Raw genomic sequence first — 288358 nt, forward strand, 5'->3', positions numbered from 1 at the left:
ATAGTGATATCGCAGCATGTAAAGTACCTGTGACGTCCTGAACTAGCCAGGTAGTCACAGGTAGGCCCTTGCACAAACAACCTACCCCTAAAAAGGTATCAGCAGCCAACCTAAAAACCCTGAGTCACCCCTCTCAGGTCTTGACGTTCATAGCCGGGGGGAGGAGCCAGGCGGTTGGCCATGCCCACCAAGGAGTTTGGATAGACTGAGGCGGGAAAAATAGAAGAGATCTGTTAGGGAAGTGGAGTAGAGAGGAGTAGCATCTGTCAGGGATCTGGCTAGGAGCCAGGATACCCTGTGGCCAGGAGGCAGATGGTGGTGGCCGCCTGCAGGAGCTGGGAAGACAACCGGTGGAACCGTCAGTGACCGGGAAAGGGTAGTGGCCCGCTGGTACTGAACCGGGGAACCGAACGGAAACCGGAGCACCAGGAAGGGTACCAGTACGAAGCCCAGAAGCCACTGGACTGAGTCGAATTCATTGATTGGGCTCTGGACCTTTCTTTCCCGCCCAAGTCCCGGCTGAAGGCAACAGCCCAACGAGGGGGATAGAAAGCCACCACCCAGGCATAGAGATCCCACAGGCCAGTGTCTGTGGGCAAACAGGCTCCCCCACATCCATTAGCCGGGGAGCGGACTCCGGTCACTGAAGCGAAGGAAGTCAGCATTCTGCTACAGAGGTGCAGGAGAAAGGCGGGAACCACCAACCTGAGTAACGGGCAAAGCGCAGCCGGCTGCGGGAAGCAGCCGGCTGCGGGCACCGACCATCATCCTTTTGGTTTACCAGAGATTCTGGTGTATTTATAATAGTGAGTACAACAGTGCCATCGGGCAACGCATCGCACCGAACCATCCTGCCCGCACCTCACAACTAGAGATGAGCGAACCGGTCGTGGTTCGGCTCGAGTTCGGTTCGCCGAACGGCGGTCTCGTTCGAGTTCGGTTCGGCGAACCGCTCGAACTGCATAGGAAACAATGGGAGGCAATCACAAACACATAAAAACACCTAGAAAACACCTTCAAAGATGTCCAAAAGGTGACAAATAACTCACAACACAACACAAAAACACATGGTAAAGTGACAAGAACAAATTCTCATGTGAAAACAAAACAGCGTTACAAGGAAAAGAGGATGAGACACAGATACAGGCATGGCATGCCCTTCCAAGCGGAGCCTCCCTTTTTTCCAAAAATTGGGCCACACACACCCACCCCTTCAGTGGCAGCACTTGTGCCCCAGTTGTACACTTCACAGGTAGATTTGCATCAAGCACATTCTAAAATACGCCATCCTTAACCGTCCCCAGGATGACACCGGGGTAGGTAGCAAAGTCTTTGCTGATCCCAGATCTGTTCATCTTGGCTCCCTTTAAAAAACACAGCAAGGGTTACTCCAAGCGGAGTCTCCCTTTTTTCCAAAAATTGGGCTACACAGACACCCACCCCTTCAGTGGCAGCACTTGTGCCCCAGTTGTACACTTCACAGGTAGATTTGCATCAAGCACATTCAAAAATACGCAATACTTAACCGTTTCCAGGATGACACCGGGTTAGGTAGCAAAGTCTTTGCTGAACCATGAATTGTTCATCTTGTCTCCTTTTAAAAAACACAGCAAGCAAGGGTTACTCCAAGCGGAGTCTCCCTTTTATCCAACAATTGGGCCACACAGACACCCCATCAGTGGCAGCACTTGTGCCCTAGTTGCAAACAGAATTTTTTGATTTGCATCAAGCACATTCCAAATCCACAAGCATTTACTCTCTCCAGGATAACACAGGGGTAGTAAATTCCTTGTGGATCCATGACTTGTTCATTGTGATGAATGTTAGTCTCTCCACATTGTCACTGGACAGACGCGTGCGCTTATCTGTAAGCACACACCCAGCAGCACTGAAGACACGTTCAGAGACAACGCTGGCAGCTGGACACGACAAAAATCTCCAAGGCGTAAGTGGAGAGCACTGGACATTTTTCAAGACTTGAAGCCCAAAATGAGCAAGGCTCCATTTGCAAAGTCATGGCATCGATGTTCATTTGGAGATACTCCTGTATCATCCTCTCCAGCCGTTGACTATGTGTCAGACTTGTTGTCTCTGGTGGCCTTGCAAAAAATGGTCTAAAAAAATTATGAAAAGATTCAATAAAATTTCTGTTACCAGCATCAGATACGGTGTTGCTGGTACGGGAAGACTGTTGAAGATAACAAGACCGTCCGATGTTTGTCAAGTTACAACTGGGAGATTCACTCCCTGCATCACGGTTGTTTGGTGGAAAAGCCGAGTTAAGATCGAGTAACAGCTTCTGCTGATACTCCTGCATACGTGCATCCCTTTCTATGGCTGGAATTATGTCACAAAATTTGGACTTGTACCGGGGATCTAATAGTGTGGCAAGCCAGTACTCATCATCACTTCTAATTTTGACAATACGAGGGTCATGTTGGAGGTAGTGCAGCAAGAAGGCGCTCATGTGTCTTGCGCAGCCATGCGGACCAAGTCCACACTGTGTTTGTGGCAAAGAGGTGCTAACCGTTCTTTCTTCCTCTGACATCTTCCCCCAACCTCTTTCAACTGAAATTTGACCAAGATCTCCCTTATCCGCAGAGTCTTCCATGTCCATGGACAGTTTGTCCTCCATTTCTTCATGTTCTCCTGCACCTTCCTCCACATTTCGCCTGCTACAATGCGCCCTTGTTGATCCTGGTCCCCCATGGTCCCATGCCTGCCGCGTTGGTGATGATGAACGTCTGGACCTTGGTGATGTTGTTGTCTCTTGCGCATATGAATCCTCCTGTAGTTCCTCCCCTTCCTGTTGTCCCACTCCTGACTACAAATAGTGTTTAGCTTGTGCTCCAGCATGTAAATGACTGGAATTGTCATGCTGATAATGGCATTGTCAGCGCTAAACATATTCGTCGCCATGTCGAAACTGTGCAGATGGGTGCATAGATCCTTGATCTGAGACTACTCCATCAGGGTGATCTGCCCCACCTCTGCATCTTGTTGGCCCAGGCTATACGTCATGACGTATTGCACCATCGCTCGACAGTGCTGCCACAGTCGCTGTAACATGTAAAGAGTCGAATTCCAGCGTGTAGGCACATCGCATTTCAGGCGATGAACCGGCAGGCCGAAAGACTTCTGAAGCGATGCAAGTCGCTCAGCTGTAGTGGTTGAACAGTGGAAGTGAGCAGACAGTTTTCGTGCCCTGTTCAGAAGGCCATCTAGGCCGGGATAGTGTGTTAAAAATTGCTGGACAACAAGGTTCAACACGTGAGCCATACAAGGCACATGTGTCACCTTGCCCAGGCGAAGGGCCGCACCCAGGTTTGCAGCATTGTCGCACACGGCCTTACCAGGCTGCAGGTTGAGTGGAGACAACCATTTACAAAACTCAGTCTCCAAAGCTGCCCACAACTCAGCCGCTGTGTGACTCTTATTTCCAAGACATTTCAAGCTAAAGACCGCCTGATGCCATTGCGCTCTGCTGCCAGCATAGTAATGAGGGGTGCGTGATTCCTTCTGCGCAGTTACAACGCTGGTGGCCTGACCAGGCAGGCTTGGGGCGGAGGTGGAGGACCCAGACGAGGTGGAGGAGGCAGAAGCAGTGGCGGAACTTGGACAGACAGAGGAATGATACACAAGTCGTGGGGACGGCAAGACTTGTGCAGCAGACCCTTCACCATCTATCACCATAGTTACCTAGTGTCCTGTCAGCGACATGTAACGCCCCTGTCCATGCTTACTGGTCCAAGTATCGGTGGTGAAATGCACCCGTTCACACACAGAGTTTCTCAAGGAAGCGGTGATGTTGTGTGTGACATGCTGGTGTAGCGGAGGCACACCTTTCTTATAGAAGTAGTGGAGACTGGGCATCTTGTACTGGGGCACAGCGACAGACATAAGGTCTCTAAAATCCTGTGTGTCCACCAGGCGGAAAGGCAGCATTTCGGTAGCCAAGAGCTTACAGAGGGATAAAGTCAACCTCTTAGCTTTGTCATGGGTCGCAGAAAATGGCCTTTTATTTGTCCACATCTAAAGGAACAGAGATCTGGCTGCTGTGTGTAGATGGTGGTGAGAAGGGTGTCCCTGAAAAAAATGCAGGTTTGTGAGAAAAGTGCAGGCGTAGACATGATGTTGCCTTCATCCAACGTTGATGCTATCGATGTCTGAGAGAGCTGTACACACGCACTAGTTTCCCCTTCCAAACCAACTGACGACCTACCAAGCAAACTTCCTGTTGCGGTTACACTGGTGGAAGTTGTGCATGGAAAACCAGGTGTGACTGCTGTCCCCACAGTCCTAGAAGAGGAAGAGCGCGCGGATGCACTGGAAAGGGCAGGCGGTGGATGGTCCGCTCCGCTAGGCCGCATTGCAGCACGGTGAGCTTCCCACTGGGACATATGATATTTATTCATGTGACGATTCATGGAAGAAGTTGTCAAACTGATGAGGTTTTGCCCTCTACTAACAGAATCACGACAAATTTTACATATCACATGATTTTTGCGATCTTTTGCTATGTGAAAAAGGACCAGGCTAGGCAAGGCATAGAGGGCATGCGACCTGCTGAGCCACCCCGACTAGTGGTGGTGGCTGAGGATGCAGTTGTAGACGTGCTACCAGTACTCCTCCTCTGTCCAGGAAGGTGCAAGGTAACTTCGTCGTCAGTAGCATCCTCCTCCACTGCCTCTGTTGACCTCCTCGAGTGCCTGACTGTGGGTTGACAGTAGGTGGGATCTAGAAGTTCCTCATCAAGCGTTGTGTTTGCACTCCCCTCCCCCTCAGACCGAGCCTCTTCCTGCCCTGAACGTATATTTAAGTTTTCATCCCAATCTGGTATCTGCGTCTCATCATTATCAGTATGTTCCTCATTGTCTATTACAACAGGTGTTTCAGTTTGTGAATAAGGGTCAACATTATGCTCATGAACTTGGTCCTCACGGCCTGAATCTGAGTCACAAAGGTTCTGGGCATCACTGCAGACCATTTCCTGGTCTGTACTCACTGTAGCTTGGGAGCAGACCTCTGATTCCCAGGCTATAGTGTGACTGAACAGCTCTGCAGACTCAGCCATCTCTGTTCCACCATACTGTGCAGGGCGGATGGAGACTTGAGAGCTGGAAAAAAGCAAGTGTGATTGGGATGACAACTCAGAGGACTGGTCTTTTTTGGATGCAGTAGTTGAGTTGGCGGAGAGGGCACTTGTTGGACCACATGAGATCCATTCAAGCATTTTCTTTTTTTGGCCATCATCTACCTTCGTTCCAGTTGTTCATGTCCGTAAAAAAGGGAGCACATCGGATTGTCCACGGTAAGTAGTAGACATCTTACTTTTGTTGGAAGATGGTCTATCTTCAGCAGATGTTAATGGAGCTTTTCCACCTTCCCCACGGACAAACCCTTTTTTTCCTTTGCCAACACGCCTCTTCCCCTTTCCACCAGCATCTGTCATTTTGCCACTCATTTTGATTGCGACAAGATTGTGCACTTAAAATGTGGTAGTAAAAATTGAGAGGTGATGTAGATTGCAGCGGTGGTCTAGCTTTATTGACAGCAGAATAAACAACAATAACTATCCCAGACAATGCAACTACGGCCCTTAAATTGGCAGCACAGTTTGCTATTAGAATGGCTTAGTAACAATGAGCTTGAGTGTGCAATGCAGAGGTGCTGCAAATATCTTTGCACCAGTGGGACAATAATGAAGTCCAACAGCCACTTTTAGGATGCCACTAAGTTTCCGCAGTGTTTGCTAGTATAATGGCTTAGTAAAAATGAGTTTGAGTGTGCAATGCAAAGGTGCTGCAAATAGGTTTGCACCAGTGGGACAATAATGAAGTCCAACAGACACTTTTAGGATGCCACTAAGTTTCCTCAGTGTTTGCTAGTATAATGGCTTAGTAAAAGTTAGTTTGAGTGTGCAATGCAAAGGTGCTGCAAATAGATTTGCACTAGTGGGACACTAATGGAAGTCCAACAGCCAGTTTTAGGATGCCACTAAGTTTCCTCAGTGTTTGCTAGTATAATGGCTTAGTAAAAGTTAGTTTGAGTGTGCAATGTAGAGGTGCTGCAAATAGATTTGCACTAGTGGGACACTAATGGAAGTCCAACAGCCACTTTTAGGATGTCACTATGTTTCCTCAGTTTTTCCTAGTATAATGGCTTAGTAACAATGAGCTTGAGTATGCAATGCAGAGGTGCGGCAAATAGATTTGCACTAGTGGGACACTATTGGAAGTCAAAAAGCCACTTTTAGGATGCCACTAAGTTTCCTCAGTGTTTCCTAGTATAATGTTTTAGTAACAATGAGCTTGAGTGTGCAATGCAGAGGTGCGGCAAATAGATTTGCACTAGTGGGACACTAATGGAAGTCCAACAGCCACTTTTAGGATGCCACTAAGTGTCCTCATTGTTTGCTAGTATAATGGCTTAGTAACAATGAGCTTGAGTGTGCAATGCAGAGGTGCGGCAAATAGATTTGCACTAGTGGGACACTAATGGAAGTCCAACAGCCACTTTTAGGATGCCACTAAGTGTCCTCATTGTTTGCTAGTATAATGGCTTAGTAACAATGAGTTTGAGTGTGCAAAGGGCAGGAGTGTACCGTGGCCGGGTTGTGGGTCAGTGTAGAGGAAAGGAAGCCTCACTATCTATCCCTCCTAATGGTGAAATGCAGCAAGGAACTTCCTGACCTTAGCTACACAGATGCTCTTATCTGTAGCTGTTAAAACCTCTTTCCACGGACCTGACTGTCATCTATGGTTCTGAGCCTGCTGTTATTAGCCCTTACAAGGGCTGAAAGAAACTTCTATCCCTATTCTGTATAGCGCTGTGTGTAGAGCGTACACAGCAGTATCGGAGACAGGAGCTGCACCTGCGGTGAGTGACACCCAGACGGAGAAGGCAGATAATGGCGTCCAGACGGACAGATGCCCGTATTTATAATGCAGGGACATGTGACATGGACATCCTATCACACATGCCATTGCTTCTCTGGCTAAAAGTCCACTCAGCTGTGTGTGTGTGGCGTCCTGGCCTAGCCAGGTCATCACAGATAACATACAAACACCCCCAAACACACCTATTAGACAGGGACACCAGCCAAACACAAAATCCTTGTTGCCTCCCTCCAGTGTCTGATGTCCACACCAGGTGGGGCGGAGCTAAGCGGTTGGCTCCACCAACGTGACAGAACAGCTCAGGAGTTTCGAGTGAGAGGAACAAGCACTTGGGTGTCTGGGTTTGTGGCCCAGGCACTGACAGCAAGGTTGGCAGACGGTGGTGGCCGTTTGCAGGAGTGGTGGAGCAACGCGGAACCATAGGACCGGGGACGGGCAACGGCCCGCCGGTACCGACCGAGGAGCGAAGTGAAGCCAGCACACACAGGCAGGGCCATCGGACCCCGACCAGGCTTGGAGCCGCTGACAATAGTCAGATCCGAATGTGACTGGAACCCCAGGGGTTTCACAACAGCAAAAGTCCCGATTGAAGTCAACAGCCCACACACCGTGAGGGTATACAGCTACCGCCTAAGTCTAGAGACCCAAGGGCCAGCATCTGCAGGCAAACGGGTTCCTCCGGTACCCATACATCGGGGAGCGGACTACCGTTGGGAATCCATAGTAGTCAGAAAGAGAACATTGAGGTGCAGGGAAAGACAGCTGCCATCACCTGTCCAGGGGGGAAGCACTGCTGCCAGCTGCGGGACCTGTCCATCCAGCCGTTTGGTTTACCGAGGACTTTGTACCTTTCTTGCTCAGTGAGTACACCCATGCCATCCGGCACCGCGCCGCGCTGTCCTTGCAACCCTGCACCTCGCCAACCCTGCCTCCCCATCACATCATCGGGCCCCGGGACCACCGACCCCTACCCACGGAGGGGGGAAACAACATCCCAGCTGCTCCCTACCATCGCTCCCGGGATCCCCGTCACCAGCAGCGGTGGTGCCCATCTTCACCACGACCCGTGGGTGGCGTCATGGACTAAATCCCCCAAACCAACCACCCCTTTCACTCACGGGCGAGGAGCGCCGCTCGAGTCCCCGGATCCGGCCTACCCCTCGAGCCACCGAGCAGCGGCAGGAGCCGCAGCAGCGCCGGACCCGAGCGTTAGCGAGAGCGCAGCAGCGACGGCGTCCTCACCGCCCGCGACATGTGTGTCTGGGATTGGCTGACATGCTGGCCCGCCCCACTACACGCGCGCACTTAGGGAAGGAAGACAAGGAAAAAAAAAAAAATGGCGATCGCCATTATCCCAGCAGCAGTGATCTGAATGCGCTGTTCCCGCACACTATACGCTGAAGTTTCATAATAGTGTGAGTCACAGAGTGACTTACACTATTACAGCGAAAAGCCAGCTAGTAATTAGCTTGGCTTTTTGCTGCTAGAACCGTTCTCGAATGTAACTAGAACTATCGAGCTTTTAGCAAAAAGCTCGAGTTCTAGTTCGATATAGAACAGCCCCCAAAATCACTCAAACCGAGAACTGGAGAACCACGAACCACGAACCGCGCTCAACTCTACTCACAACCACCAGTCCCCGGGACCATCACACCCTGCCCACGGAGGGGTTAACACCAGGCTGCAGAACACCGCCCAAAGGAGCCTAGTTAACGGCAGCGGTGGTGTCCACATTCACCACAACCCGTGGGTGGCGTCACGAACTTAACCCCCAAACAACCGCAGCCCCGGCCGTGAACCTCCCCACCAAACACCACCCCTCACTTAGCGCTAGCATCTCTTCAGAGCGACGTTACCCCCGGGTCCGGGAGGAGCTCGAGCCACCCACCGACGAGCCTGGATCCGAGCGGCTGGGCAGCCGGCCGAGCCCCGGGGCGGTACATACCCTTTAGGATTAGAAATAGTGCTGACTACTGGGATACCACACAGTTAATTCCACGGTACAAGAGTTAATTTTGCCAGATGCTTTCCCCCAGAACGTGACACATGCATACTGGAGTATTGAAAAAAGCTTGTATACAATCTTAAGAGGGCTTTTCCTCAAGAAAACAGTGAGCACACAGTGTACATCGCAGTTCCAGACTTCCAACCCCAGTAATGCTGAGTGATCATCGCAGAAGCATTAGCAGCAGAAGCAGTTTAAGTGGCAGAAGTAATTTCTGTGAGTTATGGCACACATTTTTTTATATCATCCCGTACACCAGCAGTACAAGTCTGACACATGACATTTCCAGGAGGGATTTTCCGGTCGTTGATTCCTATATTATTCCCAATTACCCTTACCCGGTATCAATAATACATGGACACTGCTTGCGACTTGGTAAAAAATGGCCACAGCAGCCCTTTATTGCCTATTGTTTACACACTAACACAAGGGGGCGCCGTCCAACGGGCGTCCCCAACATTTAACAATAGGTAATACCATAATAATAATAATACAGTACGTAATACAATACGTAACCCTGGGTAGGCCCGGTCCAGAAACCACCTTCCACCACCAAAACATGATCCCTGGCCGCAACACACACCGGGCCGGAGATGAGGTATGAATCACCTACGGATCAATACCCCCCACCTTGCAGGACCCATGCCTGCAAGATCCTTGTAACCGGAGCCACTATATCCTACAAGTGACTCTCCAATCAAATAACATTATCCGTTAAACCGCCTCTGGACCAGACCTACCCCCGCCATAAGTCCGGTCCAGAAGCCATACTCCACCACCAGAACACAATCCCTGGCCGCAACACACCGACCCAGAGATACGAGGCATTAATCACCTACGGATCAATACCCCAACCTTGCAGGACCCCATGCCTGCAAGATCCCTGTAACCAAAGCCACTATATCCTACAAGTGACCCTTCAAATCACACAACCGTCAGAAACACGATCCCTGGCCGCAACACACCGACCCAGAGATGGGGGCATTAATCACCAACGGATTAAAACCCCCCCAAGTAGCATCAAGTATCAACCGTGTCTCAAAACCTTACATTCCTCTTTACCTCCAACTCAATATTATCCCCGGCTGCAACCTCCAGCCCAGAGATATGAGGCATCAATCACCTACGGATCAATCCCCCATGTGCATAACAGTAACTGTGACCTCAAAAACCTTAAAGCCCGTTAGCGACTTTAATCCAACAACATCCCCGGCTGCAACTAGCCCAGAGATAAGAGGTATTAATCACCTACGGATCAAAACCCCTATGCCTTGCAGAACCACGTGCTTGCACTGCACTTGGATCCAGAACCATGACCCCAACCAGTGACTCCTCCTGCGATTACCATTTCACCAAAATGGATCACTGACCATAACAATGGTCCCATATTTAAATGAGGTAAAAGTCACCAAAGGAGTAATACCCTTACCCAAACCAAAAACTCCCGTACTTTCAATTACCTATCACCTGGGGCACTATAGCCACCTGTGACTCCCTGGGAACCATCAACTCCTTAATATATAATCCTTGGCAACAACCCTGACCCATATATAAGGCATTGATCACCAACGGAGCAATACCTCCTCCCTGCAGACAACCTTGTACCTGCAGGTCACCAGTAACCGGAGCCACTGTACCTTCTCCAGTGGCTCTCCATCCAAACACCAGTAACAATTAGAGCTCCTCTGGACCAGACCTACCCCCGCTGCTGTGACAAAGGACATAATCCCCATTATTTATGCTGATCATACACATATACATCATACACATCATATACATATACATATATTCCCACATTACCCCCATCTTATTCACCCACTTACAAGAATCCCAAATGACAATATACATCACAATCCACATAGAAATCTCTTTTGTTTCGTTTTTTTTTATTTTTATTATTATTATTTTATACACGACACTTCCTCCAATCCTTTCTTTTCTCATTATTTTTTTTTTTGTTGTAATGGCTCTAAAAATTGAATAACTATACATGCATATAAACACACCAATAATAACAATACACAATAGAAGGGAGGGTGGGTGGGAAGCTGTCATCCAGGAAATGCAAGAGGAGATAATTGACTCCCACCTCCTATTATATACACCATAAAGCTCCCTCCTTTCCTTCAACCACACTCCACCCCCTAACCAATCACCTTCTTTTCCTCATTGTTAAACGAACCAACACTGTTTAACCCCATCAACTCCCTACCCTCCGGGCTGTCATGTCGCCCCTACACCCTATGGGTTCCATGGCTTTCTTGACATTTCCAGGAGGGATTTTCCGGTCGTTGATTCCTATATTATTCCCAATTACCCTTACCCGGTATCAATAATACACGGACACTGCTTGCGACTTGGTAAAAAATGGCCACAGCAGCCCTTTATTGCCTATTGTTTACACACTAACACAAGGGGGCGCCGTCCAACGGGCGTCCCCAACATTTAACAATAGGTAATACCATAATAATAATAATACAGTACGTAATACAATACGTAACCCTGGGTAGGCCCGGTCCAGAAACCACCTTCCACCACCAAAACATGATCCCTGGCCGCAACATACACCGGGCCGGAGATGAGGTATGAATCACCTACGGATCAATACCCCCCACCTTGCAGGACCCATGCCTGCAAGATCCTTGTAACCGGAGCCACTATATCCTACAAGTGACTCTCCAATCAAATAACATTATCCGTTAAACCGCCTCTGGACCAGACCTACCCCCGCCACAGAACAGGCCACGTGATGTCGCGGGCGGGGAGGAGGGTGTCAGCACACCGCGCTCACCCCTTCTGCTCGGGTCCGGCAGTTGCTCCTGGTGGCTCGAGCTGTGGGCCGGATCCCGGGGTGTCTCGAGCGACACTCCTCGCCCGTGAGTGAAAAGGGGGTGTTTGTTGGGGTTATAGTTCGTGACGCCACCCACGGTTGTGGTGATTGCACCACCGCTGCTTTGGATGGGGATCCCGGGGATGGTGATGGGAGCAGCCAGGTGTTGTGTTGCCCCTCCGTGAGTAGGGGTTGGTGATCCCGGGGCCCAGTGGGGTGCAGGGGCGCAGGGGCAGCGCTGTGCCTTGCGGCACTGAGGTACTCACTCAGCCAGTAAACACGACACAGTTCTCGGTAAACAAACGGCTGGTTGGACGGGTCCCTCGGACGGTTCACGGTGCTGCGGTTCCCTGCAGTTAGCGGTGACGGTCTCTTCCCTGCACCTTTGAAATGTCTTGTGGTATCGGTGGATTCCCTCCGGTTACCCGCTCCCCGGCTGCAATCTGGGCCGGAGGAGCTCTACACTTTGCCCGCAGGCGCCAGCCCTGGGAAACTGGTGCCTTGGCGGTGGCGGTGTTTCCCCGTTGTGGTTGGACCTTTGCCGTCAATCAGGACTTGCTTGTTGGGAGATCTACGTCCCCTTCACTAACGGATTTAGCAATTTACAGCGACTCCAAGCCTTGCTGGGATCCGAAAGCCCCTGCTCTGGTACTGACTGCCCTTTGTATACTGCTCCAGGCCCTGGATACACACAGCCTCCGCGGCCCTTCCAGCAACCTCCAGACAGTCCCACTGCAGATCTTCACCGCTGTCTGCTGACCTTGCTGTTCTGGCCCTACACAAAGCTGGGCTCTCAGGCTTTCTTTCCTTCTGTCACTTTACTGGCTTCTCTCCTTTACACTTCTCTACTTTCACCACTTTCACTTCTCTGTTTACTCTAGCCCTCAGCTAGACTTCACTCTTCCCCTGCCCGGGGCTATCTCTGTTGTTACTCCTTCCACTTCCTCCTCCTGGACTCAACTCTGTCTTCACTCTTGCCCTCCCTGGGCTAATCTGCCTGGTTTACTTCCTGCCTCCAGAGTTGTGAGCTCCTAGGTGGGCGGAGCCAACCGCCTGGCCCACCCCCTGGTGTGCATCATCAACCTCTGGAGGAAGGCAACAAGGATTTATGGGTTAGCTGGTGTACCTGCAGGGAATGTGGGGTGCGTGTGTGTTGTTATCTGTGTCCCCTGGCTTGCCCAGGGCGACACATTCCCCCTTAGCAAAACGCAGACCGTCCTCGGGCTGCCCGTCCAACACCGGTTTTATTTTCCTTTTTGTTTTTCTGAAAAGGTAAAACGGTATAACATTATCAACGGTAAATAATATACATTTTTACTCAAAAACTCTTCCCAAGACGGGAGGCACATTTACTTAAATGTTTCAACGGTATACGGTCACGGTTTCCGCTCTCTCCCACCCAAGCAACCTGGCCCTGATGCTGCCCCTAAAACCCAGGCAGCACCCCTTGACCCACAGTCCAGCACAAGTTACCCGAGCGGGATCTGTCCTTGCCCTCCAGAGGTTGGCCACCGGTTCCTTTGGTGGCTGGGCCCTGGCCTGCTCTGCTCAGGGCCCTCCCTCCAACCTGCCTCTCCGGAGGCGGCATGGCGGAAACGGTAACGGTACCCAACATATTTACATGCCACTAACGTTTGTGGTTGCCCTGCAGAGTTCACGGGCTTGTCCATGGATAGTTCCCATGCATTTTAAACGGTCCCCACGGGGACAACGGTGCCGGCTCCGGCCGGTTCAATCAAGCAAACAATCAGGTGACAAACTTCGGTAAATCATTTTTCATTTTTCAAAACTTTCAAACTTTTTCAAACAAACACACACCAACCTTTTACATTTGCGGACCCCTTTCACTCATAGAACGGTCTCCCTGTACCTAAGTGGGGGTCTACCTAGGTTGGAACGGGTGGACCTTCGGGGCCCGGTGTCAGTGGTGCTAGACAGTGGGGTAGAGGGAACAATCGGTTCCTCCTCCCTGCTACAGTGTGGGGCAGGCGGAGGTGCAGGGGGGCTGGGTGCAGGTTCATCCCTGGGCACTGGCACTGGTTCTGGCTCACGGTTAACCTCTTCCACTACTTCTTCATCCACGGGTTGTGGGAACAGTATCACTGGAAGTATCACCGCGCCGTTCTGTGTAGGCCAGTTTGCTGGGAAGTCACCCATTACAGTGTGGATTACCTCTGCTGCCTTTTCCACTGGTGGAGGAACCGGTACTTCAGCCTCTGCTTTCAACGCTGGGGGGCATTTTTTTAGATGGTCCCGAGAAACTGTGGCCAGGGTGTCCCCTTGGTCACGACTGATCTGGTAGGTCTTCCCATTGTCCCACTCGGTGGGTTGTACGACGTAAGGGACTTGCTCCCACTGGTCATCCAATTTGTGGGCTTTTCTCTTCCGTTTCAGCACCACATCTCCTGGCTGGAAAGGACCTGCAGGCGCCTTCTGGTTGAACCGGTGCTCTTGCTGTTCTCGACTTCGACTGAGGTTTTTCTCCACATACTCCTGGATTTGCCGGTACTGGGCCCTCCTCCGACTTTCCCACTCTGCCGTTGAAGGGAGTGCTTCCGGGGCTTCCAACCCCATCTCCAGATCCACCGGCAGGCGGCCAGGCCGAGCCCTCATCAGATACGCTGGGGTGCACTTCGTCGAGCTGGACGGGATATTAATATACATGTCGACCAGGTCAGGTAGCTTTTCCGGCCACATGTTCCGTTCTTCCAGCGGTAGCGTCTTGAGGAGCCCCAGGACCAAGTGATTCATTTTCTCGCACATGCCGTTGGTTTGGGCGTGGTACGGAGTGGTCCGGATCTTCTTGCAGCCGTACAATTGGCAGAACTCGTGAAACACCTCTGCTTCAAAAGCCGGGCCTTGGTCAGTCAGCACCTTCTCGGGGTACCCATGGGGTCAGCAGAAATAAGCCTGGAACGCTCGAGCAGCGGTTTGACCAGTTAGGTCCTTAACGGGGACTACCACCATAAATCTTGAGTAGTGGTCTACCATGGTCAATGCGTAGGTGTACCCACTTCGGCTAGGGGTGAGCTTGACATGGTCCAGGGCGACCAGCTCCAGCGGCTGGTGGGTGACTATGGGATGTAACGGTGCCCTCTGGCTAGTCTCGTCCTTTCTCCTCAGTGTACAAGGACCACACTCTCGACACCAGGCTTCCACCGATTCACGCATCCCACTCCAATAGAACCGCTCCCTCAACAGCATCTCCAGCTTCTTCCACCCGAAGTGGCCAGCACCATCATGGTATGCCCGCAGTACAGTGGCGACATCAGCCTGAGGAACGATTAACTGGCATATTTTCTCATGGGTCTTCGGGTTGATCAGCTCACGGTACAGCCTCCCTTGGTGTAGGTAAAGCCGCTTCCGTTCTTTCCACAAGCGTTGGGCTTCGGCTGGAGCTCTGGGGTCCATTCCCATGGCGCCTTGTTCCACCAGAGTCTTGACAAGGCGGACAGCCGGTGCTTGGTCCTGGGCGTCCTGCCACTCTTGACTGGGCCGCGGGTCCAGATCCACCCTTTGCTGACAGACTTGTACTCTCTCAGTAGGCAGCTGGTGAAACGCAGGCAACTCGATCTCCTCGAGGTCGTCATCCTCGCACCCCTCTTCTGACAAATGGGGCATCCGGGAGAGTGCATCAGCATTTATGTTGACACGACCAGCGCGGTACTTTATGGTGAAATCATAGTTGGCTAGCCGGGCTACCCACCGCTGCTCCAGCGCGCCCAACTTGGCCGTGTTCAGGTGAGTCAGCGGGTTGTTGTCCGTAAACGCTGTAAATTTGGCTGCCGCCAAGTAGTGGCGGAACCGCTCCGTGATAGCCCACACCAACGCCAATAGCTCAAGCTTGAAGGAGCTATAGTTCTCAGGGTTCCTTTCGGTCGGCCGGAGTTTTCGGCTAGCGTAGGCAATCACCTTCTCCTTTCCATCCTGGACCTGGGATAGGACAGCTCCTAGCCCCACATTACTGGCGTCTGTGTGGAGGATGAACGGGCTCCCATAGTCAGGGTACGCCAGGACCTCTTCTCCGGTCAAGGCCGCCTTCAACTGGCAAAAGGACTCCTCATGCTTGTCCTCCCACGACAGTGGGGCCCCAATGGGTCTACCACCTTTGGTCTGTCCCACGAGGAGATCTTGCATGGGGGCAGCCATCTTCGTGTATCCCTTTCTAAAGCGCCGATAGTACCCCACCAGACCCAGGAACTGCCTTACTTCCCTCACTGTAGATGGTCTCGGCCAGCTCTGGATGGCAGTGATCTTCTCAGGGTCGGGGGCGACACCATCCGCACTCACCACATGTCCTAGATACTGCACCCTGGGTTTCAGCAGATGGCACTTCGAGGGCTTCAACTTCATCCCGAACTTGGCAAGGGACGCGAACACCTCGGCCAGGTGCTCCAGATGGGCCTCATACGTCTGGGAATAAACAATCACATCATCCAAATACAGCAGGACGGTCTCGAAGTTTAAATGTCCCAGACAGCACTCCATCAACCGTTGGAAGGTCCCGGGGGCATTGCACAGCCCAAACGGCATGCTATTGAATTCGCAGAGCCCCATCGGGGTGGTGAAGGCGGTCTTCTCCCGGTCCTCGGGGGCCACGGCCACTTGCCAGTATCCGCTGGTGAGGTCAAGGGTCGAGAAGTAGTTTGCAGTTCTCAGTGCAGCCAAAGATTCTTCAATACGAGGCAATGGATATGCATCTTTATGGGTTATCTGGTTGATCTTCCGGTAGTCCACACACATCCGCATGGTACCATCCTTCTTCTTGACCAGTACCAACGGAGCGGCCCAGGGACTACAACTGTCCCGAATAACCCCTGCCTCCTTCATATTCTTCAACATATCTTTGGCACACTGGTAATGTGCAGGGGGAATAGGTCTATACCTCTCTTTGATAGGGGGATGCTCACCGGTGGGAATGTGGTGTTGGACCCCCTTGATCTGCCCAAAGTCTAGGGGGTGCTTACTGAAAACCTGTTCGTATTCCTGCACTACCCTGTGTACCCCTGCCCTGTGATGTGTAGGGGTATCATCAGTGCCCACATGTAGCTGTTGGTGCCACTCCTTGGTGTCATCCTGGGATGGGGAAGTGCTGGTGGTAGGTGGGAGTGTGGATGGACGGGCTTCCTGGATAGTGTGAGGGTCCAGGGTGAGCAGTTTGGCAATGGTGGCATACCGGGGGAGCCTGACTTCCTCCTCTCCACAGTTTAACACTCTCACAGGCACTCTCCCTTTCTTCACATCTACCACCCCTCGGGCGGCCACTACAGTGGGCCAGTGCTCGGAAGGCATGGGCTCCATCATCGCAGGGTAGTCACGCCCCTGAGGCCCTACCGCTGCCCTACACCAGATCATCATCTCACTCCTAGGGGGCACAGTCAATGGAGCAACATCCATCACTCGCACTCCACCAATCTCCCCTCCGGTTGAGCTTACATGCTGGCGGTACATTAGGGCGCGGATCTCACGCTGCACAGCCCTCTGCCGGCTCCCCGCCGCCGTGGCGGCTAGCTGCTGCAAAAGGTTCAACACATCAGCCATGCAGTGTTCCATCACATTGGCTCCCAACACTATTTTCGGGTTATGATCACTAGGCTCATTCATGATCACAATCATACCCTGGTGTTGCAGTTCAGCTTGCCCCACTGTCATAGCCACCTCTTTATACCCCACCTGGGTCAATGGAAGTCCATTAGCGGCAATCAAATTTATACTATTGTCCGGAGGCGCCAGCTCGTCTGTGGCCCAATATTGCTGGTACAATGTGTACGGTATGGTAGTTACCTGTGATCCAGTGTCCAAGAGAGCCATCACGGGTATGCCGTCCACAGCCACAGGGATGATAGGGCGGGCCCCGACATATCGGTCTCGCCAGTCCGGGGGGCCACGGTGTTCTACTCCTGAGGATTGGCCCGGGGCCCCAGGGGTTGCTCGTTTAACGGGCACTGTCGGTAAACATGGCCCGGCTTACGGCACTTGTAGCAGATTGGAGGTCTGCTCCGCGGGTTGTTAGCGCTTCTCCGCTGCATCCAGGGAACATCTTCGGGACTGTCAGCAAGCTGTATCTGCGCTGGGGGCTGAGATCTGGTCAGAGGTTGTAGCGCAGCAAGGATTTTGGCAAGGTCTCCGTCCAGGCGACGGACCTGGGCTGCCAGTTCTTCCACTGTGCTGCTTGAGGCTGCAGGTAGTAAGGAGGTTGGTTTGGCTGGAGCCGCCACAACGGGAGCTGTCTCGACGGGCCACGGGACGGGTTCCAGAATTTCAGCAGCTGGGGGCTGTAGTGCTTTGATAGCCCGCTCCTTTAACACAGCAAAGTCCACATCAGGGTGTTCCAGGGCCCACAGCCGGAGTTGTTTACGATCCTCAGGGGACCTCATCCCCTGCGCAAATTGCTCCACCAACATCTTGTTGCTATCCGCCTCATTAATAGAGTTCACCCGCTTCAGCGTGCGGAGGGCGGTCTGCAGACGTAGAGCATAGTCCCGAATGCTATCCCCAGCTCGTTGCCGGCACTGGTAAAACTGCATCCTCAGCTCAGCTTTAGTCCGGGTCTCGAAGGCAGTCTGTAGCTTCTCGAAGATGGTGGCTACAGAGAGCCGGTCCCCCTCGGCCCAGGTCTCCGCTTCCTGCTCCGCCGCACCGGTTAACTGGCCTAGCACTATCGCTGCACGTTGCTTATCAGTCAGGGGGTACAGCTCTAGCAACGGGTTAAGCTTTTTCCGGAAGGCCTGCAAGGCGTCCGGTTTCCCGTCATACTGCGGTAGCCAGGCAGCTCCGGGCGCATAGGGCAAGGAAAACGGCATGACCTGAGCAAGCGCGGGGGCCGCGGAACCTCCCGCCAGTACGGCCGGGACCTGGGCAGGCCCATTCCCATCCGCGGGTGCCGCTGCGGCTGCGACCACCGCTCCTCCAGCGGCTCCGTCGGGCGCAGACATCTTGTTTCCGTCCCCCTTAGCTCTTTCCGGCCCCTCCTCTCTCGGGGCGGGGTTTTGGCCTTCGCGCCTCTACTGCTCGAGAAGACGCTCGAGCGGGAACTTTTCGCGCCAAAGATGGCGGCTTCTGAAATTTTTCTGCCGGATGCCTCCGGCGGTAACAAGGCGCACCTCTACCTGACGGCAGAGCGGTAAGATCCTGTTCGTGACGCCAAGTTGTCGCGGGCGGGGAGGAGGGTGTCAGCACACTGCGCTCACCCCTTCTGCTCGGGTCCGGCAGTTGCTCCTGGTGGCTCGAGCTGTGGGCCGGATCCCGGGGTGTCTCGAGCGACACTCCTCGCCCGTGAGTGAAAAGGGGGTGTTTGTTGGGGTTATAGTTCGTGACGCCACCCACGGTTGTGGTGATTGCACCACCGCTGCTTTGGATGGGGATCCTGGGGATGGTGATGGGAGCAGCCAGGTGTTGTGTTGCCCCTCCGTGAGTAGGGGTTGGTGATCCCGGGGCCCAGTGGGGTGCAGGGGCGCAGGGGCAGCGCTGTGCCTTGCGGCACTGAGGTACTCACTCAGCCAGTAAACACGACACAGTTCTCGGTAAACAAACGGCTGGTTGGACGGGTCCCTCGGACGGTTCACGGTGCTGCGGTTCCCTGCAGTTAGCGGTGACGGTCTCTTCCCTGCACCTTTGAAATGTCTTGTGGTATCGGTGGATTCCCTCCGGTTACCCGCTCCCCGGCTGCAATCTGGGCCGGAGGAGCTCTACACTTTGCCCGCAGGCGCCGGCCCTGGGAAACTGGTGCCTTGGCGGTGGCGGTGTTTCCCCGTTGTGGTTGGACCTTTGCCGTCAATCAGGACTTGCTTGTTGGGAGATCTACGTCCCCTTCACTAACGGATTTAGCAATTTACAGCGACTCCAAGCCTTGCTGGGATCCGAAAGCCCCTGCTCTGGTACTGACTGCCCTTTGTATACTGCTCCAGGCCCTGGATACACACAGCCTCCGCGGCCCTTCCAGCAACCTCCAGACAGTCCCACTGCAGATCTTCACCGCTGTCTGCTGACCTTGCTGTTCTGGCCCTACACAAAGCTGGGCTCTCAGGCTTTCTTTCCTTCTGTCACTTTACTGGCTTCTCTCCTTTACACTTCTCTACTTTCACCACTTTCACTTCTCTGTTTACTCTAGCCCTCAGCTAGACTTCACTCTTCCCCTGCCCGGGGCTATCTCTGTTGTTACTCCTTCCACTTCCTCCTCCTGGACTCAACTCTGTCTTCACTCTTGCCCTCCCTGGGCTAATCTGCCTGGTTAACTTCCTGCCTCCAGAGTTGTGAGCTCCTAGGTGGGCGGAGCCAACCGCCTGGCCCACCCCCTGATGTGCATCATCAACCTCTGGAGGAAGGCAACAAGGATTTATGGGTTAGCTGGTGTACCTGCAGGGAATGTGGGGTGCGTGTGTGTTGTTATCTGTGTCCCCTGGCTTGCCCAGGGCGACACAGTGACACCTTGCGTGGCCTGGACCCCCACACACCCAACGCTTGCTCCCCCAACTTGCAAGCGAAACCAACCATTAAAACCTTTCCATCTATCACTTAAACTCTGAGCATCCCATATATGCACCATCCAGCGTACCCAGTCCACCTTACTGCACCGCACTCCCCTGATCCTTGGTGGCAGGAGCCACCGGGTCCCTCTGACGGCCACTCAGGCCCACCATGCCACAAGCTCCCAAACTATACCGGAATCCACACCATGCCCCGCTGGCCTTATTATAACCAATTAAATGCAGTACCGACTGTACCATCGTCCTCCCCAGTACCGACCAAAGAACCACTGTACAGTCACCCTGTACAGTCAGTCGTCCTCCTGTCTCCAGCTGAATTAAACCACCACTGGGGTTGAGATACAACAACAGGATGACACTCACACTGCTTATGCTACTGGGTCACTTCGCACCCCAAACCTAGTTCTCCCAGGAAACCGCTAAAGTGAAACCCCGCTGTAAAACGACTGCAATCCATAGCCTTGAAATTTCCCCTACAGCTGACCTTGCAGCTTCCCCAGAGCCAAATATCACTACTGGTCTCCCCTGACCGATTTATTCCGCCATCACACCCTCTGACAACAACAGAGGCTCGAGCTGTCTTCCCCAGAAAATCCCAAAATCTTCCCACATACTCAACTACCACACTAACGGACCTTCTTCATCCGAAATCAGGCCCACTTAATTTCAACGAGGCCCACACGGCCTAACGGAACCATGCTCCACCCCAAAATTAACACGGCCTCAAAAAACAAAACAACCGCAACCATCACCCTGTACCCCTTACTGAGTTGCAGATATTGAAGCATTACCTTCGATCCCAAGGTCCCCAACAACACCTCCAACCATAATGCATAGTCCGCTTGCCTCCGCAAACCGGACCACGACAAGCTCCCTGTACTACAATGCCCACCGGAAAATTGAAGCCACACCACTGGCCCGATTGACTCCATATGCAACTATGGGCATCAGGAGACACAACTTTACCAAACACCATGTCCGGGCCTTTCGATCTCAAGGAAAACCTTGTGACACGCAACCCCCCCTTGAGCTCTCATATTACACCCCAAGATAAATTAAAACCTTGGCCACACATAGTATCCGCTCAAAGCCGACCACCGTGGGGCGTACCACCATTTTCCCGTAACGCACAACTGCACCTTCAAACCAAATACCTTCGTGCCGTGAGACCGGAGCACCACGACTCCCTAAGCAAACCCTTACCCAGATGCCCATACCTACCACCGGGCCAAGCATTCCTTTTTTTTTTTTTTTTTAAATTGTATATGAATATTAAATAGACTCCACCAGCCCACAGATGCCAGGAGTCCACCCATGCAAAACACCCAATAATACCAGATGGCCCTAAGCTATCCGACTTACACTCTATGCACCACAAGTACCCAATCCTCTAGTCCAAACCATAACTCGCATAGTCCCCACCCGTAATCACGGCTGTCCGAAGAACTCCATTATTCCGTCCGCAGCCCACCATTGCTGATTAACCGAGTTCACCCACAGCAGCCCAAAGCTGCCCAGCACCTACATTAACACCAATTCAGTCACGCTGGACTCAACATTCCTCCCAGCACCAACCTCCACAATGGGATAACATGCTGACTAGCCACAAATTAACCCATGGTTACCATTGATGCGGTTGCAAACCTACAAACCCATTACAGCAACCAACACTTCACCTTCTCCTACATTTCCGCTCTCCTTTAATCACTTATCCACAGCAACCCTCGCGCCATACCGGGGCCCCGCACCTACGCATCACTAGCAAAAACCCCCTGAAAACTCCTCGAACACACCGTACCGCGGGACCCCTCGCCCCTTTACCTTACTCACCATAATTCATCCAATAAGAACCACCATGCATCAGAAGATTAATAATGAAACACCCCAGCAAACCTTCAATAACTGCGCCGTCTCACCCGCTCACATGTGCCGCAATCATCAGCCCCCTTAACCAAGTCTCACAAGACCTAAACTGCGGTAAACGCCGAACCTCGCCATCCCCAACCTGCAACTGTAACCACCGGAGCTGACGCCACCTGCACCCTCACGGCCCCGCTGCCATGAGACCACCCCGTCCGTAACTCTGCCCCTGACCTCCAGAACAACCAACCGACCTATGAACTAACCACATGCTCCAAACCCCCCCAGCTGCTACCCATATCTCCAGACACTACTCCACTACAGCGACTGTCCCCCCACCACTACAAAAAGGCTGAAACTTAAATTGATTACCGCGCCAGGCTGCCTCCAGAGGACGCCCTCAGATCAGCCGTCACCGTCCTTATCGCCAGTCGTCCGTCGCTGATCCCGGGACAGTCCCTCAAGCTGCAGGCACCGAATGCCCGCCGGGTTCGCCCCCTGACGCCAGGAGCACCGTGTCCACATGCCCTGTTTGGGCCGATTGTCACCTCCACAATGCTGGGCGCTCCCCTCCTGGGGGAAGCCGCTACTGATGAGAGCTGCACCCTTGTCCCAATGCCTGCTCCAGGATAGACAGCAGGCCTCCTGTCTCCTCCTCGCCGCCGCCTTCTGCGCCCAGTCCTCCGGTCCCAATAATCCAAGCCACACAGGTGAGGTGACCCTGTAGGCAGCCGTCCTCCGCCACCCCGCAGAGGGTGGGGGGGGGTGTTGTCCATCCACCGCCGCTGGGCGCGCTCCCTGCCGGGAGCGGCCGCATCCCTCAAAAAAATCCAGCCTGAGGCCTCACACCGGAAGTAGGCCCCCGGGCTGGACACGCCCCCTTTTCGGCCGTCGCGGCCCTGCAGGAGATTCCTCCCGACAGCCAGAGCGGGCGCTGCAAGCTACCGCTGCCCACCCAGCTGCGGAGGGTCCCCACGGGAGTGGGGGCTCTCACGTTGTCCTCCTCACCCCCACCTTCCCCAAAAGACCCAGGCGAGTCCTGAAACTGCCAGCACTACAGCAAAGAGGGGGGGGGGAGGGGAAGGTGCCGAGGAGACACCCAGGCAGCCTGGGTGTAGGACTGCACTACCTGGGCACCCTGCACCGCCATGCTGACCAGATCCGAGGATTCCTCAGGACATCATGATGGAGGTTCCCCAGCCCGTCCAAGCTGCAGATCTGCGATGTCCGGATCCATCATGCTGGATGTCATGATGGAGGTTCCCCAGCCCGTCCAAGCTGTCATCCAGGAAATGCAAGAGGAGATAATTGACTCCCACCTCCTATTATATACACCATAAAGCTCCCTCCTTTCCTTCCACCACACTCCACCCCCTAACCAATCACCTTCTTTTCCTCATTGTTAAACGAACCAACACTGTTTAACCCCATCAACTCCCTACCCTCCGGGCTGTCATGTCACCCCTACACCCTATGGGTTCCATGGCTTTCTTAAACGACTGGTGAGGATTGTGCAGGAGTATTTAGAGCTCAATATCGATACCTTTGGGGGGTTGGACTTTTGCATTTCAGCTTTTAAAAAATGGAGGAGTGGCCTGAACTCACCAGTGACACCTTAGACATACCTCCCAACCGTCCCGGATTCTGCGGGACTTCCACGATTTATCAGGGCTGTCCTGCACTCCCGCAGCTCACAGCTGATGTCCCGGCTCCTCCCCTCAGTGGAGTGAATAAATTAAATTATCATCGCTCTGGATTTTCGGGGCGGCCGGGACTCGAACTCGTGGAGCTGTGAGTTCATTGTTTCAAAGGCAGCAGCTTTACCACTGAGCTACTGCCTATAATGAAACCAATAGGAAGATTTTGTTATCTTGACCTCTACACTGCAGACACCAGAAGCAGATTATTCAGCTGCAAAGATGGATGGAGGGATGGATGAATGGAGGGATAGAGGGAGGGATAGAGGGAGGGATGGATGGATGATAGAGGGATGAATGGAGGGATAGAGGTAGGGATGAATGGATGATAGAGGGATGAATGGAGGGATAGAAGGAGGGATGAATGGAGGGATAGAGGCAGGGATGGATGGATGATAGAGGGATGAATGGAGGGATGAATGGAGGGATAGAGGGAGGGATAGAGGGATGAATGGAGGGATGAATGGAGGGATAGAGGGAGGGATGGATGCATGGATAATAGAGGGATGAATGGAGGGATAGAGGGATGGATGGATGATAGAGGGATGAATGGAGGGATAGAGGGAGGGATGGATGGATGATAGAGGGATGAATGGAGGGATAGAGGGAGGGATGAATGGAGGGATAGAGGCAGGGATGGATGGATGGATGATAGAGGGATGAATGGAGGGATGAATGAAGGGATAGAGGGATGAAAGGAGGGATAGAGGGAGGGAGGGATGGATGGATGGATGATAGAGGGATGAATGGAGGGATGAATGGAGGGATGAATGGAGGGATAGAGGGATGGATGGATGATAGAGGGATGAATGGAGGGATGAATGGAGGGATAGAGGGAGGGATGGATGCATGGATGATAGAGGGATGAATGGAGGGATAGAGGGATGGATGATAGAGGGATGAATGGAGGGATGAATGGAGGGATAGAGGGAGGGATGGATGCATGGATGATAGAGGGATGAATGGAGGGATAGAGGGATGGATGGATGGATGATAGAGGGATGAATGGAGGGATAGAGGGAAGGATGGATGGATGATAGAGGGATGAATGGAGGGATAGAGGGAGGGATGAATGGAGGGATAGAGGCAGGGATGGATGGATGATAGAGGGATGGATGGATGGATGATAGAGGGAGGGATGGATGGATGATAGAGGGATGAATGGAGGGATGAATGGAGGGATGAATGGAGGGATGAATGGAGGGATGAATGGAGGGATAGAGGGATGAAAGGAGGGATGGATGGATGATAGAGGGATGAATGGAGGGATGAATGGAGGGATAGAGGGAGGGATGGATGCATGGATGATAGAGGGATGAATGGAGGGATAGAGGGATGGATGATAGAGGGATGAATGGAGGGATGAATGGAGGGATAGAGGGAGGGATGGATGCATGGATGATAGAGGGATGAATGGAGGGAAAGAGGGATGGATGGATGGATGAATAGAGGGATGAATGGAGGGATAGAGGGATGAAAAGAGGGATGGATGGATGATAGAGGGATGAATGGAGGGATGAATGGAGGGATAGAGGGAGGGATGGATGGATGATAGAGGGATGAATGGAGGGATGGAGGGATGGATGGATGATAGAGGGATGAATGGAGGGATGAATGGAGGGATAGAGGGAGGGATGGATGCATGGATGATAGAGGGATGAATGGAGGGATAGAGGGATGGATGGATGGATGATAGAGGGATGAATGGAGGGATAGAGGGAAGGATGGATGGATGATAGAGGGATGAATGGAGGGATAGAGGGAGGGATGAATGGAGGGATAGAGGCAGGGATGGATGATAGAGGGATGAATGGAGGGATAGAGGGATGGATGATAGAGGGATGAATGGAGGGATGAATGGAGGGATAGAGGGAGGGATGGATGCATGGATGATAGAGGGATGAATGGAGGGATAGAGGGATGGATGATAGAGGGATGGATGGAGGGATGGATGGATGATGGAGGGATGAATGGAGGGATAGAGGGAGGGATGGATGCATGGATGATAGAGGGATGAATGGAGGGATAGAGGGATGGATGGATGGATGATAGAGGGATGAATGGAGGGATAGAGGGAAGGATGGATGGATGATAGAGGGATGAATTTAGGGATAGCGGGAGGGATGAATGGAGGGATAGAGGCAGGGATGGATGGATGATAGAGGGATGAATGGAGGGATGAATGAAGGGATAGAGGGATGAAAGGAGGGATAGAGGGAGGGATGGATGGATGATAGAGGGATGGATGGATGATAGAGGGAGGGATGGATGGATGATAGAGGGATGAATGGAGGGATGAATGGAGGGATGAATGGAGGGATAGAGGGATGAAAGGAGGGATGGATAGATGATAGAGGGATGAATGGAGGGATAGAGGGAGGGATGGATGCATGGATGATAGAGGGATGAATGGAGGGATAGAGGGATGGATGATAGAGGGATGAATGGAGGGATAGAGGGAGGGATGGATGCATGGATGATAGAGGGATGAATGGAGGGATAGAGGGATGGATGGATGGATGATAGAGGGATGAATGGAGGGATAGAGGGAGGGATGGATGGATGATAGAGGGATGAATGGAGGGATAGAGGGAGGGATGAATGGAGGGATAGAGGGAAGGATGGATGGATGATAGAGGGATGAATGGAGGGATGAATGGAGGGATAGAGGGAGAGATGGATGAATGGAGGGATGAATGGAGGGATAGAGGGAGGGATAGAGGGAGGGATGGATGATAGTGGGATGGATGGATGATAGAGGGATATATAGATACACGACAGATAATAGATAGAGATAGAATCATAGATAGATAGAATCATAGATAGATAGATAGATAGAGAGATAGAATCATAGATAGATAGATAGAGGGATAGATAGATAGAGGGATAGATAGATAGAGGGATAGATAGATAGAGGGATAGATAGATAGAGAGATAGAATCATAGATAGATAGATAGATAGATAGATAGAGAGATAGAATCATAGATAGATAGAGGGATAGAGATAGATAGATAGATAGATAGATAGATAAATACTGTATCTCAATGTTGGTGAAAGAGTCAGATTCATTTGTTCCCATAAAACTACTATAAAGAAATGAGGAAAAAAATACAAATACAATTTTTTTATTTTTTTTTTTATCTTCACCACCTTGGATTCAAACCAGCAACGTTCAAAACTTGTGTCCAGCAACCTCCTGGCTTTCCTAGCTGCTCTAGCTGCTCTAGCTGTTGAGCCACTAGGATTGATGATGTCAGAGGGAGGATTTCACATAAATGAACCTACAATGCAGCCTCTTACACAGCAGATTACATAGGACACAGCTACATTGTACAGAGCAGCATCTCTATCTCCTGTATTCTGGAGGGAGAGGAAAAGAGGATTTTTTTTCTTCTAATAAAGTTACTAAAAATAATAAAAAAAAATAGAATAATGTAATTTTATTGCACTTTTTTATAAAATAATAAACATCACAAATCAGCAAATAACATGGACATATTTGGTGTCCCTGTAATCGTAATCACCTGAACAACGCAGCTATCAGGTTATTTATGGGGATCGGTAAATGGCGGGAAAAAAAAGGCGCAATTTATTATTTTTCTTTATTAAAACCCATAAAAAATGTAAGAAAAATGGATCACTGAGGCCGTGTTCACACATAGCGTAAATGCAGCATTTTTTCTGCAGGTGTCCGCGCCACGAGTGCAATAACAATGTTCTCTGATTATTGCGTCTTTGCGGTATTTTTTATACATTGTCCCCCTTATTTGATACATGTTTGTTGCTGATGTGAATCCTGAAGCTTATAAAGAAAGAAACACCAAATGCGCACAGTTCAGCGGCGTCTTTCCACGCACCAGGGGCGGAGATTTCAGGACGTGTCATCCACTTTGCTTGGACAATTAGTCCATATTCACATGTAGTGTAAATGCTGCATTTTTTTCTGCTGTTTCTTTGCACATTTATTCTGCTGTGTGTAATTGTCCAAGTAAAGTGGATGTGATTCCATGAAAAGACGCTCCTGAATTCTGCGGTTTTCGGGGGGGGGGGAGGTTTCTTTGGAGGTTTCTATGTGGAGCTTAAAAAATGCAGGAAAAAGCTTCTCTGTACGATAAAAACACTTAAAAACGCAGATTCACATCTGAACCAAAAAAACAGAGAAGACTGTTATTGTGTAGTTTGGTGCAGACAGAAACAAAAAGAAACAGAATTTATGCAACGTGTGAACACGGATTGATAGGCACAAATAAGCAACATGTCATATAGTGACACATAGAAATATAAAAAAATTCTGACTGCTATAAATATGAATGAACAGTCCGGGGCATCTGGTGAATGACACTTACTGCTAAATGGGTGTGGCTAGGGGTGTGGCTAGGGGCGTGGCCAAAATTTGCCACGGCGCGCTGCGCGCGCCGCATACTTTATCCCTCTTTCCTTTCTTGAAAAGTTGGGAGGTATGCCTTAGAGGTTTTGTCATACTCAGCAGCCAGCGTTCTCTCAGAACATGTCTGCTGAAGGTGACCTGACAGATAAACGCATCTGGCTGTCCCCTGAAAGTGTAGACCACCTAATTTTCATCAAGATAGACAAGTCATGGATCTCCAATGACGTTTCGACCCCAGTCATAGCCTGTGCAGACTAATCGATGGTGTAGTTTTCAGTGTCCTGCATTGGTCTTGCATTATTGCAGTCTGTGACTCATTTGTCGTGGCTTCTGTGGCTGCTGTTGCTGCTGCTGCTGATGTTACTAACAAGTTCTTTGTTGTCATAACAATCAAAAGGTGTGTCCACTGCTGTTATATTTACAGTTTGACTTTTTTGTATGTATGAACCACCTAATATTCGTCCTGCTTTTGCTTCCTCCTGTGTCACAACAAGCCAAATTTTTTGTAAATGGAGATTCTTATTCGGGTCTCCTTTTGTGTTTCCTGTAGTGGCAGGGGTCTCAGGGTACCAGGCCTGCACCCATAAGCGGAGTATAATGAGGGCAATCTGGGCTACCACCTGGGGCCCGAGGCTCCAGGGGGCCCATTCAGGACAGTTAGTAATGAGGGCAATTTGGCCAGTTGTTCAGAGCCTGAGGCTCCGTGAGTATAAGCAGCGGAGCCGCAGGAATCCCCCCGTGGCTAGAATGTATTTGCTCCTGTGAGGTGATTATTAGAGTTGAGCGCGGTTCGTGGTTCGTGGTTCTCCAGTTCGCGGCTCGAGTGATTTTGGGGGATGTTCTAGGTCGAACTAGAACTCGAGCTTTTTGCTAAAGCTCGATAGTTCTAGATACGTTCGAGAACGGTTCTAGAAGCAAAAAAAACAGCTAATTCCTAGCTGGCTTTCCGCTGTAATAGTGTAAGTCACTCTGTGACTCACACTATTATGACATTTCAGTGTATAGTGTGCGGGAACAGCGCATTAGGATCACTGCTGTATGTATAATGGCGATCGCCATTTTTTTTTTTCCTTGTCTTCCTTCCCTAAGCGCGCGCGTGTAGTGGGGTGGGCCAGCATGTCAGCCAATCCCAGACACACACACAGCTAAGTGGACTTTTAGCCAGAGAAGCAACGGCATGTGTGATAGGATGTCCATGTCACATGTCCCTGCATTATAAAACCGGACATTTTCCTCCAGCACGCCATTATCTGCCTTCTGCGTCCTTGGTGTCAGACATCACTGGCGCAGCTCCTATCGCCGATACTGCTGTGTACGCTCCATACACAGCGCTGTACAGCATAGGGATAGCACTTTCTATCAGTCCTTTTAAGGGCTCATACCGGCAGGTGACAGGTCCGTGAAAACAGAGTCTAACAGCTACACAAGATGACAGCGTCTCTGTAGCTAAGGTCAGGGATTTCCTCGCTGCATTTCCCCATTAGGAGGGATAGAAAGGCAGGCTTCCTTTCCTCTACCCAGAGACCCACAACCCAAAGACATCGATAGCACCAACGTTGGATGAAGGCAACATCATGTCTCAGACTGCACTTTCCTCACAAACCTGCATTTTTCCAGGGACACCCTACTCAACACCGTCTACACACAGCTGCCAAATCTCTGTCCCTCAGATGTGGACAAATAAAAGGCCATTTCCTGCGACCCATGACAAAGCTAAGAGGTTGACTTTATCCCTCTGTAAGCTCTTGGCTACCGAAATACCGTCGCTGTGCCCCAGTACCAGATGCCCAGTCGCCACTACTTCTCTAAGAAAGGTGTGCCCGCGCTACACCAGCATGTCGCACACAACATCACCGCTTCCTTTAGAAACTCTGTGTGTGAACGGGTGCATTTTACCACCGATACTTGGACCAGTAAGCATGGACAGGGATGTTACATGTCGCTGACTGGGCACTGGGTAACTATGGTGATAGATGGTGAAGGGTCTGCTGCACAAGTCTTGCCGTCCCCACGACTTGTGTGTCAATCCTCTGTCTGTCCAAGTTCCGCCACTGCTTCTGCCTCCTCCACCTCATCTGTGTCCTCCACCTCCGCCCCAAGCCTGCCTGGTCAGGCCACCAGCGTTCTCACTGCGCAGAAGGAATCACGCACCCCTCATTACTATGCTGGCAGCAGAGCGCAACGTCATCAGGTGGTCTTTAGCTTGACATGTCTTGGGAATAAGAGTCACACAGCTGAGAAGTTGTGGTCAGCTCTGCGGTCCGAGTTTAATAAATGGTTGTCTCCACTCAACCTGCAGCCTGGTAAGGCCGTGTGCGACAATGCTGCAAACCTGGGTGCGGCCCTTCACCTGGGCAAGGTGACACACGTACCTTGTATGGCTCACGTGTTGAACCTTGTTGTCTAGCAATTTTTAACACACTATCCTGGCCTAGATGGCCTTCTGACCAGGGCACGAAAACTGTCTGCTCACTTCCGCCGTTAAAGCGCCGCAGCTGAGCGACTTGCATTGCTTGAGAAGTCTTTCAGCCTGCCGGTTCATCGCCTGAAATGCGATGTGGCGACACGTTGGAATTCGACTCTCCACATGTTACAGCGACTGTGGCAGCACCGCCGAGCCCTGGTGCAATACGTCATGACGTATAGCCTGGGCCAACGAGATGCAGAGGTGGGGCAGATCACCCTGATGGAGTGGTCTCAGATCAAGGACCTATGCACCCTTCTGCACAGTTTCGACATGGCGACGAATATGTTTAGCGCTGACAATGCCATTGTCAGCATGACAATTCCAGTCATTTACATGCTGGAGCACACGCTAAACACTATTCGGAGTCAGGGGGTGGGACAACAGGAAGGGGATGAACTACAGGAGGATTCATATGCGCAAGGGACAACAACATCACCAAGGTCCAGACATTCATCATCACCAAGGCGCCAGGCATGGGAGCATGGGGGACAGGGATCAACAAGGGCGCATGGTAGCAGGCGAGATGTTGAGGAAGGTGCAGGAGGACATGAAGAAATGGAGGACGAACTGTCCATGGACATGGAAGACTCAGCAGATGAGTTAGACCTTGGTCAAATTTCAGTTGAAAGAGGTTGGGGGGAGATGTCAGAGGAAGAAAGAACGGTTAGCACCTCTATGCCACAAACACAGCGTGGACTTGGTCTGCATGGCTGCGCAAGACACATGAGTGCCTTCTTGTTGCACTACCTCCAACATGACCCTCGTATTGTCAAAATTAGAAGTGATGATGACTACTGGCTTGCCACACTATTAGATCCCCGGTACAAGTCCAAATTTTGTGACATAATTCCAGCCATAGAAAGGGACGCACGTATGCAGGAGTATCAGCAGAAGCTGTTACTCGATCTTAGATCCGCTTTTCCACCAAACAACCGTGCAGGTGCAGTGAGTGAATCTCCCAGTTGTAACTTGACAAACATGGGACGGTCTCGTCATCTTCAACAGTCTACACGTACCAGTAGGACCGTATCTGGTGCTGGTAACAGCAATTTTATGGAATCTTTTCATAATTTTTTTAGACCCTCCTTTGCAAGGCCACCAGAGACAACAAGTCTGACACATAGTCAACGGCTGGAGAGGATGATACAGGAGTATCTCCAAATGAACATCGATGCCATGACTGTGCAACTGGAGCCTTGCTCCTTTTGGGCTTCAAACCTAGAAAAATGGCCAGAGCTATCAACTTACGCCTTGGAGATTTTGTCGTGTCCAGCTGCCAGCGTTGTCTCTGAACGTGTCTTCAGTGCTGCTGGGTGTGTGCTGACAGCTAAGCGCACGCGTCTGTCCAGTGACAATGTGGACAGACTAACGTTCATCAAAAAGAACAAGTCATGGATCCACAAGGAATTTACTACCCCTGTGTCATCTTGGGGAGAGTAAATGCTTGTGGATTTGGAATGTGCTTGATGCAAATCAAAACATCCTGTTTGCAACTAGGGTACAAGTGCTGCCACTGATGGGGTGTCTGTGTGGCCCAATTTTTTGAAAAAAGGGAGACTCCGCTTGGAGTAACCCTTGCTTGCTGTGTTTTTTAAAAGGAGCCAAGATGAACAAGTCATGGTTCAGCAAAGACTTTGCTACCTACCCTGGTGTCATCCTGGGGACAGTTAAGAATGGCGTATTTTTGAATATGCTTGATGCAAATCTAGCTGTAAAGTGTACAACTAGGGCACAAGTGCTGCCACTGAATGGGTGGGTGTGTGTGGGGCCCAATTTTTTGAAAAAAGGGAGACTCCGCTTGGAGTCACCATGCGGTGTTTTACATGATTTTAGGCGTGCCATGCCTATATCTGTGTCTCGTCCTCTTTTTCCTCGTTACGCTCTTTTGTTTTCGCATGAGAATTTGTTCTTGTCACTTTCCCATGTGTTTGTGTTGTGTTGTGAGTTGTTTGTCACCTTTTGGACACCTTTGAGGGTGTTTTCTAGGTGTTTTTATGTGTTTGTGAATGCCTGCCATTGTTTCCTATGTGGTTCGAGTTCGGTTCGTCGAACGTTCGATGAACCGAACTCGAACGGGACCTCCGTTCGGCGAACCGAACTCGAGCCGTACCACGATCGGTTCGCTCATCTCTAGTGATTATGTCACCGGAAGGGGTGGGGCTTCCTCCTCCAGCACGGGAGTTATGAACACTGTTCAGCGTGTACTGTGGATGCTGGAGAGGCTGAGGGGTTGCACAATGGAGCAAGGGGCTTTATACACTGGAGTAAGGGTGAGTAATGTGAGGAGGTGTTTGTTTTTTTGGGGGGTCGCAGTATAACTGGATTCTCCAACATGGGCCTGCATATTAAAGGGATCCTCTCAGGTCAAAAAAACGTTCTGACCTACAAGCAGGAGCCTGTGTGAGATATTATCCCCTTCCTACCCATCCCTGTGTTGTAATATTGTGTAATATGAAAGTCATAAAATAATGTTTTATTACTTTCATATTCCCTCTGTAAATGAGCAGGGTCTCTAGCCCCATGGGTATCACATCGTCCTGTGGGTATTTGCATGTTTTCCATGATATCACGGCCCTGTGGACATGATACCATGGATTTACATAAGCGATGTCATGTCAGCTCCTTCAGAATCTCGCTTGCGCGCTTACCATTCTCGCCATCTAATCCTGGTGTTTCCGTGTCAGCTTCTGACGCGCGCTGCACATGCTCAGAAGATGCCTGTAGTACCTGTCATGCGCAGTGCGCGTCTGAAACCGACCAGCAAACACCAGGATGAGGTGGCGGCGAGAATGGTAAGCGCGCACGCGAGATTCTGAAGGAGCAGACGTGACGTCGCTCATGTAAATCCATGGTATCACGCCCAAAGGAGCGTGATATCATGGAAAGCATGTAGATGCCCACAGGCAATGCAACGCCCATGGGGCTATAGACCTATGCTATTTACATAGGGAGTATGTAAGTAATAAAACATATTTTATACTTTCATATTATACAATATTACAAGAAAGGGAAGGGTAGGAGGGGGTTAATAGCTCACACAGGCTCCGGCTTGTAGGTTATAACGCTTTTTTGACCTGACTGGTTCCCTTTAAGGATTGTACAGTATGGGCCTGCATTACGGGGGATTGTACAGTATGGGCCTGCATATTAAGAATTGTACAGTATGGCCCTGCATAATAGGGGATTGTACAGTATGAGCCTGCATAATGGGGGATTGTACAGTATGGGCCTGCATATTGGGGATTGTACAATATGAGCCTGCATATTAAGGATTGTACAGTATGAGCCTGCATATTAAGGATTGTACAGTATGAGCCTGCATAATGGGGGATTGTACAGTATGAGCCTGCATAATGGGGGATTGTACTGTATGGGCCGGCATATTAAGGATTGTACAGTATAGGCTTCATATTGAGGGATTATACAGTGGAATATTTGGAAAATAGACCCCTCAAGGAATTTATATAGATGTTTCGTGAGTACCATGAACCCCCAGGTGCTTCACGGAAGTTTATAATGTTGAGCTGTAAAAATAAAAAATACATTTTTCACACAAAATTGTTACTTCAACCAGATAGTTGTTTTTTTTTGCAAGAGTAAAAGGAAAAAATTCAGCATAAAATTTATTGTGCAATTTCTCCTGACTATGCTGATACCTTATGTGTGATGGAAATCAACTGTTTGGGTGCATCGCAGGGCTCGGAAGGGAAGGAGCACAATTTGACTGTACAATTGGCTGGAATCATTAGCGGACGCTATGTCGCATTTGGAAATCCCCTAAGGTGCCTAAACAGTGGAGGTCCCCCACAAGTGACCCCATTTTGGAAACAAGACACCTCAAGGCTTTCATCTTGGTGTGTAGTGAGCATTTTGAATCCACGAGTACTTCATAGAATTTGATAAGCTTAGGTCGCCATATTGAAAATTTTCATATTTTTTCACAAAAATGTTGCTTTAGCATCACTTTTCTCACTTTTTCAAGAGGCAGCAACAAAAAGTGGATGCCACAGATTGTTATCCAATTTCTTATTCTATGTGCCCACGTGTGCGTATTGCATGCAGTTACGCTGCGTTCTACACCGCAGCGTAACTGCATGCGTCCTGCATCCCCAGCACAATCTATGAAGATTGTGCATGAGACGTGCACACGTGGTGTATTAGAACGCAGCGATTCGGCTGCTGCCCAAAGCGTGCATTCCAAGAAGTGACATGTCACTTATTTCGTGCGCTTTGCTTACTGTCTATAGTGAGAGGCAGCATGCAGAGCGCACGAATTCTGCAGGCACCAGGCGCTTCAGAACGGAGCTTTTCAGCTGCACTCTGAAGCGGACCTTTTGTGTGCGGTGCAGAGCGCACACGTGCGCACATAGCCTTATAAGCGCAGGGATACCCCATATGTGGCCAAAAACCTCTGTTTGGATAAATGGGAGGGCTTGGAATGGAAGGAGCACCATTTGAATTTTGGAAAAGTTGAAATAAATTGCGGGCACCATGTCACATTTGCAGGGCCCCTTGGGTTCCTATACAGAAGTAACCCCCCACAAGTGACCACATTTTGGAAACTGGACCTCTCAAGGATTTTATTCAGGAGTATAGATAGCATTTTCAATCCACAAGTACTTCACAAAAATGTTGCTGTAGCAACAAATTTCTCACTTTTAGGCTATAAGGCCATGATCCAGCGACACGGCATCTAGTGCACAGTGTCAGCCTTCCTGAAGAGATGTAAGTGTTGTCCACGGGAGAACGCAGCTGCCCATGCCCACGATTTGGGTTCAGGCTGCTGTGGACTTTAGCTCTATTCTACCTGCAGAGAACACTCTCATCTCCGCAACATAAATTGACATGCTGAGGCTCGGGAAGCTGCACCACAGGTCAATTTATGCTGCGGAGAAAAGAAGCACAGTGGGTATGGGATTTCTAAAAATCCTTCCACTGTACTTCTACTGCACAATGCAGTGTTTTGGATGCAGGGAAAACACTCTGCACCCAAAACGCTGCAAACCCCGATTGTGGGCACATAGCCTAAAATGCTACAATGGATGAATGGATAGATGTCAAACATATCTATAACGTCCCACCCCCCTGCATTTTCTAAGATGGTGCCCTTTAGTGACTTTCATGTGGCACTAAAGGGTTCCTAGCCTTGTATTTAGCCCCCCAAAAATTATTAAAATAAAAGATGTTGCGTCCCCCCTATTTTTGATAGCCAGCTAGGGTAAAGCAGACAGCTGTAGCCTGCAAACCACAACTGACAGCTTCACCTTAGCTGGTGATCAATTTGGAGGGCTCCTCTGTCTGTTTTTTTTTAATTATTTATAAATAAATAATTAAAAAAAAAAAAAACTTCGGGTCCCCCCCAAATTGAACAAACTGACAGCTGAGGTCTAGTATTCTCAGGGTGGGAAGAGCCATGGTTATTTGACTCATCCCAGCCTAAAAATAGCAGGCCACAGCCACCCCAGAAGTGGCGCATCTATTAGATGCACCAATCCTGGTGCTTTGCCCCAACTCATCCCGCTGCCCTGGAGCGGTGGCAAACGGGGTAATAAATGGGGTTGATAACAGCTGTGATGTCACCTGGTATCAAGCTAAGCAGTTATTGATGTCACGGCATCTATTTGATACCCGACATAACTAATTGACAATAATAAAATAAAATGACAACAAAAAAAAAATATTTGAAAAAACACTCCCCACAACATTCCCTCTTTCCCAATTTATTGAAAAGAAGGAAAAAAAAATCGAGTCCGCTGTAATCCATTTTGGAGGTCCCACGATGAAGCTGGACCCTCTAGAATATGGGGGGCACGTTCGGGGAACATATGCTCCATTTTTTAGGAGTGCAGACCCTCGATGTGAGGAGTGTCGGTGCAATGACACTGCACCCACACTCCCCATGTCCACAGCAGCAGTGTGCGAGCAGCCAGCCAGCGTTTCTGAAAGCAGGAAGCTGGCTGTCAGCTGCTTTGCACATGTGACCAGCGCTACAGAGGAAGAGGAGGGATCACAGGGATCGCCGAGGCTAAGGTACCGGGAAACACTGGGGGGGGTATAGGAGGTGACCTGGTAGGGCCTGAGGAGGAGTTTTCCGTCACATGTGTCATGTGTCAGAGGAAGTGGATGAATGCGGCTGGTGCATTAGTGTGCGTCCTGTCACATGACCCGTGTGTAGGGATGTGGTGCCCATAGATCCAGAACAGCCCGGGGCCCTGGTTACCCGTAATCCGCCCCTACCTACACCTGTCACCCATCCACCTCTTACTGATCATTGTTTAAGCTAGAAATGCTTTCTCATGCATCCATGCTGTGCCATTATACTACTTGTAATCTGGGTCAATTGATGCCACCACTTTAGTGGTGTCTGCCCCAAATTTTTTTGAAATGTGGAGACTCCAAATTGGGTTTCCATGTTGTGTGTTGCCTGTAGTACCAGGGGTCTCAGGAGCAGAGCAGGCCTACACCAATCACTCACATACCTCTTAACCCTAGAATGCATACCTAGGGCCTCATAGGCCTGCTAGGTCACTTGTTTTCTATGGTAGATTTTATGATTGCGCATTCTAGGGTTAATTGTAAATTAATTTGAAAGCTGTAGATACTGGCACAGACCCTCTCTCATTCATAGCCCATGATTGACTGCTGCACAATTACACTATTTGTAATCTAGAGCAAGTGATGCCACTTTCCTGGTGTCTGCCCCTAATTTTGGGAACTGGAGATGAGATCTCATAGTTGGGTCTCCTTGTTGTGTGTTGCCTGTAGCAGTAGGGCTGCTAGACTGGAAGTCCTGCATCTACCTTTGACTCATCTAGCTCTCTTACTGACACGCCCGCACCGGGACCTGGGGATACTCGTTACCGGGCTGGCTCTGTTCTGCTTGGAGGATGTCACAGTGACAGGGCCCAGTTCCGTAACCCCAGGGGTGTTGTTTTAAAAAATGGTGGTGGAGATTATTTATAGGGGATATGTCGTGACGCCACTTGTGGTATGCGACAAGATAGGTGCCGCTGCTGCTATTCAGTTCCCTGGGGGTCGGTGGTGATGCAGCTGAGTTGGTACAGCTCTCCATAGGTAGAGCTGGGCCCCAGGGCTGTTGGTGGTAGTAGTTTTTTTTACAAATGATGGAGGGGCTTAATGTTGGGGCGCAAAGATGAGGTGCAGGGCCGGAGGTGCAGGCAACTAACTGGGCAACAAAGGGATGCAGTCTCAAGGTTTTTTCTCACTGTTGAGAGTTCCAAGTTACCACGAATAGTCACATGCTGCCCTCGGAGTGCTGAGTCCTACTGTGATGGGTCCCAGCCGTTACCCGGAGAGTTCGGAGGCACAACATGGTACACCCTTCTGAGTTCCTTTTCTGGTCATCTTCCTGCACTAGCCTTTCCTGCCTGCCCCACGCCTACACACACAGTGCCCTGAGCTTGTGACCGCGAACCTTGTTGGGTGGCCTGAAGCTCTGTTCCCTTGGCCCTATATGGTCACTTCCCAATGGATTCATGTGCAGATGTGGCTTCAGTACTTGAAGTATCCATAGCCTCCGGTTTGCTAGCTGAGCTTTGTAGTTCTCCACTAGTTCAGGGGCCGATCCCCTGTGCAGCCAAGTCCCTCCACTCCGGTATTCCGGCTGAGGATCGAGGACACGGCTGTATGGCCCACTTAACGTGGGCTCTAGGACCCCTTCTCTCTTGATCCTGAGCTGAGCTGCTCCAGTTCCAGACCACACTCCTCTGCTCCTACTTCCATACTAACTTTCTACAGTGTGCTCCCACTAACTAAACCCCACCTCCCAGCTGGTCGCCAATACCCTGGCCTGATGGAGTGCCACTAAATTAAGAGTGTGTCTGTGTTTTTGTCCATCCCGACTTGTGACCTCCTCCTTACCTGGGAATGGGATACCACACCTCTGTCTTCGGTTCAGTACCTCTGTGGCGACTGAAGCCTCAGGGGTGCCACATTACTACACTTAAATGTATCTAAAAATAAGAGCCTATGAAGCTAATATTGGTGCTACTTGAGTGTAATTTAGCAGAAAAGCAATTTGAGCTATTGCATGAGGTATGAGGTTCCCCAGCACAACAGGTGTAAACTGATCAGTCACCCACCCACCTCTTAATTTTAACTTAATTTGAAAGCTGTCAATTCAGGTCCAGACCCTGTCTCATACATGGCACAGGCCGGTCTGCTGCACCATTATACTATTTGTAGTGTGGGGCAATTAATGCCATATTCCTGGTATCTGCCCCTAATTTTGCTAAATGGAGATGAGATCTCATAGTTGGGGCTCCTTGTTGTGTGTTGCCTGTAGCAGTACGGCTTCAAGACTGGCACACATGAACTTGCCTTTCACTCATATACCTCTTTAACTACTTTTACTATCTATAAATGTGTCTAGCAATAATAGTCTATGAAACCAACATTGGTGCCACCTGAGTTTGGCTGAGCAGAAAAGCAGTTTGAGGTGTTACATGAGGTATGAGTCTCCCAGCCCACTAGGCCTACACCTGTCATTCATCCACCTCAATATCTCTTATATTCATAGTCTAGGAAGCTAATAACTATGCTTTGAACTGGTTTCAGCTTCTGTTCCCCCCCCCCCCAGAGGTGTTGTCTTTCCGTTTAGTTTTGCCTCCCATTGAATTTAATGGGGTTCAGATATGTTCGTCAAACTGTTCTGCGAACACCAGGAAAGTTGGCTAACCGAACCAAGCCTTGAAAGGTTCACTCATCTCTACTCTGAAGCACCTATAAAAATTGTACTGTACAACAGAGTAGCGTTAGCTCTGGGGTAGTCTCAGTTTTAATCTACAGGGAGTCAGAGAGTGATGACATGTGCTTGCTTAAACTCTTAGATTCTGCAACTGGGTCTCTGATAGGAGTCAGCTTAGTGTGGACTAGTTAAGAGCTTTAGCAGAAACCTTGTTACCTGGAGGCCTGAGGTGTTTCCTTACTACTTCTGTTGGTTGAAGATTGCCACCACCTTGTTTCTTCCGTGGCCATCATCTACTCAGTGTCATGTGGTTTCTAATATGTACATTTATTGCTTCATTAACCTGCTGGTTAACCTATCATTTGCTGCAAGCATCACAAACTCTTCAGAATATTAGCTTTAACACTAGAACTACTGGACTCGTGACACCTATATAGAAATACATAGTGCAAAGTAGTCAAAATGACTACCTCAGTAGTTCTAGTGTTAAGAAAGTGCCTGGCCCCAGTAATGAAAGTGTGGCACCTGGGAGAAAATTAACTTTATTTCTCCTGGGAGCTGCTGCCTTTCAGTCATATAGGTGTGCCTGGAGATATTACAGTCACTGCACATAGCACTAGGAGCGGCAGCTGTAAACATGCTCTGGCCCTAGTTCACAACTGGTTGGCAGTCAGTGCCAAAGCATACTTACAACTGCCACTCTCAATGCTATGATTAATGATTAATTGCTTTATGACTGAAAGCCAGCAGCTCACAGGAGATATAAAGTTACTTTTCTCCTGGGTGCTGCACTTCCACTACAGTGGACAGGCACTTCCATAAAGCTATTACCTGTAGATTAACACTGGTACAGGTTGATAAGATTATCAGACTTGATAGTTTCCCTTTTAACTTTCCGTGCCAAGGTGTGAAATGAAGAGAAAATGTAAGGGTACCTTCACACTTAGCGATGCAGCAGCGATCCGACCAGCGATCTGACCTGGTCAGGATCGCTGCTGCATCGCTACATGGTCGCCGGTGAGCTGTCAAACAGGCAGATCTCACCAGCGACCAGTGAACAGCCCCCAGCCAGCAGCGACGTTCAAGCGACGCTGCGCTTGCACGGAGCCGCCGTCTGGAAGCTGCGGAGACTGGTAACTAAGGTAAACATCGGGTATGGTTACCCGATGTTTACATTAGTTACAAGCGCACACCGCTGTGTGTGCAGGGAGCAGGGAGCCGCGCACACTGAGCGCTGGCTCCTTGCTCTCCTAGCTACAGTACACATCGGGTTAATTAACCCAATGTGTAATGCAGCTACATGTGCAGAGAGCAGGGAGCCGCGCACACTGCTTAGCGCTGGCTCCTTGCTCTCCTAGCTGCTGTACACATCGGGTTAATTAACCCGATGTGTACAGCAGCTACATGTGCAGCGAGCCGGAGCCGGCAGCACAGGCAGCGTGAGAGCTGCAGAGGCTGGTAACTAAGGTAAATTATCGGGTAACCACCTTGGTTACCCGATGTTTATCTTGGTTACAAGCTTACCTCAGCTGTCAGACGCCGGCTCCTGCTCCCTGCTCGCTTCATTTGTCGCTCTCTCGCTGTCACACACAGCGATCTGTGTGTCACAGTGGGAGAGCGCCTTTGAAGAAAACGAACCAGGGCTGTGTGTAACGAGCAGCGATCTCGCAGCAGGGGCCAGATCGCTGCTCATTGTCACACACAGCGAGATCGCTAATGAGGTCACTACTGCATCACAAAAAGCGTGACTCAGCAGCGATCTCGGCAGTGAGCTCGCTGTGTGTGAAGCACCCCTAAAGTTAAACTCTTTGAACTTAAGTAACACCATTCTACAACTTTACTTACTCTATATTGGAATATTTTTAAAACTCTTTTTAGTTTAAAAAACTAGTTTATTTTAAAAAACAAGTCTATGTTGTTTTCTTCTCTGCTCTGTTTCTCGTTATTATAGTTATTATAGATGGGTGAATAGTGAAATGTACGAGTTTGGATTATGATATCCGAATACTGAGTACTATTCCAGTATTCAACAAGAATAACAAATCTATTGCAAGTCAATGGGGAACCCAAGCATTTTTTTTTGAAGATTCCCAATTAGTCTCATTGTTCATGATGAATACTGGAATAGTACTTGGTATTCGGATAGCATAATCCGAACCTGAATATTTCACTTTTTGCCCATATCTAGCTATTACCCTACTACCTATGTAGATTATTGGCACATGATCTTGGGTAATACTGCAGCATAAAAAACGTGTTTTAGGGAAAATTTTTAAAGTTCTGAGATAGACTGTCTAGGAATAATAAAGACAAATGATGCTGATCCTGCTCGATCTTTCACAACTCCCTAACTTGTGCTCTTTGGGTCCCCACTGCTCTTTTATTCAAGTTTCCATCTTGGACACTTTTGAAAATACCCGTAAATGACTGCTAAGCCAATCACTGGCTGCAACAATAACACAACTCAGTCAGTGATTGGCTGAGTGGGCAGACATTTTCGTGTCAAGGACAGGTCCAAACAGGACAGAACAGCAGAGACTAGTTGAGCACGAGTACACAAACCGTAAAGAGTTAATAAGGTTGAGTATCATGTATTATTATTTTCAAGCAGTTTTTAATATGAAAGCATATATTTCTATGGAACACCCCTTTAAATTTCTGAGAATTCAATTTTACATGTTTAAATATCTTTAGTATTGTGTTTCATATTGCAACATGTTGCCTTTTCTCAAAAACCTAACTTTACTTAGTTCAGAATATTTCAGGTACAAACCTGGCAAACAATAATGTTTTTGTTATAACTAGAAATTATCAAAGATCCTGAGTAATCATCATGTAAGTGATTTTTGGCCTCTAAGACATTTTTCTTGATATAGATGACGTACAATGTTCACTGTTCAGCTGAACCTTGTCCAATGTTGTTATGAAAATCTTAAGAATCAAATATATCATTTGAAATCTGAAATGCATCTTAAATATACAAAAACAGATTTTTTTCACTATGTATTTGGAGAGGACTTAATCATCCTCCCACTCTACTCTGGCCTACAGTTTGGAGTTTAGATTTGATATGATCAGGAAAGTTAAGTTTCGAATAACATGTCTTTGCTATGTTACTACTATTGACTCAGTGCAAATTTAGTGATTGTTCTCTACAGCAAGTTGATAAGTTTAGAGTCTAAACATTAGGCCGGGGCCACACGGAGACTAATGCAATCCTTGCATGACACTCGGCTCACGCTGGCAGCACAGCAGGAGCCGAGTGTCATGCGAGTGTCACTGCAACTGAGGTCCGATCATGCGATCGGACCTCAGCTGCGGGGGGGCGGTCTGGCTCTGAGGGGGCGGGCCAGCTTTGCAGAGGGGTGGGAGGGATTTATCTCCCTTTCTTCTCCGTTGCCGGCTATTGCCATTCTTGCCCTGCACTCACGGTACACCAGTGTTCTACGAGTGCAGTGTGATTTTTCTCTCGCCCCATAGACTTGAATGGGTGCGAGAGAAACAAAACTTGAATTACAATCACACCATGCTGAGATTGTTTTCTCAGTCCAATTTGGCCTGAGAAAATAATCGCTCATGGGTGCTGGGACATAGGCTAATATTGGGCCAAGTGGAATGCGATAAAACATTGCATTCCACTCGCTCCGATTTTCATGTCGTGTAGTTTAGGCCTTAATGGGAACCTGACAGCTGATATATGCTGTGCGATCAATGAACAGACTGTGTCAGATATTGCCTTTATGATATCAGATATGCATGGTTGACTCTGAAACTCTTTCACAGCAGAATTTGGCTCTTGACCCTCTTTCATAGCTGAATGTGACTTTCAAGGTCAGAAAGGTTGGGGATCTCTGCTATTGAAGGACTGCAAGTCAATAAACCCTGCCTATGTGCCTCTAATCCAAAACTATCCCACCTCCAGTAGCTCTCTGTACACTTATTGCAGCTAAGAGTATTATTATTAGAGCATTAAATCGATTTGAACTACCCCTTAAAAGTACTTTTGTGTTAACGTAGCAGCAGCAAGGACTGTAAGGCAAAGATGTCTGCCTAGATGCCTCTAATACACTATCCCTTCTCCAGCAGCTAGCCCTACACTAACCAGCTAAGAACAGTATTATTAGAGAATAGAATATATTTTAATTAGCCCTTAAAAGGACTTTTAAGTTAACGTAGCAGCAGCAAGGAATATATAATCACTGCCTAAATGTATCTAATACACTATCTCTTATCCAAAAACTAGCTCTACACTAAATGCAGCTGAGTGGGATCATTAGAGAATATAATATATTTTTTTTTTCGTTGCATGCAGCAGCAAGGCCTTCAAGGCTAGAATTACATTAATACACTATTCCTTCTCCCGCAGCTCTCTCTACACTATTTTTGGGGTACAGAGCATTGAGCATGATGTCACTGGTCCTATCTAGACCCTATGACACTATGAGGCTTGCCACTCGCAGTAATGCCAGTAGCCAACATGGCTACACCACTATCTTGTTTGGTAGGAAATCCTCACGTTTCGTGGCTGAAAAAAAGCATGGCGCCCATGCACAAGGATACTCCATGACGTGCTGAGCGTGCCAATCAGCCCAATGCTCGATCAAGTACCGAGCACGCCTGCTCATGACTAATTGTAACGAAACTGTGAAACTGTAAATGCCTTTTACAGTATCCTGTACAGTGGAACCTTGGTTAACGAGAACAATCCGTTCTGGGAGTGTGCTTGTTAACCAAGTTACTCGTTCAGCAAAGCAAGATTTCCCATAGGAAATAATTGCAATGCAGACAATTCGTTCCACAACTTGTTAAATGTCCCATTGAGGTCCCCTATTGTGTCATTCCACACACGTACAAACACGCACAAACATGCACAAACATGCACACACAAACACACAAGCACGCATGCACACGCACATATTATGCTCACCATACCTTCCGTTCCATCGCCAGTCTCCTGGGACTTGCTCTTCACCAGTACGGGCTGTATATCGGGTTACCATAATGACGAGGGAGGAACTTCCGCTGCCAGAGCGCTAACGTCAATAAACCTCTACATTTTCAGAGATTTAAAATATTTGGTTAGCTTAATACTACTATGGCTTAAAGTATTTTGTTAAATTAAGGGTAAATTCAGCAACTATTTTTCAGAACTAATCTGTGGCTCATTAGGTGACCAGGAGGTCAAACACAGACTGAACTAACTGTGGCCTGAGCTACCCTTAGGGCTCATGCGCACATTGCATGCTGACATGCATTTACGCTGCGTATTGCACTGCAGCGTAAATGCATGCGTCCTGCGACCCCGGCACAATCTATCTAGATTGTGCATGATATGTGTGCACGTTGCTTTTTTGAACGCAGCGATTTGGGTGCTAAAATTTTGACCCAAATCCATGCATACATAAAAGCAGCATGCCAATTATTTCTGCGTTCTGGATGCAGCTCCCGCTCTGTCTATGGTGGGGGCAGCATCCCGAGCGCATGAAAACGGCTTTTTTTAACAAAAATACTGCTTTAATTCTGCAGTGTTTCTGCAGCGATTTGAAGCTCACATGTGCTGTCAAATTGCTGCAGAATATTCTGCAGTTACGCGCGCATGAGCCCTTAATCCGATCATGTTTGGACTGGGGATAGACTTAGTTGATCTAGCACTGGTGGTCCTATCTCTGAATGGCTCAATATAACCAAAATGAAGGTTTTGGAATTGAATCCTATTGAGATTATGTGACAAGACCTTAAATGGACAGTTCATTCCTGAAGCTCCTCCAATCTAGCTAAAAGAAAACAATTCCGCAAAAAATGAATAGTCCAGTATTCTTTCACAACCATGTACAAGACTCCAAAGTTATCCCAAATTTTTGATTGCACTTACAGGGGAAATACTTTTAATATATAGTGTTTTGGAATAAATCTCTACCGTCAATAAATAGTACAACCATATAAAGCTGTATTTTTCCATGTTTTCTGTATCTAATAATACAATCTGGTATATTTAAATATGACACATTCTTCTACAAAAACTAGGAGAAATCTGGTTGAGGCGCTAATACTTTTTCACAGCACTGTTTATGCTTTTACCTGTGTATTTTTTGTAGTTGCTTCCTGCAAAAGTAATGGTGAGAGGGATGGGGCAAACAAACAAAAAAATAAATCACAGATTGCCTTTAATTAAAGGGAAAACAACCAGCCCACAAATGCTGACTGGGCTAACATTACCTTTTGAGGATTGGTAGGATTGCACATCATTTAAAACCACTGCAACTTTATAACCTGTTACTTTGTTTTAATTCTTTCACTGCCGCTTTATAGTTATGATATTTCTGCATCCTTTCCTCCTACATATTGCTAAGAATGGCTAACCGAGTCTAAAGCAGAAGCAAACCATGCAATTTGTGGATATAATCACTGATATAAATCATGCAAATTTTCTCAATCATCAAAGCATCAAACAACTGTATAAAACACAGTTATATTATCCCAATGACACAACTCATCTAGAACACTGTGTCATGTTCATAAGATTCCTCTAAAAATAAAGCGTGATTGTGGCCTAAACCTTCGGGGACAGTTTGACTGTGGCTCAGAGGTCAGGGACTAAAATAGAGAAACACAGCACTCCTTCTATGTGCCATACTGTAAAATGATTTCTATTGACTAAGTGAAATAAAACGTTAATAAATAAACCACAGGGTGTATTATTTCTCAGCATAGGGCCTGAATATGATGTTCTTCATGTGTGGAAATTTTGTTTGTTTATATGGGATATGGAAAGGGAAAAGTCAAAACAGTGAATGGAAACATTGTAGATCCATCAGCTGAGCTGGAGACCACTTGGCAGAAGACATTAAATGCTTGTTATTCCTGGCTCTCCCCATACACTGGCAAGTTCGCCTACCTTCACCCGTGTAATATTAGATGTCCGCATCACTAAATTGTAAATGAAGACAAAAATGATTCTGCCAACATTTACAACCTTGTGTCTACAAAAAATCATACCTTTAAAACCTCTGGTTTTACAATTTGGAATTCAGATCATTTGGTTATTTAACTGATAATTACTAATGAGGTTCAATAATACTAAACATATGTTACAATCTCCCACCACCACCCCCAAGTAAAACCCATTGGGATATTGTGACGGATCCCTGCCAAATACCTCCAGAATTTTACGCACTGTATATATTCTATCACTGATAAATATTTTCACTAAAACATGTAAACTAACCTTGATAAACTTTTTTTATAATTGCATTTTTTTAACTCAAACCAAGTTTTCTCATTTGGAGTCGGGAAAATTAGATTTCTAAGTGACCTTTAAATGTATGATATAATTTTCTTTGTCATAGGAAAAAGAAAATTGCCCATAAAGGCTTTGCAGAGATTTGAGATAAAAACCTATTGGTGAATCACTAGGGTGTTATAGGGCTTATATTTTATAGAAATAACACTACTCTTGGGCTGTGTCTAGTATTAAACCTCACCCTCTTTCAGTTGAATGAAACAGCCAACAACCATGATAAAGATAGTGCAGTACTTTCACTGTCAGACACAGACAATAGAGGGCCCCTGTGCAAGAACAGTATATGGGAACTTTTCAGTCCAATAACTCATCAAAATTCACAATTCCACTTGCTTTGGAAGCAGACATGGGCCCCAACCTCTTGGGCTTCTGTGCGGTTGCACAGGTTGCACCACTGATATGTCCGCCCCTGAGTAGAGATGAGCGAACCGGTCGCGGTTCGGCTCGAGTTCGGTTCGCCGAACGGAGGTCTCGTTCGAACCACATAGGAAACAATGGGAGGCAATCACAAACACATAAAAACACCTACAAAACACCCTCAAAGGTGTCCAAAAGGTGACGAACAACTCACAACACAACACAAACACATGGGAAAGTGACAAGAACAAATTCTCATGCGAAAACAAAACAGCTTTACAAGGAAAAGAGGATGAGAAACCGATATAGGCATGGCGTGCCCTTCTAAAATCATGTAAAACACCGCAAGGTGACTCCAAGCGGAGTCTCCCTTTTTTCCAAAAATTGGGCCACACACACACCCACCCCTTCAGTGGCAGCACTTGTGCCCCAGTTGCACACTTCACAGGTAGATTTGCATCAAGCACATTCAAAAATACGCCATCCTTAACCGTCCCCAGGATGACACCGGGGTAGGTAGCAAAGTCTTTTCTGATCCCAGCTCTGTTCATCTTGGATCATTTTTAAAAACCAAGCAAGGGTTACTCCAAGCGGAGTCTCCCTTTTTTCCAAAAATTGGGCCCCACACACACCCATCCCTTCAGTGGCAGCACTTGTGCCCCAGTTGTACACTTCACAGGTAGATTTGCATCAAGCACATTCAAAATCCACAAGCATTTACTCTCCCCAGGATGACACAGGGGTAGTAAATTCCTTGTGGATCCATGACTTGTTCATTTTGATGAACGTTAGTCTGTCCACATTGTCACTGGACAGACGCGTGCGCTTATCTGTCAGCACACACCCTAATTCTAATTTTGACAATACGAGGGTCATGTTGGAGGTAGTGCAGCAAGAAGGCGCTCATGTGTCTTGCGCAGCCATGCGGACCAAGTCCCCGTTGTGTTTGTGGCATAGAGGTGCTAACCGTTCTTTCTTCCTCTGACATCTCCCCACAACCTCTTTCAACAGAAATTTGACCAAGGTCTCCCTCATCCGCTGAGTCTTCCATGTCCATGGACAGTTCGTGCTCCATTTCTTCATGTTCTCCTGCACCTTCCTCAACATTTCGCCTGCTACTATGTGCCCATGTTGATCCCTGTCCCCCATGGTCCCATACCTGCCGTGTTAGTGATGATGAACACCTGGACCTTGGTGATGTTGTTGTGTCTTGCGCATATGAATCCTCCTGTAGTTCCTCCCCTTCCTGTTGTCCCACCCCCTGACTCCGAATAGTGTTTAGCGTGTGCTCCAGCATGTAAATGACTGGAATTGTCATGTTGATAATGGCATTGTCAGCGCTAAACATATTCGTCGCCATGTCGAAACTGTGCAGAAGGGTGCATAGGTCCTTGATCTGAGACCACTCCATCATGGTGATCTGTCCTACGTCTGCATCTCGTTGGCCCAGGCTATACGTCTTGACGTATTGCACCAGGGCTCGACGGTGCTGTCACAGTCGCTGTAACATGTGGAGATTCGAATTCCAGCGTGTCGGCACATCGCATTTCAGGTGATGAACCGGCAGGCCGAAAGACTTCTGGAGCGATGCAAGTCGCTCAGCAGCGGTGGTTGAACGGCGGAAGTGAACAGACAGTTTTCGTGCCCTGTTCAGAAGGCCATCTAGGCCGGGATAGTGTGTTAAAAATTGCTGGACAACAAGGTTCAACACGTGAGCCATACAAGGCACGTGTGTCACCTTGCCCAGGCGAAGGGCCGCACCCAGGTTTGCAGCATTGTCGCACACGGCCTTACCAGGCTGCAGGTTGAGTGGAGACAACCATTTATTAAACTCAGTCTCCAGAGCTGCCCACAACTCAGCCGCTGTGTGACTCTTATTTCCAAGACATTTCAAGCTAAACACCGCCTGATGCCGTTGCACTCTGCTGCCAGCATAGTAATGAGGAGTGCGTGATTTCTTCTGCGCAGTTAGAACGCTGGTGGCCTGACCAGGCAGGCTTGGGGCGGAGGTGGAGGACCCAGACGAGGTGGAGGAGGCAGAAGCAGTGGCGGAACTTGGACAGACAGAGGATTGACACACAAGTCGTGGGGACGGCAAGACTTGTGCAGCAGAACCTTCACCATCTATCACCATAGTTACCCAGTGCCCAGTCAGCAACATGTAACGTCCCTGTCCATGCTTACTGGTCCAAGTATCGGTGGTGAAATGCACCCGTTCACACACAGAGTTTCTCAAGGAAGTGGTGATGTTGTGTGCGACATGCTGGTGTAGCGCAGGCACACCTTTCTTAGAGAAGTAGTGGCGACTGGACATCTGGTACTGGGGCACAGCGACAGACATAAGGTCTCTAAAATCCTGTTTGTCCACCAGGCGGAAAGGCAGCATTTCGGTAGCCAAGAGCTTACAGATGGATAAAGTCAACCTCTTAGCTTTGTCATGGGTCGCAGGAAATGGCCTTTTATTTGTCCACATCTGAGGGACAGAGATCTGGCTGCTGTGTGTAGACGGTGTTGAGTAGGGTGTTCCTGGAAAAATGCAGGTTTGTGAGGAAAGTGCAGGCGTAGACATGATGTTGTCTTCATCCAACGTTGGTGCTAACGATGTCTGAGAGAGCTGCACTTGTTTTCCCTTCCAAACCAACTGACGACCTACCAAGCAAACTGCCTGTTGCGGTTACAGTGGTGGAAGTTGTGCGTGGAAATTCAGGTGTGACAGCTGTCCCCACAGTCCTAGAAGAAGAAGAGCGCGCGGATGCACTAGAAGGGGCAGGCGGTGGATGGTTCACTCCGCTAGGCCGCATTGCAGCACGGTGAGCTTCCCACTGGGACATATGATATTTATTCATGTGACGATTCATGGAAGAAGTTGTCAAACTGCTGAGGTTTTGCCCTCTACTAACAGAATCACGACAAATTTTACAGATCACATAATTTGGACGATCTTTTGCTATGTCAAAAAAGGACCAGGATAGGCATGGCTTAGAGGGCATGCAACCTGCTGATCCACCCCGACTAGTGCTCAGAGGCACAGTGGTGGCTGAGGATGCAGTTGTAGACGTGCTACTAGTACTCCTCCTCTGTCCAGGAAGGCGCAAGGTAACTTCATCGTCAGTAGCATCCTCCTCCACCGCCTCTGTTGACCTCCTCGAGTGCCTGACTGTAGGTTGACAGTAGGTGGGATCTAGAACTTCCTCATCAAGGGTTGTGTTTGCACTCTCCTCACCCTCAGACTGAGCCTCTTCTTGCCCTGACCGAATATTTAAGTTGTCATCCCAATCTGGTATCTGGGTCTCATCGTCATCAGTATGTTCCTCATTGTCTATTACAACAGGTGTTTCAGTTTGTGAACAAGGGTCAACATTATGCTCAGAAACTTGTTCATCACGGCCTGAATCTGAGTCACAAAGGATCTGGGTATCACTGCAGACCATTTCCTGGTCTGTACTCACTGTAGCTTGGGAGCAGACCTCTGATTCCCAGGCTATAGTGTGACTGAACAGCTCTGCAGACTCAGCCATCTCAGTTCCACCATACTGTGCAGAGTTGGATGGAGACTTCAGAGCTGGGAGAAAGCAAGTGTGATTGGGATGACAACTCATAGGACTGGTGTTTTTTGGATGCGGTAGTTGAGGTGGCGGAGAGGGCGGAGAGGGCACTTGTTGGACCACTTGAGATCCATTCAAGCATTTTCTTTTTTTGGCCATCATCTACCTTTGTTCCAGTTGTTCGTGTCCGTAAAAAAGGGAGCACATAGGATTGTCCACGGTAAGTAGTAGACATCTTACTTTTGCTGGAAGATGGTCTATCTTTAGCAGATGTTAATGGAGCTTTGCCACCTTCCCCATGGACAAACCCTTTTTTTTCCTTTTCCAACACGCCTCTTCCCCTTTCCACCAGCATCTGTCATTTTGCCACTCATTTTGATTGCGACAAGATTGTACACTTAAAATGTGGTAGCAAAAATTGAGAGGTGGTGTAGATTGCAGTGGTGGTCTAACTTTATTATCAGCAGAATTTACAACAATAACTATCCCTGACAATGCAACTACGGCCCTTAAACTCGCAGCATAGTTTGATAGTATAATGGCTTAGTAACAATGAGCTTGAGTGTGTAATGCAGTGGTGCTGGAAATAGCTTTGCACTAGTGGGACACTAATGGAAGTCCAACAGCCACTTTTAGGATGCCACTAAGTTTACTCAGTGTTTGCTAGTATAATGGTTTAGTAACAATGAGTTTGAGTGTGCAATGCAGTGGTGCTGCTAATAGCTTTGCACCAGTGGGACACTAATGGAAGTCCAACAGCCACTTTTAGGATGCCACTTTTACTCAGTGTTTGTTAGTATAATGGCTTAGTAACAATGAGCTTGTGTGTGCAAATGGCAGGAGGGTACAGTGGCAGGTTTGTGGATCAGTGTACAGGAAAGGAAGCCTCACTTTCTATCGCTCCTAATGGAGAATTGCAGCGAGGAAATCCTTGAGCTTAGCTACACAGACGCTGTTATCTTCTGTAGCTGTTAAAATCTGTTTCCACGGACCTGACTGTCACCTATGGCTCTGAGCCTGCTGTTATTAGCCCTTACAAGGGCTAATAGAAACTTCTATCCCTATTCTATATAGCGCTGTGTGTAGAGCGTACACAGCAGTATCGGAGACAGGAGCTACGCCAGCGGTGACTGACACCCAGACACAGAAGAGATAATGGCGTCCGGACGGGCAGATACCCGTTTTTATAATGCAGGGACATGTGACATGGACATCCTATCACACATGCCGTTGCTTCTCTGGCTATAAGTCCACTTAGCTGTGTGTGTGTGTCTGGGATTGGCTGACATGCTGGCCCGCCCCACTACACGCGCGCGCTTAGGGAAGGAAGACAAGGAAAAAAAAAAATGGCGATCGCCATTATCCCAGCAGCAGTGATCTGAATGCGCTGTTCCCGCACACTATACGCTGAAATTTCATAATAGTGTGAGTCACAGAGTGACTTACACTATTACAGCGGAAAGCCAGCTAGTAATTAGCTTGGCTTTTTGCTGCTGGAACCGTTCTCGAACGTAACTAGAACTATTGAGCTTTAGCAAAAAGCTCGAGTTCTAGTTCGATCTAGAACAGCCCCCAAAATCACTCGAACCGCGAACTGGAGAACCACGAACCGCGATCCACGCTTAGCTCTACCCCTGAGTACTTTTGAAACCACTAACTGGAAGATGAGCATTGTGTAACTTGTCAACTGATAGAAGGGTTATCCCACTAAAGCCATTTATAGTCTATCTACAATATAGGCAAAAAATGTCTTATTGTTGGAAATCCCCACTGCTTGGACACTGCTGATCACTGGGACGGGGATCCTGATGTAGTTATAATTGAATGACATGTCATGGCCAAACTTGACCATTCCCATTCAGTGTCTATGACTCCAAAGAGGTAGCAGACTACAGCACTCACTAATTGCCATCAGTCCTATAGACAGGTGTAGAGCGATAATGGTAATGTATGAGCATGGTGCACCATCTAGTTACGATTGTAATGATTGAGGTGGTCAGAACAGTCAAGAGTCTTTAAATTTTTGAGGGATTTTCATCCATTCTTCCTTGGAAAAGTCTTCCAGTTCTGTGAGATCATTGGCTCGTCTTGCATGTACTGCTCTTCAGAGCTCTAGCCTCAGATTTTTAATGATGTTCAGATTAGGCGACTGTGAGAGCCATTGTAAAACCTTCAGCTTGTGTCTTTTGAGCCAGTCTATTGTTACTTTTGATGTGTGTTAATGATCATTATCCATTTGTAGAAGTCACCCTCTTGTGGTGAAGAAGAGTCAACCACAATATCATCATAAGAAGAGTTTGTGGAAAAAGTATGATAAGTGGACAGTAAAAGACTGGAAACTGGTGATTTGGAGCAACAAACTAAAGTCAATAGACTAGGTTTTTGTGTGTGCAAATGGGTTTGGAATAAATAAGGGACAGAGGGGCTAACAGACTGCAAAATTGAAGGAATTGTCAAATTTGGTGGCGGAAGTGTGATGACATGGGTTTGTTTCACAGCCAAAAGCATTTGATACTTGACCATGATCGATGGTGTTTTCAATGCTGAGCTATATGTGAGTATCCTACAAGAAAAGTTACTTCATACACGAGTACTATGGGTAGGAAAAGGACAACTTAATGTTCCAGCAGGACAACGACCGGAAGCATATGTCAAGATTGGTAAAGAAATGGTTCAATGACAAAGAAGTAAAGTTGCTCGGTTGACTCCCACAGTCCACAGACTTCAACCCAGAAAAAGCTGTATACATACCTAATTGAGTCGACCAGTATGCAATAACGTAGGAAATGTGTAGAAGATACTTGGAATCAGATTTTGATCGAGACATGCTTGAATTTGACTAAACGCTTGCCCAGAAGGATTCAAGCAGTGTTGAAAACCAAAGGTGAATTTACAAAATACAAACAAAATAATAAAAATTAAAATTTAGATTTTTATGAGCAAAACAGTAACAATGCAGTGACATGACAAGAATTTGCATAACTACTCATATGCGAAATAGTTGCAAGCTAAATTTGTATATGTGATAGCCAAGATAATTGTCTATAATATGAAGGTAGTCTTATGTTCATAGCTGTAGTAGATGATGAGATATAATGCCTGAAAGTCAAAAGTTCAAAACATTGTTACCCTTTTGCTCATCAGTGTATGTATGGTGGAAAAAAAATAATAGTCATCTCTCTTCACCTATCACTATTTTTGAGTATTCATTATGGGCCATAATGACCAAGTGGAAAGCTACACAGAGACATTTTTAGCCCTTTCCCAGACCTTTTAAATCCAATCAGCCGGCCACTATTTTGCTAAATTTCTGCAAATCCAATTGTAAAAATGGTGGATTCTGGCAAATATTTAGGTTACTGTCAGTTAACCCTGTATGATGTTATTACTGTGTATAACTGACCTTCACAAAAAATTGCACATATTTCATGGAAATAGAATATTTTCTTCTGTTTTAAGGTGTTAGCTGATAGAAGGGAAAATAACAATAAAATCAATGGGTTTAAATTTCAGAAATTAAAAAAAAAAATTTTACTCTTTATTATATCATATTCTTATGAAATAGAGAATATTGGATTTACTAATTTCACAAGGCATTTCTATTACAAAATTAAAGGGAATTTGTCATCAGGTTTTTGCTATGTAATCTGAGACTAACATAATGTAGGTGTTGAAACCCTAATGCCAGCGATGTGTCTCTTTCTGGGCTGCTTGCTATTATTTTTTATTTGATCCTTTTTTTCTCTGTTGTGGATCTAGCAGTGCTCAGAATGCTGAGCCCTGTATAACCCCGCTTACACCACTGATTGTTAACTTTCTGTGTACACTGTATATTGACAAAAAGCTGTTAATCAGTGGTGGTGGCGGGAATTTACAGAACAGTGTACTAGGCAGGAAGAGACACCTAGACCTGTAGTGATAATCTCCTGCTAGTAAAACATTGATTGTATTGACAAAACACGTCACAGCATAGAAAGTGGCACATCACTGGAAACAGGATCTGAGCCGCTTTTGGATTACACAGTAAAACTCTGCTGACAGATTCCCTTTAACATCATTACCTCAGGGTTAATTACTGTTAATATCAATTTTGGTAAAATAAAGCTTAAACTACCTTGTGTGTTTTAATGCTATCTGATTTAGCACAGCTCCCATTTATTTTTCCTGGCGTGATAATGGCAATGTCATTACCTTGTACAGATCTGGTCTGGCTTCCGCAGAATCATAACAAAGTACGTTGATGGGTGAAAGTGAATGCTGGTCAGTCTGGTTTGGCTGTAATATATTTCTATAATAATTTATGATTGGCATATTTTAACAAAACCAGATGTGTAATGTGTTGAAACATGGTAAAAAGGCACTCAGTCCTAAAAAAATCAGAGCAGAATTGTCTTCCAGATCACTGGAGGTTCCTTACTGCTTCTTCAGAGAAGCCTGATAAACCTGGCTTTGAGGATGAGTTTTTGACAATTCTTTTGCCCATCCAAAACTGCTGAATCTAAATAAGGCCTCACGTACACATCGTTATATCTGATCAGTGTTTCAAAAGTATTTGCCAAAACCAGGATTGTCTCCAAAACACAGAACTCAATCTTTAAATTACAGTTTTTCTCTGTAAGTTGCATCCTTGGCTTTGGTACACTCCTGGCCTGGGGTGAGGGAGAGAGGGGTTATTAGACCATAGCTGTCAGGAGCAGGGTAAGGAAGGCGGCCTAGACATCATCACCATTAGGTATATCTCTAGGATCAGGGACAGCTAGGACCTCCCTAGCCCGAGGGCCAGTTTAGGAGCCCCAGTTCCCGGTTCTCCCATTAAACACCATGATAGGAATCTAGCAACTCTTATAAAAGGGTTTGCACACCTTTTTTGAGGTATGTTTTTTCTTTCTTACTTCAATGAATGTACTTTTAGTTATAAATCATTTTTGTAATTGGAAATCATTAAACACTTTGCACTGTTTCCCTCCTGTAGCCTTTGTGTTGCATTGTCTATTGCTGGCTGAGAATCCATTAGCGAGCTAATTCTCATGGACTATTGAGAGAGTTTTTAACTCTTTTTCTTTTATGAGCTCCTCTCAGCTAATTTATGAGCACCGACAAAATCAAAGTTGAATGTGCAAGGAAACAAAGGGCCTATAAAACCAAACAATCTAAAAATTTTAAGTAAACCAAATTGCAAAAATTTTAGCACCAAATATATGCATTTAAGTAAAAAAAAAATAAAAAGATGTCTCCGTCTCACTCAAATTGGATTATTGCTTGATTCTTTACCCTAAGGTGAAAGTGTCACACTGGGTGTGGGGAGAGACACTAAGCAAGTGCACTCCTGGGCATAAGGGAGGCTGAAACACAAAGAGGGGGGGTAACCAGGGGCTCTTGTGCTGACACTGGGTGGTCCTGCGCTTGCCTTCAAACCACAGGAATCTATAAGAGTTAGGAGGTGTGGCCCGCCAACGTGCCCCTATTTCCTAGCGAGACCCTAGGACTAAATCCCACCACCCAACAATCCACGGAGGGAAAAACAAACAGAAAATAAGCAGCAAAAAGGGGAAAAAGAAAAAACAATAACTTATCTTGAGAGGGAATTTTCAGAATGTACAGCAACAGTAGTCTGAAGCGAAAACAAGGAAAAACATCAACTTATCTAGAGAGGGAATCTTCAGAATATACAGCAACAGTAGTCTGAAGCAACATGCACTCCTGAGTGAGAAACTTCCCCAAGTGAAGAGTATAACCGACACTTGAGGAGTGAGAGGCCCCACGTTATACAGGCACTTACCGTATTTTTCGCTTTATAAGACGCACCCCCAAATTTGGTGAAGGAAAATAATTTTTTTTTTTTTAATGTTAAATGGGGTCCATCTTATAATGCCAGTGTCCCTCTAACAAATCATATAGGGTATATGTCCCTCATAGCCCCCCCATCCTAAAATTAGCCCTCCTTAATCTGGATATGGCCCCCTTATATTGAATATAGCCACCTTGTGATGGCACACGTTCCCCTGTGCTGCCCAGGGCCCCTATAGATCGCACAAGTCCCCCTGTGTTAGATATCGCCCCCATAGTGCTGCCCATGGCCCCTATAGATCACACAAATACCCCTGTGTTAGATATTGCCCCCATAGTGCTGCCCATGGCCCTTATATAGATTGCACAAGTCTCCCTGTGTTAGATATCGCCCCCATGGTGCTGCTCATGGCCCCTATAGATCGCACAAATCCCCCTCTGTTAGATATCGCACCCAGGCTGCTGCCCATAGTAAAATAAAATACTCTTTCCTTACCTCCTGCAGTGCTGATCTCCCTCCTGTCTCCCTCCGTGCTTCTGTTCCTCCACTTCCTGGTTCTTCGTGCCAGTCATGTGATCGGCACAGCAGACTAACATCCCTGCGTGCCTGATCACAGTGGAAGCAGGGACACCGGGGAGAAACGCTGGAGGGGGTAAGTAAAGCTTTTTTATTTTAGAATGAGTAGCAGCATGGGGGCCATATCTAACACAGGGAGGGGCATGTGCCATCACAGGAGGGCACAGGGACAAATAATATGCACCGCTCCCCCAGCCCGTCACTGCGGTGCGATTTCAGCACCACCGGAGATGGACAGCGGCTGTGCATATTATATGAGCGGGAGCAGGATATCAAAGGCTGCAGCCCCCAGCGCCCCCACCTCCCCTGGACCCTGCAGTGTATATTTGTATATATACCCCCCGTATATTCGGCTTATAAGAAGCACCCCCTACTTTCCCCCAAAATTTGGGGGAGCAAAAGTGCGTCTTATAAAGCGAAAAATACGGTAATTACCAGCTGGAGGAAAGGCTCCTCCAACCTGGCAAGGAAAAAAAAACCTAAATCAAGTCCTTAAAGGGACAGCGTCCATTAACGTCTGGACGATCGCCGGGCCATTCTGCACCTGGTCCCAGCAGCAGAACCTGAAAGTCCAGGCACATCCGTGACAGAAAGTGGTGGAAGTTTAGCTTCTATTAATGTAGATAATATTTATCTTCATTTTGAATTTAAAGAAATTCTGTAATTGAAATTTTGATATGCCGAACATTTCTTATCTATATTGTACAGAATGGCTGTTGGAAGTAGTTTTTTCACAGTAACAGGAGACAAAAAACCACTTCAAGGTCATCTTCTGTCATGAAGCCTTTGTACTCGCTACACTATTTTGCAGATACAAGGGTATGCTTTGGTGTTCACAATTTTGTCCCTTTATTAGGAATGGATCTGGTCATTGTTGTAAAGACCTCTTGGTTGCTCCCATGGAGTGGCTACTGCCCAGTGGAGCAAGTTGGCAATTGGATGGTAAATAAGTCAGGTACAGCCTGAGAGACAGAGCCAATGACAAGATAAAGACAGGGTTGAAATTAAGAAGACAGCTGAGGTGAAAACCAGAGTATAAACAAACTAGTACCGTAGTAATATAAACATAATATCTACCAAAGCAAAGATATCACTGGGAAATTTAAACAGGGAGCTATACACCATTTTCAGCTGCATACCCTATAGGGGTGGGTAGCAAGATATAGTCAACAACAAATTGGTACCTCTTCATCTAGGCATATATGGCCCAAAATCATGCATGACAGAGCACACTATGACTCTGCATCATTGTAAGATGGTGAAAACAAAGAAAACTGCATCTCCAAATATAGCAAGTGTGAATAGGTGCTAGCTGCTAAAACTAAACAAACAAAAGAATATTGCAGCACTCTGTAGGTGCAAAGATATATACAAACATAGAATATATAAAATTTAAACTGCATTAATGCTATAAAATATGCTTACATAAATGAAGACTTTTAGTCCAGGAGAGGCATAACACTAGAATAGGGTCACATCAAAGAAAGGTCACCTTGCCACGGTGGTGGGCATACACAAATTGGCCAATTTTTGGGCTAAATCATTATTTTAATTATATTTTATAGCATTATTGCAGTTTAAATTTCATATATTCTGTTTGCATATGTCTTGGCACTTACAGAGTGCTGCTATATACATTTGTTTAGTTTTATTAAATCTTGAGGAAAGAGTCTTTAGATTTACCGAGTATGAAATACACCCAAGAGGCAGACATAGTAAAAATATAAACATTTTTATTTTTCAATAATTGCATAGGGTGTGACATAAATACAAAATAGTCATAAGAAACCAGAGTAAGAAAAGTGTAGGAGGGGAAGAAACCCCACGTGACCTAGGGAAAGAAATCAAATATCACCAGTGATCTGCATAGAAGCCTGGACATACAAAGAAGTGCCTAAATGCAAGTGCAAAAAGTGGCCAGCTAAGAGATGGCAAACATCTCAAGGCATAGCCTAAATAGGACAGCTTACCAGGGCAGCAGATCACTGGACTTGGACCTAGGTGTACACGTGGGGACCGGCGTCCCAACACGTGTTTCGCGTGGTGTGCTTCGTCGGGGGACAGATCTGGTGATATTTGATTTCTTTCCCTAGTTCACGTGGGGTTTCTTCCCCTCCTACACTTTTCTTACTCTGGTTTCTTATGACTATTTTGTATTTATGTCACACCCTATGCAATTATTGAAAAATAAAAATGTTTATATTTTTACTATGTCTGCCTCTTGGGTGTATTTCATACTCGGTAAATCTAAAGACTCTTTCCTCAAGATTTAATAATATTGTTTGAGTTGTTACCTAATATTTATCCACGGTCCTTTATGTTTTATATTTGTTTAGTTTTATGTAGTTTTAGCAGCTGGTACCTGTGCACACTTACTATATTTTGAAATGCTTTTTTGTGCAGTATATATTTAAGGTGTAGACAGATTCTAACTGTGCTGTCAACTCATCAGCCACTGGGTGGTTTTAATTAGTGCCAGATCCTACTTGCCCATATATTTGTAGACTTTTAGTCCAGGAGAGGCATGACACTAAGATTGGGTTCTATCAAAGTAAGGTCACCTTACCGCAGTTCATGGGCTCATATGAATTGGCCAATTTATGCACAAAGTACCTTCATTTTTCTAACTATATTTTATAGCATTAAGGCAGCTTAAATTTCATATATTCTATGTTAAAAAGAAAAAAAGGGGAAACAAATGCACATAGGGTAATATTGTATTTTAAAACTGAAATTGGGGATGAAGGGTTTGCTCACCTGATTGGGATGTATATGTCACAACTCCAATAAATACTGCTGCAATCACGTCTGCAGATAAAAGAAGATCTTCCTCTATATGTAGATTAGGAGAAGTAGGAGATAGACGTTCTGGATAGCCGCACTGCTGTGAAAGAGGAGTAATTCTACATGTGGCAATGCTTCAAGTAGCTTTCATTTATGCATTTCCGGTTCATACCAAACCCTTTCTCAAAACTGAACTATTTAGCCATTTCTATGTTTGTGTGTGTCTTGGCACTTACCGAGTACTGCTTTATCCTTGTATTTGTGGTGTATTGTAAAATGATGGTTGAGCTCCTACCCCTGAGACCCTAAATGTGTTCTTAAGTATACAGTATACTGTATGTGTGATAATATATAAAGTAATGTTATGTAGGGAAGTAATGTAAAGTATAGGAATGCATAACATATAGTGTAATGTATAGCTGTAGCAGTGTTGGTTAAACAATGTAGAATAATGATGTACATTGTCTGCACGTAAACATCGCCATCTGGTGGCCGGACGTTATAATAATATAGGTAAAAGGTTATGTAGGATGTTTTGGTAAGATAGGTTACCCGGTCACTGACTGCAGGGCATGAAATAGTCAAATGTGGGACCAGCCCACTTGGGGAGGAACAAGTATTTAGGTAAAGGAAAATGATTTATGTTTAGAACTTCAGATGGGAATCGGCTAGTGACTAGGATGAATGTATAGTCTGTCTAGTCATATTTTGGTCATATTTTGTGTGTGAATTGTGAATGTTGCGACGTTGAGACCTAGCAGTAGTGGCATGGAGACCTAGCAGTAGTAGCAGTGAGACCTAGCAATAGTGGCATGGAGACCTAGTAGCAGTAGCAGGGAGACCTAGCAGTAGTAGCAGTGAGATCTAGCAGCAGTAGCAGGGAGACCTAGCAGTAGTAGTGGTGAGACCTAGCAGTAGTAGGGGTGAGACCAAGCAGTAGTAGCATGGAGACCTAGCAGTAGTAGCGGTGAGACCTAGTAGTAGCAGTGAGACCTAGCAGTAGTAGCAGTGAGACGTAGCAGCAGTAGCAGGGAGACCTAGCAGTAGTAGCATGGAGACCTAGCAGCACTAGTGGTGAGACCTAGTAGTAGTAGCGTGGAGACCTAGCAGTAGCAGAGGGGAGACCTAGCAGTAGTAGAGTGAAGTGCGGATGGACACATGAGAGCTAGTGGAGGCCCAGAATGGAATCAGAGTAATAATTTTAGGAACAGTCGAAGGCTAAATCATCCCTTGTGGGTAGGGTCTGGTGTTGGATGTGAAATGAGTATGCAGTTTCAGCCTTTGTCTCAGTTGTCTCCATGATTCGGTCCTGGCCTGAACCAAACAGTGGCATCAAGAGGCCTCCTTATATGTATGAACAGCACCGCACCTATCCACACACTCAGCCATGACCACAAAACTTTTCTTGTTAAGTGGGCTAGGAGGGTGCCTATCGGAGGGAATCCCTCGCCCATAACTACCCCTTGCCCCCGCTTTACATCATTATAGTCAATTGCTAGGTCAAATCGCATCCCGCCAAATCCCATTTTGAGGCGTCTCAGACGTATGCCCTGTTGGAGCCATTGACTATTGAAAAAAAATGCTATGTGAATCCAGCCTTACTCTTTTTTGTTAATTTTTTGAGGACAAGAATAAAACTTCTAAAGTTCTATTTGATTTTCTATTAAATTACCTTGTAAAGAAATTTTTAATTAATAAATATTTATATTGCATTTTATTTCTCACTTTAAGGCTGTAAAGTTTATAAATAGAGCTTCTTCCAACCTGAAATAGTCTGTTAAAGTAATCTGGTCTTGAACTAACAGTAATTCTAATATTTGCTTCTGTCTGTTTCTAATTGTTTTATCATTTATTTGACTGTAGGCTTTTTTATGAATCCTTTCCATTGGCAAAAATTCTAACATCAACTTTCTGGAGTTAAAATTAGTTTTATTACTTTCTGTGATGATGTTTTATGGCACACAAAGATTTGTACTGGCCACTCCACAATGCTAAGAGCTTTGCCCATCCGTATAGGAAAATATTGCCCCGCTCTTTTAAAGGAAAAAGTATTATAGTATTGTTTGCATTAAGTATTACTGAACCTGCATCATTTTACCTTTTTTCTAATAAAAAAAAAAAAACAGGTGGGCTTTGGAATTTTGCAAAATCATGAAAGATTACTAAAAAATGTATAAAATTATTGACAAATTTCATCAACACAATTAGGCCGGTTTCACACATCTGGCTTTTTGCCGTTTTGCCGGATGCGGCGCTCTCCCGTACAGTTAATACAGTACAATGACAGCGCTGTAACTTCCGGGTCACATGCGCCGGTCACATGACAGCATGTGACCGGCGCTTGTTGCGCTGTCACTGTACTGTATTAACTGTACGGGAGAGCGCCGCATCCGGCAAAACGGCAAAAAGCCGGATGTGTGAAACCGGCCTTATCCCACCTCTCCACTCTACTGAAAAAATTATCACTGATGGCGTTTTCCTGAAGCATTTTCTGCTTCAAATATGATGGTGGTGTCTAAAAGATGTAATGTGCACAAACCCTTGTAAGGCTCACCTCACGTCAGCGGTATCTTGCCGCAAATCCGGATCCATTACAAATGCGTTTCAGTTCCATTAATTTCCAATGGAATCGCGGCAAGATGCGGTAACATGGGGTTGTGTATGACGCACGCAACCGCATGTGACCGCATCTTGCTGCGATTCCATTGGAAATTAATGGAACTAAAACGCATTTGTAACGGATCCGGCTTTGCGGCAAAATACCACTGATGTGAGGTGAGCCTAATAGTGTAAGTTGACATGTATAAGTGTAACATCAATATTGCAGCTTGTTTCCATAATTCTTGGTTGCTCCTTCTTTTTGGGGAGAGAGGAATTGTATTAGAATTGTGAATAGTGTAAAGGGGGCTTTACACGCTGCGACATCGCTAATGCGGAGTCGTTGGGGTCACGGAATTTGTGACGCACATCCGGCCGCATTAGCGATGTTGCTGTGTGTGACACCGATGAGCGATTTTGCATCGTTGTAAAAACGTGCAAAATCGCTCATCGGTGACATGGGGGTCCATTCTCAATTATCGTTACTGCAGCAGTAACGATGTAGTTCGTCGCTCCTGCGGCAGCACACATCGCTATGTGTGACGCCGCAGGAACGAGGAACCTCTCCTTACCTGCCTCCCGGCCGCTATGAGGAAGGAAGGAGGTGGGCGGGATGTTCCGGCCACTCATCTCCGCCCCTCCGCTTCTATTGGGCGGCCGCTCAGTGACGTCGCTGTGATGCCGCACGGACCACCCCCTTAGAAAGGAGGCGGTTCGCCGGTCACAGCGACGTTGCCGGGCAGGTAAGTATGTGTGACGGGTCTGCGCGATGTTGTGCGGCACGGGCAGCGATTTGCCCGTGTCACACAACAGATGGGGGCGGGTACCCACGCTAGCGATATCGGGGCCGATATCGCAGCGTGTAAAGTAGCCTTTAGAATTGTTTTTGAAAATTCAAAAAAAAAAGTAAAAAATACATACACTGAGCTCCATGAATATCTGATTATCAAAGTGTGCATATCTGAAACAATGGTTTGGGTTTTTTTAGACTCCTGTTATAAAACAGTCAGGCAAAGGTCCTTCTCTCTACCCCGTTTGATTGTGAGGCCCGCTAGCATATAGCAAGGTTATAATTTCTACCTTTAGGGACCATCCTGATTAGCTGAACCTTGTTGCTGTGGGGTGACTTTTTCACTCTTTTGATTGAAAAAATGGCAACAAAGTACACTGTGTTTTTGACATGTATTACTACTACCTATTTATTTACTTCAGGGTAGCTATTTATTGGTTTTATTATACCATATTTTCTGGCATATAAGACAACTTTTTAACCCCTGAAAATCTTCTGAAAAGTCGGGGTTCGTCTTATATGCCGGGTGTCGTCTTATAGGGCATATAATTAGATACCGTATTTTTCGGATTATGAGATGCACTTTTCCTCCCAAACGTTTGGAAGAGAAAGAAAAAGAAGGTTATGGAACAGCTGACAAACCTAGAAGTGGATGAGTACGGAAAATTTCCTCCAAAGTTGGTCACATTATTAAGAAAAAGTCTGTATCTGATATCCATGGAAGTGCTGTACAGATTTTGCATGAAATGAACAAAGAATATGAGGCCAAAGTGAGTCATCAAACTGTGGTGTGAAGGCTCAGAGCAGTAGGCTTGAATGCAAGAGTTCCTGTCAAGAAGACTTTCTTCTCTGGAAAGAACCGGAAGGTCCAACTTGAATTTTCCAAAGAACACAATGGGAACAGACAGATTCGTTTAAGGTGTTGTGGTCGGATGAATACAAGGTCAATCTGTTTGGTATTGATGGCAGCACTAGATATACCGCCCAGTTGGAAAACGTAATGATGTAAGGTGCCAAACTTCTACAGTGAAACATGATGGGTGCATTGTCATGGTTTGAGGTGGCTTTCTGCATCTGCCATTGGCCCTCTGCATAGAATTGATGGAAATATAAATGCTACTATATACAAGGATATAATGGAGAATGTAATGCTGCCACATGGTAAAACCAAAGTAGGCAGGGGCTGGAAATTCCAGTACAACAATGATCCCAAGCACACCTACAATTTAATAAAAAACGGGTTAGCGAAGAAAAATGTTCATCTGTTGATATAGTCAAGCCAATCATCTGATTTACACCCTATAGAGAACCTTTGGGATGAGTTATGACAACGAGTTGGGGCCCGTACCCACAGCAATAAAGATGAATTGTTTGCAAATTTTCAAATGGAATGGAACAAAATCCCCCAAGATGTCTTGAATACCCTAGTGGCTTCAGTGTCCCGTCAGTGTGGTGCAGTAAGAGGTTATGCTACAAAATACTAAATTATAGCATTGTAAACCATGAATTACTCTCTATGTTGTGATCAATAAATAGTAGAAGCAAAACGTTTAGCAGACAGTTTTCTTTAATTAAATGATCATAATGTATATTCAAAACATTTTGGTTAAAATTAAGGTCTTTCCTGATAACTTCATGTACTTTAAATTCCTCAGTGGGAAAATGGCATCACAACAATCAGACAGAAGTAGTCCCACTTTAAAAAAAAAATGCAAAACTTTCGGTCGCTACTGTACATCCGCAGGTGTGCTGGCCCATGTTTCCGTGTTGCATCTTCTTTATTAGTATCATTTGATGTACATACATGTCACATATACACATATACTCTAAAAAATACCTTTTATTAATTCATTTAAAAGACTTCAACAAGCCATTTTATCACACAAGTACAGTATAAGATCAATAAGTAACCATTACTACAGAAGGCAGAGTACCTAGGTATTGCCCTGATCTCACCCTATTAGGCCCTACCTGGCAATGGAGATTTTATGCACCCTAGGGTTCAAGTGGTGCAACAATCCTACAGCGGTTTACCTTATCTACCCTCCTTTTTCCCTATCAAACTACCAAAGGTTCAATTTTAGCCCTTTATGCCCAGGTGAAAGTCTATACCCCACCTAGGCAATACCACAATGGGTATATACCTAGATATAAATTAAGATTCCACAAAATATCAAGCTATTTAAACACTGCCTCCTAGATAACTCTAAACATGTTGGTAGGTATTAATGATTGATAACTCACAATAGAGTTTTCCAAACTAGAGTCCAATGTCAGCACTCAATTTGAACATTGGACTCCATCAATTACAACTCTACAGCCAAGATACAACTGCAGAAATAGATATGGACATTCAATTTTTTCAACAGTTTTTACTCATCTCACGCAACGTGTTTCCCCCTCCTTCGGGTTCACGGGTTCATCAGAAGTGACAGATTTATCAAAAGTCCCATCAGAATAGATTACTTCAAACCGGACAGTGAAACATTGGTCCCCTCTTAATTAGGACAATTGTCAAATATTAGTATAGTTCTTTAGAGCGCAAGAAACAATTCAGTCCCTGAAAGAAGTTCTGTCGCTTAGCCATATAAGCTTTTATGTAGATAAAAGCTTAAAACCTGACTTTAAATTCATCCATTGGTTTTATAAATTACTCTTCTGAAAGCTGAAACCCTCCCAAATTTGGTTTAGGTTATGAAAATAAAGTTGCTGCAGAGCTGAAATATTGATCATTTAATTAACACAGAAAGGTCAGATTTTGGCAAGACAAAAGTTTTGTCACCCACAGAAAGTAATGTGAAATTCAAACAAATAATTAACTTCTAATACAAAGATGTTGCATAACATTGGTGAATGAAGTTGTGGTGAAATTAGAGCCATATTTAATAGTTTGTGTGACTTCCATGAGTTTGAAGGACTGCTTCCATGCGGTTGAACAATGATTCATACAATTTATTGATGAAGTTATCAGGAATACCAAATAATGCAGTCTTACATGCCTCCCGAAGTTCATCTACATTCTTTGGTTTTGTCTTCCAAACTTCCTCTTTTATCCTACCCCAAACATGCTCAATGAGGTTCATGTCTGGTGACTGGGCTGGCCAGTCCTTGAGCATCTTGATCTTCTTTGCCAGGAGTAACTTTGCTATAGAGATGGATGTATGAGATGGAGCACCATCCTGCTGAAGAATTTGACCCCTTTTATGATTGGGAATGTAAGAGGTAGCTAATACTTCTTGATATTTTTGGCTATTGATATTGCATTCCACCTTGCAAATGTTTTCCACACCTCAATACTGAATGTAACCCCAGACCCTGATCTTTCCACCACCAAACTTAACTGTTTTCTGGATCCATATGGGCTTCAGTAGGTCTCCTGCAGTATTTGCAGTGGCTGTGGTGTAATTCAACTGAAGATTCATCAGAGAAATCCACCTTCTGCCACTTTTCCAGCATCCATCTGTTTAGCAGGCTGTAGGACTTGGCAAAAGCCTCAAGGTTTTTAATTGCCTTTTGTTTAGTGCTGGCTTGTGGGCACTGATTCGACCATGGAGGCCATTTCGAGACAGAATCCTACAAACTGTTCTAGTTGACATAGGGACTTGAAGTGACCAGGCCTTTTGGAGCTCTGCTGCAGTGGAAGAGGGGCTGGCTTTGGATTTTCTAACCAACAAACGTTCCACCTGAGCAATTGTCTTGTGGGGTCTGTCGAACTTGAGCTTGTCAAAAACATCTCCAGTCTCTTCAAATCTTTTTTTAATTCTATGTACTTGACGCTGAGACACATTAAAGGTGCCAGCCACCTCTGCAGTGGATCTGGTCTTCAGCCTCTTGATAATCAAGGCTTTGGTCACAGGGTGGATTTTTGGCATGTTGTCAGAGGTCAAGTTGCAGTTCAAGTGAAGGTTGGGTTGCTGGGTTTCTTTTTATACACACCCACTAATTAACCGATCATTTAGTGAGTGCAGGTGAGGATGTATTGGGTGCATTATACGACAAGGTGACAAAACTTTGTCTTGCCAAAATCTGACATTTCTTTGTTCATTAAATAATCAAAATTTCAGCTTTTCAGCAACTTTATTTTCATAACCTAAACCAAATTTGGGAGGGTTTATGCTTTCAAAAGAGTTATTTATAAAACCAATGGATGAATTTAAAGTCACGTTATAAGCTTTTATTTACATAACATGGATAAGCGACAGAACTTCTGTCAGGGACTGTATTAACTAGCATCATAAATCCATTTACCACTTCACTAAGACTATTAATTGATGATAAAGATGCCAAATCTCAGTACAAAGATAACAATAGCATGGGACTTCTCTTTCTGACATGCCACCCAATTTCCATGTCCTTCATAGCCAGATCAATACCACAGACATAAGTCAGTGTCCTCTAGAATAGGATAGTAAGAGTCAATAAATTAATCATAAAAAGATAGACTATCCACCCTCAGTCTAGATAGTCTATTCTTTTATGCACGCAAAGGTCGAGATAGTTGCACAGGTGAAATTGTACTAGCTGCATGAGCACAAGAAAAATGCTCATACCCCAGACCTACCTTATTGTACCACTTAGCAGAGGGGCACAAGACAACACTCCTGAACACAAACAGTGCCAAACAGGTTATTGGTTGGATGGCAGATAATGTTTCTAAAATGATCGCAAAATTTAATCAGAGTCTCTCCTCTGTGTCTTTTGCAGCGTGTACAATCTCTCTTTGGAATTTTGGATAGTCCCTGCAATGAGTGCATAGGCTGTACTAGGGTAGGAGTTTGAATCTCATTAGAATTGACACAAAATGTAGTCACAGTCCCTCCTTTCCATCTCTTGCTGCTTGTCTTACAATCCGTCATTGGAATTCTAGTTAGGCTTTGCACTGGTGCATAGCCTTTTCCAGTTTTAGAATCAGATTCTTTGTAATATTGTACTATAATTCAATCTGAGTCTCTCCTCCACATCTCTTGATGGCTATATTCCAGTCCCTGTACTACATTTTGGCAGCACTTGCACTCAGTGTATAGCCTATACCCATATAGGAGGCCCACAGCTTAAAAATTATCAAAAAATGTTGTTTGAGGCCCTTCTCTGTTTGTCTTACAGGGGATATTGCAGTTCATCCTTCTCATTTTTGTCAGCCCTTGCACTTAGTGCATAGCCATTAGGAGTATAGCAGTCCTAATAAACAATCATTTTAACAGAATGTGTATGAGGCCCTCCTTTATGTCTAATATAGGATCTGTTGGAATTCCTCTTCCTTCTAATTTTTGGCAGTTCTTGGTTTGTCCCCATAGGCTTGCGAGTTTCATAAATTAAACACAATGTATTTGACAATGTCACACTGACATTGACACTGACTGGCATGCCCAGATAAGATAGTAAAATGCTAAAATTACATATACCGGTGATTACCGGCAGGTGTAGTTTTATTTACCACTATACTATTTAATTTATTATTGTCATAGGTGGAGGGTAAATATAGTGAGAGATGACTCGGTCGTTAAAGCTATGTTCAGACCTTGCATTTTTTCTGTGCTTTTTGGTAGCATTTTTAAGGAGTTTGATGCAAATTAAAAGCTGATTTTACAAGCCCAGCAAAAGCGATGACATTTCCTAAAGCTAATTACACACAATTATTTATTTTTCCTAGCTGAAATGGAAAACTATGGTGTTTTTGAAAGAAAGCTAAGTGTGAATATAATCAAAAAGGTGGAGGAGGCCATTTTTCTCTCTTGTTAAATTTGCTTTAGAAACAGGTCATTACCCTTTAAAATCAATTTCCTCACCTGTTTTATATGTTTTATTGTCAGTCTGTAAAAGTGACAGAATTCTCTGACAACATTGTTCCCAACAGCGACCTGGGTGTAATAGATGTGTCCAGACATCTACCTCATGCTGTTCCCATTCCATTTCAGTGGTGTTTTCATTAATTTCAGTGATTTTTAGGACCCCCTCCGAGCTCCCGGGGGTCTTCCAGAACAATGCTTGAGTTTCCCATTGACTTCCCTTATGCTCGTTACTCGAGACAAACATCCGAGCATTTTAGTGCTTGCACATCACTAGTGATAACTTGTTTTCACCACAGAACCTATTTATTGCAGACCACTGTTATAGTACATCCCAGTTATTTTATGTAGAGATGAGTGAACCTTAGGCTCATGGTTTGGACGCGAAAAATGACATCAATATCACCCTGGTGAGTTTCGCGCTGTGCTGATGTCTGAGTGATGCGCAGCATTGTGCGCACTGTGGGATATGTGTGATTTGCTTAAATTTTACTTCAATTCTGCATTCTTTGATGTTTTGTTCACGGAAAATTGAAAAAAAGAAGCACCACCCACCCACCTCCATTATTGTTTTGCTTATGGCCCGTAGCAAAACACTTCCAGAGGTGGGTGGGCGGGGCTTTGGGTTTTTTTTTCAATTCTCCGTGAACAATACATCTAAGTCAAATTTGAGCCGATCACAGAAATCTCGCAGTGCGCACAATGCTGCACATTACTCAGACACTAGCACAGCGTGATACTCACCACAGGGATGTTCACGTCATTTTCCGAGACTGAACCTCGAGCCTTTAGCCTAAAGGCCCTGTCACACACAGAGATAAATCTGTGGCAAATCTGTGGTGGCAGTGAAATTGTGGACAATCAGTGCCAGGTTTGTAGCTGTGTACAAACGGAACAATATGTCCATGATTTCACTGCAACCACAGATCTGCCAATTATATATTTCTGTGTGTAATGGGGCCTTAAGGTTCAATTATCACTAATTGTATGCACACAGTCGATGTGCAGGAGTCTCCTGTGTTATAACGACAACCATATACTTGCATATGGTTGTAGGGTGGGCCCCTAGAGTCATTTCCCATTGTGGGCCCCAGTCACCCCAGTCCGACCCTGATAGTACTACTTTATATATATTTACATAGAGATAGTTTGCTGCTCCACTTACCCCCTGTTACAGTATGGTTTCTACACTGTAGCAGCCAGTGGCTTTTATTGCCATGTTTTGCAAGACGAGGCAGCAGTAGTTTGTATCTATTTCCTATACAGGTGTTAGTTTTCAAGTCATATTATAATTCATCTTCCCTAAGATGTTCAAGAATATAAAAGGCAATAACTAAAGCAAAAAAAGGGTTTATAAACATATTTTAGTAATGTAAAACTACTTAGCCCATAGTACAGTATTATACATAAGACATGGGCTTGACATTTGGAAAGTGTCCACTCCTTGTTCCCAGCAGCCAATCAGACACCTGATTTCATTAATTTGTGTTAGAAGAATTAAATGTGAAGTGTGAATGGTTACTACAGGCAACACAAACACTTTTTTGATACACCATTTTGATACATGAGGCCCCATAGAAACACATTACAAATGCAATGAGGGAGAACTGTAAAATTATACCATAGTTCTGATTGCTGAATTCTTCCGAAACTTTAGCTGGTTCCGTCTTTGTTGATGTTGGCACATGGAGCTTCCTGTCATAATTTCAAACAGATGGTCTGATGTACTTACACTGTAGACCACACAATTAACATTAGAAAAGAATTTCCAGAATGTATAACTCTCCGGTGTATCGCTGGTCAGCATATCTATAAACCATTTAATGCTTATATTGCATTTCTTACACAGCAGAGATTTGTAATAATGTGCATTTATCTTGCTCGAATAAACTAACCAGGTTACAGAATTCCCATGTTCAATATCATGAATGCTATTATCCAGTTGTTTGAATAAAAAAACAGAATAAATGAATGTGGGATTAACGTGCAGCACAGTGAAATGACCTTCACATGTAACATAATGCAATTGTAGGTACCAAGGGTCAGGAAAGATAACCGTGCAGCGAATATAACAATGACTCCACTTGTGTGGTTTAATGTACTGTACATGTCTTATAGGGAACATTTCATGAATTAAGTGTTATGGAGATAGCAATTAGATAATATTTGCTTTGTTTATTTATTTCTTTTCCCCGAAAATAAGCCCTACCCCGAAAATAAGCCCTAGTCAAGGTTCAATAATAATGAAGTGTCCATGCAGCAAAAAAAGTTAAAGAATATTGCAGGACACTTTATTATAGAGAGCAGACACCCCCCAAAAGAGAGAATGTATCCATGCATCCCACCGCAGGTCCTCTATGCGTTCCACTGCAGGTCCTTTATGCGTTCCACCGCATGTCCTCAATACATTCCACCGCAGGTCCTCTATGTGTTCCACCGCTAAGAACGATAGTTATTCGATAACGTTCCTGGTGCTGGTGCCAATGGACATACAAAAACCACTTCTTTATCTGGGCCAGAGGACCGGGTTAAGGCATTGAACTGAAATTTAAAGGAAAGCCTACATATTGTGTTAGTAGAATAACTTTTCAAAACTACAAAGAAAAATCTGTGCTTAACTCACTCAACTACTAATGATAATCATTCCGTCATACCTTTACAATAAATCTGACATGAAAGGTAAAATGGTCATATACATGTGTTATCTACCAATATGTGCTGGACAAAGTCATTCTCTCCTGACTCTTCCATGTATATGAACGTTTGGCCTGGCTGATATCTGGGGTATACTATGTGAATGGGGGCCTTTATAGAAAACAGGTCAGTGTAAAAACATTTCTAGATTTTTTTTGTCTGTTTCTGTAGATTCAGTACTGAAATGTTTAAAAAATATAGATTTGGGGTTTTTTTTAATTAAAATTTGATTACCTGAGAATAAATTCCCTATACAGGAAAATAAAACCTGAAGTAGAAGATGATGCATTCTGAATGGTTTTTATGTAAAGACAGCAGAAAGGATCTTTATAGTTTTCATAACAGTCTTCATTCAGTACACAGTTTGTGTATGGTAATCACTGCCTGGCACTTTGATTACCAGCTTTCTCTGCAGCATGTGTCCACTGTCAGTCAGGTGTGCACTGTGTAGTGAGTGACTATTGCAGCCTCCTGCTCTGCCCTATAAAATAAAGATTTTTGTGACAATAAAATAGTATTGGTTAGGGTTCAAGAATGTTAGTTTTGTAAAAATTGCTCATAGTATCTATATTTCACTACTCTCCCCTCTATATTAACATACCTCGATACTTCCATCTCTACAGCAGCTCTGACAGCGTCCAACTAATTGTACAAAGAAGTTTAAACACTGAGAGCTGGAGTTTTGTTATTTTATTGTTCCTTATATATTTCCAACATACCATACAGAAAAGTAAATTAGAAGGAAATTCATACAAATATGTAAACTACAAAAAATAATACAGAAATTCCCTTTGATCTGATTCAAACCTAAGACTCGAGTGGTGCATAACACTTGTGGTTTGTACTTAGGGTCTACTACGTATCATGTATCCCATCACAGTTATACCTTGAATTTTTGTTCTTCCTCTTAACACTGTTCCCCTACACTGGGCTCCATTTGAATACAGACCCTCATTGTGCCTCCTTTTAAATATCACCCTCATATTTACCTCCTTATAATACTGACCCCTTATTGTTTACAACCTAGTTGTCAAAGGCTAAAATAAATAAGTTAATGTTCTCTTCACCAAGATGCAATAGTCTGCAGACTTTCGACCGGTGAAGGCGGCTTGATATTGTAAAGTCATTGCCCTCCTAATATCCACTATGTGGCTTCAGGCCTTGCAGGCCACAGGGTGGAAACTTCCTGAGGACTGCCTGTGTAGGTCGGAGAGAAGGGAGTCGATGGATCTGTGCTTCTCTACAACTTTTAGTAATATTCATAGGGATACTGTTATAGGGGTTGCGAGTTGATGAAGCCCACTGTTGGATCAGCTCATCTGGCATTTGCCAGATTAGCTAGATGGCTAGCCCACCCTCGTCATACATCTTGTATTGCTAACCAATTGAATAAAATGCACAACATTTTTATTGTATCCCTCCATGTAGGTAAGCAGAGTTCAAAATTCTGTGCATTGAAAGAAAGTATGCCAATGCTTAATAACCCAGCGTATGACAAAAGGACACTCTTCTAGCATATGTCAGGTACAGTCATGGAGCAAGTGACACACATATACACAGCTGGGTACACACAGTACAAACCTGTTATTGAGCCTAAAGGTAAAAGGGGACGTGCCCCATGGCCAAGCCTCTCGTTCCACAGAGTGCAAGAATGCACCAGCAGATTATTACTTGTGATGCTCGGGTACTCAGTACTGTGAAGAGCAATTGGATGTTCGGATAAGTGCGACTTGAGCACTCAAGTGCCAAAGCAATTGAAAGTGTAATGCTGAGTGGGGGACCCAGTGTCGGCCTACCACCATTGTCGGTACCAGTGGCGTAACTACCACGGTCAAAGCGGTCGCCATTGCGACCGTGCCCGGGCGTTTTGGGGCCCGCGGCCGCCCGGCAGATCAGCAGTCAGCTCCTTTCTGTGAGAGAGGAGCTGCACTGTTCTGCCGCATACAACGCGGCGCAGGGCCTGCTATATGACCCGGTCACCGACGCTGATACCAGGCCCCCTGCCTGGTGTCAGCGGTGGCGTCGCCGCGCTCCCGTTGCCGCGCGCTGCTTTGATATTGCATAGAGCGACGCCGGCGTCGCTCTATGCACATCAGTCTTCCCCCGTGCCTGCGTGGTGATGTCACTCCTGTGCGACTGCTGTGTGTGGTGAGAGCACAGAGCAAAGGAGGACGCCGACCGGAGCCACAGGGGAACGAGGACAGAAGTGACGATGAGCAGCAATGAATCAAGTAGAGGACAGAGGTGGGGTGGAAGGAGAAGATATGTGAGTACTTGTTTTTTTTTGTTTTTTTTTTTTTAATAAATTAGTGAGTGCACGGGGAGGCTGGCTGCAGGACACATGGAGTCCTTGGGCGGTTAACTGCATGACACATGGAGGCCCTGGGGGGCTTGCTGCATGACACATGGAGGCCCTGGGGGGCTGGCTGCATGCACTTGGAGGCCCTGGGGGGGCTGGCTATATGACACATGGGGGCCCTGGGAGAGCTGGCTGCATGACACATGGAGGTCCTGGGGGGGGGCTGGCTACATGACGTCCTTGGGGGGGGGCCGTGGATGCATGAGACATGGAGGCCCTGGGGGGCTGGCTGCATGACACATGGAGGTCTGGAGGGCCTGGCTGCATGACACATGGAGTCCTTGGGGGGGCCCTGGCTGCATGACACATGGAGGCTGTGGGAGAGCTGGCTGCATGACACATGGAGGCCTGGAGGGGCTGACTGCATGACACATGGAGGTCTGGAGGGGCTGACTGCATGACCCATGGAGGTCTGGAGGGGCTGACTGCATGACACATGGAGGCCTGGAGGGGCTGACTGCATGACACATGGAGGCCATGGAAGAGCTGACTGCATAACACATGGATGCCCAGGGGGGGGCTGGCTGCAAGACACATGGAGGCCTTGGGGGAAGGGGGGGCTGGCTGCATGACACATGGAGGCCTGGAGGGGCTGACTGCATGACACATGGAGGCCCTGGGGGGCTGGTTGCATGACACATGGAGGGTCTGGGGGGCTGGCTGCATGACACATGGAGGCCCTGGGGGGGAAGCTGGCTTCATGACACATGGATGCCCGGGGGGGGGGCTTGCTGCATGACATATGGAGTCCTTGGGGGGTGCCTGGCTGCATGACACATGGGGGCCCTGGGGGGCTTGCTGCATGACACATGGAGGCCCTGGGGGGGGCTATCTGCATGACACATGGAGGCCCGGGGGGGGCTAGCTACATGATACATGGAGGAAAAACCAAAAAGCCAGCACTAAATGTGCACTTCAGCACTAAAAATTCCAAACTGTACTTATTATAAAAATTTTGAGATTTTTGGCAAAAAATTGCAATTTCTTGAGCTACCCCGCCACGTCACGGCAAATCTCATTTGGGGCAGTCCTACACTAAAATATTTTTATAAAATGTGCCTCACATATGAATAGTAGAACTGCTCTTACCAGCACTCACCTGGTCTATTTCAATCCCGTACCCATGACTGAGTCATGGCTGTGGGCGGGACAGGTCCAAGCAAATGCTGCATGAAGTAAATAGCCTGTGGATAGGGCATGATGACTGAATTTATAGTCACCAATCGCCAAAATCTAGACAGGTGGAATACATCCCAAATTGGGGAGCATAGCAAGGTGGGGGTCAGCCACCGACCAATTCAATGAAGAAAAAACAAAAATGTTAGCACTGAATGTGCACAACAGCACTAAAAATTCCATTTCATGCAGCATTTGCTTGGACATTTCATATGTGAGGCCGTTTGGCATATTTTATAAAAATATTTTAGTGTTAGGACTGCCCCTACTGAGATTGCCGTGGAGTGGCGGGGTGGCTCAAGAAATTGCAATTTTTTGCCAAAAATCTCATATTTATAATAAGTACAGTTGGAATTTTTAGTGCTGTTGTGCACATTCAGTGCTAGCATTTTTGTTTTTTCTTCAATGATACATGGAGGCCCTGGGGGGGCTGTCTGCATGACACATGGAGGTCTATGGGGCTGCATTATACATGGAAGTCTATGGGGCTGCATAATAAACATGGACACCTTATACATGGACTATATGGGTGCATTATACATGGAGGAGTATGGGGCTGCATAATATAATATGAAGGTTTATGGGGTTGCATTGTAATACACATAGGACTATGGGGCCTGCATTATAATATATGGAGGACTATGGAGGCTACTTTATACATGGAGGACTATGGGGGTGCGTTATAAAACATGGAGGACTTTGGTGCAGTATAATATATGGAGAACTATGGGGTGAATTATAATACATGGAGGACTATGGGAAATGCATTATAATACATGAAGGACTATGAAGGTGCATTCTAATATATGAAGGATTATGTGGGACCCTTTATACTATATGGAAGGCTATGTGGGGGCCATTATAGTATTTGGAGAACTATATACGAGGGGGGACTAAGATACAAGCAGGGGATGGAAATGTTTTGTGCTGAGGGAAAAAGGTTCTTTCGCTCAGCACTCAGCTTTCTTATGCTCTGCTGTACATCTCTCAGCACCCAGCTTTCCCATGGTCTGATATGGGAAAACTGGGTGCTGAGGGAATGATGTATAGCAGAACATGGGAAAGCTTGGTTCCAAGGTCAAGATAGATATCAGAACATCGGAAAGCTGTATGTTGAGGTTAAGAGCCAAGTTTCAGCATCATTATCTTGTACCCCGAGTGTCAGTGTCATTATCCCGTACCCTAAGTGGCGGTGTGTGGAGACACGGGGCTCAGTGGGTGCTCTTGTCCACTGGCCCAGCCGCCTTTAGAAAGACAGCGTGGCTCAGGGTTCATCCCAACTGAACGCACGACCTCCTTAACCGTGGGCGGAATACTACTTAGACAACACAGGGTGAGGGAATCACAATATTAAGACTTTATTGTATCCCAAAAATATTAACGGCACATAACCAGCAAAACACACAAATGTAACAGGCAACAGAGTCTCACCCTTCCGCTGGCTCACCAGGGATTTAGAATGTCCATGCCTCAGAGTTTCCAGGGCTATTTACTCCAATCCACCAGCACCCCGCTTTAGGCGGGCACCCACCGAGAAAGGAATAACGCCAGATTTAAGAAGCTGGCTGAGGTCTGCAAAGTCTGTACCAGGTGACTGGATTGTCCCAACCTGGGTTTCCTCCTTAAGTAGTCTCTGGTTTGATGATATAATCCTGGCAGCCGGAGTCAAAATCCCTAGACTGTGGATATGGTCTCCAATGGCCTTCCCTTTGGGTACTGTTGTGAATGTCAGTTATGCTTTGGCTGCTGGGAGGCTCCTTCTTGTGGCCAGGAATGGTTTGGACATAGACCAGATGTGTTGAGCAATGGGCGTTTCCATTGCTAACTCTCTGCTTATTTAAATCCTGGTCTGATAGCAGGCTATGCCGGATGTCAGTTGTTCTTTGTTCACCAGCCTGCTTCATTCTGCTCCTCACCACATCTACCCCAGATAAGGGCTTTGCTCTTTATTTGTTATTTGGTTCTTTTACTCTTATCTGAGTTTGTCATTTGCTGTGGTTGTTTTCAGTTATTTGCATGCAAGGATTTTCCCTCTCAGTTGCTTAGCTAGGAAACTCCCTGCAGTTTTACCTCCTATAAGTCCATGTGTTTGTGGCTTTTTGAATTTGTAATGATTCTTGTTTTCTGTTCATTGGTATGACAAGAGCGCCTGGTATAGGACGGAGTGCAGATCGTGCGATCTGAGGGCCTTTTTGTACTATCAGGAATTTCGAATTTTGCAGGGTTTTTCTCTGGCCACCATCAGCCCTTTTCCTGTCCTTTCCCATTTTAGTCAGGGGGGGGCCTCACCTTTTGCTAATCCTATCATCAATCTGTGTATTGTGTTTTCCTATATCACCGCAATCTTTGAATGTGGGGGTTTGCTATTCTTTGTCTATTTTCTGAGGCAGAGAGTTATTCATCTTTCCTTCCTTTAGGATAGCTAGTTCTCTGGCAGGGTTCGCGGTGCACAGGATGTTAGTTCACCCCTCGGCTACTTCTAGTGTTGATGGTTAGTAAGGGGATGGCGGCCAGATTAGTTGCCAATGCTCTTGTCACCTTTTACCAATGAGTTATGATGGTCTTCCATGGTTCCGGATCATAACAGGGTACACTGCGCCCTCATCGGATTGGTTGGACAAGATTGCTTCTCCCATTGGTGGAATTTCAAGCTGCATGGATAATGTTCTTTTAAATGATGTGGGTAGGAAGACTGAGGTTATCTACATGGAGTCTGCAAGTCACAGACTAGACAATTGCTACTAAGGTAATTACATTAGCAATATACAACTACATTACAATGATTACTGGAAGGATCAGGAGAAACAATAGCTAAGCAAACATGAGTTAATACACAAAAGAACAATACGTCTGGCTGAATGTTAAGATACTTTAACCCATGAGAGTCCATGTCATCACAGTGTACGTGGAGGGGGGGGCCCGGTCCAAATTTTGCACCAGGGCCCATCAAACTCTAGTTACGCCACTGGTCAGTACACCACTGGGCTGAAATTGACTGCAAAACCAACCTTACGTCAGTGTAGATTTTGTGGAAGTAGAAATTAAAAAGACCACGAAATGTCCAGCTATGAGGAACTCTGCCAGAATGATTTCTCAGTTCAGTGCAGAATAAAGCTAGGTAAAGTGCAGAGACAAGTCCACACTGTGATGCAGGACACAGACAGCGACCATGCAGATAACAACACATGGCTGCAGCCTGCAACAGAGAATTTCAATGTAGTAAAACTGTGAGTAGCTAATGATGATTAACAGCTTTTTACAGTCTTTTTGATATATGAGTATAATATTAGATTTCAGCTGGATTGTACAGCAAGTTGTAATGACATTCTGAAAATAAATCACTATCAAATCCCCACAATGGACATTCTACTAGATTTTTCAAAAGCCAACATATTTTTTGTATGTGATTTTGGCTTGTAGCAATTGACAACATTTTCTTTTCCACTTGAATGCTATAAATGTCTCGGAATGCAAATAGGGTTAAGTCATGCTCCAGTGGTGTGCATGGGAGAAACGGATGCACTGTGGAAGGACTCTCTAGGGTAAAAATTATAGCTGATATTCTAATCATACTAGAGGGGGAATATTTAGAATCTGCAATAAAGGATTATTAGCAGAAAATAATACAATCCTAGCACATATTCAACAATGGAGAAATTCTAAGTTAAAATGACCAATGGTGCATTTAGTGGACATCTAACCTCAATGAGAGTAAATATTAATCATGAAAAATACAAGACATGCTACCGCTTGAGATGCACATGGAGTAAAAAGATCTATTTGCACGTTAAACTATCCTTCCAGACATCTGTCAGACATGTGCCAGCCACTTTGACAGTTAACTCATAAAGATGTACCCTGGGAATATACATATACCCAAGAAACTCCTTTTGATGGAATGAAAAAGTCTATTGCAAACCTTGAGATATTTTGATCCAGATGGTGCAATGGTAGTACAATGAGATGCCACAGACACAGGTCTTGGAGTGATACTTATGAGCAATAAACAGTCAATTAAGCTTGCAGGCAGTGCACTAACACTGACAGAATAGAGATGTACCCAAATTGAGAAGGATCTACTATCTATAGCAGGGGTCGGAAACCTTTTTGGATGAACGCCACATATTTTAAAATGCAATTCCATGAGAGCCATACTCACCAGTCGGGAACGGCGGTGGTGGAGCGGCTCAGAAGGTTCCAGGAGGCAGGGTAAGCGATGATGCAGGCACGGAGGAGGGGGTGTTGCGGCTCAAGAAGGTCAGTGTGTGGAGGGTCAATGATACAACTGCGAGCTTGTGTGTGTAAGGGTTTTTTTTATTAAAGATTTGTCCACGAGCCAGATGCAGCCATCAAAAGAGCCACATCTGGCTCACAAGCCAAAAGTTCCCGAACCCTGGTATTTGAAATGCAAAAGTCCCATCAGTTCCTATAGTCAAGAAATAATTGTGTATCCTGATCATGAAGTATTAAAGAAAATTACAAAACAATTACTACTAAATAACCTACAGAGACTGAAGTGTATGTTTTTACATCTTCAGAAATATGATTTTGACATCTGCTTCTTTCCAGGGTAATACTGATTCCAGATGCTCAAAGCAGACCATCAAATATGATGAAGAAAAAGACATTGAGGGCATCATTGTGTATGCGGTAAAGGCCATGTTAAAAGACAAGCTGAAATAAACACAGACCTCCACAATGAAGGGTACACTGTCCAATTTATAAAGAATTTGTCCAGCACCACAATCCATTTTTTTTTTAAATACTGGAGATAATTAAATCATTCAGAATTAAAATTTATCAGGTTCAAAAAAATTTTCCAAAATATTCAATTTGCAGCGAATTTATTCACAAGTATTCCAGTTGCACTGAATAGACGGGTCTAACAGAGATGATCAAATACTCAATGTGTGCACGTGGCCTAATGCCTTGCAGCTATGACATATCATGTCTCACCTTAATACCGTAGTTTATTTTTTCACACAGCTCTAGCAAGCAGGGTTGGTATTAAACCAATAATTGGAGATTTTGCAACTAAATCCAAATTCTGAATTGAAGGCTTGTTTATGTTTGTAAATTGAAGTGTAATCCTGTGTTTTGAGACTGAAAGTTTTTACAGAAATCTCCCTAATTCTGAAATTGAAGCACAAGTGTCTATGTACCAAAGTGTAGGCATTGGTTAAAATAATTTTTGAACCAGATTCTTAGTCCAATATTCTAATTTTCGACAATTACACATGCCACCTTAGAACAGTAGTTAGTTGCACGTTTTTTTCTTTTTGGACATGGATTCTACCTAGCTTTTTTGGTGCCATCTTATTTTGTAATGGCATATAGCCTTACTTGTTTTTCACCTTTAACATAAAATGTCTCTTTTTATTTTTGGAATAGCTGTATTGCCTTCTCTAGATACCGTATACCCAAAAAAAATACTGCCAATGTTTCCACATCTTTGTTACCCTTTGTGAACCTATGTTTAGCAACTTCACAACCTAGCGTTTAGGTTTCAAAGAACATAAGGCTATGTGCGCACTAGATAAGTGATTTTTCACAAGAAAATTTCTTGAGAAACTTCTGGGAGTTGAAGATTACCGCATCTGTGGTAAAAAAAACTGCACCAAAACCGCAGGAAAAACGCATGTGGTTTTGCCGCATTTTTGGTGTATTTTTGGTGCGTTTTTGCCGCTTTTTTTCCGCAGGTTGGTCCCTGCATTTTTTTATGCTGTAACTGCAATAAATAATATAGATAATAGATAGATAATCGATAGACAGATAGACAGACAGATAATGGATAGAGGGAAAGATGGATAGATTAATAGATAGATAGATAGATAATAGATGAGAAAGACCTATATAATGTCACACCTCCCTGCATATTCTAAGCTGGCACCCTTTAGGGACTTTCATGTGGCACTAAAGGGTGCTTAGCCTTGTATTTAGCCAAAAAATAAATAAATAATTTAAAAAAAAAACGACGTGAGGTCCCCCCTATCTTTTGTAGCCAGCTAGGGTAAAGCAGACGGCTGCAGCCTTCAGACCACAGCTGGCAGCTTCACCTTGGCTAGTAATCCAAAACAGAGGGCACCCCACGCTGTTATTTTACATTAAATAAATAATTTAGAACAAAAAACATGGGGTCCCCCCCAAATTGGATCACCAGCCAAGGTAAGTGGACAGCTGTGGTCTGGTATTCTCAGACTAGGGTGGTCCACCATTATTGGACACTCCCCAGCCTAAAAATAGCAGGCCACAGCCACCCCAGAAGTGGCGCATCTATTAGATTTGCCAATTCTGGCGCTTTGCCCCATCTCATCTCGTTGCCCTGGTGCGGTGGCAAGCGTGGTAATATATGGGGTTGATGCCAGATGTGTAATGTCACCTGGCATCAGGCCCTGGAGTTAGTGATGTCACGCGTCTATCAGATACCTGTCATCACCAACCCAGTCAGTAATAAAACAAAAATAGACAACAAAAAAAGTTTTATTTGAAAAAACACTCCCCAAAACATTCCCTCTTTCACCAATATATTGAAAAGAACAATCAAATCCGGGTCCGGCGTAATCCAATAAGGGGTTCCCTCAATGATCCATACCATAGTCACTGTCCCAGTCAATGAAGAACAGAATGTTCCCCATTGGCTGGGAGAGTAGTGCAGTGACCTGAGCTAACATCAATAGGTCAGGTCACTGCAGGGGGTGATGAGCGCTGCCATCAGGAGGTTAGATGAGATCATTACCTGCTGTGATGATCTCCTGCACTCCTGACGTCAGCGCTGTCACTGACTTCTATGCCCGCCGCATTATCAGCAAAGAATCGCGGGAGCTCGTGACATCACCGCTAGTGACAGTCTCGGGCCGCCCGCGAGACGTGATGTGAGAAGTCGGCAGGCAATTGAAGGCAGCAACAGCGCTGATGTCAGGAGAACAGGAGATCGTCACAGCAGGTAATGATCTCATCTAACCTCCTGACAGCAGCACTCGTCATCCCTGCGGCTGCCTGCACTGCAGTGTGAGAAGCTGCTGATACTGCAGTGCGAGCAGCCGCGGGGCAGGCAGGGAGCAGGACACAGACTGCATGGGCACCCGACGGAGGTCACATGGAAGTGCTTCCGTGCGACGTCCAGGGAGTGTGACGTGTGTGTGTTTATGCTCTGCTCCGCTTCCTCTTCCTGTCATAATGACATCCCTTCCCTGCAAAACGCAGGCAGTGATGAACATTACCACAGGTAAACCGTGGCTATACCGAGGGTGTACCACACATCATTTGCTACCTGGCCGGGCTGGGCCGGGGGGGGCAATTTCCCCCCGGGCTGCTCTCCCAGGTATTGTAGAGGGCCGGCCGCCTGCTGCATAATGTCATTATAACACACATGGCCGCGCACATTGAATTGCGCGCGGCCGTGTCTCCTGTACTGTGGCCGGGCACACTGACACTTCTACAGACACATGACCAGTCGTATAGTTCAGGAGACCCGGCCGCTCGCAGTGCACAGTGCGCGGCCACGTGTGCTATAATGGCGTCATGCAACACGCGCTGCCTCCATCCAGCCGAGGAGCATCATACAAGGTTTGCAGCTACATCCCAGTTTCTAGGAGCTGCCTGGGTAGTGGGCGTGACCGGCTTTGTTAGTGGTCGTGGCCATGTTTCCTCCCGTCCACTATAATCATGCAGGCTGCGCCCCCCCATAAGATGCCTGTATGTAAGGCTGTGTGCCCACCATCAGGGTTCACAGCATTTTGGATTCAGAGTGTTTTCACTGCATTGTACAGTACAAGCACAGTGGATGGGATTTGTACAAATCCTGTGCCCACTGTGCGTGTACAGCCCACAGCAAAATCTGACTTGTGGTGCTGCTTCCCGAGCCCTGGCATGTCAATTTGTTGCTGTGTAGCCACAAGTGTCTCCACAGAGAGAACAGAAGAGAGAGACCACAGCGGCCCGAACCCTGACTGTAGGCACAGGCTGCTGTGGTCCCTGCGGAGAGCAGTCGTGGCCCTGCAGGAGAGGACATGCTGCATCCAGGACACATCATGTCTAGACCGTGGGCACGCAGCCTTATTGTGTATGTGTAAAACATTTGTATCTGTAGGACACAACACTAAATCTATACGGGTGAGTGCCCACTATCAGGCGTCCTCACAGTCTGGAGACGCAGCATGCTTTCTCTGCTGGAGATGCTAGGCTCCTAGGCGGGAGAACGCGCTGTCCGTGCACAACATCAGAGTAACTGTCAGCGGATATTCGCTATATTCTCCCGCTCAGAGCACTAGCATCGCTGTTAGAATAAATTGACTTGCTGAGGATAGGAAAGCAGCGCCACAGGTCAGTTTATGGAGCGTCTAAAAGAGCCCAGGGGGCCAGAGATTTCTATAAATCCATCCACTGTGCCTGTGCTGTACAATGCAGCATTTTGGACTCAGCAAAAAACAGTCTGCGTCCAAGACGCTGCTGACACTGATCGTGGGCACGCAGCACTAAGGGCTTATTCCCATATGTGTTAGGGAATGTCATTTGTCTTTCCATGTTTATGAAAAGAAGTGAAATTAACCCCTGCACTGTGAGGTAGCTATGTCACCACCTTATTGCCTCCTTCACATGTCTGTGTATGTGGTATGTGTTGTGTCCATTTTTTTCACGGTTACGAGTACCCATTATAATCTATGGTGCTGCTCACATGTCCGTGTGTTTACACATACCGTGTGTGATCCCTACGGAGACATCTGTTTTTTTTTCCGGCAGCGCAGATGACAAAGGCCAATAGAAGTCTATGGGGCCGTGAAAAACACACACAGCACACAGATGGCATAAGTGTATAGTCCGTGTGCCAGCCGTGTTCTGTACGAGTTTAACATTGAAAATATAGGATAAGCTTTGTAATAGCTGTATATGTAGTTAGCTGGGTTATGGTACTGTATCTATGTAGTTTTGCTCCTATATCAATACAGTAAGCTCAGTTATGGTACCATATTTAAGCAGTAAGCTTAGTTATGGTAATATGTCTATGCAGTAAACTTGTTGTCCTTGCTTGGTGTCCTGTTGCTGTTTCTATGTAGGAGACTAAGTAAGTACAATTTTGTTCCTGTATGGGTACAGTAAGCTCAGTTCTGCTCCCATATCTCTGTAGTAAGCTTGGTTCTGCTCTCATCTCTGTAGTAAGCTTGGTTTTGATTCCCTTATCTCTGTAGTAAGCTCGGGTCTGCTCCCTTATCTCTGTAGTAAGCTTGATTCTGCTCCCTTATCTCTGCCGTAAGCACAGTTCTGCTTCCTTATCTCTGTAGTATAGTAAGCTCAGTTTTGCTCCCGTATCTCTGTAGTAAGCTCGGTTCTGCTTTCATATCTCTGTAGTAAGCTCAGTTCTGCTCTCATATCTCTATAGTAAGCTCAGTTCTGCACCCATATCTCTGTAGTAAGCTCAATTCTGTTCCCATACCTCTGTAGCAAGCTCAGTTCTGCACCCATATCTCTTGAGTAAGGTCGGTTCTGTTCCCATATCTCTGTAGTAAGCTCGGTTCTGCTCCCATATCTCTGTAGTAAGCTCGGTTCTGTTCCCATATCTCTGTAGTAAGCTCAGTTCTGCTCCCATATCTCTGCAGTAAGCTCGGTTCTACTCTCATATCTCTGTAGTAAGCTCGGTTCTGCTCCTGTATCTCTGTAGTAAGCTCGGTTCTGCTCCCATATCTCTGTAGTAAGCTCGGTTCTGCACCCATATATTTGTAGTAAGCTTGGTTCTGCTCCCATATCTCTGCAGTAAGTTCGGTTCTGCACCCATAACTCTGTAGTAAGCTCGGTTCTGCACCCATATCTCTGTAGTAAGCTCAGTTCTGCTCCCATATCTCTGTAGTAAGCTTGGTTCTGCACCCATATCTCTGTAGTAAGCTCAGTTCTGCTCCCATATCTCTGTAGTAAGCTTGGTTCTGCTCCCATATCTCTATAGTAAGCTCAGTTCTGCTCCTGTATCTCTGTAGTAAGCCCGGTTTTGTTCCCATATCTCTGTAGTAAGCTCGGTTCTCTTCCCATATCGCTGTAATAAGCTCCTTGCAGTTCCCATATCTCTGTAGTCATCTTGGTTCTGTTGCAGTATCTATGTAAGCAATAAGCGTGGTTCTGTTCCCATATATACGGTATGTACCAACCTGTTCATAAAGTTTGTTACTGCTGCTTTAATGCAGTGACCAGAGATAAACAGACCAAAGGTGGGCCGCCGCAACTTGAGGGCTACTCCCCCCAGGCTAAAATGTGCCAGCCAGCCCCTGACCTGCGGTATACCCGCGGTATTTCGCGATTACATTACAGTGAATGGAGTGAAATACCGCAGGTACCTGGGGAAAAGAAGTGACATGCACATTTTCTCAAGAAATTTTCTCAAGAAATTCTGCAGAAAGAATGTTCTTGAGAAAAAAACACAGTGTGCGCACAGCTATTTTTTTCCCGTAGGTTTTGCTGGGATATGTCTGCAGAAAGGTTACAAACATTTCTCAAGAAATTTCTGCAGCAAAACCGCGGGTAAAACCGCAGGTAAAAACGCAATGTGCACACAGGGCCTAAAGAAGCTAAGGGTTTGCAATGGTTTGACTAGTCACATTTAACAATCGTAGGCACAACAACTTTACTGCTGGCTGTTGCTGCACATTAATTTCTTTATGCCTACCTTTGTGGTGACCTCTTTATTTAGGATTAAGCATTTTTTATCAAAGGTGGGAGAATTTTGAGCCAAAAATGTTATGAGTTGGTAATCAAAGTTTGTAAACAAATTAAATGTTATGCTTTTGTCCACAATGGATTGTTGTTTGTCATGACTAGCATCATTGTCATTATTTTCACTCTGTCAAACTTATACCCTACCTGTGTTCACTCAATAGTCCCTTCACATCCACATGATCCTATTAAACTTCCTCCCTTAACTACTCTTCATGCACAACCTGCTGCATGTAGCATGCACTTTGAAGGTCCCCAACAGACACAGGGTGACAATAAGCATATACAAATTGCTGTTCTTCCTCCATCCCTGTTGCATTGCATTAAGTGTTTTTTTCCAGAATAAATATGAGGGGAATGACATTGATGTGACAGTTGGAATCTACTGACATGTTTTATAGCCTCTTTGACGAGCTTATGCAGGTGACACTTGTCCTTCATCATCTTCCAATAGCTGATCTCATAGTGACTCATGCTCCACTTTTCTTGCTGAATAATATAGTCTATCACATTTCATGCTGCTCAGCATTTGCAACATTGTATTCCAGGGATTTGCAAAGTCGCAAACTAAATAGTGCTGTTACAGATAATTCTCTTTTTGCAAGGCCAGAGGAGCAGGCTTTGTTCATATATTCTGGGCATTGTTGCTCCCAATTCCCAGCTCTAGTGCAGTTCACTTGATGGACATCAGCAACTCGGCCACTTTTCAACTTTCAAGGTGTAAAGCCACTTAATAGCACTTTACTTCAAATTAAAAGAATGAAGGCAGTGTGTGGAATCAATTATGTGCCTTGTGGCTGGTTCATGTCTGTTGAGAAGCATACGGAGGTGATATAGGAAAAGACAGACAATTGTCCCCTAGCAGCGGAAAAAAACATAGCAACCGAGTTGCTCAAGATTTTCACCCAGTGGAATGAGAAATTCATATATTGTCCCTGCTCTTGGTTGCTGCTTCAAGTTTCTACAGTGCAGTGCACTTTGGATTTTAACTGCATGGCCAGAGAATTTCCTGCATTCCCTTGCACATAACAGCACAGAGATGTCACCATCACCACTTTCTGCAAGAAATAACAGTGGCTGGGCATCTTACAGTGACGTTAAGCGAATGGTGTGGAAATAGCTGGTAGGCTCCATAAAGGTGTGAAAATGATGTAAGCAAAGTAGATAGAATTTATCACTGACCACTTTCTTCCATGGTACAAAAAAACCCCCTGCGAGCCAAAGCAAAATCATCTTCATGTTATGCACCATCTCATGCTGCCAAGAATACCTATGAGTCATTGGCTGTTAGAGCATAAAAGGAAAAAACTTGTGGTATTGTCACGAGCCTCCCCTGACCTCAACCATATTGAGGACCAATGAACTATCCTTAAGCAAAATATTTATAAGGGTGAGACGCACTTCACATTAAAACAACAACTCCAGAAGGCTATTCTGACATCCTTCAAAGAAATTCAAGCAGAAACTATTTAAAAATTGACAAGTGCAATGCATGCAAGAATTGTGAGGGTGATATTCTTATGTTAAAGAAGCACTTCCATTAAAGTTTTCATCCTAAATACATTAAAAGCAGAATCATATTGAAGCAACACATGTACCTGTAACATTTCAGAACCGCTTCCATGTTGCAAAGAGAGGCAGCTGCGAATAAAGGCAGCTCAGGTCCCAGCATGTGCAGCAGATGCCACACATACCAGGACAATGTCAGAGCTGGCCCTCACAGTGCCTGACCAGCAGTCATGAATGAAGGCAGAGCAGGCGGAGCAGGCGCAAGTAAATGGTGCTTAATTAACAATGCTTGTGGAAAAGGGTGAGGTGGCTGAGTGTGAACAGCCACCAAAATTAATTTTGATAGAAACAGAAGGAATTTGCAAACTAAAACAGGTGTGCACGGCAAGGTGGGGGTCAGCCACTCGACCAATAAACAAAAAAAGAGAGGGAAGCCAGTACTGCCTGAGAATGGAATGCAACAATTAAAACTGTAAATTCCCATATTCATTCCAACTGTACTATAATACAAAATGAGATTTTTAGCAAATAATTGATTAATATTTTACAAAATCACTGGCAGGGGGAAGAGCAGAGCAGCTGGATCAGGAGACATTCTCAGGATGGAGACAAGTCTGAATATATTGATGGAGGATGGAACCGATAGCTCCTTCTGCCACAAATCACCGTGTCTGACTGAGACTGCAGACTCCATGATGTCACTTCATCACATCTTCTCTGCATAGAGTCAATGAACTGGAGACCAGAGCAGAGCCCCGTGGGGGTTGGGAGCAAGGTGAGTATGTGTTTTTTTTTTACTCTATGTATGTGAGTAATGTGACTGTGTGTTGGGGATTCTGATAGGGCTCATAAATTATGTAAAGGGATATGTGGGGGCTCATACTGTATATAGAGGCTATGTGGGGTTCAAATTTTATATAAGCAGCTATTTTGGGGCTCAAAATGTATAGGGAGAAATCTAGAGGCTGATACTACTGTATATATAGGGGGATATGTGGAAGCTCATACTGTAAATAAGGGGCTAATTGTATGCTAATTCTGTACATAGGAGGCTATGTGAGGTCTAATACTGGATATTGGGGCTATGTGAGCCCATACTGTATATGTGTGGCAATAAAAGAGGGAGAGCCAGCCCTGCTTGAGAATGGCATGCAGCAAATAAAAAGTGTAAAGTCACAAATTATTCCAACTGTACTATAATGTAAAATGAGATTTTCTAGCAAACAATTGATCAATTTTTCGAGCCACCCCTGCCATGTCACAGCACATTTCAATAGGGGGGTCCTACTCTACACTGTATGCAGAATTATTAGGCAAATGAGTATTTTGATCACATGATAATTTTTATACATGTTGTCCTACTCCAAGCTGTATAGGGTTGAGAGCCAACTACCAATTAAGTAAATCAGGTGATGTGCATCTCTGTAATGAGCAGGGGTCTGGTGTAATGTCATCAACACCCTATATAAGGTGTGCTTAATTATTAGGCAACTTCCTTTCCTTTGGCAAAATGGGTCAGAAGAGAGATTTGACGGGTTCTGAAAAGTCAAAAATTTTGAGATGTCTTGCAGAGGGATGCAGCAGTCTTGAAATTGCCAAACTTTTGAAGCGTGATCACTGAACAATCAAGTGTTTCATGGCAAATAGCCAAAAGGGTTGCAAGAGGCTTGTTGAGCAAAAAAGGCGCAAAATAACTGCCCATGAATTGAGGAAAATCAAGCGTGAAGCTTCCAAGATGCCATTTGCCACCAGTTTGGCCATATTTCAGAGCTGCAACTTTACTGGAGTATCAAAAAGCACAAGGTGTGCCATACTCAGGGACATGGCCAAGGTAAGGAAGGCTGAAAAACGAACACCTTTGAACAAGAAACATAAGATAAAACGTCAAGACTGGGCCAAGACATATCTTAAGACTGATTTTCCAAAGGTTTTATGGACTGATGAAATGAGAGTGACTCTTGATGGGCCAGAGGCTGATCAGTAAAGGGCAGAGGCCAGAGTTGCCTAATAATTCTGCACAGTATGCACAGTAATAGCTGCCTGCACAAACAGATATCCTCCTAAGATAGCCAAATTTAAAAAAAAAAACACTACAACTTCCAAAAATATTACGTTTTGATATGTATGAGTCTTTTGGGTTGATTGAGAACATAGTTGTTGATCAATAATAAAAAAAATCATTTAAAATACAACTTGCCTAATAATTCTGCACACAGTGTATACTGTCACATCACTGCTTGTGTTATGTAACTAGGTTGCATGGATAAAATCACGTATAGTTTGACGTTTAGGAAGCCATTAGTAAAAAAATAAATCTTAGACTGGAAAGATTTTTACACCTTATGTAAAAATTATATATCCAGCTGAAAATTTCACACGTTTGCCACACTGCATCCTTTTCGCAACGGATGCACAGTACTGTTTCTATTCACAGTTTTTATTAGCTAGTTCAGCTATGGAAATATATTTTTTTCTGCAAAACTGAAAAAAAAAGACAACTTATCAATAATGCACAAAAACTTCACAACACACTTCTTTGTGCTGTAGACTTAATCAATGTTACAAGATAGGCTGTTTGTTAAAAATCCGCTCTGTTGAAGGGCTCTTCGCTGCATGCAACTCAAAATCAGTTTTAGATGCTGCGCCATAACTTACAAAATGCTTGCTTCAAAAGTAATGATCTGCTAACTACAAATAAATAGCAGATGCTCGAAAACGTCCTTTCTGCTTTGGTTTATTTTTTATTTATTCTTACTATGATTGACATCAAATTTGAGCAGCTGTATTTATACCATACTTAAATGGCTATAATAAAACGTTGAACTACGTACATACTCCCATAAATGAGAGAGGGGAGCCAGCACGATCTGAAATTGGCATGCATCATATAAAAAGTGAAAATTCCCAGATTAATTCCAACTGTACTATAATGAAAAAAATGAGATTTTTAGCGGCTATATACAGGTTACAGGTATGTGTGCTCCATTATGGTTCTGTTTTTAACTTTATCTAGGAGGCCGCATGGCACATGAAATACAGAATATAGAGTAGGACCCCCCTATTGAGATTTGCCATGACGTTGGCAGGGGTGGCTCAAAAAATTGATCAATTATTTGCTAAAAATCTCATTTTTTTTTATTATAGTACAGTTGGAATAAATCTGTGAATTTTCACTTTTTATATGATGCATGCCAATTTCAGATCATGCTGGCTCCTTTTTTTCTCTGTTTTGACCGTAGTTATGCTACAATTCTGGTGACTGACCAACACTATACCATGCACGCCTGATTTTGGTTTGCAATGTATTCCTCCTGTTGGTAGCTGTTCAGACTCAGTTACCTCACCCCTTTCCACAGGCAATGCTAATTAAGCACCATTCTTGGATCTGGTCCGCCTTTATCAATGGTTGCTGTTTGGCACTGGGAGGATCAGTTCTGATATAGTCCTGGTATGTGTAGAGCTTGCTCCACATGCTGGGACCTGGGCTGGTCTCTATCCACAAATGCCTTTTTTGCAACATGGAAGCGGCTATATACAGGTTACAGGTATGTGTGCTCCATTATGGTTCTGCTTTTAACTTTATCTAGGAGGCCGCATGGCACATGAAATACAGAATGTAGAGTAGGACCCCCCTATTGAGATTTGCCGTGACGTTGGCAGGGGTGGCTCAAAAAATTGATCAATTATTTGCTAAAAATCTCATTTTTTTTTATTATAGTACAGTTGGAATAAATCTGTGAATTTTCACTTTTTATATGATGCATGCCAATTTCAGATCGTGCTGGCTCCTTTTTTTCCCCCTTTTTTTTTCTTTTTTTTTTCTTTTTTTTATACTCCCATAAATGGAAACTATTTCCTTTAGCAAAACTTACATCCCATTTTGAAAATTATAAAAAGGACCCAGATAGATATGAATACTAAGAAATATACAGATGTAAAGACTTTGGTAAAGATTCATAACTTGGATTTTGAAGAGACTTTTCTGGGGTTTTGACACTTATTGACCCAAATTTTTCAAAGTGGTGCATGTGGGTTGGTTCATATTTGGTTCAAGTTAAAGATGCTCATATTTTTCTTTTACTTTACTTATACCTCTATAGAGCAAAAAGTCACATGATCCTTTAAAATGTCACACGCTAGTCTTTAACCCCTTTACCACCTAGCCTTTTTTGACCTTAATGACCAGGCCAATTTTTTCAATTCTGACCATTATCACTTTATGAGGTTATAACAGATCCCAGTGATTCTGAGATTGTTTTTTTTGTTACATATTGCATTGCATTTATTTGTGAAAATATCATAAATTCGGAGAAAAGTTCGCAGTAATAATAATAATAGTTTTCAAACTTTTAATTTTTATGATCTTAAACCAGAGAGTTAGTTCACACAAAATAGTTAATAAATACTAGTTCCCAAATGCCTACTTTACATCAGCTCAATTTTTTAAACATTTTTTTTGTTATAAAGTTAAAAGGGTTCACATTTTATCAGCAATTTCTAATTTTTCCATCAAAATTTGCAAAACCATTTTTTTTTTAGGGACCACATCACCTTTGAAGTAAATTTGAGAGGCCTATGTGACATAAAATATCCAAAATACCCATTCTAAAAACTGCTTCATCTCAAACTGTACAAAACCACATTCAAGAAGTTGAATAAAGGGGTTATCCACTACTTGGACAATCCCTACTCATTCCACTTGTTCGCCCCAGTAAAAAGAAATAAACCTATACTCACCTCCGATGCAGCTGCAATTCCAGCAATTTTTTAAGCCGCATACACGTGAGCCCTGAGACCAATCAGTGCTGGCTTCCTTCTCCGAGCCTTTGGACAATTAAGCAGGAAGTCAGTGCAGTGCTCATATGCTCAAATTTCCAAACACGGGGAGTCAGCCGGGTGCTGACTGGTCACTGGCCTCACGTGCCATAACAATGTCACATGGGCCCCAGGACGCGACTTCAGACATTGCTGGAACTGCATCGGCACAAGAGGTGAGTATAGGCTTATTTATTTTTAAGGAGAGCAAACAAGAAGAATGAGTAGGGGTTGTCCAAGTAGTGGAAATCCCCTTTAACCCTTTAAGTGCTTCACATGAACTAAAGCAATGTAGAAGGACAAATTAAAAGGTTCAATTTTCCCACAAACATGTTACTTTAACCCAAAATTTGGCATTTTCACAGTGCATCTTACAATTTGTTGTTCAATTTCTCCTGAGTACACCAATAAGCCATTTGTGTTGGAAATCTACTGTTTTACACACGGCAGGGCTCAGAATGGAAGGTGTGCCATTTAAATTTTAAAGCGAAAAATTGGCTGGAATAGATGCGATGTTGTGTTTGGAGAGCCCCTGATGTATCTAAACAGTGGATCTTCCCCACAAATAACCCCATTTTAGAAACTCGACCCTTCAAGGAATTTATCTAGCACTGTAAACCCCTAGGGGCTTCACAGAATTTTATAACATTGAGCCGTAAAAATGAAAAAAATACATTTTTAAAGACAAAAATGTTGCTTTAACCCCTAATCTTTCATTTTCACAAGGAAAGAGGCAGAAATGCACCACACAATTTTTTGTGCAATTTCTCCTGAGTATGCTGATACCTCATATATGGCTGTTATTCACTGTCTGGGCGCAAGACAGGGCTCAGAAGAGAAGGAGCACTATTTGACTTTTTGAACATGAAATTGTCTGGAATCATTAGTGGATGTTATGTTGCATTTGGAGAGCCCCTGATATACATAGACAGTGGACTTTTCCCACAAGTGACTTCATATTGGGAACTGGACCCATCAAGGAATTTATCTAGACCCCCAGGTGCTTTACAGAATTTTATAATGTTGAGCGGTAAAATGAAAAAATACATTTTAACCACAAAAATGTTTTTTTATCCCAAATTATTCAATTTCACTAGGATAACAGTAAACATGGACCATACAATTTGTAGTGCAATTTCTCCTTAGTATGACAATACCACATATGTGGACAGAAACTACTTTTCAGGCACAGTACATAGTGAAGAAGGGAAAAGTACCATATTTCAGTTTAGATTTAGTTGGAATGGTTTGCGGGTGCCACATCACATAGGCAGAGCCCCTAAGGTGCCATAACAAAATCACCTCAAGTGACCCCATTTTGCAAACTGCACCCGTCAATTAATTCCTCCAGGAGTGCAGTGTGCATAATGACAGTACAGGGGTGTCACAAAATGTAATACTATCGTGCAATGAAGAAAAAATAATTACAATTTTACCACTTTTTTGTTTTCTTAACCCCAGGTTTACAATTCTTTTAAGGACAATAGATAAAAAAGAACCCACAATGCGTTAAACAATTTCTCCTGAATGTGGCAATACCCCACATGTGACTGTACAGTTCTGATTGGCCGCACAGGAGGGCTCAAGAGGGAAGGAGTGCCATATGATTTTTGGAACACAGATTTTCATAGAATAGCTTGCGTACTCAATTTGCAAAGCCCCTAAGTGCCAGGACACAAAAAAATCCCCTCAAGTGACCAAATTTTGGAAATTAAACCCCTCTGGGATTTCATCTATGGGTGTAGTGTTGATTTTGTCTCTGGAAAACACCCATGGTGTCAAATGCAGTGAATTTTGTATAATTGAAAATAGCAAATAAGTCCTTGTTGTACCCAGTACACTGTAATGCCTGTACATATTGCCCAGTTCGTGCTTTTGGAAACCTGCACTCAATAAATTAAGTGGACTCAGAAGGAAGGGATGAAAATGGATTTTGGAGTGCAGATATTGCTGGATTTATTTTTTGAGAGCAGTTGCATAACTTTTTCCAGAGCCTTTGCGCTACCAGTAACATGGAAGCCCTCTATGTTTCCGTTAACAGATTACAAATCTGAGTGGGGTCCTGTGTTTTTGTGGGTTGAATTGAATGCTAAAATCAATTAATTTTGGTGGCGATTTTGGTACAGAAAATTTTGGATCAGTACCCATTTATTCTTAGCTTTACACTGAGCACTTATATATCGGGGTTTCCATCTACATCTCTGAAATATGTCATTCAGGTGAAACCCCCGCTGGATCCATTCACTATAATGAGGCAGCAGAGTTGACCTTTTTCCAGCAGTGTCCTTCTTTTAGAGTCTTAAACAGTCAGGGGCGGCATGCAGAGCAACCCTGGTTCTGAGAACTGGGGTTTGGTTGGTGGGAAAGCCGAGTCCCTAGTGGCGATCATGGGGGCACAGCTTCTGTGCCCCAACAGTTGCCAGGGTGTACCAATATGTCCAAGATCAGGAAGTCCCCGACAAGAAGGTCATACTGGTACCTCCAAGGTCAAAAAATGGTTACTGGTGCAACTACTGAAGTAAAATTGCAAAAAGAAAATTTGCAATGTTTTATAAAGTTGCAACAAGGCTGTATAAAAATAATGAGTAAAAATATAAAATCACTTTTGGAACTAATTTTTCTCTGGAAAAGAAGGCAAAAAAACGAGAATGATAAATCAAAACTAATATATATATATTTACAGTTTTACAGTGTATACATATATATACACACTCACAAACATTTTTTCATATCCCATTCTAATGACCAGCAACTGAATTGGGACAGAAGGCCGTGGAGGACAACTTCTGAGGCTTGCACTTTAGATGGGAACAAATCCATAGGAAAATGTTACCTTAATATTTATTCCAAGAATGATTAAGGGGCTACAAACAAATCCTTGTATATCATCCAAAACAAAAACAGTTGGCAATTTAAAGGTTATACATATATATATATACATGTATATATATTTATATACCGTATTTTACGCTTTATAATACGCACTTTTCCTCCCAAAAATTTGGGAGGAAAATGGGGGGTGCATCTTATAAAGCGGTACCTGGGGGGGTCCTGTCTGAGTCGATTGGGCGGCCGAGTGCCTGTGGCTGCATGCAAGCAGCCGGGTACCTGTGCTTGCATGCGGTGGCAGCCGGGTACCCGTGGCTGTGTGCGGGCGGCAGCCGGGTGCTGTGTGGGGTCGGCTTGCGTGCAGTGGCAGCCGGGTACCCATGGCTGTGTGCGGGCGGCAGCCGGGTGCTGTGTGGGGTCGGCAGCCGGGTGCCCGTGCGGGCGGCACCCGGCTTCCACCCTCACACAGGCACCCGGCTGCCGCCCTCACACAGCACCTGGCTGCCGCCCGCACACAGCCACGGGTACCCGGCTGCCACTGCACGCAAGCACAGGTACCCGGCGGCTTGCACGCAGGGTGGGCGGGAAGCCTGCTGGCTGCCACTCTGTGCGTGCGGGGCGGGCGGCTGTGCAGCAAGTTACCAGGTGTCCGCAGTCCCACTTTCAAATGATGGCGCCGATGGAGCTCTTGGATGAGAGATCCATCTGCTCACGCGCTGCTCCAGGAGTTAGCGCGTGCGCAGATGGAGCCCTTGGATGAGAGCTCCATCTGCGCATCCGTCTGCTCCACCACTGAGCAGTCCCCGTCGCTGCCACCACTGAGCAGTCGCCGCCGCTCCCACCACTGAGCAGTCCCGGCCGCTGCCACCACTGAGCAGTCGCTGCCGCCGCTCCCACCACTGAACCGGGACCGCGGACACTCACTGCACCGGCCTGCTGCACGGCTCACCCACCGCCGCCACCACGGACCCCATGGCTCCTGCCACCATGGACGCCACCGCGCCTGCAACCACGGACACCACGGCACCTGCAACCACGGACCCCACTGACACTGACCCGCCGCGCCTGCCAGCACAACCTGTGCCTCCTGTGACCCCGCTTCACCACCACTGCTGCCCCCCTCCGGTAAGAGAACACCGGAGTATAAGACGGACCCCATTTTTATTTTTTTTTTCCTTTCTTTATGTCTAAATTTGGGGTGCGTCTTATAATCCGGTGCGTCTTATAAAGCGGAAAAATACGGTGTATATATATATATATATATATATATATATATATACACACATATGTATATATATATATATATATATATATATATATATATATGTATATATACATATATATTATATATATATATATATTGTGTATATATACTGTATATATACTATATATATATATACATATATATATATATATATATATACATATATATATATATATATATATATATGTATATACTAGCTGTACTACCCGGCTTCGCCCGAGATAATAACTGTTGTTAACAAAATAGAATGTATTAACAAAAGTGTATTCTGCACACAAAAACCACAAAACAAATAGATATAAATGTAATTGTAATGTCTGTCTCCCCCTCTGTATATATCTCTTTGTCTCTCTCTTTATCTCTTTGTCTGTCTCTTTCCTTGTCTGTCTCTGACTGTCTCTGTCTCTTTCCCTGTCTGTCTATCTCTCACCCAAAAACCACAAAACAAATAGATAGAAATGTAATTATTAAATTTGTGCCTATATTAACCAATCAGAGCTCAGATTAATTAACTGTAGCAAAATAGAAGCTAAGCTGTGATTGGTTGCTATTGGCAGCCTGATAAATCTCCAGACAACAGAAAGCCCTCCCCCCTGACAGTATATATTAGCTCACACATACACATATAGACAGGTCATGTGACTGACAGCTGCCGTATTTCCAATATGGTACATTTGTTGTTTTTGTAGTTTGGCTGCTTATTAATCAGATTTTTATTTTTGAAGGATAATACCAGACTTGTGTGTGTGTTTTAGGGCGATTATGTGGCGAGGTTGGTGTATGTGTGGTGAGATGTGTGCTGAGGGTGGTATATGTGTTCAAGCACGTGGTAGTGTGTGGCGCATTTTGTGTGTGTGTTCATATCCCCGAGTGTGGTGAGTATCCCATGTCGGGGCCCCACCTTAGCAACTATATGGTATATACTCTTTGGCACCATCACTCTCATTCTTTAAGTCCCCTTTGTTCACTTCTGGCAGCTGTCAATTTGCCCCCAACACTTTTCGTTTCACTTTTTCCCCATTATGTAGATAGGGGCAAAATTGATTGGTAAATTGGAACGCACGGGGTTAAAATTTCGCCTCACAACATAGCACCCGGCACTGCCTGGGATAGTAACTGTCTCTCTGTTTCTCTCACATTCTCTGTCTGTCTCCCTCTCGGTATATATCTCTCTCTTTGTCTGTCTGTCTCTTTCCCTGTCTCTGTCTCTATCTGTCTCAGTCTCTTTTCCAGTCTGTCTATCTATCTCTTTCCCAGTCTATCTATCGCTGTCACTTTCCCTGTCTATCCCTGTCTGTCACTTTCCCTGTCTGTCACTTTCCCTGTCTGTCACTTTCCCTGTCTGTCACTTTCCCTGTCTTTCCCTGTCAGTCTCTTTCCCTGTCAGTCTGTATCTTTGTCTGTGTCTATCTCTTTGTGTCTGTCTCTTACCTTGTCTATGTCTGTTTCTTACCCTGTCTGTGTCTGCCTCTTTCCCTGTCTGTCTCTTTCCCTGGCTGCATTGTGACACGCCAACATTCCATATAAGGGCGTGGCTGCGCATTCTTCTGAAGTTCTGGCTGCACTGTGGCTCCGAGCTCCATTCGCTTTAATGGAGGCAGGTTTTTGGGTGAATAACTAAAGAGCGGGGTTAAAATTTCCCCTCAAAACATAGCCTATGACGCTCTCGAGGTCCAGAAGTGTGAGTGTGCAAAATTTTGTGGCTGTAGCTGCGACGGTGCGGATGCCAATCCCGGACACACACACACACACACACACACACACATTCAGCTTTATATATTAGATACAGTATATATATATATATATATATATATAGATATATACATACGTGTGTATATATATATACATTTGCTATAGTATATTATATTATACATTATATTATATTATATATAGTATATATAGTATATTATATTATACATATACTTTTTATACAATTATACCATAAGAATAACAAAAACACATTAATTCATACAATATATATATTTATTATATTATCTTTAATAGAAAATACAACACAGAAGCAGGTTTCATTACGAGAATGTGACTAACAGAGTTGGCAAAAACAGTGTTGTGAAGATAACAATTATAGTATGTAACTGAACTACAAAAACAATTCCAGCTGCAACATGTTCAACCTTTAGAAGGCACAATTTTCTTTTATAAACACGTTTTCATAAGTGACATCTTTATACCAACATGTGGTAATAACAATGAGAATTACCATTTTCCAATGAAAAATGGACAGAGTGTAATAATAAAAGTGAATGCACATTAATTGCATTATAAACTACTTTGCTGTACACTTCCTGGCCTGCAGGAATATTTGCCAGGCTATAAAAAAAATAAACAGAAAAAAGTTCCAAACTTTTTATAGAGTAAATTCATTCACCATAAAAATATATAAACAAAGTAACAATCCTACTTCAATATAAACAATATTTACACAATATAAATCCTAAATATCTAATAAGAAATAGCAGCAATAAATGATCCACTGCAAATAAAACATATTTTATATGAATTGTCTCATCCCCACTACCCCTTCCTTGTTTACGAAAGTGAGAATTGCCTCTTTGGAAGCCGTTCTCTGTTCTGGCAGATGGATGTGGAGTCCTAGGTGGAGGTGAAGTTGCTCCAACCCACTAGCTATGGGCCAACTACATTTATTCCTCAAGTACATCCTACTAGGACTAGGAAGTTAGAGCCTTGGCTGCAGATACCAACCCTGGCCCACTTAAGACTTTTAGACCTTCTTGTGCAGGCATACAAACATACAGCCAACACTGTTACAAAACTGAGTACAAAGACGTGACAAAAAAAAAGGTCAAAAAGGTCCATACAAGGTCCAATATCTGCAGAAGCAAAAAGAAATCCCAAGTCACAGTAGGATACATTTATTAAGTTAGTCCTCTATAAATAGTTATCAAATAACATATGAAAAATGGATCATTATGTTCGGGATAAAACTGGTATTGAGATATTTTGTATTATGTAGGTTTTATTTGGTATCATTGGTAATGTTTGGTACTGTGGGTGAAGACTCAAGATGACATCGACTGGTAGGAGGATACTATTAGAAACACAGCAAACTAGGCTTGAGGATCAAGACATTTACCCAAAATTTATAGGGATTTTTCACCATTTTCATTTTTAGACTTTTCAGGACTTGACTCTCTCACCTTTCTTTAAAAAAAAGAGATGATACATAAAAAACAAACAAGAGTGTCACTGCTGGCATACCCCAAAATCAGCAGTGATCTGTTAAAGATTTTCTATTGAAATTATTGTGAATTATAAATATATTAGGTCCTTTATGAAGAAAAAAATCTTTGTAGCCACTTTACATTCTGACTAACAGATATTTTGAGTTTTACAATGGAGGACTACTCATAACTTATTCACCAAAGAGGGTGAAACGTACGTCGGGGTGGAGGGACGTGGTTAAGCAGCGGAGTTCAGAACATATAAAGGTACTATGACTTGTTCATGTTGTTTGGTTCCCTTGGTCTTTCCCTTTCAATAGGATACCATTTGTTTACTTGAGCACTTGCATATTATCCTTAACTGATGGTATATCAGTAATCAGTTTCATTTGGTGTATTTCTATGAATTTATTTATTGATGCACATGTGCACTTTATATATTAGGATAATGCAAATTATTTGCAATCTATTGCTCCTGTTAGTCTGAGATACTTCCTATGGGAGCCACAGTGTGAGCATTAAAGGGAACCTGTCACCACTTTTGTGGCGTATCAGCTGCGGCCACCACCACCGGGCTCTTACATACAGCTCTTACATACAGCATTCTAACATGCTGTATATACAACATGTAAGAATGCTGTATATAAGAGCCCAGTGGTGGTGGTCACAGCTTATAGGCCAAAAAAGTAGTGACAGGTTCCCTTTAAATATTTATATATGAAATCTCCTTTATGTACTTTGTATGTTCTGTGACTGTTTTTCTCGTGCTGTATTTATCTCCATGTCCCTTATTAATTTGTAGTGGAGCTTCTGCTTATTATTTTACTCTTATGTATTTACATAAAAATGAGACATTTTTCCTACATATGCATTTTTTAGGAGCTTCTTTTGTTCTGGGGGCACTCCTCTAGACAGTGTGGTTAGTTATATGGTTGAAGCTTTTACCTATTCCAAATTTTTCTTGGGGTACCCTTTTGTGTATGTCATAACTTATCCTGACAGAATATTTAAAAGTGGTTAATTCAAATTAACAACCCCTAATTAGATCCATTTTACTACTTCTAAATGTTGTTGATACTGTGGTATACTATATATACACGTCTTTTCTCTGTACTTAACAAAAATAAGTCTGAAAGATAGCAATTAAAACTTGAATGCTCTACTCATATAGGACATCAGTAGTGGTGTGGCAAAAAGTCATAACCCTACAACATTAATAAAATAAAAAATAATGGAAATACCATAACAACTTAGTCCAGTGCAGGCTTCCAACACTAGGCAAGGAAAGCATAGATTCTAATAGAAAAAATACATGTACTATATAACTAGCGCACAGCTCTGTTGCCTGGATAAGTGAGTCTGTCAGCACAAAATGCCTTTTCAGTCAAAGCACAAGCGCTCGGTGCACCATTGGCGTAGCCAAATAGTTTTTTCCACTTTTTTGCCCCTTTCTGACCTTCTCTGGCTCCTATGAAACTACAGTGGTCAATCAAGATTGGGGTGGAAATAGATTGAAAATAATCAGTTGGGAAGGTGACCTGAACTGTTTAGCCAGACCAATGCTGCACCAAGGTGTGATCTGGCAGAAGATATTCTCTTTAAGAAGGGCCATGAAGGAAGAAGCCTGAAAGGAAAACTGGTGTTTTTCTGTTCTCTGATACTAACTTTTAGTGGGTGTCATTGAGTTCAGTTGGTATTAGGTGCTCTTGCATAAAGTAGTCATTCTCATTGCCATGCTCTTCTTGAGTAAGGGCTCGCCCACACCACCGTAAAAGTCAGACAAGTGTTATCTGATTTTGTATCACAACGCACTCAGACTGTCTTCAGTGTAGGAGGAGAAAAAGGGGTTAAACCCGTGCAATCCGCCAAATAAGATGTAGAGATGTTGATAGTTTAATCACTCTTTTATTCCATAGGTCTACGCGTTTCAAGGTGCAGGGACCTCTTCCTCAGGACCAGAAAATTTTCTGGTCCTGAGGAAGAGGTCCCTGCACCTTGAAACGCGTAGACCTATGGAATAAAAGAGTGATTAAACTATCAACATCTCTACATCTTATTTGGCGGATTGCGCGGGTTTAACCCCTTTTTCTCCTCCTACACTGAAGACTTCTGCCCGTGGGGCCGCGGCAGCCGCCATTATCCTATGCTATCTACGGTGGTTGTGACCCTTCACAACCATTTTTGGTAAGTGTATTTATCTATATACTAACCTGTACTTATCTGGTAAAACCCTATCAGCGCTTCTGTTTTTTAGCACTATTAACGCACTCAGACTAGTAGAGCAGTGCTGCAATTTCACTCTACAATCGGATGAGATTCACCCATTAATTCGAAATCATTGGGCTGCATTAGGATGACATCTAAGCACAGTTTTATTTACGCACACTAACACAATGTAGAAGATGGAGAAATTTTGTTCTCCACTTTCCCCTCATAATGTGCTGTGCTCTGATTATCTCATCCAAGAGAATCAGATTTTATTATCTTGACACTTGGATCAAAGTTTGATCAGAGTGTCATTGGCATAATCAACCAGATTCTTCCGGATGAGAGAATCTTCGGTTGTGTGACCCCAGACTAACACTTTTTTTCAACATGTGAAATTCCCACAAACTGGTTACATCTTATGGAAGCTCAATGTTTGTAAGGCGTGTAGGTATATACTGAATTTCCAGATGGAGTACATGCACCTGGAGCTTTACATAAGTCCATTATCCTTCTTATACAGGTGAATATTTGAGAGTAATAGAGGAGGTTTGAATCTGAACATACACTGTAATTGCATAAATGATCAACACCATGGTGCTCCTCAGAAATTGGAACCGTGTATGTAGACACAAATGGGTTGCATGTAATTGCTTAGACTAGATCATCAGTTTTTGAATTTCAAAGTCCCGACCTCCAGCATCTCGCCAATCAACACAATGAAGGGGCCTGCAAAGTGCTGCATCCGGTTTACATCAGAACAGTGGCTTGTCCCCAAGAGTGGCTGTGCCTGATACTACGGCTCTTTCCATTTACTAGAATAGGAGAAGATGCAGTACAAGACATATTGGTATATGTACGAGCCACTGTGTTTGCACAAACAATGAAGGAGCTCCACATCCACCTCAATTTTCTTGAGCAGTCGAGATTCCATAGGAAATATTTACTCCAGGATAACTCTTTAACCATTGGTCATTCATGTTTCCAGCTCCAGGTGGTATAGCTCACAAATAGGTTTACTGAGGAGTTTAAAAGCTGACATTTTCATTCGATAGTACAATGCTAGAAAGTGAAAAGCTAGAATAACTTGTCTATTCCCTTAAAATTTTGCAATGTTCATTCGTCAGCTCAGAATTACTATTTCAGGGATTTTTTTTCTTCAGTTTAAACTACTCCAATCCAAGGAATGGGACATTTTATAATATAAAGACCTAATTCTGACTATACTAGTGGATCTATATACTATAGCTTGAATGCCATGAAGGGGTCAGATACAGCAGGAATCAATAAAAATTCTAAATCGTTAAATATTCTATAAGACTACAGTCTCATCTTACTATGATCCACAAATGTTCTTCTAATAGATATTATAGACTGTACAATAATACTTCTTTATACAAATTTTAAGATGTTCTTTTGGACTTTTCGACTTGTCTATTTTCCATCTCAGATGACAGCAAATATTCTAAATGCCTTGCTTCCCAATGGATTATGTAAACTGCAAAAGAAAAAAAAGGTAGTATGAAAGTGTAACTAAACCTTTAAAAGTTTTTATATACACATACACACATATACAGTATTGTGGTTCCTTGAACTCCATGTAAATCAATGGAGATCCAGCTCCTGAGACCCAAACAGACAGTGAAAATCATGTGCAGAAGCACTCAGCCCTGACCGACTGTCTGAGCAAAGAATTGAACAATTTGTGCGCTAAATACTGCAATTTGTTAAGCATTGTCTATATGGTAGTAATGCAGAAGAAAATTCATGTATTCAATGTGTGCATATACAGTATGTTTGCACTCACAGTGGCCGCTGCACCCTTTGGTATGTGTTTAAACTGTCATAGTAGCTGGCATCTGTTCACATTTGATTTATTATGTTAGGAGGTGCTGGTCAGATTTAGGGGTACTTTGCACGTTGCGACATCGCTACTGCGATATCGTTGGGGTCAAATAGAAAGTGACGCACATCCGGCGCCGGTAACGACGTCGCAACATGTAAAGCCTAGGAGAGAAGATAAACGAGCGTGAAACAGTCAAAAATCGCTGATCTGCGTCACGTCGTTCATTTCCATAATATCGGTGCGTCTGCAGGTACTAAGTTGTTTGTCGTTCCTGCAGCACCACACATCGCTGTGTGTGAAGCTGCAGGACCGACAAACATCTCCTTACCTGCGCCCGCAGTCCACCGGCAATGCAGAAGGGAGAAGGTGGGCGGGATGCTTACATCCCGCTCATCTCCGCCCTTCCGCTTCTATTGGCCGGCCGCTTAGTGACATCATGGTAACGTCGCTGTGACGCCGAACGCATCGCCTCCTTGAAGGAGGGATTCTTTGGCAGTCACAGCGACGTTGCCGACCAGCTATGTGCATGTGAAGCTGCCGTAGCGATAATGTTCGCTACAGCAGCTTGCACTACATATTGCATGTGTGACGGAGGCGATCGTGCTCGGCATCACAAGCATCGGCAAAGTACCCCTTAATCTTTTATAGCATACATTTGGGGATAGTAACTGCCTCCATAGTTGGCTGAGTGCACTTCCCACCAGTCTAAGCTTGTTTTGAATTAGTGCTGGATCCTGCCTGCCCTTTAAAGGGGATGTCCAGTACACTGTTATACTGATGGCCCATTCCTAGAATAGGTCATCATTAACAGATCAATGTGGGGGAGGAGGGTAATACCTTGCACCCCCGCTAATCAACTGTTTTCGGTGACGGCCGTGGCTGGATGTGATCAGTTGCAAATCTGCACACTGGATAATGTCTGTGGCTTGGAACTGAACATCTGCCCTTATTTGATTGTATATTAGAGGATCACTATACAGTTAATAGAGCTGCGCTATTCCTCTTTGAATCTAATCATATCCGGCTGTTGGCGGCACTGGGAATAGCTTGTCGGCTGAGGGGGTGCAGGGTTTTGCACATCCACCAAGCTCATATTTTGAATTATCCCAATGATAGCCCATCAATAAACAAGTAGTGGACAACCCCTTTAGAAGGGTCCCATAAAAAAGGTATGCCTTGTTATAGCTAGTGGGCACACATAAACTAGCCAAAACGTGTGCCAAGTACCTTCGTTTTATAAGTACCTTCTATATGGCAGTAATGTAGTTTAAACATTTATATATTCAATGTTTACCTGGCACACACAATCTGCTGCTGCACTTTTTTTTCTATCTATATGTTGCAATCGCCCCAGTTTGGCAATAACAATATCACATGATCGCCAGGCGATACTTTGCCAACATCTCACGACAGTAGTGGACAACCTCTTTAAACCATTGAGTGATTAAGGCCTCCAAATCTGCACTATATACAAGATGGTGGTGATTTTCTTCACTAACCCTGCAAAGAGACTTGAGTCCATATAATAGAAATAATAGTAGAAATAATTTTAAAACACAGCAAAGTCTAAATTGGTCACTGTGGGTTATAAGTTGGTGCACATCTTAGGATCCGAGATTTTACCTTCAATAGGAGCGCCCATCAATTTGCATAGGGAAGTAATTTCTAAACATGTCATTCTATGCCATTTTCTCCTTAAATGCTGAGAAGAAAATTGTCAATGTGCAGTTTATAAATATCAGGAATTAAGGCTTATCCGATCCGCTTATAGTCATTTTAGGAATCTTGCTGTAAATGGAGACTGTGAGTTTCAGCATATAATGAGTTTTTTCACCCATTGCGTGCCTACGTTGAAGCAGTTTTAAATTCTTAGAAAGTATTTTATCAAATATTACATTATACACAGCGGAGGAATAAATCACAGAGCTGGTTTGACCTGTAAGCAGCTTGTTACTATGATTTATGGGATTACACGAGACAAGAAGTTATGGTACCACAGCTTCTCCTGAGTTCTCTAAATACCATCAGTTACACAATTTAGGAAATAAAACAATGGTCAGTTTATTCTTCTCGGTGTATGAATTTATATAATGTTCTATACAGTCACTGGATATATACATGCATGCACTTTGTTCTGCTCTATAAAAGAAATATTAGAGGGGGCATGACTGTGTGAAGACGCTTTCTCTCTAAGCTCCTCACTGCAATCCCCCATAAAACTGGTTTTTATTGCTACAATGGGCAAATCATCTAACAAAAAGGCTAAGCCCAGTACCCTGAAGTGGCCACCTTCATCCCAGAGCAATATAGGAACCTATCTTACCCGCTCCCGGGAGCCTGGGACAATACCACAGCCAGGACGGGAGTTGAGGCCTGCAGACCCTGATCCAGTACCAGGCCCGCTGCCTGAAAGCACAGCAGCCTCCGAGACCCAGAGGTCGGGAGTGGCGGCGGCGAGGTACCGTGCCACTGAAAAACCCACAGCTGGACCCATGGCAGCATCGGAAAACAAGGGAAGCCCGACGCTGAGAGAGGCAGTAAAGCCCGCGGCGCCATTTCAAGATGGCCATCGCACACGGAGGGAACAAACCGGCGGTTCAGTGGTGGAGGCTGGGACAACCGCAGCCAGTACCTTACCTGCTACGCGCTCCGCTGTAAAGCCACAGGATCCGGTGAGTTCACACAACTCACATGCGGTCGGAGCGCGTGGGAAGCTGGCAGTCGCAGCCGAGGAGAACGGGTCACACGTGCGTCCAGGCATAAGCGGTGACTCACCACTGCAGGCCCGTGCATCGGAGAGGATGTCACCGCCACGTTGTGCAGTGGAGGAGAAAACACCAATCCTACACACAGGTGCTGTGGAGGGGGGGACGAAAAGGGCTGCAATTCACCCTGCTAAGCTACATTCCTACAGTTCACAGACGCTGGGGCTGCGTGGGGACTTAGTAAGGGGGGCCAAAGCCAAAGACTGCGGTACCATCACTAGCCCCTCTCCCCTGTCAGAGATCCCAGGGCCCATAGGGAGCTTTGGGGATGGAGAGGGACCTTACAATCCCATGATGGCTGCAAATGAATCCTGGGGAATCCCCCAGGGGGAGACATCCCCCACACACTCAGAAAGCTGGTCCATGGGTTCTTCCTGGGCAGAGAGCCTGGCAAGCCAAAGTGGAGAATTGGAGAGGGGCACTCTGATGCCCGTGAATAGTGGGCTTTGGGTGTTGGGATCTCCCCCACTCTGACATGCGTCAATGCCACAGGCGTGGGAAGACATGAATAATCCCCAAGGTACTCAGAAAGTGATATATGGTCCGGCGCTACAGGACTCTTTCCAGGCATACTCCAACATGTCCCATACTGCTGCCCCGATGGGTGAGGACCGTCCGGCATGCTTAGCAGATTTGCGTTCACTGTTACAAGCAATACCCACCAAGAATGATATTGCAGCACTGGCCAACCAAGTGGTGGCAGAATGTAAACAGGAATTCACCCAACTGCGGTCTGAACTTTCCTCACTCTCCCATAGGGTGGACACACTGGATGAGCAGCAATCAAGTTCCCAGGTCTCTATTCAATCTATCCAAGAGAGAGTAAAGAACCAGTCCAAGCAATTATTTGCCCTCCAACAGCATGTAGATGACCTTGAGAACAGAAAGAGACGGAACAATCTACGTGTTAGGGGTCTTCCTGAGTCCATTGCCGCCCCTGATATTCCTGCAGTTCTCTGTTCAATCTTTAATAGCTTACTAAAGAGACCACCGGGAGCTTCTCTTGAACTTGACAGAGCACATAGGGCCCTACGTCCCCCAGACCCCGAGGACTCTCATCCAAGAGATGTTGTGTGTAGGGTTCACTTTTTTGCCGCCAAGGAAGCCATCTTGCTTGCCGCCCGGAGGAAACAGAACTTATCTTACAACGGCTCAGGAATCCGCATAATGCCAGACCTCTCACGGCACACTCTGGCCCAGCATGCTACCCTTAAGTCTCTTCTGGATGTCTTAAAAGAGAAGGGTCTACCGTTCCGATGGGGATTCCCCTTCTCCCTATCGGTACAGAAGGACTCACGGTGGTGGATCTTACGTTCCCCAGAGGACTTCCCGGCATTTGTCGCGAACCTGGGTCTACCTACTATTTCCATCTCAGAGTGGCCCACAATGCTGCTACATCCTTGGGTTCCTAGGGGTAAAGCTAGCACTACCAAGCCGATCCCACATATGGATTCCAGTGGAGGGCTGCCCCCTAGAGGAGACAGGGGCCGCAGAACAGGCCGTCCTCGGCAGTCGACTTAGATAAGCTCGGAGGCTGTGCATGCTTCCAGGCCCTGCATTACTTTCAGTTACCTAAGATAAATGTCTTTTTCATGCGGATCTCAGGTCTAGTTATCGCTCGTATTGCACAAAAATGTGATACTTTCGCCAGTGTTTATGGTTAACTTTAATGTTTCAAGTATATCTAGAGCTCTGCTCGGTTATGTCTGACAGCTTTTTCCCCCAAATAGGCTGGGATCCCCTTTCCTGCCGAGTCGTGGCAGATATGTTCCCTAGGAACGTTTGTTCGGTCTTAGTTTATTGTGCAAGGTTTTTATGCCTGCTGTTATTCTTTTTTCTCTCTCTTCTACACTCTTCTCATCTTAAGCCTTTTCTTCTTTCTGTCTTTGGCGGCCGGGCTGATCGTGTCCGATCCTTTTTTTCACATATTTCTAATGTCTCATTCTCCTGTAGATGGCGGAACTAACCATTGCCTCTCTCAACGCCAAGGGCCTCAATGTCCCGGAGAAAAGGTCGCAGGTACTTTACCACCTTCATAAATGGAAGGTGAGAATAGTATGTTTCCAGGAGACCCATTTCAAACAGGGACACTCCCCAACTATCAAAAATAAATACTACCAGACATCTGTAAACTCAGATAATCCTGACTCCCGTTCTAAAGGTGTGGCGATAGCCATTCATAAATCTCTCCCTCATCAAATCTTAAAGTGCACGACGGATAGCCTTGGAAGATATATTATCCTTTTGCTGAAGGTGGGGGACCAAACATTTACAATAATCAACGCATACGCCCCAAATTTAAGGCAGGACAGCTTCGTTGCTCGGCTGGTAGACGTTGCGATCCCTTTGATACAAGGTACAGTAATTCTATGCGGTGACCTTAATGTCACCCTCGACCCCACGTTGGATAATTCCAGGGGGAAATCCAGCATTGCTTACTCTACCATTAAATGTATCAAAAAAGCTTTATTCCGTATCCAACTGTTCGATACATGGAGACTAAATCACCCGTTGGACAGAGATTATAGTTTCTATTCCCACACACAAGACTCATATAGCCGTATCGACTATATATTCCTACAACACAATGCCCTCCCTTGGATACGACATACGGGGATAGGTAACATACTATGGTCAGACCATGCGCCGGTCTATTGTACGATCGAAATTCCCTCTCTCTCGACCCCTAGAGGGTCGTGGCGGCTGAACGAGTCGTTGCTGCTGGATGAGCTCTGTGTTTCTGATGTTCAGACCTCTATCACCAGGTTCGTAGAGGACCACTCAGTGGACGACACTGCCCCCACCTATAAGTGGGAAGCATTGAAGTGCGTGCTACAAGGCATTTTTATTAAGCATGGGTCCCGCATTAAAAAAGAAAGGGCCCAAGACATAGTAAAAGCTCTTCATAGGGTTTCTGAACTGGAGCTCATCCATAAGCGAGCCTTATCGGCCCCTAATCTACAAGCCCTTTTACATGCTAGGATTGAGGTTAAAAACCTACTAGATTCCTCATATAAACGCTTACTACAGATGGGAAAGGGAAGGTTGTATGAGTTTGGGGACAAGCCAGGCAGACTGTTGGCCAATGCGCTGAGAGAAAGGAGAGCTCATACTCTCATCCCATGCATCAAGAACTCACGCGATGAACTACTTTATGCCACCCTCGATATCTCAAATACCTTCCACGACTTTTATTCTAGGCTGTACAATTTACCTGTTGGGCCCCCTGAGTTGGGTGATGGGTGCCCTTCCATGCCCTCACCATTTAGGCGTCTCGACAGCTCTACAATTGAAGGCCTGGAGAGCCCTTTTTCACTGGAGGATATATTGGCGGTGATTCGCAACACACCTGGCAACAAGAGCCCCGGCCCCGACGGGTTCCCCGCCAAGTTTTATAAATCCTTTTCAGAACAGCTAGCTCTTTTAATGCTTCTCTCCTTTAACTCAATCTCGGATTTGGTCCCTTTCCCACCTCATTCCACCACGGCCCATATTTCTCTACTCCTTAAGGCTGGAAAAGACCCCACGGCGTGTACTCAATCTCAATCTCAATCCTAGCATGTAGTAGCTTTAGACCAATATCTCTCCTCAATGTAGATTTAAAAATCTATGCCAAGCTCTTGGCAAACAGACTTAGCCCTCTGCTGCCTGACCTGATCCATTTGGATCATGTCGATTTTGTCCCAGGTAGGGAGACGAGGGATAACACCATAAAGACCCTGGACCTAATTCATCACACACACACACTAAAAAACTCCCTTTGATGTTGTTATCTCTGGATGCTGAGAAGGCTTTTGACAGAGTCTCCTGGCAGTCACTTTCTCAGACACTGGATCATATAGGCCTGGGGCCGGTGTTCTCGTCCAGGATTATGGCCCTATACCATTCTCCGACGGTATACCTTAAGATTAATGGCACTCTGTCAAGACCCTTCTCCATCCATAATGGGACCCGACAAGGGTGTCCCCTGTCACCTTTATTGTACATTCTGGTCATGGAACACTTGCTATCAGCCATTAGGAACAACCCGGATATACGGGGAGTCAATATCGCCAATCGGGAGCATAAATGTGCCGCTTTTGCCGACGATCTCCTCGCTTATCTGTGTAATCCCCTTACATCTCTCCTGTCACTAATGTTGGAACTAAACCGCTTTAGCAAGTGGTCCAACTTTAAAATCAATTTGGATAAATCGGAGGTCCTAAATATTTCCTTGCTTCAAACAACTGTAGATGCTATAAAACCAAATTTTCCCTTTAGATGGCCACCCCACGGCAGTATTGGTTACTTGGGCATCCATATCCCATCCGATCTGACCAGGCTCTTCTCACTGAATTATCAAAATTTTCTGTCGAAACTTGAAGGAGACTTAGCTTCTTGGCAAAGGGGAACTCTTTCTTGGTTCGGCAGGATTAGCGCTCTCCGGATGATGGCCCTGCCAAGACTGTTATATTTGACACAAATGGTCCCGATTTATGTTCCGGCGGCCTATTGGGCCAGGATACAGCGCTTATTCAATCAATTTGTTTGGTCGAAGAAGAGCGCCTGTCTAAGGAGTAGCGTCCTGACTAGGACCAAGATCGCGGGTGGGGCAGGGTTGCCCGACTGTAGGCAGTATTATCTGGCAACTGCTCACGCCAGAGTTTTAGACCTTTTACATAACTCTAATTCCAAGCTATGGGTCTGTCTGGCACAGGATCTATGCCCTTTATCAGTACCGACCCTGCCGTGGACCTGGTCACTCCTTACCAAACATAAGATTGACATGTCTTATAGCACCAAACAAACATTGAAATTTATACACTCGACACCACTTCGCAATCGCCTGATCCAGCCCAGAGGCCCCCTCATGCCCCTAACGGATAACCCAGAGTTTATACCAGGGGCATCATCCAACAACTTTCTGGGTAGCTCGAAACAAAACCCTTTGAGACTGAACCAGGTAGCCCAGGAGGGTTCCCGCCTACCACTCTTGAAAATTGTAGAGAATCGTGATTCCAGATTGAGGTTCCATTTTGAATACGCCCAACTTAAACATTTTATAACCTCACAAGACATTGTCATGGCCTATCCCTCGCTTCCAACATCTTTTGAAAACCTCTGTGCGGTTTCCTCCGATACACGTCAAAGACCTACAAAAAATCCCTCCTGGGTCACCTCCTTCAGGCAGCCAAGACGGTGATCCCACGGTGTTGGAAGGACCCTGCTCCCCCCACGTTAGATGAGTGGGTACTGGAAGTGAATGTGATTCACCGCATGGAAATGGTGATCGCCCAGTCACGTGGACAGATGGTAGGGATGGCCACTAAATGGTTTCAGTGGGAATCATTCCTGTCTGGCGAAAAATTTCTTGATCTACTTTAACTTCCAGAGACTGGATACTCTGGCCCTTTTTCCCCCCTGATAACATACTCCGCCCATCCGACAAATTTTGGTCCAACGGACAATGTATCAGACTCTTCCGACACACTCTTTCTTCCTCTATCTCTTCTTCTTTTGTCTGTCTTATCCCTCTTTCTCTGCATAACGTGACTGCTGCTCTTCTTTACTTCATTTGTTAGAGCATGGTTGTATATTTTCTTTTTATATTCCTATTATAAACTCAATAAAACTTTAAATTGGAAAAAGAAATATTAGCTTGAAAAATTGCAGAAAACATGATAGTGAGATGATTTACTAAATATTTATTACACTGGGGAACAAATCCAAAAATTCTTGGTGTCCCATATATATTAGGCTTGATTTTTAAAGGGAACCAAACATCAGGATTTTCGTGTATGAGATGCAGCCAGTGCATTACTGACACTATCAGGCACAGGCTGTACATACCATTAGTAGGCAGCTCGGTTTATAAATCCAAGTTTATAAAGTTTGAAAATTCATCATCTTTTTGATTGACGTGTGTACCTCTGCTGCTAATGTCCGGGTGGGTTATGCATGTGGATTCCCGCCCACCCCCGACGCCTGTTTCTCCCTACCTCTGGCTGTATGTAAATTTCTACTCTTCTGTTACACGGTGTTGGAGTTAGTGCCTGCGCATAGCGCTCATCTCCGGCGCCGTGTTTATGAAGCTCACAGTATTATTGTGCATGAGAGGGCGGCGCATGCACCCTCGCTTCTTCAGATCTGTTGTGACAGTGGGAGCGCGTGTGGTATCACAACAGGACTGGAGAACATCTGATCTTACCCCGATTAGCTGCAGTAGTACTGCACTGGCTGCACCTTATACACGAAAATCCTGATATTTGGTTCCCTTTAAGTATATTCGGTCCTCTGAATCAGAATATGTTATGAATTTTTTTGTAGCAGCTCTACTTTTTGAGATAATGTAGAGTTGCCCAAGCATGAATTTTTACCTTGACAGGGATATTAATTATAGGATCAAAGAAGGTCTGTAAAGTAAGTGACAATTCACATTTAAAGAACTATTAAAGTATTAGTCATATACATCTGTGCTTCTATACCGACTGTCGGTGGTGTGTTCTACAGAAATGTGTGGCAATGCAGTAGAGCATTTGGCAACCTCAGTGACATCTTTTTACTTCAAGCTGAGTCAGCGTGCTCCTGGCTTTGAGATTGAAAGGTTGGTTTTAACTAGACACTATGTTCCTTCCTAGAATACTTAAAAATCTCCCAAAGAAATCAACAGAATTGTTGGCGTCTAGACAAGCAAAGAGGAAGTTATTACAACCTGAAACCAGAGTCACATACTATCGCAATAGAGAAAAGGATCTACTGACATTCTTCTAGCGGGAAAATGATTTTATTTTTGTTGCAACAATGTCCAAGGATTACTGATGTAATCGGGCATATCACAATACTGACCAAGCGAATTTCGTCTGTTCATAGACAGTTCTAATCAGAGCCTAAAATGTGTGCTTTTACACATTGGAAACAAATATGGATAAATACTAATAGGTCACTTAACTAAGATCACTGTGTAAGACAACAGTGGACTTAGAGAGAACATGTGGTAGTAGGAGAAAAGAATGTAATTGCTGAACCAGTAGATGACAGAAATAGGATCATTTTACCACCACTGTACATCAAATTAGGTTTAATGAAGCGTTTGTAAGGGCTCTAAACAAAGAGGGAAGATGCCTGGACTACAACTGAAGAAAATTTCCAGCACTGACTATAGAGAAGCTAAAGGCAGGTATTTTTGACGGATATCAAATCAGAGGACTAATGAAAAAAACACACTTCAAAGATTCATTGATCAATAATGAGGCAGATGCATGGTCTTTTTTCACTATGGTAGCATATTGCAATTTTAGCATATCAAAAAGGAACAAAGCATGAAGCGATACCCAATCAGAACGCAGTACTGTTCTCAGCGCCAACCAATCGGTGCAGAGGGGGCGCAGAAATGGTGACGTACTACACGCCTACATGTCACACTTTAAGTTCTCATCTAGGTCGTTAACGAGATCGTTGGTAGGTGTCAAACATACAGATCCATCCTGCCCAGCAGGACCCCAACGAGCCAAAAATGGCCCAGGACATTCAGCAACGACCAACAATCTCACAGCAGGGGCGGATCGTTGGTACGTGTCAAACATAACGAGATCGCTGGTGAAGTCGTTGTTTCGTCACAGAAACTGTGACGTAGCACCGATGTCATTAGCGATCTCGTTATGTGTGAAGTGGACTTTAGAAAACCTTGGTGACCTAAGTGAAGAGCAGGGTGAAAGACTTCACCAAGATTTAAGAACTATACAAGAAACATACCAAGGACACTGAGCTACCCACATGATGGCGGATTACTGCTGGTCTATTCAAAGTGATTGCCCTGGCAAAACTCACTGCAAGAAATCTTTAAAGCACCACTTTTGTGAGGCATTTCAGTAAATTAAGTTTGTGTCAATGACAATATTTATGCATGTTTAATTCTTATTTTGTGATGTAAATTCTTCATAAATAAAATAAATCTACATGTATAAATTTGTTTTAACAACCAAGAAGGCACAAATAATAATATTTAGTAGAAATCAGTCCAAGTGTTCGATCAGTCATATGCATATACAAAGGGGGGAAATAAGTAAGAACATGTGACTAATTTTGTAAGTAATTAGAAAGCATCCTGCTTTTTAGTGAAAAATAACATCAGTTTTCAACTATAAAAAGGTGTCTGATTACCAAAGTGCCACACAAGAATCATCTCATTATTATGGTACAAACTAGTGAGCTGTTTCAAGGCCTTTGCAACCTAATTGTTGCAAAAAATACCGATGGCATTGGTAATTGAAGGTTCTACTACTGAAGGTCCCAGGGAGCACTGATGGAGCCATAATCCGAAGTGAAAAGAGCAACATTTCACCATAAACCGGCCACGACCTGATGTTCGCCGCAACATTTCAAAGGAGTGAAAATAATTATCAGACAAGTTATCCAAGAGCCAACTGTGGAGAAATATATAAAGACCTGGAATCAGCAGGTACAATTGTTTCAAAGAAAACAATAAGCAATGCAAGCAACCTTCATGGCCTGTATACACACTCAACATGCAACATGCTCCATTACTGATCACAAAGCATTTCAAAGCATGTTTAAAGTTTGCTCAACAACAATTAGACAAGCCTGTGAAATACTGGGAGACTATAGTCTGGTCTGGATGCAATAATACACACCATGTTTGGAGGCCAAAAGGTACTATATATCAGCAAACACATAATACCAGCAATGAAGTTTGGAGGTGGTAAAATCATGGTGTTGGTCTGTTATTCAGCATACGGAACAGGCAAGCGTCATATACACCAATGAGCAAAAGGGTAACAAAGTTTTGAACTTTTGACTTTACGTAACTTTGGTTTACAACTAATTAGCATACTATGAATTTTGCCGATTCTTGTCATGTCACTTCATTGTTACTGTTGTTCTACTGGTGAGGAGAGATCTTTTTTTTTCCTGTATGCTGCAACTACAAATTACAACCTCTTCTCACATTCCCTAATAGCTCAGTGTGTTATCAGGTTGGTTCCCAAGCGAAAGGTCACTGGTTTGAATCGAGAAACAGCCATGAAGAACATTTCTCCAAAAAATAGAAACAACATCATCCTTGACAGTTGGAAGAACACCAAATGAAGTCCGTCCATCCATTCAAAAGCCAAGAGGTGGATGTACAGGCAAAATATCAGAGTCAACAAGTCAGATCACAAGATATATCACTTCTGACGCCACAAACACAGCAGTAGAGGTGGTTCGTATGCTTTGTATTAGTGAGAACAAAGATGTCCATGCAAACACTTTGCGATGCACATTACACAAGTCTGGAATGGTGGCCCAGAACAAGGTGAAGAATAGTGATGAGAGAGCTTGATACTTGATTGAGCATCAGGATGCCTGGGCACGTTCATTACTGGAATCCTAGCTCCATATATTTTGCAGCTGGTTTTCAGCCACTAAATATGTAGGGATTGCCTGCCAGTCATGATAATGGCAGTCATAGCTACTGGGATTACTGCAATTGGCTAGCCACATTGCATCCCACGGGTCTTATATAAGACCTGAGGGTGCGATGCTCAGCATACTGTAGTCCATCTCTTCCCGATTGCGCTGGAGTTGTATCGGGATAATATTTTCTGGTTTGATTTCAGAATTGTCAGCAGGCATCAAGCCCAGGGGTTATTAATGTAGATAAGTCTATCAGACACTAACCCAGTAAGTTTATCCTCTTCACGACCAATGATGGATCTATCCATCATGGATCATGTGAGGTTAAACCCCGCCCCCTGCTGTGGGCAGGTCGCGGCGATCTGCGCACATATCAGCTGTTTTCAACAGTTGACATGTGTGCCTGCATGTTACAAGTGGAATTGCATTCCACCCGCAACATTTAACTCCTTACATCTCGCTGCCAAAGTCTGGCAGCGAGATGTATATGTGTGCGGCCATTATTTTCACTTACCAACGCCCCCACCGGAAGTCACGTGTGTGATCATGTGACTTTCGGTGGTTGCCATGGTAGCACAGGGTCATGTGATGATGCCTGTAGCTATCATGAGTCACTTTCGGTTTGACTCGGCCCGGAGCCGAGTGAATCAGGAAGTGATCATATCTGCTGTTTACAGCTGTATAGCTGTGATCAGCAGATAGGGCAGAGCGATCGCATTGTTGATCCATATAGCCCCCTAGGGGTACTAATAAAATAAAAAAAAGTAAAAATAAAAGCTTTAAAAAATAAAAAAAAACAAATAAACTTAAAAGTTCAAATCACCCCCCTTTCACCCCATTAAAAATTAAAGGGTTAAAAAAATACACATATTTGGTATCGCTGCATTCAGAAATGCCCAATTTATCAAAACATAAATTCAATTAATCTGATTGGTAAATGGCGTAGCAGCAAAAAATTTCCAAACGCTAAAATTAAGTTTTTTGGTCGCCGCAAGTTATGCGCAAACTGCAATAATAGGTGATCAAAACGTAGCATCTGCGCAAAAATGGTACCATTAAAAATGTCAGCTCGAAACGCAAAAAATAAGCCATCACTGAACCATAGATCCTGAAAAATGAGAACGCTGCGGGTTTCGGAAAATGGCTCAAAATGTGCGCCACTTTTATTGGACAAGCTTGTGAATTTTTTTAACCCCTTAGATACAAGTAAACCTATACATATTTGGTGTCTACAAACTCGCACCAACCTCAGGCATAACAATGACACATCATATTTACCATCTAGTGAACACGGTGAATAAAACATCCCAAAACTATTGTGCAATTAACACTTTTTTTGCAGTTTTTCCACATTTGGAATATTTTGCTGTTTTCCAGTACACTATGTGGTAAAACTTATGGTTTCATTTAAAAGTAAAACTTGTCCCGCAAAAAACAAACCCTCATATGGCAAGATTGACAGAAAAATAAAACAGTTATGGCTCTCGGAAGAAGGGGAGCAAAAGTCAAAAACGCAAAAACGAAAAACGCTCTAGGGCTGAAGGGGTTAAAAAGTTAAAACAACACACACAAACACACACACACACACAGGAAAAAATTATTATTTTTATAAAGACTCCCCCCACACTATTCCTTGTTCTTTATGTGTACAATATATCAAAATAAGAAGATCTGCATGCAGCCTTTTTTTAAATTATTTAGATAAACAATTTTTACAAAACGGCATGCAGTCCCCAGTTTTTTATCCAGCCATGATAAAGCTGAAAGCTGAGAGCTGTATTCTCAGACTGGGGAGGCCCATGGTTATTGGGCCCCCAACCTAAAAATAGCAGCCTGCAGCCATCCAGGATTGTCACATCCTGGTGTGGTGGTAACTCGTTGAGGCTCAGTTATTATCTACCTAAAGCTCACAGGAGGCGGTCATGTTCTATGCCTGCGCGCTGTAATTTCAGAAGTAGTGGAGCTGGAATCATTGTGGGACCTCGTGTGGATTACGTCACAGTGGCACCTGGGTGTTTATGGGGTTAATAAAGTGGTGAAACAGGGGGATTTCTTTTTGTATTTTATTTCAAATAAACACAAACTGAAAAAATTCTTTATTTCTTTTCACTTACAGATTAGTAATGGGGGGGGTCTCATAGGCGCCTCCCATTATTAATCTAGTGCTTAGAGGCAGCTGTGAGCTGTTATTAACCCCCTATTACCCCGATTACTACCGCACAAGGGCACTCGGGATGAGCTAGGTAAAGTTCTGTGATTGTCGCTGAGACAATACTGGGTGGATGCAGGCTGCTATTTTTCGGCTGGGGGGCCCAAAAAACATAGATCTCCTCAGCTTGAGAATATCATCTCCCAGATATCAGCTTTATCATGGCTGGGTATCAAAATTGGGAGGACCACATGCCAGTTTTTTAAATTATTTATTTAAATATTTTTTTTGATACACAGCCAAGACAAGCACACGGCTGGAGGTGGCAGGCTGTGGCAGTATAGTTTATCATGGCGGAGTATCATAATATGGCGGGACCCTACCCCACTTTTTTAATTTATTTATTTTTACAACAATAGAGCATTCAGACACGCTGTCACACAGGGTGGGGGAGCATCCGACTGCAACCAATCAGAGATGTGGGGACTGCCTTTGGGTGGGAGAAGCAATATATATGCATGAGTGATAATGAGTGGCCTCGAAAGTCGCATTAGAGCCACGTGGGAAATTTGGTAAGTACAACGCGCTTGCTCCAATCCCTTTACCCCTTCTACCTTTGTTTGAAAGCAACGGATTATAGTTCCCATAGACTTATATGGGGCCCAGCATCTGACCTGAATCGGGGTTTTTTTTTTTAAACCCGGTTGGACATAATGATCCTGGGTATGTGTGTGTCCGTAAAGCACTAATGGTATACAGAAGTGTGAACAGCCTCTTCTTACCTCAGCATCCTTGGTCTTTCCCATATTAAAACAGACTATCCACTAGGAGTACATTTTCCTATACATGAAGACAGGGGGATAAACTTCCTACTGCACATGCTCACAGGCGCCTCTCCTATTAGCATACTATGACAAGTTTCTGTCAGTTCTATCAGCAAGATGTAGGCTATTTTAATATACTCTAGTGATTATCTCCCAAGACAATCAAATGTGCTTTGCTAATTAAATGTATTTAGGAATTTATTTATAATAATAATTTTCATGGATTGTCATGACATTCAGGGGTCAGTTGATGACCCCTATGTCTGTCATGACACTCTTGTCAATGCCAGCTGCGATATTATGATTTCTGCTATACTTGAGCAGGGCTGATGAACTGCTCTGTACAAAACAGGCAATAGGACAATTTCAGCTTCAAGTCCCTTAAGGAGACTTGAAAGTTTTCAAAACATGAAAAAAAAATCCTTAAAACAACGTAACTAAAAACGAAATTAAAATGCCAAAATCAAAATTACTTTTTTGGCTGCCACATGAATGCAATAAAATACAACAGGCGACCAAAAAATTGTATCAGTAAAATATTAGCTCAGGGAACAAAAAATAAGCCATCACTTAGCTCCAGATTCCAGAAAAATGAAAATGTTACCGTTCTCATAAAATGGTGCCGCAACGCCCCAAATCCTGATCGTGGGCATGAGCAGTTGTGGTCTCCTGCAGAGGAGGCTCGCGGCCCTGCAGATCAGGACCAGCCACCACCACGTCCAGGACGCAGCGGGTCTTGATCATGTGCACGTACTGTAATGGTGATAGCTTTTTCATAGATGGGGTTCCGACTGTTGGGGTCCCACATTGGTGGTAACTTGTTTTCACTGGACAACGCCTTTAAATTACATACATGTAGATGGATTTACCTTTCTGAAGTCACTCCGTTTTGGGATGATCCAAAATAGTGTCTCTTTTTATCAATTGGCATAACGTCCACATAACCTCCTTGATGATTACGCACTACACCAGCATGAAGGGCTGCCTTGCAAATACTTGATATCTTTGGAAGAAATCAGACATTTTAAAAATTGGATACAATAATTGCATATTATTACAACAGAGGGAGAAAATAAGTATTTTATGGCATTAGAGAACAAGACATCGCCATCCTTTTTACACGGTCATAATATACAGTACATTAGACATAAAAAGTTGGACACATCAATAGGCTTACGATTTTTGCATTTCCTTTGGTTTTTACTTTACATAACAATATAATTACCATATTGATAAAGCAAGCTTTATATTGAACACTTTATTTTTCCACACCAAAAATAGACAAGACACATACAGGAGAGAGAGACACAGCACTTTTTGGCTCTATAGCATGGTGTTTGTGCACTGTCGGAAACATACGCCAGGAAATGCCTTCAGTTTCCATAGGTCCACATTCATCAGTAATCTGCCAGTTTTTTGGCCAATACGTACCCATGTACTGTTTTTATAATGTGTTACTGTAAAAAATGTATAGCGTGTTGTATACATTTTTTTGCAATCTGTTCCTTTAGTGGAATAATACCTCAGCATCTATCCCGACTGGCCACTGTCAGGTGTATAACTTTTTTGCCTATACATCCAACAATGGCCACAAACGCTGTGTGTATGTGACGCCTTGGTGCCGCCAGGTGGTCACAGAAAGACATTCACCTGACATAACACCATCCCACATCAGGTACCATATGCCACAAAATTCTAGCCACCTCCCCTCCGGGTAAGAAGGACACACCAGTGGGCAGGACCAGGCGGATTGGGAGTGCCCACCTAGGGGACTTGAGGATCTGGGGGCGGGAACAAGTTAGTTTAAGTTTGAAGTTCAGAGTTAGAGGAGCAAAGAGTGAAGCTGAGCCTAGTGAAGGGTAGCTAGGGTACTGGCCATGGTCTACTGACTAGGTGGAAAGCAGTGGACCATGTCCACAGCCGACGGGAGTCTGGTCGCGGGAAATCCAAAGTGGACAAGGACAGGGTTGGAGCCCGCCGGTACCGACAGCAGAGATCCGGTACAAAAACCGTGCACAGGCGGGGTACCTGGACCCTAGTTAGAAGACGGTTGCAAGACGCTTCTAGGCCAAGGGAGCAAGGTTCCAGACGTTGCACCAGAAGTGTTAGCCCAGATAGAGCGAAACGGCAGCCCACCGTGGGGGATAGGGTATCCTCAAACACCCACTGAGATCCCAATAGTCAGTTTTCGCAGGCATGTCTCCCAACCAGAACATACTGGGAGTGGACGTCCCCGTTACATACGGAGTTGTCCAGAATTGAGGAAAATTACAGAGTGCCAGAGAAAGGGACATCGGTACACCAGCCGGGTGTGGGACCCGAGTACACCCGGACGCAGCAGCTGGCCACTGACACCTTGGTTTACCCAACAGACTCGTGTGCAATTATTCAACAGTGAGTACACCAACATTCCCTATCCGGCCCGGCGCGCCACCCCTGGCCTACATCACTCCCTGTGTCCTGGACACTGAGCCCCGGGGCATCCACCCCTATCCACGGAGGTGTTAAACAACCAGCTGCCACTCCATCACCCCCGGGTGCTTTCCAACAGCAGCGGTGGTACTCCATATCACCACACACTGTGGGTGGCATCACGAAGTATCCACAGCAATCCCCGTACATATACGCCCTCTTTTGTTCAAGTGTCCGTGCGTCCCCCGGGTCCGGAAACCCCTCAAGCCACTGTGGATCCGGACCCGAGCAGCCCGGCTGCTGCTGATGTGGGGGCAGCACACCTCGAAACCTGGCGTCACAAACAGGATTGTAACCCATCCACCTACCTGGTGGAAGTGTGTCTTGTTTTGGACTGTAAACGGTGATCCGTTTGAAAATTTTTCGACAGCTGCCATTTTGCCGCCATTTTTGGGCGCGAAAAAAAAAACCAAGCCGGCGTCTTCTTCCCCAGAAAAGGGCGCAAAGTTGAAGCCCCGTCCCCTGGAAATTCGAGCAGAAGTGAGTGACTCCCCAGACAAAAAGCGCAAAGGATAGTGGGTCCCACGAGACTGCTGTCGAAAATTCAAGGGGGGGGAGAAAAAGCGGCATGTGACACAAGAAGATAAAAGGCAGGGACACCAGGACTTTGCCAAATCCCGTTCCTGGACAAGCAAGTGGCAGGATGTCTCAGGGGTCCGACAACCAGCAAGTGGAGAGGCTCGTTCCCGGGACCGCCAACTGGATTGAAGTGCAGAAGGAGAGGATGTGTCTGAGGATCTAGGCCCAGGCGCATTTTCTCATGATGCGGTGGACCACCGAGATGAAGGGCTTGGCTGCTGCTGTCCGGGCACGCAAGTTAGAAATGGCCTCAGAGGAGCGGGTAAGCGCCCCTATGATTTCCAAGAACCGGCCGTACAGCCCGGCTGCTGCTGACATGGGGGCAGCACATGTACCCTGTCTTAGAACACAAAACAATTACAGAAACTATAAATAAAAATACAAGGGAACAAGAAGGGTATAATCACAGGTGGTGGAACATACGGAATGTATTCAATTTTGGTGATGAGCCATCATCATCACCATTGGAGCTCAAAAGAGTCAGTATGAGACAGTGGGGGTGAATTATTAAAACTAGTTTAAGAGGAAAGTGGAGATGCTACCCATAGCAACCAAACATTTAAATTGTTTAGAGGCAGTTTTGCAATTTCATTGGTTGTGAAAAGACAACTGGGCTACTTTTCTTTTGCACCAGTTCTAATACTGCTTGAGATCAACTCCTATATGGTGTCATATGAGAATACTGTTTTTCCCAAAGGAATACTTTTCAATCCAAGTGATTTCCACTAATTGTAGTCCCGTAACGATAGAGGTTGCAGAGGTTGACTAGAGGTTTGGGGGGGAGGGTAAAAGGTCCATTTGGCCCACATAAGAAGGTCAATACTATATACAGTGTTGACGCTTATTTTTTTTAGACTTCTGCAATTCGCACAGGCAGGCTAGAAATCAGTTTCTGGGCCAAATCCTGAGTGATGACCTACTCTTGCTTAATCAGTTTTTGGAGTTTATCACCATTTCTGTGGAATTTTTTTGGCCACCAACTTTTTGAGGATTGACCACTGGCTTTGGACCCAAGATTTTAACGATGACAAAAGTTTATTTTTCACACGAGAGAAAAAAAATAGGACAAATCCGCTGTATGGCCAATACACAGCCATATGTACACACGGTGTGGCAGCACACTGCGATTAATGAATACATGAAATATTGCTTTTATGATCTTTGATCAAAAAGTGCTAACTAACTAAGTACCTTACATTTTTTAATGTTTATAGCAATATTTCATGCATACATCAACCGCAGTGGGCTGCAGCACTGTGTTTATATATGAATTTGCCAATACAGTTATCACTTTGGCAATTTAACATGGTGTCCATCATGCTGGAAAAAACATTGTTTATCGTCAAATTGCTCATGGAGGATGTTTAGGTCGCATTTGTTATTCATGGTAGTGTTCTCAGCAAAAATTGTGAGTGACTCCACTTGGTTGAAAAGCAACCCCACATATGAAGGGTCCCAGGATGCTTTACTGTTGGCATGACACGGAACATATGGTGCTCACTTTTTCATCTCTGGACAATCATTCCTCCAGATGTCCCAAAGAACTGAAATGGGTTTCAATAGAGAAAAAAAAAATTAACTTTACTCCAGTGCTCTGCTGTCCATTCCTTTACTTTCTTCAGACTGTCAGTCCATCCTTGATGTTTTTCTTGGAGATAAATAGTATCTTTGCTACCTTTCTTGCCACTAGACCAGTTATCAAAGACTCTACCTCACTGTGCATGCAGAAATACTGAAACCTGCCTGCTGCCATTCCTGAGCAAGCTCTGCAGTGATGTTGAACTGATCCTATAGTTGAATGCTCTTTAGAAGGGTGTTCTGGCATTTGCTGGATTATCTTGAGTGTACTGAAGCCTTCTTTACAGTAATTGTACCTCTATTTCAAGTTCCTTGCTGATGCAATAAATGATATATTTCAGGACAATCTTAAGGTCCAGTCACACTAAGCAACTTACCAGCGATCCCAACAACGATAGGGATCGCTGGTAAGTTGCTAGGAGGTTGCTGGTGAGATGTCACACTGCGACGCTCCAGCGATCCCACCAGCAACCTGACCTGGCAGGGATCGCTGGAGCGTGGCTACACGAGTTGCTGGTGAGCTCACCAGCAACCAGTGACCAGCCCCCAGCGCCGCATGGAAGATGCTGCGCTTGGAAACTAAGGTAAATATCGGGTAACCAACCCGATATTTACCTTGGTTACCAGCGCACGGAGCTACACGTGCAGAGAGCAGGGAGCAGCGCACACTGAGCGCTGGCTCCTTGCTCTCCTAGTTACAGCACACATCGGGTTAATTACCCGATGTGTGCTGCAGCTAAATGTGCACAGAGCAGGGAGCAGCGCACAATGCTTAGCACTGGCTCCCTGCTCTCCTAGCTACAGCACACATCGGGTTAATTAACCCGATGTGTCCTGCAGCTACATGTGCACAGAGCAGGAGCCGGCACTGACAGTGAGAGCGGAGGAGGCTGGTAACAAAGGTAAATATCGGGTAACCAGGGACAGGGCTTCTTGGTTACCCGATGTTTACTGTGGTTACCAGCCTCCGCAGAAGGCGGCTCCTGCTGCCTGCACATTTAGTTGTTGCTGTCTCGCTGTCACACACAGCGATCTGTGCTTCACAGCGGGACAGCAACAACTAAAAAATGGCCCAGGACATTCAGCAACAACCAACGACCTCACAGCAGGGGCCAGGTTGTTGCTGGATGTCACACACAGCAACATCGCTAGCAACGTCACAAAAGTTGTTCGTTAGCAGCGATGTTGCTAGCGATGTTGCTTAGTGTGACGGGGCCTTTAGAAGAATGAATTTCCTGCCTGTAATGTCTTTTTGATGCAGAACAATGATTACTGCATGTGTTTCCTTGAAGGTAACAATGATAACAAAAGAAGGCAATGATTTAAATGATTTTAAGCACCATCCCTCATTTAACGCAATCAGTCTGCTCTTACAATTCAATCAGCAGGACAGAGTGATATCAGCTGCCTTGTCCTTCATAACACTTTCTTCTGAGCTAATGGGAAGTTCATTGAAATGATGTAAGCAGGTCTTGCGATACAAGAATTCAGTGGAAATTGGGATTTTATGATTTCATTATTTGCCATTAAAATTAACTTCTTTGCAATTTATCTGAACACTCTTCATATCAATTTGGACTTAATGCAAATTACCACTACAAAAACTGAAATAGCAAACGTTGTGAAAAACAAACTTTGGGTGAGACTCAAAACTTTTGCCACAACTGTAGAAGTATATTTCATGTTGGAAAACAGAAGTGGGGCAGAAGGAAGGATGAAACACAAACATGACTATAGGATCAGACTTCACATAATTCTGCTTTCGAGTCTACAACTATAGAATACATAGGCTTGCATAGTAGCTGCAGCTTGAAAATAGGATTTTTTTTAGATTTACTACAACAATACTGTATATATTATTTGAAAACGCATACATAATCTTAAAGTGATTTAAAAATAGAATGGGAAAAACTTTAAATAGTATTGGTGATTAGAGTGTATCTTATCATCACTGGTCTATGTAGGAGACGTCTACTGCTGTGTGTGACACAAAGTCCTATTTGTATAAAACACACACAGATAGCATGTGAACTCAGGAGGGCTGAGTGTTTGGTTTACTTTGTCTCAATATAATGCGCATTTTTGTCCATAAGTGGCTTGGTATATTTCTGAATACGTGTTAGTGCAAAAGTTTTACACATCCGGTGCCGCATGTCTTAGCTCACGTATCAGTTGCATGTCAGAGGTCAGCCGGTCACAGACTGTCTCGTTAAGGGAAAACTTTCTGTTGGGTATTCACATGCAGTGGCCTGAAATCCTTAGTGCAATAACAGATTCAGGTTGAGGGGTGTATCAAATATCATGAGAGTGCACTTTTGCTTGGACAGCCGGTTATTAGAGCAGAACAGGTGTTTTAGGCAGTAATCTCTTATAAAGCTGTTAAAGATATTCTAAGACCACTGCACTTATCTGTCAAAACAAGAATTTAGACTGCGAGCCAGGAAGGCACCTCACTCACCATCAACTCTTCAAAATCTCAATATTTTAATTTATCCAATTATGGTTTTCATACCAGACTGTGAAAAGAGTGTGATGGATAAAAGGGGGCTAAGTATGCAGTTTACCTCACCTACATCCTTTGATACTTCCTTCATTACGTAAACCTATGTAATTCTTACGGAAATATGGTTATAGCCCAGAGGTATGAAAACAATTTTGGTATATGCCCTCAGATCTTACTACAAGGCAAAGCCACTGTGTGTAATTTATGTGCGGTTAGCAAAATTAAGTCAAGTGTTTTGCCAGATTTCAAATTCATAGGAGTTCCCAAAGAGTAAAAGTTGTCGCCTTTGCTTTTCACTTCTGTCTTCTGACCAGAATGAATTTGCTTGCTTTTTCCCATTGAGCATTGCATTTAATAATCCATATTTTAGATAGATCTCCTTAAGGCTTATTCAGATCTCTGTACACCTCAGAATTATAAGCCTTGAACACTTAAATGGAACCTGTCAGGTCCAATATGCACCCAGAACCATGAGCAGTTCTGGGTGCATATTAGTAATCCCCGCCTAACTGTCACTGTATACCCTAGCATAGATAAAGAGATCTTTAGAAAACGTATTTCTAAAGATCTTTTATTGTATGCTAATGAGCCCTGGGACTAGTTCCCTTGGTGTTAGTTCCCCTTGCTGGTCGGCTCCATTAGCATGTTACTACACCCCTGTGGTCACATGAGTAATGACTGTGTGACATAACCAGGACCTCAGGTGCTGAAGAAGTTTTAGGGAACGGAATTGGATGTGTAGTTGGAGGGCCATTCCATAATTTCTGTAGGATTCAGTTTTGGATGGTTATGACATGACTGACTGTACAAAAACAATGCAAAAGTCTAAGTACCTTATAAATGGCCATATGTCTGCTTTTGGCTCTATGGATTGTAAAAGGCTTTTTTCTACTTTCAGAATTAAAATTGATGTCAGTGCATCCTGATTAAGTTTTCAGACAGACAGAAACTCTCCTGTCTATTTAGTATGTTCCTTACAAATAAGGAGAACCTGTCAATAGGATCAACCCTCCTAAGCCATCTATATGGACATGGTAGGTCATAGGAAGCTGAATAAAATGATACTTTGACATCTGGGATCCAATGTCTTATTCAATAGAAATCCTCCTTTTTGAGACATCTAATGACTGACAGTCCAATCTCCTGAGCTACATGTCTCACACTGGTAATGCCCACTTTCATGTAAAATAGGCTTTGGAGGCAGATTCTCAGAAAAATCTGTGTCCGGCCAATAGATCTCAACAGCTCATTTACAAATTAAGAGAAACATTGATTTTTTTTTCTGGAATAACACATCAGATCGCAGATATCAATTATTTTGTTCAGCTTCCTATGACAGTCATGCCCATATAGATAGCTTAGGAGGATTGCATTTCCTGACATTTACCTTTAATTCTATTAAATGTGTGAAGCATTTGTACACACATTTAAGCAATGAATTAGCAAGAAAACTAAACAGAAGAACAATTGGAAGCAGTCTTCTCAGTGACAAATTCTGTACTTAAAGGTACCTTCAAAACCTGAAGATTTGTACTTCTCCCATTTCTAAACAATTGGTAGTAAAGAGGTCTACATATACAGTATCAATTTGGCTTCAGAGCCTTGTCAAAAAAATATAAAGTACTATAATGTGACGTATACTACTGCCTTACTACTTATAAAAGGATTAGAAATGAGAATACTTACATCAGAATAAATACGAGTTCCAAAAACTCGAGCGTAATAAGGACTTGCTTGGGCACAATTACGTGGACAGTAAACTCTAAAAAGAAAAAAAAGGAAAATTATTTTATCAACTGTACATCATATATGACAATTATACTTTTCTTTTTTTTAGGCCTCTTTCACACGTACGTGCCGGTACATGTTTGACAGTTTTCTCAAGTACCGGAGACACGTACACACGTTGACATATGTTTTCCTATGGTTTCGGGCACACGTAAGTATTTTTGCATGGAACGTGTATCCGTTTCGTACTTACGTGTGACCGTGTGCTCCACACGCCAACATGTCCGTTTTATCTCCGGCATCACGGGTGTCACACGGAACACAAACGTGTCACACGTAACACACATGAACCACATGGATGTGTTCCGTGTGACACGCGCCCGGGAAAAGACATGTGTCTGTGAGAAAAAGAAACAAACCTTTACTCACCTTCTCCTGCCCTCCTGTCTCTGCCGCTGCTGTCACTTGCTGCCAACCGCCGTTCATTATGCTCATTGAATATTCACTTCACTGCGGCCGGAAGCAGCAGCAGCGGGGAGTCGGCAGGACTGGAGACCGAACATCAGCACCACGGACAGCGACGCCAGGGACAGGTGAGCAAAAAGTTTCCGTTCTCCGTGTGTTATCACGGATAACACAAGGAGAATAAACGTAGGCCATAAACACAGCCCACGGAGGGGAAAACGCACCTTTGACACGTCCGTGAAAAACGTGCGTGGTGTTTAACGGACGTGTGAAAGAGGCCTTAGGCTGTAGGCCATTGACTAAATCAAAATGCATAAATCCAAGATAAAGAAAATCTACTGCAGTCCTGGCTGTATTTCAAAATGACTGGTACTGAATCTGTAACAGGAATTAACCACCCTTTGCAGAGAGGTCAGGACTACTAGTATGACCTTAAAGGGAACCTGTCACCAGTTTTTCAGCCTATAAGCTGCGGCCACCACCAGTGGGCTCACTCTTAAATACAGCATTCTAACATGCTGTATATAAACACCCAGTCCGCTGTGTAGAATGTAAAAAACAATTTATAATACTTACCTAACAGTCGCGCTGCAATGGATTTGAGACAGATGGGCGTCTCCATTGTCCGGGGCCGGCGCCGCCTTTTTCGGCCATCTTTGTTGTCATCCACACTCGCCAGCATTGAGGGCCTGCGAATGTGCACTTTGATCTGCCCTAAGCAGGGCATATTAAAGTATTGAAGTGCGCCTGCGCGGAACCGGCAAGTGCGTATGACGTAGGATGTGTCATGCACACAGGCTTCAGAAGGAGGACGAAAATGGCCGAAAGAGGAGGTGCTGGCACCGGTCAATAAACTCAAATGAACCGCAGTGCGACCGTTAGGTGAGTATTATAATATGATTTTTACGTTCTACACAGCCACCTGGGCTCTTATATATAGCATGTTAGAATGCTGTATATAACAGCCCCCTTGTGGTGGCCAGAGGGTATAGGCCGAAAAACTGGTGACAGGTTCCCATTAATTTATGAAAGTATGAGCAGCACACTTTAATTTCTAAAAAAAAAGTATAGGACAAAATGAAAAGATAGAGACTTATGTCAATACGTGGTCACTAGTGGTGAGTTGTGAGTCACTAACGGTGGCTCATTTGGTGTCCTGGCGCATCTACATGGGGGTTTGGTATCACTAGAGGAAGAGGAGGAAAAATAAAAGAAAGGTGGGATCCTCTCCCTCACTATCAGTGTTGGAGACAAGAACAGCATATGCCTTCTTGACTGTATACCGTCTTTTGGATGAGCAGGACATTTTATTTTTCATGTGTGGTGTATGTGTATAAAATAACCAAATTTTATTCAGGTGTGTGTGTGTCTGTGTGTGTGTGTGTGTTTAGTGTAAACGTTTTCATTTATTAGAATAGAAGTGAAAAACAAAGAATAGAATAAGAGAACGTAAAAAGAAAAGATACAAATCTATAAAAGAAAATATAAAAATTTGGTAAAATAAAAAAAAAAATCCTAAATGGTCTATAAAAAAAAATAAAAGTACTGAGCGCCTGCAACTGACACTAACCCTGACTATATAAATAAAAAAAAATACTTTAGTAAATGATTATTACTACAGTATATTTTTGCCGTCCCTAATATAGATCTATCAACTAACCTAAATTATTTTGTGACACTAACTTTTGCTTTATTCAGTACTAGGATTGAACAGCCAGTGACAGCGATTGTAGTTACAACGGGGAAGCGAAACCCCCCGTAGCGATGAGTTCCGGTGCCATTCTGTAGGAAACAGCTGGCACCTTCATGCGATTACTGTGTCTTTAGTCATGGTGGTGCATGAAAACCAGGATGTACCAAGTACATTCCTAAGTTGGGAACTCCTTCACAACCAGCACGTACGGACCACATCCAAGGTCATGAAGAAGTTAACCTTCAGGTATGGAGTTACTCTGTCGGTTAATAGTGTACTGCTGCCATGCAGCTGCCACACACAGCCCCGCTGCACGTAGAAAATGATTATTTATTCCTCCAGATAGGGATTTCAGTCAGAGGCTCAGCTGGCGTGATTTCATTCAGAAGTCTGCATAATGAGCAGCAGTTGTAACCATGCCCCCGGGTCTGACCTGATTTAGTACAGAGACAGGAGTCAGACAGTGCTGGGAGGTCAGTTACAGCTGCTGCTCATTATGCAGAGTGGTGACTGAAATCAGTCTGGCTGCACCTCTATGACTGAAAGCCTGCAGCAGCTGCACGACGTCAGAATGCTAATAGCCTGCAGATTAACCCCCTTATTTGCATGTTAATAGCATTTTTTATACATTACATGTTCCCTAAATTCCAGTCTCATACACAAAATAAAAAAAAAGCTTACTTCCCGGATTGGTGCCAGTTTTTTGATCGATATCACTACTGCAGTCATAGTGGAATAAAGGCGGCTGTAGTCAATCAGCATACTTATTTTCTTATTAAAAAAATAACAAACCCAAATATAAAATTTTTGTATTGTGTCTAAAAACATTCCTTGACAAAACTTTAGATTTTTATTTGAATCACAAGTATTTAATGAATCCGTTCAGGGTAACTACGTCTTTCTAATCACTCGTCTAAATTTACCAATCATTTCCTTTGAAGCTTATTTTTTTCTCCCTTTCTTGCTTAAATCACAGTTGACATTCATACTTTTGTCCTGCATTATAAGAAAAAAAAGTACTAAAACGTAGTGTAAAAAAAATGGAAGTGAATGCAGAAAATTACAAAGTAGAATATAAATGTCTGTGGATTTCCATTCTGTAAAAGGTAAAACTTATAACTGTATGTTTAAACTCGCCTTCAAAAAGCAACGTGCCAATTTACTACAAGGAGGTTTGAGGCATGAACCACTGATGTAATACATAGTTCCTATGTTCTGAAGCAGCACATGCCAGCAAAGAGCTGAAAGCATATCAGATTGCTTAATATGAAAGGCCATTGAATGGAGAACAGGAAGAGAGAAGACATAAAATAACCTGCGCGTAGGAGGAGATTTCTGCAGACATATAATTATAACAAATAACAGTTTCAGATTCCATCCAGTACAGAATTCGGATCTGCTCCACTATGCCACAAAGGCATTTATGAACTATTCACACATTTTGCAGCAGATTCAAGAGCAAATTGCTTCTAGTTTGACAGTTTTTGCCTTTGATAATGTTGTCACATCTGTCATCACTTGTGTGCTAATTATCTATCAAACTAGTGACTGTAAAATTGGCACAAACTATAAATCACAGAGAAGATTATAGACACAGATTAGCAGACACAGCTTGCCCTTAAGATGCCCTTAAATATTTAAAGCTTGTACCCATTGACAATCCAATGTGTTCAGGAATCCCCTAACTACCCTTTATGGCAGATGTTGGGGGAATGACAACGGACAACTGATTAGTAGTGATGAGTGGATAACAAAATGCCCGAGTGCTCGATACTCGAATCTAGTAAATCGAGTGCTCAGGTGTTCAACTCTAGTAACGAGTATAATGGAATGTAATGGGAAACTTAAGCTTTTTCCCTGGAACACCAAAGGGTTCTGATAGGGAAGGGGAAAAAAACAACAAAAGCAATGACTATGAGGCAATAATGCCTGACTGACTCCCTCTAATATGCTGTCCCTTTACCAGCAGCTCTTTCTACACGAATTGTAGCCAAGAGCTCTATTAATAGAGAATAGAATGTATGTAAATTGGCTCTAAAAAGACTTTTGGTTCTACGTGGCAGCAGCAAAGTACGGAAAGGGAATTTTCCCTGACTAGATGCCTCTAATACCCTACACCTTCTCCAGAAGCTAACCCTACACAATTGTAAACTAAGACCAGCATTATTAGATAATATAATCTATTTGAATTAGCCCTGAAAATGACTGTTGGTTTAACTTGGCACCATGAAGGACGGTAAAGCCCGCTTTACACGCTGCAATGTATCTTACAATGTGTCGGCGGGGTCACGTCGTAAGTGACGCACATCCAGCATTGTAAGTACATTGCAGTGTGTGACAGGTACGTGCGATTGCGATTGAATGTGAAAACGTTCATCGCATGCACATCGTACCTGTCTCTAGAATTGCACGTTAGATTGTTCATCGTATCCGGGGTAGCAAACATCGCAGTGTGTGACACCCCAGGAACGATGAACAGATCTTACCAGCGTTCTGCGGCTCCCGGCCCACAATGCGGAAGGAAGGAGGTGGGCAGGATGTTTATGTCCCGCTTAGCTCCGCCCCTCCGCTTCTATTGGCCGGCTGCCGTGTGACGTCGCTGTGACGCCGAACGTCCCTCCCACTCCAGGAAGTGGACGTTCGCCGCCCACATCGAGGTCGTATGGACGGGTAAGTACGTGTGACGGGGTTACTCGTATGTGAGGCACGTTCAACAAATTGAACGTGCCACACATACGAGGGGGGCGTTGCAAATCGCATGCGAAATCGTATGCGAAATTGCAACGTGTAAAGCAGGCTTTAGGCTATAAAATGCTGTAACCCACTGACCCTTCTCTAGCAGAAGGTCTTCAACACTATTTATGGTATTTATGGATACAGTGTGTGAAGCATGGTGTCACTGGGTATTTTATGGATGCGATGATGCTGAGTGGTCAGCCTGAGTAATGTTAGTAGTCAACATGACTACAACATTATCGTGCTTGATGGGAAATTCCCTTATGTTTAGTGGCTGAAAACATGCCTGGCGGGGACATGGTGTTCGAGCACCCCGATACTAAGCCAAGTATCAAGCGCGCTGATCAAGTAAAGAGCAGTGCTGAGCATGGTCGCTCATTCATTACGGATAAGTTTTCCCAGTCACTATGCTCTTCACTTTGAAATCTATATTGAAAACAACAGGTTGACTATATTTCTGTTTAGATGTAGAAACTTGGCACTGAAGATAAATGTGAATAGTGGTCTTTTATTGAGAAGAACTTGTAGGACCAGCACAAGCACAGACGATTCAGTGGCCATATAGACAGCGGTGGACACCTGACTATGCCAGTTGCCAAGTTGCTATACCTTCTGAGAACTCCCTGTACGCACACTGATGAAGGTCTTTGACCAAAACATCTGTGCTTGTGCTGGTCCTACAAGTTCTTCTCAATAAAAGATCACTATTCACATTTAAATTGAGTGCCAAGTTTTTACATCTACTTGAGACTGTTTTGGACCTTACTTGACCACCACCCCAGAAGTGCCGTGTGTAGCAACTCACTATATTTCTGTTTAGTCACTAAACCGATGCCTCTAACTTGTGCAGATTATACTTTATAAGCCTCTTTTCTGTCCTTATGGGCACAGTAGAACTTTCTTGCTGTCAAAAAACCATGCATTAACAGATATTCTCATTAGCTTTACTTAAGCCTAATTCTAAAACTGAAAATGTAAGAATAAGTTGATTATCACAGCAATCATAATTACAGAACTGATGCAAGAGCTAGTTGTAAATTCTTACACTTGTTAAAGAGCACTCTTGCTTATCCAACTGTGGCTGACCTCTTACTACCAGCAAAGCATTATAAGAGATTGACCTCATACATTGCACTCCCAAGGGCTCTAAACTCTAAATTTCATCCTCCTTTTTAGCACTGATCATTTCCTCTCTTGATTGACTAATGACGCAGTTCTTTAATTATGTCTCTATTCTGACATAGGCAACCCTTCCCAAAAGTAGTGCCTCACTTTACTGTAAATGACACAAAACATGATTTTCCTGTCGGTGTAATATTCCACACCTATAAGTCATAGATTACTATAAACAGTATTTCTAGGAATGTTAATTGTGAAAATGCACCTTGAAATTTGTATAACTTCTTAGTGGGTACAGAATAGTTTACTCTCGCTCATGATCAGTCTACACGGTACGTGCCAATGTCCACTTTTAATTACATAAGTCACATACTTTTTAATAATATGTGAATCAACCTCGGAAGAATTTCCCCTGGTGGCAAACAACTGATGCCAAATGGCTGGGATCCTTGGAGCCAATAGCTGTCACAACCTGAGACCACCAGTGGATCCTCTAGTTTTTGGACTTGGCAATAAATTTCTAACCCTATTTGATCTGCTTTGATTACAGTTTGGGAGATTTAGGAAACTACCCAAAAGAAAAACTGTTACACGTGGTAACTAATTACAGCACATTACCCAATGAGCACTTTAGCTGTAGGAATGAAAAGTGCTCATTGATTACACAGCAGCTCCCGTTACACAGTATAAAGAGGGAACTTGTCAGGTGCAATATGCACCCAGAACTTCGAGCAGTTCTAGGTGCATACTGCTAATCCCTGCCTAGAACTCACTGTATCTAGTAGCATAGATAAAGAGATCATTAGAAAAAGTATAGAGTGTAGGGACTAGTCCTAAGGGCATTAGTTCCTGTGCTCATTCCACCCTCTTAGCATGTTAGCACGCCTATAGGGATATACTAATATGCTATTAAATACAGAATCATCAGCGGTGACGCGCGTGCCTGTGTCCGCTGTCACCGCTGATCAGAAGTCCAGGCACTTTCATACTAGTGGTATATTTTGGTTGAAACATTGTGTTTTTTGAGAAAAAAAAATGAAAATTTTGCAGTTTTCAAACTGTGAATTTTTATACCCTTCAACCCAAGTTATATCACAAAAAATATTAATAAACAACATGTCTACTTTACATAAGCACAATTTTTGAAACATTTTTTTAGGAAGTTAGAAAGGTGAAAGTGTTATTAGTAATTTCTCATTTTTCTAACAAAATTTACAAAACCATTTTTTATTTACACACGTGGTCAAAATTGTTAGTACCCCTCATTTAATGAAAGAAAAACTCACCATGGTCACAGAAATACCTTGAATCTGACAAGAGTAATAATAAATAAAAAAAATCTATGAAAATGAACAAATAAAAGTCTGACATTGCTTTTTTGCGTCCACAGAATTTTTTAAAAAATAAACTCATGAAATAGGCCTGGACAAATTGTGGCACCTTCCTTAACTTAATATTTCAAGGCAATCACTGCAATCAAAAAATTCCTGTAACTGTCAATGAGACTTCTGCACCTCTCTACAGGTATTTTGGCCGCTCCTCAAGAGCAAACTGCTCCAGTTGTCTGGTGTTTGAAGGTTGCATTTTCCAGATGGCATGCTTCAGCTCTTTCCAAAGATGCTCAATAGAATTTAAGTCAGGGCTCATAGAAGGCCACTTCAGAATAGTAAAATGTTTTCCTCTTACCCATTCTTGGGTGTTTTTAGCTGTGTGTTTTGGGTCATTATCCTGTTTCTGTGACTGAGACCAAGCTTTCTGACACTGAACAGCACATTTTCTCTAGAATCCCTTGATAGTCTTGAGCTTTCATTGTACCCTGCACAGATTCAAGACACCCTGTGCCAAATGCAGCAAAGCAGCCCATAACATAATGCCTCCTTCATGTTTCACAGTAGGGACAGTGTTCTTTTCTTGATATGTTTCATTTTTCCATCTGTGAACTTAAAGCTGATGTGCCTTGCCAAAAAGTTCCATTTTTGTCTCATCTGTCCATAGGACATTCTCCCAGAAGCTTTGTGGCTTGTCAACATGTAGTTTGGCAAATTCTAGTCTGGCTTTGTTTTCAATAATGGTGTCCTCCTTGGTTGTCTCCCATGAAGTCCACTTTGGCTCAAACAACGATGAATGGTGCAATCTGATATTGATGTTCCTTGAGCTTGAGGATTACCTTTAATCTCTTTAGAAGTTTTTCTGGGCTCTTCTGTTACCATTCGTATTTTCCGTCTCTTTGCTTTGTCATTAATTTTCCTCCTGCGGCCACTTCCAGGGAGGTTGGCTACAGTCCCATGGATCTTAAATTTCTGAATAATATGTTCAACTGTAGTCACAGGAACATCAAGCTGCTTGGAGATGGTCTTATAACCTTTACCTATAACATACTTGTCTATAATGTTCTTTCTAATCTCCTGAAACAACCCTTTGTTTCATTTTGTCCATGTTGAGTGTGGTACACACCATGTAACCAAACAGCATAGTGAGTATCTGAAGACCTATGTACAGGCCCACTGACTGATTACAAGATTGTAGTCACCTGTGATGCTAATTAGTGGACACACCTTGATTTAACATGTCCTTTATTTTCAGGGGTACCATCACTTCTGTCCAGGCCTATTTCATGAGTTTTATTTTTTTTAAAGTTCTGTGGAAGCATGGTTGAAAAGCAATGTCTGACTTTCATTTGCTCATTTTCATAGATTTTTTTATTTATTATTAACCCCTTAACAACCGCAAGCAGTAATATTATGTCCTAACGGTTATAGTATTACTGCCCGTGGTCTGCCGCCAGCAGCATGCCGCGATCGGCGCACATCTCAGCTGATTTTCACAGCTGAGATGTGTGCCTGCTAGGCTCGATTAGAATCATTATCTGCTCGTGCCATTTAACCCCTTAAATGATGCTGTCAATATGTGACAGTGCCATTATAACGCCATCGGCGGTAAACATTTACTTACCGCCCGATAACGGAAGTCACGTGACATGATCACGTGACGTCCGGTAGTTGTCATGGTAGCACAGGATCATGTGATGACTCATGTACTGCACATGAACTACTTTCAGTTTCACTCAGCCCATAGCCGAGTGAAGCAGAAAATGAGCATATCTGCTGTTTACAGCTGTATATCTGTGATCAGGAGATAGTGCAGCGCGATCGGATTGTTGATCCTTATAGCCCCCTAGGGGGACTAGTAAAATGAAAACAAAAAGTAAAAAAAAAGTTTTAAATATTAAAAAAAAACCTTAAAAGTTCAAATTACCCCCCTTTTGCCCCATTAAAAATTAAAGGGTTAAAAAAATAAAAAAATATACAAATATTTGGTATCGCCGTATTCAGAAATGCCTGAGCTATCAAAATATAAAATCAATTAATCTGATCAGTAAATGGTGTAGCGGCAAAAAAATTCCAAACACCAAAGATACGTTTTTTGGTCGCAACAAATGTTTTGCAAAATGCAATAACAGGCGATCAAAACGTAGCATCTTTGCAAAAATGGTACTGTTAAAATCTTCAGCTTGAGGTGCAAAAAATAAGCCATCACTGAGCCATAGATCCTGAAAAATGAGAACCCTACGGGTCACGGAATATGGCGTGCGCCGATTTCTTTTTAACCCCTTATATAAAAAGTAAACTTATACATGTTTGGCATCTACGAACTCGCACTGACCTGAGGCATCACACCCACACATCAGTTTTACCATATAGTGAACACAGTGAATAAAATATCCCAAAAACAATAGTGCTATCGCACTTTTTTTTGCAATTTTTCCGCATTTGGAAATTTGTTGCCGTTTTCCAGTACAATATATGGTAAAACCTATGGTTTCATTTAAAAATACAGCTCGTTCCGCAAAAATTGAGCTCTTACATGACCATATTGACTGAAAAATAAAAAAAATTACGTCTCTCGGAAAAAGAATGGCGAAAAAAACAAAACGGAAAGTGAAAAATCGGCTGGCCATGAAGGGGTTAATTTTGCCAGATTCAAGTTATTTCTGTGACCATTGTGGGTTTTTCTTCTTTCTTTAAACGAGGGGTACCAACAATTTTGACCATGTGTGTAAGTACCACATCATATTTCAAGTGACCGAGGAGTCTAAGTGACAGAAAAGTCCCAAAATTGGCATCATTTTAAATATTACACCCCTCAAACTGTGCAAACTCAATTCAAGAAGTGTATTAATCCTTTACATTCTTCACAGGGATTAAAGCAATGTGGAAGGAAAAAAAATAAATTTTAATTTTTCCCACAAAAATGTTTCTTTTGCCCCATATTTTTCATTTTCACATTGGTAACAGGAAAAATTGCAGAGCAATTGGTATGGTTTATGTTCTCCTGAGTATGCAGGTACCCCATGTGTGGTGGAAAACTACTGTTTGGGCTCATGGCAGGGCTCAGAACGCAAGGAGCGCTATTTGACTTTGGCGAGCAAAATTGACTGAAATTAATAATGTATGTCATGTTGCTTTTTCAGAGCCCCTGATGTGCCTAAACAGTGGAAACATCCACAAGTGACCATATTTTTGAAACTGCACACCTCAAAAAATTTATCTAGATATATGTTTAGCACCTAGAACTCACAGGTGCTTCACAGAGTTTTATCATGTTGAGCTGTGACTATAAAAAAAAATTGTTTCCCATAAAAATGTTGCTTTGCCCAAAGTTTTTCAGGTTTAGAAAGGTAAAAAGAGACAATAGACCATACACTTTGTTGCCCAATTTTTCCTCTGCATGCCAATACCCCATATCTGGTTGAAAACTACTTTTGAGGCACAGTACAAAGTGAAAAAGGGAAGGAGCACCATATTGCAGTGCAGGTATTACAGCTATGGCTTGTGGGTGCAATGTCACATTGGCAGAGCCCCTGAGGTGACAGAACCACATAACCCTGCTATAATTGACTACACCCTCAATGAATTTATCTAGGATGCAGTAATGATATTGACACCACACGCGTGTCACGGTATATTATACCATTGGGTGTTGAAAAAAAAGATAAGACATTTTTACCACAAACATTTTGTTTTAGCGACATATTTTACATTTTCACATAGGAAAATGGTTAAAAATAGCATCCAAATTTTTCACCCAATTTCTGCTAAAACCTGGCTGTACAGTACTACTTAGCCACACTGCTAGACTCAAGAGGCAAGGAAGGGAGTGATATTTGACTCCTGGAGCGCGGATTTTCCTGGAACAGTTTGCGGCCTCCATATACAGAGTCCCTAAGCGCCAGAAGAGCAGAATCCCCCTCAAGTAACCTCATTTTAGAAATTCACTCCTCTGGGAATTTATCTATAGATGTAGTGACTATTTTGACTCCATGTTTTTTTCCAGAAACAAGCAGCAATAGATGTAAAAATTGCAAACTGTGATTTAATGCTCAATACATTGCCAGGGATCGAGCAATACTGTACACTAGTCTGACTGGTGGGTGCCCAGCGGCTTCTCCCCACCCACTGCCCTAGATTGACAGGTCTGGGCCTACGTGCATGTATATGTAGACACCTGTCAATCCAGAGCAGTGGGTTGGGAGAAGCGTCTGGGGGATCCACCTATCAGACTAGACTAAAGCACAGTTTGATCCCGGCAGCTACTAATAGTATGTTTCGTTTCTGAAACACCGCAGCATTTCTGAGTCAAACATACCCGGTTCAGTTCATAAAGCCAGTGCATGCTACATGCTGCCTGTGAATTGGGCAGCATATACTGTATCAGATGTCAGGAATGTTATGGACAGATTTCTAATGGTGCCATATTAATGATGTATTCAACAATCAAGCATTAATTCCAATGCGATATCATTTTGTTTTACAGATTATGTAAAATGTAAAGAGATGCAAGTGGCAATGTAACATCAAACATATGCAATAGTAGAATTGTAGAAATTTGGCTGCATAAATTTATTGTGTGTTATACCAAATACAATAGCGAATTCCGATAAGAATATCAAATGAATATATTAAAGATCTTACCTTGGACAGTGAGAAGCTGGAGGCTGAAACGGACATAATTGCTCCACCGTTGTCTCACAAGTTACAGCCTGAACTACAAAAACAATATACAATACATTATATAGATTCAGAGCATTTTATTGATTTCATTAAATTGCATATAATATCGCTTCACACCAAACTAACATACTCACATGATACTTTAGAGACTGTAAAGGAATTAGCAGATTGGTATTTGCTGTTGGGAAAAATAAACTCATATTTAGAAGGCAGGAATGTATTTTCATTATTTTACATGAGGTAGAATAAACATGATGTAATTAAAAAAAATACACGCACATTCAAAACTGTGTATATTGTAGACTAATATCATTAGATTAACCCCTCCCCTCCCACAAAATCATCCAAATGGTATACTATGTCATTTTAGGTTAGAGTGAACCATATGAATTAAGCAGCTTGTCCACGCTTTTTTACTAAGGTATCATCCATCATCGGAGGTGAAGGCAAGGAGTTCCGGTTAGCACTAAGGGATTACTAGATTTTATTACAAGAAGTATTATGTGACTGCAGACTTCTGAATGCTCACAGCGGGCGCACCACCTGCTGTCATGATTCTCCAGGGCCACAGGTATATGATTTCCACACTTCTGTCCAGATTCCGACTGAATTTTCTCCGCCTCACTCAAAACAAGTAAACTGAGTGAGGCTGCACAGATCTAACAGGAATGTAGCCTGAAGTATGCATATCGTACACATGCGATCACATGACTCCAGACACATACAGGAGAATCCTGACAGCGTGCTATGTGCACACTGTGAGGATTCAAAAGTCTTCAGTCACAGTCACTGAAGAATTTTTGACAAAAACTGGACAAACAATTTAATGTATTAATTTTGTATTGAAATTATATTGTTAATACTTTAATATGACAACTTCCAAAATTACAAACATGGCAATAATTACTAAAACCACACAAAAAAAATCTTGAACTCCTGGAAACACACTGAAAAGCAGCAACATGTTCATCTACTGGAGAAAATCTTTCATATTAAGGCCACGTGCACACGCTGAGTATTCGGTGAGTATCTTTCCTCAGTATTTGTAGCCAAAACCAGGAGTGGGACAATCATAGTAAAAGTATAATAGAAACACGGCACCAGTTCTGCATTTTTTAACCACTCCCAGTTTGTACACCAAATACTGAGGAAAAGTTTTAGCTTTAAAGGTAAAATGACAATAATGATCTTGAAAAGCCTATAATTCATTTTCAGTTACTGTATATATGGCGAAACGTGACCAGACATACAGTACAGTAATATATAAATTACTAAGACGCTGTTTGTAAGGAAAACCATTTATAAGGAAACTCACCCGATAGCCTGAACCCCATTTCTGTAAGATTTTATGAAGTAATTTCTTCTCCCCTGTCGCGTAACATCGACCCATCCACCTTCATTATCTATTGCACCAGAATGTATGGCTGCTCTACAAACACTTGATTGCTAAAAATGAAAAGAAAATTCTCAGTGAATTTTGAGATTAATAAAATCAATAACATCCATTTTTTATATATTATTCAATCCTTAAAAAAAAAAAAATAAAAAAAAAAATATATAAAAAAAATTCAACCATTACAGCAGGGGTGAGGGATTCAGGTGGAGAAGCAAAGAGATCTTTTATCTTAGGCCCCTTTCACACGTCAGTGATTCTGGTACGTTTGTGCTTTTTTTTAAACGTACCAGAATCACTGACATACGCAGACCCATTATAATGAATGGGTCTGCTCACACCAGTGATTTTTCACTGCACGTGTCTCCGTGCGGCGTACCCGCGTGTGCGTGATTGCCGTACAGGGGGACATGTCCATTTTTTTTCTGGCATCACTGATGTCCCACGGACCACGCAGTGGTGTGGTCCGTGAAACACGTGCCAGAAAAAAACGTGCTTTTAAAATAAAAATCATTTTTACTCACCCGGCTCCAGCGATGTCCTCTGCAGCCCGTGCAGCTTGTTGCTTCTGAGCCGGCTCATTACTGTCGCGCATATTCATGATGCACGACACAGCCGACCCGGAAGCAGCTGCTGCAGGGGTCAGTGCCGGCCGAATGCTGCACCGCGGGAGCGATCAGCACCATGGAGAGCGGGAGCGCGCATAGGTGAGTTAATTTCTAAGTGCAATCACGGGCCACGGAGAACGGAGCCCGGATTGCACTTAGACAACCCACGTGTGCCGTGATTCACGCCACACGGAGGGACATGTGCGTGTTTTACACGCCAGTGAAAAACGTCAGTGTTTTTCACTGACGTGTGAAACGGGCCTTAAAGTGTAATTCTATCCATCCTTCTCTTTTCCAGAACGTGGTTGATGAATTGAAAGAAGTAACATTACCGCTCAGCAAAGTCGCAGAGTAATGCACAGTGCAGCATGACCCAGAGTGACCACCTGACCTAGCGACCCTGAACAAGAGACTTCATTACTAACACCCGGGTTTGATGGCAGCTGACACCAACCAGATAAACTATTACCCAGATTGACAATGAACCAGTATAATCAGGAAGAGCCTTGGCTAAGCTCCAGAATTGGTGCATTTTATGTGATGCACCACTTCTAAGGCGGATGCGAGCTGCTATGTTTAGTCTGGGAAGGGCCCAATAACCATGGACCTTCTCAAGAAAAAAAAAACTAGCTACAGTATCTAGCTCTCTCTATCATATTTACATATCTTTAACACGTCAAAATATTTAATTCGTTGAAGGCATTAATTCTTGTCCGTGTTACACGAATGGCACACAAATGTCATCCATGTACTGTACGTGTTTTTCATGGACCCATAAACTTCTATCACCTCTTTTTATCCATGCTGATGGTAAATAAAATAGACATGTCTCCATGTGATATGGTCTGTGTGAAAACACAGAGGTGTTAAAATCAACATCTATTTTAATGAACATGAGTGTGAATGTGTCTACAGTACGTGTGAAAATGGACACAAAACATACTGGAAACACAGATGTGTGGAGGGAGCCTTAGGCTAGATTCACATGATTATATGGCATCAGATGTGAGTGCATTGGATTCGATATGCTAATCACCCTTGGCTCTCACTGTGCTGCCAGTGTGAGCTGAGTGTCATGCAACTGTGATCCGATCCTGCAATTGGATCACAGATGAAGAGAAGAAGGAGGGATATATCTCCCCATCTCCTCCATTGTCAGCTGATGCTATTATCACACTGCAGTCAGGTGTTATCCTAGTGCAGTCGGATGTTTCACTCGCACCCATAGACTTTTATGGGTGCGAGTGACATGGCTCTCGCTGACAATCACAGCATGCTGCAACTTTTCGCTCATTTAGAATCTGGATAAGAAAAAAGGTAACCAACTGCTCTCCCTCATTGAATAACATTGGTCCTAGTGCAATGCAAGATTTCCTCACATTCCACTCGTCCGAGTCATATACTTGTGTGACTCTACCCTAAGGCGGGCTTTGCACACTACGACATCGCAGCCCGATGCTGCGATGCCGAGTGCGATAGTGCCCGCCCCCGTCGCAGCAGCGATATGTGGTGATAGCTGGCGTAGCGAAAGTTATCGCTACGCCAGCTTCACACACACACTCACCTGCCGTGCGACGTCCCTGTGGCCGGCGACCCGCCTCCTTGTTAAGGGGGCGGGTCGCGTGGCGTCACTGCGATGTCACACGGCAGGCAGCCAATCAGAGCGGAGGGGCGGAGATGAGCAGGATGTAAACATCCTGCCCACCTCCTTCCTTCCGCATATCCTACGGAAGCCGCAGTGAGGCCGGAAGGAGACGTTCCTCGCTCCTGCGACTTCACACACAGCGATGTGTGATGCCGAAGGAGCGAGGAACAACATCGGACCGTCGCGTCAGCGTAATCATGGATTACGCCGATGCTGCACCGATGATACGATTACGACGCTTTTGCGCTCGTTAATCGTATCATCCAGCCTTTACACACTGCGATGTCGCATGCGATGCCGGAAGTGCGTCATTTTCAATTTGACCCCACCGACATCGCTCCTGCGATGTCGCAGTGTGCAAAGTGCCCCTAAGGCTGTGTTCATCTAATATATAAAGCTGAGTGTATGTGTGTATGAGTGTATGTGTGTATGTGTGTATGTGTGTTTGTGTGTATGTGTGTATGTCCGCTAAAGGAATCCGCACCGTTGCATTTACAATCACGAAATTTTGCACAGACACTCCATGTGACCCAGGGAACATCATAGACTATGTTTGGGCGGAAAAATGTAACTCTGCGCTTTACAATTACTCGCCAAAAATCCTGCCACCATTAAAGTGAATGGAGGTGGGAGCTACAGCTATTAATAGCAACTGTGAGTGGTTACTATAGGAACAAAATAAACTGTTAGCATAAAAAGCATGTGTGAGAAAGAGACAGAAAAAGATAGAGACAGACTGGGAAAGAGACAGAGATAGAAACAGAAAGAGACTGCCGGGAAAAGAGACAGCCCTGGAAAGAGACAGACAGGCAAAGAGACAGCCAAGCAAGGAGACAGCCCTGGAAAGAGACAGCCCTGGAAAGAGACAGCCAGGCAAAGAGACAGACGAGCGAAGAGACAGACGAGCAAAGAGACAGACAAGCAAAGAGACAGCCCTGGAAAGAGAAAGACGGGCACAGAGACAGATGGGCAAAGAGACAGACCTAGAAAGAAACAGACCTAGAAAGAGACAGAGGGGCAAATACACCGACAGTCAAAGAGACAGCCCTGGAAAGAGACAGCCCTGGAAAGAGACAGACGGGGAAAGAGACAGACCTGGAAAGAGACAGATGGGGAAAGAGACAGATGGGGAAAGGGAGAGCTGGACAAACACACAGCCCTGGAAAGAGACAGCCCTGGAAAGAGACAGCTCTAAAAAGAGACAGCCCTGGAAAGAGACAGCCCTGGAAAGAGACAGACGGGGAAAGAGACAGACGGGGAAAGAGACAGATGGGGAAAGAGACAGACCTGGAAAGAGACAGATGGGGAAAGAGACAGATGGGGAAAGGGAGAGACGGGCAAAGACACAGCCCTGGAAAGACACAGCCCTGGAAAGAGACAGCCCTGGAAGAGACAGCCCTGGAAAGAGACAGACCTAGAAAGATACAGCCGGGCAAAGAGACAGCCGGGTAAAGAGACAGCCGGGCAAAGAGACAGTCGGGCAAAGAGACAGCCCTGGAAAGAAACAGGCCTGGAAAGAGACAGATGGGGAAAAAAACAGACGGTGAAAGAGACAGCCCTGGAAAGAGACAGCCCTGGAAAGAGACAGCCCTGGAAAGAGACAAACGGGCAAAGAGACAGATGGGCAAAGAGACAGACCTGGAAAGAGACAGACGGTCAAAGAGACAGACTATCAAAGAGACAGATGGTCCAAGATACAGACTGTCAAAGAGACAGATGGTCCAAGAGACAGACCGGGGAAAGAGACAGACCGGGGAAAAAGAGACAGACCGCGGAAAGAGACAGACCGCAGAAAGAGACAGACCGGGGAAAAAGACAGACCGGGGAAAGAGACAGACCGGGGAAAGAGACAGACCGGGGAAAGAGACAGACCGGGGAAAGAGACAGACCAGGGAAAGAGACAGACCAGGGAAAGAGACAGACGGGGAAAGAGACAGACGGGGAAGGAGACAGACGGGGAAAGAGACAGACCTGGAAAGAGACAGATGGGCAAAGAGACAGATGAGCAAAAAGACAGACGGTCAAAGAGACAGACTGTCAAAGAGACAGATGTCCAAGAGACAGACCGGGGATAGAGACAGACCGGAGAAAGACAGACCAGGGAAATAGACAGACCGGGAAAGAAACAGCCCTGGAAAGAGACAGATGGGAAAAAAGCCAGACGGGGAAAGAGACAGCCCTGGAAAGAGACAGCCCTGTAAAGAGACAGATGGGCAAAGAGACAGATGGGCAAAGAGACAGACCTGGAAAGAGACAGACAGTCAAAGAGACAGACTGTCAAAGAGACAGATGGTCCAAGAGACAGACCGGGGAAAGAGACAGACCGGGGAAAAAGAGACAGACCGCGGAAAGAGACAGACCGCAGAAAGAGACAGACCGGGGAAAGAGACAGAAGGGGAAAGAGACATACCGGGGAAAGAGACAGACCGGGGAAAGAGACAGACCGGGGAAAGAGACAGACCGGGGAAAGAGACAGACCGGGGAAAGAGACAGACCGGGGAAAGAGACAGACGGGGAAAGAGACAGATGGGGAAAGAGACAGACGGGGAAAGAGACAGACGGGGAAAGAGACAGACGGGGAAGGAGACAGACCTGGAAAGAGACAGATGGGCAAAGAGACAGATGAGCAAAAAGACAGACGGTCAAAGAGACAGATTGTCAAAGAGACAGATGGTCCAAGAGACAGACCGGGGAAAGAGACAGACCGGGGAAAGAGACAGACCGGGGAAAGAGACAGACCGTGGAAAGAGACAGACCGCGGAAAGAGACAGACCGGGGAAAGAGACAGACCGGGGAAAGAGACAGACCGTGGAAAGAGACAGACCGGGGAAAGAGACAGACAGGGAAAGAGACAGATAGGGAAAGAGAAAGCCGGGCAAAGAGACAGATGGGCAAAGAGACAGACCTGGAAAGAGACAGACAGTCAAAGAGACAGACTGTCAAAGAGACAGATGGTCCAAGAGACAGACCGGGGAAAGAGACAGACCGGGGAAAAAGAGACAGACCGCGGAAAGAGACAGACCGCAGAAAGAGACAGACCGCAGAAAGAGACAGACCGGGGAAAAAGAGACAGACCGCGGAAAGAGACAGACCGCAGAAAGAGACAGACCGGGGAAAGAGACAGACCGGGGAAAGAGACAGAAGGGGAAAGTGACAGACCGGGGAAAGAGACAGACCGGGGAAAGAGACAGACCGGGGAAAGAGACAGACCGGGGAAAGAGACAGACGGGGAAAGAGACAGACGGGGAAAGAGACAGACGGGGAAAGAGACAGACGGGGAAAGAGACAGACGGGGAAAGAGACAGACCTGGAAAGAGACAGATGGGCAAAGAGACAGATGAGCAAAAAGACAGACGGTCAAAGAGACAGATTGTCAAAGAGACAGATGGTCCAAGAGACAGACCGGGGAAAGAGACAGACCGGGGAAAGAGACAGACCGTGGAAAGAGACAGACCGCGGAAAGAGACAGACCGGGGAAAGAGACAGACCGGGGAAAGAGACAGACCGTCGAAAGAGACAGACCGGGGAAAGAGACAGACAGGGAAAGAGTCAGATAGGGAAAGAGAAAGCCGGGCAAAGAGACAGATGGGCAAAGAGACAGACCTGGAAAGAGACAGACAGTCAAAGAGACAGACTGTCAAAGAGACAGATGGTCCAAGAGACAGACCGGGGAAAGAGACAGACCGGGGAAAAAGAGACAGACCGCGGAAAGAGACAGACCGCAGAAAGAGACAGACCGCAGAAAGAGACAGACCGGGGAAAAAGAGACAGACCGCGGAAAGAGACAGACCGCAGAAAGAGACAGACTGGGGAAAGAGACAGACCGGGGAAAGAGACAGAACGGGGAAAGAGGCAGACGGGGAAAGAGACAGACCTGGAAGGAGACAGACGGGGAAAGAGACAGACCTGGAAAGAGACAGACCGCAGAAAGAGACAGACCGGGGAAAGAGACAGACCGCAGAAAGAGACAGACCGCAGAAAGAGACAGACCGGGGAAAGAGACAGACCGGGGAAAGAGACAGAAGGGGAAAGAGACAGAACGGGGAAAGAGACAGACGGGGAAAGAGACAGACCTGGAAGGAGACAGACGGGGAAAGAGACATACCTGGAAAGAGACAGATGGGCAAAGAGACAGATGAGCAAAAAGACAGACGGTCAAAGAGACAGACTGTCAAAGAGACAGATGTCCAAGAGACAGACCGGGGATAGAGACAGACCGGAGAAAGACAGACCGGGGAAATAGACAGACCGGGAAAGAAACAGCCCTGGAAAGAGACAGATGGGAAAAAAGCCAGACGGGGAAAGAGACAGCCCTGGAAAGAGACAGCCCTGGAAAGAGACAGCCCTGGAAAGAGACAGACGGGCAAAGAGACAGATGGGCAAAGAGACAGACCTGGAAAGAGACAGCCAGTCAAAGAGACAGACTGTCAAAGAGACAGATGGTCCAAGAGACAGACCGGGGAAAGAGACAGACCGGGGAAAAAGAGACAGACCGCGGAAAGAGACAGACCGCAGAAAGAGACAGACCGGGGAAAGAGACAGACCGGGGAAAGAGACAGAAGGGGAAAGAGACAGACCGGGGAAAGAGACAGACCGGGGAAAGAGACAGACCGGGGAAAGAGACAGACGGGGAAAGAGACAGATGGGGAAAGAGACAGACGGGGAAAGAGACAGACGGGGAAAGAGACAGACGGGGAAGGAGACAGACCTGGAAAGAGACAGATGGGCAAAGAGACAGATGAGCAAAAAGACAGACGGTCAAAGAGACAGATTGTCAAAGAGACAGATGGTCCAAGAGACAGACCGGGAAAGAGACAGACCGGAGAAAGACAGACCGGGGAAAGAGACAGACCGGGGAAAGAGACAGACCGCGGAAAGAGACAGACCGCGGAAAGAGACAGACCGGGGAAAGAGACAGACCGGGGAAAGAGACAGACCGTGGAAAGAGACAGACCGGGGAAAGAGACAGACAGGGAAAGAGACAGATAGGGAAAGAGACAGATGGGGAAAGAGACAGCCCTGGAAAGAGACAGCCCTGGAACGTGACAGCCCTGGAAAGTGACAGCCCTGCAAAGAGAAAGCCGGGCAAAGAGACAGATGGGCAAAGAGACAGACCTGGAAAGAGACAGACAGTCAAAGAGACAGACTGTCAAAGAGACAGATGGTCCAAGAGACAGACCGGGGAAAGAGACAGACCGGGGAAAAAGAGACAGACCACGGAAAGAGACAGACCGCAGAAAGAGACAGACCGGGGAAAGAGACAGACCGCAGAAAGAGACAGACCGCAGAAAGAGACAGACCGGGGAAAGAGACAGACCGGGGAAAGAGACAGAAGGGGAAAGAGACAGAACGGGGAAAGAGACAGAACGGGGAAAGAGACAGACGGGGAAAGAGACAGACCTGGAAGGAGACAGACGGGGAAAGAGACAGACCTGGAAAGAGACAGATGGGCAAAGAGACAGATGAGCAAAAAGACAGACGGTCAAAGAGACAGACTGTCAAAGAGACAGATGTCCAAGAGACAGACCGGGGATAGAGACAGACCGGAGAAAGACAGACCGGGGAAATAGACAGACCGGGAAAGAAACAGCCCTGGAAAGAGACAGATGGGAAAAAAGCCAGACGGGGAAAGAGACAGCCCTGGAAAGAGACAGCCCTGGAAAGAGACAGACGGGCAAAGAGACAGATGGGCAAAGAGACAGACCTGGAAAGAGACAGACCTGGAAAGAGACAGACTGTCAAAGAGACAGATGGTCCAAGAGACAGATGGTCCAAGAGACAGACCGGGGAAAGAGACAGACCGGGGAAAAAGAGACAGACCGCGGAAAGAGACAGACCGCAGAAAGAGACAGACCGGGGAAAGAGACAGAAGGGGAAAGAGACAGACCGGGGAAAGAGACAGACCGGGGAAAGAGACAGACGGGGAAAGAGACAGATGGGGAAAGAGACAGACGGGGAAAGAGACAGACGGGGAAAGAGACAGACGGGGAAAGAGACAGATGGGGAAGGAGACAGACCTGGAAAGAGACAGATGGGCAAAGAGACAGATGAGCAAAAAGACAGACGGTCAAAGAGACAGATTGTCAAAGAGACAGATGGTCCAAGAGACAGACCGGGGAAAGAGACAGACCGGAGAAAGACAGACCGGGGAAAGAGACAGACCGGGGAAAGAGACAGACCGCGGAAAGAGACAGACCGCGGAAAGAGACAGACCGCGGAAAGAGACAGACCGGGGAAAGAGACAGACCGGGGAAAGAGACAGACAGGGAAAGAGACAGATGGGGAAAGAGACAGATGGGGAAAGAGACAGCCCTGGAAAGAGACAGCCCTGGAACGTGACAGCCCTGGAAAGTGACAGCCCTGCAAAGAGAAAGCCGGGCAAAGAGAAAGCCGGGCAAAGAGAAAGCCGGGCAAAGAGAAAGCCGGGCAAAGAGACAGCCGGGCAAAGAGACAGCCCTGGAAAGAGATAGACGGGCAAAGAGACAGATAGGGAAAGAGAGAGACAGACAGACACACACAGAGATGGAGACAGAGACATAGAAACAGACAGACAAGGAAAGAGACAGACAGAGAGACAGACAGACAGCAACACACATACAGAGACTGGGAGAGAGACAGTTACAATCCCGGGCAACGCCCGGATACTACAGCTAGTGCAGTACATTTTGAAGTGGAGCTTAAAATGAAATCCACTTTCAATTCACCCAAGGAGTTTCTGTTCAATTTTTTTTTATTTTACTTTTAACCTAAAGAGGTTTTGAAAACGCCTGGGGAAAAAAAAAAAGTATAGATAACTTTTTAAAGCAAATTATGGTGGAATCTGAACCACATTGGGCATTGTGAAATCAAAAGACTGCAAAACATTTTAGGAAAAAAATACTCTTCCAAAAGCCTCTTCAAGTTCGCTTTCAAAAGTAAAACGCAATAAAAAAGGTGCATTTCTAGAAGCAAATGTGAATTAATAAACTCATTTTTGAATGCCTCAAAAAACTGTGTCTGAGCTTATCCTTAAGTTGCGTGCACATGTTGCTTTTTTTCTGCAGCCAAACCCTGCTCTCTTGGCAGTAAAAAGCTACTTCCAAAAAACAGGTTTTGCTGCATTTTATAGCTGTGTTTTAGCTTTATGTGATGCCCTGGCAAAACCAGGTAGTCACACAGTTTAGGCCCCCGCATAACACCTCTCCCACACAGGGTTAAACCAGCCGACAAAATCCTAGTCACCCCCTCAGGGAAGGACAGACACACCAGTGGATGGGACCAGGCAGAAGGAGAATGCCCACCTAGGGGTCTGGAGAACCTGGGGCGGGAAAACAAGTAGTGAAGTTTGGAGGAGTAGTGGAGGAGGAGTGAGAAAGTTAAGCTCAGGCAGTCGAACTGGGAGTTCAAGTTGACAGGCGTCGGGGTTGGAGCCCCGGCATACTGGCTAGGTGGCAGACAGTGGTCAGTGCCAGCAGGAGACGGGAAGACGGCTGCCGGAGATCCAAGGTGAACCGGGGCAGGGTTGTAGCCCGCCGGTACCAACAACAGAGAACCGACCCAGAAACCGTGCACAGAGGGGTTACTTGGACCCTGAAGCCAGGACCGGCACCAAAGGCCTAGCTAATTAACCAATTGAGTGCAGGATTTTAGGTCCTGTCCCAACCTAAGTCCCGAAAAGTAGACAAAAACCCACCGAGAGGGATAGGGCATCCGCCAGGGCCCGGTAGATCCCACGGGTCAGCGTGTGACGGGCACAACTCCCAACCAAAGGGTCGGGAATAGACTCCTGCGTTACACACCGGGAAGTCCATCACAGAAAACACTGAGTGCAGAGGAGAAGAGCATTGACCACCGTCCCGGGTGTGGGACCAGAAATACACCCCCGGCCACGGCAGCCGGCCACCATCACCTTGGCTTACCAAAGGACTTGTGTGATTTATTCAACCGTGAGTAACATCAACGGCCTGACCGGTTGCGCCGTCCCCTGCCGTTACCATCCCCTGCACAGAGACATTGGGCCCCGGGGCATCCATCCCTGCCCACGGAGGGGTTAACATCCAGCTGCCAGCCCATCGCCCCCGGGAGTCCCACAGCACATGTGTGGCGTCACAGACAGTTTTCAACAACACCCGTACAAATATGTCCCCATTTATTCGAAGTGCCATACCGCAGATCTCGATCCGAGCAGCCCCGGCTGCTGGCGTGGGGGTGGCACATTTATCATTTGTGTACAGCGCATGTTTAATACATTTAGTTTTATTCACCACAAAAGCAGCAAAAACATACTCTCTCATTGCTTTCAATGATGAAAAAACACTGCAAAAATGCTGCAAAACACTGAAAAAGTTGACCTACTGCTTCTTTCAAAAACAGCAGTTTTCTATTTCAGTCAGGAAAAAAAGCAATCATGTGCATTAGATTCCTGAAATCTCTTAACTTTTTCTGGTATTGTAGAAAGCAGCTTTTAATTTGTATAAAATTAATGAAAAATGAGGAAAAAACCTCAGCAAAAACGCAACGTGTGAATATAATGTAGTCTTAGGTTCATGTAAACTCTTTTGAAACTATGGGGTTTAGAATTGGACTATGCTCTTCTGACCACAACATCTACACAATTTAACTATTTGCAGGTGTAGGACAATAGTAGAAAATGTATTGGTAGAAGAAGAAAACTTCTGTAAGAAAAAGGGGTTATTCCAGGAGCATAGCTAGAAGGACCGCAGGGACAAATGTTTTTGGGTATTGATCACAAGCTATTTTGCTTCGGCCAATTTAAAATGTGCTTCCCTGGTGGGGTATCAGACTAAAACTTTGTCTCGAGTGATTGCAACCCTACATAGGCCTCTGGGGTATCTAAACTGGTAAACCCTATAAAGACCTTAAATGGCCATTTCATCTTAAACAAATACAAAATATAGGCAGTGTTTGGTTTTACCCAGGGAAAAACAAACCGGTCCCATCTTAGACTTTATTGCCATTGGATATCCAAGACATTGTGATGTTAGCGGGAACCTGGCATGTAAAAAATGCTATTACCCTGCAGATATGAGGTTAATCTGCAGGTTAATAGTATTCTGATGCTGTGTGGCCAGCTGACTAGGAACCCCATTTTCACGAGGCTCTGTACTGTTGCAATACTGTGTCAGCTATCAGTCAGTTGCCAGTCCGTGGTTACAGCCACTGTTCACAATTGTTATAGCGCCATGCTGGTCATTCAGCGGTATAGTGGACTGATGGTTACTGCAGTTTGTAGGCTTGTCAAAAGAGGTTGGTCTTCAGGTTCCTTTTGAAGCTTTCCACAGTAGGAGAGAGTCTGATATGTTGGGGCAGAGAGTTCCAGAGTATGGGGAGGCACAGGAGAACTCTTGTATGTGATTATGGGAAGAGGAGATAAGAGGGGAGATGAGAAGGAGATCTTGTGAGGATCGGAGGTTGTGTGCAGGTAAGTATCGGGAGACTAGGTCACATATGTATGGAGGAAACAGGTTGTGGATGGCTTTATATGTCATGGATAGGGTTTTGAACTACAGAATTTGGGCAATGGGAAGCCAGTGAAGGGCTTGGCAGAGTGGCGAGGTCAGGGAATAGAGAGGGGAGAGGTGGTTTAGTCTTGCAGCAGAGTTTAGGATAGATTGGAGGGGTGCAAGAGTGTTAGAAGGGAGGCCACAGAGCAGAAGGATGCCGTAGTTGAGGCGGGAGGTGACGAGGGCATGCACTAGTGTTTTTGCAAGGAATGTACAGATCTGGGAAACAATGCACAGAGCTGTGTCTGACACTGTGCCAGTATGACTGAAAGCCAAAGGCGTCTGGGAGGAAAAATGTTAATTTCCTCCCAGTAGCCGGGTTCTCAGTGCAGTAGCCACATAGCCTCAGAATGCTATTAATTTGCAGATTAACCACATATCTGCAGGCTAAAAGCATTTTTTTTAACATGACAGGTTCTCTTTAGACATAAGAACATTTTTTTGGCCAAGCCAGATTTTAGCTTTCTACTCCATTCATCTACCAATAACTGATAATGCTCTTCTGTTTTTTCTTTCATGCAAAAAGAAAAACAACAAATACTTATAATCTGTTAAAATTGCTGTCTAACTTCCACACCTTTACTTACATAAACTGTTGCTCCCCAACTGCAAAAAGCACCATTTTAATTTATATGAAAATTAGTCTTAAGTGTTCTGAGTATGTCAGAGCACTTCCCAAGCTGCCTCCTCCTTGGCTCTATTCCTTGCCCAGCCCCACCTTCCTGTACTGACTGACAGGTCACTGATTTGACTACACAGCGTGCTGCCATTAAGGGTCTATGCACACTGGGAAAATGTGTTTCTTAAGCAAAATATGGACCCTCTGGCAGAATTCGCGGTTTGTTGTGGTTTTGGTGCGGATTTTTCGCGGTTGTGTCCCTGCGGTTTTTAACCATTATTTAATGGCAAAACCACAGGTACCTGCGGAAAAGAAGTGACATCCTGCTTTTTTTTGCTGCAGAAATTCTGCAGCAAAACCTATAGGGAAAAAAATGCAGTGTGCGCACAGCATTTTGGATTTCTCATAGACTTTGCTGGGGAAGGACTGCATGAACTATATGAACAAAAAACGCCCCTTTTCTGCAAATCCACGGCAAAAAACGCAGTGTGCACATAGGGCCTAATCTCAGGAAGGTGGGTCAGTCAGTGAATAAAGTCAGGGAGACACTTAACACTCATTTGCATACACATTAAAACAGCAGTTTTTTAAGTCGGGGTTCAAAAGATTATGCAAGTAAAGGCGTGGATTACATGGGGAAGGGAAGGACGGAGATCTCTCTAACAGATTCTGTTTCATGATTGATAGTAACTTACCATTTCATAAAATACACTTCCAATTACTTTTCCACTGCTCTCCAAACAGCCGGCTGAACATTCATATCTAAAAATAAAAATACCAAAAATAACACATTTTATCAAATAAAGTAAATTAATAATTTTTATTTTTATTTACTTAAGTGCATGTCAATTTCTTACTAATGAGAATGTTTACACCCTTAACAAAATTCACAGAAAGTTAAAGAGAACAAACCAGCAGGATTTTCATACAGTCATATGAAAAAGTTTGGGCACCCCTATTAATGTTAAGCTTTTTTCTTTATAACAATTTGGGTTTTTTCAACAGCTATTTCAGTTTCATATATCTAATAACTGATGGACTCAGTAATATTTCTGGATTGAAATGAGGTTTATTGTACTAACAGAAAATGTGCAATCCGCATTTAAACAAAATTTGACCGGTGCAAAAGTATGGGCACCCGTATCAATTTCTTGATTTGAACACTCCTAACTATTTTTTACTGACTTACTAAAGCACTAAATTGGTTTTGTAACCTCATTGAGTTTGAACTTCATAGGCAGGTGTATTCAATTATGAGAAAAGGTATTTAAGGTGGCCACTTGAAAGTTGTTCTATTTAAATCTCCTATGAAGAGTGGCATCATGGGCTCCTCAAAACAACTCTCAAATGATGTGAAAACAAAGATTATTCAACATAGTTGTTCAGGGGAAGGATACAAAAAGTTGTCACAGAGATTTAAACTGTCAGTTTCCGCTGTGAGGAACATAGTAAGGAAATGGAAGAACACAGGTACAGTTCTTGTTAAGCCCAGAAGTGGCAAGCCAAGAAAAATATCAGACAGGCAGAGAAGAAGAATGGTGAGAACAGTCAAGGACAATCCACAGACCAACTCCAAAGACCTACAGCTTCATCTTGCTGCAGATGGTGTCAATGTGCATCGGTCAACAATACAGCGCACGTTGCACAAGGAAAAGCTGTATGGGAGAGTGATGCGAAAGAAGCCATTTCTGCATGCACGCCACAAACAGAGTCGCCTGAGGTATGAAAAAGCACATTTGGACAAGCCAGTTACATTTTGGAAGAAGGTCCTGTGGACTGATGAAACAAATATTGAGTTGTTTGGTCATTCAAAAAGGCGTTATGCATGGAGGCAAAGAAACACGGCATTCCAAGAAAAGCACTTGCTACCCCCAGTAAAATTTGGTGAAGGTTCCATCATACTTTGAGGCTGTGTGGCCAATGCTGGCACCGGGAATCTTGTTAAAGTTGAGGGTCGCATGGATTCAACTCAGTATCAGCAGATTCTTGACAATAATGTGCAAGAATCAGTGACGAAATTGAAGTTACGCAGGGGATGGATATTTCAGTAAGACAATGATCCAAAACACCGCTCCAAATCTACTCAGGCATTCATGCAGAGGAACAATTACAATGTTCTGGAATGACCATCCCAGTCCCCAGACCTGAATATCATTGAACATCTGTGGGGTGATTTGAAGCGTGCTGTCCATGCTCGACGACCATCAAACTTAACTGAACTGGAATTGTTTTGTACACAGGAATGGTCAAATTTACCTTCATCCAGGATCCAGGAACTCATTAAAAGCTACAGGAAGCGACTAGAGGCTGTTATTTTTGCAAAAGGAGGATCTACAAAATATTAATGTCACTTTTATGTTGAGGTGCCCATACTTTTGCACCGGTCAAATTTTGTTTAAATGCGGATTTCACATTTTCTGTTAGTACAATAAACCTCATTTCAATCCATAAATATTACTCAGTCCATCAGTGATTAGATATATGAAACTGAAATAGCTGTTGCAAAAACCAAAATTATTATAAAGAAAAAAGGTTAACATTAATAGGGGTGCCCAAACTTTTTAATATGACTGTATATAAAAGTAGAGCCAGGGATATACTGGTGCTGGGATGCTGGATATAAGCATAGCTTTTGTTCTGAGATTGGAGGTTTTATTTCAGAAATATGTAAAAGTAAAATATTTCAGAAATACATAAAATACCTTCCGGGTGTGAGTAATTTCTGTCATGTGATAGGCGTGTGATCGAAATGCAGCCCATACATTCTAACATCTACAGAGGCCAGGCAGCAGAAAGGCGCGGAAATAGATTGCAAAACCCCACCACATATTCCCTTCCTGTTGCACCTGTCAATCAAATAGCAGTGCATTACTGGAACTTTACTTACACATATTTATGAAATAAAACATCCAATCTCATAACATAATTCATGATTACATCATGGTGCTCTCATAGGAGGTAGCAAAAACTTGCTAATATATCCCTTAAATTCACATGTATTGAGTGACGTTGCATAGGTCTAATCAGAATATGTTCGGGAGTATGCATATCAAATACTTGCGGTCACATGACCAACTTTACTATGCAAGAGCACTACCATACTTGGGTGCTCGGTACTCATTAAGAGCAGTTGGATGCTCAGATGGGTGTGACTTGAGTACCCAAGTATAATGAAAGTCAATGGAGGACTCGAGCATTTTTCCGTGAAATCTTCTGGAAAAATGCTTGAGTCCCCCATTGACTTCCATTATACTCAGGTTCTGAGTTGTGCCCAATCCGAGCGTCTAACTGCAGACTTATTTGCCAAATCTGGACAACCCCTTTAATAACAAACAACTTCTTATTGAGCAATCAAATTTTTATTTTACAAAGCTGAACATCTTGCTTTACACATTCTTGAATATGTGAAGTCAGGAGGAAATCTAAGGATGGAGGAATCTATATTTAAGGCTCTTGACAGAAAAAAAGAGAGCAAATCTTTGTGTAAAATGTAAATCAAGCTTTTAGTTGTTATAACACATCAAAATGCAGTAGAACATAGAAAATGCTCCATTAAGTTTGATACTTGGGAAAAATCACCAAATAAATCATAGTCCAATGTAGAGATGTGGCGCCCTGGACAAGCCAGGACGTCACAGGTACTGCAACAACACACCCCACAGCCCGGTTAGGCACATCAAGGTCAGACAAAAATCCTTGTTGCCTCCCTCCAGGGGCTGATGTCCACACCAGGGGGTGGAGCCAGGTGGTTGGCCCCACCCACCGAGGAGTTCACAGTCCTGGAGGCGGGAAAAGGAAGGAGAGTAGAGAGTTCAGTTTGAGGAAGTGAGGAGTGAAGTGGTAGCGGAGCAGACTGACCGTGAAGGGAAATACAGTCACCGCCAAGGCTACAGTTCCCAGGGCCAGAGCTTGCGGGCAAAAGGGGCTCCCTCAGCATCCATCCAAGCTGGGGAGCGGGTTACCGGTGGGAAGCCACCAGAACCGAGAACATAACACAGGTGCAGGGAAAGGCAGTCACCGCCAACCTACCGGGAGAAGAACCACCGCAGCCATCTGTGGGACCCGTCCATCCAGCCGTTTGTTTTACCGGAGACTTTGCATTCATCATTGGCTGAGTGAGTACCACCGTGCCATGCGGCACCGCGCTGCCCCCGCGACCCTGCACCTCGCCAGGCCTCGTAACCCGCCTGCCATCCCTCCCTCACCGGGCCCCGGGACAACCAACCCCCCTACCCACGGAGGGGAAGAACAACATCCAAGCTGCTCCCTGTCATCGCTCCCGGGATCCCCGTCCAGAGCAGCGGTGGTGTGACAACCTCACCACAACCGTGGGTGGCGTCACGGACAATAAATCCCCAAAACCGTTCCCCTTTTCACTCATGGGCGAGGAGCGCCGCTCGAGTCCCCAGATCCGGCCCACCGCTCGAGCCACCGAGCAGCAGCAGCGCCGAACCAGAGCGTGGTGAGCGCAGTGTCCCCTCCCCGCCTGCGACAACTTGGCATCACAAACAGGATCTTACCGCTCTGCCGTCTGGTAGAGGTGCGCCTTGTGACCGCCGGAGATGTCCGGCCGAAAATTTTAAGAAGCCGCCATTTTGGGCGCGAAAAATTCCCGCTCGACTGTCTTCCCAAGCAGTGGAGGCGCGAAAGCCGAAACCCCGCCCCTGTAGAGGAGGAGCCGGAAAAAGACTAAGGGGGACGGAAACAAGATGTCTGCGCCCGACGGAGCCGCTGGAGGAGTGGCGGTGGCAGCCGCAGTGGCAACCGTGGATGGGAATGGGCCTGCCCAGGTCCCGGCTGCACTGGCGGGGGGCGCCGCGGTCCCAGCTCTCACTCAGGTGATGCCGTTCTCCTTGCCCTATCTGCCCGGAGCTACCTGGCTGCCGCAGTACGATGGGAAACCTGACGCGTTGCAGGTCTTCCAGAAGAAGCTTAGCCCGTTACTAGAACTGTACCCCCTGACTGATAAGCAACGTGCAGCGGTAGTGCTGGGGCAGCTAACCAGCGCGGCTGAGCAGGAGGCGGAGACCTGGGCCGAGGGGGACCGGTCCTCTGTCGCCACCATCTTTGAGAAGCTGCAGACTGGCCTACGCAGAATGGCGCGGTGATTCTTCCAGTGATACTGTTCCCACAACCCGTGGATGAGGAAGTGATGGAAGTGATCGACCATGAGCCAGTGCCCAGGGATGTACCTGTACCCAGCTCCCCTATGCCTCCGCCTGCCCCACACGATAGTAGGGAGGAGGAACTAGTTGTTCCCTCTGCCCCACTGCCTGCCACCACTGACACTGGGCCCCGAAGGTCCACCCGTCCCAACCTAGGTAGACCCCCACTTAGGTACAGGGAAACTACTCTTTAAAGGGGGCTTTGTGTGTTGAGTGTATAGATAAAAGTTTGAATGATAAGATTGATCAACCGACGTTTATCTGATTGGAACCGTGATTGAACCGGCCGTGGCCAGCAACTAGTCCCCGTAGGGACTGTCTGCAACCGTTGTGTAAGGAACTTCTTACGGACAAGCCCGAGAACTTGCAGGGCAACCAGAAACTAGTGGAATGTAAATAAATGTTGGCTTACACCGTTACCACCTCCGGAGAAGCTGATTTGGAGGATGGGTCTGGAGGAAAGGGATGGCCCAGGCCCGCCACTACCATAACCTGTGGCGATCCTCCGGGGACACGGGTCCCCTGAAAGAAACTGTACCCGCTCGGGCAACTTGGTTCTGGACTGGGGTCAAGGGGTGCTGCCCACTTCTTAGGGGCAGCATCAGGGCCAGGTTGTTTGGGTGGGAGAAGAGCGGAAGCCGTACCGTTGTAAAATGTTTGTGATGTTTACATGTTTTTACCATTTTCTATCTTTGCAGTTAACAAAAATAAAACCGGTGATGGAAGGGCAGCCCGCGGACGGTCTGCATTTTACTAAGGGGGAGTGTGGCGCCCTGGACAAGCCAGGACGTCACAGGTACTGGAACAACACACCCCACACCCCGACTAGGCACATCAAGGTCAGACAAAAATCCTTGTTGCCTCCCACCAGGGGCTGATGTCCACACCAGGGGGTGGAGCCAGGTGGTTGGCCCCACCCACCGTGGAGTTCACAGTCCTGGAGGCGGGAAAAGGAAGGAGAGTAGAGAGTTCAGTTTGAGGAAGTGAGGAGTGAAGTGGTAGCGGAGCAGACTGACCGTGTCCGGGTGCGTGGCCCGGGCACATACAGCAAGGTTGGCAGACGGTGGTGACCGTCTGCAGGAGGGGCTGATTGACGTGAACCGTAAGGACCGGGGACGGGCGGTGGCCCGCCGGTACCGGATCGTGGAGCGAAGAGAAGCCAGCACCATTCGGCAGGGCCTACGGACCCCGACCAGGCTTGGAGTCGCCGTAAAATCAGTCAAATCCGTTAGCGAAGGGAACCTCCGGGGTTTCCCAGCAGTCAAGACCCGATTGAAGGCAACCGCTCAAATCGTGAAGGGAAATACAGTCACCACCAAGGCTACAGTTCCCAGGGCCAGAGCCTGCGAGCAAAAGGGGCTCCCTCAGCATCCATCCAAGCTGGGGAGCGGGTTACCGGTGGGAAGCCACCAGAACCGAGAACATAACACAGGTGCAGGGAAAGGCAGTCACCGCCAACCTACCGGGAGAACCACCGCAGCCATCTGTGGGACCCGTCCATCCAGCCGTTTGTTTTACCGGAGACTTTGCATTCATCATTGGCTGAGTGAGTACCACCGTGCCATGCGGCACCGCGCTACCCTGCGACCCTGCACCTCACCAGGCCCCGTAACCCACCTGCCATCTCTCCCTCACCGGGGGACAACCAACCCCCCTACCCACGGAGGGGAAGAACAACATCCAAGCTGCTCCCTGTCATCGCTCCCGGGATCCCCGTCCAGAGCAGCGGTGGTGTCACAACCTCACCACAACCGTGGGTGGCGTCACGGACAATAAATCCCCAAAACCGTTCCCCTTTTCACTCACGGGCGAGGAGCGCTGCTCGAGTCCCCGGATCCGGCCCACCGCTGGAGCCACCGAGCAGCAGCAGCGCCGGACCCGAGTGTGGTGAGCGCAGCGTCCCCTCCCCGCCCGCGACAGAGACTATATACAAAATGGAAATAATGCATGTACTTTATTTAGGCAATGTATATCTTCAATGTTTACTTTGAACTAGTAGAACATTAAAATGTGTAAAATTAAAGTGCACACATCTAGGAAAAATACACAATATCAAATCTTTATACAAAATTTTGCAGAGCCTAATCTGCTTCATTATATAAATAAAAGTAACATCTATATTATTGTAATAGTAACTAGTGGTGGGCGAATCCAGACTGTAAAATTCAGAATCCGTGCCAGATACCTAGTATATGTGCAATGACCCCGGACACGGAGTTCTCTGGAAACTCAGTGTAACTATCCGGATCCGGCCATAATATAAAGGAAAAATAAAGATAATGGGGAAAAAGCTGGAGCATTATACTTACCAAGTCTCCCTCATGGCTGTGACACTACTTCTGTAGTCATTCATTACCCTCATACATATTCACTGCTTCCACCACCCACCAGCAATCCCGGCGTCTGTGATTGGTTGCAGTCAGACAGCGCCCCCACCCTGTGTGACAGCGTGTCTGACTTCTTGGAATCACACACGCTGTCTGTTTCTAAAGCGGGTTAAAAATAAATAAATTAAAAAAATTACATAGGCTCCTTCATATTATGTGACTCAGCAAAGATGAAGAATACAGGCCGCAGCCCTCAGCCATGTGCTTATCTAGGCTGTGTATAAAAATAAGAGTTATGCCATGCAGCTTTTTTATTATTATTTACATAAATAATTTAAAAAACGGTGTAGGGCTCCCCCAATTTTGATACTCAGCTTTAATAAAGCCGACAGCTGGGGGCTGGTATTCTCAGACTGGGGAGACCCATTGTTATTGGGCCCTATCCCAGCCTAAAAATAGGAGCCTGCAGACATCCAGAATTGTTGCATTCATTAGATGCTACAATCCTGGCACTTTACCCAGCTCATTCCAACTGCCGTGGTGTGGTGGCAATCTGGGTAATATAAGGGGTTAATGAAAGCTCACAGCTGCCACTAAGCCCTAGATTAGTAATGGAAGGCATCTGTGAAACTCCCCCCATTACTAATCAGTAATTGAAAAGAAATAAATACAAACAACGAAAAAATATTTTATTTGAAATAAAATACAAACAAAATCCACCCTTTTTTACCCTTTTATTAACCCCCAAAACACCCAGTACCAATGTAATCCACAAGAAGTCCTGCAATGACTCCAGCTCTACTATATCCTGCAGTAGCAGTGTGTGGCCACAGAACATAACTGACCTCTGCAGCTGCAGGCAGAGACTGACTTAGCTGCAGCTGTGATGTCATTGAGTTTATGCACGATCAGAGCTGGAGGTTGGTTCCCACTGTGTCCAAAGAGAAATTAACCTCAGGTGACTTCATTGAACTTAGTGACCTAACCTCAGGTGAACAGAGTTCAATCAGACCTACATCGCCTGGCAGAAAACCAGATTCCACATTTTTTTGCCAAAAGATGCAGATTTAGTGCTGAAATGTATGCACCATATGCCTGCATCAAATCTGTATCTTCTGGCAAGAGAAAAATATGTTTTTATGCAGTATTTTTTTACCAAATACAGATTTGGTGCAGGAACATGGTGTATAAATTTCAGCATCAAATTTTCATCTTTTGTAAAAAAAACAAAAAAAAAACGCACACAAACATTTTTTACACTGTTTTGATCAAGTTTTATGCCAGGAGATACAATTTTTGTGCAGGAATCTGGTGCAAACATTTCAGCACTAAATTTACATCTCCTGGCAAAAAAACACACTGAGACGACGTCAAAACCATTTTTGTGCTTTTTTTTGCCAAGAGATGCAGATTTCGTGGTGAAATTTGTACACCATATTCTTGCACCAAATCTTAATCAATACAATTCTCTGTCTGAAGCCACAGCATGTGTACATGTTCTGTGTACGAGTGCTCTGACTTCAGTATGTAGCAGACCCAGAGTCATTGTCAGACCTCAAGTGGGTTATGTCGAAATTGGATGTTTGCGGTTAAAAATTGAAAGTGTGTTTTTTGTATTTTATTTCAAATAAAGGATGTTTTTGTGTTTATTTTTTTCCATTTACAGATTAGGAATGGGGAGGTCTCATATACACTTCCCATTACTCATGTAGGGCTTAATGGCAGCTGTGAGTTGTCATTAACCGCTTATATTACTCCTATTGCCGCTGCACCAGGGTAAAGTTCCAGGATTGTAGCATGTAATGGATGCAACAATTCTGGATGGCTGCAAGCTGCTATTTTTGGCTGGGGTTTGGGCCCAATAACCTTGGGTTTCCCCATCCTGAGAATACCAGCCACCAGCTTTCGGCTTAATCATGGCTGGGTAATCAAAATTGATGGGGACTGCATGCTATTTTTGTAAATTATATAACTCATTTTTAAAAAGCTGCATGTTGGCCCTTTTATTTTGATACACAGTTAAGACTAGCACATGATTGGGGGCTGCAGCCTGTAGCCATATGATTTATCTGTGCTGGAATCACAATATTGGGTGATCCCACGCCTGTTTATTAAATTTATTTATTTTTACACCACTATAGGTACACAGAAAGCGTGTGTCATACAGGGTTGGGGCGCGGTCTGATGGCAACCAGCCGCCGGAACTGGCGATGGGCAGGGTAAGCAGTGAATACGGTATGTATGAGAGCAATAAGCGGCTCTGTAAGTAGTGTTACAGTTGCACAGGAGAATCTAAGTCTAACGCGCCTGCTCTAATCTCCAAAGCCCTTTCCACCACCAGTTTAATTCACAATATTTGGGTCCCCATAGACTTATATGGGGATTGGCATGTGCACATATATCCAGAATTGATCCAGTTAAAAAAGAAAAAAGCCGCACCCGCCATGACATTAATCAAGACTTTATTGAGAGGGGTGCATTAAAATCATGGAGGTTTGAGGTTGAGCGCTGGCACCCTGAAGGACGACGGCCATGTCGCACAAATGCGCTTCTATAGATCCTTCTATAGGACCTCCATGATTTTAATGCACTGCTCTCAATAAAGTTTGGATTACTGTCACAGCGGGTGCCGCTTTTTTCTTCTTTCACAGGATTAACTCTGGAGGTATTTCTTCCTACGAGCGAGCACCGCTAAAAGATACAGCATTACTAAAAAGTTTGTGTTTGTTCCCCAGTCATCGGCAGTACAGGACCTGGTAATCAGGTTGTGTGTGACCGCATCTTTTTTTTGTTTTATATCCAGGATTAATTTCAGTCCCGAACTGGGTTTTTTTTTTTTTGTTTTTTTGTTTTTTTAAATCCAGTTGGACCAGCTGATTATGAATATCTGCGGGTTCACCCATTACTAGTACTATCAATTAAAGGGTATTTCAAGTTCTTAAATTGCATAAATTAGTTAGTTAGACACATAAAAATAAGCAAGTTTGCAATATGAAAATAAGCAAGTTTGCAATTTACTTGCTTTTTCTATTTGCTTTGCAATTCTTTTTCCCCTGCTGTGAGAGCTTTTATCTATTATACTGTACAGTTGATTTCCATGGAGCTTGGCTTCCAAACCCTGGCTAAGAGTGTACAATAGGTACATTATAGGTGAGGAGTTAACTCTTAATCAACTCTCTCCAGGCCATTGATTTGTATAAAGCAGTTAGTTGCTCACCTCTCTCTCCCTTCCTCTCATTTTCTAAAGAGATGCAGTTAAAAATTTGCAACCCTGAAACTTTCAGAGCAGGAGGTGTGCTAATCAGGGTTTCTCTGCTCTTGTGGTGTTCAAATGGCCTATTATCTCTGTAACTAAATCCAGTGATAGTGTAATTACAGCAGAACTTGTGCTGTGCTTTATAATTCTACTAATACTACAGCGCCACCACTCACTAGAATGGTTACTCAAGGAAGAGAGCCTGCCTTGCCAGAAACCATGAAGTGATGAGACTGTAAGGAGACTGCATAGTTTTCACCTGCTTAAGAGATAACTTTAGAATAAAACTTTAATGGGAAACAGTGTTATAAAAAAATCACATGAACCTAATCTGAAGGTTAATAGTGTATAGAGGCTGTGTGGCTGCTGCAATAAGAACCCTGCTGCCAGGGGGAAATTAATTTTATTCCTCCTGGCAGCCTTGGGCTTTCAGTGAAAAACCCGCAGCTGGTGCAGTTTCAGTCACTGCTCTAGGCATAGTGAGTGGCAGCTGTAACCACGCCCCCAGTACTGACTGTCAGCTGGGTCTGTTTTGAGCCAATGCTGAACTTTCTGTCAGTGACAGGGGTGTGGTTACAGCCGTTGCTCATTCATTGCTGCAGTCACAAGGCAACAGAACACCATTATTCAGCAGATTAAACCCATATCTGCTAGAGAATAGTGTTTGTTTACATGACAGGTTGCCTTTGAGCATCTTAGTAAAATGATAAGCGACTATCTCTAATACATAATATTACCTGTTGCACGTTGTCCCTTTACATTGATCCCGCAATCGGACTTCACAAGATACTATCTGAGCTGGAAATTAAAACCAAACCATAAGTAGATATTACATTAAAAAGAAAAATCTAATAAACATTTCAACACTAAATGACAATTCTGTGTCCAATAGCAATTAATATCGCACAAGGGACTCTTTGTTGACTACTTCTAGTTTGAAAAGTAAGGCTATATTCACTCTTGTTTGGACATTCAATTTGTCTCATCTATTTAGAGAAACAAACAATCATATGGGCTTAGGCCCTAATTCAACTAAATTATTATTTCACAATTCTGTTCTAAATCACTTTGAAAAGTTGCCAAATTTTTGCGCAAAGCAGAGCTGAACAAAAATGTTGCAATTTTTGGTATTTTCACACCAGTTTTGCTCAACTCAGCCAAAATGTGTGGGTTGTGGCAGCATAGGGATGCAATTGGGGAGAGATGCCACAGCTCGGCTAATTCATTACCGAGCTGTGACATTCCCTACATCATAAATCTTACTCCAGTTCCCGACTAGAGTAAAATTTGTGGCGATGTGGCACTTTTCAGATGTAAATAATTTAGGAAGATTCATATGGCTCTTAATTAATCAAAGGGCGTCTGACTCCAACATGCTCCCTTATATATTTGAATTTAATATTTAAAAAATAATATTAATACAATCAGATACATGTCTTAAAGGGAACCAATCACCTGGATTTTCGTATATAAGCTAAAGCCAGTGCTATACTGGCACTATCAGGCTGATTCTATACATACCTGTAGTGGTCAGCTCGGATGTTTAGGTTTTCAAATCCAAGAAAGTGAAATTTATAAAATGAGCATCTTCTTGAGTGACAGTTGCACTGGAGCAGATAATATATTCATAGTTATCCCCTCCCTCTGTTATAAATAGCATATGTATTATGCAAATGACTCACTTTGTCTGTGGAAGGACCTCTGTGAGGTCATACCCATGTGACCTGGTATCCAGCTTTGGTGGCTGAGGCCCCGTCCCTTCTGGTCACATGGGTATGACCTCACACAGGTCCTGCTAGATAAAGTGAGTCATTTGTATAATGCTTATGCTAATTCTAACAGAGGGAGGGGATAACTATGAATATATGATCTGCTCCAGTGCAACTGTCACTCAAGAAGCTGCTCATTTTACAAACTTCACTTTCTTGGATTTCAAAACCTAAACATCCGAGCTGACCACTACAGGTATGTATAGAATCAGCCTGATAGTGCCAGTACAGCACTGGCTTTAGGTTATATGCGAAAATCCTGCTGATTGGTTCCCTTTAAAACTTATATAATTTCTTTAGATGTTGGCTCTTGTGAAAGAACCATGAGAATATAGTCAAATTATCTCTCTCCAAGAAAAGATCTCTGTGTTGAGGCCATTTTCAGCATCCAAACCCTGTTCTTTACTTACAAGACATAAAGTGACCTTAACCGACATGATAGATGTCTGACTTCGCTAAAATTTAAAGTCACATGGATCCTTAAGGGCAGATGCACATATTGCAGATTCCATTGCATACAGACCTGAAACTGAAAAATCAGTTCTATTCATCTGAAATAACCCCATTCAAATGAGTAGAACAGTACCAAGACTTTCTGCAACAAAATCAGCAGCAACTCTGCTAAGTGTGAACATCTGAACTACATATGCTACAGAGTCAGACACTGAGTTTTTGGGTAGCTACCTCCAATATGTGGAACTAGTGAGAGCTTTCCATACCTTGACAGTAAGGTAGATTGCATGTTTCTATCTCAAAAAACATTATTTAGAAACCTCCATACTCAATTGTTCTCTTTAAGAAACTTTAAAACTTTAGCAAGGATATACCGTATTTTCCGGACTATAAGACGCAGCAGACCATAAGACGCACCCTGGTTTTAGAGGAGGAAAATAGGAAAATAAAATTTTAAGCAAAAAATGTGGTCATGTCACACTTTTATGGGGGTAATGTCCCCAAATTCCCTACTAAGGTACCCCATCCTGGTAATGATCCTCTTGCCTTGTATATACAGTATATGTCCCTCATCCTGGTATAGCCCCCATCCTGCTATATACTGTAATCCTGGCATATGGCCGCATCCTGCTATATACTGGTGTCGCGGGCGGGGAGGAGGGTGTCAGCACTGCGCTCACCCCTCTGCTCGGGTCCAGCTGCTGCTGCTCAGTGGTGGCTCGAGCGGTGGGTCACCAGTCGGTTCTGCTACATCCATTTCCCCTCCGTACATCGGGGCAGTTGTAAGCAGCTCCTCCACCTCGTTGGTCCACTGCTCCATCATCCGGAAGATCTGATCCTGCTGACGCTAGTGGAATTGTATCACCCGGGCCTTCATCCAGGCCATGGTCCCGGGCTCAGGGTCTGGCACAGTCTCTACTGGGACTTCTGGCACCATGCTGTTAAGGGGCCGCGGTTCTAGCGGTTCCCCCTGGGGTACTTCAGGGACGTCCCGGACGTCTGCAGCCGGCTGGTCCGCCGGAGCGGCTGGGCAGGGTATCGCTACCGGTTGGGCAGGTAGCGGGCCTAATGGCGGAGCGGCAGCAGCTATCACGGGTAGCGAGGAGAAAGGCAGGGTGAGCGGAAGCCGGCCGGGCCCCTCAGCTTCAATGGCCGATCCCTCAGGAATACAGGGGCGTGGGTCGCTTACCCGCTCCTCCAAATCCTCTTCTATCTCGCGTCTCCACATAGCAGCCACCACGTCCGCCATGTCGGTCTCCCACTCCTCCAGGAGGAGTTGCATATGGGCCTGCAGACGGTTACTCAGCGGGACGGTCCAGTCCCTCAACCACGTCGCCGTGCCGGGCGCGGGGGCTTCCTCATTGGGAGTTGGGTTGTACATCTTGGCAATCGTGCCTTCCAGGAACCCAGTATTGCTGCAGAGTCCTGGCGTCTCTGCTTTTATAGCTGATCTCACATGCAGCCAGCTGCCATCGCGTCCCCCTTAGCTCTTTCTGGCCCCTCCTCTATCGGGGCGGGGTTTTGGCCTTCGCGCCTCTGCTACTCGAGAAGACGCTTGAGCGGGAACTTTTCGCGCCAAAGATGGCGGCTTCTGAAATTTTTCTGCCGGACACCTCCGGCGGTAACAAGGCGCACCTCTACCAGACGGCAGAGCGGTAAAATCTTGTTTGTGACGCCAAGTTGTCGCGGGCGGGGAGGAGGGTGTCAGCACTGCGCTCACCCCTCTGCTCGGGTCCGGCTGCTGCTGCTCAGTGGTGGCTCGAGCGGTGGGCCGGATCCCAGGGGTTCTCGAGCGGCACTCCTCGCCCGTGAGTGAAAGGGGATTGGGTTGTTGGGATATTGTCTATTGTCCGTGATGCCACCCACGGTTGTGGTGATTTGTTAGCACCACCGCTGCTCGGTGTGGGGATCCCGGGAGTGATGGTGTGAAGCAGCAAGTTGTTGTGTTGCCCCTCCGTGGGTAGGGGTTGGTGATCCCGGGGCCCAGTGATGAGGTGGGAGATGCAGGGGTTGGTGGGCGCAGAGACGCGGGGGCAGCGCTGTGCCTTGCGGCACTGTGGTACTCACTCAGCCTGAGATGTTGACACAGTTCTCGGTAAAACACACGGCTGGAAAGACGGCTCCCACGGACGGCTGCACTTGCTTTCCCCAGTAGGTGACGGTGATGTCCCTTTTCCTGCACCTAATGTTGTTGATGGTCTCGATGGGTTCCCACCGGTAACCCGCTCCCCGGCTTCAAGCTGGACCGGAGGAGCTCTACTCTTTGCCCGCAGGCGCTGGCCCTTAGAAACTGGTGCCCTGGCGGTGGCGGTGTCTCTACTGTAATGGTTGGGCTGTTGCCTTCAATCGGGACTTGGTTGTTGGGGGATTGACGTCCCCTTCACTGACGGATTTGGCAAATTATGGCGACTCCTAGCCTTGCTGGGGTCCGAGACGCCCCTGCCCTGGTGCTGACTGTCCTTTGTACACTGCTCCAGACCGCCGGGCCACCACCCGTCCGCGGTCCTTCCGGGAACTTCCAAACGGTCACCCCTCCGGACAATCACCGCCGTTGCTGACCTTGCTGACTCTGTCCTGCACACAGCTGGACCAACTTCAGACTTTTCTACTCTCACTTTTACTCCTTTTCTCCACTTTTCTCCTTTGCTCCTCTACCACTTCACTTCCTTCTACTTCCACTTCCTTAACTCATCTTAGCTGTTTACTCCTTCACTTTCCTAGCTTAACTCTCTACTCAAGCTCTCCCTGAGCTAATCTGCCTGGTACTTCCCACCTCCAGAGCTGTGAACTCCTCGGTGGGCGGAGCCAACCGCCTGGCCCACCCCCTGGTGTGAACATCAGCCCCTGGAGGAAGGCAACAAGGATTTTGGGTTAGCTTTGATGTTCCTAACTGGGGTGTAGGGTGTGGTGGTGTGTTGACCTGTGACCCCTGGCTTGCCCAGGGCGTCACACTGGCATATGGCTGCATCCTGCTATATGCCCCATCCTGGCATATGGCTCCATTCTGCTATATAACGCATCTTGGCGTATGGCCCCATCCTGCTATATATCTCCATCCTGCTATATACCCCCATCCTGGTCATATACCCCCATCCTGCTATTATACCCCTATCCTGCTCATAATATACCCCCATACTGCTCATATACCCCCATCCTGTTCATATACCCCCACCCTACTCATATACTCCCATCATGCTCATAATATACCCCCATCTTGCTATATGCCCTCATCCTGCTATACACCCCCATCCTGCTATATACCCCATCCTGGCATACGGCCCGCATCCTGTGGCACATAAAAAAAATAAACGTTCATACTCACCTTACCTCACAACCTGCAGCATAGCTCCTCCTCCCATCTGTGTCAGCAGCAATGCTGGAGTGTGGAGCCGGCCACGCTCCATGCAGCATCGCGATGTCCTCCTGTCTGTGCTGGTGGCGGCTGCGTGCACCGCAAGTCTCCACACAGCCGCCGCCAGCGCAGACAGGAAGACATTGCGGTGCTGCAGTTATCGTGGCCGGTGAGTTATACTGATTCACTGCACCCAGCACTGATGATGATGCGCGGGGGGCAGTGAATACAGCTGCACATGATCACTCCAGGCTGTAGTTGCTAGGGGTGATCATGCGGGCAGGCTGTTTAATATGTACGCATCCCCCACCCATCACCCCACCCACCTGTCAGCGCCGGCTTCAGCGCTGAGACATGATGGGCGTGCATATTAAATGAGCGGGTCCACGTCGTCACGGCAGGCTGCTACAGCCTGCTCGTGCCGCCGATGAACTGCTCCACTGCAGCACCCTCATTCCCCTGCAGCCCTATATTCAGACTATAAGACGCACCCCCCACTTTCCCCCAACATTTGGGGAAAAAAAGTGCGTCTTATAGTCCGAAAAATACGGCAAAATTCCGTTAGCTAAACCCTGATCATGGCCGCACTTCCTTGCACCAATTTCCCGCTATTTGGTGCTTGACTCATCTAGGAATTGTTTTCATACTGGAGAGCTCTTATTTAAAATGGATGTAAAAGGAATCTATCCACTAGTTTTTGCTAACTCATCTGAGAGCAGCATGATGTAGGCAAAGAGACTCTGAATCCAACAATGTATCACTTAGATTACTGGCTGCAACGGTTCTGATATAATCAGATGTTTTAGATTTAGCAAAGCAGCAGAGCTTAGAGCTGTCCCTATCTACACCAGGCCCATCTCCATAGAGATTGTACATTGACTGTGAGATGTTGGATAACATGGCTCGAGCCCCTAGTCACAGCAATGATAAATCACCAAGTGATAAATCCTTTAGCTTAAGTAAACTAACAGCATGGGGTTTGATAAGAGAGGCATAGTTGATTTTTGTTTTTCAACCCCTACAGCTTGCTGTTCTCAGATTACATAGCAAAAACTGGCTGACAGATTCCATTTAAAAGGATAGCTCCCTCCAATATTGGCACAAGTGAGAATGTTTTCTTTCATTTGAGAGCTAATTTACATAGATCAGTTAGCATATACCAACATATTGCAAGAATATTTACTAAAAAAAAATCTGTTGCACAGCTTGTCAAACAAAGAGCTGCATATAAAAGGACATATCGAATTTGGTTATAATACATTAGACAATTAGATAGAAAATCAAGCTACTAAAACACATAGAAACTAAAGCGGGCTTTACACACTGCGATATCGGTCCCGATATCACTAGTGTGGGTACCCGCCCCCATCTGTTGCGCAACACGGGCAAATCACTGCCCGTGGTGCACAACATCGCCTAGACCCGTCACACATACTTACCTTCCTAGCAATGTCGCTGTGACCGGCGAACCGCCTCCTTTCTAAGGGGGCGGTCTGTGCGGCGTCACAGCGACGTCACTGAGCGGCCGCCTAATAGCAGCGGAGGGTCAGAGCTGAGCGGGACGTAACATCCCGCCCACCTCCTTCCTATCACATAGCGGCCGGGAGGCAGGTAAGGAGAGCTTCCTCGTTCCTGCAGTGTCACACGGAAAGATGTGTGCTGCCGCAGGATCGAGGAACAACCTCGTTACTGCTGCAGTAACGATATTTGAGAATGGACCCCCATGTCACCAATAAGCGATTTTGCACGTTTTAGCAACGATGCAAAATCGCTCATCAGTGTCACATGCAACGGCATCGCTAATGCGGCCGGATGTGCGTCACCAATTCCGTGACCCCAGCGAGTTCGCATTAGCAATGTCGTAGCGTGTAAAGCCTCCTTAAGCACTAATTGATGAGAATATGGATGTAAGAATTGCTACAATTTGTAATGAAGATTCTAGTGTGACATTAGAATGGAGAACTCACACATTTGCTCCGTACTGATCACTTCATTGTTATTGTAGCTGTCAGTCCTAGTGGAACTCGTTGGGGAATGAGTCCTCGCTCTGCTCTGAGAAGTGGTGTCAAGTGCCTTTGTACGTTGTCTCTCAATCTCATTCGTTTCTTCTTCAGGCTCAGGAATAGGATAGTGCCTATCTGAACCACCTACCAAATGAAAAAAACATAGCTATATAACAAACATATAAGATATATACTTTATAACCTATACAAAATATTAGGTTAGGGTTAAGTCCCATTTCATAGCTTTTTTCAAAAGTTATTTTATCTGAGATTGTGTGAAAAAATGTATATTGGGAATCTGCCTAGAAGAACACTCAAGTGACCTTGTTTGATCTCTAGGAACAAGCATGGCCAGACCAGTAATAAGCATCTTCCCTACACGGCGGCCAACTGTGTAAATCTCAACCTAATTACTAGTTGTGGTTTAAAAAAAGAAGACTCTGGTTCACTGGAGACTGAGGTAAGACCACCAAACTATTTCTCCAGGGGACATCAAGATGGTCATTAATCCTCATGTCAGGAGGCATGACTCCAGTGTTGAAATGTCTTACAAAATATGGCTTATTCTGCATGAATACACAAAAATACCAGATACATGGCCCTTTCACAGCAATAGGTAAATATTATTATCCACGAGTAAGTGCCAAACAAGGTTGACAAACAATACCTTGCAGGTTATTTTTACATTTTGGGAATTAAATGAACTGATTCACATAATCTGTGTGTTTCTGACCATAAAACAAGGAGCGATAACGCAAATGTTTAATATTTATTGATTTTAATTTTTTATCAAATTGTAGGTATGATATGTACAGAATTGTGCACAGAAGAGTGAGGAAACACTTTCTCCTCATCTCCTCTGTGGCCTGTCTTTTCGTATATCGCACTGCACTCGGATTACATGCGAGTGCAGTGCGATGTTTCACACACTCCTATAGACTTGCATGGGGGTGCATGAGCTGAGACTCGCTACCAAGCACAGCATGCTGCGGTTCATTCCACATGCTGGTATAACATGAGAAATCAATTGCAGATGGACACTGCCCTATAGTTTTGCACTAGAGTGAGAGCAATCCGATGTTTTATCAGAGTGCGCTCGACCATGCAAAACGCAAGTGGAACTGAACCCTAATGCACAAAATCAAATGTCAGTCTAATTATACTGTAATATCCTGGGGCTCCGTAAAAAATAAGTGACAACAGTTCCTTTACACCCTCAACAACTATGTGTCATTAAATAATGTTCAATAGGGAAAAAAGTCGGAGTCATCACTTCAATAAAAATTTCTTTACTACATGGTCCTACTGATGTCTTCATTTAATTGATTCATGGAATAAAGAGGGAAAGACATTTTTAATGAACTGAGGACTAAGGAGGGTGTTGGAGATTCTGGACTTCAATGGGTCTATATAACGATACCTAGTGAGCGGGACTTTTGTTAATTTAACTATGTGCCATGCAAAATACTGGTGTTTTCCTATGCAATAAATGGTCCTTATGGCCCTTACAAATATAAAGATTGGGGTGTGACTCCTAGACTTGGTGTGAATCGATTCTCAGGCTTTATTCCATCAGCGACATCAGTAGTCTGTGGCTGCTGGATGGGTGTCTTTAGTGCCACCTCTTTTTTGATTGGCTGGCCTAGCGCATCAACAAATGTGCATTGTGACTAGAGATGAGCGAACCTGAACCTTAAACTTTGGTATTCGTTCCGAACACAGACTTTACATAAAAATAATTGAGTTCGGGTGCTTTATGTATGCAAACAACTCGAGCGAGCATCACAGTACTCAGGTATGCTCGGTGCTCGGCCCAGTGTGAGCTGCTTGCAGTGTTTTAATGGCTCTCACTATTGGTAAAATCAGCGTTATTAGATGTAGTGTGCTAAAAAAAAATTCCACCTTCCTTTTCTTGGAAGTTATCTGTTTATGGCTGGCTGTATGTGGGTGGAGAGACAATCTGCCTAATCAGTGACTTCCAATGAAGTTTCAGGTCAAATTCAGGTCCAGAACAACTTTAAATAAAGTTTGACTGAAGCCGCAGAACTTCAACGGGTCCACTCATCTCTAATCATGACTCAACCGAGATGTTGTGTCTGGATAATCAAAAAAGTCACATATGCTTCCAGGTAAGAGGTGGTTCTCACGGCTTCAGTTCTGTGACCCCAAGATTACTTGTGTGGGCCATGAACTAGACACTGCAAATGTCCTAGTAACCCCTACTTCTGCACCCCTAAATCTATATCCCATATCCAAAAATACTCATATTTGTAATGCAATTCAGACAACATGCGTTAACAAGTCCATCCAAAATTAGCAGTTTGACTTTGAAATTCTACACTTCTATAAATAAAGCTGTATTAGATAGTATTAGATTTACTTCTATTATATGACTTATATGGATTTATTAGGGAGGTTTCATGTTATATAACTTGATAGATATAAATAGATACAGATCTAATTAGTTAGTTAATTGTTAATCTATTTATTCGCATAGGAAAGCATCACCAAAGTCAACACATCCCTAACCACTGCTCTGAAGCCAGCGTAAGTGTGTGTACAGACATAAGCTATGAGGATACCATCACACATACTAATTTTCCACCACAAATCCATGGCAAATCTTCATCAAAAGTGCATTTGCTCAATGTGGATTTTTCGGAATGTTCAACAAAACTATAATATAGTTATCTATATCCAAATTGTAATATGTTGTTCTGGGAATTATTATAGGTTGTAGCACACACTTGTAAAAGTTTTAAAATTACATTGTATACTGTACCTCGGTAACAGAGATTTTCCCTGCAGCCTCCTCCATAGCTGGGTGGGCAAGCTGAACAAGGGCGGCCATGTTTGTATGGAGCATGACCCCACCAATTTCCCCTTTAAAAAGAAATGTATTTTTTTTTATTTTTAAATGTCAAGATTTATATATTTGACACTGTATATATTTTCTATTTTTTCAAGTAACATATTTAGAGCAGATTTTAGGACACATAATATTTGCAACCCTATGCTTACTTTTGCAAGCATTGCAGTGAGTTGCAGGTTTTATTACAGCTAAAAGGAAAAGGAAACTATTTAGATCATCTTCCATTGTGAGTGTGAATGAGCGGGTGAGTGTGATTTCTTTCTAAGTGTGATTTAAATCAAGTGTGTGACTTGTGCTTCAGCGACTTTGGATTCACGGAGTTTAGAAGGGAGTAATTTGTACTGAATCCCTGTTTGTATTTATTTGTTTAATTACTTAATATTTCTGTCTTGTGCAATCCCCATTAGTGATATGTGCTCTATTATTGACAATGCAATCCAGTGTACATCTTGTCACATGTATGCAATTCTTGAACAGCTGTTAAAGGGAGCATACTGCTATGCGAGGTGTGTGCATGATGTGTATTTGGAACCCCAGGTACTGCATCTCAATGAGCAGCTGGCAACACTAAGATCCATAGGCAATATGGAAAAGAGTAGGTGTTCGCTGGGGTAGATATGGAGAAGGGTCATAGTATAGAGCTACACGGCAGTGAGGTTGCTAGCTGGGTTACAGAGAGAAGAGTGCCAGGGAAGCTTGTCCTAATCTGGCACACCACAACAAGTTTGCCAAGTTGGCAGATGAGGGGAGTGTCGGTGAAGGGATAGCACCGAGACGTGTCCTCTGAAAGTACAGGGCACGCCAGACAGGTGCTGGAAGTGGAGTCTCCATTATTAGGTAAAAGATAGGGTAATCTGTCTCAAAGAGAGGGATCACTGAAGAGTGTGTTTTCTTCCTGGTGCTGAAGTTCGAAACATCACTGATCAGTTTCACAGATTACTGGGAGGGGCTACTGAAAACCCAGCGGTCATGGTGCACATCAGCACAAATAACAAAGCTAGAGAGAGGTGGAAGGTCCTTAAAAATTATTTTAGGGAAATTTATTCTGTGACCTCAAAAGGTGATATATTCTGAAATACTACTTGTACCACACCAGAGAGGCAGTGGGAGATTAGAGAGATAAATAAGTGGCTCAGGCATTGGTGTAGGAAGGATTGTTTGGGGTTTCTGGAGAATTGGGATTACTTCTTTGTTGGCTACAGGCTCTACACCAGGCATCTGAGTGTGTGCAGATTTTTTTAAAATCAGTCTTAATGGCAGTGTGTTCAGCAAAATGGCACGGAGATCCTGATGCACGCATGTACGGATTCTGGCGTCATTTTAATGAAGACAGAATTAATGTGGCAAAACAGCAATGGCAGCACAGCGTGATATTCAAAAAAAGAAAAGGGGGAAAGCCAAGGGAACATCTGAGGAGGACTTTACAGTGAGGACCCGACCCACAAAGGCCCACCCCGGTTACACCTGTCAATAAAAGAGTGCAGTGAATTTCTGCAACTGTGATTAAAGGTATTTCTGCAACCGAGCATCACATCTTTCTACAAAATACTGTGTAAAGCTGTCACTGAAAAAGACTTGGGTCTAGGTGATAGACTTGGGTGGATAGGTGGATGGCAAATTCAACTTAACTGACCAGTGTCAAGGAGCTTCTGCCAAGGCTAATAAAATAATGAGATGCATTAAAAAAGAACTAAATGAGAAAACATAGTTTTGCCACAATACAAATCACTAGTGTGGCCACACTTACAGTCAAATATTATGTACAATTTTGGTCTCCGATGTACAAGGAGAACATATGTGAACTAGAGCAGGTACAGAGAAAAGCAACCAAAGTTATTAAGGGAACGAGTGAACTGCAATACCAATATTCAGTTTGAAAAATACAAAGGCTTAGGGGCGATCTTATTACACTGTACAAATATATGAGAGAACAGTACAGAGACCCCTCTAATGATCTTTTTACACCTCAGCCTGCGACGGGGGACAAAGGGGCATCCACTATGAATAGAGAAAATAAGTTTTAATCATAATCACAGACGCAAATTTTTTTACCGTAAGAGCAGTGCGACTATTGAGCGCTCTACCACATAATGTGCTAATAATTGATTCACTACTAAAAATCAAGAAGGGCCTGAATGCCTTTCTTGAAAAATATAATGTTTCTAGTTATGTGCACTAGATTCTGTGATTGGGAGTTGATACAGAGAACTAGTCCAATTGCAATATGTGGAGTCGGGAAGGAATTTTTCCCTTAATATGAAGCTATTACTGTCTGCCCCTTCCCCTTCCTTTGGATTAACATGTTTGGCTATGGGTTGATGGACTTAAATCTACCTTCAACCATAATAATGTTATATGTAAATATAAGGTTGAACATAGTATCATAGTCTTATTATTAACAATAAATATAATAATCATTTTACACAAAAATACAATGTAGCTGAACTTACTTTGGTGAATAATTGCACACTAGATATATTGCTTTTGGCCATATTTGCCCCCAAACATTCATGTTATGACACAGGTTTATAGCACAACCAATTCTACTGCTTGTTGCCCAAACCACCTAAAAAAAAAACAAAAACAAAAAACAGAAAAAGTCAAGTCCAATAATGGAACCATAATATAGAAAAAGTTTAATGTAGTCATTTTGTTAAATACTGCAGCATCCCAAAAAAAATATGTTAGAAGATCCAGCGGGAAACATAGCCGTGGGCTTTCCCATCACTGTTCTAATTCATTAATAGATATAGATCTGCCCCTTAGGCTGGACTCACATGAACTTATGTAAAAACGGTTGCATTCATGTCCAGGAGAGTAGGACAATTTTTTCTTACTTGTCATCCGTGTGCTTTCAGTGTGCTGTCCGTGTGCAATCGTTTATTTCTCTGTAGCTATTTGTCATTTACAGTCATTTACAGGACCATTTACAGTGTTCTGTGCTACATGATAAAATTGCATCCATAAAAACGTAAGTCACTAGGATTATTCGTGTGCCATCCGTGTGATGTCCATTTTTTACTCGCACCCGTTGACTTGTATTGGCGAGTCTCAGACATTTTCAGGATACAATCGCAGCATGTTGCGACTTTTCTTTCATCCAGAATCTGGATACAAGAAAATCTGACCACCTACTCTGCCTCATTGACTAACATTGGTCAGAGTGCAATGCGAGATTTTCTAAGGACCTATCAATTACCTGCATCACCAGGGGGACTAGTCTTGTTTGCTGGCTAGATCTTTTAACGTTTCGTCTCTGGAATGCCAGACCATTAGTGAGAAAAAAATATCTGTCTAAAATCAAACAGCCAGGCCCTGACTCATGCTGGCCGTGGATTGGGCAGCATGAATCAGGTATCAGGTTTCCTTTAACCACAGAAATCCATATAATACCCTTTGGGTGAACACTTGGCAGACCAGATGTGTCCTGTCAGTTGATAGTAGACCAATAAACTTTTGTAAAACCAGTCAGCATATAGAGGGCATCTGGGTTATCCCCACTAATGACAAAACACTTCCAATGATAGTTTATGTATTTTGCTAATGGCAATTAAATATTGACTAAGGGGCACTTTGCACACTACGACATCTCAAGCTGATGCTGCGATGCAGAGCGCAATAGTCCCTGCCCCCGTCGTGAACATTATCGCTACGGCAGCTTCACATGCACTCACCTGCCCTGCGCCGTCAGATGGCAGGCGGCCAATAGAAGCGGAGGGGCGGAGATGAGCAGGACGTAAACATTTCGCCCACCTCCTTCCTTCCGCATAGCCGGTCGGGACGCAGGTTGGAGATGTTCCTCGCTCCTGTGGCTTCACACACATCGATGTGTGCTGCCGCAGGAACGAGGAACAACATCATAACATCGGTCTTTTCCAATTCATGGAAATGACCGAGCCTACACCGATGATGCGATTATGATGCTTTTGTGCTCGTTAATCGTATCAAAAATGCTTTACACACTATGATGTCGAGAGCGACGCCGGAAGTGCTTCACTTTCGATTTGACCCCACCGACATCGCACCTGCGATGTCGTAGTGGGCAAAGTGCCCCTAAAGGTATAAATACATGCTTTCAGGACACATGAATGGTCCAATGTTTTGGGGAAGGGGGGTATTCTTCATAACATTTTACTATAAGAAAACTACAGATCAGCATTGCATACATATAGTTCGGCCAGATATATTTGGACAGTGTCCGAATCTTTGTGATGTGGCCTCTGCATAACAATATTTTTTATATAAAATGAAACATCTGAGATGCAATTGAAATGCAGACTTTGAGGTTTAATTAAAGTGATTGAACAAAAATATCCTGTAAATCATTAAGGAATTGCAACCATTTTTCTACAAAGTTTCCTCATTTCAAATACTCAAACGTTATTGGACAAAATGTACTTTACTATTAATAAAATGACATTTGTTAATACTTTGATACAAAAAGGAGGACAAAGAAGGAAATGGCACTTGAACAATTGCAAACAAGAATAAAGTTTATTGGCCCCTCAGGCCTTTGGTCATCGTCGTGGTGTTTGTTTTACTGCAGCCTTTTACAAGAGCTACTTACCTGTTTCTTTCACAAACCCCCTTCTTTTCATCTTGGCAAGGTTAATAGAGGTGGTGTTCTGGCTTTATTACAATTGTGTTCTCCATTGTACTCATCATTGTTATCCATCTACATCTCTTTGACCTCGATTTTATTATTCTTGCAAATTTATTGACTGTTTTGATACTAATGATTAAATATCTTGATAATATTTTTCAATAAACTTAATTCTTGTTTGCAATTGTTCAACTGCCATTTCCGTCTTTGTCCTCCTTTGTGTATCTTGTTTCTGTTTGAAGTTGGCACCCCTCCTGTGGGAACATTTGGAGTGTTTCCCCCAGAGTATTAATTTAGCCATGTATTTTTTGTTTACAATTTGTTAATACTTTGCAGAGAATCCTTTGCAGACAATGACTTCCGGACTTTAGATAAACACTGGGTTACCTCCTTTGTGAGGCTTTGCTGGCCTTTACTGCAGCTGACTTCAGTTGTTCCTTGTTGGTGGATCTTTGTTTTGTCTTAAGCATATGAAATACAGCTCGATGGGGTTGAGATCTGGTGATTGACTCGGCCATTGCAGAATATCCACTTTTTTTGCCTTACAAACCTCCTGTGTTGCTTTCGCAGTATGTTTTGACGCAAATGTCCATCTGTACTATGGATTGCCGTCCAATCAACTTTTCTGCATTTGGTTAAATCTGAGCAGAAAGTGCTGCCCTGTACACTTCAGAATTGCAGCAAGCTACCCAGTAAGTGTTATCATTGATGGAATTGGAGTCTCTGTCCTTACATTATGCAGCTCTCAGATGACGTAGCAAAAATTTAGTAACAGATTCCCTTTAAAGGATTTGAGTGGTTACTTTAATACAATTACTGGGCTGTAAATATGCTCCAATTTGTAAAGATTTTATATATATATATATATATATATATATATATATATATAATTGCCTTATTCTGTCTGTCTGTCTGTCTGTCATGCTCCAAAATTGTGTCCTTACGGTGACACAAAGCTGATTGGCCGCTGGGCTCGCCATGGCCCCGCCCCCCCACACGGATTGGCCTCTCGCCCCGGCTCTCTGCAGGCCCCACCCCCCTCATGCAATGCACGCTCTCTCTGGCCCAACTGACACGGAGCTCCGACTCCCAGGTGAGTACACACACACACATCAGATCACACTCACTCTCACACACACCTCACACATCACATCCACACACTCACAACATCCTGGGATATTGCTTGCTTCTACACCGGCTCCGTCACGATCCCAGCAGCGCCAGACATAACCTTGCGATGCTGGGATCTTGACGGAGGCCGTGAACGCTGGTAATCATTATACACATCGGGTAACTAAGGTCCCTTAGTTACCCGATGTGTATCATAGTTATCAGCGTACACCGGCTCCCGGTACACATGTGCAGGGAGCCGGCATTATACTCCTCTCCCCCCAGGACTACTCCTCCTATTACAGTCCTCCTATTATACTCCTCTCTGAGTATAATAGGAGAACTATTATAGCATGGGGGATGTAGCACGATGGGGGGTGCGCAGCATGGGGGATGTAGCACGATGGGATGCGCAGCATGGGGGATGTAGCACGATGGGGAGTGCGCAGCATGGGGGATGTAGCACGATGGGGAGTGCGCAGCATAGGGGATGTAGCACGATGGGGAGTGCGCAGCAATCAGGGATGTAGCACGATGGCGGGTGCGCAGCATGGGGGATGTAGCACGATGGGGAGTGCGCAGCATGGGGGATGTAGTACGATGGGGGATGTAGCACGATGGGGGGTGCGCAGCATGGGGGATGTAGCACGATGGGGAGTGCGCAGCATGGGGGATGTAGCACGATAGGGAGTGCGCAGCATGGCGGATGGAGCACGATGGGGGGTGCGCAGCATGGGGGATGTAGCACGATGGGGGGAGCGCAGCATGGAGGATGGAGCACGATGGGGAGTGCGCAGCGTGGAGGATGGAGCACGATGGGGAGTGCGCAGCATGGGGGATGGAGCACGATGGGGGGTGCGCAGCATGGGGGATGGAGCACAATGGGGAATGCGCAGCATGGGGGATGTAGTACGATGGGGGATGTAGCACGATGGGGGATGTAGCACGATGGGGAGTGCGCAGCATGGGGGATGTAGCACGATGGGGAGTGCGCAGCATGGGGGATGTAGCACGATGGGGAGTGCGCAGCATGCCGGATGGAGCACGATGGGGGGTGCGCAGCATGGGGGAAGTAGCACGATGGGGGGTGCGCAGCATGGGGGATGGAGCATGATGGGGAGTGCGCAGCATGGAGGATGGAGCACGATGGGGAGTGCGCAGCATGTAGGATGGAGCACGATGGGGAGTGCGCAGCATGGGGGATGGAGCACGATGGGGGGTGCGCAGCATGGGGGATGGAGCACAATAGGGAATGCGCAGCATAGGGGATGGGGCACTATGGGGGGTGCGCAGCATGGGGGATGGAGCACGATGGGAGGTGCACACCTCCCCCCAACACACACACACACACACACAGGGAACCACAAACACCGCCATACACAGACACCCACACACACAGACAACGCTGCACACACACAACACACAAACACCGCGGCATACATAAATATACGCACATACCGCACAACACACACATTGCACAAAACATACCTCCCCCCAAAACACACCACACCCACACAAACCGCGCAACACACACACACACAATGCGACAGACACACAGCGCTCCACAAACAAGCACACACATAGAACACCGCTCTCCCCCCCGCCACACCCAGACAACACCCAGAACATGTACAGCGCCCTACACAAACACTTGGTAACTACACACAACAACATCTCTCTCTCTCTATATATATATATATATCTATCTATATCTATAACAAAAATCATACATGAACTACACAATACGTAAATTCTAGAATACCCGATGCGTAGAATCGGGCCACCTTCTAGTATATATATATAATTTAGTTGTGGTTGATATAAAACATACCTGTGTATAATGAGTGCACACTGGCCCGGAACACCTGAATGGACAGTGAGGGTTACACTCTTGTGGGTATGGAAATGTATAATCTCTGACTTCATCGTACCAAGCCTGGACATGGTAAGTAGGCGGCCTGAACCTGTATATGAAGTACAACATAATATCTTCAATTTTCATATATGGAGGTTGTTTTTTTTGTTTTTTTCTTTCTAAAATCTGAAATATTTGTCTTACCTTCCCCAGTGGGCACCCAAATTCTGTCCAATTGATGGAAGCAAATTTGCAGGACCATGTTCCCATAGACAAGTTTCAGCCCATGCTTCAGCAGATCTTTCTAATTCTACATCCCATATCTTAAACACACAAAATAAAGGGGGTAAAATATTGTGCTGAAATGATACAAATAAGTTCAACATTTACTTGTGCAATAGTCAACTTTAGGTTGGAATCACATGATCATATGGCATCCAATGGGATATGCTAATGACCCTTGGTTCCAGCTCTGCTGCCAGCGTGAGCCGAGTGTCATGCAACTGTGATCCGATCCTGCCATCGCAGAACAGCTGTGAAAGAGAGGGAGGAATTAATCTCCCCATTTCCTCCATTGTCAGCTGATGTGATTAACGCACTGCACTCAGATATCATCCGAGTGCAGTGCGATGTTTCACTCGCACCCATAGAATTGTATGGGTGAGAGTGACACAGCTCTTGCTGGCAATTGCAGCATGCTGTAGCTTTTCTCTTATCCAGAATCTGGATGAGAAAAAAGGTGGCCATCTGCTCTTCGTCATTTAATAACACTGTTCCGAGTGCAATGTAAGATTTTCTTAGATTATAAAGTGTATTGGATGTATTTTTACTGGAAAAAAAATGGCTCTTGGCAAAAAAAAAATCTCAAAGAGCTATGGGACTTAACCTGACCCCAAAGTTTCAGTTACCCAAAGAACACTATTTAGAGATCCTCTGTTGACCTCTACTAGACTGCAGCTGAAGCCTGAACATACTACGACAACTGGACAGCGCCGACATCGGCCATCACGGAGTCTGTATAGGAAATGCCTCAAATGCCAAGCACGGCTAGCTTTAATAACAACTGTGGGAACTGCAATGGAGCCCATAGAGTTTGTCGTCTAGATTTATCAGCCTGTGTGTATATTTTAGGATCTAAGACTTTTTACCCTTTATTAGTTTTCATTAACTTAAGTATTTCCCAACATATACCTGTATCTTTGAAAGAAAGCTGTAATGCATGCCAGTAAATAAATATATAGTTGGTGTACATCATCTATAGGCTCCCATTGGAGAAATATATACCATTCAAAGTACATTTTTACTATATGCCTTTATATGAGAAGTATAGCATTTATTATGTGTTCTTACACAGGGAAAAAAACAAAACAAAAGCATGCTGCTGACACATCTCAACACCATATGAAGGTGTTCAGCATTTACACCAGGTGCTTTCCCGACACATACAACAAACATGCTTGAATGAATGGTTGAAGAAAGAAAAAAAAATCTTTAACAGCTTGACAAGAGAACACCTTGAAAATATACATTTCTTACCATATTGTATTTGTTGCACATTGAATCCATATAGTAACACATGTAATAACAAAAAGATACGAATCCAAATGTAAGAAGTAGAAATCCCTAGAACAGTAGGCCAGAAAATGCTGCTAATATTATCAGCCTCACAGACATTATTCTAGAACTCTTGGCTTCCTGTGCTCCAAAATTAGAAACTCCTCTTTATTCTTGATAGACAATGTCAGCGCCTCAAGTTAAAAGAAAAGATTAACGGAAATAAAACAGTGCTGGTGTATAATGGCATACTTTACTGCCAGCACTCAGTGTGCCCTCCAAGTTCTGTTAGATGTCATTATATGTTAACAGTTCCAGCTACCCTTGTATCTCACAATAATGGGGCTTTTTGTCCTTTGAAATGTGATCTTACTCTGTGTATGCTCAGAAAAAAGCTTTAAACTTCTCCGATTGCTCCCAACTGGTTAATAACAACTCTCTGTACTTTAGTGTCTTTTACTAGGGATGAGCGGATACATGGACGTTTGGTTTCACCTGGACTTTAGTTAAAAGTTCGGTTTGGGATCTAGACTTTACCTCGGACCCCAAAACCCATATAAGTCAATGAAGATCTGGACTTCTGTGCTTTTAAATGGTAATAGATAGGCTGTGTGCGCACGTGTGCTTTTTTCATGCTTTTACGCTGCGTTTTGCACCGCAGCGTAAAAGCATGTGTCCTGCGTCCCCCACACAATCTATGAAGATTGTGCATAATCCATCCGCACGTTGCGTTTTAGAACGTAGCGATTTGGCTTCTGAAATATTTTGCCAAAACTCTGCGTTCTAAAAAGCAACATGTCACTTCTTTTGTGCGTTCTGGATGCTTTTCCCACTCTGTCTATGGCAGAGCAAGCATCCATAACACATGAATTCTGCATGCACAATGCTTTCAAAATGCAGCTTTTCGGCTGCGTTTTGAAATGCACATACAGTGACTTAAACGCTGCGAAATAGAACGCAGACATGCGCACATACCCTAAGGGTTATGGGACTGCAAAAAAAAGAAAAATTGGGTACTTGCCCTGTAAACAAATGTGGATCGGGACTAAATTAAAGAAAAGGGTCCCAAGTATTTTAGATAACCAACACATGTAAAGCAGACAACTGCGGACTGCAACCCTCAGCTATCTGCTTTAACTTGGCTGCGTATCAAAAATAAAGGGGAGCCCTTGTTGTTTTTTTCTGGCACTTTGCCACGTTCTTCCCGATTTTCCTGATACAGTGGAAATTGGGGCAATAATTTTGAAGTTAATATCAGCTATGAACTAACAGCTGGCATCAAGCCCAGGTGTTAATATTGGTCCGTCATGCTTCAGATATCCTCATTACTAACCCAGTAAGTGTAAAGTAAAAAAAAAAAAGACGTATAAAACACACACACACGGGAAAAAAAATAGTTTATTAGAATAAACACTCCGCCATAGTCCCTCATTAAACAATTTACTGAATATGAAAAAAATCCTCAAAGTTTTCCTCAAATCCAATTGGGGAATAAGGACCTCTCTAAACTCCATAGTACAACAATTATTAATTAAAAAAAAAATCCTGGAAGTTCTGACATAATCCAATGATGTAATGTCCCATGATGCCCATCAATGCCTATGGAGCTTCATTCTGAGAATGTTCTCAGAACGAGGCTCCATAGATCTTTGCTTGTCAGTGGAAGGTGAGACATTCCGGGCTGCTGCTGACCAGGAATGGCCTATTCAGTCTCGTTCTGAGAATGAAGCTCCATGCCAATCGTTGAGTGTCTTGAGACATTACACCATTGAAACCTCCAGGATTTTTTTGATTCAATAAATTGGTGAATGAGGAAGTGTTTATTCAAATAAACAATTTTTTTCCAGTATGTGTCGACTTTTTTTTTAGCTTTACACTTACCGGGATAGAAATGGATGGTGTCTGATAGACACCTATCCATTATTAATCCCTGGGCTGGATGCCATCTATTAATTCACAGCTGACATCATCCCCCAAAAGTATTACCCCAATTGCCACCACACCAGGGCAATTGGGAAGAGCTGGGTACAGAGCCAGAATAGGTGCACCTAATGGATATGCCACTTTGGGGGTGGCTCCAGGCTACTATTTTTAGGCTTAAAATAGCCAAACAACCATGGACCTTCCCAGCCTGATAATAGCAGCCTCCAACTCTCTGCTTTACCTTGGCTGGTTAACAAAAGTAGGAGTAACCCCACTCCGATTTTTTTTAAACTTTTTAAATAAATTTCAAAAAACAGCGCAGTAACCCCTTTGTTTTTAATATCCAGAAAAGGTAAAGCTGACAGCTGAGGGTTGGAGCCCCCAACTGTCTGCTTTACCTGTGCTGGTTATCAAAAATAGATGGGAGCCCATGTAAAAAAAAAAAATAAATCCTTTAATGTTCACAACAGCGTACAGTCATCGTCCGCAAGCAATAAAGCTTGTTGATTGACTGACCTGCAGCCTTTCAACACACTTTATTAGCATATGAACAGTACCCAAACTCTGAATTAGAATGTACTTTTTTTTTTAAAGTCTGTGTTCCGAGTCTCTTAGACACCTGGTGTCCAGTACGAATTCTGAATTTTACCTTTTGGGTTCACTCATCCCTAGTCAGTATTGGTAAAATGAGGTGGTACTTGCTGCCTATCTAGGTTATACATTTAGTCCATCGCCTCCTAGATATACATATATACATGCTGTCATGACAAAGCTTGTGGTGTTTTCTAACCGAGTCTAAAAGGCATGGTGTGGTTACCAGAATATGGGCCTATTGGTGTGCATGTTTTTGACCAAAATGTCAGAAACAGACTCCTTGAGGGTGATATGAAGGTCCAATATCCAGTGGTGGGATGTAAGAAGTGGCATTAGCATCAAGTTCTTTTCACAGATGAGAGCAGGTTTGCATTGAGCACATGTGACAGACGTGAAAGAGTTGGTAGATACCATGGTGAATGTTATCCTGTCTGCATCATCATCCAGCATGACCAGTTCGGCAACGAGACAGTCATTTTCTGGAAAGCATAACTTTGGAGGGCCCTGGATTCCTTCTAATGCAGGACAATTTCTACTAAGGATAACAAAGGAATTAATTGCATTTAGGGGTCCTCATGTTCCCCAGCTCTGATTACAATTTCAAAACCTCTGGGACATTATGTTTCAGTGCATCTTACACTGCCAATAGTGACAGACGGACTAGAAGCTGACTTATGCTTTGATCCAGGACACCATCCATCGTCTTTTCAGGAGCATGCTCGCATGTAAGAGGTATATAAAATCCATGGGGACTATACACACAACTGAGTCCCATGAGTTGCTAGTGAGATACAGTAAATTTCATGCTAATTGGATACACCAACAATTATTTTTTTGTTCAATGAATTTTAGGGTGATATGGTATCTAATCTCAATAGGTTGATAATTTTGGTTTGCATTAACCATTGTGTTGCTACATCATACATCATTTAGATAAGGCAATTTATATTAGTAAAGATTTTCAATTTGAATCTTTAATTTATCTGATCTGTGATTTCATTGAATACTAAATGTTTTTGCAATAATGTATATTTAGTCATTTCAAAACTTTATTTTAAACATTTACAACTATTTTATAAATGTTTTAGCAAAAAAAGGTGCAAAATTCAATATCCACACCACATACAATAAATTATTTTCCTATTGTTTTACTTATCTTGTGCTAATTCACAGAAATGATCTCTAAAGTTATAAATGTACTCTTTTTTTGTCAAAATATCAGTGTTCAGAGAAACAAAAAAAGTGGAAAATATGTAGAAGGAAATGGAGAAAAAAAGAGGCACACCCATCAATTTAATCAGTTTTCTAATGAACCCACAAAACTCTACAAGGTCAATTAAAATGTACCACATCCAATTATCATTCTATGTTCTAGGTAGAGATAAGTGGATTTTTGAGATTCAAATTCAACGGTTCCCTTGAATTTTTCCCCAAATTTAATTTTCGGGAAACTCATTAAGGAGCTTTCCTGATTTGCGAGTACCGGTACCTAACTTACTTATGACCCCTAGTTGTAAACATTGGATGTTCAAAAAAAAATAAATAAAAAAGCCTAAACATAAATGACCTCACCAATGACCGGTCAGTTCTCTTCTTTCTGCCTTTGCATCCAGGCCAAAGTTCCATATACAATATAAGATTGTAGTCATCACTTCACAACCTTACTGTGTTAAGGAAGCTCCAGCATGGACACAACCGAAATCCTGGCCTATTGCGAATTGGCTGGAGATGCAATGGAAATTAGAGGACAGTATATCAAGCAGCAGGGAGGCCTGGGAAGGGGACCTTATGGTGCACAGTAGCCTCATAGACCTGAATAATGCCATAAGTCCTGGCCTATAGAGCAATACAAACGGTGCTCCTCTGGGAACTGCTGATCTGTGTTGTCCTAGGTATTGACCACCACTGTACAAGGTATGATAATATAATACATAAGATGTCCTAGCTACAGTACATTATGGGGAAGCTCGCACAGCCACGAAAAAAAACAAAAACTTGTTAGTCCACTCCTTGATGCTTCGGCAGTGATGGAAATGATGCCAGGCAAGTTTATTTTTGTTTTGCGAACAGCAAAGGGAATCTCAAAATGTTCAAATTCACACAAAAAAACCCACACAAGTTTCTGGAAATAAACATGAAACTTGATCCTCTGTGGATCGATCCCCTTATGTCTAGTATTAGAGAGTTTATCTAGGATTTATCATATCAAAGAAAATACCAAGGAAAACAGAAAAAATACAAATCTACAAGTGGATAAAAAAATTCAAAATGAATTTCCTTTGACTTAGACAATGATTCATGATGTATCATAGACAAAGAAAATATTTTGGTGATAAATTGTTCAAATCACAATATATTGATTAAAAAAAAAATCCCAAAATAATTTGCTAAAATTGACACCACCTTACAATTCTGCTGACACAGAAGTTTTTGTGATACCCCATAAAAAGCAGATAGATGTTAACCTGTGTAGTCAACATTCTTATATAGAAGCATATCTGGTATATTATGTAGGCATGTACCATGTAATGATATGGAAATGTCTTGCCATCTAAAATGCATACTTGTGCCTCTTCCCCAAAAGTTTGGGAAACAATCTAATTTTCCAGTTGACTTGAACCCTTGCTTTATAAAATATACATAAATAATAAAAAAGGATTTTGTGAGAGGTTCAGCCAAGGCATTACATTCAAGTGAAATACAACATCAATGCATCCAGTGTAGCCCTTATACTTGGAAAGGTAGTATCTACTAAAAGTATGTTCTCTAGTTCTATTACCAATAAATATTTGCTTATGCAATTTCCCGCTCGTTGATTCGACTCCCCCCCGATTCTAGAAGAGGTTTTGTTTTATACTTATTTTGGCCCTTGTTGGTTACAGCAGACCTGTCCTCTTGGCCTCAGAGACATTTTTCTCACCTCTTCAGCAGTTTCTGTAACTTGAAAAAGTATTTGTCCACAAAATTGAGCTTAATAGGAGGTGTAAAAACAAGGGCTCTGGTTTTGTAGAACATTAACAGCTTGGCTTGACCTTTTGGTGTTCTTACAGATTACCCGATCATATATCTATTACAGATGTGGAAAAAACTTAACCCATTAACTAAAAAAATAACTTAGTCAATGCTTTATCATATACATTAATGTTATTAACAGAAATCTCATATTTAAGTAGGGTTACCCAGTACTAATGTTGTACAATAGCCATGTGAAGGTTCAAGCCATATGTTCCAAAAATGTCATTCCATAGTTCTCATTCTTGGCACATAAAAATATGTTTAACACGGGTCCAAAGATGATCCATAAATAACCTTAAATTCATAGATTAAATGTATTTGTCAGATATATATTTGGTTTGTCCAACAATTATATCAGTTGCAATAATATAATATGCAATTACAATTATTAAGGTCTTACGTCCGAAATGCGTTTGCTATGACTGGTGGAGAGGTTTGCTTTTTTGGGGATTTTTTAACATCTTTGTTAATAAATATATGGATTTCTATAGAAGACTCAGCTGGTGGATATCCTAATTTTCTTCATACTCCTAATGTACCACAGTGTCTCTGCCATAGATCCCTTTGGGTGAGCTGACTACAGAGGTTGCCCTTTTCTTTTACCGAATTTAATATTCTGGTTCAGGAAAAAGAAAACATGGCAATACTATCCATATTAAGTAAATAAAAATAAGAAAACTTGTTTAAAGATCAAAAAGGTTAATCAATACATTCTAGTTAGGCTAGGTTTAAAGTGGCTATACTCTCTTCCATAGCCATTACAGTTAACCCTGGTCTACTAAGATCTACATCCAACAATGGTGATCGTCTGCAATGTTTAAATGTTGACAAATACAAGCAGGATAATAACAGCTGCCTTTAAAAGTCCTTGTTTTATGCCCAGAAAAGGTGCTCTAGCAATTGTAGAAATTCCAATAAAGAGAGTGAATAAAGACGTTTTTAACCTGGAGCGCTTACCTTATGCTGTTCCCCCGATGTCTACTCTGTTCAGTGCAATGTACTGACTGAGACTTAAGGCCCATTTTCACACAACGATATCGCTAACGAGATATCGTCGGGGTCATGGTGTTGGTGACGCATATCTGGCCTCGTTAGCGATGTCGTTGTGCGTGACACCTTTTTGCGATCAGTAACGATCGCAAAAAGGTGTCAAATCGTTCGTCGTGTACACATCGTTCATTTTTAAAAAATAGTTCCTCGTGTGGAACGCAGGCTGTTTGTCGTTCCTGCGGCAGCACACATCGTTATGTGTGACAACGCAGGAACGAGGAACAACATCATACCTACGGCCACTGGCAATGAGGAAGGAAGGAGGCGGGCGGGATGTTCCGGCCGCTCATCTCCGCCCCTCCGCTTCTATTGGGTGACCGCTTAGTGATGCCGCTTTAACGCCGAACGAACCTCCCCCTTAAAGGAGAGATTGTTCGGCGGCCACAGTGACGTCGGTGAACAGGTAATTGCGTGTGACACTGCCGTAGCGATATTGTTTGCTGACGCGCCACCGACGTGGGCATGTGCTGTCGCTCGCGACATCGCTAGCAATATCACAGCATGTAAAGCCCACTTTACTCTTCACAGGAGACACGATATAATGACGTCATTGTGCCTACTGCATTGAATCACTCAGACGCACAGGCAGAGGGGTGCACCTGTAGGCTGACAGCTTCTTGCTGCACCATGCTATTTAATGGTATCTGCTTCTCTAAAGTTAAAATTGCAATGACAGGTGGGGGAGGTTGGGGTGGGTGGTGCCACTCAGCTGCCAGGTTCCCCAGCTCACAGGCCACATAGCGGCTGCATGGTCTGTGGCTATGGGCAGTGCACCCCTGTATTAAGAAGTCACAGATGAAGTCGCTGAAGTTGTGTTATACTTAAAAAAAGGCTGTGCTACCTCATTAATACAGCTTCACTTTTTTGCTTATTGATCTGTTCATACTGTATGATCTCTGTTAGAACGGCCCAGCTACACTTATATCACAGAGCTCATGGTACAATGTTAAGATCATAGCATAGAATCTATATAGATAATAATTGCTACATACAGTATGTAATTAAGTGGGTGGGTTCATTTTTTATTTATTTTTTTAAAACATAGACTGGTATGGAATATTCCTGCTATCTAGGGCAGAAATGGGGAACCTGTGGCCCCTTGGCCTTGCCAGATTCCCAAGGACCACAGTGATAGTCCTAAACACACATCAAAATCCACAGTAGTCTACCTCAAAAGGTGCAAGATGAAGGTTTTACAATGGCTCTCACAGTCCCCTGATCTGAACATCATTGAAAAATCTGTGGCTAGACCTCAAAAGAGCAGTGCATGCAGGACGACCCAGGAATCTCACAGAACTGGAAGACTTTTCCCAAGGAAGCATGGATGAATATCCCTCAAACAAGAATTGAAAGACTCTCAGCTGTCTTCAAAAAGAGACTGCAAGCTGTGATACTTGCCAAAGGTGGTGCTACTAGCCTGTTTCCCCCCAAAAAATACACTGTGTTATATTTTTTTTTGCCCTGAAAAAAGCACTAGGTTTTACTATCAAGGGATGTCTTATTCTCGAGAAGACATGAATGGGGGGTTAGTTTACCCCCACAAAAAGCAGACCCCCCCCTTCTCAAGATTGTCATACTTACCAGCCCCGAGCATCTGTGAATCTCCCAGATCTCCCTGTGATCTCCCAGCAGGTATCCTACACACCAACCTCCCCTGTGTCTGGACGACACTCACACATCAGATACGTACATATACACACAATCATATAGACACTAGAGATGAGCGAACTGGCCGTGGTTCGCCGAACGGAGGTCTCGTTCGAGTTCGGTTCGGCGAACGTTCGACGAACCAAACTCGAACCAATAGGATATAATGGGAGGCAATCACAAACACATAAAAATGCATTATAAATGTACACATACAGTTAATAAACATTGCCATAACACTTACCGGTCCCCGCGATCCCTCCTGCACTCTGTCTCCTGCCGCTATTCCATCCGATGATCGCTGAATCCTCCCGGTGACCAGCACTGCCAGCAGTGATGCAGGACCTATCGTGACGTCAAAATAGCCATGTGACCAGTCACGTGGCTATTATCTCATTGGCTACAGACTGGTCACATGACTATGATGTGTACTCCGGTACACGGTGCACATTTGTGTATCGCCGTGTACCGGCGACATGTTCTAGCACACGGTCAACTCCCCGTTCCGTTAGGGACCGGCTGACACAGCCGGTCATTAACGGAGATCACCGTTGCCATAGCAACGCAGTTAGCGGTGACGTCACCACTAACCACGGCTCCGGGAGCACCGTTGCTATGGTAACGCATCTGTCAGCGTTACCGCTGTTACCGCTAGCAGCACTGATCTCTCACGGAGTGAAGGCTGCACGCTGCTTCCCGTGCAGCCTTCACGGAGTGAAGGCTGCACGGGAAGCAGCGTCTTTCCCCATGCAGCAGTGATGTAGCAGAGCTGCATTTGTTGAACGAGAAAGACAGAAGACCATAGATCGTGGAGGGCTGACAGGGGGTAATAAAGATGGAGTCTCTAATGTGTCTGTGTATTTATTTCTATTAAAGTATTTTTTCTCTGTGTGGTGTCTTTTTTTTAACCCTTTATTGGAGATTCTTAATGGCCGGGTCAAACGTGCCTGACATTAAGAATCTCTGGCTTAATACTGGCTAGAAAAACAAAGCCAGTATTAACTCATGATTACCCAACAAGCCACCCGGCTCCAGGGCTGTTGGAATAGTTGTGTCCAGCCAGGTACAACTAGGCAGCTGGGGATTGGAATCCGCAGCACAGGTTGGCCTGAGCTTTCTGGGCCCCACTGCTGCGAATTGCAGTCTGCAGCCGCCTCAGAAAATGGCATTTTCATAGAAGCGCCATCTTCTGGCACTGTATCCAACTCTTCCAGCACCTGCCTGCTATACCTGGCTAGCATACAAAAATATGGCGAAGCTCACGTCCTTTTTTTGTAGTTTTTTGGCAAAAAAAATAAAAAATGGTTCCCTGGATTTTCCATTGCCAGTGAAGGTAACACCAAGCAGTGGGGGTTAGCAGCCAGTAGCTGCTTGGATTACCCTTAGCTAGCAATACAAAAAATGCAGCGGGAGCCCATATATATTTTTTTTAATTATTTATTTAAATAACTAAAAACAAAATGGGCTTCCCTGTATTTTGATTGCTGGACATCACAGTGCTGTAAAAATAAATCTTTAAAAAAAAGATGTAGCGCTCCGTGGTATTTTTGATTCTCAGCGCAGATAAAGCAGACAGCTATGGGTTGCCACCCCCATCTGCCTGCCGTTACCTTGGTTGGCAATCAAAATACAGGGAAGCCCATTAATTTTTTCTACTTAAAAAATAGTTAAAAAAAAAATGACGTTGGGTCCCCCCATTTTTGATAGCCAGCTAGGGTAAAGCAGACGGCTGTAGCCTGAAAACCACAGATGGCAGCTTTACCGTGGTTGGGGATCCAATGTGGAGGTCCCCCCAGGCTCTTTTTTTATAATTATTTTATAAATATTAATAATTACACAATAAAAGTAGGGTCCCCCCCAAATTGGATCACCAGCCAAGGTAAAGCGGACAGCTGTGGTCTGGTATTCTCAGGGTGGGAAGGTCCATAGTTATTGGGCCTTCACAGCCTAAAAATAGCAGGCCGCAGGCACCCCAGACGGGGCGCATCCACTAGATGCGCCAATCCTGGCGCTTCACCCCAGCTCATCCCGTGCCCTGGTGCAGTGGCAAACAGGCTAATAAATCGGGTTGATACTAGCTGTAAAGTCATCTGAGATCAAGCCCAGCAGTTTGTGATGTCATGGCGTCTATTAGATACCCAACATCATAAACTGTCAGTACTAACAAAAAAAAAAAAATCGATAAAAGAAATTTATTTGAAAAAACAGTCCCCAAAACATTTCCTCTTTCACCAATTTATTGTCAGAAAAAAAATAAAGGGGTCCCACGACGACTCTGGACCGTCTAGAATATGGGGGGGAGACACTCAGGGAACGTATCCCCCATTTTCTAGGAGTGCGGACCCTTCATGTGAGGAGTGTGGGTGCAATGAATCTGCACTCACTCTCCCCGGGTCCACAGCAGCAGAGTCCATGTCGTAATGGTTGCTACCAAAGCTGCAATGCCCTGCTCATGAGGTAAGGGTATGCCTAATCAGGAGAACTATTCTACAATTCCAAATATTGGGATTTGCTGATATTATTGCTATTCCACCTACTATATATTGGGGATAGGATCTTGGAGATGGAATACCCCTTTAAGTCCAGTTATCCAGCTGAATGAATACTTAACAACAGAGCTCGCTATTTAGATGTGTTTTCTTGTGGCGTATAACGGACTCTCATGTTTGGTAGTCGTTCAGCAGGGAAACTATAAAAGCAAATCCCTCCATTTGGAAATGTAGTATATAGCTCTCCTGATCAATTATGTTCCTTACCTCATGAGCAGGGCATTGCAGTAATAACAATAATTTATTCATTTATATAGCGTTATTAATTCCATAGCGCTGTATGTCTTTGGAGTGTGGGAGGAAATCGGAGTACCCGGAGGAAACCCACGCAAACACGGGGAGAACATACAAACTCCTTGCAGATGGTGTCCTTGGTGAGAATTGAACCCAAGACCTCAGCACTGCAAGACTGCAGTGCTAACCACTGAGCCACCGTGCCGCCCACTTAGGTTACAGATGCATAACCACCACTCTTTGTGTCTGAACACAGGAAGCTGAGCTGACAGCCGCTCTGTGCATGCGGCAGCGTCTATTGTGAAGGAGAGGGCCGTGGGGGGATCAACGCTGCACAGGTACCGTGGGACACCGGGGAACACCGGTGGGGTTATAGGGGGTGACCTGGCAGGGCCTGGGGAGGAGTTTTCTGTCGCATGTGTCATGGCACACACGACAGAAATCAGAGGAGTAGGGTGAATGCGGCCGGCGCGCTGCTGTGCGCGCGGCCATCTTGGATTTCTGGGAGGGCATCAGGGGGGGCACTTTGGCGACACCGGGGGACCGGAGGTGACCGGGGAGGAGATTTATCATGTTTGTTCATGCCAGATGGGAGATAAATAATTTTTTACAGGCGCTGTCATTTACTGTAATGTGATCATCGGTGTACGGTGTATACCTGTGATCACGTGAGCAGAGACCGGAAAAACCGTCCTGAATCATGATCTCCAGGGTCTCAGCTAGCCCTGAAACCCCGGAGATTTTCTGACGCTGGGGGGTGTTATTCACTTATTTCTGCCTGCTGTTTATAAACTGCAGATCAGAATAAGGCTACATTAACACGACCAATCCATTTTTGCGGTCTGCAAAAAACAGTCCGTTTTTTTTCACGGGTGCGTCCATGTGGCATCCGTTTCCGTTCCGTAGACGGTCCGTATGTCATCTGTTTGTCATCCGTGTGCCCTCCGTTTTTTTTGTGTACTGCAAAAAAACTGAAGGAGGGTAAATGCATAAATTTACCCAGGATCCATAGCTTCATCCTACATGAGGCGGTCACATGTTCCCTCCAGTGCCATTTTCTACTGCTTTTCACAGCGTAGAGCGCTCTGGTGGTTTTCTTGTGCTTGTGCACTTCATATCAGTCTTTTCTGTCGTTATAATGGCAGAAAGACACATAATGTCCCACTCTCCTGCATTTTGTAATTTTGCACCCTTTGGTGCCTTTCATGTGGCACTAAGGGGTGCTTATGCTTAGCTTTGTATTTAGCCAAAAAAATGAAAAAAAAAAATGACGTAGGGTTCCCCCTATTTTTGTAGCCAGCTAGGGTAAAGCAGACGGCTGCAGCCTGCAGACCACAGCTGGCAACCTCACCTTGGCTAGTAATCCAAAACTGAGGGCACCCCACGCTGTTATTTTAAATTAAATAAATAATTAAAAAAAACACGTAGGGGTCCCCCCAAAATTGGATCACCAGCCAAGGTAAAGCAGACAGCTGGGGTCTGATATTCTCAGACTAGGGAGGTCCATGGTAATTGGACTCTCCCCAGCCTAAAAATAGCAGGCCACAGCCGCCCCAGAAGTGGCGCATCCATTAGATGTGCCAATCCTGGTGCTTCGCCCCAGCTCATCCCGCGCCCTGGTGCGGTGACAAACAAGGTAATATATGGGGTTAATACCAGATGTGTAATGTCACCTGGCATCAAGCCCTGGGGTTGGTGAGGTAAGGCGTCTATCAGATACCCGACATCACCAACCCAGTCAGTAATAAAAAAAAATAGACAACAAACACATTTTATTTGAAAAAATACTCCCCAATACATTCCCTCTTTAACCAATTTATTAGAAAGAAAAACAAATCCAGGCCTGGTGTAATCCAAGGTGTTGCCATGACGATCCACACTGTCCCAGTAAATGAAGAGCAGGATGTTCCCCATTGGCTGGGAGAGCAGTGCAGTGACCTGAGCTAACATCAATGGGTCAGCCCAGGTCACTGCAGAGGATGACAAGTGCTGCTGTCAGCGAGGTACATTACCTGCGCTGATCTCCTGCACTGCTGACAGCACCTGTCACTGAGTTCAATGACCGCCGCCTTCACAGCCAAGTATCGCGAGAGGCCCGTGACGTCACCGCTAGTCAGTCTCGGGTCGGAAACGAGAGAAGGTGATGTGACAAGCGGCGGTCATGGAGGACAGTGACAGCGCTGAGGTCGGGACTTCATCACCGCAGGTAAGCCGAGCGGTACCATGTGTGCAGAGTGCCAGGAGGACGTTAGTGTCGTGGACTGCATGGCTGGGGACGTGTGTGTGTATGTATGTGTACATGCCGCGTGCAGGAGGGGGCGGAGCGAGCTGAGCGGGGAAGTGAGGGCTTCCTGCACGTAACTAGGATAAACATCGGGTTACTAACCAAAGCGCTTTGCTTGGATACCCGATGTTTATCTTGGTTACCAGCTTCTGGCAGGCTGCCAGCGATGGCTCCTGCACACTGTAGCTGTAAAAAGCCCTGCTTTTTGCTGCTAGAACCGATCTCGAAAGTATCTAGAACTATCGAGCTTTAGCAAAAAGCTCGAGTTCTAGTTCTATCTAGAACACCCCCAAAAATCACTCGAGCTGCGAACTGGAGAACCTCGAACCGCGAACCGCTCTCAACTCTAATAGACACAGACACACACATCAGATTCCACATCATTCCTCCCTGTGATCTCCCTGGGATCTCCTAGTAGGTATGCTGCACGCCGTCGGCCCCTGCATTTGGTCAACACTCACATACATCAGAACACAAGCTCATACACACACTTATATAGACACACACTCACTCATATAGACACACACTCACTCATACACTCATATAGACACACACTCACTCACACACTCATATAGACACACACATCTGAATAAATTATACAATATTCCTTCCTGTGATCTCCCTGTGATCTCCCAGCAGCTATGCTGCACATTGTCTTCCCCTGTGTCTGGCCAACACTCACACATTAGAACACACACTCACACATCAGATCACACACTCACACATCCGATCGCATACACTCACACACACTCACGAAATTGCACATACAGGTACAATCGCACGCAGCAGTATCTGGTGAGTATGATCATGGGTTTTTTTGTCTTCTTTCTTCTGCCCTTTGGGGGTGTCTGCTGTTTATAATGAAGTGTCCTGCAGTATCTTTAACTTTTTCACCACTACATGGACACTTCATTATTGACCGCAGCTAGGTCTTATTTTCGGGGTATGTCTTATATTTAAGCCTCCCTAAAAACTCATGCTAGGTTTTATTTTTGGGGGATGTCTTATTTTCGGGGAAACATGGTAGGTACTAACCATTCAGGGTGCCAAAACATTTGCGGCAGCCCATTTTCCTTTTTTGTTCATTTAAAAATATAAAAGATGAAAATATATTTTTGGGGCCCAGAATACAAAGGAAATTTGTAATCTTTAACTCTATGTGTTTTAGAGATCATTTAATCTTCAACTTGCTTAACTGTTCACAATTTTGCCCAAACATTTATATACCACTGTACATGCTTTGCAAAACTTACCATCACAAAAAGTTGACTGCACTCATGGCTGACAACAAACTTCTAAAAGCAATTGTGAGAAGCAACATGATCAATAGCACCTAACATCACAGCCGCACCAAAGAGAAGCTCCAGCCACCACTGTAGAGGTGATTGGATTGCTTGACCAAATATAGCAGGGTAATTTTCAAGTTGATAATTTTGTGATGCCCCATAATTGATGCTAGAAATTTCCAAATGGCCATTGGCAGAAAAAAGGTTTCCTACCCCTGACCTGGGAGAAAGAAGGTTATGCGTAATACAAAAGATATTGTAGAATAAACATACCCACGCTATTTTAGATTTTTCACAGTATCGGCACCTTAACTTAAAACATATTAGGTCACTCTTGGGAATTTTCTGAAGGACTTCATGAGATAAGGAGGTAAAATATTTTTACAACATTCTTGAAAGAAATTCTATATATGCTGAGCACTTGTTAGCTTCCTTTGCTCCTTAACCTTCCACTTCAACATATTCTAAAACATAATATTTATTGGCTTTAAATTAGATTACTCTGGTCTGGAGGCCAGGCCATTATACTTTATATCTTATCACTCTAAATCCTTGTCAAATATTGCTTGTATGACTTTCTTGGCACAAAAATAGATGGAATGGAATGCTTCTCAGAATTGCTTTGGGAGTCGGGCTGGTTAACTTTGCCTTTAGTTTCAAATAAATCATTAATTTTGCCATCAACTAATATCCTCACACTATGTTATTCTCTATGTTAAACACAAAGAATGACACACCCCATCATCCATACTTGCTCTTTGCATGACATGAAGAACAGATTTCCACTAGTCAGAAACTCCATTTTCATTCCATTTCCCAATCAAGTATCTATTACATACGGTATATCTTTTCCCCTTAAAATTTATTTTGAGCGGTTCAATTGAAGACCGCGTTCACACAGTCTCCTCTGCTGATACCGAGTTCCATTCCCTACTTTTAGCAATTCACAGGTCACTTCCAAGACTAGTAACATAGAAGTCGCTTACTGAGTTGCCAAATGTTAACATGATAACTTTGGCGACTATTGGCAGATTGACTTTGGGTCAGTCTCTACTGATGAGGTCCATATCTCAGTTAATTATTGTCAGTTCATGTTCAGTTGCATAGAACCAACATACTTTAAAATGAGGGGCATACATTGTCTTATATCTGCAAAATCAGCAGTACAACCAAAGACAGTAGATGACCTCCAGAGGATGACGTATCGCAACATGTTTAAGCAAAATGAATGGTCCAGAGAATATCACTATGCACATTAGTTTGGCATGAAGGTTTATACAAGTATTGCCAAAGACTAATCCAGTAAAAAAGCCAATTCAATCCACTTAATCAGATTGCCTATTCAATAAACGTCTGCCTTTAGGATTTATCACACTACCTTTTGGCACACTGACACATTTAGTTTCAGTTTGACTTTTCAATAATTTTGAACAATTGTTGACATGTTTACACACATGACAGTAAACTTATAGTCATAGATACAGTATATAATTCATGCAATCAGTGGTAAAGCCCACTTTGGAATATGAAAATTATAACTTAAAGTCACTTAAAACATAAATGTTCTGCTGTCACACATCCGTGCTTTGCAATCCAAGTATGGACCAGCCATGAGTTTCCTGACCTGACCTCAACAACCTCATATCAGTATGAAGCAGCATAATTCAGGTCAGGAGACTCATGGCCAGTCCATGCATAGTAATCCATACTTAGACAAAACAGTTTGAATCCTGCCTTATGAAAGATTATGTGCAAGAGTTTTATAGTTTAGTTTATCGGAAAAGAGCAGTCTTCAAGAAGATGAAGCCCAAGGTGGCCAACGTCATGAAGTAGCACTATCAATACAAATTAAAAGTCCATCAATATCAACTGCATTACACACTTAATATGAAAATGTATTAGTATTGTATTTCTAAGGGTGATTGTAGAAGACATTCTTAAATTTTCCTATACAACGTGATATTGATCCTATCTTTTGGACCTGCAGCTATCTCAAAAAAGAGATCCTATCTCATTCTGTCAAAAAGAGGTGCTGCCATTTCTGCTCACTTCTGTAACGGTACCAAAAATTGCCACACGTGGTCAACACAGACATCATTGTACATGTAAATAGGCATCCTCTATCACTAAATCTCAAAGCACATGCATGGTAAATGCACAGGACATGCACAGTCAGTAATGGGGAGGGCAATATGATATGTGCAGAGCAACCCCACATTTGAGTAGTGTGTAGAAATAGGGTAAAGGGTTACTTGGCTGCCACCAAAACAAGAACTGCTGAGGCAAAACAATGCCAGGAATATCTGTAAAGCTGCATAATATCTATGTTCACACAAGGATTTTAGGAATTTTTTAATTCCTTTAATTCCAAAAAACCTGTCCTAGAGTCACAAATCACAACTTACCACCTACCCAAAGGGTATGCCACCTCTGAAACCTCCGGTCATAGAGCCAATAGGGTGGCTAAGCTTACACTCCATTCACAGTCTATAGAACTAAGAGCTGATTGCAGAGTTTCTCCGTCTTTGTTAGTTTTATAGAGTGTTACTGCGGATAGGTTGTGTGTCACGTCTCCACCGGAGTCGACCTCTGCTTCAATCACCACACGCCGCCGCATCACCACTGTGGGTGGCGAAGGGGATGGGGGAGCAGTCAGTGGCTTTGCTGGGTGCAGGCTCCATTCATCTATTAGGCCGGGTTTCACTATGATGTGCAGTACCACTGGTTTACTGTGGTGGTGTGTGCCTTCCTGCTGAATAGCTACATTTCAGCTGGGGCCAATGGGAAGGCACCACACCTTTCTTATGCTTTCTCCCTTCTGCTGGCAGGTGCCAGATATAGTCCCTTAAATCCTTGCTAGTCTCTGGTGCCTTGCTGTTTGTTTGTATTCCCGTATATTGCCTGCCGTTCCTGTACTTTACTGCTAGCTCCCGTTTTGATTCTTGGCTTGTTAACCCAACCACTCTTCTGACTGTCATTTCTGTACTTCGCTGTTAGTTCCGGTTTTGACCCTTAGATTGATATCTGACCACTCTCCCGCCTGACGATTATTGTCCCTGTTCTACCTTCTGGATTTGACCCTGCCTGGTTACTGCTCTTCTCAGGACTGCAACCTTCCGTGGGCAGCAATCACCTGGGCCCTGTCATAATTCCAAATCCCTGTATAGGGGTTAAAGGGTTGTGAGGTCGAGGTTCCTTCTTTGTAGGTGGTTGCCTCTATTCACCTGTTTCACCGATCCTGAGTCCGTGGCTCCAGGTAGGTATCACATTGTGATAGTGGGACAATCCTTTTAGCAATTGTGATTTTTTTCAAGCTGAAATCTCAAATCCTGATTCACAAAGTAGAACAAAAATCTACTAGAAGTATTTTCAGTATATGATTGTCCCTTTAAAAGACTTCCTGGACCTAGTAAAGCTAACAGAGGCAAAAATAATGAACAAAAGCTATGAATAATTAATCTTGCCAAAGCCTTTCAAAAGGAGGTCTGTATCCTTTCCAAACAAGTACTGTAGCCTGCTCTGTCTGTGCAAGTTATATTGGAAGCAAATTTAGTTTCTTGAAATGTATTCAGGCTCTAGTAATAGGCTGACAGACAGAAATATAAAAGCTGCAGAAACAACATCCAGTGCATCTAAAACAATGACCGTAAAGGTTCCTGCTATGAAAGGGATCTTTCTACAGCCGTCTTCCTGAATTTACCCAATTGGAAGGAAGTCTTATTTTTATTTTCAGAATTATATTAACTTGAAATTACCGTAGTGGCTTTTTATGTCCCAGAACTTTCAGCTGTTTATTTTAATAATGTTAATGCTTTTAAATCTCCATTAACCTCAAATGTTTCTTTTTATGGCAAAGTCCAGCACAATCTGTTCTAATTGAGATGCACTGCTTGATTTTATTTACCTGCAAAGATTTATGATCTGGTCAAGGTTGTGTCTTGTCCTCTGAATGTACTTTGTGGTCAGTGACACTAAAACACACCTCAATCAATAATGTAATGAAGGGAACATCCAGTAAAACTACTGTTGGAAGTTCAGCTCTGCAGCAGCCAGATTTTGCATTGTGGTGAGCACAAATCCCATTCAAAGTCTGTGCTATTAAACCTTTTGGTTTTCAGGAGTACAAAAATGTCTTATCACCAATTAATAGCATGAGGTGTTACGAGGGGGACCCGGGGAAGCGTGCCAAGATGGGAAATTGACTGCTTCCGCCGGTCAAGGTCCACTGTGCGGTGTAAGGGACCGCCGCTATGGTGGGTGAAGAGTGAGCGGGTTGCTGCTAGCGATCGTCTGGAATGTCACAGACGATCTACAGTTAGGTCCAGAAATATTTGGACAGTGACACAATTTTCGCGAGTTGGGCTCTGCATGCCACCACATTGGATTTGAAATTAAACCTCTACAACAGAATTCAACTGCAGATTGTAACGTTTAATTTGAAGGTTTGAACAAAAATATCTGATAGAAATTGTAGGAATTGTACACATTTCTTTACAAACACTCCACATTTTAGGAGGTCAAAAGTAATTGGACAAATAAACCAAACCCAAACAAAATATTTTTATTTTCAATATTTTGTTGTGAATCCTTTGGAGGCAATCACTGCCTTAAGTCTGGAACCCATGGACATCACCAAACGCTGGGTTTCCTCCTTCTTAATGCTTTGCCAGGCCTTTACAGCCGCAGCGTTCAGGTCTTGCTTGTTTGTGGGTCTTTCCGTCTTAAGTCTGGATTTGAGCAAGTGAAATGCATGCTCAATTGGGTTAAGATCGGGTGATTGACTTGGCCATTGCAGAATGTTCCACTTTTTTGCACTCATGAACTCCTGGGTAGCTTTGGCTGTATGCTTAGGGTCATTGTCCATCTGTACTAAGAAGCGCCGTCCAATCAACTTTGCGGCATTTGGCTGAATCTGGGCTGAAAGTATATCCCGGTACACTTCAGAATTCATCCGGCTACTCTTGTCTGCTGTTATGTCATCACTAAACACAAGTGACCCAGGGCCATTGAAAGCCATGCATGCCCATGCCATCACGTTGCCTCCACCATGTTTTACAGAGGATGTGGTGTGCCTTGGATCATGTTCCGTTCCCTTTCTTCTCCAAACTTTTTTCTTCCCATCATTCTGGTACAGGTTGATCTTTGTCTCATCTGTCCATAGAATACTTTTCCAGAACTGAGCTGGCTTCATGAGGTGTTTTTCAGCAAATTTAACTCTGGCCTGTCTATTTTTGGAATTGATGAATGGTTTGCATCTAGATGTGAACCCTTTGTATTTACTTTCATGGAGTCTTCTCTTTACTGTTGACTTAGAGACAGATACACCTACTTCACTGAGAGTGTTCTGGACTTCAGTTGATGTTGTGAACAGGTTCTTCTTCACCAAAGAAAGTATGCGGCGATCATCCACCACTGTTGTCATCCGTGGACGCCCAGGCCTTTTTGAGTTCCCAAGCTCACCAGTCAATTTCTTTTTTATCAGAATGTACCCGACTGTTGATTTTGCTACTCCAAGCATGTCTGCTATCTCTCTGATGGATTTTTTCTTTTTTTTCAGCCTCAGGATGTTCTGCTTCACCTCAATTGAGAGTTCCTTAGACCGCATGTTGTCTGGTCACAGCAACAGCTTCCAAATGCAAAACCACGCACCTGTAATCAACCCCAGACCTTTTAACTACTTCATTGATTACAGGTTAACGAGGGAGACGCCTTCAGAGTTAATTGCAGCCCTTAGAGTCCCTTGTCCAATTACTTTTGGTCCCTTTAAAAAGAGGAGGCTATGCATTACAGAGCTATGATTCCTAAACCCTTTCTCCGATTTGGATGTGAAAACTCTCATATTGAAGCTGGAAATGTGCACTTTCAGCCCATATTATATATATAATTGTATTTCTGAACATGTTTTTATAAACAGCTAAAATAACAAAACTTGTGTCACTGTCCAAATATTTCTGGAACTAACTGTATGTACACCGATCTGCCCTAACCCGTGAGGGTTGTATGGCACAGATCTCACGGCTCGGTGTACCTGTTGCACGGGGAAGCACAGAGGTGCCCACGCACGTGTGCCAGTGGAAGTCACGAGAATATGGCACGAGGGTAGCACAGAGGTGCCCACGCACGTGTGCTTTCAATAACCAGGTGAGTCCAATGGAGACTTGAGGAGCTCACCTGGGACAGGAACACGGCCTGTTGACGGGGGTACTGCCGGAGCAGCAAGGCAGGAACACGGCCTGCATACGAGGTACTGCCGGAGCAGCAAGGGCCAAGCCCACAAAAGACAGTAATGCCTGAGCAGTGGCGTGGCAGCACGCTGCCAGACATCCAAACATAGAAGGACGGTCGCGCGCCGCCATGATGGCAGGGGGAGCTTTTAAGGAGGTGCAGCTCCACCCGAGGGCGGGCGCGAGGCGGAGATGACGGACTTGACCCAATCAGGGTCCACGACGTCCCAGCCTGGCCAGTCAGGATTCACCACGTCACCAGCCTTGTCATCAAGCCGTGTGACGTCAGTGAGCGAATCAGGACCCACCACGCATTGCACATGCTCACCCTCCTGCCTCTGGGAAATAGAGGCGGGATCCTCGGTCTCACAATGTGGAGAGATAACGGGAATCTCACTGCTTCCCTGAGCAGTAAACCTCTGCACATTGCGCAGCCTTGCAGACCTTCGGGGCCGCTGAGCAGGAGAGTCTGCGGCAGGCCAGGAATGGGAGACCGCTTCACTCCTTGTAACAGGAGAACCACTAGGTGTCACCCTTCTGCTGCCTCTCTGAGAAGGTATCTCCTGCACACTGCGCAGTCTGGCAGACCTTCGGCGCTGCTGAGCAGGAGTGCTCGTGGCAGGCAAGGAATGGGAGACTGCCTCAGTCCTTGCCTCAGGAGAGCCACGAGATGTAACATTACCCCCCCCCGTCTAGGCCCCCCCCCCTGTCCGTGCTCGAAGGCCGCTATCAAACCCGGGGCGCGGATATGATCCTCCAACTCCCAGGATCTATGCTCCGGACCACGGCCGGCCCACTCCATGAGGTAGTACCTCTTGCCCTGTATGACTTTTGTCTCCACAAGTTTTGCCACCTCAGGGTCGTCGGACGGGGAGTCGGTTTGAGCCGGCAGGGACCCCGAGAATTTATTAAGTCGTACGGGTTTCAGGAGGGACACGTGAAAGGTGTTGGCTATAGCCCAGCGTGGAGGGAGCTGGAGTCGATATGCCACTGGGTTTACCTGCTGTAGTACTGTAAACGGACCAAGATACCTAGGGGCGAATTTGGCTGCCTGTACCCGTAGGTTAACATTCTTAGAGGACAGCCATACTAGATCACCAGGGGCGAAGGATGGTGCAGGGCGGCGGCGAACATCAGCCGTTGTCACCATCCAGTCTTTAGCCCTTTTAAGAGCCTCTTGGGTGTCATCCCAGATCTCCCGGGCCTTGGTCGCCCAATCCTCCACTCTAGTATCGGGTGACGTAATGGGCATCGGAACCGGGATTCTGGGATGTTGTCCGTTATTGAGTAGGAACGGAGTCTGGCCAGAGGATTCATGGACCGAATTGTTAATGGCAAATTCGGCCCAAGGAAGGAGGTTAGCCCAGTTGTCGTGGTGCGCGGATATAAAATGGCGGAGGTAAGTTACCAAGGTCTGATTAGTCCTCTCCACTAGTCCATTGGTCTCGGGATGGTATGCGGAGGAGATGTTCAGCTCTATCTGCAGGAGCTTACAGAGCTCTCTCCAGAAGCGAGACGCGAACTGGGGACCCCGGTCGCTCACCACCTTGTCAGGCATGCCATGCAACCTAAATACATGCCGAATGAACAAGGTGGCGAGAGCACGTGACGTCGGGAGTCGTGGGAGAGGCACCAAGTGGACCATTTTAGAGAAGTGGTCTGTGATGACCCATATGACCCTGTGCCCTGCTGACTTGGGCAGATCTCCCAGGAAGTCCATCCCCACCACTTCCCAGGGACGATCCGGCACTGGCAGTGGGTGAAGAAGACCTGCCGGTCTCTGCCGGGACGGCTTATTCCGAGCACACGACATACAGGCTCCCACATATTCCTGTATGTCCTGGGGTAGTCTCGGCCACCAATAATGCCTGGTCACCAGGTCTCTGGTCCTTTTGACCCCGAAGTGACCACCGACCTTGGAGGCATGGGCCCACGATAGCACCTCGTTCCGTAGTTCAGGGGGAACGAGGGTTTTGCCAGGTGGCACCTGGTCCAAAGAAGTGGGAGTGACCATCCTCAAGCTGTCCGGAGGTAGTATAAGACGAGGCTCCTCCTCGTCTTCCTCCAACACAACCATACAACGTGACAAGGCATCGGCCCGTACGTTCTTCTCACCGGCCAGGTGGCGGATAATAAAGCGGAACCGGGAGAAGAATAAAGACCAACGGGCCTGCCTTGGGTTCAGGCGTTGTGCTGTCTGGAGGTATGTGAGGTTTTTGTGGTCAGAAAAAACCTCAAATGGATGCTTCGCACCCTCCAGGAGATGCCGCCATTCCTGGAATGCTAGTTTCATCGCCAGTAACTCCCTATCCCCTATGGAGTAGTTCCTCTCGGCCGGAGAAAAGGTCTTGGAGAAAAAGAAACACGGATGTTTCCTTCCTCGTTCGTTTTTCTGGTACAGGACTGCACCTGCACCGACCGAAGAGGCGTCTACCTCCAGTAGGAAGGGTTTGGAGATGTCTGGACGATGAAGGATGGGAGCTCTGGAGAAGTGAGTTTTGAGAGTGTGAAATGCCTCTACCGTTTCCCGTGTCCATGCTTTGGGATTAGCGCCCTTGCGGGTAAGGGCAATGATGGGTGCTGCCACCGTCGAGAAGTTGGGAATGAACTGGCGATAATAATTGATAAACCCCAAGAATCGCTGGATCGCCTTCAGCGAGCGGGGCTCAGGCCAGTTCATCACTGTCTCCAACTTCCCCGGATCCATTGCTAACCCCTGACTGGACACTATGTACCCCAGGAACGGCAAGGATTCCTGTTCAAAAACGCACTTTTCCAGCTTAGCATATAACGAATGGGTGCGGAGCCTCTTAAGTACTCGGATGACATCCCTCCGATGGGTGGTAAGATCGGGGGAGAAGATAAGAATGTCATCCAGGTATGCAACCACGGAAAGATACAAATCCCGGAAAATGTCATTCACAAAGTCTTGAAATACGGCGGGGGCATTGCAGAGTCCGAAGGGCATTACTAGATACTCGTAGTGACTGTCCCTGGTGTTAAAGGCGGTCTTCCACTCATCGCCCTTTCGGACTCGCACTAGATTATACGCCCCACGTAGATCCAGCTTTGTGAAGACCTTTGCCCCGCGGAATCGATCAAATAGCTCAGTAATGAGGGGCAAAGGGTATTTGTTCTTGATTGTGATTGCATTTAATCAACTGTAATCGATACAGGGGCGCAGATCCCCTTCCTTCTTCTGCACAAAAAAGAACCCTGCACCAGCCGGTGAAATAGACTTGCGAATGAACCCCTTCGCCAGGCTGTCCTGAATATATTTGGACATAGCCTCCGTCTCTGGAGCAGAGATTGGATACACTCTGCCCCTAGGGGGCTCGGAGCCTGGCTTCAGGTCTATTCGGCAATCATATGGCCGGTGGGGAGGAAGAGTATCTGCGGCCCTTTTGGAAAAGACATCCCTGTAGGCCTCATAAGTTGTCGGTACACCCGGCCCCTCAGTATTCCCTGAGGACCCAACCGACCTAATGGTAGCGGGTGGTTCGGTAGTCACGAGGTGCTCTCTACAGGATCCTGCCCAGGATGAGATCTCCCCTGTTGCCCAGTTGAGTATAGGAGCATGCTGTCTCAACCAGGGAAGGCCCAGTAGGATCTCATCCGTCCCCCCTGGAAGCACCAGGAAGGACACCTGCTCATGGTGTCCCGGTGGTACATCCATCCTGAGAGGGATGGTGATCTGGGTGATAGGATCGAGTAGTATGGACCCGTCGACTACCCGGACCCTGAGTGGCTTGGGCAACAGAACCAGGGGAACTGAGTATCGGGTTGCCAGGGAGGTCGAGATGAAATTGCCTTCAGCGCCTGAGTCCAAGCAAGCCAGGGCAGAGAAGAGAGTAGTGCCGAACTGCAACTGGGCGCTGATAGTCAACCTAGAGGGAGAAGTAGCGTCTAGAGTCCCCCCTCTGATAGAAACTAGACGCTGTCTTTTCCCGACGGTTTGGGACATAGGGTAGCTATGTGTCCCCTCTGCCCACAGGAAAAGCAGATGACACCAGACCAAGAACCTGGGGCAGAGGAGACCACCTTGGACACCTCCATTGACTCCACGGAGTCGCCTACAGGACTGGCTGGGGGACCTGTCTGATGGAAGACGGGAGTCAGACGCTTTTTAGGCCGAGAAGACGTGGGTGCTGAAGAGACCTCGAGCCTTCGCTCCGCCTGGCGGATGTCTATGCGAGAGGCAACCTGAATCAAGGACTCTAAAGTGGCAGGCACCTCACGTGTGGCCAGTGCGTCTTTGACAAACCCTGCCAGGCCCTCCCAAAACACAGGGACAAGGACCTTATCCAGCCAGTCCAGCTCTGCGGCCAGTGTCCTAAAGTGTACAGCAAAGTTCCCGACTGAAGCAGACCCTTGCCGAAGTCGTAGGAGGCGCAGCGCGGAATCGTGGGTGACTTGAGGCCCGAGGAACACCATTCTCATGGCCCCAAGATAAGCTGCTAAGTTATTCACCACACGATCTCCGCGCTCCCACAACGGCGTGGACCACTTTAGCGCTCTCCCTGTGAGCAGGGATTGGACGAAGGCTACCTTCGCCTTCTCGGTAGCGTAAAGAGTCGCGGACAGCTCTAAGTAGGTGGTAACCTGGTTTATAAAACCACGGCACTCAGAGCTGTTGCCGCTAAAGCGCTCTGGAAGCGCAAGGCGAGGAGACCTTCCGCCCAATAGCACAGCCTGGGTAGCCGCCTGGGTGGCGACTGTCGTCAGAGTAGTCTTATCGGAGGAAGACTGCTCCACTGCTGCCAATCGTGACTCCAACTGCTGCACATAACGCAGCAACTGCTGCTGCTCTTCAGCCATAGCCAGACCTTAGGCACGACCGTAATGTTACGAGGGGGACCCGGGGAAGCGTGCCAAGATGGGAAATGGACTGCTTCCGCCGGTCAAGGTCCACTGTGCGTTGTAAGGGACCGCCGCTATGGTGGGTGAAGAGTGAGCGGGTTGCTGCTAGTGATCGTCTGGAATGTCACAGACGATCTATGTACACCGATCTGCCCTAACCCGTGAGGGTTGTATGGCACAGATCTCACGGCTCGGTGTACCTGTTGCACGGGGAAGCACAGAGGTGCCCACGCACGTGTGCCAGTGGAAGTCACGAGAATATGGCACGAGGGTAGCACAGAGGTGCCCACGCACGTGTGCTTTCAATAACCAGGTGAGTCCAATGGAGACTTGAGGAGCTCACCTGGGACAGGAACACGGCCTGTTGACGGGGGTACTGCCGGAGCAGCAAGGCAGGAACACGGCCTGCAAACGAGGTACTGCCGGAGCAGCAAGGGCCAAGCCCACAAAAGACAGTAATGCCTGAGCAGTGGCGTGGCAGCACGCTGCCAGACATCCAAACATAGAAGGACGGTCGCGCGCCGCCATGATGGCAGGGGGAGCTTTTAAGGAGGTGCAGCTCCACCCGATGGCAGGCGCGAGGCGGAGATGACGGACTTGACCCAATCAGGGTCCACGACGTCCCAGCCTGGCCAGTCAGGATTCACCACGTCACCAGCCTTGTCATCAAGCCGTGTGACGTCAGTGAGCGAATCAGGACCCACCACGCATTGCACATGCTCACCCTCCTGCCTCTGGGAAATAGAGGCGGGATCCTCGGTCTCACAATGTGGAGAGATAACGGGAATCTCACTGCTTCCCTGAGCAGTAAACCTCTGCACATTGCGCAGCCTCGCAGACCTTCGGGGCCGCTGAGCAGGAGAGTCTGCGGCAGGCCAGGAATGGGAGACCGCTTCATTCCTTGTAACAGGAGAACCACTAGGTGTCACCCTTCTGCTGCCTCTCTGAGAAGGTATCTCCTGCACACTGCGCAGTCTGGCAGACCTTCGGCGCTGCTGAGCAGGAGTGTTCGTGGCAGGCAAGGAATGGGAGACTGCCTCAGTCCTTGCCTCAGGAGAGCCACGAGATGTAACAATGAGGCACTACATATTGATCACTGTTGGTCCAACTGCTGGGACACCCAACGATCCCAAGATTGGGTCTCCATAGAGATCTGTCTGAATGGAGTGGTGGTGACAATGCTGTAGCGGATGCGAGGCATAGCCCCCTGCATGGTAAAATGTATGGTTATGTAAAGTAAATGTGTTAAGAATGTGTAGTGAAGTGTATTAGTCAGATATCAATGTGGAGAATGTAGGATGTAGTCTGTGGTAAAGGTTTGGGATATCATTTATAGGGAAGAAAGGTAAAGTATAGCAATATTATGTAGATGGATTTTGTTAGTAATAGAAACTGTGAATGTTAGGTTCAGCTCACTTGCGGGTGGGACTAGTGTTGAGCAGAGTGAGAGACTTCCTGGTTGCAAGATGGAGAGCAGTTCAGTTAAGGTTCTGCCTAACATAAAAAGGGCCTAGGTGCCAGGGTCTGTCCTGAAAACCTAATGCCAATTCCGAAAGGTCTGGAGCTTAAGGCTCATCTCAGTTGAGCTTTCTGAAGCTACCCGAGCGTGACACGTAGGAAAGTTGGATTGAGGAAGATGGGATGATCCTGGGGTACCAAAGACCCATATGAACCACTCTCAGGGTATTGACAGAAAAAAGAGAGGTTGCCGCTGCTCAAACAGTAACCTGGGAACAGTAAAGCTGCTTCTGCACTCATAGTGGGGGTCCTAGAGGGAAGGAATACCCCAGTCAGAGAGGAAAAATGTTGAACAACTTGTCTGCTATGCAACCAATAACTAAAAGTAAAACCTGTTGTGTTAAAGAGACCCTGGTGTGATGTGAACTCAGTCCAGCAACCCCTGCAAGTGTGGATGAAGAGATGGCTGGCATCCTCCAGGAGCAAGTAAGTGCCATGCACCTTACACAGAGAAGCACACACAAATGGGGTACCTTTGACGAGGGAGTGCGGCGTAAAAGTGGCACAGCACCACCTTCCTTCAAGGCAACCACACATTTTTTCAGTCAGTAGTCAAGGCAGGAAATAATGAGAGCATACATTAGTGTTTTTGCTGATTCTGGTTTACGGAATGCACAAATCCGGGAGATATTTTTGAGTTGCAGTCAGCAGGAGGTGAAGAGGGCTTAGATGTGTGGCTTGAAGGATAGAGCAGAGTCGAAAGTTACTGTGAGGCAACGAGCTTGCGAGTCTAGGGGGAGTGAGGAGCCATGAACCTTGATGGATAGGCTTGTTGGAGGCGTTGAGAGAGGAGGAGGAAAGATAATGAATTCAGTTTTGTCCTTGTTAAGCTTTAGGAATCGCTCAGAGAAGAAGCATGAAAGAGCAGACAGACATTGTGCTGGGACTTTGGTCAGTAGGGAGGTGATGTCAGGTCCAGAGGGATAGATCTGCGTATCATCAGCATAAAGATGATACTGAATGATGGGACTCAAAGAACTGTCGCAGCAGGCCGAAGGTAGTACCATGAACTGCTACTAGAAAAAGTACAAAACTAGTAAGGACAAACCAGGCTACAAGACTCAACCTCCCCTCAATCCAATATTCATGACTTATGATAAGGGTAGGGCATTAAAAAAAAATAATCTCCAAGTTCTTTAATGGGTAAAATTGTAAAGAGTTTGAAAAAAATTAACTTTGCAATTAATTTATTTCCTAAATTCTCTCTGTTCTCAAGTGCTGCAGAGGAAATGCTACCTTTGGGTACAGTATCAGAGCATAGATTTTGAGCCAGTGGCAAAACAAAACAATATTGCTAGTCCAAAGAGGAGCCTACCACCCTCTACCAAGCACAAAGCCGGTGACAAGCTCCTGAAAAATAAAATGAGACAACCCCTTTATCAAAGTCATAGCTTGGTCATTGCATGATACAGATTTTCCATTGTGTGTTTTACATCATTTCACTGCTTGTATTAGTTTTCTAGGTTTGAGGGTGACAGATCACATCTGTAGAGAGTTTATTATAGGTTCCTTCTATACCAGTGTGGATTTCCTCTATTACTACAAAATATTCTTGTAGACTATTTAGTTTAGAAAACTATTGGCCCATATGCTGTAAGCCATTATTCAGCTGTCAGTGATTTTTCTCTTGCATGAAGACATTGACCAAATACTGCAGAAAATCTGATCCGCAATATTGATCAAAAAGGAGCCCATGTGTCGGTTTTTAAAATATCAGCAATTTTCCCATATGCCCCCAAAAAATAAAAACTGCAAGGATTCTCCTACCCTTTTCAACATATTCTTGCAAAACAAGAAAAGCCAAGCCAAGTGAACAGCTCCATGGATTGCAAGAAGTAATTGTTCTATCCATGAAAAACTTGGAATGAGGATAGATGTAAATGAAAACGAACGTTTGACTGAAACCTTCATGAACCTCAATGAAGAAATTGTGAAGTACTGGAAGCTGCAGAATCGCCTGCTGAAACATACAGAAGGTGAAGGAAAATACCTAAATAAGATACTATGACCTGGATGGAAGGAGAACGTTTGTAGAAATTACATCATATGATATCAACTCTGTTCGCTCTGAATTTTCATTCAAAGAGAAAATAGAGAGAGCTCCCGAGTATCATAGAGAGTGTATAGTTACAACTAACTACACCGCTACCAGAAACAACTTTGGCAATGAATAAGGAGGGATTGCTTACTATCATTCCCAATAAATAGAGCCTCCTTTCTTACAACAATGGTCCACTGTCTTTATTCATCCCTGGTGTTGTTTCAGTGACAGGACTTTACTTTACATCCGTAACTCCATTAAGGAAAGGAAGACGAGGCTCTGATTTCACTTCAAGGACAGAAGATCAGTTTTGGAGTTGAAAGAATGATTGTTTTCTTACAACACCAGAATCAGCTCTTCAAAGCCAGCATCCAGTAAGAAGCACAGTGAAGCTGCACCATCACTGGAATGATCAGATTTTATATAAATCCTAACTTTTAAAAGTATAATCTATATGCCATGTCAAAATGAAGGGGAAAAAAAGTAAACTTAGCCCTATATGACAATCTATTGGAAATTATTTTACACATTTATGAAGGTTTCTGCATTTTTAACATATTTATCCTCTGCACAGTTTCAGTCTCTTGTCATTCTAAATGAAATCGAGCTACCTCCAGAACATGAACAGGTGGAATGATTTGTGTGCCATGTTACTGTTGAGGTGGACTGCCCCAGTACTGGTTATTCTATGTGTTATACAAATTGTATTGTATATGTCAATATGATATGCTACTACGGTAGCTAGGTGCAGAATTGGGATACACTAGAGCTTGGACTGTTACCATTGGGCACCATCTAGTGGTTGGGCCAGGTTAACTGTGGAATGGAAAAGACATGGTTAAGGGGAAGTGACAGATTCGAGACCTCCCTACTGTTATTCTCTTTCTCATGATGGGACAGTTCAGTATAGAGTTCAAGTGAGAGAAGATATGGTCTTAATGCTAGGACCAGTCAGGGAACCCCGAGGTACCCTCAAGATGTCCGGAATCTGTGGCTCACTCTGACGCACTTAGAGAGTCATTCGGCTAAAGATCTGTCGGGAGCCAGCAGTGGTGTGAGGAAGATGCAAAAGGAGATACAGACCCGGAGCTTGAATACGAGATTCAGATTGGGGGCGTTGAGACAGGTTGAGGAGTAGTACCACACAATGAGAAATGGATAAGAAGGTCATGTCTGTCATAACAATGTAAAGAATAAAAGTGAGTGATTCTGTTAGTCAAGTGAACTCCAGTTTTGCATATAATAGTAACTGTCTATGACAATGACTGCCAGTGGTGTGATGGACACCAGCTTGAAGAAACCAGTAAGTGTCATTCACCCCACCAAAAGTCACATCCACTCACAGGGTCTCCAGAGCGCGAGTGGCCCAGCACCCTGCTCCTGCATTACAAACAGCAACAACCCCAATTCCATCAGCATGTACTATCATCGTAGGAGGGATGCCTGCTGTTATGGAGCCAAACAGCTAAATGAACCATCTTTCACTCGGAGGTAATACTGAAGGTAGTGATGACGGTGAATAATGGGATCAATGGAGTAATAGTTGAATGAAAACAGTTTTAAGATCACGGATAGAAAAAAAACATGCATCTATAGAGTATACCACAAAATAATCACAGACTTCATAAGTAAGGATGAGCCAACCCGAACAGTAAAGTTTGGGGTTCATACCGGACATCCAGTGCATGGCTCTCAAACTCGAACATAGACTTTTAAATTTCCAGGTCTGCTGCTGACTAGGAGTGACTTATGGAGCCCCGTTCTAGAACGATGCTCTATAGGTTACTGCCGATAAAGCTGGAAGCTGAGGGCCGCAGCCTACAGTTGTCCTCTTTAACTGCGATGGTTATCAAAAATAGGTAGGACCCCACATTATTTTAATTTATTCCCCTTCCACCTATTTTTTCAGGACAATAATCCTGCTCTTACTCCCATTTTGCTTCCTTTCACAGCACCCCAGCCCTTACTATGACCATTTTACAGCACAGATGTTCAGATCTCCATTGACTTATGGGATTTGAGGTACAGGGTCAAGTTTGAGTCAAGTCCGAGTCATTTAAGTCCAAAATATATCTTGCTGACAAGGCTAGTCAATGTAAATCTATTCCTAAATATGTTTTAGGATCCATGTGTACTTGTTAGTGTACCGCCCCCGTGTCAGTGACCGAGCCGCTCGGATCAAAAACCGTGGTGGCTCGAGGAGTCTCCGGACCCGGGGGGTCGCGCGGACACCTGAATGTAAAAGGGGGGATATGTACAGGGGGGTTAGGAGTTCGTGACGCCACCCACGGTGCGTGGTACGATACGCTGCTGTTGGGAGCGCCCGGTGGCAGTGGTATGACAGCAAGGTGTTTGACCCCTCCGTGGGTAGGGGGTTTTGCCCTGGGGCCCGGTGATGGTAGCGAAGGGGTGCCTTTGGGAGAGGAAAGGGTTTCTGCGTACTCACTCAGTCCAAGAATACTGACACCGACAGCTTGTAAACCAGAATTCTGAGCACCGCTGCAGGAAGGAGGGAGCTTGTTAGCCTGTGACCTTTTCCGTGGCCCCTTCTTCACTATTTGGACCCTGCAGTGTGGAAATAGTTGGGTCCTGCTCACCTGTATGGCTAACGGAGTGAGCTTGGGATTTCCTGGACTGTGTTTTAGGAAAGTCCTATCCCATCGTTGCGCTAGTACCCCGATTTTAGAACGGGTGAGGGATGAATCTTGAAGACTTCACCCCCGTCGGGTAAATTAACAGGAAGCTTGAAGCAACTTCATGGCCTACGGTCCACATACCCCGTCGTGCCCTATCCCCTGCCCGGAGATGGCTCAAGCCCGCTAGCTGCCCTCCTCGGCAGATCCGTGCCCCTTGACACGATCCCCTGCGACCGGGGTTCCAGCTCCTACCAGGCCCACACCAATGTCTGCCACCTAGTAGTCTCGAGGAGCCCTGCTCCACAACGGTGACCTCTCACTTCCAGAGCCACCACTCCACACTCCTCCTCCTTCACCAGTCATGCTTTAGTGTCTGATAGTCTAATAGATATTTTAATGTCTGGTAACTTCCTGAATTTTGACCTTGAGGGTTACATTATGAAAGATTTAAAACTAATAAGAATGATAAACTTTTTTAAATTTGACATAATAAGAATGTGCATTGATCTCAATGTCTTAAAGGAAATAATGCAATAACTATGAAGCGATCAAATAGTTGCCAACATAATTATAATAGATGATAGAAGTAAAAAAAAAATGAAAGCAGAGGCATTATTTTTTGTAGCTCATTTCATGGAAATACCACCACAATATTTTTACTTCAATTTATTACAAAGCCAGAAACCAAATGAAAAAAATGGATATAAAATTACACATCTCCAAGGCTGAAAGTCCTCAAAACCATTTTTTAAAGGAAATGAAATTCTATCCACACTGCACATATTTGTTCTTTTTTAGCCAACTTTAAACAAGTGAGCAGAAGTAAGATTTTTCCTCCTCAGTATTGCCATAAACAACTCTAAAATGCTGAACATATGTCCCACACACGCACCTACTGGAAAATGTAACCAAAGAGGAAGATGACAAATAAATGGATTTCAACCAGAATACATGGCAGGGGTAACTCATCGATAGCTGTTTCTTCTCTCATTCATTAACAGCTTGGAGTGGGAATTAAAACGCTCTAAAGTTTGGGAGGAATTAAATTCTTGTCACGAACATGTCAGCTGGAAGAAATCCAAAAGTAATCAGTGGTATTTCCTTATATAGTTTAACTGAAAAGGAAGATCACATTTTATATTATTTCCTTTCTGGATGGGCTTTGTATTTCTTTCTGAGAATTAGGCCTCATGAACATGAACATATGAAAAATTGATACCAAATGGCCCAAACAGCACCTGCAAAAGTTATCATCATACTGGATGTGTAATGCCGGTGTTCCCTGCACTAACAGGGATGCCGACGTATTCACCACTCCACTCAGCGCACCGCTGTTACCCCCTGCCGTATACCTCATCAAGTCCCGATCCTGAACCCAAATCTATCCAAGTGCCTGAACCTGCTCCAGGTGTCCTGGTACCTTACTCGGTTCCTGCTCCCATTCTTGATTTCAGCCAGAGCTCCAGATACAATTCCTGATACGGTTTCTTGTTCCTGGTTCCAGCCTGAGTTCCTGATTCTGTTCCTGGTTCCTGGGTCTAGCCTGAGTTCCTGTATACTTTCCTGGTTTCAGCCTGAGTTCCTGGTTCCCAGTTCCAACATGAGTTTTTGATCCACTCATGTTTCCTGCTACCAGCTTGTATTCTTTTATCCTGATACCAGCCTGTGTTCCTGTATCCCGGTACCAGCCTGTGTTCCTGTATCCGTTCCTGTGTCCCAGTACCAGCCTATGTTCCTGTATCTCGGTACCAGTCTGTGTTCCTGTATCTGTTTCTGTGTCCCAGTACCAGCCTGTCACACAGGGTGGGGGAGCGGTCTGACTGCAACCAATCACAGACATCAGGACTGCCGGTGGGTGGAGGAAGCAGTGAATATGTATGAGGGTTAATGAGCGGACCAGGAAGTAGTGTTAGAGACTCGGAAAGTAAAACGCACCTGCTTTATCCCTTATTTTTTCACTTTTTCCTTTATTTTTATAATTTTCAGGGTGGCTGAATCTGAACAGTTACACGGAGTTTCCTGAGAACTTTGTGTTTGAAGTTCATGCACAGACACTAGGTATCCGGTACGGATCCCGAACTTTACAATTTGAATTTGCCCATTACTACACATAAAACTTATTACTGTATGGATTTAGGAAATACATTTATCTAACAAATTTGCAGCAAAGTCCATATCATTGAAAACTATTTGCATGGATATTTGGTTCCACCTGGGTTCTTTAGCTTCCTCCATCAAACTACACCGAGTCTTCTGGACCATTCAGTGTCTACTGAGTGGAGCAGTACCTGTATTCCCAAAGCAAGTCTATGAGACTCAGAAAGAGACACCCTAAACTTTTTCAATATAAACTATTTCAAGCCCTGTGTGCGCCACCTGTTCTGATTTTAAATCACATGGTCGAGAAGAGTAGCCTAGCAAATCTGGAAATTGGGGAAGTCGGCTATCAGTAAGGATCTTACTACACTTACACCACATCACAAATAGAACATTGGGGGGGAGGAGTGCTCAAAATATATAGATTTAATAGAAGATATGCACAATTTAATATACAGTAGGTTTTGCACTTAACTATTTGAAATTAATTTTAATCTACATCTGTAATTTTGTGACAAAATCTGCCTTGTTCTGGCTTTTCTGGTAAAGTTGAGCTGCATATTCAATCTCATTTTCCTTTCTTACCTAGTGATCACATATTACTAGGCTATCCAATCACTTTATAATCAGTTTAACTTGGTCTGATTTCTGAGACCATGGCCAATCCATAAAATAAAGAGACAAAGCGCTGGTTTAGAAACACATCTCTTTATAGGAATTTATGTTTAGAGGCTAAACTGGGAGAGGGGCGCAATCAGGGGTAGTAAAGGGGAAGCGGGCGCAGTCAGTCAGGGGTGATACGGGGGAGTAGAGGCTCAGCCAGTCAGGGGTGATACAGAGAGGGGATGCAGTCAGTCAGGGGTGATATAATAGGAGAAGGAGCTCAGTGAGACAAAGGTGATACTGGGGAGAGGTGCTCAGTCAGAAGTGATACAGGGGGAGAAGCGGCTCATTTGGGGTGAAATGAGGGGAGGGGACGCAGTCAGTCAGGGGTGACATGGGGAGAAGAGCTCAGTCAGGGGTGATATGGGGAGAAGTGAAACAGTCAGTCAATCAGGATTGATACAGGGGAGAAGGTGCTCTCAGTCAGTCAGTTAGGGGTGAAACTGAGAGGGGCACAGTCAGTCAGGGGTGACACGAGGAGAGGGGGTCAGTCAGTCAGAGCTGATATGGGGACAGGGTTTCAGTCAGTTAGGGGAGAAGAAATCAGGGCAGGATAGCGTTCTATTCCTTACCTCAAATGAGCGGCATCTGCAGCTGATGATCCTGTCCACAGTGATGTAAACTGCTCTCCGATGTTGTCTAACACTGGGAGAAGCAGCACACGATATGTCACTACTACCCTCCCTGCGTTAATATCGGAGAGCAGTGCGCGTCACTGTTGACAGGATCGTCAGCTGCAGCTGCTGCTCACTAGAGGTAAGGAACAGAATGCTGTACCATCCTTATTTCTTCTTATCACCACTCTTCCCTGAGTTAGACAACCTGGGAGAGTGGTGAATGCATCTCTGATACACAAGTCTCAGCTGGTTCCAGTGCCTGGATCCACTGGAGGATCCTCCAGTCCTCTGGTAGGCCAGTCCAACCCTGCTTGTGCAGCATATGTACAGAGGATGCCAGTAAGGGGTTAAAACATGATTGCCCTTCTTTGAAAGCAACAATACCATAATATATACATATTTAGAATTTTATTTTATAAACTCGAAAACGAGTGTCACATATCACCCCTAATTACCTGAGCCAATCATCGTTAGACTACCGCTGTTCATGGTTTTGAAACCCATGGAAGAGGAGCTGAAGTCACAGGGGGTAGGTGACCATGGATAATCAGCTGGTGTCTCCTCACAGTCAGTTGCCAGCCTGTCTGTAATCCTGCTGGCTGAAGGCATCACACGCGGACCACTATCTTAGCAGCGGTGTGCGTGATGAGATCAATACAAGCGGCATCAGCAGGTGATGTGAAGGCGCAGCACTTCACATTACCTGGCACCATGGGCAGCATGCAGTACTACTGAAGAATAACAAACTAAAGAGTAAAACGCTCACCCCTTGGTGCACACAATTAGAATACTGGGCAGAGAAGGCATTAATGTATGTACACAAGCTACAGTGCTGTACTGGGGACGAGGCCCACCAGAGGATTCTCCGGTGTCTCGGTGCACCAGTCCGACCCTGATCAATAGCTAAAAGCAAGACTTAGTGGAGGTTTAGTTTTGATTCCCATTCTAAGTTGCTTATATTTTGAAGGGAATCTGACTGTAAGTTTGACCATCCTAAAAAATGTATATTCACATGAAGCCTAGTAAAAGATTAATTAATTTTTTTACTTTTATATTGTCAATCAGTTGCCTGAATCTTGAGAAATCTATGTGCTAAGTGCTATGGTTGAGAGAATGCACTTATTGAAACTCTGTTTCCCAGTTTATTAAAGCGGGCTTTACACGCTACAATATATCTAACGATGTGTCGGCGGGGTCGCGTCGTAAGTGACGCACATCCGGCATCGTTAGTGATATTGTAGTGTGTGAAACCTACATGCGATTGCGATTGAACGAAAAACAGTTCATCGCATACACGTCATTCAATTACTAAAAATTGATCTGACGTAAGGCCTAAAGGAGGGCAAGTTAGTCCATAGAAGTGGAGACCACTGATCTGCATAGGTGCCTGATTCCCTAGTCTGTGCCATACATAAGATGCATGTTAGGTATTGATTAACAGACAGTGAAAGGTGCCAAGAGTGTTAAGCCTGCTTTACACCTTACAATTACACATACGATCTCATATGCGATGTGACATGGCCCCATCGTATGTGCGGCACGTTCAATTTGTTGCCCAAAAATGATTAAATCCCATCACACGTACTTACCTTCCATACGACCTCGATGTGGGCGGCGAACATCCTCTTCCTGTAGTGGGAGGGACGTTCGGCGTCACAGCAATGTCACACGGCAGCCGGCCAATAGAAGCAGAGGGGCAGAGATGAGTGGGACGTAAACATCCTGCCCACCTCCTTTCTTCCGCATAGCCGGCGGGAGCCACGGGACGCAGGTAAGCTGAGTTCATCGTTCCTGGGGTGTCACACACAGCGATGTGTGCTGCCTCGGGAACATTGAACAACCGGACGTTCAATTTTTAGAAATTGAACGACGTGTATGCGACCAACGTTTTAACGTACAATCTTTGTCGCACGTAGGTTTCACATGCTACAATTTCACTAATGATGCCGGATGTGCGTCACTTACGACGTGACCCTGCCGACACATCGTTAGATATATTGTAGCGTGTAAAACACGCTTTACACTGAAATATGTTGCAATTAGAGTTGACTAGACTAGTTGACTAGAGTAACTCTTTGTACTCGCTATACTCATAATGAATACTGTCTAATACTTGCGTAGGTAGTCATTCCGAATAGCGTGTGCAATGCAAGTGAATGGGGAAAAACTCGAAAAGTAACGAGTAACCCGAATGGCGTACTATTTGCTACTCGCACGAATAGTACGGCATTCGGGTTAGGCCGGTTTCACACTTGTGTTGTTTTGACAGAAGCAAAATCCATCACAAATACAGTACAGTTCATTTATTTACAGTGGAAGCGCGACGCCATGCGGACACATGCGTGTAGTGTATGAAGCACACAATAGCATAGTGTCATGCTTCCACTGTAAATAAATGAACTGTACTGCATTTGTGACAGATTCCGTTTCCGTTAAAACAACGCAAGTGTGAACCCGGCCTTACTCATTACATTGTGAGTATTCCCCATTGAATTGCATTGCACACACTATTCGGAATGAATACGCGAGTATTAGACAGTACTCGTTATGAGTATAGCGTGTACAAATAGTTAGGTACTCGCTCAACTCTAGTAGCAATACAATGGTCCCAAGACTAAGAAACCAGCCAAGTCAAAGCCTTCAATTAACCTGAGCCTAAGGTTGGTTTCACACATTCGTGTTTTGGAGCTCGAGCACAGACCACAATACACCGACTGGTCACAGGTCATCTGACCCAAATTCTTCTATGAAGCTGAATGCGGGTCTACTCGTGCCATGAAACACGGATGTATGAAAATGACCCTAATGCAAGCAGACAGAATCTTACATAAGTTACAGAGTTATTGCCATCACCTGTATTTTTACCATAAGTATAATTTCAAGACTGGAAACAAAAGAAAATATATCTTACCATATACTCCATATTGGAAGAAGGTGGGTAAACTTCACCTCTCAGTTTATTGTGCAAATCTAGGATAAGCTTCATGTCACTCTCCGTAATTGCTCTTTTGCCTCTATGCTTTGCAACCCACCACTCTCCATCCTCATCCATGTATTTTTCCAAGAGGCCTTCTAGTTGGGTGGCATTAGGAATCAGCATTGGAACAACTGTTTGAACTATGAATAGCAAGACAGTCCGCCGGAGCCATGCTTGTGCCGCACAATTCATGATGAGAGGCCTGCAAACTCTTCTAGATTAAATCCTGATCCAAAGTTGCATGTATTTATTCTCAAAATGATACCTGAAAAATAAATAAATCAATGCAGCAAATTGTATTACAGCGAGCCCCATCCACACTATAGATATTATAAAAACAGATAACGCAGAAAAAAGTATAAAAGAATCAAAAGGAAAATATCACAGCACAAGGGAATAACCTAATTGTGATGTGGACCATCAAATGGGACAGATATTTCTGCCATAGGACAAATTCACATTGCTTCAGCACAGCTCTGCTGCGTCTGACTTGCTCATCTGTGCTACTTACCTGGATTTTTCAAACAAAAAACACAAAAAACCTTAAAAAGCATAAAATAAGAACGCCAAATGAGATTTGAATGCCATACTAAAAACTCTCCTGTAAGTCAGTGACTAATACTACTGTAACTCCAGACAAACTTCTGCTCTGCCAAGACCCCGGGGCACTCCCCCTAGATCCACGTGGTAAGGATGCCAATCAGGCTGCTTCATGCATTCATCATTACACCGGCTCTCCACAGGACCTCACTGCAGCTCATGAAATACTCAGCACCGCAGGAAAAAGAAGCAAAGAACAGCTCTCACAGCACAGACTCATGAGCTTAATAAGCAGATATAATATAAGCAGGGTACAACAGAAATAAAAGCATTTTTATCTCTGAAGATAACCCATCAATGCATGACTTATCCAGGTCAGCCAGCACTTCCCAACATTTCAGCTTACACCTTCATCAGGAGCCTCTACAGAATCGGTGTATCCTCACATTAACTAGTAAAATTAAATTACACAAAATCTACAATTTAATCCATTTAATACAAATCAACATTAACAATACAACCTAGAATACGAATAAAAATCATTAAATCTCGAAAAATTCATGCAGTCTTGTGTAAATCCATGGGAACACTTCATGATATAGTAAAACCTTTTTAAGACACTAGAAATTGTTTTGAAGAGAGGACTTCTCAAAGATGGTTTATTATTCATGTATGGGGGAGATGAAACCGGTCACGGGCAATTTGCTCTAGATAATGGGGTGGTCTTTCGGAGAGAGGCAAACTCAGCTTGACTACATCTCAACAATTCAGCCCTGATGTATCTGAAAAGCAATGATATGTTTGTAACACTTTATATAGATTTAATTTTCCTTGTATAAATAATTTTCATGATACACTGGAAATTTGCCAATTCTTAAATTACACTGCCCCCACCGTGACATTCATTTAAACCTGTGAGATACAGTGTGTGAAATACTGAATACATTTATAGCCTTTATCTTCCCGATGAATTTCCCCGAGCCAATAGACAATCTAATATGATACATTCATTGTGCTGCAGAATTTTCTGACTTTGGAAACCGATTCCATTCATCTTCATGCTTTTGTTTCTGCAGCATGGAACATGGATTTTTGCAAGCCCCATTCAAATGGATGAGATGAACTGCAGAATGTCCTGTAAAAAATCTGCCCTTGTTAAGGCTGCTTTCACACATCAGTTTTTTGGCATCAGGCACGATCCGGCGAAAAAACTGATGCGACGGAACCGGCAAAAAAACGGATCAGTTGCATTAGTTTTTTTCCATCAGTTCCTTCAGTTTTTTGACAGATCCGTTGTGCTACTGGGCATACTCAGTTAAAAAAAACGGATCCAGCAGTCGTATCCGTTTTTTTCCCACATAGATCTGGCGTCCATAGGCTTTCATTATAAAACATGCTGTACGGCGCCGGATCTGGTACAATACGGTTTTTCGCTGGAGACAAAAAATGTTCCCCTCAGCATTCCATCCGGCCGCCGGACAAGCAAACTAGCAAACTTTACCGGATCCAGCGACAGCCGGATGAAACGCAAGGCCATCCGGCACAATCCGACGCTAATAGAAGTCTATGGAGGAAAAAACAGATCCAGCGGCAACAGACGCCGGATCCGTTTTTTCCAGTTTTTGCCGGATTGTGCCTGATGGCAAAAAACTGATATGTAAAAGCAGCCTAAAACCTTTTCCCAATTTGCACTTTTGTATTGTCATTTATTTGTCAATATTTTGTCAAAACCATAAACAAATCTAAAAAGATAAAAAAAAAGCAATCAATGGTGCAAATATGGCAATTATTCAGCACTGTGTTCTGTGTGTCTTTTCTTTTTGTGCAGTCATCATTTTGACTCCTCCACTGCAGCAATGGAGTATTGAACAATCATATAGACAATTCTGGCCATTTGACATGTACAGTGCCCGACACTGCGATGGAATCTTAATTGCGATATATTGTGCCAGTTTTAGGTCAACATAACTTTCCGGACTTGTCTTGGAAGTAATAAGACGACGGTGCCAAATGCTGCGCTGTACAACCCAACCACAAAATGCTGACTGGATAGATTCAGCTGCTCAGAGGAGAACAGATGAGAGCAGAACTGTTTATATACAACTTTCAAGAATTCAATGAATTCCGTCTGCATACTTTCTGTGCGCCTTTGTAGGAACTCTCCCACAACTATTGCAAAGTTCACACATACAATCCAGAAATAATATAGTATCCAAGTATGAAGTCCACAGTTCTAGATAAGTGCCATCCATTCACATGCTGTGGAGTACAGCCCCATACATTCAGAGGCAGCTGAATATAGCCTTGTAAAGAGAAAAGCATAGAATAAAAAGAAGAAAAACTATGTGATGAATAAATACTTACTGCTTGGCGTGGGAATGAGTCCAGGGCTGTGTGGCGGCTTAGTACCAGGGCTCTCTGTCTCTGTGCTTGGGTTATGGCACTTGCAGAGCCTGTCACTCAGTATTCGCACCGGATCAGAGAGCGGGGCTTTCAAAGCAGATCCCAGCTATGGAGGAGGAGTCTGGGAAAGTGCATGGAGCTCGACCCCCTCTTTCCTCTGGATTGTCATGTGCTTTTTGTGCAAGTGTTCAGGTGGGTGGTCGAATATGCTGTGAGCACAGGATTTAATACTTGTAGTTTCTGCACAGAAATAGAGCGCTGCTAGGTGTTGAGCTGTTCGTGCTGAGGAATGACAGTATTGTGGATGTGATCAAGTTAGCATGGAATAATCCAGCATTATTTTAGTTTGACAGAAATAAAAATTGATTTAGGCTATGTCCGCACTTTGCGTCGTCGTAGTTGCAGTTCTAAACGCATCCTCTGGCAGAAATTGCTTTTTCCAAAGTTGCTTTTGAGCACAGAAACGCGATAAATAAGCGTGCGTTTTAGCCTCGTTTTTAGCGCTTTTTACATGCTTTTCCATTGCTTAAAGACAGATGCATTTTGAACATAAAGACACTGCAAAATAAAGTTTAAACAGTCAAACACTATGAAAAAAGGGGAAAAAAATGAAAACAAATATAATTAATTAAATCATTACAAAATTAGTTAAAGTTAATATAATTATAGCGGTTTTATACTATTTATCGCTAAAATGACAATAAATTAATATTTTTCATTAATTTAATTGTCGGCCTATGTGTGTGTGTAAAGGGACATATCATTCCATTATTTTGATGTCAGAAACGCATGCGTTTATGTAGTCCAAAAGGCATGTTTTCTGCAGCTAAAAAGCAGGTTAAACGCTGGAATTTTGATGTTTGTTGCTTTTTGATACTTCTCTTTGACTTCAATGTTAGCAAAACGCAGCCCAAATGGCAAAAACAATCGACATGCTGCTTCTTTGAACGCTGAGTTTTTGCCCAAAATTATGCAAATTAAACGCAGCATTTTGAACTGCAAAGTGCGAACAAGAAATCCCTATTTCCCATACACTTTGCAGGAAAATAAAAACGCATGCATTTTGGCATGAAAACGCTGCAGTTCAAAACGCAGCAGAAAAGAAGGTGAAACGCAGGTGAAAACGCAAAGTGCGGACACAGGCTTAGGCCTCTTTCACACATCAGTTTTTTTCCATCAGTCGCAATCCGTTCTTGTGTGAAAAAAAGGATCCAGTGCTTGATCCGTTTTTTCTCATTGACTTGTATTAGTGACGGATTGCGACAGATGGCCTCACATTTCATCCGTCGTGCGGTGCATCTGTCGAAAAATGTTTGTCCAGCCGACGGAGCCGACGTCCACAGGAACGTTTTTTTTGTGTGTCGAAAAAACAGACAGCTGTCATCGTCCGTTGTTTGTTATAATGGAAGCCTATGGGCGCAGGATCCGTCGCAATCCGACAAATGATGGATTTTGGCAAGAGATCTGTCTTTTTGTAACTGAGCATGCTCAGATGTGTAAATTTCATTCTTGTCAGAAAAAGTCTCTCTATCCCTATCTCTATCTCTTTCTCTCTCTCTCTCTGGGGTGATATAGGTTTTCATCAGCAAATAACCTTTGGCATGAAAAAAGTGGTACGACGGATCCATTTTGTTTTTTTTACTGGATCTGTCACATCAGTTTTATCACAATCTGCAACGGATCCGTCGCATCAGTCACAATACAGATTGTGAATGATGAGAAAAATCTGATGTGTGAAAGGGGCCTTAGTTTTTTACCTTCTGAGTTTCATCGGCGATTTTCTCATATGAACATAAATATATTGCAAACTTTCTCCTACTCATTACAATGTTAATCACAGACAGCTCACAGATGTACACTGATGGCGATATATGCTTTCACTGATATTTTTTAACCCTTTTTTTCATTTTCGTTTTTTGCTCTCCTTATTCCGAGAGTTGTAAGTTTTTTATTTTTTCTTCCATTTTGCCATATGATGGCTAGGTTTTTGCGGGATAAGTTGTACTTTTGATTGAAACCATTAGTTTTACCATATAGTGTACTGGAAAACATAGGAAAAAAAAATCCAAGTGCAGTGCAATTGCCAAAAAAGTGCAATTGCACAATAGTTTTTGAGATATTTTATTCACCGTGTTCACTATATGATTGATGTGTAACATTGATGTGTCAGTATGATGCCTCAAGTTGGTATGAGTTCATAGATGCCAAACATGTATACTTTTACTTTTATCTAAAGGGTTAAAAAATTTCAGACGTTTGTCTCAAAAAAATAATTGCACTTTTTGCACCATTTTCTGAAACCCATAGCATTCTTATTTTTTAGGATCTGGGGCTCAGTGATGGCTTATTTTTTGCGTCTTGAGCTGATATTTTTAATTATACCATTTTTGTGTGGATGCTACGTTTTGATCGCTTATCATTGCATTTTAAAAAAAATTTGCAGCAACCAAAAAACATAATTTTGGAGTTTGAAATTGTTTTCTCGCCATCCTGTGTACCAAACAGATTAATTGATTTTATATTTTGATAGATCAGGCATTTCTGAATGGGGGGGAATACCAAATATGTGTATACCGGTAATATTTATTTTTAATGGGACGAATTTTTTTAAAACTTTTTTTTCATTTTTTATTTATTTTACTAGTCACCCCAAGGGGACTTTATCACTACACAGTCTGATCGCTTGTTCAATTCTGCTGATTAGAGCTGTACAGCTCTGATCAGCAGAAATGCAGCATTTCTGTGTGAGCCGGCTCTCTATCGGCTTGCACAGGAAATACATCATGATAGCGACAAGAGTCATCACATGACCCATTGCTACAATGGATCCACTTGCGTCTGATAGCCCCACATGTCTGCTGTTCAAGACAGCATTCATGTGCAGCGATCACTGCTAGCTCACCACATCAGCCGGCGGTGATTACCCTGACATGACCAAGGACGTACCAGTACGTCCTTGGTTGTAAAGGGGTTAAGACCACGTGCAAACATTGAGTATTTAGTGCATTATTTACCTCAGTATTTGTAAGACTACGTGCAGACATTGAGTATTTGGTGCGTTTTTTTACCTCAGTATTTGTAAGACTACGTGCAGACATTGAGTATATAGTGAGTTTTTTTACCTCAGGATTTGTAAGGTGACGTGCACAGATTGAGTATTTGGTGAAGTTTTTTTACCTCAGTATTGGTAGCCAAAACCAGGAGTGGGACAATCAGAGGAAAAGTATAATAGAAACACGGGCACCACTGCTGGATTTATCACCCACTCCTGGTTTTATCTTACTGATGCTGAGGTAAAAATCTCACCAAATACTAAATGTGTGCACGTGGCCCAATATTGATCAAAAATAGACACTTTTCCATGACTTTTTTTTAAGAACACTCGATCGTCAAATATACACAGACATGTGACCAGCTCCATAGACTATAAAGCATGCCTGCAAAACACATACATGAACAACAGAAATCTGAATGAAGCCATATGTACATATTTCATACACATTACTGATTTATTTTTTTTACTTTGAGTTTCAGTTCCTCGCCATTTTCAAGGTCTCTTTTGATTTCAGAGAGAGGACATTGTTGTGTACATGAAGATGTGAGTCCGACTTTCATATAAGAAGTAGATAGGCAATAATCTATGACTAATACATTGTAGCAAACCACATAAGGCTATGTGCGCATGCTGAGTATTTTGTTGCAGAAAATTCTGCACCAAATCTGCATGTCTTGGCACAAAAAACACTCATTATTTGACGTGTTTTTGATGCATTTTTGTAGCATTTTTTATGCATTGTGGGGAGGAAAACTACTGCAAAACTGCTGAAAAAATTGACACACTGCAGATTTAAAAAAGCAACATGAGCACAAAACGTCAGGATTCTCATTAAATTTGCTGGCATAAGGATAGGCACACAGTTTTATGACAAAACAACACTAAAAAATGCTCCAAAAACTTGATAAAAATACACTGGGTGCCCATGCCCTAAAAGGTTTTGTTCAAATGTGAATAGTTTTCAGAGCATTGCCTGTTCTAAGCTTGAGGCAGAACTAGGTCTTTGTGGGTGTGGCTGGGAGTCAAAACCCACTAATAGTGTAATGAGCTAGAAGGAGCCATTACAAAAGTTTCTGCATTCATAGGAGTCTGTAGAATAAGGTATGGTTTAATGTATTGCCTGGTGTCATTCTGTCAAATTTACTGTAAGTTGTTGCTCTGTAATACCACTGGAGACCAGCAGGTGGGGGTATGTGTTGGCAAGGGATTGGAGGATGTCTGATCAATATCCTCCACAGCCTGGTCACTATGGTAACCAGGGAGAGTTGACAGTTGGCAGTTGAGACAAGCCGAGCTGGAGGTGAGGAGAATGTTTCAAGGGCGGCTATTGCCAGGTACGTTGCCAGACAGTATGCTCAAAGCCCAACGCAGCAAAGCCAAACTGCAGTTATAGATTTGCCATTACAGAGTACCAGTCCGGTTGCTATTCAACCAAAACCTGTATGAAGAACCAGTGTCGCAGCTAAATGCCCCAGAAGATATGAACCATTGTTGCGGGCAGGGGCCGCTGCCGCTTCTCTCGGGGGCCTGCTCGGATCCTGGTTTGCTGCTACGGCTCGAGTAGTAACCGGACCCGGGCTCACATGGCCGCCCGTCATCACTAGAGATGAGCGAACCGGTCGCGGTTCGGCTCGAGGTTGGTTCGCCGAACGGACCTCCCGTTCGAGTTCGGTTCGTCGAACGTTCGACGAACCAAACTCGAACTGCATAGGAAACAATGGCAGGCAATCACAAACACAGAAAAACACCTAGAAAACACCCTCAAAGGTGTCCAAAAGGTCACAAACAACTCACAACACATGGGAAAGTGACAAGGACATATACTCATGCGAAAACAAAAGAGCTGGACAAGGAAAAAGAGGAGGACACACAGATATATGAGTATATGCAAGGAAACATGCCATTATTGTGCAACTTGAGCCCTGCTCATTCTTGGCTTCCAATCTTGATAAATTGCCTGAGCTCGCCACGTACGTCTTGGGGATCTTGTCGTGTCCTGCAGCCAGCGTTCTCTCGGAACCTGTCTTCAGTGCTGCTGTGGGTCTGCTGGCAGATAAGCACACGTGTCTGTCCACTGACAATGTGGACATGGCTCTCAGAGGACTTTTCTTCCCCGGGGTCAGCCAGGGGACGGGAAAGGCACGCGTATTTTTGAGAGTGCTTCATGCAAAGCATCTTTTTCTTTTTCAAAAGGGGGCTCAACCGATGCCAGTCAAGTGGGGTGTGTGTGGCCCAGTGAGTGGCAACGAGGGAGACTGTGGTTGGAGTCCCCTCGCTGTGTTTCTAAAAGAACCAAGATGAACAAGTCATGGCTCTCAGAGGACTTTTCTTCCCCGGGGTCAGCCAGGGGACGGGAAAGGCACGCGTATTTTTGAGAGTGCTTCATGCAAAGCATCTTTTTCTTTTTCAAAAGGGGGCTCAACCGATGCCAGTCAAGTGGGGTGTGTGTGGCCCAGTGAGTGGCAACGAGGGAGACTGTGGTTGGAGTCCCCTCGCTGTGTTTCTAAAAGAACCAAGATGAACAAGTCATGGCTCTCAGAGGACTTTTCTTCCCCGGGGTCAGCCAGGGGACGGGAAAGGCACGCGTATTTTTGAGAGTGCTTCATGCAAAGCATCTTTTTCTTTTTCAAAAGGGGGCTCAACCGATGCTAGTCAAGTGGGGTGTGTGTGGCCCAGTGAGTGGCAACGAGGGAGACTGTGGTTGGAGTCCCCTCGCTGTGTTTCTAAAAGAACCAAGATGAACAAGTCATGGCTCTCAGAGGACTTTTCTTCCCCGGGGTCAGCCAGGGGACGGGAAAGGCACGCGTATTTTTGAGAGTGCTTCATGCAAAGCATCTTTTTCTTTTTCAAAAGGGGGCTCAACCGATGCCAGTCAAGTGGGGTGTGTGTGGCCCAGTGAGTGGCAACGAGGGAGACTGTGGTTGGAGTCCCCTCGCTGTGTTTCTAAAAGAACCAAGATGAACAAGTCATGGCTCTCAGAGGACTTTTCTTCCCCGGGGTCAGCCAGGGGACGGGAAAGGCACGTGTATTTTTGAGAGTGCTTCATGCAAAGCATCTTTTTCTTTTTCAAAAGGGGGCTCAACCGATGCCAGTCAAGTGGGGTGTGTGTGGCCCAGTGAGTGGCAACGAGGGAGACTGTGGTTGGAGTCCCCTCGCTGTGTTTCTAAAAGAACCAAGATGAACAAGTCATGGCTCTCAGAGGACTTTTCTTCCCCGGGGTCAGCCAGGGGACGGGAAAGGCACGCGTATTTTTGAGAGTGCTTCATGCAAAGCATCTTTTTCTTTTTCAAAAGGGGGCTCAACCGATGCCAGTCAAGTGGGGTGTGTGTGGCCCAGTGAGTGGCAACGAGGGAGACTGTGGTTGGAGTCCCCTCGCTGTGTTTCTAAAAGAACCAAGATGAACAAGTCATGGCTCTCAGAGGACTTTTCTTCCCCGGGGTCAGCCAGGGGACGGGAAAGGCACGCGTATTTTTGAGAGTGCTTCATGCAAAGCATCTTTTTCTTTTTCAAAAGGGGGCTCAACCGATGCCAGTCAAGTGGGGTGTGTGTGGCCCAGTGAGTGGCAACGAGGGAGACTGTGGTTGGAGTCCCCTCGCTGTGTTTCTAAAAGAACCAAGATGAACAAGTCATGGCTCTCAGAGGACTTTTCTTCCCCGGGGTCAGCCAGGGGACGGGAAAGGCACGCGTATTTTTGAGAGTGCTTCATGCAAAGCATCTTTTTCTTTTTCAAAAGGGGGCTCAACCGATGCCAGTCAAGTGGGGTGTGTGTGGCCCAGTGAGTGGCAACGAGGGAGACTGTGGTTGGAGTCCCCTCGCTGTGTTTCTAAAAGAACCAAGATGAACAAGTCATGGCTCTCAGAGAACTTTTCTTCCCCGGGGTCAGCCAGGGGACGGGAAAGGCACGCGTATTTTTGAGAGTGCTTCATGCAAAGCATCTTTTTCTTTTTCAAAAGGGGGCTCAACCGATGCCAGTCAAGTGGGGTGTGTGTGGCCCAGTGAGTGGCAACGAGGGAGACTGTGGTTGGAGTCCCCTCGCTGTGTTTCTAAAAGAACCAAGATGAACAAGTCATGGCTCTCAGAGGACTTTTCTTCCCCGGGGTCAGCCAGGGGACGGGAAAGGCACGCGTATTTTTGAGAGTGCTTCATGCAAAGCATCTTTTTCTTTTTCAAAAGGGGGCTCAACCGATGCCAGTCAAGTGGGGTGTGTGTGGCCCAGTGAGTGGCAACGAGGGAGACTGTGGTTGGAGTCCCCTCGCTGTGTTTCTAAAAGAACCAAGATGAACAAGTCATGGCTCTCAGAGGACTTTTCTTCCCCGGGGTCAGCCAGGGGACGGGAAAGGCACGCGTATTTTTGAGAGTGCTTCATGCAAAGCATCTTTTTCTTTTTCAAAAGGGGGCTCAACCGATGCCAGTCAAGTGGGGTGTGTGTGGCCCAGTGAGTGGCAACGAGGGAGACTGTGGTTGGAGTCCCCTCGCTGTGTTTCTAAAAGAACCAAGATGAACAAGTCATGGCTCTCAGAGAACTTTTCTTCCCCGGGGTCAGCCAGGGGACGGGAAAGGCACGCGTATTTTTGAGAGTGCTTCATGCAAAGCATCTTTTTCTTTTTCAAAAGGGGGCTCAACCGATGCCAGTCAAGTGGGGTGTGTGTGGCCCAGTGAGTGGCAACGAGGGAGACTGTGGTTGGAGTCCCCTCGCTGTGTTTCTAAAAGAACCAAGATGAACAAGTCATGGCTCTCAGAGGACTTTTCTTCCCCGGGGTCAGCCAGGGGACGGGAAAGGCATGCGTATTTTTGAGAGTGCTTCATGCAAAGCATCTTTTTCTTTTTCAAAAGGGGGCTCAACCGATGCCAGTCAAGTGGGGTGTGTGTGGCCCAGTGAGTGGCAACGAGGGAGACTGTGGTTGGAGTCCCCTCGCTGTGTTTCTAAAAGAACCAAGATGAACAAGTCATGGCTCTCAGAGGACTTTTCTTCCCCGGGGTCAGCCAGGGGACGGGAAAGGCACGCGTATTTTTGAGAGTGCTTCATGCAAAGCATCTTTTTCTTTTTCAAAAGGGGGCTCAACCGATGCCAGTCAAGTGGGGTGTGTGTGGCCCAGTGAGTGGCAACGAGGGAGACTGTGGTTGGAGTCCCCTCGCTGTGTTTCTAAAAGAACCAAGATGAACAAGTCATGGCTCTCAGAGGACTTTTCTTCCCCGGGGTCAGCCAGGGGACGGGAAAGGCACGCGTATTTTTGAGAGTGCTTCATGCAAAGCATCTTTTTCTTTTTCAAAAGGGGGCTCAACCGATGCCAGTCAAGTGGGGTGTGTGTGGCCCAGTGAGTGGCAACGAGGGAGACTGTGGTTGGAGTCCCCTCGCTGTGTTTCTAAAAGAACTAAGATGAACAAGTCATGGCTCTCAGAGGACTTTTCTTCCCCGGGGTCAGCCAGGGGACGGGAAAGGCACGCGTATTTTTGAGAGTGCTTCATGCAAAGCATCTTTTTCTTTTTCAAAAGGGGGCTCAACCGATGCCAGTCAAGTGGGGTGTGTGTGGCCCAGTGAGTGGCAACGAGGGAGACTGTGGTTGGAGTCCCCTCGCTGTGTTTCTAAAAGAACCAAGATGAACAAGTCATGGCTCTCAGAGGACTTTTCTTCCCCGGGGTCAGCCAGGGGACGGGAAAGGCACGCGTATTTTTGAGAGTGCTTCATGCAAAGCATCTTTTTCTTTTTCAAAAGGGGGCTCAACCGATGCCAGTCAAGTGGGGTGTGTGTGGCCCAGTGAGTGGCAATGAGGGAGACTGTGGTTGGAGTCCCCTCGCTGTGTTTCTAAAAGAACCAAGATGAACAAGTCATGGCTCTCAGAGGACTTTTCTTCCCCGGGGTCAGCCAGGGGACGGGAAAGGCACGCGTATTTTTGAGAGTGCTTCATGCAAAGCATCTTTTTCTTTTTCAAAAGGGGGCTCAACCGATGCCAGTCAAGTGGGGTGTGTGTGGCCCAGTGAGTGGCAACGAGGGAGACTGTGGTTGGAGTCCCCTCGCTGTGTTTCTAAAAGAACCAAGATGAACAAGTCATGGCTCTCAGAGGACTTTTCTTCCCCGGGGTCAGCCAGGGGATGGGAAAGGCACGCGTATTTTTGAGAGTGCTTCATGCAAAGCATCTTTTTCTTTTTCAAAAGGGGGCTCAACCGATGCCAGTCAAGTGGGGTGTGTGTGGCCCAGTGAGTGGCAACGAGGGAGACTGTGGTTGGAGTCCCCTCGCTGTGTTTCTAAAAGAACCAAGATGAACAAGTCATGGCTCTCAGAGGACTTTTCTTCCCCGGGGTCAGCCAGGGGACGGGAAAGGCACGCGTATTTTTGAGAGTGCTTCATGCAAAGCATCTTTTTCTTTTTCAAAAGGGGGCTCAACCGATGCCAGTCAAGTGGGGTGTGTGTGGCCCAGTGAGTGGCAACGAGGGAGACTGTGGTTGGAGTCCCCTCGCTGTGTTTCTAAAAGAACCAAGATGAACAAGTCATGGCTCTCAGAGGACTTTTCTTCCCCGGGGTCAGCCAGGGGACGGGAAAGGCACGCGTATTTTTGAGAGTGCTTCATGCAAAGCATCTTTTTCTTTTTCAAAAGGGGGCTCAACCGATGCCAGTCAAGTGGGGTGTGTGTGGCCCAGTGAGTGGCAACGAGGGAGACTGTGGTTGGAGTCCCCTCGCTGTGTTTCTAAAAGAACCAAGATGAACAAGTCATGGCTCTCAGAGGACTTTTCTTCCCCGGGGTCAGCCAGGGGACGGGAAAGGCACGCGTATTTTTGAGAGTGCTTCATGCAAAGCATCTTTTTCTTTTTCAAAAGGGGGCTCAACCGATGCCAGTCAAGTGGGGTGTGTGTGGCCCAGTGAGTGGCAACGAGGGAGACTGTGGTTGGAGTCCCCTCGCTGTGTTATACATGCTTTTAGAAGGGCATGACATGGCTTGGAGGTTGACTTTCATAAAATGCAAACTGTTGGCTACCAAAATGCTGCCTTTCCAACAACTGTGGTTATAGGCAATGAGGAACATACTGATGAAGATGAGACGCAGATACCCGATTGGGATGACAACTTAAATATTCGGTCAGGGCAAGAAGAAACTCGGTCTGAGGGGGAGGGGAGTGCAAACACAACAATTGATGATGAAGTTCTAGATCCCACCTACTGTCAACCCACAGTCAGACACTCGAGGAGGTCAATAGAGGCGGTGGAGGAGGATGCAACCGACGTCGAAGTAACCTGGCGCCTTCCTGGACACAGTCGGAGCACTGGTAGCACGTCTACAACTGCATCCTCAGCCACCACTCTGCCTCTGAGCATTATTCGGGGTGGATCAACAGGTCGCATGGCCTCTAAGCCTTGCCTAGCCTGGTCCTTTTTTGACATAAAAAAAGATCGGCCAAATTATGTGATCTGTAACATTTGCCATGGTTATCTTAGTAGAGGTCAAAACCTCAGCAGTTTGACAACTTCTTCCATGAATCGTCACATGAATAAATATCATATGGCCTGGTGGGAAGCTCACCGTGCTGCAATGCGGCCTAGTGGAGCCAACCATCCACCGCCTGCCCCTTCCAGGGCATCCGCGCGCTCGTCATCTTCTAGGACTGTGGGGACAGCTGTCACACCTGTTTTTCCAACCACAACTTCCACCACTGTAACCGCAACAGGCAGTTTGCTTGGTAGGTCGTCAGTTGGTTTGGAAGGGGAAACAAGTGAGTGTGTACAGCTCTCTCAGACATCGATAGCACCAACTTTGGATGAAGGCAACATCATGTCTCCGCCTGCACTTTCCTCCCAAAGCTGCATTTTTCCAGGGACACCCTACTGAACACCGTCTACACACAGCAGCCAGATCTCTGTCCCTCAGATGTGGTCAAATAAAAGGCCACTTCCTTCGACCCATGACAAAGCGAAGAGGTTGACTCTATCCCTCTGTAAGCTGTTGGCTACAGAAATGCTGCCTTTCCGCCTAGTGGACACACAGGATTTTAGAGACCTTATATCTGTCGCTGTGCCCCAGTACCAGATGCCTAGTCGCCACTACTTCTCTAAGAAAGGTGTGCCCGCGCTACACCAGCATGTCGCACACAATATCACCGCTTCCTTGAGAAACTCTGTGTGTGAACGGGTGAATTTCAGCACCGATACTTGGACCAGTAAGCATGGACAGGGACGTTACATGTCGCTGACTGGGCACTGGGTAACTATGGTGATAGATGGTGAAGGGTCTGCTGCACAAGTCTTGCCGTCCCCACGACTTGTGTGTCAATCCTCTGTCTGTCCAAGTTCCGCCACTGCTTCTGCATCCTCCACCTCATCTGGGTCCTCCACCTCCGCCCCAAGCCTGCCTGGTCAGGCCACCAGCGTTCTCACTGCGCAGAAGGAATCACGCACCCCTCATTACTATGCTGGCAGCAGAGCGCAACGGCATCAGGCGGTCTTTAGCTTGACATGTCTTGGGAATAAGAGTCACACAGCTGAGGAGTTGTGGTCAGCTCTGCGGTCCGAGTTTAATAAATGGTTGTCTCCACTCAACCTGCAGCCTGGTAAGGCCGTGTGCGACAATGCTGCAAACCTGGGTGCGGCCCTTCGCCTGGGCAAGGTGACACACGTGCCTTGTATGGCTCACGTGTTGAACCTTGTTGTCCAGCAATTTTTAACACACTATCCCGGCCTAGATGGCCTTCTGACCAGGGCACGGAAACTGTCTGCAGTGCTCACTTCCGCCGTTCAAGCGCCGCAGCTGAGCGACTTGCATCGCTCCAGAAGTCTTTCGGCCTGCCGGTTCATCGCCTGAAATGCGATGTGGCGACACGCTGGAATTCAACTCTCCACATGTTACAGCGACTGTGGCAGCACCGCAGAGCCCTGGTGCAATACGTCATGACGTATAGCCTGGGCCAACGAGATGCAGAGGTGGGGCAGATCACCCTGATGGAGTGATCTCAGATCACGGACCTATGCACCCTTCTGCACAGTTTCGACATGGCGACGAATATGTTTAGCGCTGACAATGCCATTATCAGCATGACGATTCCAGTCATTTACATGCTGGAGCACACGCTAAACACTATTCGGAGTCAGGGGGTGGGACAACAGGAAGGGGAGGAACTACAGGAGGATTCATATGCGCAAGACACAACAACATCACCAAGGTCCAGACGTTCATCATCACCAACGCGGCAGGCATGGGACCATGGGGGACAGGGATCAACAAGGGCGCATGGTAGCAGGCGAGATGTTGAGGAAGGTGCAGGAGGACATGAAGATATGGAGGACGAACTGTCCATGGACATGGAAGACTCAGCTGATGAGGGGGACCTTGGTCAAATTTAAGTTGAAAGAGGTTGGGGGGAGATGACAGAGGAAGAAAGAACGGTTAGCACCTCTATGCCACAAACACAGCGTGGACTTGGTCCGCATGGCTGCGCAAGACACATGAGTGCCTTCTTGTTGCACTACCTCCAACATGACCCTCGTATTGTCAAAATTAGAAGTGATGATGACTACTGGCTTGCCACACTATTAGATCCCCGGGACAAGTCCAAATTTTGTGACATAATTCCACCCATAGAAAGGGACGCACGTATGCAGGAGTATCAGCAGAAGCTGTTACTCGATCTTAGCTCGGCTTTTCCACCAAACAACCGTGCAGGTGAAGGGAGTGATTCTCCCAGTTGTAACTTGACAAACATGGGACGGCCTCGTCATCTTCAACAGTCTACCCGTACCAGTAGGACCGTATCTGGTGCTGGTAACAGCAATTTTATGGAATCTTTTCATAATTTTTTTAGACCCTCCTTTGCAAGGCCACCAGAGACATCAAGTGTGTCACATAGTCAACGGATGGAGAGGATGATACAGGAGTATCTCCAAATGAACATCGATGCAATGACTTTGCAAATGGAGCCTTGCTCCTTTTGTGCTTCAAATCTAGAAAAATGTCAAGAGCTCTCCAGTTACGCCTTGAAGATTTTGTCGTGTCCAGCTGCCAGCGTTGTCTCTGAACGTGTCTTCAGTGCTGCTGGGTGTGTGCTGACAGATAAGCGCACGCGTCTGTCCAGTGACAATGTGGACAGACTGACGTTCATCAAAATGAACAAGTCATGGATCCAGAAGGAATTTACTACCCCTGTGTCATCCTGGGGAGAGTAAATGCTTGTGGATTTGGAATGTGCTTGATGCAAATCAAAACATCCTGTTTGCAACTAGGGCACAAGTCCTGCCACTGATGGGGTGTCTGTGTGCCCAATTTGGGGAAAAAAGGTAGACTCCGCTTGGAGTAACCCTTGCTTGCTGTGTTTTTTAAAAATGATACAAGATGAACAGATCTGAAGGCAAGATGAAGGCAACATCATGTCTCCGCCTGCACTTTTCTCACAAACCTGCATTTTTCCAGGGACACCCTACTCAACACCGTCTACAGACAGCAGCCAGATCTCTGTCCCGCAGATGTGGTCAAATAAAAGGCCACTTACTGCGACCCATGACAAAGCTAAGTGGTTGACTCTATCCCTCTGTAAGCTGTTGGCTACCGAAATGCTGCCTTTACGCGTAGTGGACACACAGGATTTTACAGACCTTATGTCTGTCGCTGTGCCCCAGTACCAGATGCCCAATCACCACTGCTTCTCCAAGAAAAGCATGCCCGCGCTACACCAGCATGTCGCACACAACATCACCACTTCCTTGAGAAAATCTGTGTGCGACAGGGTGCATTTCAACACAGATACTTGGACCAGTAAGCATAGACAGGGTCATTACATGTCACTGACTGGGCACTGGCAAACTATGGTGAGAGATGGAGAAGGGTCTGCTGTACAAGTCTTGCCGTCCCCACGAGTTGTTTCAATCCTTGTTCTGTATGTAGAAGTTAATACACTGCTTCTGCCTCTTCAACCTCGTGTGGGTCCTCTACCTTGGCGCAAACCCTGTGTGGTCAGGCCACCCTTCCTTGCAACTGCGCACAAGGACTACCACACACCTCCTTACTATGCTGGCAGCAGAGCTCAATGCCATCAGGCGGTCAAAGTTTTACTTTGAAATGTATGGGAAATGTGAGTCACACCGCTATTACAGAGAATAGTAGTCAGGCAGGGTCAAAACATTAATTGAGGAACAGGAACAGAATGGGACGGCCAGGAAAGAATCAGAAAACAAGCAGAGGTGAAATGCGTATCGGCCAACAAGGTACATAAACAGCAAGCAGGAAAAGTAGTCAGGTAACAAGCACACAAAATCATAAAACTGAACTGGGGGTAAAATTAACCAGAGGTTCATAGCTATGTCTGGCAGTGGTCTGCAGACAGGATGGGCATAAAAAAGGGTGTGGTGTCTTCCCATTGGTTGTAGCTGAATGATGGTATTTCATCTGTGAGATACCCACCAGCTACATTCAGCCAGAGATTCTGCATCTGTCAAGGTAATGCAGCCCAGTGGGTGAGCATAACCTGCGTCCACCTGCGCCGCTGGCATCGACTACTCTCCCATCATCAGCACTATTCATGAAAGGAACACGTTGTCACCTGGCGACCGGAGTACAAATTGACGGAGCGGACTCCGTTGGTGACTTAACAGCCGTGTGCGGCAATGATGCAAACCTGGCTGCGGGCCATCCTCAGGGCAATGTGACACACGTGCCTTTTAGGGCTCACGTGTTGAACCGAATTCGCCAGCAATTTTTAAAACACCATCACGGCCTACATGGCCTTGTGCAGTGGGCACGCTCGCTATGTGCTCACTTCCATCGTGCGCACACAGCAGCTCAACAACTTTCATCACTCCGGAAGTCTTAGGGTCTGGCAGTTAAACGCCGTAAATGCGATGTTTCGACACGCAGGAATTGGAATCTGCACATGTTGCAGCATGTGTGGCAGCACCGCAGAGCCCTGCTGAAATACGGTAAGACATATAGCCTGGGATAACTTGATCCAGAGGTGGTGCAGATCACGCTGCTGGAGTGGTGTCAGATCAAGGACCTATGCACCCTGCTACACAGTTTTGAAATGTCGACGAAGATGTTTAGCACTGGCAATGTCATTCTCAGCGTGACAATTCTGGTCATCTACATGATGGAGCACACTGTAATTATTATTCGGAGTCAGGTGTTGGGACAAGAGGAAGGGGAGGAAGTACAGGAGGAGTCATATGCGGAAGGGATAACAAGATCTACGAGGTCCAGATGGTCAGCGGCACCTATGCGGCAGTCATGGTGAGGGAGAGGGATTAACAAGGGCGCATAGTATCAGCAAAAAGTGTTGATGAAAGTGCAGGAGCCCATGAAGAAATGGAGGACGAACTGGCGATGGGCATGGAAGACTCAGCAGATGAGTGAGAGCTTGCTCACATTTCGGTTGTGCGAGGTTGGGGGGAGAGGGCAGAGGAAGGATGCACGATTCTCACCTCTCTGCCACCAACACACCAAGGACTTGGTCCTCCTGGATGCACAAGACACATGAGCGCCTTCTTGCTGCACTACCTACATGACCCTCGGATTGTATGAATTTGAACTAATCCTGAATACTGGGTTGCCACACTGTTAGATCCCCGGTACAAGACAAAATTTGGCGAACTAATTCCTGCCATAGAAATAGACGCACGTATACAGGAGTATCTGCAGAATGTGGTACGCAATCTTAGATCTACTTGTCCACTAAACACCAGTGCTGCACAGAGTGAATCTCAACGCTTTGTCATGGATAGGAGGAAATGGTCTTTTACTTGTCCACATCGGAGGGACCGAGGGATGGCTGCTGTGCTGAGATGGCGTTGAGTACGGTGTCCCTGCACAGTTGCACTTTTGGTCATATCCCAAAATGAGTTGAAAAAGGACAGATGCTGTTGGAAAGGGGAACAGGTGTGTTGGAAAGGGGAAAAAAGTTTTGGTCCGTGGATTTGGTGGTTAAGCAACTGTAACATTTGCTGAAGAAACAACATCTGTTACAGTGGGACTGGCAGATTTGGATAAAGTGGTATATAATCTGTGACCGCTATATAACGAAAATTAATAAGAAAAGAAAGAGAAAGGTATATATCCCCATCAGCAGTCAGTGTCCACCGTGCTCCCAGTTGGAAAAGGAGAGGTTGGCAACTTGAAGGTTTGGTGGAGGATACAGAGCTGTGTGGCTATGAAACTAATAGTAGCCTGAACCGAGTTAGACGCCATTCGGATCTGGAGACTGTGAGCCCTGTTAGCGTCACAGGGTCCACATGCCCACCCAGCCCAGGAACTCCCTGTTAACAACACAGGGGCCATTGAGTACGCTGACCGTGTGCGTAGGGGCCACACCTGTGGACAGCAGGCGCATCAGCAGCAGCAGGCCTGTTAATGCCACTGGGCTGCACAAGCAGGACTGTTAGGACAGGAGCTGGTCTTAACCGTTCTGCGTTACCAACTGTGGTGGTGGCCTGCATCCACCACCCGATCCCTGCCTACCTCTGGCCTAAAGCCGCAATGGGTTCAACACATGGAGGTGTGCTCTTTCGGAGCATAATAGAAGACTGCGCACCTCCTTGTTGGCTCCAGCCCCTTTTATAACCTGGGTCCGCCCCAAACCAGGGTGAACCACAATGCACCTCCTGGAGACAAAAGTAGAGTGACACGTCATGAGTGGCATAACTAGCGTCCTATTTGGAAACGCAACTTCAATGATGACCTCATGGCTGCCATGACCCAAACACCTCACCAGTCATCGTCTGAGCATCAATAATGCGGTGACAAGTCATAGGTGTGGGCCTCTGCAAGCCATTTGGGAGGACACCTGATGCCCTGTGGTCTATATGGGACCCCCACATCAGGGCCAGGGCCAAAGAGTTCATTACCGGACCTAGTCTCTGATGCAGGAAGTGCCTGAGCATGCTCAGTAGCATGAAATACAGTCTCTGAAAAAAGACTATCAGCTTTAGCATGGTGTCTATGCCCAAAACAGGACTTATACCCGGCACGGAATGCAAGCACCTGTGCAAAGAGGCTTTTCACACTTAGTGTGGGAGCATGCGCTGTATCCCGAAATGAAAACTTAGCGTCAGGAATGGCACAGTCAGGCTGAGCATACTCACTAGGCGAAACACTGTAATTATGCTGCAGCTGGGGTACATCGGCACACGCATGCGCACTAGCTGCCTCTCCACACTTAGACGTGGAGGGGAAATTTGTCTTGGAGATGCTGTCTATGAACAGAAGGAAAAGCTAAAGGAAGCCTGACTTTCTATCCCTCCGAATTATGAAATGCAGCAATGAATTCCATGAGTTTGATATAACATTAGCGTAGCAAAATGTGCATGAGGGTGTGATGTAGAGGTGCTAGAAATAGCTTGTCACCAGTGGGGCACTAATGGAATACAACAGCCAGTTCTATGATGCCACAAAATGGCAGTATTTTGTGCTATCATTATAGCTTATTAAAAACAGAGCACGAGGTTGTCATGCAGAGGTGCTGCACATAGATTTGCAGTAGTGTGAATTGACAAAAGTACAATAGCCACGTTTAGGATACAACTAGGTACAGTGAGTGTTTGCTAGTATAATGGCTGAGTTTAAAAAAGTTTGAGTGTGCAATGCAGGCAGATGTCCTGCAAATAACGTTCCAATACTGTGAATTGACAAAAGTACAATAGCCACGTTTAGGATACAACAAGGTACAGTGAGTGTTTGCTAGTATAATGGCTGAGTTTAAAAAAGTTTGAGTGTGCAAGGCAGGCAGATGTCCTGCAAATAACGTTCCAATACTGTGAATTGACAAAAGTACAATAGCCACGTTTAGGATACAACTAGGTACAGTGAGTGTTTGCTAGTATAATGGCTGAGTTTAAAAAAGTTTGAGTGTGCAATGCAGGCAGACGTCCTGCAAATAACGTTCCAATACTGTGAATTGACAAAAGTACAATAGCCACGTTTAGGATACAACTAGGTACAGTGAGTGTTTGCTAGTATAATGGCTGAGTTTAAAAAAGTTTGAGTGTGCAATGCAGGCAGACGTGCTGCAAATAACGTTCCAATACTGTGAATTGACAAAAGTACAATAGCCACGTTTAGGATACAACTAGGTACAGTGAGTGTTTGCTAGTATAATGGCTGAGTTTAAAAAAGTTTGAGTGTGCAATGCAGGCAGACGTCCTGCAAATAACGTTCCAATACTGTGAATTGACAAAAGTACAATAGCCACGTTTAGGATACAACTAGGTACAGTGAGTGTTTGCTAGTATAATGGCTGAGTTTAAAAAAGTTTGAGTGTGCAAGGCAGGCAGATGTCCTGCAAATAACGTTCCAATACTGTGAATTGACAAAAGTACAATAGCCACGTTTAGGATACAACTAGGTACAGTGAGTGTTTGCTAGTATAATGGCTGAGTTTAAAAAAGTTTGAGTGTGCAATGCAGGCAGACGTGCTGCTAATAACGTTCCAATACTGTGAATTGACAAAAGTACAATAGCCACGTTTAGGATACAACTAGGTACAGTGAGTGTTTGCTAGTATAATGGCTGAGTTTAAAAAAGTTTGAGTGTGCAATGCAGGCAGACGTCCTGCAAATAACGTTCCAATACTGTGAATTGACAAAAGTACAATAGCCACGTTTAGGATACAACTAGGTACAGTGAGTGTTTGCTAGTATAATGGCTGAGTTTAAAAAAGTTTGAGTGTGCAAGGCAGGCAGATGTCCTGCAAATAACGTTCCAATACTGTGAATTGACAAAAGTACAATAGCCACGTTTACGATACAACTAGGTACAGTGAGTGTTTGCTAGTATAATGGCTGAGTTTAAAAAAGTTTGAGTGTGCAATGCAGGCAGACGTGCTGCAAATAACGTTCCAATACTGTGAATTGACAAAAGTACAATAGCCACGTTTAGGATACAACTAGGTACAGTGAGTGTTTGCTAGTATAATGGCTGAGTTTAAAAAAGTTTGAGTGTGCAATGCAGGCAGACGTGCTGCAAATAACGTTCCAATACTGTGAATTGACAAAAGTACAATAGCCACGTTTAGGATACAACTAGGTACAGTGAGTGTTTGCTAGTATAATGGCTGAGTTTAAAAAAGTTTGAGTGTGCAATGCAGGCAGACGTGCTGCAAATAACGTTCCAATACTGTGAATTGACAAAAGTACAATAGCCACGTTTAGGATACAACTAGGTACAGTGAGTGTTTGCTAGTATAATGGCTGAGTTTAAAAAAGTTTGAGTGTGCAATGCAGGCAGACGTCCTGCAAATAACGTTCCAATACTGTGAATTGACAAAAGTACAATAGCCACGTTTAGGATACAACTAGGTACAGTGAGTGTTTGCTAGTATAATGGCTGAGTTTAAAAAAGTTTGAGTGTGCAAGGCAGGCAGATGTCCTGCAAATAACGTTCCAATACTGTGAATTGACAAAAGTACAATAGCCACGTTTAGGATACAACTAGGTACAGTGAGTGTTTGCTAGTATAATGGCTGAGTTTAAAAAAGTTTGAGTGTGCAATGCAGGCAGACGTGCTGCTAATAACGTTCCAATACTGTGAATTGACAAAAGTACAATAGCCACGTTTAGGATACAACTAGGTACAGTGAGTGTTTGCTAGTATAATGGCTGAGTTTAAAAAAGTTTGAGTGTGCAATGCAGGCAGACGTCCTGCAAATAACGTTCCAATACTGTGAATTGACAAAAGTACAATAGCCACGTTTAGGATACAACTAGGTACAGTGAGTGTTTGCTAGTATAATGGCTGAGTTTAAAAAAGTTTGAGTGTGCAAGGCAGGCAGATGTCCTGCAAATAACGTTCCAATACTGTGAATTGACAAAAGTACAATAGCCACGTTTACGATACAACTAGGTACAGTGAGTGTTTGCTAGTATAATGGCTGAGTTTAAAAAAGTTTGAGTGTGCAATGCAGGCAGACGTGCTGCAAATAACGTTCCAATACTGTGAATTGACAAAAGTACAATAGCCACGTTTAGGATACAACTAGGTACAGTGAGTGTTTGCTAGTATAATGGCTGAGTTTAAAAAAGTTTGAGTGTGCAATGCAGGCAGACGTGCTGCAAATAACGTTCCAATACTGTGAATTGACAAAAGTACAATAGCCACGTTTAGGATACAACTAGGTACAGTGAGTGTTTGCTAGTATAATGGCTGAGTTTAAAAAAGTTTGAGTGTGCAAGGCAGGCAGATGTCCTGCAAATAACGTTCCAATACTGTGAATTGACAAAAGTACAATAGCCACGTTTAGGATACAACTAGGTACAGTGAGTGTTTGCTAGTATAATGGCTGAGTTTAAAAAAGTTTGAGTGTGCAATGCAGGCAGACGTGCTGCAAATAACGTTCCAATACTGTGAATTGACAAAAGTACAATAGCCACATTTAGGATACAACTAGGTACAGTGAGTGTTTGCTAGTATAATGGCTGAGTTTAAAAAAGTTTGAGTGTGCAATGCAGGCAGACGTGCTGCTAATAACGTTCCAATACTGTGAATTGACAAAAGTACAATAGCCACGTTTAGGATACAACTAGGTACAGTGAGTGTTTGCTAGTATAATGGCTGAGTTTAAAAAAGTTTGAGTGTGCAATGCAGGCAGACGTCCTGCAAATAACGTTCCAATACTGTGAATTGACAAAAGTACAATAGCCACGTTTAGGATACAACTAGGTACAGTGAGTGTTTGCTAGTATAATGGCTGAGTTTAAAAAAGTTTGAGTGTGCAAGGCAGGCAGATGTCCTGCAAATAACGTTCCAATACTGTGAATTGACAAAAGTACAATAGCCACGTTTACGATACAACTAGGTACAGTGAGTGTTTGCTAGTATAATGGCTGAGTTTAAAAAAGTTTGAGTGTGCAATGCAGGCAGACGTGCTGCAAATAACGTTCCAATACTGTGAATTGACAAAAGTACAATAGCCACGTTTAGGATACAACTAGGTACAGTGAGTGTTTGCTAGTATAATGGCTGAGTTTAAAAAAGTTTGAGTGTGCAATGCAGGCAGACGTCCTGCAAATAACGTTCCAATACTGTGAATTGACAAAAGTACAATAGCCACGTTTAGGATACAACTAGGTACAGTGAGTGTTTGCTAGTATAATGGCTGAGTTTAAAAAAGTTTGAGTGTGCAAGGCAGGCAGATGTCCTGCAAATAACGTTCCAATACTGTGAATTGACAAAAGTACAATAGCCACGTTTAGGATACAACTAGGTACAGTGAGTGTTTGCTAGTATAATGGCTGAGTTTAAAAAAGTTTGAGTGTGCAATGCAGGCAGACGTGCTGCAAATAACGTTCCAATACTGTGAATTGACAAAAGTACAATAGCCACGTTTAGGATACAACTAGGTACAGTGAGTGTTTGCTAGTATAATGGCTGAGTTTAAAAAAGTTTGAGTGTGCAATGCAGGCAGACGTCCTGCAAATAACGTTCCAATACTGTGAATTGACAAAAGTACAATAGCCACGTTTAGGATACAACTAGGTACAGTGAGTGTTTGCTAGTATAATGGCTGAGTTTAAAAAAGTTTGAGTGTGCAAGGCAGGCAGATGTCCTGCAAATAACGTTCCAATACTGTGAATTGACAAAAGTACAATAGCCACGTTTAGGATACAACTAGGTACAGTGAGTGTTTGCTAGTATAATGGCTGAGTTTAAAAAAGTTTGAGTGTGCAATGCAGGCAGACGTGCTGCAAATAACGTTCCAATACTGTGAATTGACAAAAGTACAATAGCCACGTTTAGGATACAACTAGGTACAGTGAGTGTTTGCTAGTATAATGGCTGAGTTTAAAAAAGTTTGAGTGTGCAATGCAGGCAGACGTCCTGCAAATAACGTTCCAATACTGTGAATTGACAAAAGTACAATAGCCACGTTTAGGATACAACTAGGTACAGTGAGTGTTTGCTAGTATAATGGCTGAGTTTAAAAAAGTTTGAGTGTGCAAGGCAGGCAGATGTCCTGCAAATAACGTTCCAATACTGTGAATTGACAAAAGTACAATAGCCACGTTTAGGATACAACTAGGTACAGTGAGTGTTTGCTAGTATAATGGCTGAGTTTAAAAAAGTTTGAGTGTGCAATGCAGGCAGATGTCCTGCAAATAACGTTCCAATACTGTGAATTGACAAAAGTACAATAGCCACGTTTAGGATACAACTAGGTACAGTGAGTGTTTGCTAGTATAATGGCTGAGTTTAAAAAAGTTTGAGTGTGCAATGCAGGCAGATGTACTGCAAATAACGTTCCAATACTGTGAATTGACAAAAGTCCAATAGCCACGTATAGGATGCCACTAGGTACACTGAGTGTTTGCTAGTATAATGGCTTCGTTATAATTAGTTGGAGTGTGCAACGCAGGCAGATGCGCTCTGCAAATGTCTTGGCACTAGTGGGACTATAGCAAAGTCCAATAGCCACGTATAGGATGCCACTAGGTACACTGAGTGTTTGCTAGTAAAATTGCTTAGTTTAAAAAAGTTGTAGTGTGCAATGCAGGCAGACGTGCTCTGCAAATGTCTTGGCACTAGTGGGACTATAGCAAAGTCCAATAGCCACGTATAGGATGCCACTAGGTACACTGAGTGTTTGCTAGTAAAATTGCTTAGTTTAAAAAAGTTGTAGTGTGCAATGCAGGCAGACGTGCTCTGCAAATGTCTTTGCACTAGTGGGACTATAGCAAAGTCCAATAGCCACGTATAGGATGCCACTAGGTACACTGAGTGTTTGCTAGTAAAATTGCTTAGTTTAAAAAAGTTGTAGTGTGCAATGCAGGCAGACGTGCTCTGCAAATGTCTTTGCACTAGTGGGACTATAGCAAAGTCCAATAGCCACGTATAGGATGCCACTAGGTACACTGAGTGTTTGCTAGTAAAATTGCTTAGTTTAAAAAACTTGGAGTGTGCAATGCAGGCAGATGTGCTCTGCTAATGTCTTTGCACTAGTGGGACTATAGCAAAGTCCAATAGCCACGTTTAGGATGCCACTAGGTACACTGAGTGTTTGCTAGTAAAATTGATTAGTTTAAAAAAGTTGTAGTGTGCAATGCAGGCAGACGTGCTCTGCAAATGTCTTTGCACTAGTGGGACTATAGCAAAGTCCAATAGCCACGTATAGGATGCCACTAGGTACACTGAGTGTTTGCTAGTAAAATTGCTTAGTTTAAAAAAGTTGTAGTGTGCAATGCAGGCAGACGTGCTCTGCAAATGTCTTTGCACTAGTGGGACTATAGCAAAGTCCAATAGCCACGTATAGGATGCCACTAGGTACACTGAGTGTTTGCTAGTAAAATTGCTTAGTTTAAAAAACTTGGAGTGTGCAATGCAGGCAGATGTGCTCTGCTAATGTCTTTGCACTAGTGGGACTATAGCAAAGTCCAATAGCCACGTATAGGATGCCACTAGGTACACTGAGTGTTTGCTAGTATAATGGCTTCGTTATAATTAGTTGGAGTGTGCAACGCAGGCAGATGCGCTCTGCAAATGTCTTGGCACTAGTGGGACTATAGCAAAGTCCAATAGCCACGTATAGGATGCCACTAGGTACACTGAGTGTTTGCTAGTAAAATTGCTTAGTTTAAAAAAGTTGTAGTGTGCAATGCAGGCAGACGTGCTCTGCAAATGTCTTTGCACTAGTGGGACTATAGCAAAGTCCAATAGCCACGTATAGGATGCCACTAGGTACACTGAGTGTTTGCTAGTAAAATTGCTTAGTTTAAAAAAGTTGTAGTGTGCAATGCAGGCAGACGTGCTCTGCAAATGTCTTTGCACTAGTGGGACTATAGCAAAGTCCAATAGCCACGTATAGGATGCCACTAGGTACACTGAGTGTTTGCTAGTAAAATTGCTTAGTTTAAAAAACTTGGAGTGTGCAATGCAGGCAGATGTGCTCTGCTAATGTCTTTGCACTAGTGGGACTATAGCAAAGTCCAATAGCCACGTTTAGGATGCCACTAGGTACACTGAGTGTTTGCTAGTATAATGGCTTACTTAGAATGAGTTGGAGTGTGCAGAGGACAAGAGGGTACAGTGGCAGGATTGTGGTGCTCTGGGTAGAGGAATGGAAGCCTGCCTTTCTATTCCCTCCTAATGGTGAAATGCAGGGAGGAAATCCCTGACCTGGGCTACACAGACGCTGTTGCTGTTTGCAGGACCTGTCACTTATGGCTCTCTGACCCTGCCGCTTTGAGCCCTTAAAAGGACTGCTAGAATGTGCTCTCCCTAAGCTGTCTAACGCTGTGTATGCAGCGCATACAGCTGTATCGGCGATAGGACTCAGGAGGACGGAGCTGCGACACTGATGTCTGACACCAAAGACGCAGAAGGCAGATAATGGCGTTCGTGAAGAAAATGTCCGGTTTTATAATGCAGGGACATGTGACATGCAGATCCTATCACACATGCCGTTGCTTCTCTGGCTCAAAGTCCACTTAGGTGTGTGTGTGTCTGTGATTGGCTGACATGCTGGCCCGCCCCACAAGACGCGCGCGCTTAGGGAAGGAAGACAAGAAAAAAAAAAAAAAAATGGCGATCGCCATTATAGAAACAGCAGTGATCTGAAGGCGCTGTTCACGCACACTATACACTGAAATGTGATAATAGTTTGATTCACAGAGTGACTTACACTATTACAGCAGAAACCAAGCTAGGATTTAGCTGTTTTTTGGCTGCTAGAACCGTTCTCGAACGTTTCTAGAACTATCGAGCTTTTGCAAAAAGCTCGAGTTCTAGTTCGATCTAGAACATGCCCCAAAATCACTCGAGCCGCGAACTGGAGAACCACGAACCACGAACCGCGCTCAACTCTAGTCATCACAACCGTCGGAAAGGGGGTATTTACAGGGGAGGTGTTGTGTCTGTGATACCACCCGTGGGTTGTGGTGAGGGATGGTGGCACCACCGCTGCCTGGTGATGGGGCGCCCGGGGCTGATAGAGTGGGGCAGCAAGGTGGGATCCCCTCCACGGGAAGGGGAGAGGTAGTCCCGGGCCCCGGGTCTGAACACGGGAGTCATGGCTGCTGGAGGTGGCTCGCCGGGCTGGATCGGGGGTCAATGTTGTACTCACAGTTCAGTAATTTCACACAAGTCCAATAGTAAACCAAGTTGCCAGTGGCCGGCTGCCTTTGAAAGGGTCTATTGGGGTCCCGCATCCAGGTTAATGAACAGGTGTCCCTTCCTCCTGCACTCTGTGTTTGTCTTTCCTTTTGGACGACTTCGCATGGAACGGAGAAGTCCACTCCCGGTTCTGTGTGTCTTTGGGAGCTGTGGCCCGAGAAAACTGACCCTTGGGATCTCAGTGGGTTCTGACGGACACCCTATCCCCCGCGTTGGGCTTCCGTTTCGCTCTATCTGGGCAGTTAACGTTACAAAGTCTGGAACCTTATCCCCGGCTGGTTAATTGGAGAGGGGCTTGCAACCTTCCTCGCCCTAGGGTCCAGGCACCCCGACTGTGCACGGCCACTTAAGGTCTCCTGCGACTGGATCTCCATCGCCTGTGGCCCTGTTCACTGTCTGCCACCTAGCCGGGTAGTTCAAGGGCTACTACCCCTGACTACACTGCACACTTTGCTTCTCTCACTTCAACTTGAACTCAACTCTCGTGTTCCCGCCTCTGACACCTCAGGACCCCTAGGTGGGCGTTCTCATCCGCCTGATCCCGCCCACTGGTTTGTCCCTATTATCATGAGGGAGTGGATAGGGTTTAATGGCTGTGTGTTATACCTGAGTGTGGGTTTCTGGTGGTAACAAGGAGGATGTACATTTTTGTGACTACCCAGTTTTGTCAGGGCGTCACACTTCCCCTTGGTTGAATACAGCCCGTCCGTGGGCTGTCCGGCCACTGACGTTTATTTTTACAGCAACTGAAAATAATAAAAAGGTAACAAGAATATATAAAAACATTATAAAACTTTCATCTCTTACGGAAGACACATCACTTGAACGTTGCAATAACCAAAACACATCTCCTTCTCCCGCTTTCACCCGCCACCCAAAACACCTGAACCCACCCTCAGTGCCACCGCTAATCTCAAGTGCACACCGTCCCGGGTTCTTGTGGGTGTCCGCAATGTCCGGGTAAGAGTCCCTCACCCGCCAGTCCACCCCAAGATTTTCATGGTCCGGGAACCCTTGGCCTGGAGGTTAGCCACCGGTTTTGTTAGTGACTGGGCCTCGGCCGACTCTACCGCAGGCCCTTCCTCCAACCAACCTCTCCAGAGGCGTTGCAGTCCTGGTGGTGAGGTAACAAGAAGGTAGATGGGGGTTATTTACAAGACCCAAGAAAGGTTTTGGGGCGGATTTGCCAGTCCTAAAGCCATGGTCCATTGTTAACTTTAATAAAGAAGGTAAACTTCAAACTGCAGAAGGGTAGCCGGGATCCGCTACCTACTCCCTATTCTCATAAAGGTGACGGTGGGAGGTGAGGCAGGGCGTTTAATTCACCACGACCCACTTCTTGATGTCTAGGGCAAACCACCCTCGCTCTCCACAATGTTGGGTGTAGCTCACCATATCCCCGGGTTCCAGATTGCGGTCTGGTTGGTCGGTTGGCAAGTGCGGGGCTATATCCCTCCGGGATACAAACATTTCGGCATCCAATCCCGGTTCATAAATGAAATCCCATCCCTTCTGGGGGTCAAAATAGCAAACTTGTCCTCTGTAAGTCGGGCCCCGGACCCGGAAAGTAGCCTGCCGTAGGTGATCTTTTTCTTTGTAAGTGTGGGCAAGGCCATCCGCTTTTGTTTCTCTCAGGCAGCGATCTCCCTGCGCAACTGCTGTTGCTCCCAGTACAGGGCACGGGTTCCGGGCTCCGCCTCCTGCTCGGGAGCCATGCCCCACGGATGCCCTCGGCGCCGGCGACGACCGGCCTCTCGCATTGCCGTGGGCCCCATTGATCAGTGGCCTGCTCTGCCTCTCTGCAGGTGCATTCCTGCTGTTCCACAGCCGGGACGGGATATTTGGGAGCGGCTAGCGCCGCGGCCAAGGCAGGCTTCCGGTCGGGTTCCGCCTCCGTTGCGGCCGGGCAGACTGCCGGAGCCGTCGTCATCTCTGTTGCGGCCGGGCGGAATGCCGAAACTGGGAAAGTCGTCATCGGGGTTGCGCCTGGCTCAGGGCCGGATGGGATGTCATCAGGGTTGCGAGCTGGCTTGGGACTGAGATGGGTGCCGGATTGGTGATGCAGGAGAGGCCCGAGGTCCCCGTTGCCGGCTCCTTGTCTTTAGACGGGACGGGTTCCACTGCCGCAGTTTGGGGTAGCGGGTCGATCGGGGCACTGGCCGCGGACACGGGTGGCGAGGGAGGCGACGTGGTTGACGGGGGCAGGCCAGACCCCTCAGTCGGGATGACTGGTTCCTTGGGAACATAGTGGCGTGGGTCACTGCTTACCCGCTCCTCCGAGGTCATCTCCATCTCGTGTGCCCAGACAGCTACAGCCAGGCCCTTCATCTCAGTCGTCAACCTTGTCAGGATGAAGTGAGCCTGGGCCTGGATTTGACAGCACATCTTCTCAGTCTGCTCCTCAATCCAGTCGGCGGTTCCGGGAACAGGACTCTCCGCATGCTGGTTGCAGGACCGCTGAGACATCTTGCCACGTTGGTGTCCAGGAATGAATTTTTTTAGAGTCATGGTGTCCCTGCTCTTTATCCTCTCGGGTCACATGCCGCTCCGTCCTCTCCTCCCCCTTGGTTTTCGACAGTAGTCTCGCGGGACCCACTGTCCTTTTCAACTTCCTGCTTTGGGAGTCTGGTTATTGGAGAGGGGCTTGCAACCTTCCTCGCCCTAGGGTCCAGGCCCCCCGACTGTGCAAGGTCTCCGGACCGGATTCCCGCTGTTGGCACCGGTGGGCTACAACCCTGCCCCGGGCCACTTAAGGTCTTCTGCAACCGGATCTCCGTCGCCTGTGGCCCTGTTCACTGTCTGCCACCTAGCCGAGTAGTTCAACTCAGCTCTCGTGTTCCCGCCTCTGACACCTCAGAACCTCTAGGTGGGCGTTCTCATTCGCCTGATCCCGCCCACTGGTGTGTCCCTATTATCATGAGGGGGTGGCTAGGGTTTAATGGCTGTGTGTTATACCTATACCTATAGTGTGGGTTTCTGGTGGTAACAAGGAGGATGTGCACTTTTGTGACTACCTGGTTTTGTCAGGGCGTCACAACATCATACTGTTATCCAGTAAAGCATTTGAACTGTTCATACCAAGATCCTGTCTGCCTTATTGCTACCTACCTACCGCATACAGATGTTGTCAGGGCCAGGCGGTCGGGCAGACCCAGGAGGTGGATCCACTGGGCCGAACTCTAAGATGGTGGTAAGCAGTCCGGTAGCTGAAGCACTATGGGCAGTAGAACAGTCCGTGCCAGTGAGTGTAACGAAGAAGTCCCTGGGACCACGGAGTCACAGATGGTAGTCCGGGTGACGTAGCTCAGGTTCGGAAGCCGAGGTGGTGTCAGGCGGGGTCCGGAACCTTTGGAGCGAGATGACGGGTCACCGCAGGGATCCGAGATGGTACGGACTGTCAGATGGCAGACGGACAGCGTGCGGGGTTCGGGATTCAGCAGGACCGGATGGCGAGGCAGGATCAGCTCTAGAAGAGAGATACGTGAGTATGGCACGAAGACACAAGGAGACCTGACTCCTAGCTTGGAAAACACGAAGATCAGGCCCCGCCCTCTTGGACAATACACCCCTTTATACCCTGTACCTGTTTAGCCTCATTTCCTGTTAATGGACGCTGGCCCTTTAAGAAAGGGTCAGTGACCGCGCGCGCGCCCTAATGCGCATGCGCGCAGCCCGGGTGCCAGAAGCCAGGGAAGGAGGCTGAGAAGAGGACGCAGGGGAGCCGGCCAGGGCCTGGGAAGCCGTCGGGCGCCGCGATCGGAGACCAGGGGGCCTGGGAAGGACGGGCACCGGGGCCAAGGACCCGGGGAGCGTGGCAGGTGAGCCGGGGAGCGGGGCTGAGGACCCGGGGAGCGGAGCAGAGGACCCGGGGAGGGGAGCCAAGGACCCGGGGAGCGTGACAGTACCCCCCCCCCCCCACGCCCCCCTCCCCGCAACCGGGACATGAAGGCACGGATCAGAGGAGTGCCCACGTTCTCCCTGGGCTCCCAGGACCTATCCTCAGGACCATACCCCTCCCAGTCCACCAGGAAGAACTGTCGACCTCGTACGGTCTTCATGGCCACGATATCCCTTACCGCATAGATGTCGTCATCGGCAATAGGTGGAGGAGCCGGGCTGGCAGCAGCGGAGAAGGGACCAAGGACAACCGGCTTGAGCAGGGAGACGTGGAACGAGTTGGGTATCCTCATCGTGGCCGGGAGCTGTAGCTTGTAGGAGACCTCATTGATCTTGCTGAGGACCTTAAACGGCCCGATGTAGCGAGGACCCAGCTTGTAGGAAGGTATCTTCAATCGGATGTACTGGGAAGCAAGCCAGACCAGGTCACCAGGAGAGAAACACGGAGGGTCCAGACGCCTCTTGTCAGCGTGTTTCTTCATCCGCTGGGAAGCGCGTCCAAGGGACGCCTTGACAGAGTCCCAAATGGTAGCGAAGTCACGGGCTACAGTATCAGCCGCAGGGACATCCGAAGAAGGGGATATAGGCAATGGGACGGAGGGCTGAAGTCCGTAAACGACATGGAAGGGAGATTTGGAGGACGACTCACTGATGTGGTGGTTATGTGAGAATTCAGCCCAAGGCAGAAGCGTGGACCAGTCGTCGTGATGGGCGTTGACATAGTGACGTAAGAAGGATGTCAAGATTTGATTGACCCTCTCCACTTGGCCATTAGACTGAGGATGGTATGCAGACGAAAAGTCCAGAGTTACTCCCAGATGTTTGCAGAGCGCCCTCCAGAAGCGGGAGGTGAACTGAGTTCCTCTGTCGGACACGATGTGGGATGGAAAGCCATGCAAGCGGAAGATGTGATGTATATAGGCTTCCGCGAGTTCCTGAGCAGAGGGCAGTCCAGCCATGGGGATGAAGTGAGCCATTTTGGAGAACCGGTCCACCACGACCCATATGACTGTGTGTCCAGAGGATAATGGCAAGTCCGTAATAAAATCCATCGCTATGTGTTGCCACGGAACTGAGGGTATAGGCAGAGGCAGAAGACGGCCATAGGGCAGGTGTTTGGGCATCTTGTTCCTGGCACAAGAGGAGCAGGCAGAGACAAAAGCAGCGACGTCCGTGCGAAGGGATGGCCACCAGTAATGGCGTACAATCGCACCCCATGTTCTCTTCTGGCCTGCATGACCGGCTGTTTTTGAGGCATGACCCCAGTGTAACACTTTTTGCCTGTCAGTCTCAGAGACATAGGTCTTTCCGGGCGGTATCTGGGCCAGGGTGACAGGGGCCACCGGAATGATCTTGCTAGGAGAGATGATGGGTTGGGTAGTCTCTTCCTCCTGCTCCATGGGCATGAAAGACCTAGACAAGGCATCAGCGCGTACATTCTTGTCCGCGGGTCGGAAATGGAGCTGGAAGTCAAACCTGGCAAAGAATAGGGACCACCTGGCTTGCCGTGGGTTCAGTCGCTGAGCGGACCGCAGGTATTCCAGGTTCTTGTGGTCCGTGTAGATAATCACGGGGTACACTGCTCCTTCCAGGAGGTAGCGCCACTCCTCCAGAGCCAGTTTGACCGCCAATAGTTCTCGGTCACCGATGGTGTAATTACGTTCAGGCGCTGAGAAGCTCTTGGAGAAGAAACCGCACGTCACCATCTTGCCGGAGGAGGACTTCTGCATGAGCACTGCTCCGGCTCCCGAGGAGGAGGCATCCACCTCCAAGGTGAACTGGCGGTTTAACTCCGGACGGTGGAGTACAGGAGCGGAGGCAAATGCTCGCTTCAGTGAGCAAAACGCGGCGTCGGCCGCAGGTGACCAGTCCTTTGGATTAGCCTCCTTTTTGGTCAAAGCGGAGAGAGGAGCAGTCAGGGCAGAGAAGTGAGGGATAAACTGGCGGTAGTAGTTGGCGAATCCCAGGAACCGTTGGATTGCCTTCAGTCCAGAAGGGGGAGGCCAGTTGAGTATGGAGGAGACCTTCTTTGGATCCATCTGCAGTCCCGTGCCCGAGATGATGTATCCCAGGAAAGGGAGAGAAGACTGCTCAAAGACACACTTCTCATATTTGGCGTAGAGACGATTCTCTCTCAGTCTTTGTAGAACCAGCTGTACGTTCTCTCTGTGGGTCTGGAGGTCCGGAGAAAAGATAAGGATGTCATCCAGATAAACTACTACACAGATGTAGAGGAGGTCCCGGAATATGTCGTTCACCAATTCTTGGAAGACTGCTGGTGCGTTACACAGGCCGAAGGGCATCACGCAGTATTCATAATGCCCATCGCGAGTATTAAACGCGGTCTTCCATTCGTCCCCAGAGCGGATACGAACTAGGTTGTAGGCACCCCGAAGATCCAGCTTGGTGAACACACGGGCTCCTCTGAGCCGGTCGAACAATTCGGGGATGAGCGGCAGAGGGTACTTGTTTTTTACGGTGATCTGATTCAGACCCCGGTAGTCGATGCATGGGCGTAGGTCACCCTCTTTCTTCTTAACGAAGAAGAAGCCTACTCCCGCAGGAGAGGAGGATCTCCGGATGAATCCCCTTGCCAGGCTCTCTGTGATGTAGGTAGACATGGCCCTGGTTTCGGCTGGAGACAACGGATATATCCGTCCTCGAGGCGGTGTTGTTCCTGGGAGCAGGTCGATGGCACAATCGTAGGGACGGTGTGGCGGAAGCACCTCAGACTCCTTCTTGTCAAAAACGTCTGCGAAGGACCAATAGGCCGAAGGCAGTTCCGGTAGGTTCTCTGGAACCGGAGGTCGTCGGATGGGTTGTATGGACTTCAGACACTTCTCATGACAAGCAGGACCCCATCGGGTGATTTCGCCAGTACCCCAGCTGACTGATGGTTCGTGTGTCCGCAACCAGGGAAGTCCCAGCAGGATTTGATGGGACATGTGTGGAAGGACGTAGAGAGCGATGTTCTCGGTGTGCAGGGCACCGATACGCAGTTCGACCGGACTGGTGACCCAGGAGATGGTATCAGAGAGGGGTCTCCCATCCACAGAGGCAATCACTAGGGGCTTCTCGAGTGGAGTAACAGGCAGCTGGTACTTGTCCACCGTGGCCTGCTGGATGAAATTGCCTGCTGCTCCAGAGTCGAGGTATGCCTCAGCCGTGAAGCGCGTCTCTCCCGTTGACACTTGCACAGTCCACATAACCGGGTCTGAGAGAGTCCCAGCACCTAGGGTGGCCTCTCCTACCAACCCTAGGCTTTGGAGTTTCCCGGCCTTTCCGGACAGGAGCGTAGGAGGTGTGTGTCCTCTCCGCAGTAAAAGCAGAGACCCTTGGCGAGCCGCTCTGCTCGACGTTGTTCAGACTGTCGTACTCGGTCGATCTGCATGGGCTCGTGGACGGGAATCCCAGCTGTTGATGACTGAGATACGGAGGGCTTCTGTGGAGGAGAGGAATGCCGTACCGGACGTCTCTCACGAGACAGCTCTTTGGAGCGCTCCTGAAAACGAATGTCCACTCGAGTTGCTAGGGCAATCAGGGCATCTAGGGTGGAGGGCACGTCACGACCCGCCAACTCATCTTTGATGCGACTCGAGAGTCCTTCCCAGAAGGCGGCTGTTAGGGCCTCATTATTCCACCCGAGTTCTGAAGCCAAAGTGCGGAAACGGATGGCGTATTGGCCCACCGTCAGTGTTCCTTGACGTAAGCGGAGGAGGGATGAAGCAGACGCAGAGGCGCGTCCCGGCTCGTCAAAGGTGCTGCGAAAGGCCTGCAGGAACTCTTGAAGATCCTTGGTCATAGGGTCCTCCTTCTCCCACAACGGGTTCATCCACGCCAGTGCCTCGCCCTCCAGGTGAGACATGATGAAGGCGACCTTGGCTTGGTCGGAGGCAAACAGATGTGGCAGCTGCGTGAAATGGAGGGAGCATTGGTTTATAAACCCCCTGCAGGACTTGGGATCTCCGGCGTACCGGGGTGGTGAGGCCAAACGCAGTCTGGAAGCATCCGAAGAAGCAGCCACGGGAGCGGGGGACGTGGCTTGACTAGTGGCGGCTTGGGATGTCGAAGACGTGACTGCCGCTTGTAGCGTGGTCAGGCGGGTGTCCACGGAAGTCATAAAGTTCAGCATGCGGGTCTGGACTTCACGCTGGCGTTGGAGTTCCTCTTGCAAGGCTGCTAGTGCTGCAGCGGGATCCATGGCCTGATCTTACTGTCAGGGCCAGGCGGTCGGGCAGACCCAGGAGGTGGATCCACTGGGCCGAACTCTAAGATGGTGGTAAGGAGTCCGGTAGCTGAAGCACTATGGGCAGTAGAACAGTCCGTGCCAGTGAGTGTAACGAAGAAGTCCCTGGGACCACGGAGTCACAGATGGTAGTCCGGGTGACGTAGCTCAGGTTCGGAAGCCGAGGTGGTGTCAGGCGGGGTCCGGAACCTTTGGAGCGAGATGACGGGTCACCGCAGGGATCCGAGATGGTACGGACTGTCAGATGGCAGACGGACAGCGTGCGGGGTTCGGGATTCAGCAGGACCGGATGGCGAGGCAGGATCAGCTCTAGAAGAGAGATACGTGAGTCCAGGGACCTATAGACCAGGGGGCCTGGGAAGGACGGGCACCGGGGCCAAGGACCCGGGGAGCGTGGCAGGTGAGCCGGGGAGCGGGGCTGAGGACCCGGGGAGCGGAGCAGAGGACCCGGGGAGGGGAGCCAAGGACCCGGGGAGCGTGACAGATGTACACTGGGAATGGGTGTGGAATGTCAGGAGCCAGGTAGGAGCACCGTGACACCCCAAACTGCATAACACCACAGAAAAGCCATACCATCGCTCGACACCTACGTCTGGTCCTAATGTTACAATAGCAAATAAATATCTTGGAAAAAGGTGAAGAATTGAAACTCATAGGCCCAAATCATTAAAGCCAAAACCAGGAATGGGTGTAAAATGCAGAAGTGGTGCCCGTGTTTCTATTACACTTTTTCTCTGATTGTTCCACTCATGGTTTTGTCTTACAAATACCGATGTAAAAACCTCACCAAATACTCAATGTATTCAAATGGTCTAAGACAGGCATTTTGCATGACTGAAATGAGCCAACTTCACTAAAAGTCGAGTCTTTAAAATGAATTTGGCACATCTTGTAACTGCCATATGCCACAGCAAGAAATGTACTCCACTGTGGAACTGGAGGATCTTTCTGTCATTTACACCACTTTAATGACATAAATAATGAAGCTGACATAAAAGTGTGCGGTATTTCATGCAGTTTTATGAAAGAAGTTGGAAAAAAAAAACCTATATAATAATTACTTGTCATACTACACTAGAAATCTATTAACCTCTTCATGACACATTGTAATAGGGTGACCAGTGCCCTATCGCCCCCTATTCCCTGTGGTGATTGTTGGAATGACACTATTGCATTTGTATTAACTGCCTTGTATTAGGCCCTGTGCGCACTGGAAAATGGAATTTTCTCAAGAAAATTCCGCAGGTATTCAAAGATTATCGCACCCGCAGTAAAAAAACGCGGCAAACCGCACCCGAAAACCGCATGCGGTTTGCCACGGTTTGCTACGGTTTTACCACTGTATTGTTCGCGGTATTGCCGCGGTTTTGCCGCGTGCGGGTTGGTATGTGCTTTATTGCATTCAATGCAATAAAGCACATTGAAAAAAAAAAAAAATTCATTCTGAGATAGAGAAATAGACAGAAGAATAGATAGATAGACAGACAGAGGGATAGATAGAAGGATGATAGATAGATAGATAGATAGAGGGATAGATAGATAGATAGAGGGATAGATAGATAGATAGATAGATAGGAGTCCCTGTGAGCACACTCTGCATTTCTCACGGTCGGCAGTGAGTTCACATTACCGGCCGTGGGAAATGCCCTGTGGTTACCTCTGCTGTCTCGCTGCGAGGCTGCATTCAGCAGTGTCTGTGTCAGTCGCGGCTGGATGCAAGCAGCGCAGGACGCCGGAGCTGTGGATTACGTCAGAGCTTTGTTTCGGGAGGGGTTAATAAAAGGGTGAACAAGGCTTATTTGTGTTTTATTTAAAACAAAGGATTTTTCGGGGTGTGTTTTTTTCACTTTACTTACGGGTTGATCATGTCAGCTGTCACATAGACTCTGCCATGATCAAGCCTGGAGTTAGTGGCGGTGATCCGCCACCATTAACTCCTTGTATTACCTTGACTGCCACTGCTACACGGCAGCAGGAAGAGCCGGGGACACTCCGGTAGTGCCGCATAATGCATGCGACAGTGCCGGGGCAGCTGCGGCTGATATTTTCGACTGCGGGAGGGGGAGTGATGCGGGGGACATTAACCCTGCCCCTCTCCCTCCCCAGTCTGAGAATACCAGGCCGCCGCTGTGTGTTTACCTCGGCTGGACGGTAAATATACAGCGGAGCACACGTGTTTTCTTTTCTATATTTCCGTTTGATTTTTATGTGTATTCTATATGTCTGTGTCTGTGTTCTATGTCTGTGATGTCTGTGTGTGAGTGTGATCTGTGTGTGTGTGTTTACTCTCTGCTCTGCTTCCTCTTCCTGTAATGACATCACTTCCCTGCAAACCGCAGGCAAGTGATGTACATTACCGGAGGTAAACCAAAAAATACCGCAGGGAATAACGCAGGAAAACGCAGTGAACCGCACAGAATTTGCTGCCTGCGTTATTCCCTGTGGGATTTCACAATTACATTGGAGTCAATGGAGTGAAATCCCGCAGCGATGTGCGGAAAAGAATTGACATGCAATTGTTTTTGCTGCGGGAATCCCGCAGCAAAACATGCAGCTGTCAAAATCCGCCGAGTGCGCACAGGATTTTTTTTTCCCATAGGTTTTGCTGGTGATTCACTGCAGAGATGTTATGAACATTTTCTGCAGCGAAACATGCAGCAAATCCGCACAAAATCCGCGGCAAAATCCGGTAAATGCGCACATGGCCTTAATGTGTATTTTTCCTCCTGTAATACGGCGGGCTGCCACCAGAGGTCATGGGTCCCGGGTAGAGATGAGCGAACCGGCCGTGGCTCGGCTCGAGTTCGGTTCGTCGAACGGAGGTCTCGTTCGAGTTCAGTTCGACGAACGTTCGACGAACCGAACCGCATAGAAAACAATGGCAGGCAATCACAAACACATAAAAACACATAGAAAACACCCTCAAAAGTGTCCAAAAGGTGACAAACAACTCACAACACAACACAACACAAACACATGGGAAAGTGACAAGGACATATACTCATGCGAAAACAAAGGAGCTGGACAAGGAAAAAGAGGTGGAGACACAGATATGAGTATATGCAAGGGAACGTCGATGCCATTACTGTGCAACTTGAGCCCTGCTCATTTTAGGCTTCCAATCTGGATAAATTGCCTGAGCTCACCACGTATGCCTTGGGGATCTTGTTGTGTCTCACAGCCAGCGTTTTCTCGGAACGTGTCCTCAGTGCTGCTGGGGGTGTGCTGACAGCTAAGCACACGCATCTGTCCACTGACAATGTGGACATACTAACGTTCACCAAGATGAACAAGTCATTGCTCTCAGAGGACTTTTCTTCCCCTGGCTCAGCCAGGGGAGGCGAAAGGCACGCGTATTTTTGAGAGGGCTTCATGCAAAGCCTCTTTTTCATCTTGAAAATGGGGGTCAACTGATTCCAGTCAAGTGGGGTGTGTGTGGCCCAATTAGTGGAAACGAGGGAGACTGTGGTTGGAGTCCCCTCGCTTTTGAAAAAAGAACCAAGATGAACAAGTCATGGCTCTCAGAGGACTTTTCTTCCCCTGGGTCATCCAGGGGAGGTGAAAGGCATGTGTATTTTTGAGAGTGCTTCATGCAAAGCATCTTTTTCATTTTGAAAATGGGGGTCAACTGATTCCAGTCAAGTGGGGTGTGTGTGGCCCAATTAGTGGAAACGAGGAAGACTGTGGTTGGAGTCCCCTCGCTGTGTTTGTAAAAGAACCAAGATGAACAAGTCATGGCTCTCAGAGGACTTTTCTTCCCCTGGGTCATCCAGGGGAGGTGAAAGGCATGCGTATTTTTGAGAGTGCTTCATGCAAAGCATCTTTTTCATTTTGAAAAGAGGGGTCAACTGATGCCAGTCAAGTGGGGTGTGTGTGGCCCAATTAGTGGAAACGAAGGAGACTTTGGTTGGAGTCCCCTCGCTGTGTTTGTAAAAGAACCAAGATGAACAAATCATGGCTCTCAGAGGACTTTTCTTCCCCTGGGTCATCCAGGGGAGGTGAAAGGCATGTGTATTTTTGAGAGTGCTTCATGCAAAGCATCTTTTTCATTTTGAAAAGGGGGGTCAACTGATGCCAGTCAAGTGGGGTGTGTGTGGCCCAATTAGTGGAAACGAGGGAGACTTTGGTTGGAGTCCCCTCGCTGTGTTTGTAAAAGAACCAAGATGAACAAGTCATGGCTCTCAGAGGACTTTTCTTCCCCTGGGTCATCCAGGGGAGGTGAAAGGCATGTGTATTTTTGAGAGTGCTTCATGCAAAGCATCTTTTTCATTTTGAAAAGGGGGGTCAACTGATGCCAGTCAAGTGGGGTGTGTATGGCCCAATTAGTGGAAACGAGGGAGACTTTGGTTGGAGTCCCCTCGCTGTGTTTGTAAAAGAACCAAGATGAACAAGTCATGGCTCTCAGAGGACTTTTCTTCCCCTGGGTCATCCAGGGGAGGTGAAAGGCATGTGTATTTTTGAGAGTGCTTCATCCAAAGCATCTTTTTCATTTTGAAAAGGGGGGTCAACTGATGCCAGTCAAGTGGGGTGTGTGTGGCCCAATTAGTGGAAACGAGGGAGACTGTGGTTGGAGTCCCCTCGCTGTGTTTGTAAAAGAACCAAGATGAACAAGTCATGGCTCTCAGAGGACTTTTCTTCCCCTGGGTCATCCAGGGGAGGTGAAAGGCACATGTATTTTTGAGAGTGCTTCATGCAAAGCATCTTTTTCATTTTGAAAATGGGGGTCAACTGATTCCAGTCAAGTGGGGTGTGTGTGGCCCAATTAGTGGAAACGAGGGAGACTGTGGTTGGAGTCCCCTCGCTTTGTTTGTAAAAGAACCAAGATGAACAAGTCATGGCTCTCAGAGGACTTTTCTTCCCCTGGGTCATCCAGGGGAGGTGAAAGGCATGCGTATTTTTGAGAGTGCTTCATGCAAAGCATCTTTTTCATTTTGAAAAGAGAGGTCAACTGATGCCAGTCAAGTGGGGTGTGTGTGGCCCAATTAGTGGAAACGAGGGAGACTTTGGTTGGAGTCCCCTCGCTGTGTTTGTAAAAGAACCAAGATGAACAAGTCATGGCTCTCAGAGGACTTTTCTTCCCCTGGGTCATCCAGGGGAGGTGAAAGGCATGTGTATTTTTGAGAGTGCTTCATGCAAAGCATCTTTTTCATTTTGAAAAGGGGGGTCAACTGATGCCAGTCAAGTGGGGTGTGTGTGGCCCAATTAGTGGAAACGAGGGAGACTTTGGTTGGAGTCCCCTCGCTGTGTTTGTAAAAGAACCAAGATGAACAAGTCATGGCTCTCAGAGGACTTTTCTTCCCTTAGGTCATCCAGGGGAGGTGAAAGGCATGTGTATTTTTGAGAGTGCTTCATGCAAAGCATCTTTTTCATTTTGAAAAGGGGGATCAAATGATTCCAGTCAAATGGGGTGTGTGTGGCCCAATTAGTGGAAACGAGGGAGACTGTGGTTGGAGTCCTCTCGCTGTGTTTGTAAAAGAACCAAGATGAACAAGTCATGGCTCTCAGAGGACTTTTCTTCCCCTGGGTCATCCAGGGGAGGTGAAAGGCATGTGTATTTTTGAGAGTGCTTCATGCAAAGCAGCTTTTTCATTTTGAAAAGGTGGGTCAACTGATGCCAGTCAAGTGGGGTGTGTGTGGCCCAATTAGTGGAAACGAGGGAGACTTTGGTTGGAGTCGCCTCGCTGTGTTTGTAAAAGAACCAAGATGAACAAGTCATGGCTCTCAGAGGACTTTTCTTCCCCTGGGTCATCCAGGGGAGGTGAAAGGCATGTGTATTTTTGAGAGTGCTTCATGCAAAGCATCTTTTTCATTTTGAAAAGGGGGGTCAACTGATGCCAGTCAAGTGGGGTGTGTGTGGCCCAATTAGTGGAAACGAGGGAGACTTTGGTTGGAGTCCCCTCGCTGTGTTTGTAAAAGAACCAAGATGAACAAGTCATGGCTCTCAGAGGACTTTTCTTCCCCTGGGTCATCCAGGGGAGGTGAAAGGCATGTGTATTTTTGAGAGTGCTTCATGCAAAGCATCTTTTTCATTTTGAAAATGGGGGTCAACTGATGCCAGTCAAGTGGGGTGTGTGTGGCCCAATTAGTGGAAACGAGGGAGACTGTGGTTGGAGTCCCCTCGCTGTGTTTGTAAAAGAACCAAGATGAACAAGTCATGGCTCTCAGAGGACTTTTCTTCCCCTGGGTCACCCAGGGGAGGTGAAAGGCATGTGTATTTTTGAGAGTGCTTCATGCAAAGCATCTTTTTCATTTTGAAAAGGGGGGTCAACTGATGCCAGTCAAATGGGGTGTGTGTGGCCCAATTAGTGGAAACGAGGGAGACTGTGGTTGGAGTCCCCTCGCTGTGTTTGTAAAAGAACCAAGATGAACAAGTCATGGCTCTCAGAGGACATTTCTTCCCCTGGTTCAGCCAGGGGAGGCAAAAGGCACGTTTATTTTTGAGAGTGCGTCATGCAAAGCATCTTTTTCATCTTGAAAATGGGGGTCAACTGATGCCAGTCAAGTGGGGTGTGTGTGGCCCAATTAGTGGAAATGAGGGAGACTGTGGTTGGAGTCCCCTTGCTGTGTTTTACATGCTTTTAGAAGGGCATGACATGGCTTAGAGGTTGACTTTCAGCATCTGCAAACTGTTGGCTACCAAAATGCTTCCTTTCCAACCTTTTTAACCGAGGATTTTCGAGACCTTATGCCCATCGCAGTGCCCCAAGAGCCGATGCCCAAGCGCCACTCCTTCTCCAACAAACGCGTGCACGCGCTACACCAGCATGTCGCACCAAACATCACCGCTTCTTTGAGAAACTGTGTGACAGGGTGCATTTCACCACAGATACTTGGCCCAGTAAGCATGGACAGGGGCGTTACATGTCGCTGACTGGGCAATGGGTTACTATGGGGAGAGATGGAGAAGGGTCTGCTGTACAAGTCTTGCTGTCCCCACGAGTTGTATCAATCCTTCCTCTGTATGTAGAAGTTAATACACTGCTTCTGCCTCCTCAACCTCGTGTGGGTCCTTCACCTCGGCCCAAATCTTGAACGGTCAGGGCACCCTTCCTTGTAACTGCGCACAAGGAATACCACACACCTCCTTACTATGCTGGCAGCAGAGCTCAATGCCATCATGCGGTCAAATGTTTACTTTGAAATGTACGGGAAATGTGCGTCACACCGCTGAGAAGTTGTGGACGGTTAGCTCTGGAGACCAAGTTTCATCAATGGTTGTCTCCACTCAACCAGCAGCCAGGGAAGGCCGGGTGTGACAATGATGCAAACATGGGTGCGGCCCTTCGCCGTGACAATGTGACACACGTGCCTTGTGTGGCTCACGTGTTGAACCTGGATGTCCAGCAATTTTTAAAGCACTATCCTGGCCTACATGGCCTTCTGCAGAAGGCACGGTGTAACGCCTTCCTTAATCCACACACTCAGATGGTCTGTAAAGGATAGGCTAGAATGAAGCCACTCAACCCTATACAGGGATTAGGAATTACACAGGGCCCAAGGTGATCAATACCTGTGGAAGGCTGCAGTTCCAGAGAATAGTAGTCAGGCAGGGACAAAACATTAATTGAGGAACAGGAACAGAATGGGACGGCCAGGACTTAATCAGAAAACAAGCAGAGGTGAAATGCGGATCGGCCAACAAGGTACATAAACAGCAAGCAGGAAAAGTAGGTAGCAAGCACACAAAATCATAAAACTGAACTGGGGGTAAAATTAACCAGAGGTTCATAGCTATGTCTGGCAGTGGTCTGCAGACAGGATGGGCATAAAAAAGGGTGTGGTGTCTTCCCATTGGTTGTAGCTGAATGATGGTACTTCATCTGTGAGATACCCACCACCTACATTCAGCCAGAGATTCTGCATCTGTCAAGGTAATGCAGCCCAGTGGGTGAGCATAACCTGCGTCCACCTGCGCCGCTGGCATCAACTTCTCTCCCATCATCAGCACTATGCATGAAAGGAACATGTTGTCACCTGGCGACCGGAGTACAAATTGACGGAGCGTACTCCGTTGATGACTTAACCGCAGTGTGCGGCAATGATGCAAACCTGGCTGCGGGCCATCGTCAGGGCAATGTGACACACGTGCCTTGTATGGCTCACGTGTTGAATCTAATTCCCCAGCAATTTTAAAAACACCATCCCGGCCTACATGGCCTTGTGCAGCGGGCACGCTCGCTATGTGCTCACTTCCATCGTTCGCACACAGCAGCTCAACAACTTTCGTCGCTACAGAAGTCTTTAGGTCTGGTGGTTAAATGCCTGAAATGCGATGTGCCGACACGCAGGAATTTGAATCTGCACATGTTGCAGCGTTTGTGGCAGCACCGCCGAACCCTGCTGCAATACTTTATGACATATAGCCTGGCCTAACTTGATCCAGAGGTGGTGCAGATCACGTTGCTGGAGTGGTGTCAGATCAAGGACCTATGCACCCTTCTACACAGTTTACAAATGTCAACGAAGATATTTAGCACTGGCAATGCCATTCTCAGCGTGACAATTCTGGTCATCTACATGATGGAGCACACTGTAAGCATTATTCGGAGTCAGGTGTTGGGACAAGAGGAAGGGGAGGAAGTACAGGAGGAGTCATATGCGGAAGGGATAACAAGATCTAAGAGGTCCAGATGGTCAGCGGCACCTAGGCGGCAGTCATGGTGGGGGAGAGGGATTAACAAGGGCGCATAGTATCAGCAATAAGTGTTGAGGAAGGTGCAGGAGCCCATGAATAAATGGAGGACGAACTGGCAATGGGCATGGAAGACTCAGCAGATGAGTGAGAGCTTGCTCACATTTCGGTTGTGCGAGGTTGGGGGGAGAGGGCAGAGGAAGGAGGCACGATTCTCACCTCTCTGCCACCAACACACCAAGGACTTGGTCCCCCTGGATGCACAAGACACATGAGCGCCTTCTTGCTGCACTATCTACAACATGACCCTCGGATTGTACGAATTCGAAGTAATGCTAACTACTGGGTTGCCACACTTTTAGATCCCCGGTACCAGACAAAATTTGGCGAAATAATTCCTGCCATAGAAAGGGACGCACGTATACAGGAGTATCTGCAGAAGGCGATACGCAATCTTAGATCTGCTTTTCCACTAAACACCAGTGCTGCACAGAGTGATTCTCAACGCTTTGTCATGGATAGGAGGAAATGGTCTTTTACTTGACCACATCTGAGGGACCGAGGGCTGGCTGCTGTGCTGAGATGGCATTGAGTACGGTGTCCCTGCAGAGTTGCACTTTTGGTCATATACCAATTGAGTTGAAAAAGGACAGATGCTGGTGGAAAGGGGAACAGGTGTGTTGGAAAGGGGAAAAAAGTTTTTGTCCGTGGGTTTAATGGTTAAGCAAAAGTAACATTTGCTGAAGAAACACCATCTGTTACGGTGGGACTGGCAGATTTGGATGAGGTGGTATATACTATGTTACCGCTATATAACGAAAATTAATAAGAAAAGAAAGAGAAAGGTATATATCCCCATCAGCAGTCAGTGTCCACCGTGCTCCCAGTTGGAAAAGAAGAGGTGGGCAACTGGAAGGTTAGGTGGAGGATACAGAGCTGTGTAGCTATGAAACTAATAGTAGCCTGTACCGAGTTAGACGCCACTCGGATCTGGAGACTGGGAGCCCTGTTAGCGTCACAGGGTCCACACGCCGACCCAGCCCAGGAACTCCCTGTTAACATCACAGGGGCCATTGAGTACGCTGACCGTGTGCATTGGGGCCACACCTGTGGACAGCAGGCGTATCAGCAGCAGCATGCCTGTTAATGCCACTGGGCTGCACAAGCAGGACTTGTAGGACAGGAGCTGGTCTTAACCGTTCTGCGTTACCAACTGTGGTGGCGGCCTGCATCGACGCCCTATCCCTGCCTACCTCTGGCCTAAAGCCGCAATGGGTTCAACACATGGAGGTGTGCTCTTTCGGAGCATAATAGAAGACTGCGCACCTCCTTGTTGGCTCCAGCCCGTTTTATAACCTGGGTCCGCCCCAAACCAGGGTGGACCACAATGCACCTCCTGGAGACAAAAGCAGAGTGACACGTCATGAGTGGCATAACTAGCATCCTATTTGGAACCGCAACTTCAATAATGACCTCATGGCTGCCACGACACAAACACCTCACCAGTCATCATCTGACCATCAATAATGAGGTGACAAATCATAGGGGCAGGCCTCTGCAAGCCATTTGGGAGTGGCCTGGCCACATCGTCAGGACACCTGATGCCCTGTGGTCTATATGGGCCCCCCACATCAGGGGCAGGGCCAAAGAGTTCATTACCGGACCTAGTCTCTGATGCAGTAAGTGCCTGAGCATGCTCAGTAGCATGAAATACAGTCTCTGAAAAAAGACTATCAGCTTTAGCATGGTGTCTAGGCACAAAACAGGACTTAGACCCGGCACGGAATGCAAGTACCTGTTCAAAGAGGCTTTTCGCACTAAGTGTGGGAGCATGCGCTGTATCCCGAAATGAAGACTAAGCCTCAGGAATGGCACAGTCAGGCTGAGCATACTCACTAGGCGAAACACTGTAGTTAGGCTGCGGCTGGGGTAAATCGGCACACGCATGCGCACCAGCTACCTCTCCACACTTAGACGTGGAGGAGAAATTGCTCTTCGGGTGTGGACTTGGAGATGCTGTCTATGAACAGAAGGAAAAGCTAAAGGTGTGTGTTACAGCAAGGAGCCACCACGGAAACACTTCGTTCAATTGTGAGGGGAGTCATTTTGGAGTTTGGTGAGGAGTACCGTAACGCCAGTGAGCAGCATCCTGTGCCACAGACCAACATTCTTACGGTGCTGTCTATACTGCTTACCGTGAGAGGAGCGTAAAGTCTGTATTTCTGGCAACTGGACATCACAGTACCCGGGTACGGTAGGCTGTGCCCAGACAATAATGCGGGCACGCAATACTTTGTTTAATTAGCAAAACACATATCTGTTCCGGGTAGGCCAACTATTTATAGACAATAAGACTTGCTGCCTCTGCACTGTCAAATTGTCACGTACAGTTTAAATCATAGAGGGACAGCGACACATGTTTGCATTGACTGTTGATTTTTAAGATTTCCATGACTGTGTTGCAGAGCTGTGTGGTTTGCATTCACACTGTTATCATCTGCCTTATCTGTGAGGCTTCAGCTAACAAGGGTATTCAGGGGGGGTAATGTGTTTTGTCTATGTTTACGTAGATAACTGGGAAGCTCTTGTGATGCGCCACTGGTAAGTCGTGTTCTCACACACACACACATGCACAAACACACAATTACTGCTACACAGAGGGATTAGCAGGTAGTAGGCAACAGAATAGATTGTTAAATTATTTAAATTGTATGCATGGTTCTTATTGTTTGTTTTGGTAAAGTTAAACAATCATTTATCAACCCAACTGACTAGAGTCCTTTTCCTGTTGCCTGGTTTTGCTGCATACTGGGGAGCCCACCCTGTACACGACTTAAAATGAAGCATAAGTCGCAATGTGAATTTCACTGTGCTACAATGCGGCCTAGCGTGCCTGTGCAACCACCGCCTGCCCCATCAAGTGCATCTGCGTGCTCTTCATTCTCTGTGACTGTGGGGACAGCAGTCTCACATGGTTTTTCACACTGAACTTCCACCCGTTTACACGCAACAGGGAGTGTGATTGGCAGGTCATCACTTGTTTTGGAAGTGGAAACAGATGGTATTGTTGAGCTGTCAGACATCGAGAAAACCAACATTGGATGCAGGCTACATTATATCCACACCTGCACCTTCGTCACAGATTGGCTGGACTACCTGCATTTAATAATTGCATTCCAGAAATGGAAATGAGTGTAGAATGCACATGTGTTGTACCTTGCTTGGCAGCAAAGGAACACTAACTTAGTATTACAGACAATTTTAGGAAGGCAGAAAAAGAGTCAGCTCTTTGGGCAAATTAAATAGCGTGGCAAAAGTGGACAGGTGGGTACAGTGGCCGTCTTCTGTGGGTACCAGGACAGTAAAGGAAGCCTCACTTTCTATCCCTCTGAATGATCATTGCAGCAAGGAATTCCCTGAGTTTGCTATAAAATTAGCGTAGCAAAATGTGCATGAGGGTGTCATGCAGAGATACTGCAAATAGATTTGCACCAGTGGGACACTAATGGAAGTCCAACAGTCACTTCTTGTATGCCACTAAATGGCAGCATTTTTTGCTATTATTATAGCTTATTAAAAACAGAGCAGGAGGGTGTCATGCAGAGGTGCTAGAAATAGCTTGGCACCAGTGGGACAATAATGGAATACAACAGCCAGTTCTTGTGAAGCGATGGCCGAGAGGACCACCGCAGTGCAGAGTAGGTTACAGTACACAAGACGAGGTGCGAACAACAAGGGTGTATTTATTAACAGGCGGGGAAAGATGTGGAGAAGGCAGGTTCAGGCACGGGGTATACAGTGGCAAAACGTGATTTAACAACACTTTTGTATTCTCTAGCTGGTCCGCTCAATAGCATGGTGCTCCAGCTATTACAGGTTCAAGAAACACAAAAACAGTCAGGTGCAATGCTACTCTACACGTAACCTCTCTGGCCTCTGCTAAACGGGCCACACGGATGCCGTGTTCTACCTACTGAAGCCTACTTTAGCCCCTAGTATGTGCAGAATATTCAACTCACAGTGATGCTGGGGACGTGGATCCAGTCCCGGGGGCCCCCAATAACAGTCTCATCCGGAGGTGCGCACTTCTCCTGGGCCGGGGTAAGGAGATCAAAATCTTCTTCTTGCTTCAGATTCCTCGCTTGTTCCCTGTTATCTGCAAGTCTCTCTCTCGATTCAGAAGAAAAACTCCAATCCTCCGAGACACACAGGCTGTGTGTTCCTTCACATGCTTCTAAAAGCAAAACAGAAACTCACACTTCTCTTCTTACACTCGAGATGTCCATTAGCACACTTTCTGCAGGGGGAGCAGAACATTCCATTACCCCTCAACACGGGGAGGTTTCTGTCTCTTAAAGGGGCAGCGTGTTTCTTATTGTCCATAGCAGTAGCACCCCCCAATATGCCTCCCCACTTAATGATGGTCGTCCTCGGCCATCACAGCTTCGAGCCCACTGTGTTTTGAAGGAAGGTTCAAACCTGTAGAGGAGACAACAATGGCAGTACAGCAGACCTAGTACATTGTTCAACATATCGGATTGGTGGAATCCCTGCAGTAGACCTCTGAGATCTTCTAAGATCTTGACTATCAGGCCCGGCTTGACTAGCTTCCGGCGGAACACTTGCTGTGGGAGCTGCAGTGGAATCTTGGCTGGTCTCTTCTTCCCGTGGCGGTAGTGGCTCATCCATGGGATCTCCGTTTCCGGAAGGCTGAGGATCCCCCCCTGCATCGGGGGCTGTCCACCAGTCATCATCCACTTCACACACAGATGACGTATGTTCAGGGAGTGGGGCAGAGACTGCAGGAGATCTTAGCGTAGAAAGAGCTTCAGACCGGCATGGTTGCAACATATTTCTGTGTAGTACTCTAGGGCCGGACGCTCCATTCTCAATTTGCACCTTGTAGACCGGGCCGTCAGCATACACCCGTTCGATTACTCTGTAGGGTTGAACTTCCCATCTTTCACTCAGTTTACCCTTGGGGCGTTTCTCTCTGACTAACACTCGATCTCCAGGTTGAAGCGGTATCTCTTGAATCGGTTTAGGGCTCATATGTTCTTTCTTCTGTAGCTGTTGACAAGCCAACCGACGTATCGTCTGTAATCGTTGTCGATGTTCTTTCACCCACGAAGTGACAGTTCGTTCCATGAAATCCTCTGGCTGCTCCAAATTCAGCTCGATGATTTCTCACCCAACTCTTCCAAACAGCAGTAGATATGGGGTGTAACCTGTAGTGGAGTGAACTCGGTTATTGTAGGCCCAGACCAGTTCTGCCAGGTAATCCGGCCAACATGCCTTCTTATCTTCCTCTAATGTTCTCAGCATTTGAAGTAGAGTTCGGTTGAAGCGTTCACATGCTCCATTGCCTTGGGGATGGTAAGGTGTAGTCCGAGATCGCTCGATGTCATACATACGACATAATTCCTCGATCACCTTGCCTTGAAAACATGCACCTTGATCGGAGTGGATCCGCTTCGGGCATCCATACACCCGGATGAAGTCTTGGCAGATGGCCCGTGCCGCCAACTCAGCAGTCTGATCTCTAGTCGGGGTGACTACAGCGAACTTGCGCCAAACTCGTGAGCTTCCTTAGCTACCTCTTGAGCCATTTTTCCAGGGATGACCACCTGCCATCTTGCTTCTATATCTTTTGGCTGTTGTCTCTTACGATATAACACTGATCCTCGAACTTCCAGTCTATCCCACTGGTGTAAGACACTCTTCATCTCGGCGTCCAGGTTAGCCCTTTATTGTTTGTCTGGCTTCTGCTTCTCAGTTACCCAGTGTTTCATCTGTTGCAGCCCTTCGTCTGCATCTTGAGCACGCCCCCATTCTTCATTGGTTCTCCCCAGGGACCGGGGCAGTGTGCAAGCCTGCCTACTCAACTGGGACGCAACCACCGAGGGCCCAAACTTGCTAAAGTCTGGCGTTTCTTCCTCCTATAATCGTTCATCGAGATCCCCCACTGGGGTCTCCACCGTCACTCTTGACAGCCCATCCGCATTTGCGTTTTCGGTAGCAGGGCGATAACAGATGGTAATGTCAAACTTTGCAAGGCGAGCCACCCACCGTTGTTCCAAGGCTCCCAATTTGGTATTCTCAAGGTGGGCCAGAGGATTATTGTCTGTCCGGACCTGGATCTTGGTTCCTGTCAGGAAGCCAGCAAATTTCTCTGTCATGGCCCACACTAGGGCCAGGAGCTCTAGTCGAAAGGAGCTGTAATTGTGGGGGTTTCTTTCGCTGTCCCGCAGGGACCTACTGGCGTAGCCAATGACTCTCTCATGTCCATTTTGCATCTGAGACAATACGGCACCGAGTCCATGAAGGCTACCATCTGTGTACAGCAGGAATGGTCGGTCGAAGTCTGCATAGGCCAGGATCGGGGCTGAAGTAAGGGCATTCTTCAAAGCCTGAAAAGCCTCATCTTGTCTTTGAGCCCAAGAGATGCCCTGGTTCTTCGACACTCCGGCGGTCCCCCTCAGCAGCTCGTTCAAAGGACCCGCCACCTTTGCGAAGTCTTTGACGAACCGGCGGTAATACCCGGCGAGTCCAAGAAATGCCTTGAGTTCCCTCACCGTTCGAGGGACTGGCCACTTCTGAATGGCCGCCACCTTTTCTGCGGAGGGTAGGACTCCATCTTGTGACACTGTGTGGCCCAGGTACTCGATCTCTCTCTTGAAGAGGTGGCATTTTTTGGGCTTCACCTTCAGGTTATGAGCCTGCAGTCTCCCGAGTACCTGTCCAAGCCGGTCAAGGTGTTCTTTGAACGTGGCCGAGAACACGATGATGTCATCCAGATAGATCAGGGTCGCTTCAAAATTTAGGTCTCCCAAGCACTTTTCCATCAGCCGTTGAAACGTGCCCGGAGCATTGGAGAGTCCGAAGGGCATCCGGTTAAACTCAAACAATCCCATTGGGAGGATGAACGCGGTCTTGACTTTGTCTTTTTCCGCCACAGGTACTTGCCAGTACCCGGTTGCTAAATCCAAGGTGGAGAAGTACTTGGCCTTCCCCAAGGCCGTCAAGGATTCTTCGATTCGTGGTAATGGGTACGAATCGCGAACGGTACAAGCGTTGAGTTTTCTGTAGTCTACACAGAACCGGATGGTTCCATCCTTTTTCTTGACGAGTACCACCGGGGCCGCCCAATGGCTCTGGCTGCCCTGCACTATTCCTGAATCCAGCATCTGCTTCAGTAACATCTTTACCTCTTGGTACATCTTGGGAGGGATCTGTCGGTACCTTTCTCGAATCGGGCGAGCTTCCCCGGTCGGTATCTCATGCATGATGGCTTCAGTGCAGCCGAAATCTTCAGCGTGGCGAGCAAATGCGGCCTGGTTCTCCCACAGCATAGCTTCTACTGCTTGCACACGCTCAGGGCCCAGCAAATTCACTTCCACTTCCATCTGTTCGAGGATGGCCTTTCCACTCCACTGTGGGGATGGCATCTCTTTGGCCCTCGCAGAGACTGCTAGGGTCCACCCCACACCTTCTATCGGCGATAAGGATATCTCTTTATGACTCATTACCTCGCCTTTATGTACGTACACCAGGGCCAGATCCGTCCCTCGAGGCAAGGTGGCCTCACCAGGGCCCACATTCAAGGCTCTGATAGGGACGCGTCCTTGTTGGACCACAGCTACCGTACGAGCTATCATAACTTCTTGGTCCACTCTTCCGGTTGCTACAGGCTGAACAATCACTTCTATCCCATCGAGATTGCGATAGGTTCCCACTGGGAGGTGTAATATACTTTCTCGGCCGGGAGGCAAGATTATAGGTTCCTTCCCAGGAGCCCTGATGACCCCTACCGTCTGATGAGATGGCACACTCTTCTGCGTCCCACAGACGCGGATCAGCCGTTGAAGTGCTTCCTGTGTAGGCTTATGTGTAGTAGCTTGCTTCCAGTATCCGGGTCCCCGTTTGGTGAACATAATCTGATCTAATTCACGTAGGACATTCATCCCCAATATTACAGGTACATCTTCGTTGATGGGCTTGGGGACTAGTAGGATCCCTTTTTTCCCCACTTCTTGCCCACAGATTCGAACATTCATCCACACAACTCTTGTGACCGGGATCGGTTGTTGATTAGCAGCAATTACCCGGATCAGGGTCTCTTTCTCTGGCCTGGCCAGTGTCTGGAAATGTTGATTAAAATATGCTTCTGGCATCGTCGTCACTTGTGACCCAGTATCTATCAAGCAATTCACTGGGACACTCTCGAATTCAGCACGCAGGATGGGACAACCAGCGATCAAATGTTCGTTATGATATGGAGCGGCCTCCCTTCTCGCCTCCCCCGCAGAGTGCCGAACTACTGCGGGGGTTGGTAGTTTAACGATGGCTTCCGTTGGCTTTGAGTGTTATTCCGGCACCCCCTGGCAATATGCCCCCGACCTCCACATCCCCAGCAGTGGATGTCTTCTCCTCGCTGGGGAATACCTCGTGCCTCTGGTGGCTGACGAGAGGAAGCCTGCAGCCTCCAGTCCCCCATTGGTAGAGCCGAGGAATTATTGCGTGAGTATGATGGGCCAGGTTGGAAGGAGGAGGATGCAGCTGGGTAGGGATGTTCACCAGACAAGTCCCTCATTCTTTGCTCCATCTGGGTCAGCTTCTCCTGCATGTTGAGAACGGATTTCTGTAAATCTTGCACCACCTGGACCAGTCCCACCTGGCAGTTTGGGTCAACTCTGGAGGTGGCGGTTTGGACGCGCACCACTCCAGATGCGTAACTTTCTTCTTTTCTTCGGGCTACTGCTTCTGCTAGGATTTGACGAAAAGTAAGAGCCAGATTCGCTCGGACCTGTTCTGCCAGGGCTTGCTGCAAGGATACGCTATGCAATCCCAGAATAAACTGTTCCCGGAGTATCCGGTCGGTAGAGCCTATACCGCCGAGTCCATCTGACTCCTTTCTCTGGACCTCCGCTAACACTTCTTGTAGTGCTGTTGCATACTGAGATATCCCTTCTTCTTCCCGCTGCAGCCTCGAAAAAAATTTGGCGCGAAGATGTCCCGCGCTAGCAGTCTCGCCATAGATCTCTTCCAAGAATCCAACTAACTCTTTCAGGGTACTACGGGTTGGTTCTGGTTGTAGACAGACGTTTCTACGGTCTTCTCCCTCTAGGGCAGTCAAAGCGATGTCCACCTCAATCTCTGGGCCGATGTTATACACTTTCAGGGTGCTCTGCAGCCGGGACACCCAGTCACACAGTGCCATGTTATTGCCATCGAATTTTGGTAGCACACTAAATATGGTGCCCATTGGAAGTGTCCTTGCAAGGGTTCCACCAGTGCCCACAGCACCCCCATTAACATTAGCATCCCCGCCGTTGCTGTCTGCTGCCTCCATCTTGGTGACCGTACCCTGCTCGCAGCGCCACTTGAAGCGATGGCCGAGAGGACCACCGCAGTGCAGAGTAGGTTACAGTACACAAGACGAGGTGCGAACAACAAGGGTATATTTATTAACAGGCGGGGAAAGATGTGGAGAAGGCAGGTTCAGGCACGGGGTATACAGTGGCAAAACGTGATTTAACAACACTTTTGTATTCTCTAGCTGGTCCGCTCAATAGCATGGTGCTCCAGCTATTTCAGGTTCAAGAAACACAAAAACAGTCAGGTGCAATGCTACTCTACACGTAACCTCTCTGGCCTCTGCTAAACGGGCCACACGGATGCTGTGTTCTACCTACTGAAGCCTACTTTAGCCCCTAGTATGTGCACAATATTCAACTCACAGTGATACTGGGGACGTGGATCCAGTCCCGGGGGCCCCCCAACAACAGTCTCATCTGAAGGTGCGCACTTCTCCTGGGCCGGGGTAAGGAGATCAAAAACTTCTTCTTGCTTCAGATTCCTCGCTTGTTCCCTGTTATCTGCAAGTCTCTCTCTCGATTCAGAAGAAAAACTCCAATCCTCCAAGACACACCGGCAGTGTGTTCCTTCATACGCTTCTACAATCAAAACAGAAACTCACACTTCTCTTCTTACACTCGAGCTGTCCATTAGCACACTTTCTGCAGGGGGAGCAGAACATTCCATTACTCCTCAACACGGGGAGGTTTCTGTCTCTTAAAGTGGCAGCGTGTTTCTTATTGTCCATAGCAGTAGCACCCCCCAATACTTGTATGCCACTAAATGGCAGCATTTTTTGCTATTATTATAGCTTATTAAAAACAGAGCAGGAGGGTGTTCTGCACAGGTGCTAGAAATAGCTTGGCACCAGTAGGACAATAATGGAATACAACAGCCAGTTCTTGTATGCCACTAAATGGCAGCATTTTTTGCTATTATTATAGCTTATTAAAAACAGAGCAGGAGGGTGTCATGCAGAGGTGCTAGAAATAGCTTTGCACCAGTGGGACACTAATGAAGTCCAACAGCCACTTTTAGGATGCCACTAAGTTTACTCAGTGTTTGGTATTATAATGGCTTAGTAACAATGAGTTTGAGTGTGCAATGCAGACAGACGTGCTGCAAATATCTTTGCACTAGTGGGACAATAATGAAGTCCAACAGCCACTTCTTGTATGCCACTAAATGGCAGCATTTTTTGCTATCATTATAGCTTATTAAAAACAGAGCAGGAGGGTGTCATGCAGAGGTGCTGCACATAGATTTGCACCAGTGGGGCACTAATGGAGTACAACAGCCACTTCCTGTATGCCACTAAATGGCAGCATTTTTTGCTATCATTATAGCTTATTAAAGACAGAGCAGGAGGGTGTCATGCAGAGGTGCTAGAAATAGCTTGGCACCAGTGGGGCACTAATGGAAGTCCAACAGCCACTTTTAGGATGCCACTAAGTTTCCTCAGTGTTTGCTAGTATAATGGCTTAGTAACAATGAGTTTGAGTGTGCAAAGGGCAGGAGGGTACAGTGGCAGGGTTGTGGGTCTGGGTACAGGAAAGGAAGCCTCCCTTTCTATCCCTCCTAATGGGGAAATGCAGCGAGGAAATCCCTGACCTTAGCTACACAGACGCTGTCATCTTGTGACACCTGTCACCTATGGCTCTGACCCTGCCGGTATTAGCCCTTAAAAGGACTAATAGAAACTTCTATCCCTATTCTGTATAGCGCTGTGTATAGAGCGTACACAGCAGTATCGGAGACAGGAGCTACGCCAGCGGTGACTGACACCCAGATGCAGAAGAGATAATGGCGTCCGGATGGGCAGATACTCGTTTTTATAATGCAGGGACATGTGACATGGACATCCTATCACACATGCCGTTGCTTCTCTGGCTAAAAGTCCACTTAGCTGTGTGTGTGTCTGGGATTGGCTGACATGCTGGCCCGCCCCACTACACGTGCGCACTTAGGGAAGGAAGACAAGGAAAAAAAAAATGGCGATCGCCATTATCCAAACAGCAGAGATCTGAATGCGCTGTTCCCGCACACTATACGCTGAAATTTCATAATTGTGTGAGTCACAGAGTGACTTACACTATTACAGCGGAAAGCCAGCTAGTAATTAGCTTGTCTTTTTGCTGCTAGAACTGTTCTCGAACGCATCTAGAACTATTGAGCTTTAGCAAAAAGCTCGAGTTCTAGTTCGATCTAGAACAGCCCCCAAAATCACTCGAGCCGCGAACTGGAGAACCTCGAACCGCGCTCAACTCTAGTCCTGGGTCCCTCAGAGAGAAGGGAGGGACTGGGAGATGACAGGGCTGCAGGAGTTAATTGAGAGGATGGCTAATCGGCACAGGAGGAGATATAGGGGAAGGAACTTCCTGGTTTAGGCAGATAGGGAAAGACTGTGAGACAGAGCAGAACAAGAAAGAGAAGTCCAGGAGAGACAGAAGATCAGAGTGGAGTACAGAAGGGTGGAGGTGGCAGGGACAGAATTCAAGGGTGAAGGAAGCCCAAACCTTCGCCATCTCCTGGTCCCTGCTACAGAGACAGAACAGAAAGAAGAAGGAGAGAAGCCAAGCTGTTAGAATGGGCTCAATTGCAGTCCAGAGTGTCATGGAGACGTAAGGAGAAAGTGGGATGCTGCTACCTTAGGCGTTATCTGCCAGTACCTGAGGGAAAGCAGTTGTGGCTGTCCTCATTAAGTCAGTCCCACCGTCTATGAGCCAAGCTGTGTGATCCACCACCATGCTGGGGGAGTGGGTCTGAAGCAAGAGGATAAGTCGCCCCATTACGTTCATTCCTGCAAATCCGAGCAGGATGTTGGAGTTAAAGTATCTGAAAGATAATGATGATGACAAATCTTGCTGTAAACCATTTGAAGCTGTCTGCCTGCAAGCTGTTTAGTAAAGTGAAGCAAATGTTACCAGGTGTCTGTCTCCTTCCTAACCGAGTGGGGCTCAAGGGCCATAGGAGTGAACGGGACCCAGAAGGCGAACGGCAGCAGTCAGCAGGTATTACCTCCACACCATCACATACCACCTACTCCACTTTGCCCCCCATGTCTGTACTGTGCCAGGGTGGGTTGAGGTCCGCCATGACCCTCGCCCACGACTGCCCCACTCTGGCACTTTACAACATGACATACTGGGTACGTCATGGATCGTGTGAGGTTAATCCCCACCGCCTGCCACTTGTCAGCTGATTTGAACAGCTGACATGTGCTGCTATCAAGCACAAGTGGATCTACTGTCCACAGGCAGCATCTGTGCAAAAATAGTACAGTTAAAAATGTCAGCTCGATACACAAAAAATAAGCTGTAACTGAGCTATAGATCCTGAAAAATGATAACGCTACTGTGCCACCCCCATGCCAGCAGGCGCCGCTGCTCAGATCTGGACCTCCTAAGGGGGGTGGCTCGAGGATCACCGGACCTGGGGGTCTCGCGGACACGCCAAACAAATGGGGGGACGTAGATGTACGGGCTAGGCATAGCGCCACCCACGGTGTGTGATGAGTTGGGACACCACCGCTGCTGTTATGGGGCACCCGGGGGAGATGTATTGGCAGCTGAATGTTAACCCCTCCATGGGTAGGGATGGTTGCCCCGAGGCCCAGTGTCTGGTGCAGGGTATAGCGACGGCAAGGGGATGCTTGATTACTCACAGTCAATAAATCACACGAGTCTCTGGTAAACCAAGGTGCTGGTGGCCAGTGCCGTGGCCGGTTGCATTTGGATCCCCCACCCGGGCTGGTGGTCTCTATCCTTTTCCTCTGCACTGACTTTGTGTAAGGTGGACTTCCTAGTCTGGAACTCAGGAGTCCGCTCCCGGCTGGATGTAGCCTAAGGAGCCGTGCCCGCAGACGCAGGCCCGTGGGATCTATGGGCCCTGGCGGTGACCTCATATCCCTATCGGTGGGCTGTTGTCTTCTATGAGGGACTTTGGGTGGGACAGAAACTCTAGTCCTAGCTTCAATCGGTTAATTAACCAGGCCGCTTGTTTCCGGTCCTGGCTTCAGGGTCCGAGTACCCCCCTTTGTGCTCCGGTTTCCGGGCCGGTTTGCCATGTCGGTACCGTCAGGCTACAACCCTGTCCCGGTCCACCTCGGTTCTGCTGAGCTGTCTTCCCGTCTCCTGCTGACGGAGACCACCGTCTGCCTCCTAGCCAAGGTACCTCCTACCCTGGCACCATTCAACTTGAACCTTCTCTGCTGTAGCTACACTTAGCTCCAGCCCACACTCCTCTCAACTTGAACTCTGGATTAGACTAGCTACTGTTTTCCCGCCCTGGGCTGTCTAGACCCCTGGGTGGGCATGTCCAACCGCCTGGTCATGCCCACTGGTGTGTCTGTCTTTTCCAAAGGGGGGTGACTAGGGTTTCAGGTGTGTGTTTCCTAAGTGGGGGAAGGTGTTGTGTAGGGGCCTATCTGTGACTACCTGGTTTTGCCAGGGCGTCACACTACGGATTGGGGAAAATAGCGCAAAAAGTGCGCCATTTTCTGGGACAAACTTGTGAGTTTTTTAACCCCTTAGATGAAAGTAAACCTATACATGTGTGGTGTCTACGAAGTCGTACCGACCTGAGGCATCATACCAACATGTCAGTTTTACCATATAGTGAACACTGTGAATAATATATCCCAAAAACAATCAGACAGTCGTACTCTTTTTGCAATTTTTCACACTTGGAATTTTTTTGCCATTTTCCAGTACACTGTATGGTAAAACTAATGGTTTCATTGAAAATTACAATTCTTCTCGCAAAAACTAAGCCCTTATACGGCAACATTGATGGAAAAATAAAATGTTATGACTCTTGGCAGAAAAAGAGCGAAACCCCCCCCCAGGAAAAATGGAAAATCACACGGGGGTGAAAGGGTTAAGGATAAGCATTATTTGCATAAAACTGAAAAACTCCTTTAATATACTGTATTGCTATTATTAGAAATACTCTTTTGAATCGTTTTGGGCCATGTACACACAAAGTTTCTAGAGGAGGTTTTGAGCAGGGACTAAGTAGAAAGTCTCCAAATCCTCTACCAAATTACAAAAGTCTATAAATTCTTACAGTTTTTGCTCAGTTTCTGCTTCAAAAGCTCTACAAAACAACTATGGCGCACATAGTCTTAATGTAATCAGCAGGGTTGTGGGGAAGTCCAAATCCCTGGATCTCTTCTCTGTTAACTCATCAGGAAAATTCTGGTTAGGATGTCCAGTAAAGAGGAAAACTCAGTCTGAGTGTACAGATGGCAGCCATGTGTAAAGTCCTGAACACTTGTGACCTGCACATTCAATTTTTAGCATGCTTGTATTATCGGGAACCGGAAGTGAGTGGGTGTGGCCGGCCGGAATTAGTAGGCGGGATATGAGATAGTGGGCGTGACCGCCCGAACTTAGTTAACATTAATTATTAAGTCCACTTAGGCATAATAGAAGCGGGGGTCTGGGGGTAAGACCCCCAGACAGAGGAGATGCAGGGAGTGCAAAGCCCCCCTTGCAATATCAAAGCAACATACCTGTGGCTTAACTGGTGAGCGTGATACCCGTCTTGGTGGGCGCGGCCCGGCAGGCAGCCCATATCAGGCCATGGCTACCAAATTTGACGCTTTGATTAAGCAAGGTGGGGCTTTGTCCCCCCCTTCAACTCCCCCATCTGGCATTTTACCCCCAGACCCCCGTTTCTATTATAAACAACTCAATGCCTACGTGGACTTAAGAATTAATATTAACTAAGGTCGGGCGGTCACGCCCATTTTCTCATCTTCTGTCCACTAACTCTGGCCATCCACACCCACTGTTTTACAGTCCCCGATAGTACAAACATGGCCAATTTTGACCTATAGGTTCTTATCACAGATTTTATTATTTTAAGCTAGGTTTACACAATAAGCTTCACCAAGACACCTGTCACATTAGCAATGTTTCCTATTTCTCACTGCTACATTGTGTGCAATACAAGTGAATGCAGTTTCCTTGTGACGCCCAGACTACTGCTACCACGACAAGCAGGTCACAAAAAGTCAGTGTGATTTTATTTTAGAATTGTCAAAGTTTGAAGTCACAATGTAAACCCATTCACGTTTATTATGCTGCAATGTAGTAGCAACGCCTAGTAAACTTTGGTCACAGGATATGTGAAATAACTGGTAATTGGTAACCTCTAAATTGTTTTCATTTAATTTTATAAAATAAAGATTCCTTTGATTTATTAGGAATTGATTCTGCAAATTTTGAAAAAATCAGTAGAATATTCATATTTCTCAAGTTCTAAATAACAAATTAAAAATAAGCGAATGTTTTTAAATTTGAATCCTTTAGCTTTGACACATTTTTGCCAAAATTTTATTTTGCAGGTAATTGGCTTGTTGCAAATTGAAAATAATGCAAAGCCTCCACTTGCTATAAAAAAGTGTAACACTCCCTTTACAAGCTCTAATGCAAACAAAGCCTTACTAGTGTCCAAGTGACTTCCTCATATATGGATATGGGTAAACAGATTGTAAGGCCTTTTGCAGCGGAAAACCTGCGGATTTATCTGGATTTATTAGATAAATCCGCAGGTTTTAGCAAGTACAAACACTCCCCATATTATCCTATGGGACATGGGGAGTGTCTGTGTCCATGCTGCGTAATGTGCGACTGCGGAATATGCTGCGGATGTCCAGCAGCTGCACATAACTGCATGTCAATTATTCCTGCGGATTTACCTGCGGAAATCCCGGCCCTCCACTATGGAGATAGAGGCCGGGACTTCCGGAGGTAATTCGCAGGAATGTCCGCAGGTTTACCGAAGCTATTTCGCTGGAATCTTGCAGCTAAAAATAGCTGCGGATTCCGGCGGGCAGCTGCGGGAAACCTGCCGACATACCTGCAGATATATCCGCAGGTGGAAGCTCCCGTGGGCACATAGCCTAATTGTCTTAACCAGCAGTCTTTTTAATATCACACTGCACTGACAGGCTGCTTATGTTTTTTAAAATATAAAAAATAGCAAAAAAATGCCTTTTATTGGACAAATGTCTGTCATGCTGGTTTTTATACACAGGCTGGGAACACTGAAGAAGTCATGTCTATTTGGCAAGCAATTGCAGAAAAATTATCAGTGTTTGCGGAGTAGGGACAGATTTGTTATTTCTAAATTAAAAAATTTAGATTTTTAACAGATCTTTTAAAGATTTTCTTTTTTTTGGAAGCAGCAAGTGGTTTGTTGTTTGTAAAGAAAAAACAATGGCATTCAAACAAGCATTCCAAAAATTATACTGTTTGAAAAATGAAGAAACAATTGCTTTTTAATAAGCCTTTCAAAAATGATTCCTTTTATAGGAGCAGCAACAGGTTTGCTATTATTAAAGTGAAGGAGCAATGGTTATTTAAAAAGCCATCCAAAAATTATCCCTTTTTGTTAAACCATTCATTTAGCCTGCAATGGTTAGAGTCCCCAGCAGATGTACAGTATAGATATAGAACACAATGGGCAGGCAGGAGATGTCCAGCTGTCTTTAGGCAGTGGCAGCAGTCAAACATTTCTTGAATTTTATGGGACAGAAATGGAGATATCTGGCTAGAATTGACAGTTATAGTAGCGGAAGAAGAGTATAGTTGCATAGTTACATAGGTTGAAAAAAGACCTAGGTCCATCAAGTTCAACTTTCTTTCATCAAATATACAATTTTGTCACTAAATCATCTATATCTGACAATGTTATGTGCACTTTTTTAAAAGCTGTTATAGTATCTGAGATTGTTACCCCTTGCTGTAGGTCATTCCACAGTCTGACTGCTCTAATTGTAAGGCCTCTTTCACACGTCCGTGTCTCCAGTACGTGTTTGGTAAGTTTCCTCACATACCGGAGACACGGGCACACGAAGACCCATTAAAATCAATGTGTCTGCGCTCACGTGCGTGTTCTGCCATGGAACGTGTGTACGTGTGGAGCATACATGTGCCTGTGTTCTCCACACGTGGACATGTCCATTTTCCTCCAGCATCACGGATGTCACACGGCCCGCAAACAGACCACATGGAGGTGTTCCGTGAGACATGCACAGGAGAAAACATGTGTCTGTGAAAAAAATAACAAATCTTTACTCACCTTCTCCAGCCCTGCTGTCTCTGCCGTTGCTGTCACTTGCTTCCGACCGCCGCTCATTGCATATTCACTTCACTGTGGCTGGAAGCGACAGCAGCTGGGAGTCGGCAGGACCGGAGACTGAAGATCAGCACCACGAACAGCTACGCCAGGGACAGGTGAACAGAAAGTTCCCGTTCTTCGTGTGTTATCACGGATAACACACGGAGAACACACGTGTGCCATAAAAACGGCTCACGGAGGGCAATACGCACCTTTGACACGTCCGTGAAAAATGTGCGTGATTTTCACGGACGTGTGAAAGAGGCCTAAAGAAAACTTTCCTACAAATACATCTCAATAAATTAGAATATCATCAAATAGTTAATTTATTTCAGTAATTCAATACAAAAAGGGAAACACTTACATTATACAGAGTCATTACAAACAGAGTGATCTATTTCAAGTGTTTATTTCTGTTGATAACTATGGCTTACAGCCAATGAAAACCCAAAAGTCATTATCTTAAAAAATTAGAATAATATATAAGACCCAGAGGGTGCTGTATTTTTTTTAAAATAAAGGATTTTTCTCTGTGTTTCATAGACCTCTACCCATCACTAATTTTAGGCTTGATGACAGTTGTGCACTGTTATTAACCCCTTATTACCCCAATTGCCACCACACCAGGGCAATCGGTAAGAGTTGGGTAAAGCGCCAGGATTGTCCCATCTAATCGATGCAACAGTCCTGGACGGCTGCAGGCTGCTAGTTTTAGGCTGAGGGGTGGCCCAATAGCATGGACCTCCCCAGCCTGAGAATACGAACCCCAGTTCTTGGGCTTTATCATAGCTTGGTATCAAAATCGGGGGGGACCGCACACTGTTTTTTAAAATTATTTATTTAAATAAGTAACAAAAAAGCTGCATGCGGTTCTTCTTATTTTGATACACAGCCAATATAGGTGTACGGCTGGGTCCTGCAGCCTGTAGCCATAGGTTTTATCTGTGCTGTGCATCATAATATGAAGGGGCCCTATACCAATTGTTTTATTTCTTTTTTTTTTACCATGACACTGACCCACAGACAGTGTCTATGATTGGTTGCTGTCAGGTGCTGTCAAACAGGCTGGGGCGCATATAACTGAAACCAATCACAGACACCAGGTGGTCGGTGGGCGGGGAAAGCAGTACATATGGATAAGCAATGATGATCAGCCCAAGAAGTGAGGGAGAGGTCGCGAGAGCAGTGTACAGCCCTGCTAGAGCCTTCGTAAGTATGTAGCAGTTGGTTCATTGTTATTTTCTTTATTTTGCCTTTTTTTTTTTATTTCCTGAGTGCCAAATCAATATCTGCAATCCTGGACCCATGTCCGGCACCCGGGTACCTTTGAAACGCTTTTTGGGATTTATTTGTAATGTTGTTGGCAGTTTGTATTACAGGAGCACTCAAATAAAAATGGGGAAAATGCAATATGGATCAACTAAAGATGCAAATCCCCGGCTGCACTGAATCTATCAGAACCAAGGAAGTCTGTGCTTTATCGAATAGAAGAAGGTCCTGAAATGGTATATACTCTAGATAGGGCAGGAAACAGGGTTGTATAGTTTGTACAACCCCTGTTGGTTAGTTCCTGTCATACTGTACTATACCAGTGAAGTAGATCCACAAACATGTCATACAAGAAATCTGTGATTGAAAGAAATTCCAAAACGAGAAAAAAAATATTGGCATAGAACAAACTGCCAAGAATTAAGTCATCCCTAAAGCTATGACATTTCATTAAACCACAGGGAAGCCAGGCTTGTGTAGCCTCAGTTAAGGTCATTGTTCATTACCTCTGAATAAGAAGGCCTAAAATTCATTAGAGAGTAGCAAGGCGTTAATAAACCAATACTATCCCAGAGGAACATCAATGACCTTCTAAAACTTTGACTAAAGTTCTGTGGACAGAAGGATCAAATGTGAAACTCTTTGGACAATACAGGTCCTATTATGTCTGGTGTAAAGCAAATACAGCATTCCAGGGTGATAAGATCATACCAATAGTACAACATGGTGGTGGCACTTTATTGAGCTGAGAGGTGATGGGCAAGCAGTTTTACAGGGATTATATTTAACAGTTGTTAAGAGAGAGAGCACATAGCTGTCATGGGAGAGGTTAACTGTTATCAGTCATATTTTAATTTTTGGTTAGGACAAGATTATAAAGCTGGTAGAAGAAGAATTCATCCTCCACATTCCTTTCGAGATAAGAGAATAATTTTGTCTATTGAAGTATGTTTTGATTTGCTGATTTTCACACATTACTTGAATTTTAGAATATATATATATATATATATATATATATATATATAGTGTTTAGCTTAGCAAATTAAGATCTACTCATAAAGAGGGTAAAAATGTGGTTTATTCTTTGTTGAAATATAATTTTCTATATCTGTATGTATTCACGCAAAATTGCCTGTCAGAAGTGCTTACATGCAGAGTTTCTTCTGCCTTCACTTACAGGAAAACCTTGGCCTCGTTCCACGGCTCTTAGTCTGTACACTTGCTTACAGTACAGGAACACGCAGCAGCCAACCTTTCCCAATGTAAAGTTAATTTGCTTACACTGACCTCACTTTGGCTTCCTACAGGGCTAATGTCGCAGAGAGCCCACAGAGTATTACTTTCCAGGACTGAGATTATAACACAGTTCACACAGTCTCTGGAGTATTCCGGATTCAAACTTCAGGTGGCCAAACAGTTGTCCACATCTTCACTGCTCCCCACTGGTGAATAGTGAAATAAACTGTGGAAAGAAAAAGCGCAATAGGGTCTTACCCGGTATATATCCGGGAAAAAATTAAAGGGAATGCACTCACCTTCAGTAGTTGTGACAGTCACAACTACTATAAAAGCTTATTTTGTAGAGATGAAGTCTGCTACAGCCCCCGTGGTTGATAACAGAGAACAATAGAGAAGGGGTTTTATGCCGCGCTGTTCATCAGGAAGGAGGACAAAGAGATGGTCAATGTTCCTTTATTGTAGCTTGTTGTCTACGCGTTTCAGGAGCTCTGCTCCCTTCATCAGGACATACAGTACAAAAAAAACATATCTTATGTTTTTTTTGTACTGTATGTCCTGATGAAGGGAGCAGAGCTCCTGAAACGCGTAGACAACAAGCTACAATAAAGGAACATTGACCATCTCTTTGTCCTCCTTCCTGATGAACAGCGCGGCATAAAACCCCTTCTCTATTGTTCACTGGTGAATAGTGACAGCTCTTCTTCACCTGACCACTGCAGCCAATCACTGGGTTTACATGGTGTAAAGGTGGTGTCACACACAGCGACGACGACAACGACGTTGCTGCTACGTCACCATTTTCTGTGACGTTGCAGCGACGTCCCGTCGCTGTCGCTGTGTGTGACATCCAGCAATGAGCTGGCCCCTGCTGTGAGGTCGTTGCTCGTTGCTGAATGTCCTGCTTCATTTTTTCGTCGTCTCTCTCCCGCTGTGACACACATATCGCTGTGTGTGACAGCGAGAGAGCGACGAAATGAAGCGAGCAGGGAGCAGGAGCCAGCATCTGGCAGCTGCGGTAAGCTGTAACCACTGTAAACATCGGGTAACCAAGGGAAGACCTTTCCCTGGTTACCCGATATTTACCTTCATTACCAGCCTCTGACGCTCTCGCTGCTAGTGCCGGCTCCTGCTCTGTGCACATGTAGCTGCAGTACGCATCGGGTAATTAACCCTATGTGTACTGTAGCTAGGAGAGCAAGGAGCCAGCGCTAAGCAGTGTGCGCTGCTCTCTGCACTGTGACATGTAGCTGCAGTACACATCGGGTTAATTAACCCGATGTGTACTGTAGCTAGGAGAGCAAGGAGCCAGCGCTAAGCAGTGCGCGCGGCTCCCTTCTCTCTGCACATGTAGCGACGTTATGATCGCTGCTGCGTCGCTGGGTTTGACAGCTAAGCAGCGATCATAACAGCGACTTACAAGGTCGCTGTTACGTCACAGAAAATGGTGACGTAACAGCGACGTCGTTGTCGCTGTCGCTATGTGTGAACCCAGCTTTACAGTGTGTCCCTACAGTCTGTACCATAATGTAATCAGATCTCCAGCAGTATCTATTGTTCTTGATCTGGTAGGGAGTTGCATGTATATTGTTCTCCTCTTCAGGGAGCTTCCCTCATACACAAACCCTGGAGACACTGTTCTGAAAACTTATTTATATTAGGACAGGGGTGGGCAATTAATTTTCCCATGGGGCCGGATGAGAAATTGGGATGGTTTTAGAGGGTCGGACTAACATAATTGACTTGGTTCT

The 288358-nt window shown here is 45.6% G+C and overlaps 1 protein-coding gene across 1 annotated transcript; it reads right to left on the reverse strand.

The window, feature by feature from the left end:
* Window positions 1-101493: 101493 nt before the first annotated feature.
* CRISPLD1 (cysteine rich secretory protein LCCL domain containing 1) lies at window positions 101494-224765 on the reverse strand. Its single transcript, XM_075316300.1, has 15 exons — window positions 224680-224765; window positions 221710-222040; window positions 182211-182329; window positions 181983-182115; window positions 176889-177004; window positions 174349-174449; window positions 171531-171710; window positions 164727-164787; window positions 153937-154003; window positions 140789-140919; window positions 139608-139651; window positions 139435-139507; window positions 127408-127483; window positions 119459-119592; window positions 101494-103110 (listed from the first exon to the last, which is right to left on the reverse strand). Exons 2-15 carry the CDS (start codon window positions 221965-221967, stop codon window positions 103059-103061), a joined length of 1545 nt encoding a protein of 514 aa, XP_075172415.1. The 5' UTR covers window positions 221968-222040; window positions 224680-224765; the 3' UTR covers window positions 101494-103058.
* Between the last annotated feature and the right edge of the window lie 63593 nt (window positions 224766-288358).

The sequence above is a fragment of the Anomaloglossus baeobatrachus genome, chromosome 6, assembly GCF_048569485.1.
Source record: "Anomaloglossus baeobatrachus isolate aAnoBae1 chromosome 6, aAnoBae1.hap1, whole genome shotgun sequence".
NCBI lineage: Eukaryota > Metazoa > Chordata > Amphibia > Anura > Aromobatidae > Anomaloglossus > Anomaloglossus baeobatrachus.

Excerpts from the sequence above, each read along its gene's own strand:
- CRISPLD1 (XM_075316300.1), bottom strand. The coding sequence starts at position 221,967 with ATGAATTGTGCGGCACAAGCATGGCTCCGGCGGACTGTCTTGCTATTC. Across the intron at positions 154,004-164,726 it reads AAAGGGACAACGTGCAACAG|ATATGAATGTTCAGCCGGCT; the intron begins GTAATATTATGT and ends TTTTATTTTTAG. Across the intron at positions 119,593-127,407 it reads GAACTCGTATTTATTCTGAT|ATATCAAGTATTTGCAAGGC; the intron begins GTAAGTATTCTC and ends TTTCTTCCAAAG.